This window comes from Ornithodoros turicata, chromosome 4 (genome assembly GCF_037126465.1).
Source record: "Ornithodoros turicata isolate Travis chromosome 4, ASM3712646v1, whole genome shotgun sequence".
Taxonomy (NCBI): Eukaryota; Metazoa; Arthropoda; class Arachnida; order Ixodida; family Argasidae; genus Ornithodoros; species Ornithodoros turicata.
In genome coordinates this window covers 82,541,082-82,793,739 of record NC_088204.1, presented here as the reverse complement: position 1 = coordinate 82,793,739, position 252,658 = coordinate 82,541,082, and the positions used below count along the sequence as shown (strand labels likewise).

Sequence of the window (252,658 nt, the reverse complement as noted above, 5' to 3'; positions counted from 1 at the left end):
GAGTCAAAAGTTACAAAAAAAGTGGTGCGGACAACACAGTGCATGCAGCTTTGAATTCCCTTCGAACAAACGTCTTTCGAACAAACGGCGTCGATCAACCGGCTTTCGATCAAACGGCTTTCGACCAAGCGGCGTTCGATCAAACGCCTTCGATCAAACGGCGTTCGACCAAACGGCGTTCGACCAAATGGGCGGACACCATTTCTGGCACGAGTCTAAAAAAAGTCTCTCTTGTTACGCATCAACCCAGGGATTTACGCAGGATCCCAAATCCATGTGTTCTGGCTTTCCGAGCTGCTTTGGCGGGATTTTAGGGGTGGCTGGGAACATATCCCTGTAGCAACCACCGTGTTTCGATCGTTGCGTCGAAACTCAGCGATGTGGTTTAAAAAAGAGGATAGCAGGATTGGCGTTAATTACAAATCGATATAGCTCGGCGAGAATCCAAACAAGCTTATGTGTCTCATTTTCACTTGACCAGCTAGACAGGTAACAACAACAGTGTTTCCCGTCCCAGATCATTTCCTACACGGCTCAGCTGTTTCTGGTAAACTTTGCGCTAATCATAAGCAGACAGATATTTTGAACAGATGCGTTGAAGCAACAGTGCATGCGGTTGACGTCACGATGTGTTGGAAAGGGTGTTCCATTCATTGGTGCGTCCTTTTCAATGTCTCTTACATGAGGTAGTCAAAAATGAAACTGCAATTGTGTGCTCGCATGACAGTTATGCACGTCAAGAGACCGTACGTGCAGGACATTTTACATGAGGTCCCTTTACGCAAATGCTGTAGACTGTTAGGAGCAAGCTTGAGCGAGCTACATCAATTAAGTGTGTAATAAGTTACAAAATTCATTAGTCTTGTTTTAGAGACATGGCAGAACCCGTAAGGCAATAAGTACATTATATTTACATTGCATTTTTCGAGTGTTATCTATGGGAAGCACATCGAGGAACACATTGCGCCAATAACACTACAGGCACTTTATCTCTTTTGAAGAAGTGTAGAAAAATAAGCATTTTCCATTTGGCGAGTCCTTGTTGCAACATTGCCAATGTTATCATCAATCCCAATTTCCTGTCTTCGGCCTGCTTTACAGGAAATTGGGGTTATTGGAAGTGGTGGAGATCCAAACAAGGCTGAATGGCATACTTCGAAAGCAGTCCGTACTTACTTGATGGGCTTGCAGACGACCACCATCCATAACTTCGTCTGTTAGCTCCTCGTGTGTGCTATTCCGGTTGTTTCTCCCGTAATTTGGGCCAGTATGCGAGCACACGTACTGAACTGCGCAGTGAAGTATTCCATACTCAGTTGGATTGTGAACAGTGTTTCTTGTAGTACTCTGGATGCGACGAATACTGTGATGTCTTACGAGAACGCCGTGAAGGTTGCACGATGTCAAGCGAGATGCTTCGCACTGGTAAGTCCGTGTTTTATCATATTTATCATATTAAAAAAAAACTGTGATTCAACATAATTTTCTCGAAGAAGGGTTAAGCTATGTAGCTTTCAGTATAGCTCTTGCGACCAAACGGGGTTAATATCGGAATTTTTCCAATACCGAAGCGAATAATAGTATGATTGATTGGAATTAATCGAATAGAATATGGACATTTTTTTCTCTCTAAATATCAGGCCAGTGTGATGTCTCTCCCAATGCGAACATATTGGAATAGTTGCCCTCGTAATCCCCAAAACGTCAGAAGAGAGGATATAAAACAGAGTGAGTTGTGCTTCATTCGAAGATCCCATATGCTGAATACCCGCACATGTGTGTGCTCGACTTGAATATGTAACTACACGCATCACTCTTAAAATTACTACCCATATAAAAAACTTGAAAATGACGACAAATGTTTCGTCCAGATTCTTTTCCCTCGCGATACTGGCAACTGTGTGAATTCCTTTGTCGTTCCGTGGGGAGTACACTCTTAGAAATGAACTTCACCACATAGCACGCTCCTAGCCAACCACCATCCCGAATGACAACGTTCTCGCCCCTGATTTGTTGAAAACGTGAGGAGGAGCCTATTTTGTGCCGTGCATAATGGCCACAAAATACAAAATAGGCTCCTCCTCCCGTTTTCAACAAATCTAGAGCGAGAACGTTGTCATTCGGGGTGATGGTTGGCTAGGAGCGTGCTATGTGGTGAAGTTCATTTTTAAGAGTGTACGGGAGCTGCCTCTTTCCCCAGAGGAAGATTCGGTTGACCTCGCCCTGTTTGTAAACAAATGACGTCATAGTAAACAACGAGATTTGGCCGAGGCAGACCAACAATTAGGGACGACACAGACAAGTAAGCCTCAAACGCCCAGAAATTAACGAACGTCATAGTGTTCGACAGCGTCACCGGTTTGGTAGAGTAGTTGAACTATGCTCCAAGTTACGGTGCGAACAATTTCTTAGGCAAATTGAGGCTTTGTATGTATTTGTCCCTTCTAGTTGTTCCACCCTCAGAATATCAGTTCTTTCTTGTTCACCAAAAACCACGGTCTTGAGGGGATTACGATGATCCCTGAAAGGGACGCGACCTTCAGTAGGAGGTAGCCAACAAGTGCCCATTCGTGGAACCCAGCTCTCCCCTTCCGATTTATCTCTGTTTCGAAACCCACGACCATACACCGGTGGAGCTGTCGAACACTATGACGTCATTTGTTTACAAACAGGGAGAGGTCTATTTCCGCTATAGAGTTTGAAATGGAATTTTTCACCGTTTCATTTTTAGAATTTTTCTTTCAAGGGCAGAACATCTATGAATAAGTAACCAGTTATGTAACGCGGAAAAGTCAAAGATGTCCTTTTCTTTTTTTGCTATTGTGTTACGTACAGTTGTCCTGCGGGCTTCATTGCCCAGGACGGCTCTGCTGGTCACATCGCTCTTTTTTTTACCTTCCTTTCTATAACGACTGCTGAACATCATCATCATCATCATTAACTGATCTGTTGTTGTTGTTGTTGCTGCTGAACACAAAAAATAAATCGCTGATATTGCGCTATTTTGTTCGTTTGCCGAGGTAGCATGACGCCTACTACTTTTATTTTGGTACCCGAGCTAATTGATATTTTCTTATTCTTTACAAACTAACGCGGAAGAAAAGGATGATGTAACGGTCTTGTTTGTTGAGTTCTACGACAGAATTCTTTTTTTTAAAACCTCGTTTCATTTCTCCTTTACAAGTTCAAAAGCGACAACGCAGAAGTGGAGCACAGTTACTTCCTCATTCCACCAACATGCTCATCACCCGATTGTGTGCAGGTGATGTCATTTGATTACAATCCAACCCAGTATAGAGTTCATTCACTGACGTCACAGCTCTAGACGGTTTCGAAAAGGGGAGGTCATGTATGAGTCCAGCATTTTCCCGCGCGCGACCGTGCATTTTAGGCGGCTTATTTTCAATTGGAGGACCCCGAAACATTAATTTCCCGCAGTTTATTTTGCAACGGGGATTTCGACCCTTTATTTCGAGGTACACTCGGACGGCTGCTAAAATGGCGTTCATTCGCTAAAACACTACTTCGAGGGATATCGAAAATCCGTGAAGCTGAGAGGGTAATTAGCGATATTGGATATCATCTTACGAAGTAATCGAGCGCTTTCTTTGTTTCGAGATCGAGAATTTCGCAACCGGGTGCATCGATCCCTTTATTTCGAGGTACACCCGGCCGGGAAATATGGTTCTGGTTTTCATTCGCTCCCTTTCGCTATTCACGCGGTACAACATCTTCGAAACAGCGAGTGAACAGCACACCAACAATAACGCCTCAATTATGACAAATGTAATTCCCGAGATAAAATGTTGTTTGATGACGTTTGTGGGTACACTCTGTATAGATTCTGTTTGGCCTACCGTGGGCATTCATAAATAAAATAAAATGGGTCAAGGGTGAAGTCATCATGGCGGCAAATGTCCTGCCAGTGACGTCATGTGAATGCAATGTTCCAATTTGAGGAATTCTTTTCTGTTCTTTAGTGTCTCGATGGTTGTTCCATAGATTCCGATGGCAATTGCGGCACGAATTGTGTGAGTATGGTATATGTTGAGTGTTTGCAAATGGAGGCGTACTTGGTAGCATTTGTCCCAGTATTCTGATAATAATGATTGGTCATTTTTATATTAGAGTTCGGTCACATGTGTGGACAGCTGTGACTTCGCTCGTTCAATTCAAGATGGTAAGGGTCTTTCTTTCGTGTTTATTTATTTACAGAAGTAAAAAACAAGTTGTTTCCTATGTCTGGAAAAGTATTTGGATTGTCTCGAATATTACCCGGTGCGCGTGGGCTCTGCCCCGCTATGACGTCTCTCCCTCGCGTCAGCGTGACGTTGCGTCTCCATGGGAAACCCCGCCCACCGTGTGTGTGAGGTTGACGCGGGAGTGAAGTGTCGCACCTAGATTAAATATAGCGTAATGCCGGAGACAGACGGAAGGAACACTGCTGCTTAAAGCTGGAGGTCTGGATGCCGTGACCCCCCTCAATTTATGTTTTTACATAGACTTTCGATTGACTCTGGTAGTGTAATAACATGCTGTCCAAGGCCACCCCCCTCCCCATTCCTCAGAAAAATCCTGAAACCGCCTCTGACGAAAAGGGTACCGTTATCGAATTCATCACCGAGGAAACGAAAGCAAAATAAATACTGCTTCAGAATACGGAAAGTAGCTCGGAAGCGAAAACGGAACCAAATGTCAAGCTGTTATATGGACCATTATGGGAAACGGAAAAATTATGATTTTCGGTAACAAATCCCGGTTTTGATCCATCAGGTACCCGGCACCTGATTTCGCTGTGATTCACCTTGCGTATTGTACCCTTTGATACATCAACATAAGCTATCATAAACATCAACATTAAGCATACCAACGTATAGAATCAAAGTGTTATACCTACGAATTTATTATTGGAAAATCACCGAGACATGGGAACAGCAACCTTGTGCGCGAAATATCGGATTTTCCGTCGTCAATCGAATAATTTTTATAAACGCATATTGTTTCCTCTCGTTAATCTCGCGCAAAAAAAAAAAAATGAAAAGTGCCCGAAATGAGAGGACTCAGTGCTACCTCTGCCGGAAAATTGCATCAAAACTAGAATGTCAAGCGAAATGTTAGTCTCATTCAACTTAGCAGCGATGATTGAACCGCTTCGCTTTGCTCCTGTTGTCAGCTAGCGCAGACAGAGTGCATCTGAGCACGCTGCGTGCGGAAGGCGATTAGCTTGTCTGAAATGGTGGTTCATCCCACCTCAAATCTTCACCTGTTGCAAGATCATTTGTTTAGCGTAATAAACACTCGCAGCGTATGGTCTTACATTGGAACAACACTTCCGATGGCAAATATGAGCTACAGAACTACTGACAGGCGATTCCAGACAATTACCGTGTCGCTGCTATTGGACGAAAAACGAGACGCAGTATCAGCAGCCGTGCCTCTTCGGACAGTGGGCGGGGCGCTTCCTGTGGGTGTTTCCAATGTCTAGCTGACGCAGGAAGATACGACATAGCGAGCCATGTAGCTCCCAAATCAGTAAACTGTTATTGGTCCGGGTTTTTTACCGCTTCAATTAAAGTAGAAAACGGCAGCTGAAAGGGAACCAGTTAGTTCATCTTCGATGTAAGCCGCCGCACAAAGACGAAAGAAAGGGACGCAACAGCTTTCGTCTTTCATAAAATAGCCCGTCTTCATATCTGGGAGCTGCAAGTGTGGCTTCCTCGATCCCCCTGACGATACCGTTTCTAACTATCATTACCCACGAGACGTGTCATGATGTTTCTAAACACGGTGAACCGCTTTCAGCAACCCAGCGCAGCGCATTATTCCAAGAATGGAGGCTGTCAGCACCAGAGATCTTCTGCTATAATTTCTTCGGTCCCGAAGTTGACTACGGAGTCGTCCTTCGCTGGAATATTCTAGATGGCAGTTATCGAAAGGCGCAGGATATGTCCTTCGTGCTGGAAATGCGGATGGGATCGTCGGATATTTGGGCGACTCTAGGCACGGTATGTATATCTAACCTTGTTGCGATGACGTATAGGCCCACACGGATCACCGCGTCATACGGTCACGCACGGCGCAAACGCCGCCATATCATATTGGTGTCAGTAGCAGACACTAGTCAGTAAGGATCTTTATGTCAGCCAGCCCGAGGCTGCTGCCCCATGACGATCACAGAGAACCATCACACGACACTTGGACTTCTGCTCTTGGTCAAAGGAATTACTCTTACATGCATACATCTACCAGATTAAAAGGACACCTCAATGAGGCGAGATGTTACCGTTCTTTCGCATCACTCAAATTGAATCGGGCCCCAAGTGCATACGCTGCCGGAGAAGTGTAAAGCAACCTTGCGGTGACACGTCTGTGGTCTGAAGGCAGGGATATGTCCCTCTACCTGCAGCCGCTTGACGAGCTCTTCCAACCAGCAATTTCAGCAATGAGAATGACCAACTGATGATTGACCCAGCTGCGATGGGGGAGGGGCAAGAACCGTACACTCGACATTTCAAACTCTTACACGTTGAGGCCCTCAGCCGCGCGTCCTAGGAGGGCTGCCGGCAGCACGAGAAAAAAAATGCCGTAGGGTGTCCAGTTCCTCACAAATAGGACAGCGATTAAAGGGGGTGTTCTTACAAACGATCTTCTGCTAGGATATTGTGGGAGACCATGGACCAGACACCACGTAAAAGATGGACGACGTGGCTCCAAATAGTGCGCCGTAAGACGATTCCATAACGACGTGACAGGGCAGTGGTCATTCTCTCTCGCCAAAGGAAGAGGTTCAGGTCGTAGCACATTTTCACCATCTGGTGCAGGTTAAGATGTAATGCTTCTAGACCTGGACGGCGACTCCCTATACACATACAAAGGAATAGGGATAGGGGGGAATAGGGGGGAAATGGATAGGGGTGACATAATCGGCCTGTGAAGTGCGGAAAGCATCCACCTTAGATGGAGGGCGCCTTTAAATCAGGAATATGCTCCATCTTCCGGCATCGCAGGAAAGACGAACAACTGCAGCTCATGAACCGCGTGGTGCTCTTTGTTGGCCTCACAGCTGTGGGCGTCGTCACGACTGCGCACATGAGGTGGTCATGATAAAAGAAGATGAGGCGGGTGTCATTAATCGTCAGCAGGCTCTGAGCGATATCCAATGACAACGAAGAACGCATCGTGTTTCCTGGCAGCCTCAAGTCCAGAATGGCCGAGGATGTACGCCGCTTTTGCAACGCTTTGCGTATATATATAAAGTGTTACAGAAAGGTCTTATCGTTTTCCACAATAGGAACGATACCATTCTGAGTGGCAATGGCTCATTGGAGTGACTCATGGTCAATAGTGGTTAGCGTGCCGGCCATGTCACGCCGAGACTGGGAGGTATCCGGGTTCCAATCCCGGTGCCGGCTGTGCAGCCCGGGCTTTTTCCGTTGTTTTCCTCACACGCGTCAGACATATGTCAGCATAGTTCCCTTAGAAGTCGACCCAGGACGCACATTCCCCCAGAGCGTTAGCCGTAACGTTGCCCACCTCCGTGGGGCCGACAAAGGCGAGCTCTTTCAGCACTACCATCATCACCATCTCATCTCATCTTGTCGTTGATTTTAGCAGAGTGTCGAACCGAATATTTTATCGGTTCGGTTGTGATTCAGCTCCAGGGTGACACATGTAACGGTTCAAACTGGTTCACGAAAAGATCAACCGATTAAAAACATGTTCCATAAAATATGTGCGATGAAATTGTATATAGGTATATTACAAAAACGTATTCTGCCGTAGCAAAACGTGCAATAACGACAATGATATTCATTTTTTTTTTGCACTGTCCATTTATAGTTTCGGAGGTGAACATAATCGAAAAGACCAAGCACCCACCCTGTAATTATATATTTAAAAAGTACGCACGGATATACACTTTGCCTGCTGGCTGTTTGAAGTCTTCTTTGAAAGTGACGACATCCGTTCGAATCTTGGGAACATTCTCCCTTTCAACCACTTTGTTGATTGTTGGAAAGAGGAAAAAGTCCTCTTGTGGCTCAGAAATTGAAATGCAGTTGACAGGAAGAACGTTCTAACCATCGCTATTTCCAAAGATAACTTGCAACATATGGTTTCAGTTACGTGTGCGGCTTCGGGAAGCGGGCACTGCTTCGATGACAACTAAATCTCGAATCTCAAAGCATTTTACCATTTGAAATATAAATGGCTACATTTTTCAACAGTTCTCGTCATACGGCATCCCCTCGGTGTCCATGAGTAAGTCAGGAGGTTCGCGAGCTTTCTGGAGAGCCTCTCATGGTTTGGGACCTATCTTTCAGCGGTACCAAGGGCTTATACCAGTAACGAACCTAAAGTCATCCGAAGAGTTCCAATTCCGGCTGACAGCCCTTACTGAGGACGGAATCTTGGACGGTCCTGTCACGAGCCCGTGGACAAGAAATCTTCCAGGTACCTTTTCTAAGAAGCTCTTTCTATAATGTCACCAATTGGGAAGCGCTTTTTTTCTACAGGAACCACGTTGCAGCCACCCGTAAATATTCGAGTCACCAACTTTACAGCACAGAATATGTCCATAAGAGCGCAAGTCACGTGGTCAGTTGAAGGAGACAGTAAGTGAGAAGAAGTGAATTCTCGCGCTGCATGACTTCCTCAGTACGTTACCCTGGGTACAGTCTGGGTAGGTCGTCCTGAGGAGAACATTTCAGTTACATCTATTCTAGCCAAGTACGTGTAAAGATAGGGTTTATTCACACTTTCATTCATCCATTTATATTACAAATTTAACATGCTCGTACCATAGGTGAGCCCTCGTGTCATTACGACCTTCACTTACTCCCTGATCACCCAACTGCACCATCTGCACATTTTCATTCATCGAAGGTATTTATTCCGATACACAAGCGTGCCAGTCAAATTGAAATGTCTTCGTACCTCCTTCTACAGCCTTATCACCTTCAGGATGTTACAGTGAGTAACCTCCCTTTCAACATCAACTACACCATTCACATCGAGAGCACCGACGCACTGGGGAGACAGTCAAGTCCACCGGGGAGCTCGTGGTTCTGCACTCCTACGTGTCTGCAAAGCTACCACTTCAACTTCACGCTTTGCGGTAACTTCGCTACTTCTATATCATCATTGGTATTGTCACGAGCTTTTCGTGGAGTGCAGGTTCTACATAGTTCGCCGTGAGTTTGACAGGGAATGTTAGGAATATGCACGACGCACAGGACAGCGTAAGGGCAACTTTTTGCCACTCCCGCAGAGCTTGTTGGGTGACGCACATAGCAAGTGTGTATAGCGGGGAGGTGAGGGGGTTGAATTTGGTTGAGGAAACATTACCACCCCGATGTTGCCACAACACATCCGCCATCTGTTTTCACGGAAGGTGTTGCGTCCCGTTGGCTTCGTTGTTTGCTCCACTCGCTTGTGTGCTGTCGTTTGTACGTCCCTTATTATTACCCAAACTCGACAGGTCGGAGCAAGTTTATGTGTTTGGGAAACTTTAGCCCCGTTATATCGCATATATAGCCTGATTGAGCTCTTTTGTGAACAGCTCCAGGGCCACCAAATCGCGTCAGAGTCCAACAAGCCCGGCAAGACCAATCAGAATCCAGCATGCAGATTATGTGGGCCCCGCCGGCTCATACGTCGCACACAAATAAAATTTCTGAGTACCAGGTTGTGGTCCAGGAAAAGATCAACCCGCTGGATCTGGCACGGAAAAAAACCTTTCACAGAGTTACCAGGAGTGTTGATGGGGTGAGTGATATCACTTGATAACCTGCAATATACTGCACGACGCTTTTACTCGGTAGTTGAGAACGAGAGGAAACGGCCACCGCGAAAAATGAAATTCTGGGCCAGCCACGGGGCGTCAACGCTAGTTTTCTGGTTTCGGCTGGACAGTTGTGTGTAGATCCGTTTAAAATTTCTCGATAAATGTGCGCGACGAAATGGCCCACAAAAGTGGCGTGTGCGAAGCCCTCCCATTGGCCTCATTAGGTAACGTGACCCTAAAAAGAGTTCAAAGAAGATAAAACCCTCGCTTGCTAAAAAGCTTGCAGAGCTCAAAATCGCGAATTCGACCCCGGCGGGGGACGTCAGCAATGTAGGTGAGATGGACATTGCTGCCAGCATCGTATGTCAGAGATTTCCGGCGCACGTCAAAAGAACCCCAGTCCTACCCTGAGGCACGTGCAGCATGTTGCCACACAAGTAGGACGTGTAAATCTACTCCAATTATGTTTCTTACAACCTCCATCACTTGCCCCACGTAGTCCCTATTAGGGCTCCTCCTTCGAAGGCGACGGAGAGTCCCGAAAACATAAAGATTAAACGCTCGGGACATTGCTGTCAGAAAACACAGTGAGCACTTAGCAGTAGGAATTGAACGCACGCTCTCATAAATATTTCCATCTGCTTCGTCTTATACATGCAGTCGTCTCAAAGTCTCCAGGTGGCAAATCTTCCCGAAGGGACCACGTACGAGGTCTCCGTTCGCGCAAAGACTGCCGCCGGATTGGGCCTTCCTGCAGTTGCTGAATACGCGCTAAAAGGTAGGAATATATACTAAACCTCTATTACCTGCGCTTTATGTCTCCGCACGCTCTAAAGGACAGTCATGGGAATCTTTATAAATCTCCACTGCCGTGAAACTGACTTGCTTCCGCTGCTTCCTTGGGTTGTTGACATCATGATTCAACCACCTGATATGTGACCGTAAGCAGCAACGATGTACGAACACAGATTTGAAGCATGGTTCTTCTATGGTCAGGCTTCAAGTATGTCACCCGTAAAATAAGTGGCGTAATGTGTGGCGTAGTGGCGTAGGCAAAGAGACTCCCTGTGTACATTGATAAGCATCTTGAAGGCGAATCGGTAAAGGGTCACGACCTTATGGCGAATTCGACTGGTCGAGCGAAATGTCACGGAGGGACCGAATTCACCAGCGACGCACGCCCCGACCGAGAGCCTGGGAAAAGTCGTCCCGCACATCCCTCAAACTCTGAAAGTCGGCTGTATGTTCGCTGTGTGTCTGTTGCACGGCCTCGCTAGATCCAGAAATGACGAGAGGGATTCGTTGGAGTTTTCTTTGCATAACAGTAAGAAAGAACGCTTCGTCGCCGCTCGAGTTCTTCTCGGACGTCGAGCAGAAAAATCCCGACTGACGAGCTGAATTCGCCATTAGTCAACCGATAAAGTATTTCCGATTCGATATGCTGTTTGTAATGCGTATACTCCTAAAAAGGACACAACAGCAGGAGAGGACAGGGATGGCTGTGGGTCACTGTTTCTGGTTTGTCCTTGTTCTGTGCTATGGCTCTCTTAGTGTCCTGGTACGGGAAAAAGCGACGTCTTCACACAAAGCCAGATTCCGAGGTCAGTCACCTAGCAGTGTAACGAGACTACGCAAATAACTTGACAACAACGTTGACAGCACAGTGACACGCAGGAGATATTCGGCTGTGCAATGACGCCAGAGGACATGTCACCACCGCCGGAATTCGATGCTCTCATGAAAGCTGCACTGAGCAAGAGGTCGTCAACAGACCCGTATGAGGTGCCCTACGAGGATGTCGTCGTATCTGACGTCATCGGCAGAGGCGCGTTCGGCATCGTTCGTAAAGCCGAAGTATGGATCGGGAAGGTCCTGGAAACTGTGGCGCTGAAGACGCTTAAAGGTAGGATATTCCGCATGAGTGCGGTGATCTAAGAGCTTTCTATGTCCGTGATTGGAGAATGGGACGCGCCAGGACAGGACAGCAGAATACGATCGCTTTTGATCCCTGTTCTGTGCCACTTTCTTGATTCAATGCTAGCACAGCGAAGCAACTGTGGCTCTATATACAGACGCGGACAGGTGGAGATACCGCTGCAGGATGGAGGCCAGGGGGTTAGTATCGTCGTCTTCAGAGAGAACTGCGCTGACATGGCAGGTGGCGCGATTCGAGCGACCCAGCGAGGGCTGTATGCCACTGGTTTTCTTTGCCCTGGCCTCGATGTCCACCTACTGATCCTAATGTTACAGCTTCGAAAACGGACACCCGCGTGGCACGGTACAGGTTGCTCAGAGACGTCCTTCTCAAGGGTCGGGTACGGTAGTAACGGTATGGCGTGTGCTGAGACGTTAAAAAATCCTCATGGCGGTGAAACTAATTTACAGACCAACCCGTCTGTCGTCGCTCATGATCGTAGTTGTCTCATGACGCGAAGTAACATCAGTATTTTTCATTTTTGTTTCGTAAGGCACACACACTACCTGACTATACGATGATCCTGATTGCAGAGACAGCCACGCCGGAAGAAAAGTCGGACCTTCTCCAGGAGATGGATGTCCTGAAATTAGTAGGGGCGCACCCGAACGTGGTCAGCTTGAGGGCATATTGCACAAAGGGGCCCATTATAGCTCTCATGGTAGAGTACTGTCCTCTAGGGGATCTTCATTCGTATCTGAAGAGGACTAAGCGTCACTTGAGCAACTCGCAAGAGGAGAGGGTAAGTCAACGGTGGGATCGTCCGGCAAATATGCCACGGTACGCCGACAACTGATTGCTTTGTGTTTGTTTACTTCAGTGTCATTTTCCTCTTCAAAGCATGTGTTCAATGTCGATGCCACGATTTTTTTACGAACGAGAGGATCGCAGTCGAACCTGCAAGTTCGTATGGCCCGGTGAACTTGAGAATTTTTAGTCATATTCGGAAAGGTTCGCAGAGTTGACCCTTCTAACGAAAAGCGTAAAATGCTGCTATTTATCGCTGGTGTAATTTAAAATCGAACGTTACGAATATGCACGAGGAAGGAGAAAATGTAGATTGTTAACGTCGTCTTTCCGCTGCATCAGCAGAGCGCCCATAACACGTGACTTCCATGTAGTTATAGCACACAAAGGTATAGCATATAGCAAGACATGCTCCCGCGGCAAGCGGGCTAACATCTCAATTTTTTTCTCCTGCCACCATTATCATCATCATCATCATCATCATGCAGCTTCATAATCCAAACATAAAACCAAGAAGCGGCGGCTTCTAAAGGACCCCCACAAAAACATGTACATCCGCGGGAGGAAGTCGAACGTCAGCGAACGAAGTCTGCAAAAGCACCGCCTACGCACCATCACTAGATAAGCCCCACTCGTGGACACTCGCAGCCCTAAATGTACGCTCCGTACAGCTCCACGCAGAAGCCGTTGCACACGACTATGTCCTCCGTAAGATACCACTTCTGTGAGACCGATACAAGTCGACGGCTTCAAATGCTGCTGCGGGGCGCGTCGCAGTGGCAAGGGCAACCGAGCGGCCGGAGTACTGGCTACACCACTTGAAGTCACCCTTCCGGGAGACGACGTCGGTCGGAGAAATTTGTGCCGTGCAGCTTCCCCTCGTGGTGGCTGTGTGCTACTTCTCGCGACTTTATCCTGTATGTGCACGTGCCCTACCGCACGCACAAGCTTCTCGTCGCCGGAAACTTGAACGTGGACGTTTCACTGGCCAAGAACACCACTTTCCTAAGTGATATGTCCGAATATGGTCCCCACCTTCCGCCATACGCCATCCCACAACTAGACATGGCTCATGCATAGACTTGGTGTCCCAGAACAGCGTCCAGGACACCACTGACCTCGCCAGCCATTTCATCGACCACAAATCAATACTCATCACGCTTAAATAAATTTGTCTACACACTTTCATCCGGCCTCATTTCACCATACGCACAGCTGACGCTGAATTTCGCGTTACACGAGTCCAACTGTCCCGTATTTTTTTTGAAGCTGAGCCAAAAGTTAACCAGTGGCATATGGAACCGAATAGGACGTTGAAAAAGTTGCTATTGTATCTTTTCTCAAAGACATGTAGATGAATCACATTGGCTAAGGTATTTATTAATTTCCTTCGTGCAGGGCTCAGGATCCAACCGTAGTTTATCGAGCGAAGGACCATCCTCAGATGCAGGTAGCCTCGCATTTTGAGATCTGCGTAGAGATTTGTTTTTCCTTTACTTTTTCAAACTGCTACATTTTGTCCGCAGATTCCGGATATGCTTTCAGTACAAGCCCGTCTCCAACGCATCTTCTTTCTTTACTACGCCAAGTTGCGCAAGGAATGGTAAGTGCGGTTAGCTGCCTTTGTACCATAGGCATCATTCGGGAAACTTTTAATATGACAGCTTACCATCCCGATCCAACCTTTCTTGTTCGCAGGATTTCCTGGCGTCGAAGCGTGTCGTCCACCGTGACTTGGCAGCACGAAATATCCTCCTGTACGACGAACACCGCGTCAAAATTACCGACTTCGGTCTGTCTAGGGACATCTACGTCGAAGGACATTACCGAAAGGAAAGCAGAGGTCCACTTCCCGTCCGCTGGATGGCGCTCGAATCGCTCGCTCATTTCGTCTACACCAGCATGAGTGACGTGTAAGATCTAACGTAGATAAAGACCACGGGGCATCATGCTGTCCAAAGTTAAAGATATCTTTCTTTACGTCCTGCAATGTCGGCTTTGGACGGTCGAACTTGGCACAGGGGTACGTTTTCCGCTTTCATTTGAGTGGTAAAAATGCCGGAGGGGTTTCGTTAAAATAATACCCAGGCTGTCACACGGGTGGCCAGTCTGCAATGATCATTGAAGCCAATGAGAATTGAAGATGACCAACCGTGTAAACCTGACAGGTTGACACGCTTGGTGGCGCTACGCTCATCTTCGATGATCATTGGAGGCTGTCCACCCGTGTGACAGCCCTCGGTATAATTAGCACGACATCACGCGTGTTCTGCACGAACAAATTCTCATTGCCGCTGTTTAGGTCCGCAGCTGAAGTGCAATCGGTTACAACTGTAGTCGAAGTTGTCGTCTCTCTTAACGGCAATTTTTGGGTGCAATTACTCATCGGAACACATTGACCTCCGAAATTACGCAAAAGTTACGAAAGTTTTGTCACATAACGAGATCCCGCCATGTTTGGCCCGCCACCTCTGCCAAGTTTTGCCGTTGAAAAGTAAGCACTGCTTGCGACACACTTGTCTGAAATCTTCATTGAAAGGTACAGCAGCTCGCATTGGAAGCCCCCGAAGGAGCTGTGCCATTAGTGTGGCTCAGGGTATGCAGTATGCCGTAGGAGTCGATACTAGTCGGAAGAAACAGTCTTACAATACCTGGAGATTTCAGACAGAGTAAACCGCGAGCTGTCCATTTCAGACAATTATGTCGCAGGCAGTACATATTGCAGGATATTGTATATTGGCCGAACGTGTTCTTCTTATACAGGTGGTCGTTCGGTGTACTCATGTGGGAAACAGTGAGCTTCGGTGACGTCCCTTATCCTGGAATTGACAACCATGAGCTTCTACAATTTTTGAGGAAACCCTCCGACAACCGGTTATTGAAGCCAGAGAACTGCAGTCAACAAGTGTAAGTTCATCTTTCGTCTCGTTCTCGTTGCTTCAATATTAGAGGACGCAAAGCAATAAACCGTCCACACCGTGCGAGTCCAAAACCCAAACAGTGTTTTTAGTGAATTGGTGTTCAGTGTATTTCTTCGGGGTGTCTTATTCTAAAACTCTCGATTACCTTACTCCGTGTACGTTATATAACGGCAATTTAGCGCGTAATGTTCGAGTAATGATATTTATCGCGCGAGGGTAATCGCGCAATAATGAAAAAGAAAAAAAAAAGGCTGGAAAGCAAGCGAGCTGCATGGTGAAGACGATGCATAATGTAAAAACCCCGAGACTACAGGGAACACAAAGGGGAAAGACACAAACACGAAGTCTCAAACACATCTCTATTTTTCTCAAACAGAGCTGTGTTTGAGACTTCGTGTTCGTGTCTGTCCCTTTGTGTTCCCTATAGTCTCGGGGTTTCTACATTATGCATTACGCGCAATAATGCCAATATACGTGAGCAATGATGAAGATGATGCAAACATGATGGAAAGTAACTGCGAGGAGAAATGTGACGGCATTCCACGACGAGACTGGGAGGCAGTGATTTCCCCAGAAATTCACTGCTGAGGGGGTGCCGAGCTTTCAAGGGGGGGGGGGGGTATGCGTGGTGAAGGTTCCACTTACGAAATTTTTCTTAGACACGGAAAGAATCGTGGCACAATGGTGACATATCTCTGCACAGCTTTCCCGTTTTATTTGTACATGTTAATACGTTACAACACAGTACAGTAGAATACAGATTCATTATGAGCGGCATTTCAACATTAAGATGCATAATTGCACGACCGACAAAGAAAAAAGACTTTCACCTTGGCTCATGAAACTCAATGAATACCTAGCAACCAACGGTGAAGACCTCAGACAAAAAAAGCAGAATACCTCGGTTGATTGAGTTGGGCGCAAATGATTCCTTGTGATCCACATTGAATTTGCATGCCCGAACGCATTTTTTCTCGTATGCGCGTACTATATGAATGGAACAGTGATTTTCAGATGAATTTGGACAAATGCATGGTAGGATCATCTGCATCACTGTGGTCCTACAGCCCAAGTTTGATAGTACAGGACGTAATTCGCTGCGCCGGACTCACTACTAGAATGTGTTGGTGGCCGAGTTGGGTGGTGTCACCTGAGAAATTTCAGGGGGGGGGGGGGTGTTCCAAAAATGCTGGGAGGGTGTACACCCCCCCTGAGGGGTGGGTGTAGGGAAATCCCTGCTGGGAGGTGACCCTGTAGTGGGAATCTGGACGTTCCCGTGGGTTCTCATAAGATGCTTTAAGACAAATGCTGGCACAGTTCCCCGTGAAGTCGGCCCAGGACGCACCCCCCCCCCCCCCGAGCAACAAGACGCCAAGCAGACCACTCCGAAGTCGAATGCCACCGCTTGGAACGCAAACAGACGAACACAACAAATGCTTGTGTTGTGTTCGTCGTTTGTTCTGTCTATTAGCCTCAGAACAGTTACTGTCTATCATGTTCACCGGATGCCGTTGCATCGCCCTGTGCCCTCGATAGGTCGTCGTTGCCAGCGCAGCGTAGTGGTTAGCGCACTCACCCGGCTATCGAGATGTGCGTGACTCGATTCCCGTTGCTCTCTGGCTTTTTCGACGACCGCCATATTTCAATCTTTGTTTGTTTCATTTCTGCGTTCGTTCTTTGTCAATTAGCTTCACTACAGGCTAGTTTGCACAATTGTTCTTTATTGTGTTAGTCATCTAGCCAGTATACTACTCGGTAATTGCGTATTTAATTATTTACGTATTTATAGTGAAATCCCCTAAGGGCCACTGAACAGTTGTTTCTAGGCGACACGTTATTAAGGAATACCAAGAAGGTTAGCCACAACGTGTTTACGAGGGAGGTGTTAATAAGCGAGGCACATTCATCAGTGGAGGTCATTTTACATTTTAGACATGTACGGTACATAAGGGATTCACGGTAGTGTAGATTATAGTCGTGTTCAACTTAAGAACGAAAAGAAATCTAGTCCGTCAGCTCCCAAAATATTACTGCGCTGCAGATAGGGTGGCTGGACACCAAGAGGTCACGCTCCCTCCTGCGCAAGATAACGTAATCGATCGTACTCACTCTGTTTCCATATCGGCAGAAAGTGCGCTCCCTTACTGAGGGCGCATGGTGGCGCTACAGTATTTCTCCTGGCGCGCTATTGCGCCTCCTTATCCTAAACGGCGTATGTGGTTGACGGACTAGATTTCTTTTCCTTCTTAAGTTGAACACGACTATAACAGCATTCGCTGCTCTTCACCAGCAATAAATTACAGCGAGAGAAAACCAGTCCAGTCCGGTGTCCTCTCAATGCAATCGCACGAACCTAACGATGCCATTGGTTACAGGTACGACGTCATGCGTTCGTGTTGGCAAGAAAAACCAACACAGAGACCGACTTTCACACAGCTGGTTCGCAATTTAGACGCCATCTTGGAAAACAGTCGCCAATATTTCTGCTTCGACGACCACCTATGATGACGGCAATGATTGATCGCCGAAAAGATGGACGTCACATTTTATTTATTACGAGACGCGGGACAATACAAGTGTTTTCCTCTGTCCCTTCTTTGCCGTGAAAGCGTCGATTTAATAAATATTGTCACAGGTGCGTGAGAAAGACAACTTGTCCAACACTCGTAAATTCTCCGCCCACTATACGTGCTATGCTTCCAAAGGTACACCGCGCATCCGGAAACCCATCTATGAAGCTGATACCACTATGGTCGGGAATCTACCAAGCTCATTTTTTCCTCGGAAAAGTGCTTAGATGTTATATAAAGGAATTGTAAAGATCAGCGCTGCTTCAGCGGCCGCAGAAGCTCCGGCGGCGTGACGTCACTCCGTACGCGAAGGAGTGAGAGGGCGGCAAGCAGAGGAGGAAAAGGCGCCGTCCAGACGCCCTCACGGTCGCGGCGTTCTTTTTCCCAAGGTCACGCCCTCATTGGCTCTTAGGGAGTGACGTATCCTCGTTTTTCCTGAGAGGGAATTTCGGCATACTCTCAACATCCGTCGTCTGCTCTTGTCATGTACTCCGTCGAATAAAGGTCAAACTACTGTAGAAGTGGTTACTTCCGCGTGGGAAATATTTTGGCGTTTTCGAACAAAGCTGGTTTGAGGAGTGATTCGCGTGAACTTAAATTCGCGACACAGGTTTCCGGGAGTGCTTTTTGCTAATGCCTAATGTGCTGCGGTCAATACTCGGGCATATTTCGGCACGTACTAAGACATCTCTTGTTCACGGGGATGGCGGTGTTCTAGGTCAGTCCCTTTCTTTTCCTCACGGTCATGGGAGTTAAGGCCCTGTACAGTGTCCTTTAGGGACCCTGCAGGAGGCCATAGTACTGGCCGTGTGCAGGTCAGCCAAGTCATTTTAGCAGTTCTCATAAATTATCACTCAGGGCACTGAACAGTTCGGTTGCGATGTCGCACTATCCTACAAGCTGGTTTTGAGAAGGCGGGGAAAGGCATGTTGCGGCTTCGTAGTATATATGTACAGTGCAATGCGTTTGTAGGAGTAACAAAAGCGTCATCAATTTTCGTTTCTTTACATCTTCCCTGATGGAATAAAACAATCTTCTGCGGCTTGCTTAAACTACCTACGCTGCATAGAAAGGGTCAAGGTAGGCACGGTATATAGCGTCGAGCGCCGCATGATTTTCGCCCTCATGTGGCCAGAGTTATTCGCGTGAACTTAAATTCGCGACACAGGTTTCCGGGAGTGCTTTTTGCTAATGCCTAATGTGCTGCGGTCAATACTCGGGCATATTTCGGCACGTACTAAGACATCTCTTGTTCACGGGGATGGCGGTGTTCTAGGTCAGTCCCTTTCTTTTCCTCACGGTCATGGGAGTTAAGGCCCTGTACAGTGTCCTTTAGGGACCCTGCAGGAGGCCATATTACTGGCCGTGTGCAGGTCAGCCAATTCATTTTAGCAGTTCTCATAAATTATCACTCAGGGCACTGAACAGTTCGGTTGCGATGTCGCACTATCCTACAAGCTGGTTTTGAGAAGGCGGGGAAAGGCATGTTGCGGCTTCGTAGTATATATGTACAGTGCAATGCGTTTGTAGGAGTAACAGAAGCGTCACCAATCGCCCTGGGTGGGGTGTTACATAAGGTGGGGGTTACGTAATAACGGTACAAGCGTGTGAATATACACATTCTACGTATTTAGCTAGGGGCGAGAGAAGAAGCTTACGCACTGGCTAATAAATTCCGCAATATTTTGATTACAGGTAATGATTGGCACACGGTAAATTGTTCCATAGGGTGATCATAAATTGATGGGGCGATCACGTGGGACGCCAATCACATTTATCTGGGATAACACCGTGAGTTTCGAACATCATTATGGATGAAATAAGGGTGAGAAGGCAAGCGGGCTGGCTCAACGACGGTAGCATACCTTGAGCTTGAGGGAACTAGAGGACGCACAAAGAAGTCGACAGGACGAGGCTCAAAGCCTCGTCCTGTCTACTTCTTTGTGCGTTCTCTAGTTCCCTCGAGCTCAAGGTACAGTGCTACCTCGTTAATATGGACCCTGCTATTAAGGACAACTCGAATTGTGGACAATTTTTATGAGGACCAAACTTCTTCAGTGCATTTTCGCCTCGTTAATATAGAAACTCGCTTTTCGGACAATGAACGATCCAGCAACGTACAAACCATATGTAGTCCATGTATTTTACTCTCGTTTTTATGTACGGTGTCCTTATTGAGGGCAAGTCTGTCCCCACATTCTACAGGATAAATTTTGAAAGTTGGACGTTCAGTTGCGTAGGGAGGTACGCCCTCTCCTTCGCCCACAAGAACTATAAGAGGAAAGGAGCTTATTTGTGGACACGTCGAGCCTCCTGGTAAGTCATGTATGGCGTCATGAGTGTTCCGAACACGTCCACAGGCGATTGACGGGCGATTGCTTGCAAGGCGTTGTGCCCATAGTGCAGTCGCCAGCTTAAGAGAACAGAAGCGGTACAGTTGTCAAGGCAAGTAGTCAGGCTCTGCCGTTGACGACTTGAGCAACGCCAACAGTCACGCCTACTATGACTCAAGCGGGACTACAGAGGTACGGCTATTCAATTCTTTTAGGACAACGAGCAACAACCTGTTGCCGACGTTTTGCTAATGTGCAAAGAAGTATACCTTCATGAGGGGGGGGGGGGGCAGACGCTACTAATTCGGAATCTTTTCCCAATAAACCTTCAGCATAGTTTTTGATATTTCCTCGGTATTCGATAATATGGACGATACGCTTTATGGACGATTTTGTTCGGGGACGGAAGTGTCCATACTAACGAGGCACGACTTATGCTAACTTCACCGATCATTATGGACTTGCCTCCGATACACCACAAGAATGGTTCCTGACGGAAATTAGCCTGGGAAAAATAAGTTGGAAGAGGAAATTCGATCGCAATAATTAACGTTCGTTGCGTAACGTGCGCCAACCGCACTAAAACTAACACCTTCATCAGTAATTAGATCATTAGAAAGTAGCAATGAGAATTGCAAAGACAGAGCCCTAGGATGAGGAGCAGGGGGGTCAATTGCCCCCTGAGCCCGTCTGAAGGGGCGCCAAAAGGACACCGTTCGGGCAGGAAGAAGCCGCTTTAGGACGACAGAAGAGAGAAAGAAAATAGAGAATTCCACTTGGTCCCTCCGAAGGCGAAAGGTAGACGGGTGGAACTCTTGCTCTTTTGATATCACATCCTCTATCGTTGTAGGATATACTCTGTGTCTTGCATCTTCGACGACTGCCGTATTTCAATCGGAGGCGTTTTTGCTCCTGGTTCGAATTCGTGTTAGCACCGTGAAGCAACTCTGCCGGAAATCTGGACGCATTTGAAATAAATGAAGACTACCGGCAAACCAGGAAAGAACCAGACATAGCGCAACCGGCCTGAGATAGTGGGATCCCAGCATGACAACCACTAACGACTGCCACATACCTGTCTTCCAATCGTTACTTCGTTACTCTTGCGATGGTCATTCTGATGACTCACCTATTCCTTCCTAAACAGATCGGATAAGAGCAAACCAACAACCTTACCCCCACATCAACCAATAAGAGGTGAGCCGGAACTGTATATTATACTGGAGCCAATATTCTAGCGCAGTGTGATTCGAGTCGATACGTGTTCCGAAACGAAAATTATTAGAACGGAACTTGAGGTCTTCTCTTCGAAAGCGGCCTTTCTAATAACCACCAGCTATATTATATATTGACAGAAATGAGCCGCACGACCAGGTTCTAAAAATAGACGGGACGCATTTACCGAATTGAGAGCAGACTTGTACGCGTTACCGAATGCAATTAAGGAACGGGCTACCTCGAAAAAGGAAAAGGAAATAAACACGTTGGTCGTTACTACTATCCCCCCTCAGTTACGACGCTCCCGCGTGTGTGATATCTCATTTGTGTCATGTGTTTGTGTGTGTGTGTATGCCTCACCTTTTTCAGCGTCATCCCACATGCGATGAGGTATGGTACGTACCGCAATTGTAGCGGTGAAACACATCATCTCATCGTCATTCATGTAGTTGTTGTTCGTTACTCGTTTACCGAAAAGCGAGAAGGAATGCGCTCTCGTTAGTAACGAGTTACGTTTTCGTAACTGGTGCAAAAAGCTATTTGCTGAAGCTTTGGTGAAGGCTCTTTTGACCTTTCGGACACAATAGGACTTGGATCTTTATTGTGAAGAAACTAATTATTTCATCCCCCACATCACCACCAGCATTTGGGTAGAGTGTCTCCTTAAAATGCTGCTTGAAAATCGCCTTAATTCATCGTCTTAAAATAAAGTTGTTGTTGTTGTAGTTTAAAATTTTGAGCCGTAAATCAATGCGGTCGAGATATATGTGCTGAAGGTAATCAGGCATCTTGTTTTCGGAAGGCAAATACAGCATAAAAGTACTAAATTAACATATCGCATAACGCAGGTCAAGGTGACGCTATATGATGAACAATCGTATATACTGACCAAGAGGGTGGACCTCCTCACTCTAGAGCTCGCACGCTGGCTTTCTGTTCGGTGTTAAAGCACCGCGAAGCAACTGTGGCTATCACCGGTGCACAGACGTAGAGAGATGACAACACGAAAAAGTGGGTGATAGAGGGATTAGTAGGCGTCCTGGGCAGACTTCGGGGGAACTGAAAAGTCTGCCGGAAAACTCTGGGAAATCCTAAGACTGCACAGCCGGTGGTAGGATTCGAACCAGCCACCTCGTGGTGGTGGGTTCATGTCAGACATGACGGCTGTCAGACATAACGGCATGAAGGCTCTATGTGGTCAGTGACATGAATATCGGGAGCCCGCTGACTCAGCATCCAGGTCGGAAGAGCATGTGCGAAGCCATTTGAGAAGGTTTTTGCAAGGTCGTACAATGTCTTCATCAATTTCGCCTTAGCAAAGTCACGAAGACCACGACGTGGTTGTTCCAGAATGCTCTATGTAGTCAGTGGCATGAATACCGGGAGCCCGCTGACTCAACATCCAGGTCGGAAGAGCATGTGCGAAGCCATTTGAGAAGGTTTTTGCAAGGTCGTACAATGTCTTCATCAATTTCGCCTTAGCAAAGTCACGAAGACCACGACGTGGTTGTTCCAGAATGCTCTATGTAGTCAGTGACATGAATATCGGGAACCCGCTGACTCAACATCCAGGTCGGAAGAGCATGTGCGAAGCCATTTGAATGTCTTCATCAGTGCCGCTTTAGCAAAGTCACGAAGACCACGACGTGGTTGTTCCAGAAGGCTCTATGTGGTCAGTGACATGAATATCTGGAGCCCGCTGACTCAACATCCAGGTCGGAAGAGCATTTGCGAAGCCATTTGAAAAGGTTTTTACAAAGTCGTACAATGTCTTCATCAATTTCTCCTTAGCAAAGTCACGAAGACCACGACGTGGTTGTTCCAGAATGCTCTATGTAGTCAGTGGCATGAATACCGGGAGCCCGCTGACTCAACATCCAGGTCGGAAGAGCATGTGCGAAGCCATTTGAGAAGGTTTTTGCAAAGTCGTACAATGTCTTCATCAATTTCGCCTTAGCAAAGTCACGAAGACCACGACGTGGTTGTTCCAGAATGCTCTATGTAGTCAGTGTCATGAATACCGGGAGCCCGCTGACTCAACATCCAGGTCGGAAGAGCATGTGCGAAGCCATTTGAGAAGGTTTTTGCAAAGTCGTACAATGTCTTCATCAATTTCGTCTTAGTAAAGTCACGAAGACCACGACGTGGTTGTTCCAGAATGCTCTATGTAGTCAGTGGCATGAATACCGGGAGCCCGCTGACTCAACATCCATGTCGGAAGAGCATGTGCGAAGCCATTTGAGAAGGTTTTTGCAAAGTCGTACAATGTCTTCATCAATTTCGCGTTAGCAAAGTCACGAAGACCACGACGTGGTTGTTCCAGAATGCTCTATGTAGTCAGTGACATGAATATCGGGAGCCCGTTGACTCAACATCCAGGTCGGAAGAGCATGTGCGAAGCCATTTGAGAAAGTTTTTGCAAAGTCGTACAATGTCTTCATCAATTTCGCCTTAGCAAAGTCACGAAGACCACGACGTGGTTGTTCCAGAATGCTCTATGTAGTCAGTGACATGAATATCGGGAACCCGCTGACTCAATATCCAGGCCGGAAGAGCATGTGCGAAGCCATTTGAGAAGGTTTTTGCAAAGTCGTACAATGTCTTCATCAATTTCGCCTTAGCAAAGTCACGAAGACCACGACGTGGTTGTTCCAGAATGCTCTATGTAGTCAGTGTCATGAATACCGGGAGCCCGCTGACTCAACATCCAGGTCGGAAGAGCATGTGCGAAGCCATTTGAGAAGGTTTTTGCAAAGTCGTACAATGTCTTCATCAATTTCGTCTTAGTAAAGTCACGAAGACCACGACGTGGTTGTTCCAGAATGCTCTATGTAGTCAGTGGCATGAATACCGGGAGCCCGCTGACTCAACATCCAGGTCGGAAGAGCATGTGCGAAGCCATTTGAGAAGGTTTTTGCAAAGTCGTACAATGTCTTCATCAATTTCGCGTTAGCAAAGTCACGAAGACCACGACGTGGTTGTTCCAGAATGCTCTATGTAGTCAGTGACATGAATATCGGGAGCCCGTTGACTCAACATCCAGGTCGGAAGAGCATGTGCGAAGCCATTTGAGAAAGTTTTTGCAAAGTCGTACAATGTCTTCATCAATTTCGCCTTAGCAAAGTCACGAAGACCACGACGTGGTTGTTCCAGAATGCTCTATGTAGTCAGTGACATGAATATCGGGAACCCGCTGACTCAATATCCAGGCCGGAAGAGCATGTGCGAAGCCATTTGAGAAGGTTTTTGCAAAGTCGTACAATGTCTTCATCAATTTCGTCTTAGCAAAGTCACGAAGACCACGACGTGGTTGTTCCAGAATGCTCTATGTAGTCAGTGGCATGAATACCGGGAGCCCGCTGACTCAACATCCAGGTCGGAAGAGCATGTGCGAAGCCATTTGAGAAGGTTTTTGCAAAGTCGTACAATGTCTTCATCAATTTCGCGTTAGCAAAGTCACGAAGACCACGACGTGGTTGTTCCAGAATGCTCTATGTAGTCAGTGACATGAATATCGGGAGCCCGCTGACTCAACATCCAGGTCGGAAGAGCATGTGCGAAGCCATTTGAGAAGGTTTTTGCAAAGTCGTACAATGTCTTCATCAATTTCGCCTTAGCAAAGTCACGAAGACCACGACGTGGTTGTTCCAGAATGCTCTATGTAGTCAGTGGTATGAATACCGGGAGCCCGCTGACTCAACATCCAGGTCGGAAGAGCATGTGCGAAGCCATTTGAGAAGGTTTTTGCAAAGTCGTACAATGTCTTCATCAATTTCGCCTTAGCAAAGTCACGAAGACCACGACGTAGTTGTTCCAGAATGCTCTATGTAGTCAGTGACATGAATATCGGGAACCCGCTGACTCAATATCCAGGCCGGAAGAGCATGTGCGAAGCAATTTGAGAAGGTTTTTGCAAAGTCGTACAATGTCTTCATCAATTTCGCGTTAGCAAAGTCACGAAGACCACGACGTGGTTGTTCCAGAATGCTCTATGTAGTCAGTGACATGAATATCGGGAGCCCGCTGACTCAACATCCAGGTCGAAAGAGCATGTGCGAAGCCATTTGAGAAGGTTTTTGCAAAGTCGTACAATGTCTTCATCAATTTCGTCTTAGCAAAGTCACGAAGACCACGACGTGGTTGTTCCAGAATGCTCTATGTAGTCAGTGACATGAATACCGGGAGCCCGCTGACTCAACATCCAGGTCGGAAGAGCATGTGCGAAGCCATTTGAGAAGGTTTTTGCAAAGTCGTACAATGTCTTCATCAATTTCGCGTTAGCAAAGTCACGAAGACCACGACGTGGTTGTTGCAGAATGCTCTATGTAGTCAGTGACATGAATATCGGGAGCCCGCTGACTCAACATCCAGGTCGAAAGAGCATGTGCGAAGCCATTTGAGAAGGTTTTTGCAAAGTCGTACAATGTCTTCATCAATTTCGTCTTAGCAAAGTCACGAAGACCACGACGTGGTTGTTCCAGAATGCTCTATGTAGTCAGTGGCATGAATACCAGGAGCCCGCTGACTCAACATCCAGGTCGGAAGAGCATGTGCGAAGCCATTTGAGAAGGTTTTTGCAAAGTCGTACAATGTCTTCATCAATTTCGCGTTAGCAAAGTCACGAAGACCACGACGTGGTTGTTCCAGAATGCTCTATGTAGTCAGTGACATGAATATCGGGAGCCCGTTGACTCAACATCCAGGTCGGAAGAGCATGTGCGAAGCCATTTGAGAAGGTTTTTGCAAAGTCGTACAATGTCTTCATCAATTTCGCCTTAGCAAAGTCACGAAGACCACGACGTGGTTGTTCCAGAATGCTCTATGTAGTCAGTGACATGAATATCGGGAACCCACTGACTCAACATCCAGGTCGGAAGAGCATGTGCGAAGCCATTTGAAAGGTTTTTGCAAGGTCGTACAATGTCTTCATCAATTTCGCGTTAGCAAAGTCACGAAGACCACGACGTGGTTGTTCCAGAATGCTCTATGTAGTCAGTGACATGAATATCGGGAACCCGCTGACTCAACATCCAGGTCGGAAGAGCATGTGCGAAGCCATTTGAGAAGGTTTTTGCAAGGTCGTACAATGTCTTCATCAATTTCGCCTTAGCAAAGTCACGAAGACCACGACGTGGTTGTTCCAGAATGCTCTATGTAGTCAGTGACATGAATATCGGGAGCCAGCTGGCTCAACATCCAGGTCGGAAGAGCATGTGCGAAGCCATTTGAGAAGGTTTTTGCAAGGTCGTACAATGTCTTCATCAATTTCGCCTTAGCAAAGTCACGAAGACCACGACGTGGTTGTTTCAGAATGCTCTATGTAGTCAGTGACATGAATATCGGGAGCCAGCTGGCTCAACATCCAGGTCGGAAGAGCATGTGCGAAGCCATTTGAGAAGGTTTTTGAAAGGTCGTACAATGTCTTCATCAATTTCGCCTTAGCAAAGTCACGAAGACCACGACGTGGTTGTTCCAGAATGCTCTATGTAGTCAGTGACATCAATATCGGGAACCCGCTTACTCAACATCCAGGCCGGAAGAGCATGTGCGAAGCCATTTGAGAAGGTTTTTGCAAAGTCGTACAATGTCTTGATCAATTTCGCCTTAGCAAAGTCACGAAGACCACGACGTGGTTGTTCCAGAATGCTCTATGTAGTCAGTGACATGAATATCGGGAACCCGCTGACTCAACATCCAGGTCGAAACATGTTCAAAGCCATTTGGGAAGTTTTTTGCAGGGACGTTCAATGTCCTCATCAATGCCGCCTTAGCAAAGTCAGGAAGACCACGACGTGGTTGTTCCAGAAGGCTCTATGTGGTCAGTGACATGAATATCGGGAACCCGCTGACTCAACATCCAGGTCGAAACATGTTCAAAGCCATTTGGGAAGTTTTTTTGCAGGGACATTCAATGTCCTCATCAATGCCGCCTTAGCAAAGTTACGAAGACCTCAACGTGGTTGTTCCAGAAGGCTCAATGTGGTCAGGTCCAGCACCCCACCTACGACCGGAAGGCATGTGGACTGATAAGAGACAGTGAGTCAGAGTGCAGCATCCTGTGCTCCTAGTCAAGAAGAACTAGAAGGGTAGAAAATCCAGTGAACTGGTAAGGAAATGTTAAGGAGGAAGTGCATAAGGACGAGATATTTCGAACGTTCCGTACCGTTCGAACGTATACCGTTCTTCTTCTGGACACAGTCCTCATCATTGGCGTGATAGTTAAAGAGTTTGGGGATGACTTGTTAAAGGTTCATGGGAATTGCGGGTAACAGCCCGGGAGGAGAAAAGGTCAACAACAACAACAATAAATGATGACGACGAAATGGGGTGTTTCACCGTGGTGGTGCGGTACCCTAGCCCACTGCACGTAGAAAAGGTCAATTCAGTCTTTTACAACCGAGGACACAGACCTACACCTCAAGATGAGCACTGCAGAAGCCACGAGACTAACGAAAAATTGATTGAACAACTAGAGACGCCCTGCTCTTAAATATGTGGTTGGGGAGTTGTGAAGCGGTCCCTAGTTCATGCAGGTGAACCTACCAAAACTACAAGTGTACTTTATAAGGTATCGCGCGGCTCTCTTGTGGTGTCAGTGGTTCTCCCTGCAGACATGTGCAGGGTAACTGACGTGAGCTTTACGTTTAACGTTTAACAGAGCAACGTTTAAGTGCACATCTAAGAATTCCGAAAGTACCCTTTGTACGGCCGTGTCGTACGACTGGTGACGTCATACGAATTTTTTTTTTCGTGGCGTTTCCTCTCATCCCTTCCTCCATAACTTGTGGACATCGTGCGCGCTCGCAGTTTAGACAACACCTACTGTCATACATAGATTCATGAAGGCCAGACAAACGCGATGCATGTTGGACAGATCCACGGAGCTCTGTTCCACATGGATGTCGTCCACCAGCTGACCTGCGTCTATGCCATTCTCTACGTCCTGTTGGACAGGTCCTGGATTCATGTCATCGTGGATGTGAATTTGCACGTGGTGTGATGTATATGATGGGCAACGCGCGATTGCAGTTTCTGTGCATTAATTAGATTGATGCGGTTACCAGGTGGTATCCTCGTTCTTAAGCCCATATTTCATTAGATATTCGAACGGTCCCCCATCCCCAGTTGGAACAATCAGTAGTAACCGCCCCCTCCCCCCACCACGCACACACAAAGCAAAAGTTCTCTTCTCAGTTAACGCCATCTATAGTGCTTTCTGTCAACCGCGGCATGCAGAAATGCGCCCCTAGGATGTCCGTTCGATCCGTTCGATCCTCTCTGCCCTTTTCTGCCTTGCTCTCTCCGCGTCCGCCTACCTCAACATCGTAACCGCCCCCCACCAGCGGGTTTCGTCACCTCTTCTTGTGTAGCATCTCTTCCATCCGCTCCCATGTACGCCATGAGGAACGCTCCTCCACCAGTTCAAGACCGCCAGGCCTAAACTCCGTGTCGTCTGCTTCAATGGATCGTCCCTTTGGTTGTGGATTACTTCACATTAGACGAAGGTGAGCCATTTTGACCCATTCTTTTACTTCATCTACTTCGTCTGAGATAGCAGGAACTGCGCTGTACTTTGTGGGCAGGTGATCCACTTTCGCAGACGATAACGTTTGTGTGCTGTCTGCTTCGTATTTGTCGTCTGCGCTTACGCGTCTTCTTTCGGTTCCATATTTGCAAACGGCAAAGGTACTTCTTTTATGATTTAAAAGTCATTTTAAGTACAGTGCCCCCGTCAGCTATTGATTAAACTTCCAGGATTCGCAGGGCAGGTGTTTTGACAGGTCAGCACTCCCCACGCGATTTTGCTTGACGAAACTGCGTATAACTTGCGCGTGTGTCCGCTTGTATATAGTCGGCAAACTAGTATTGAAGTCTCTGTTGTTGTAACTTGCACACAACTTTGATGTTGCAGCATATGTTACTTCCGTGTCGTTTACGAAGGCAGCTAATGTATGCGGCATCTGTCGCGTTCTAAAACCCTCAAAAATTAGTTGCCTGCGTTCGAATGCGACGCATGTGAGGTTGGTACTAATGGTATCATTGAAGATACGCTATTATGCATAAAAAACTGATGAACATCGTTGCATATGTTATGTAACACCACTGCAAATACAGTATGATAGTTACCGACTTCATCGCAAGCTCTTCATTGCGTCCTCATGCACATTCCTGCTTTTGCGTTCATTTCAAATAGTACGCATAGACCTCTAAGGAACGTTTCAATACTAAAAATCTCATCATCCCAATTACGACACTGGAGTTCCAGAAGGTGAAGAGCACGAGAGTCGTCCAAATAACGGGGGAACGGTCAGCCAAACGAGACGTCGGCTTGCTATTCCAGAAATAAGAAATAATAAATAAATAAAAAGAAACGACAAGAATTAAAGAAAGAAAGAATTAACGGGGATATACGTGTATCTATGGAAGTATAACTAAGTTTTACTTTATCTGCGTGAGCTCATAACCACAAAATCAATTCTTTCAATGCGTGCATATGAAAATTGTTGAATTGAAATCGTGCAATGGAAAAGGACGCGAAAATTGTCACAATGCTTCGGGCAAGGTCTAATGACGTTGAAAGTAGTAAAACATATGTACACGCTAATGTCACTGTCAAACGTGCTCCAACCGATCCTTGAGGGGTGAGCGTCGTCCTAATTAGATACGAGCTGTCGACACTAATTAGTGAATACTAAGAGCAGAAAATTTACTTTCGACGCTTCTAAGTAATTCCAACGCAAGAACAAAAAAAAAAAAAAGAAAAACACGTAGCCGCTATAACGTGAGAATTGATTTATGCGGGTTTGCATTTCTTGCTGAAAAATAACAGAGCTTATATAGCGTGAAACACAAGAAGGACATCCAGGACAAGGGCAGCTATGAAGTGAAGCCTCTGAGGTATGCTTGATCGACTGTCTTAAAAAAAAATGTCTTTACATGCCACTACCATGCACATCGTCTACAAACCAGGAAAGGAAAAACGGAAAGATATACATAGATAATAATTACTGAATTAACGGCTTTACGTCTCGAGACGTCTATCATCATGAACTGGGGATTAACTTTGCCCACCCGAGAGTTCATTAACGTCTATACGTGTCTAAGCAACTAATAACCTGCCAAGAAGTTGCTGGTGTCCTTGGCAGAGTTCGAACTCATTACCGTGGTAATATAATAAACAGCTTTTAAGTCGAATTTGTTGCTCAGCTGTATCAACGACAAACATTCCGCTTCAACGACGCCGACTCACGTACGAACATCCTCGACAAACTTCGTTTTGCCAACTGATAGAGAGAGAAAATATCTGTTTATGAAACTCGTCCTAATGCCGAAATACTTGTGTTTCTATAAACTTGCGCAGAGCTCGCATGCACCATCAGGTGCAGAGATGTCATCATCCAGTTTTTCATATTGACTCCGTATATGCGAGTTAAGCCCGATAAATCGTATGTTAGTACAATCTGTGTGAGAAGCGATTGCATCCACCTTTGATCAATTTTCGCTCATGTTAGTTCTGTTCTGATTATCTAGTACTCTACACGCTTGAATCCTTCACACAGCCCCAGTTTGGGCAGCAAACAAATAAGGACGACACAGACCACGCTCAGGCTGTGTTCTTCACGCATCTCTTCCACCAGCTGTCTATGCCATCGTCTTCCCGGACCTTGATGGTTATTTATGGGCACTTGAACGGAAGCTATTATGATTAAGTGACTGAGAAGAAGAAAGAAAGTATAAATGGGTTCGTTTGCACTAAGCCGAGTGTATTTACCGCTTCAATACAACTTCCCAAAACACTTTTGCATCCTAGCAAATATAATAAATATGTAAATGGATGAGAGCACCCGTATCGTTGAGAAAAAGAAGCGGAAAAACATCGCTCATTAACGATTCTCCCAACGCAGACCGTGACTGCTGAGGGCAAACACGTTATTGCGTAACATTTCGCGAAATTAAAAGCGTGCTTTCACGTTTCACCTTATATAGAAAAAAGAAAAACATTTGTTTTCTCAGCCAAATGCATATCGATTAAGGGTCTCCACGTTGTGACCACGACGCTGTCTTTTTTTCAAGTGCAGCTGTCGTCAAATTTGATTGCGTACCAAAGGAAAATATGTTAGTCCCGACGATGTAACTAACTTAACGGGCATCTTCTTTTCCGTTGGCCTGCGTGTCTGGAATCCTTACAGTGTTGCGCTTAACCGGCGTATGCGGTAACATTGGACAGACGAGCTGGAAATCCTGGCAGTTCGAAAATCGTTCAGAAAGTTGCTTACAAGTGGGCTCTGCCGCATTAAGACTCTTCGTGCAGCGAAACCCACTTAACGGAGCTGAATGGATGAATCCGCTTTGTCGCTATCGCAAGTGGTGCCAGAATGTACGATTCAAATCGTGCGTAGCAGATTAGATAATCGATAACACGACAATAGTGATGATCTTAATGTCTAAAAATTGTTAATTTAGCGGTAGGAGGCTTTCCTCGGGGAAGACTCGATCACACGTAGAACACACTTTTAAATTTCCTCCGCGTGTCTAGAGAGGGTCACGTGAGGCTGAGCTCGAGTCTCGTTAGTTAAGGCAGGCTGGTTTACCGTGAAAATATATTTTACATTTAGAAAAAAAAATTACGATCTCCCTGCCGATGCGATGAGGAGTAATGTGATAGCAATCGTCGAATACAGAAAATAAAATGCGGGGATAATTTTAAATAGACGATTTCAGAAATTGCATGGATGGCCCACCAGAGAGCGCCGTGTTGCGAAAGCCCCGCTGCACCTTGGGATTTAGTTTTCATGAGTCAAAGAGAAGAACAAGAGCGCAAACGGTTTCGGTTTTCTCTCTCCTTCACCTCCCGCACCTTAAAGCAACAGGCAGACGAGCACGAATGCAAACCATTTCCCACAACGCATTGCGCGATGCGCGTGACTTGGGCGACGGAGGGCCCCCGTGCGGAGCACAAGGGCAATATCTGAAATCGCCTATTGCGCGTCATGGTTTGCAGACATAGGTTAAATGTAGAAGCACAACTGCAATGAATAACGGTGTAATGCTAGAGAGGATCGTGCGCTGTGGGGTTTTGGCTCGAAGAAAAACTTTTTTGGCCGCAACGTAGTCATCCGATGTGAAAGTGAAGGAACCGCGCAGCTTGTCCCTCAATGAGTTTGAATGTCGCACAACACGGCAACTGTCTGCCTGCATATCCTTTTAGTGGGCCATAAACGAGATTCCTCTGCGGGACCCATGGACGTCATGCGAGTACTGAAGCTTCCCCCAGCCCCTTTACAGTGCCCTGTGCCCGTACGAGGGTAATGCTACTGCATACTATTGCTGATATGCTTTACAGAATCGGTACGTCTTAGCGTGTCAAGTACGCAATCAATCTCAAAGTCGCCGTTGCCGGTGGCAAACACCTCGAGTGAATGATGCACACTATCTTTCCCCCCGTGTATTTCGAAAGCTATTGATTTTAATTATCTGAAGCATGCACATGAAACCTTTGGGGATGACGGCCTAAATAAATTTACTGCGGCGCGTAGTCAGAGGCCACCAACATACGTGGGAAGCCCGGGAACGAATTTTTATTCATGTCGGCAAACCCATGCCACGACGAAGGGGGTGGATCTCGATATTCTCGGGTCTTAGAAGTCTCGCTCGCAACATGTAATATAACGTAGCACTCCAATGCCCGCAACTGCCTCGTGATAACCTCACCTAGCAGACACGCCCGGTGCTACGCCTTACGCATGCGCGGTGTTGGCAAAACCAATGCCACCTAGATAACAGAAGGCCTGCGCACTCTTTCATGTCACGTCACGCACCTGGCAACACTGTCGCTGTCGGCGATAGATAGATGTGAAGTCACCGAAAGAGCGAAGAAGGGAAAAGTGTGAAAATGTAAGGCAGCCGGCCCAAGTGCGTGACATTTACGAAAGAGTGCGCAGGCCTTCTATTATCTATGTAGCGTAGAGTATTCTGAAAGCACCTTCCCCCTACATCACCCCTCCCCCTTCTAAGTGGCATTGGCAAAACACGCTGAATGCTTTCCGTAAGTGCGACATCGGCCGCGTTGGACTGTTCCCCTGCGCTTTCGTCTTCCTCCCTCCACAATGTCTGGCTACGCTAGAGCGCCGAAGGATCCATAAAAAGTGTCGCTACAAGACGAAGTTGTTTTTGGACGGCATACAACATGACGATCCCTTTGCGCTGCACATGCCATGAAGACTGGACAGGCCAACCACAAAACGTGTCGCCACGACAATCGCTAGCATTGTAGTTTATCTAAAATTTTCGCCGAGCCAGCTCACTGCTGATACGGAACAAGCAAACAACTCAGTGAAAGCGTACAATTACTTCTCCTCAGGCGAGCTATTTGATCGGACAGTTTCTGAAAGCAGAGCTACATTGCTACTTCGCTCCCATTTATGTTATGGTCGTTTACGCAGGTTTCGTGAGGGAATGGCAAATGCTCTGCCCCTCTGGATCCAGAGTTTTCTTCGTCGAAGCAAAAGTTCACGGCGAGTATCAGACGAGCCACATGGAGCGTGGGTTTGTCTCGACAGTGACACGGATAATTACACGTGCAAGGCAGGGCTAGCATGTGCGTAACTTTCTGCTCTTGGGGCACTGTTGTTTTGCTTGAAACAGAGCCTTGACGGCACGTAATCGACGCCAAGTGGATCACCCGACAGACAGCCTAAAATTACGTACAGAGGTTGCGTTACGACGTGAACACAAAACATTTTCGACTATTAGAACATCTCAGTTTCAAATCAACGCTGAAAACTGGATTTTCGTTATATAGGAGCCTACCGTAATGGAAATGTTTCCTGCATATTAGATCGTCTTTCCCTGGAGTGTTATCTTTCCGTTTCACACGCAGCAATTAAACGATTTCTTCGCTCTACGTTGTGTGGAAACTGACGAAAAGCACCACACTTTTCCCATCCGGATGTGCATCCGAGAGATACACAGCTTTGCGGCATGCCCACTTTGCATGAAAATAGCGATGAATCCAATAGACATCTCCCTGTTTATAAACAAATGACGTCATAGTGTTCGACAGCGCCACCAATTTGGTAGAGTTGAACTACGCTGGAAGGTAGGAGCGAACAAGGTCGCGCCCGAAAGCCACGGTCTTGAGGGGATTACGATGGTCCCGGAAAGGGACGCGACCTTCGGTCCTACTTTTCTTTCAGTGGGATGCAGCGAACAAGAGTCCATTCGTGGAACCCAGTCCTCCCCTCCAGATTTGTTTCAGTTTCACTCTGTCTACCAACGTCGTGATGACGTTTCACGCGTAGAGGTCCATTGAAAACAGCGGCTGTTTTGCCTACACCACACTGCGCCCTATCGACGCCAGGCGCGCAAGCTGGTCTTGTCCGCGACAGAGCCGTTTATAGGGAGAGTTTGGCCATTAGGAGGAGCCTAACTTGAAGCGCGTCATGTGACGTCACGGCTAAGCCACCTTCCTCGCCGTGCTCTATTGTTGTCCCGTTGTCAGCCGGCCGCCGACGCCATATTGATGCTGATCGTTGTTTACGATGCAAGGAGGGAAGACACATGCCTAGCGTACATCGTCCTCCTTTGAAAGCCCTTCGTTCTTGAACTCTTTCAGTTTGGTAACACAACCCCCCTTATCAGAGGCGGCTGTGGGTCATAAGCCGGTTATTCCTGTAGATTGCATTCATTGCGACAACAAAGCTGACGGACAGCATCAATATGGCGCGCATCAGATGGCTGATAAGCGGACTCTGCTTGGATTCAGTCTTTTTGGGCGGCGCAACGATGACTCTGACGTCAAAATAGGCTCCACCCACGAGGCGGCAAAAGATCAAAGAATGGCCAAACTCTCCCTATAGATGGCTCTGGTCCGCGGCTTCCATGGCGCCATCTATCGCCCGTGCTGAGTTTCGGCGCAGAGACCAGGAATCTCTGAGGGGTAAACCCACTAGTGTCACATTAAAAACATGAAAAAGACGCGTTACCGAAGTACTGATAGGAAAGTTAGCTCCACCACATTCTACGAAGTTAACACTACTTCCAAGGAAAAAGGGACGCAACCCATAAATGCTTATGGTTCGCAATCTGGGAAGCTGGTTCACAGCATACAGATAGGAGTCTTTTATGGCTTTGAAGCTTTTGATTGCCTCGTGCGGTTTACAAATGTAAAAAAAAAAAAATAAACATTTTATTCCACATTCGTACCCCATGCTCTCATGAACGAGCCTTCGAGGAATTCGTTACTTTAAAACAACACAGTCTAAAAAAACAAGTGGGTAGAAAATTCTCGATAGTTTTCATTTTAAAAATAAAAGGAAGGGCTTTCTTGTCGCGTCGATAAAAGCGCCTATAAAACGATAAAAGAGCGCAGGAAGGTTTCACGGCCAATAAAACCCTCTTGACCAGCCATTCGAGATGTCTTTCCTGCATAGATGAATTTCGCGTCTTCCTCTCAGGGCACATTATATTGTCAACGCGGAAAACCGCTAAGAAAAAGAGTTGCATTTGTAACGTAACGGGCTCTGACCAGTGCTTCGGATAATCGACCGATAATTTATTAGAATCTGCTGGCTTCTTAGTGTACCTTAGCTGTCGCTTTTGTGTGCAGTATGCAGATGTTTCGTGTCAAGTCGCTGCTAGGGGAGACCTTTTTGAAGAACGAATCGAATCCGACTGGAATTTTTTAAGCACGGTCTCGTACCCCCTGCCCCTTTCATAAAGTGTACCATTCGATTGCCCTTTGTTGAAAATGGAATACTGCTAATTTACCCGACAAAACACGCCACAGTTATTAAATAACCGAATTAAATTGATAAAGATTGCACAGCATGCCGCGATCTGTGTTGGCAACAATAAGAACGGCCACGTCGCCCTGCGGGTAAGTCCGTGATAGGATACAGAAATCGTCTGCTTTTGCGCGCGCTAGTGCATCGGCGTGAGCAGACGACTTTCAGAAGTTACTGGGCTCCGCGGCAACTCTCGTACATTTTCTTTCAGTTCTGAGGTGAAAAACGCGCATTCTAAGTAGTGGCAAGCATGGTGGTTCAGAACAACTACGTTAATCCTCAGAGACAAGTTAAAAGTCGCAGAACAACCCCATCCACAATCACAAATCTGAAGTCGCTGGCCATCGGCGCGCGCGGTCGCATTGCAGCTCCGACACAAAAATATATTACGCGCGCTTCCATTACATTCCCTGATTTCCATTTCTGTACACTGATCATGCTTCGAAATGAAGTGTCGCTGACGACGTACATGGAGAAGGAGTACGTGTTTATTTAAAAACCGCATTAAATACTCGCGGAAAGAAAACACGTGACTTGGCTTCCACGTATCCGATTGTGCGCCACATTATGGGAGACCCCACAGTCAATGCTCGGACTACATTCTCCGCTCGCGGAGGTATATGCCTGAGTGTCCCCATTTCGAGAGCAAAAGGGATTATTCAACCCAAGGTGCTTCTGCAAGTTACAATTACCGTGGCAACGACGACGCACCCGCAGGCCGACGTCATACGTGACGTATGCACGAGAGAAGCGCAGCTTTCGTCGTCTGCTCTTACGGCACGTTTCGACAAATTCCTCGAAAAGGACTTGGTTATTCCGAATGAAACTTTGACGGTTGTATGCGTACAGTACTCGTGAAACTAGTTTTGGCTAAGTTTCGGAATCGCCCCGGCTGTACGAGACCGTCCAATTAAGCCTAGATGCGGCGCACACTTTCCCAGTCAGAATTATTGCGGAATAAATATGAGCTAAGACTGCCGATATAATGCCGGCCATTCGACCCACGTGGGGTCCCATCCTCGTCGCCAGTTTAACCACATGGGCCAACCGCTTAATAGACCTTTACCCGAGAAACGTCATCATGACGTCGGTAGACAGACTGAAACCGAAACAAATCGGAAGGGGAGAGTTGGGTTCCAGGAATGGGCACTTGTTCGCTGCCTCCTACTGAAAAAAAAAGTAGGACCGAAGGTCGCGTCCCTTTCAGAGACCATCGTATAGTCCTTTCAAGACCGTGGCTTTCGCGCTTGACCTTGTTCTTCCCATAGCTTTCAGCGTAGTTCAACTTTACCAAATTGGTGGCGCTGTCGAACACTATGACGTCATTTGTTTACAAACAGGGAGAGGTCTATTTCGAGTCGAGAAAGTGACTACGATACTGCATAGCTGTATATTACGTGCCCGTTGAGCGCCACCACAATATAAAACGTAATAAACAAATGCAGAGAATGACCGTTGTTGGTCAAGTTCAAGTAATCAATCAATCGAGTAATCTCAGTCGCACCGTAAAGATAACGTCTACTCGACACTAGCGACGCCTGAAACAAGCGTTGCTGCCATCATTCTCTACCGACAGCCAAGGATATGTATTTCGCTCGATTTCGCGATACTGCTGGGACATCCATAAATGATCAACCGCGGTAATGATGCGACGAACGAAATGCGTCCCACGTGACCTCAGAAAGCCCATCGTTGATTAGATCAGTCATTAACGAAGCTTTGTATTTTTGGGGGTCGTGGCCTTGTGAGGCGTCTTGGCAAGATACCTGCAGCCCCGCCTTGTCACTTTGTAAGATAACGTAAGGCGTTTAGCTACAAGTTCCGATTCAGAAAAAGCTTTCAAACAACAGAGAGCTTTAGGAAATCGTAAGCATCAGCTCCTGTGGCATAGTGGCTAGGATGATCGCTTTCCACGCCGAGACTGGGAGGTGATATCCTGGGGGGGAATATGTTTAATGCAAAGTAAGAAGGAAAGGGAAAGGTTAGCCACGGTGTGGGCATGCTATTCCCTAATGCTTTCAAGCAAACAGAAGAAAACAGCTGGGGTACAGAAAATTATCAAAAAATACAGAAGTAACAGCTCCTTCACTAATCGTTGCGCATCAGAGAATGCCCAGGAGTTTAGATTCCCGAAGGAATCGTGTCAGCGCAGACGTGACTTCAGCGTGCTGGGTAGGGCCAAGTAGCACCGCGAGGGAAAGCTCTCGGTAGCCTAGATGAGCAAGGCGGCGCCGGAGACTCGATCGGTGGACTTCGTACCGCTGGCAGGCAATGAGAATGTGTGGCACATCGGCTTCTACGTTGCACGTTGGGCAAAGAGGTGATGGGTGCTGATTCATCTTAAATAGGAGGAGAGGAGTTCGGGCCACATTCAGCCGCAGCCGATGAATCAGCGATTCCTCGATGCGCGGGATGCGGCCAGGCACAGCATATGTCATCAAAGGGTCAATGGATTTGAGGAAGGCATTGGTGCGTATAGCTTCTTGCTGAAAGAGCTGTGTGCGGTTGGCAGTGAAGCGGCGGATTTTCAGCTGGCACATAGAGTGCGCAAGGGGAAAGACAGTTGGTTGCTCAGCGTCGTGGGCTTGCCGAGCAAGAGCGTCAGCACGATCATTGCCTGAAATTCCGACATGGCTCGGGATCCATTGGAACACCACTTCGTGTCCCAGTGATACAAGTTCAGAGTGCAGGGCGATGATCGTGGTATAGGTGTCACTGATGACTGCGGCAGAGTAAGAGTCCAGCGCCTCCAGAGCCACTTTACTGTCGGTGAGGACCGACCAGGCCCTGGGCGCACACGAGGAGACATGTCTCAAAGCGGCCAGTAGTGCGAATGCCTCGGCCTCAGCAGATGACATCAGAGGGAGCTTGAAGCCGTGCTCAGCTCCATCCTCTGGGATGCAGAAGGCAGCAGACGACCCAACTAGAGAGACTGAAGCATCGGTGTATATCTGGGTGCGATGCCGGTGGTGACTGTAGATGTGGAACAAGGTCAGTTGGCAGGCCACAACTGTTGGCACAACCTTCTTTTTCCTAAGGCCCGGAATTGACGTTTGTACAGTGGGGTAGTGAAGTGTCCACATGGGTGGCGCAAAGGAAGCCCGGGCGGGAGTTGAGGGGATGTTGCTTCGTAAACGGCAAATAGCTTGACCGAATGCAGATGCGGGATAACGTTGCGCAATGTCACAGAGGTAATGGGCTGGATGGCGGACAAGATAACGTGTGTACGCGTGTAAGGCGACACTATCGCGAATAATAAGCACCGATGGCTCGCGTGCCTCCGCCAAAACAGAGAAGGTTTCGGTTGTCTTTGGCACTCCCAAACAGAGACGGAGACTTCTGGCTTGAATATTGAGCAGCTCCCGCTCGTGAGTGTTGGAGAGCCCATAAAGGACAGGCAGGCTATAGCGCATAACGCCAAGCAACAGGGAGCAGTGCACACGATGGAGGTCAGCACAGGACGGGCCCCATGTGGATCCACAGAGGTGCCGGAGCACATTACAGTAGATGCGGGCGCTAGCAGAAAGGGAGTTGATCTGCCGCGACCATGTCAGTCCCCTATCAATGATGATGCCTAGATACCGATAATGCGAGACGTAGTTCAGTCTAGAGCCAGCTAGCAGTAGGGGGTACTTGGTGAAGGAGCGCCGCGTGAATGCCATAGCTACTGTCTTAGCCGGCGAGACCGACAACCCACGGTCAGCAAGATGCGCCACAAGAAGGTCTAAGGCACGTTGCAGACGACGCTGAATGGCATCACGGCGCGCTGCAGAGGTCCATATGCAAATGTCATCGGCATAGATCGTGATATTGGTATGCTTGGGCAGAAGAGAAGGGAGATGTGCCAGGATGACATTGAACAGGAGCGGGCTGAGGACGCTCCCTTGTGGAACTCCACGATGCACAAAGTAGTTGGCACTGTCACCATCTGCTGTGCGTACGAACAGAGACCTGTCAGAGAGGAAGGCTTGCAACCAGGTAAGGGTACAGCCACCCACACCAGCTTCTTGAAGCGACGCGGCTACAACATTATGGAGAACACTGTCGTATGCTTTCGCTACATCCAGGAAGACAGCGGCCGTTAGGAGCCCATCAGACTTTGCTTGCTGGATGGAGGAGACGAGATCGATGACATTGTCGATCGCGGACCGCGCTTGCCGGAAACCAGCCATAGCTTCAGGAAAGAATCGGGTGCTCTCAAAATACCAGTTCAGTCGTGCGGATACCATCCGTTCCATAACCTTCCCGACACAGCTGGTGAGGGCAATTGGGCGGAAGGCATCAATGGCGTGTGGAGACTTGCCTGGCTTCAGGAGCGGCACTATCATTGCATTCTTCCATTCTGCTGGGAAAACACCATCCCGCCAACAATTATTGTAGAGCTTAAGGAGTGCGTGTCGGCCATGGAGGGGTAGATTTTGGAGGGCCTTGTATGTAATACAGTCAGGCCCAGGAGAGGTGTGAGGTGGTGATTTCCTTAGGGCAGCCTCCAACTCCATGAAGGAGAACGGGACATCCAGACATTGCTCCTGCGAGGATTCCAGGACGACCGGGATGGCACGAGCTGACGATCCCTGAGACATCGAAGCTGACGTTAGACGGGCACAGTATTCATTTGCAACGTCGATTTCCGAGCGTGAGGTTGCTAGCGCGAGTGCTTGAAAGGGGCGCCGTTGAGCAACAGGTGTAGAGAGTGCCCTGAGTATGCTCCATATTCTGGAAAGTGGCGTCCGCGGAGATAAAGAGCTCGCAAAGCGCCGCCAGCGGTTTCTTGCAAGGGTGGCCAGGTGTCTCTGTATGGCCTTCTGAATGCGTCGTGCTTCAGCGATGTGACACGGGAGGCCGGAACGACGAGCCTTCCGTTCAGCCCGACGACGAATAGCACGCAACCGTTCATACTCTGCATCAATAGCTGAGAAGGCGATGGGGACACGGCGCGCCGTTGTAGTGCGAGTCACCGCGTCGGTTACGACTTCAGCAAAGGAGGAAGAAGTCAGATGCTCTAGCTGCTGGTCTCTGAAGGCCCACTCAAGGGTGGACCGAAAGGCGTTCCAGACGGAGCTCTTGATGCAGCGTGTAAGTGGGGAGCGCTGCGCACCACGAATGTTAATCAGCACAGGGAGGTGATCGCTGCCAAGGAGTTCTGCACCAACTTGCCACGAGAAGCGCCGCGCTATAGATGAAGACACTGCCGTAAGGTCCAAGCACGAAGACAGGCGCATTGCCTGAATGAATGTTGGTGACCCATCATTGAGGAGGCACAGATCCAAACGCGTAAACAGAGACGCTAACTGCCGGCCCCTCGCATCAGAGCGCGTACTTCCCCAGATAACGTTGTGGGCATTAAAGTCCCCGCAGAGCACGTAGGGAGGAGGAAGAGAGTGAAGTAGTTCTTCGAGACTGTCTGTGTTGAAGGCTGACGCCGGCGGCAAGTAAAGAGACAGAACAGTGACGTCCATAGAGCCCAAACGGACTGTGCAGCTGACGCACTCTCCTCTGCCATTCGTTTGCAAGGGTCTATGTATGACGGGTATGTCAGAGCGAACGAAAAGGGCTGCAGAGCTTTGACCTTCACCAGGCTTGGAGACGTACGTAGTATAGCCAGATAAGCGAAAAGACTCGGATATCCTGCATTCGGAGATGCATATCAAGGGGAACTTGTGCCGCCACACGAACTGGCGGAAATCGGGGAGCTTAGACGGCAAACTCCTCGAATTCCACTGAAAGATGGTAGTTGACTTGTACTCCACTGCAGCTAAGCTAGCTCATGCACTGTTCGCTGAACATTCTCCGACAGTCCGTGCCCACACAATCAGTAAGGAAGGAACAGTAGCAGGTAGCAGGTAGCAGGTAGGGAGAAGAGACAGAAGACAGAAGAGAGAAGAGAAAAAGACAGAAGAGAAGGGGGGACAAAGTATGGCCGGTGTGGAGGTAGTGTTATGACGAGCTATGCCGTTGCCTGCGGCCTCTTCGAGGCGACACCAGCATCCACCGAGCAGCATTTCCGTCCGCAATGTCGGACGAATCTGTGTCGCCCGCAGACGTCATCTCTTCATTAATAAGTGTGTCGCTCGAGTGCTCCAGGGGGTCGCTTGGAAGATCAGGTCTTAAAGCTTTGACGACGACCCCAGCCGGTGACGTCGATGGCTTCCGCTTTGAAGAGCCGTCACGGTGGTCCATAGTGTCCGCCCACGAGGATGAACTCATGCACTCAACCTCGCCGGCGCAGGAAGCAGGAACCAAAGATGCCACTTGGGTCACTGGTTCCCGTGGAATGTTCCGATCACCAGCATCAGCATTCACAGCTCTCCCGGTTTCTGGTGCGAGAAGATTCGGAGGGCTGCACTCAGGGTGAGCCGCCGGCGCACATAGTCCACTGGCACTGGGGTGTTCATTCACCACCTCCACATCCTCATCCGCACTGTGGTCCATTAGCTCCGTCCCTTGATCGTGAGCAGCTACAGCAGCCGCATAAGACCGAGGACAAAAGGTGGCTTCATGTCCAAACCGTCGACAACTGCTGCACTGGGGAACGCTGCAGTCCCGACGAATATGTCCCAGGCGTTTGCATCGCAGACAAAGTTGAGGCCGATCTTTGCACAGGACTAACACTTGACTACCACGGATATTGATTAGATGGGGGACGTCCTCAGGCGTGATATCTTTCTTCAGGCGGAGCTTTACAGCTCGGGAAAGAGAACCAACGTTCCCCAACTCAGGATCGGACCAGGTGATCTTAGCTGTCTCCTCGACGTTGCCGTAGTTTACAAACGCTGCTCGTATATCGTGTTCCTTTACAGCAGTAGGAACCCAGTTCAACCGCAAATGAAGAACTGGATTCGTGGCCTCTAATACGACACACTTCTTGCCTTTAACTGTGAGCGCACGGTGAGACAAGAAGCTTGTTTTCGCTGCAGGGGTTCTAAACTGCAAGAGCCAGACATGGTTGTAGTGGTACTGACCCAGATCTTCTACGTCAGAGAATTGGAGAAGGGGCCGAAGAGCGAGCTTGAAGTCCGTCACAGTGTAAGGCCTACCGGTGACATCGGCATGGAGAACGGAGCAGAGACTGAAGTCCAAGGAGGCGGAGAACCGAGGGAGAATAATTTTGTAGTCGTCAGAGGATTGCACGGAGTCAGTGGGAATAATAGGACGGGAATTAGGAACAGGGGGCTGGAAAACCTGGCCATGGGCCATTGGAATTGCGGAGCTCGGGGAGAGCGTGACCGCCATACTCGAGCTGCTGCTGGATATCCTGGGTTCGAATCCTGTCACTGGCTGTGCTGTCTGAGGTTTTCCCTGGGTTTTCCGAAGACTTTCCAAACGAATGTCGGACGCGTTACGTTGTAGTTTGTCCGCAAATGCCGGGCCAACTCCAAATTTGTTCTTTGCGAACGTTGAGGACCGCTACCTTCCAGTTTCTGAAAGTGTTCAAAATAAATTAGCACGAAAAGAATGATGAGTTGTGTGTGTGACCACACAGCCAAGTTCTACATGATGGTGTCTTGAAACATTGTGGTTATATTTCACTTTGCAGTTCCTTTAACATCATACCCAATGAGATAGCCTCGTTGAAAATGACGGCCTTTTTGTGAGACCGTATCCCGGCACGCTTTCCTCAGACGCTGTGAAGTCGGCCCTGGACGCACGATCCCCCAAATCGAGCTAACTAGTATTGTCATAAAATGGCGTACGTCCCATGCTCCGAACAATTCTGTGCAGTGGTCGGTCCTTGCAGACGGAATGGGAAACCACTTCACTCAGTGATACGAAAGCCGAGCTAGTTTGCCATACCCCGCACAAATACGTCACTCTACTGAGGCGTGAAATACATACGTTGGTGCAGACCACGCTCAACTGATGCGAAACATTTCACATCGAACGTCCACACAATCGTCCTCCTTTAGCGTTTGATTGACATTCATTCTGCGTCTATATGTCAACGTCGTGCTTCAGTCCGGTCCATGTGAACGTGTAAATCTTGTATGGTGGTAAGACACAGCAAACTAAACAGCATGCGATCATTCAAATATGGCCGTACAAACTATACGGAATGTTTTCTTTTTTATCAGTTATATAGTATTTGTTTTTAAAAAAGATACGATTAAAGATTAAAAAAGAAACACCACTGATGCCATTTCTGCGTGGGAGGCACGTGGCAAGACGGACGTCCTGCGGGAAAGAGCATGTAACTACTGGACGACTAATTGCCTAAAATTGATTAATTAACTTTTCAATTAGATATTTTCGCGAAAATACGAGACTGAAGAATTGGCGGCGACCGTTATTGAAATCCGCCCTATTTTCTCAAAACTCCCGAAACGGTGTACAGCATCCATACAACAATGACAAAGGTACACTTGGACCTGAAGCGATGCGCTGGAGTGATGGCCAAGTCAGGATATTTTGACATCGTGCACAATAATGGTGGCAGGGACCAAGGTGTACCTTTCCCCAATACACTATACAAGTGCTGCGATGTCATGCGCAGTAATTGTCTCAAGGACTAACTTGCACCACGACACTATAGGGCTGTTGCACTGAAGTTTGCACAGCGCCATTTCGGGCCCAAACGGCCGCGGATCCCAACAGTAAGGAGTTCCATTAGCGGGTTTTGCATGGTGTGTCAAACGGTATGGTGCCAAGGAAGCTACAAAACCTGTAGGAAATCAACAGAAAAAGCGGTTCTTCTTGAAAAGCGCGAACAACTCGAAACCGTGTACTTGAAAGTGCCGCGTCGTCTGCTAAACTGGGGAGTGTTGCATGATTTGGGGCGCTGATGTTGCTGCTCACTCGCGCCACCTGGCCCAGAGCATCAGGCCCATACACGCGGGAGTGATGGCAAAGCCTGGGGTTTCGATAACGATGGAGAATAACGAGGTGTTCCATGTCCCAAAACGCGAGACCGGTGGCGTATTCAGATGTAGCTTGCACCCCGCAATAGCGATGGGTGACGTCTAAGGCATTTTTGGACAAAACGTGCAAGAATTGTGGAAAAAATTGGGTGCATTTGTAGATAGCGTCCCGATAATTACGGCAAAGATTATCGGCGTAAAACGCGAGGTGGGTGGCGAGCCATAAGCTGTACCTCAACGCAAACGCGAAGCAAATGCGAAAATGTATCCCAACGGTAGTAAAGTGTACCCCAATGCTGGGGTAGCTCGGGGATGACAATGACTAAGATATACCTCACAGCAATCGGTAAAAACGACGAGGAAGCATATGGTGTACCCTAACACTGCGTTGGTTCTGTTTCTAAGCCGTCTTCCCTTTTCTCATTGCAGAATGTAATCGACGGCTCTGATCAATGCTTCGGTGTGTGTTAGATTCCATAGTGTTTCCCCAAGCAGCACAATGTACTGAAAGTCGAGTGCAATGGGGGTGGGCGGTATGTGTCCTATCAATGTTCTTTAGTTTCACGAGTCTGTTCAAGGCCTTTCACCTACCCGTCCACCCCTATTGCACTCGACTTTCGGTACATTTTGCTGCTTGGGTCCCTATATGTTGAAGCACCTATTATCTTGGCGATCATCTTCAATCAACAAGTGACAGGGACACGAACACGCTTAACAAGACAATCTGCTTTACTAGCAACTGCGTAGCAGATTACAACAACGGCAATTCTTTTAGTAGAACATTTTTAGAACGCACGCGCGCATTATCAGCGCACTCTTCTGGGAAAAACTGTCAGGGTCAACTTAGATATATTCAAATTATGCTGATGATAAGTACACTAATGGGCGAACTCACGCAGATATCTTCACCCGTGCTCTTGATAAGGATACGCTTTCTGGATCTCTCTCGATACTGGTCCTCTATATCTTGCTTTTATATCGGTGCGGGTGAACTCAGGGGAGCAAGTATACATCGTTCGCAATGCAGCGCTATAGTTGCCCAGCGGTAAACGGTGTTGCAATAAGTGGACAACGGGCGCTGCATTGCAAACCATGTACTTGCTCCCCTGAGTTCACCCGAATAATTTTACCAAGTTTACGAATAATTCGGTCCTTCTAGCCCAGCTTTCTGCTGCCCACTTGTGCGTCGTCTGGGAGAGATGCTAACTTAAGCGCTTCTGCACCAGCTCGGTCGAACTCGTGACTCTTTAAAACAGCGCTGCAGTATGTACGGCAGTTTATTTACTCAGACTCCTTCAATGCCATGCATTTTTAACAGCAACGTTTGAGTGAGTCGTGTTAACATGCATCGTTAAACAAAGCGCACAGGAGTGCAACGGTATCGCCAACGTAATTGGGTTCCGTTGTGACGGTCTCAGAGCTTCGTTTAATGTAATCAAATTGTTCAGTATAACGAGAAGCCCTACTTTGTAGAATGAAAAGAGCAGCGCGTCGCATATATAACTGTGCTGAGAAAGATGCATATTGTATATACGCGTGAAATAAATCCCGGTATGAAGGTTTACATAATACTTCTTAAACAACATTCTGGTAATTCCAACACGCAAAATCACGACGAAAGATTTGGTATTAACTATTTCAGAAGATTCGTTCTGAGGATGTTTCTTTCTTTCTTTCTTCTTCTCTATTACTATTATTTTGTGTGTGTGTGTGTACATATAAGGATATGTATTTTTTTTTCTTCTCGTTATTACGATGTCTAACCAACTTTTCCAATTTGCCTCCTTGCGGATACTTTTGCATCCCTCATTTCACTTTTAAAAATATTTCAATTGCATAACAGTAACAAGCTATGACAACACAAGATGACATAGATAGATGGCTCTACAATCCTAGATAATTCCCTAAAACCACCGCACAGTTTTGCCTTCGAAGACAAAACGGTGCGCCGTCCCGAGCTCGCTACACCTTCATGGTGGGGAAATTTTGGTGGTGGTGATGGCGAGAGGGCTTGCCGTTGTCGGCTTCACAGAGGTGGGCAGCGTCACGACTGACGCCCTGGGGAATGTGCGTCCTGGGCCGACTTCTAAGGGAACTGTGCCGACATACGTCTGCAAGCGTCTGAGGAAATTTTGGTGTCATGGCGGAACCCACAGAAAACAGCAACCAATGAAAAGAGCTCAAGTTTGATTGACAGGTCGAGCACTTTTCTTTTCTTTTTCTTCGGCTTTTCCCAATTCCAAATGGTCCCTCTGAATACACGACTCTGGGAACACGGGTCGCCACACTGATGTCTTCCCACTCAAACACTGGCCCGTACAAAATGGCGCTCCTCGCTTGCGCGCCGACGAATGGGTTTCATAGTTTTTGTATCATTGTCGCAACTACAATATGTCCTATTTATTCCGCCGTTATATCAACTACTATCTGTAAGCGCACTCGGCCTTTTATTGTCATTTTACCGAACGTTTCTAATAAAAAGTTGCGAAGGTAATATACTTGTGCTCGTTCAATTTCCGACATGACGACCTTGTTACTGGTAGGCATCGATGCCATTTTTCACGCATCTCGCGAAATAATCCAAATAATCTTCCGCACACAAAAGGAACAACTCGATTGTCATCCAACTAGTTTTTCTTGGTACGTTGCGCAGTTCGTGAAGTCGTTCGTAAGTGCATTTTATTTATCTTTCGCTCAGATACACAGCTAAAGCAATCAGCGACGAATCCGTTGGAAATTTACCGGACTATAATAATAATTTTTAAAAAAATCGAAATAATGTTATTGGAGGGATAGAGTTGCAGGATAATCTAGTTTATCCGGCCCTTATGGTGAACATAGTCTCTTACGTAATAGCATACTAATACATGAAATGGTATTTCATGCACTTTAGTGGTTCCTAGATTGTATCCCATAAACGACCGTATATTCTAATGAACCTACGGATACACGAAGCGAGGAACCTGCGTTATCAATCTTGCGAGTGACGCTTCCAACTTTCTCACAAGTGCGCACTGTGTTCCCTCAGCAAATGCACACGCATGCGCATTTGCACACACTTCACTTCACGCAACGTTTCACGTACGTGCGTATGTATTTCAAGCGCGCAAATTCACGTTTTACGTGAATATGGACATTCCTGGCCGTTTACAGTCTTCTGTTTCCCACATTTGGTCAGAGGGGGGAGATATGTTTATTGAGGAAGAAAAAAAGCAAGGAAAGGTTAGTCAGGCAAAGACCGACTTGCTATTCCTTTCATAAAAATTGGCGGTGCTAACACGGAATGCAAAAAGGCATTCACATTTCACGTACTACATGGAGTCATACACTTCACATTGCACGACTGTAGTCCGGACACATATACTAAGTATATTCCTCCCATGGTTCAACTTTGGACGACGGTGGTACGCAGCATTTCTTAGCATTCTGTTCCAGCCGAGCTTCAAACGTTTTACCCGTCGTCGTAAACGAGAAGAAAATAACGAGTAGAATAAAAAGAAAGAATGAAAAAGTAGTATATCGTCGGCTGACAGCCAATCCCTCTTTTTGCGGCCATTTCCTCGCGCACAGAAAGACATTACTCTCGTATCTGTAGCAGAAGATCTGCAATCGCAGCAAGGCAACATCACAACGACTAGATTGGATGAACCAGGCCAAAGGTGTTCCTTCCGCGCTGGGATCGGGTGAAATTGCGGGAAGATCTCATTAGAGCCTTCCGTCGGTTTGACGTATTATTTATTCCGTCTGTTTCGTGTTCGAATATGGGTTTCTGATCGCACACATATCGTGTTCGCCATCTGTTATCCCATTTAGATGGAGACATGGAGGTGTTCACTTGCCGTGGGCGAAAGCGATACCGAATGGTTGAACATTATGTATTCAGTAGGAAAGCGCAGGGGAGGTCCTTCTGCAAGGATGCATGGATCCAATGAGAGAAAACGTACGTATGACGTCACCCTGCAAAATTCACGGACTGGTATTTGAGAGAAACGTTTTGTCCTATCTCAAAAGAGTCACCGCATTATCTCTGTTATCAGTGCTATCTTATTATCACCGCATCTGAAAATCACACTGGACTGTCCTCGTAATCCTGGTGAGATATCGATTTCGTTCTGGTAAGCCTTAACTTGATCATCACTAGCCTTCGTGCGTTAGAGAAGCGCAAGGAAGTCCCTCTCTCATTTCCATGCATATGAACGGAAACGAAATGAATGAATGAATCAGTCGTGGTTGTCTGACGGCGCAAAGCTACCAATTATCCTCATTACCTAGAACACTACAGAATCCTCCCGTGAGCAGTGGGGCCTGTATGACGTTTCCCTCAGTTCTTCGGGTTCTTAGAGAGAATATGTCTGTATAGCTACCGCTTTCACCGCTTCTGATTTGAGGAGAGCACGTCTTTTTGTGTAACGATATGCAAAACAACGGCAAGCACCTTGTGGTATCCAAAATATTTTCTTCCATATGGGATACGTCAGAAAAGAGAAGGATATTGCGGTCGTCAAATGGTGCTGAAATGCCGTCCCAACCTCAATCGTCGATTTTGGCACCGCCAGCCAAACACTGCGCCCACGCCATAACAACGCCCACACACGTTACGAGACGAGTTGAGAAAATCCCAGAGTGCTTAGCGCCGCTTTGAACTATGGGAGTTTACTACTACGAAGACCTCCAAACAGTTCAGATTTCTCCCCTAGCGGTCCGTTGTCCCCGACGTGCCAAGGTCAGCGAAAGCGAAATGTGAAGGATTATTCTTCGTTCCTCCGTGTTGCCGGACGACGTGGACGACATCGCGCGAGATGCACTGTTGGAGTTTTTGCTATCGTTAAGACCTTCCAATCTCTCGAATCTTCCAAAACTGAGCTAGACCGTCCGTGGAGGCTATCACTGATGCAGTGCTGTACTCCGCAGCTTCGGTAATACTTTATCCTCACATTACTGTCCTCAACGGTTCCCTTTCTTTAAGAACTGATATATAATATATTGATATATAAATATGTGCGGTGTACGGTGTGATGGTTGCGATAGGACTCGGAGAGCAGCTCCTATCGGCTATGAAATTATGCATTGAATGGCGCGATGGAGTCCTTTTAAGGTGATGTATATTTTATTTCGCGCATTTTTTTACCGAAATATTTTAATTTGTGCATCGTTTGTGACGCTCTCCCTTTCGTTTTCTGAGAACACGTAATTATCGGTCGGTAATTGATGATGACGGCGTTGCGTCCTTGTTATGGCCGTAAATTTATCGTCCTGATGGATGATGACTGCGATGGAAGTTGGCAGACGAACACTTTGCGTATAGGCACGCCGAATGTTCGAGGCAGCCTCTAAAATATGCAGAAATGTGCATTTCGCTGGGCAGGAAACTACATATACAGAGCGCATATCTAAGAATGAAGAAATAGAGTAGGAGAGAACCCGCTCTCGCTTATCTATATATAGTTGATTTCAACGTAGCATCTGCATGCTGTCGGAGCTCACTAGAAGGCAATACGGAGAAAAGGGCGGAGGAAGTAAAGATATGTGAGTGTTGCTTTTGCGGTTTGGGTGCGCCATTTTGTAGTGTCCCTCTGGTTACGAAGTGGAAGAGAAAATCGTCTCTGTCTTGGATGACGACCGAAATAGATTGATGGGGTGCAATCTGCGTGGGGCGACCTTCTAGAAACGAAACTTTACCGCATATAGGCTAATATGACCACCCCTGATTTTAGCACAGGGTGCGCGCTTAACATAATGTTAACACACGCGTTTCGCGTAATGGCATAAGAGGGACAAAGCGGGGTAGTTGGTACAAGTTCATATCGGCTCACTGCAGCAATAGACGACTTAATAGACGACGCCTTAATATCAGATTAATGGAACGCGTCTTCCTTAGGTCGTGCCCCATCTAGTAACCTTGCACTCCATTGTAGGCAATGTTCACGCACACCTATGTTTAATTAGATTTCAATGCTTTCTACACATAGAGATCAAACTGTACGTGAGATAACGGAGCCCTTTGCCATCCACATGTTGGGTGAAAAATGTGTCAGCTCCCCTTCGGTATCACTTACTTACCAAGAAAGGGAATATCTTAACGGGGAACATAATTTATTGAATCTAGGTGAACCCTCAAGGTCAAGAGTGTGATTGCAAAACCTCCAGGCTACCACATGGTAAACCTGTGACCTTATGACGTGCGCTGTACTGATATGCCCTTGATGACGCACAATGTTTGTTCTTCAAATACTTCCTCTTTCATTAAGCTTCTCTTAGTTGAGAGTCTGCAGGTGGTCTGTCTCTTCCATGTTCTAACTCCAGTCCGCGTCTATTGCTGCAGTGACCAGTGAGCCGATATGAACGTAATGGCCTCCCATTTTCAGCATCATTCAGAATGAATGGCCGGCTAGGTGCGTTAGAATGTAATCTTCCTGCACTTGTGGCATTTTGGACGTCGAATATCGCGCAGTTGCCAGTGAAGTAGGCCCAGGACGCAAGGCCCCCCTGAGCCTTGGAAACTGATGATGTTCCGAGGCAAGGGAAAACACGAGCCTCAAGATTAATGAGCATGTCCGACTACGGCAGGCAGTTCCACCACCATCATTAAAGAAACTCTACGTAACGTCACTGGCGTTAAGAAGCGTCTCTGAGAGCATAGGGGCAGAAAATCAGCGGAGCAACCTTCGACCCAACGGTCTCGAAGCCCTGGATCACAGCAACGGCCGTCAACGTCGACTGCGAGAGGTTCTTGCGCAGTTTCAGAACTGTCAACTTGCCAGTCAAAATCTTCAGCTCATTAAGGCAATTAACGTCATGAATGTCGCCGAAGCAAATTCTACACCGAAAACCTCGCGAGCGAACCTCAAAAGAGAGAGAGAGAGAGAGAGAGCATGATGTCATACATCGTGAGATTTGTTCGTCATACATCTCAAGAGAGGACGTCATACATGGTGGTATTTCTTTCACACACACGTTTCCGGTTCCGAGTGTCACTTTAAAGGTGGTGTCCGAACAAGAAACGCAGTACAACTGAAAGTGCGATCGGAATAGTGGGCGCCTGAAATACATGTAACCGGGGTATTTCGTTTTGAAACAGTCGGAAACGTTCGAAAATGAATCTAATTGGATCTTGCGGCCGGCTGCGCGCTCCCGGCTGGCAACAGTGTGCGGACCGACGTCACTGGAATCGGTTTCGGCTTTCAGTCAGAAAATACGGTCTTCCCACTCGCAATCTGCTGCCGAACAGTCGCTAGAAACATCTGACACCCTATCTTTCTACTATTACACCAAGTATCGCAGTTACTGTTGTTACTTATTAAGGCTACGGTCCCACTCATCACCCGAAAAGTGTCATTTTCAGTCAAAGGTTACACGGTTGTTTGACCATTTTGCGTTTGAGATATATATTTTTTTATATCCCAAATATATTATATTTTGCACAGTCTTCGTCACACGCTACGCGCGCGGCAGCTACCCCCGTGCTACTCAAACCACGAAAGCACCAAAAATCAACTCGCCGTCTTGCACGACAGTTTCAGAAGGCTTTTACGAGACAATGCTCCCTTCTACACACGTATAAACACCGGGTACAATGGCATACAGAAGAGACTCAAGGTCAAAGGGTCCAGTCGGGAGAATCGCGCGTGGGACAGCTGTCCCCCGCGCGATTCCCCCTTTCGGGGTCATCCACGGAAACCGCGACGGTGGCGCCCCGCCGTAGCAAGTCCGTAAGTACTGAAAGTAAGGACTGAAATCTGGATGGATAAATAAAATCAACCAATATGACAGAAAATTTAGTAGAAATACGAGGCGACAGACAGCACGCAACGAGGCACAGTGGACAAGAATCACCACTGAAGAGATAAATGCGATCGAAATGGACGACTGGCGGAAGAAAGTAACTAAAAAACAGAGCCTCAAGTGTTACAGCAAACACAAGCAGAAGCCAGAGACCTGCAGGGAATACAAAGGAGACAGGGCAAGCGCACTTCTCTTTCAAGCACGCACCGGATGCCTTCTAACGAACCAGAGAATGAGTGAATTATTTGAAAACGTTGATCCTACGTGCCAGTTATGCGGAAAAGCGGCGGAAACCATACGACACATTTTAACCGAGTGCGAGAAAATCCAAGAGTATGCTCACAAGATAAAAAAAATGGATGAGAACCTGCAGTGCTTGTTCAAACAAGCTGAAACAGAAACTGAAAGCGAAGTGGAAGACCCACCATCAAACGAGCCCTTCAAGCAGATACAGAGCCGCCTAGTGCACTGGGAGAAAATCAAACACAGACTCACGAAACCCACGAGACAACCACAGAAGTGACCTAAGTAACAAACCAACGAATTGAACTCATCGAGAACTATTTTCTTTTCTTTTTTATTTTTACACCTGTGACTCCATCCTGGAAGTCTGCCCTGTATCAAAAGGGATTAGGTGCCACTATCACTATCACTAGTAAATTCAAGATTACTATGCTCTCAACGCTCCCTCCATATTACGTATAAGAGGGTTCATCGGGTAATATATATATATATAATGAGGGGAAAAAAGCCATTAACGAAACAAGTAAACGACACTAGATGTGTTTGAAATTCAAAATTACAGATTAAGATGGCTTCTATGGCTGCACGCAGAGAAACAGATACTCATGGAACGATGCGACAGCACCAGAGGACACGTGTATCGCCGTGTTTGCGGCTATATATATATATGATTGCTATATAATATATATATATATTATATATAATATTTGTTATTATGACCATGGTCGTTCCCGAAAAATTTGGTCAGGGGAGATTTGCAGAGGGGGGGGGGGGGATATGTTCACTGCATTGTTCCCCAGGAGTATGGTCGTAAAGCGCGTATGTCAGATTATCGGGGGTCATATCAACTAGGGCTCACTGTATATACATACAGGGTGGTTTTTTTTGGGCGATACAGATTTTTCATAAAAAAACTATAAGGGCTATAGACAGGCTGTTTTCACTTATCATCTCTGGGCCGGCGGACGTTCTTGGCCATATGTTGCTCGACCGTCAAATGACTAATTACCTAAAAATGGTTAATTAACTAACTTTTTAATTATAAAAGCTACGAAGTTGTTCCAATGAGAACATCTGTTCCTTTCGATGACCTGATATCGTAGCCGTTTTCGGAACAAAAGTCCGTTCGGTAGATCGCCAGCAAAAAATTCGTGAAGGGACACCATTTTTTTCTTTATTTTGTTCTTTGCGCATCCTCGGAGGTGCGTCTTTCCTTCACCCCCAATGTGAGAGGGTGAAGGTGCTTCATGCGTCGAAGATGAGCTTTAATTTGCGGAAACAAAACAAAAACACGTGTATCGGGTGACGCTATCGGAACTGCCCTTATCTTGTGCTGCATTTTCTGTTAATCTTTTTCCAGGACGCAAGAGGCGCCAGTGTGCTCTTTCACCCTCTCCACATTGGGGGCAAAGGAAAGACGGGTCTCCGAAGGTGCGCAATGAACAAAATAAAGAGAAAAATGGTGTTCCTTCACGAATTTTTTGCGGACGATCTACCGAACGAATTTTTGTTCCGAAAACGGCTACGATATCAGGTCATAGAAAGGAAGAGATGTTCTCATTGGGACAACTTCGTAGCTTTTACAATTAAAAAGTTAATTAACGATTTTTAGGTAATTAGTCATTTGACGGTCGAGCAACATATGGCCAAGAACGTCCGCCGGCCCAGAGATGATAGAAGTGAAAACGGCATGTCTATAGCCCTTGTAGCTTTTTTAATGAAAAATCTGTATCGCCTTAAAAAAGACACCCTGTATATATACAAGGGATAAGCGAGACGGAAGCATGGAGAACTCTATCAAACTATACTCTCCTCGGATACGACGGAACCCGCAAATGTTTCAGGTAAACACTTTTGTTTCTTCGAGAGACTCGCTTTGTGTGTTTTTTTTATTACACTCTACTAATCAATCAATTAAACGGACAGTAAAAAAGAGGAGGTCATTTGAATTAGAAATGAACTGCGTGGGCGAGACGAGTTTCGACGAGAGGACGTCGAAGAATTCTCCGAGTGCTTTAAAGTTTCAGAGGATTTGAGAAAGGCCAGACGCTTCCATATTTGAAGACGGCCGAGGGTATGCAAATAAGGACCCGGAGTAACCTCGGGGAAAAAGGTGCTGTTTTCGAATAGGCCAGACGAGCAAAGTGACTGGCTTTCGTGTCTGTTTCCGGGGTGTGACCGACTCGAATCTCTCCTCGCGGACGTCGTATGGCTCTGTTTAAGTTTACTGACAAAAGGTGATATTGACACCACGTATCGCTACTGGCTTCGCTTGTCCTGCCCTTCACAGAAATTGTAATCATACACCCTGCTAGCTGACTGTATACACTCCGAAGAAGAAAAGAAAAAAGTAGATGGGAGTGCAGTTACAGCTTCTAATACCCTAAATTGCAAACACTCCCCTGATCCTGAAATGTGCTCTCTTGCACTACAAATAGTTTCCTAAACCTGGCAAAACCGGCCGTGCTTAGAGCCCGGAAAGGGGCAAAGCACATAGTCCACTAAAGGACAAAAACTACTCTCTTTATTATTGTCATTGTGTTCATTACCATCGCGACTCTTTTTCATCCATCGATGTTCTCTTTTGAGGATGTTCATCTCGCCTTGCACTGCTTGAGGTGCGAGTTCCATATGGCCAGTAGGGGAGGCCTTGGGAGGCGTTCAACGCAGTTGGTCCCAGAGAGCGTGGCCAGGATAGTGGCAGATTCCTTCCCGTATACGTTTCCTATGGAACGCTAGCCCTCCTTCAAACAGGCAACGAGATGTCTGGAAGCACTTCTAGGAGTAGACAACTGGGCGGTGTTACACCAATGAAGGTCACATTGAAAGAAACGTTTTTTTTAATTCGTGTTATAGAGCCGCGAAGCAAATTTGGCTACGAGCGGCGTTCAAACGTTGGCAGATGGAGAGATGACAGCAGGAAGGACAGGGAGGTTAGTATGCGTCCTGGGCCGACTTCAGGGGGAGTTGTACCGACATTCGTCTCCCAGGTAGCAGAGCCGGTGGGTAGGATTGGAACCCACCACAACCCTTCAGCACGACCGTGCCTACCACCAATGCTCGGCAATCCCGCTGGTTGACAGAAAAGCGCAATCTGATTAGACTTTAACCACGACCTACTCTATAGTAGAGACCTGGACAGCTGGCAATCCCCTATGGGAGAGACGGGTCATGGGTGTTAGTGACCGCTGCGAGCGCCACATAGCATTATTATCCTTGCCACCGTCTTTACTCTGCTACACAGGGATACACAGGCTGTTGCTAAGCACGCGCTACTCAGTATCTCTCTCTTATACTGCTTCGTCGTTGTCAACACGGCCCACCATACATCGCCGCGGTTTCGACAAGTCACGTGGTGACGAATAGTGCGAGCTAGCGCCAAATCCATAGGTCAGCGCAATCATGATCGCAATGCCTTATCAAAGCCTGATGATCGCGATCATGAGTGCGATCACGAAGCACTGGCAAGGCTGCCGCGATCATGATCGCGCCGACCTATGGCCAAATCCCATAGCCAAGCGGCGTTTGCCAGAACTACTACCCCGGTGCTGGGAGCATTGCGGATGTCCAGGTCTCTAGTATAGTTTAGTAGGACGTGACTTTCACCAAGGGACGTTCTTCAGAGCCAATCATGTTAGAGCCAACCCGGCCACATGCAGTCACACATTCTTGATACTGAAAGACGCTCGCCTTCTTTCACTCCTTGACCACGTGATCGCAAAGTGTCGGCTGTGACAGATATAGAAAGCCCACGAAAATCGCTAAATGTCTCCATTGGAGGGACTAATGAGTACGAGTGACGTCATTAGTGTTGATGTCGTAACACATTGTCCGACTGACCACAAGGTCCGTCCTCCTTCGTCCCCCGAAATAGTAGATTAGCGCAATTTCCTCGTAAACAGAGAGGTTCTTCTCAAGAAGCTGTCCGAATAATTCGGACACCCGAGTCATTAAAATGCGGCTCAGGGCCAGATCGAGGGAAAGCGCCGCGCCGTTTAATTTTGGCTTAGTAAACGCGGATGAAATAAAAGCTCAGTTCCCTTTGAGTTGCTCTCATTAAAACTTTGTTAAAAAGTCAATTACTGAAGCTATAGAGGAATTAAGCTTCTCGCGTCTGCCAACAGACGATGGTCCGCCCCTTGAGAAATTTTCCTACAAGATATACTCAACGTTTGTTTCGGGTTACCGTCACAAATTGATTGTTCTCCAGATATTTCAACGATTGTCAGACAGATCGGCATCTCTTGGAACATTTCCCAATCGCCGCCAAAGGTGGGAATTGAGAGCCCCTCTATCACTAGTCATCGGTTCACCTCAAAAACGTACAAAACCAAAGGAGAAAACATTTCTCTCTCGGCCTCCTCAATGCCTCCTCAATACTTCTCTCACACTCGGCCTCCCAAATATCCCTCCATCTTCAGAACCGGGAGGCATACGACTGCGGAGGCAACAGTCACCATAGCAACCGTTACCACGGGCAACCGTTTCTCCCTTGGCGACGCTCTCCACTGAAGTGGCCACGTGACATCACAAACAACAGTAGCGTCATCGAACGGGATGTTCTTCTTCTTTTTTTCTTTTTTTTTTTCATTTGTGTTTCGCGTGCTGGAGAATATTATTTCCGTTTCCTACGGTGGTTATTGGACCTCACGTGAAGTCCCATTTCGCTTTCTTCTACTTACATTTCTGCTTTGTCGAGACGGATGCGTTGATTTAACCTTGCGCGGGTTTATATGACGATTCCCTTTCCAGACTTTCTTTTCTTTGGCCTATGTACCTGGGAGGGGGGGTGATATGTTTAATGCAAAGTAAAAAAAAAAGAGAGAAAGAGAGAGAGAAGGTGCAAGCACACGTGCAACAAGCATCCTTCTGAGCAGACTCATCCACACGAAACCGATGGAACCGAGAAGAATACCAGGATGAGTATCCGGTTGTCCAGGGACGTGAAGGGGGGGGGGGGATAAAAGCAGTAGAGACACGGAAACTTACGAAAAATACAAAAAAAAAAACAGCTCCTTCACTAATCGTTGTGCGGATACGGACGGTCATCGTGATTAGCAAAATGAGGAGTGGTGAATTTGCCGCGCTGTCGAAGATATATATGTAATAAAAAGAGAGTGCAGCGTGTTGTTTGTGATAATTACGTACAGATAAATGTCGAAGAAGGTGGTGCTAATGAAAGTGTCCGCCTCACAGAGGTGGTCACGACTATCGCTCTGGGGCAATGTGCGTCCTGTGCCGACTTCTAAGGGAACTGCGCCGACATATGCCTGAAAGCCCTCGTCTGAGGAACGCAAGAAAAACCACAGCCGGCACTAGCATTCGAACCCGGGTACCTCCCAGTGTGGACGTGACATGGCCAGCACCCCTGAGCCACACGAACTGATAAGCTGCAAGAAGGTGGCCCTAATTAACTGCGTCTTTTGATATCCGTCACTGTCTCCAGTCTAAATGAAATCCTCACTCACCTCTTCTAGAGTTACTAAATAAGCTTCGTTTCAGAGTGCCGACACTGAGGGCCAAGGAAGAGCAGGAGCGCCATTTTGTTTCCGCACCACACCGGTATCTTCCCCATTTCAGGAACAAAGACGGGTAACATAATGCTCCCTGTATGGAATAGAGAAGCGTGTATGATTGTTGCGCGATAATCCATGTATTGTCAAGCAGAGCGTTCCTAAAAGATGTCACGGTGAGCTCAAGGCCCTCAACTGCTGCTTGCAAACGAAAGGAACATTTCTTCCGCGCACGATTGATGGCATCGTGCGCTAAAGTGCGCAGTGCGCGTGCGCGTCGGCAGCGCGTCGCAGAAACAAGATGGCGCATGCTCGCTCTTGGAACTCAGTGTCGATACTCTGAAGCGTAGCTTATTTAGTGACTCTAACAAATCCCCCAAGGTCGCCATTTTCCCATGTATTTGATCCTATCCCGATGCGTGCAATGCCGGAGGCCGCCCTTAGATACCCCATTGTTACCAGACGTTGGCTTGCGTGGATTGTAGCGCGCTAAAGATCCAGTTGAAGCACAATCCAAGCCAGGCCAAGTCACCGGAGGAGAAATGGGCGACTGCAGCGCCTGCGGCGCCTGGTACGACAGGTACGCTATGTGATGCACGCAGCCGTGCACTAGATCCTTCCGATCGCTCAACACGTTTAAAAACGGACCAAAAAGTGAAACACGACAGAGAAAGTTGTCATACGCGTTTTATTTGGACATATAAAGACTAGATTCATTCGCAGAAACAACAAAAACATTTTGCCGCTAAACTTAGCGCGCCGAAGTGATCCGGAACGGCAACAATGGGGTATCTAGTGGCGGCCTTCTTCGTTGCACGCTTTTCCGAGGTGAGTTTGGGGGACCTGGACTCTAACCTCTTCTTCCCTCCCGAAGACTAGATCCGTCCTCGGGACACTATGGTCTTTAATGTTGTAATGGATGGGGGCAATTAAACAAAGAAGTACCAACAACACAAGACTTACAACGCCCATCCGAATGTATAGCTGACGAAAGTGGTGCAGTTCCGGATTCCATGATGAATACCTTCGATAATTTTTATTTGTGTTCTTACGCCAAAGACATCCTTAAGAAAGAAGATCCCGCAAAGCGCAGCTTCGATACAGAAACAGCCACCTAACGCTTACAAAAACAACGCTAGGACAAAGGGTTGAAACCCTTTGTCCTAGCGTTGTCCTAGCGCTTAATTAAGCGAAACTGCAAAAAGGCCTTCTAAATTGACAGTCAATTATTGTATCTCTTTTTTTTCTATGTCTCTCGTCGCTCTGGCTCAATTAAGTTCTCCAAAGCCGTTAAAGTTTCCGCAAATTAACTCGGAACAGGACGGGAGTTTGCGTTAAACCCTATTTAACTTACGGAACAAAACAGAAAGACAGCGTCGAAACAACATGCCGTAGGAATAATCGCTTTTTTTTTTCCTTCTATATATGAGTGGATTGAAAATTAAGGCGAGGCGCCGCTATCACTTTAACGTCAGCTAGCTCCGCTAAAATGGCGAATAAACTGATTAATAAATTGGTTTCCTTTGGTTGGGGTTACGATATGACAGTTTATTGGTGCCCAAGAACAGCCACAAGGGCCCCAATATTGGCGCTCAGCGTTAAATTACAGGGTGTAGCCTACTCTGCATAGAAAACACAATATTTAATCAAACACACACACTATATAGCAAAAATGGGTAGGTAGACTTCAAATTTGATGTCAATATAGTACTTACCTCCACACATGTCAAAGAGGAAGAAGGCTAAATAAAGACCCGAGTACCGTATTTTCACGCGTATTAGCCGCGGCTTATGCGCGATTTTTCTTTTTTTCGCGGACGCCCTGCGGCTTATCCACGGGTGCGACTTATCTGATAGCTATTTTTTCCCTGGTATTTTCGCCATACCCCGGATTAAACGAAAGGGCCGACAGTGCCTCATGTTTTTCGGAACAGGACCGCCCTGCTAGTGCACGAACAATACCGAACAGGGGAGGGTCCACATTCGAGTAGGCTGACCTTCCGAATACATTCCCCCACACAGCTTTAACAAAAGGGGCGACAGTGATTAATGTCTCCTGCAACACCACTACCTGGTCAATCCACAAAAAACACGCAACACGGGCACAATCCGATCTTAGTAGAACACTAGAACTGACCTCCTTTGTTATACATCATGCCGACACCGGAATGTGGACCACTGGGTTTATGGCCTTCCCTACGGTCTCCTTTATCGGCTGACCCACAGGAAGGGTTCAATACACCTGACATCGGGATAAAACGTGGTCAGCTAAGCGTCAGTTCTCATTTGATCAGAGCAGCAGCATTCGTGGACACGGGCACGGCAGTTAGAGGTAAGGCATGTCCACAACGCGGAGGCACAGCTACGACAGCGGCTTCAAACTAAAAGTCGTCGACGTCGCGGACCAGTACGGGAACAGGGCAGCTGGCAGGGAGTACGGCGTCGACGAGCGATGAGAGTCTCTATTAATTTTGTTTGTGCATCACTGGTTTAGCGCACAAAGCAGTCGCGTCGTATTACCCGCGGCTTATCTGCAAAAACATTTTCAAAATACATCTAAAAACGAGTCCGGCGGCTTGTCTGCGGTGCGGCTAATACGCGTGAAAATACGTAATCAAACGAGTCAATTCCAGGAATGTCCAGGAATGATGAGAGTTGCGAATAATGTGGAGCTTCATGACGATTGCTTTCGATGATACACAGAGCATTCCAGACAGCAGACGCGTATACTCTAATTGATGTAGGAGTAGGACGTATCGTTTGTAGTACATACAAAGGTAGAAAATATAACCGTTTGGTAAAAAAAGTCGGAGTTTCAAAAACTTTACAGGTATAAGTTAGGTAACCCAGAGTCTGAAGAGTGAAAGAAATAATATTGGTAGAGCCCTGGACCGGTAATCCAGAAGATGTGGGTTCGAGTCCTACAGCTGGCTAACCTTTTCAGTGACTTCCATCTTTGATCAGAAATAATATGTTCGTGAAACCCGAGTTACGCACTTTGAGGGCGGTGTCATAAAGCAGGTGCGAGTCCTCCGCGTAGGTTTGGTTAAAGTTTGGTTTATTGAGAGCCCAAACTTTCGTTAGTGTCACTGCTGTCTCTTTTGGAGCATCCCAATCTGTGCTCTGTAATGTGCTCGTGTCTGTGCTCTCGAACCGCTTCTAGGCACTTTGTCGCTTCTCTACATACATACATACATACATATCCATGCATAGTCGTCATACGTCGTATATATGTCAGTTATCACTCGCGCCTAACGTGGCCGATCACTGGCACACGGACCTAATTACGTCCAATTGTCCTGGCCAACCTTCCTTAGTGGCTCACGGCCATCTTTCGATTGGTCGAAGAAGAAGGAGAACTCACTCGTGTTCTGGTTGCAGAAAGGCTGGACCTTTCGTTCGATCGTTCCACACAAAATAACGGACAGTGTTCATCTCAGCGTCAGGTAATGCTCGCTTTGTGAGTAAACGGAACGACCTTGGTTTTAGCAGTATTGATCTTGAGATGATTGGTAGAGCAAGTAATTATACTGTAGTTGAGGTCGCACTATATATTGATGTCATCGACGAATATACGTCGATGACATCAACACAATACGACCGCACCGCGTCCAGCGAGCCCGCTCTTACGCGGCTTGAGCCAGGGGAAACTGTCCACAGTCATCAGGAAACTGAAACCGTACACTCTTAAAAATCAACTTCACAGCACAGTACGTTCCTAGCCAACCGTCATCCCGAATGACAACGTTCTCGCCCTAGATTTGTTGAAACGGGAGGCGGAGCCTATTTTGTGCCATTATGCACGGCACAGAATAGGCTCCGCCTCCCGTTTTCAACGAATCAGGGGCCAGAACGTTGTCATTCGGGATGATGGTTGGCTAGGAGCGTGCTATGTGGTCAAGTTCATTTTTAAGAGTGTACGGTCCGCCGCCTTCCACCTAAAATACTAGTACTAACGAATACATTTTATCCATTTGGCCGCTTTAAGATCGGCAGAAGTACAGGGTGTGTGCAGATAAACTCAAGTGGCTCTCACGCACCTCTGGACTTTATCTGCACACATCCTGTACTGTACTGCGCCGGCCATTGTGTTCGAGGTCTTCGGAGATCTTGCGTCTACAACCAAAAACGTTCTAGTAGATGCGGCAAGTAAACATAGAAGGTCGAACATAACGGCCAGCTGCATACTTCATTCGAATGATGCCAGTTGAAGAAAAGGCGCCAGCAGCAGCATTCGAACCCGCACCCTCTGATCGGTAGCATCTCTGACCGGCAATCAGAGGGTGTGGGTTCGAATCCCACTGCTGGTATCTTATCTTCAACTGCCATCATTCAAATGGAGTATGCAACCCACCATTGCCGTATTTCTTTTATTCGAAACACGGAAGCCTCCCGAGCTTTGCTACGGCATAAGAGCGGCTAAAACGAGGGACAAACGGTGCGAGTCTGGCTAATTAGAGCTGCCTTCATATACGGCGTGAAACGATTCCTCCAGGGTATATCGTCCTCGTCATGTTCCATCCCTAACTTTTTGTCAGCTGTGTACAGACAGCGTAGAAATACGCAGTGGTCATGATTGTATAGGAGAAACCATAAGTCGGTAACTAGTAGATAGACGGTAAATAGGAGGTAACTGGAACGGCGTTCTCTAAAACGAGGCTCGGATACGTGTTTGAGCAGCCACAAAAAGCAGCATTTAATGCGCGTCGCCTAAGGCGGCACAATGTCTTGCCAAAATAACGAAATCCCTCGCAAAAGGCATGACGTCAAAGAAGAAGACGAAGACCCTATGCGCTGAGGGCGGCGCAACGGTCGAGATGCACGACGTGGACATAAAGTCTCGCTATGTTTCACGCCGATTGGCTGCCTCGTTTCGATTACTAGAACCTCTAAAACTATGTTTGTGCTTGGAGCTCGTGACATGGTCACGTGACAGATAAAAGAACGGTCTTTCTTTACAATGTAGAGGGCGTTGCAGACACACTCGTCACAGTTTCAGAAGCTGTCTGCTGTGTGCGGAACCATTCTGGGACGAAAACTGAAATGCTTGGGCTAACTAGCGACGCGGCCGAGTGCATTCGTTGGTGGTAGCTTTGAGGTCATTCTGGGAAGTTTAAATAATTTTGGCTGCGTAGGGTTGTCCAGCAGGTGGTTATAGACACCCTGAAGTCGGCCCCGGATGCATACCAAACCTCCCTTCTGTCCATGAGTCTGTGGACCACTCAAAGCAGTAGTTGCTTCGGGGTGCGTAATAAAATCCTGGATGTTTTCGGAAAGTTGTGAACCGGGGTGGAATTTGACGGAGCGGGAACATTCGCCTTCCAGTCTCTTCATCACGAATGATTTCTGGACGGGAGGCAAAAAAGGCCCCGCGCTTTCCACAAATCTGGAGCGGTTCTGTGGTGGAGCTTTCAACAAAACAATACTTCCAAGAAACTCGAAAGGGACAATTAAAATGCTTTCAATATTTATGCGTCCATTATCTTGGAGTTAATATAAAGGGTCTCTTTCACAAAATGGAGTGCATGTGTTGAAAACGGGAGATACGGTTGCCTAAGGAGCGTGTTATGTGGGAAAGTTGTCTTTTAACGGTGTAGTAACAAAAATCCTTCGACATGCGTGACCTTTATGTTTCGCTGATTTCTGGTCGTTTATTTCTTCTTTACTCTCTTCTTCTTAACCACTGTGAAATGGGGTAGTGTCCTGTGGCTACCACGGTGAAACATCCCATGTCATCATCACTTCTTCATTTATTGTTGTTGTTGTTGTACTCGCGCCATTCCCGCCGGTTCTCAATTTGGCACAAAAATCGCATCAACTTTCAGAACTAACGATCGACAAAAGGAATCAACGGAAGAATTGAAAAGAGAAACGATTCGGGGACGATCGAAGCGATTCTTTCATTCGTCAGAGTTGCTTTTTGTTGCATTTGTGTCTCGTGGTTGAGGCAGACCACGTGAGAAGGAATGTCAAACACTCGCCGTGTCTGAACAAGTATGTTTATGGCCTTTTCGGTAACAGCGGAAGCGCATTTTTTTCCCCCCCGCGGGTAATACTTTTACGTGTGAATTGTTTAAATATATTTTTGTGGCCGAAAAGGGATTGGCCGAACCTGAGATTCGCGAAATAGGTTGGGGACGGTGTTCGGTTTTGGGAGGGGAGGGGGGGGGGAGGATTTCCGGCTTCTAACGTGTTACCTTCCATATGAATGGACGTCTTCGCGAGGACTTCATTCCGCGATTCGTGCGATAGATATACATTTGAATCGGGGCTGTCCCTTTCTGTAGTGAAATTACCTTCCTTGTCCTTGAAGGTTGTGACGTGTAACTTTTGGATGCCCTTCCCCGTGTGTTCTTCGTCACTAATGTGATTCGTGTCGTTGCCAAAGAGATGAAAGTTTTGCAAAACATATTGGGAACAAGAAGGACTAGGTTTCAGCACTACCAGTGTTCGAGTCATTTACTCCGAGTCTGCATTCCTAACATCCGCTATAATCCTGTTTTGAGGTCATGTACTAAAACTCTAGCATAACCCCCCCCCTCCCCCCAAATCTAAGCGCGTAGGGGCGTGCCGACGTCCATCCTAATGCGTCTCTCTCTCTCTTTCCCTCTCTCTCTCGCACGCAAACGTATCAGTTTCACTGAATGTAGCATTGCATGTTACTTGTTATTTCTCTCTTTGACCGAAGGAAACAAAAATAATCTCCATCGCAGCACTATAGATGTCGCCGCTTTCCCAAATCACCCTTTTCGAGTCACTTCGCCCTGGGAGGCGAAATAATAACAAAAATGTTTCTTCGCTTTTATTTCTCTATTGCGATGTTATTTTTTTGTTTTTGTTTTTATTTACTGTCGCGAACAAAAAAAAAACAAAAAAAAAGGGCCACAACTGGCGGTTTTGTCGCTTTGTTGCGCAGTTCCATGTATTTCTCTCTCCCACCCCCATTTTCTTTTCTTTTTTCATTTTTGGATGACAAAAACTACTCTTTGTTTTTGCGCACCCCGGAGAGATTTTGTACGCGTGTGGGATGGGACTGAGTATCTACGTGGCGTTATTTAATGAGGCGAACATAATCCTCGCACTTTGACCCGAGACCAGGGAAGTACGGAACAGACACACACCGACCAGCTCACTTGCTTGTTAGCCATTCACGCACTTTCGTCAACAAGAGAGGGTGAGGTAGCGTTGTGTTACCAGTGTAGAGCGAAACAGTATAATCTGCAAATGTCGAGTGCCGTCTCCACGTGCAAACGAGCCAACACAATTCGCGTTCTATTTCGTCTTAAATGATCGAAACAATGTTGCTAGAAAAAGAAAGCAAAACGTTTCGTCGTCGCACAAAAAAAAAAAAAAAAAAAAAAAGGCCGGACAACACCTTAGGGGCATCGTGCGAATATTCGCATTTCAGCATTTCTTCTCGAGTAGAGTTGAGTTGATAAGAAAAGAAAAAAATGGAGAAATAGGCACTCACTGCGAGAGCCGGCTACTTCCTGTAACCTTCTTACTGTATCATAAGTAAAGGCATTCCTGCATTTTACCAGAGCCTCAAGCTCCCCAAAAATGATGAACACAGCTATGAAAGACAAGTTCGTCGTCACGGGGAAGACGCATAAAACAGAACCTCTCTGAAAAGTTGAAACCTCTCGCTAATCCAACAGCCAATAACAAGACGTCTGGCCATACCTAGGTAAATTACTTCTAAAATGTAATTATATGCGCTCTTGTGCATGACGGGAAAACCCTGCTGCACCTCAATGTGCCAAGTACATGCTTCTCCTGGCAATAAGTGCTGCAGTGAAGCACACTCAACGATCGTGTCGCGGGTCGTAGCAGTATGGTCCTACCAATACACTTTGCTGCAATATTCCTAAGCTTGAAGGGAAAACAAATGTTACAGGCGGATGTACAATACAAGTCATACAAGTGATGGGTGACGTATATAAAATGTAAGTGTCGTTGTTCCACTCATTTTTTCTTCTCGTAACGTTACTGCCAGCCGTATAGTGGCGAGGAGGACAGCCCTGAAACCCTTTTGCACTTAATCCATTGCCCGGTATTGCTTTACGTTATCTGTACAGGTTCCCACTTCGAATGAAAAGTCTTCCCAACAGGAGGCACAAAGGAATATAGTACAGCCCCTCCAGCAATTAAGTCACATCTCGTCTTTACGAATACCTCTTTACTCTTCAGTAACCCTTCTTAGTTTAATGTGTTCCTCCGGCTGGTAAATTATTCGAAGAAATCAAGTGAAAGCTTTGTTAAGAAATTAACGAAGTCCATCGGTCATTCAAACTGTCATTACAAGGAAATCAAAGACGGCTTATGAGTGAGGATTGGAAATGTCGCAAAAAAGAATGTTTAGAATGAAAAAGAAAAAGAGGCTAAATTTTGTTAGGACGCCAGATAGCCACATCGCAGCTCACGACGCAAGCTCACCGATGCGACGCTCTTGAACGTCTTTGCATGATTGTTACCGGCCTCGTTACCGTCGTGTTTCAGTATTGGGTTGAGGATACGAGTTCCTCTCGTGGGCCAGAACGGTGCATTGAAGCGACACACAGACTTGGTCTTGTCCCGTCGCCGTTTCCGCACTCTAAGAAAAAAGGAGTAACATGGGCAGTAATTGCAACTTTTAGTCCCCTAGACAGCAATTACTCGCCATTTTAGTCCCATAACCCCTACATTTACTCCACAGAACTGCAAATTGTCACGGAACTTCGCGAACGGTCTTCCGAATGCAACAGTCTACGTAAATATGTGCTCCTGGTCAGTTTGATGTCATAAGGCTGTATAACTCTGCCAACTTCGTTCCACACACAGAGGAAGAAACAGTTACCACTTCTTTCTTCGCAAATTGTGCCTCGATATATCACGACTGATGGTTTGATTAAAAGTATTTTCATGCATGCACATGAATTGTGTACATGGGGCTCTTACAACAGAACGTGAAATGCAGTCTCCACTCTGTGACATTCATCTACTCCCGTGCATTTACTCCCTAAAGGGACTATTTTTTTGTGGCAATGCATTTCGTCCCCAAAAGAAGTAAAATCACTCTTTTTTTTTTTCTTAGAGTGCGGTCGAGGAGCTCCTCTTCTGTGGGTGGTTGCCGCTTGCGAGGCCCCATCTCATCGGACACAACGAGTGCCTCAAGATCGGGTTTTATGAACGGTTTACGACGCAATCATTGACGTCAGCGCCACTGCAGCGCGCGAATGTGAACGAGTGCGTACTACCGCTCCGTTTTGTTACGAGGCCAGAACACGTACCACTTTTTCGGTCTTAGTAGCTAAAGAATGCTTCGCATTAATAACGGGTGGTTCTACTTCTCTTTATAAAACACGAATCTTGTCTCGCTCCACACTCTAAGAAAAAAAGGAGTAATTTTACTCCTTTTGGGGAGTAATTGCATTGCCACAAAAAATAGTCCCTTTCGGGAGTAAATGCACGGGAGTAAATGAATGTCACAGAGTGAAGACCGCATTTCACGCGCTGTTGTAAGAGTCCCAGGTACATAATTGGTGCGCATGCATGAAGATACTTTGAAGCAAACCGTCAACCGTGATATATCGAGTGATATAAAATCTTGCGCCATACTAGGGCACAATTTGCGAAGAAAGATGCGCTAACTGTTTCTTACTCTGTGTGGCTGGAAAATTGCTACGTTGTGTGAGTTATATAGCCTTACGTCGTTCAAATTGACCAAGGGCACATATTTACGTAGACTTTTGCATTCAGGAGACCATTCGCGAAGTTTAGTGACAATTTGCAGTCCTGGGGAGTAAACGTCGGGACTAAATGTCGGGTTCGGGACTAAAATGGGGAGTAATTGCAGACTAGGGGAGTAGAAGCTGCAATTACTCCCCGTTTTACTCCTTTTTTTTCTTAGAGTGCACCCCGGTTGTTTATATTTTATTGGCGAGCAGGTATTAAAAAATGTGGCTCAACCGCGCGGTGACTGAACCTAAATATCCCTTCCCATAGTGGGCTGAAAGATTCCCTACGTTGTTTCTGACGGATAAAGACAACTCCCGTGTGCTCCCGAAGGTGCGCTTCGTATAACCAACGCCTTGACAATTACAAACAGAGTATCGAAAGGCCGAACGTCGAACGAGGTTCACGTCGTCATTTAGCAATAGATTTCATCTCGAAACAAAACTACTACACGCAACAAAAAAAGTAGGTTGTGCAAATCATTCGCGAGCCTTAGGTGAAACGAACTGGACAAAAAAAATTCACTGTACTCTTGGCACACTGCCAAACGCGGCTCTGTTCCGTTATAGTACATGATTTGCGTATCGGCAAACTCGACCGGTTGCCATTAGCCATGGACCTCGTTCACAAACGCGGGTTTCGCCTGCAAACACGTTCACTTCTCTTTCTTTCTTTTTTTTTTTTTTTTTTTTTTTTGTACGACGGCAGTTGGTTGGTTGGTTGGTTGCGTACTGCGGCGATCCGGGCTTCGAAGACACGCTTTAACAAACATTTCCTTGATTTCTGTATAGTCATATAGGACCATTGCCTTCAAACTGTCGCCCTGCCCCATTTGCGAAGCGGGATATCGCTCCCTCAAAAAGTGCGCCCTTGTAGAAGCTGGTGGAAACTGCGCCGGCAATAATAACCAACACGTCTCATAAAAGAGATGTACAGGGTGCCTCTGGAAGACTAGAAAACTCCGCGAAAACTAGTAGTTCATTAATACGAATGTGTCACATGATTGGTCGAATTGAGTTACACAACTGATTTTCTATTAGTTTACTATACCCAACGGAAACGGTCGTGGCAAGAATAATAAATCCCGGGACTAATTATTCGCAAAGTCTGGTCCCTATTTCTCGATATTCGTAGCATTTTTAGTTCACTCAAGTAAAAATGAGCACAAGTAAAAGTGTGTGTATGTGTGTGTTTGGGGGGGGGGATACGTTTATTACGAAAAAAGGATGGAAAGGTTTAGCCTGCGTTACGGCGGCTTAAAAGTGTTTTGATGGTCCCGTAAAATAAGTAATATCCCGGTGCTGGCTGCGCTGTCTGAAGTTTTTCTTGGGTTTTCCTCAGACGCTTTGAGACATATGTCGGCACAATTTCCTTAGAAGTCGGCCCAGCATACACATTTCCGAGGGTGTCAGCCGTGACGTTTGTCCACCTCTGTGAGGCCGACAACGGCGAGTCCTTTCACCGTCACCACCACCACCACCAACATTGGCGGTTGTTGCAAAAACATTTGTTCCGCACATGTTTTAACCCTCGTGTACAATCCTGACGGGCATGCGCCCCGCATCCTCCGGGTGGCTTTTACCGAAGTGGTCCTGTACCGGGATGTCCATGCACTGATATGCCCGTGTACCAGAGGTCCTTGTGGCAAGATGTCCGCGTCCCGGAACGTCGATCGTGTACAGAGATGTCTCTACCGAAACGTCCGTATCCTCAGCAGCGATACAACGCCAAGTTGACAACATTGAGAATAAAGAAGCAGGTCACCTACAAAAAAAAAAAAAAAAAAGTCAAGGAAGAGGCGGGTCACCCTTTCCTTCTGCGCCGGCGAACTCGGCCGACAACTTGCCCGCCTCGAAACGACGTTTTTCCTTTCTTCTTTTTCTTTTTTTGCAGCTATTACTATTACCATTGTAGTAGGGAATGTACCGTGTAATAGAATAAGATAAATCCGGCATTCGCTTTCTGTTTCTGGCAAAAAAACAAACAAAAAAAACGTAAGGTTGACTCGAGAAATTTCACAGTTCAATTTCCCTCGCATCAAAATTGATAAAAGTGCTCGGAAGTCGTGGGAAAAGCTGTACATGGCATGCTATCAAGCCGCCCTTAGCGCGGCTTTTTTTCTGTACCTCCTTTTTCTACGGAAATAAATAAAAAGTGAAAGTGAAAAGCTTCTCCGAGATAAATAGCGTTGACCCCATAATGCTCAGATAAGCAGATTTTTAATACGATTTTTTAACGCGTTAAATGAAACACCCTGTACACTCAAGGAACTGGGGAGGGGAAAGAAATGTCCCCAAATGTTTACTGTACTGTGTAAGCAGTAGGTGTAAATCCAAGGGGTAGTCAGCGTCCAAGACGCACAAGCACAATGAAGTACACGCAGTGAAGCTTTCAACTGTTTATTGACACAAGCTTCCATGCAGTGGACATCAGGTGTAAGCAAGAAAGGCATGGCTAATGCGCCATTTCCGAGTAAGCTTATCCGCATGCGCAGCCACGTGCAGGCTACCGCCATGTTCGTTGGGGGGAAATCATCGGTGGTTGTGGACGTTTGAGGCCGAGACTTGATGATGCCTTGTACTCCATGCGCCTTCGCTCTTTCTGCACGTCTTCTCTTGTTAGTCTGCCACACGACGTGCCAGTCCGTTTGAGCATCTCCATGGTTTAAGGGGGGACACACGACGCTCGACATTCCGCCACGCGAGAGGGCGACGCGAATATGGAAATGGTCCATTACACTCCCAGACGTGGAAATTTCCTTCGTCTCCCTTAAGAGCCTTTTGAGGTCGTTACAAAGTCTGCCATAAAAACAAGCAAGTCCGTTTCACCTAGATTTTGCGAGCGTTGGGTGAAACAGACGTTACAAAACCAACATACATATATTTAGTAGTTTGTACATACTTGTAACGATAGTTTGTCCTACTTGTCTGCGTTGGTGTCACCCTTGGCCCGCCAGCAATGGCTGCATGACATCACTCAATGGTCGCTCCTCCATGCAGTGGACCCGTCATTATCATTCAAGATGCCAGGTGGCTTCCCTCGCAGCTTTACGACACTCCTGCGGCGTCTACGACTCAACGTCGCCTTCACCCCTGTGTTCCGTGCTAAGCTGGGTTACAGTAACACGGCGCTGTGCCTAGCTTGCCGCACCCCAGCTACGATCCCCCATATCATTGAGGACTGTGAGCGGTACACGTGTGAACGCCGGGTACTTCGACGCCAACTTGAACTCCTCGACCATAGACCATTCAGCTTGTCCAAAGTACTTGGCCCATGGAGCTCCCCTGCGCATCAGTGCCGGGCTCTTCGCTCCCTTTTTTCTTTCATGCAGGCCACTGGACTCCTCGAAGAGCTCTAAACAGAACTCCGACCTGTCGTCGCTTCATTCTCACCATAATTCATCCTCTCATATTAACCACTGTGAAATGGGGTAGTGTCCTGTGGCTACCACGGGGAAACATCCCATGTCATCATCACTTCTTCATTTATTGTTGTTGTTGTTGTTGTAGAACATTTACGTTGTTAGTGAAACGCAAAGTGTAATTAGGTCAATTAGTTACTTAGGTAGCTACGCGAAAATGTTGCGTAGCGTCCAAATAGGCTTCACTTTGTGCTTGCTAGCGTTAGGTGCAAGCAGTACGTGGGCTTCACCTAGAGCTTACAAGTGCTAGACGAAGCCAACTTGCAGAATGGAGACGCCAATCGAAAGAATGGAACGAGGAAACAACGGGCTACGAACATGGACGACACAAACACGTAGGTAGGTGTAGCGATATCTGACCTGAAATGATAGAAACCTGCATGGCGTCAGCACCTTTTTCCTATGTCGTTCGATTTGATGGAACAAGCTGTTTCAGTCTGGAAAAATTGTCCAGTGGTACAGGTCTGTTGCATGATGAGAAAAGCCTCAGGTAGAGTCAAACAAAAAAAAAAGTTGACCCTTGCGAGAAATGCATCCTGACCTAGTATGTGTTTCACCATGCCGTTCCGTGCACTTCGCTGTTTTGCATCGCTGATGCATATACTCCGTCGATTGCGTTTACCCCCTATTTCAAGCATCTGCTCGGTCAATCCGACTGCTCTCGCTGCTCGGTTTTGGCCGATATCAAGCATGTGCTACTCGACTGCCATGTTTACAACTCCCAAAGAGCAGCACTTGAGTGTCGCCTGCAATCGATCATTACCGCGCAATTTACATTTGGTAACTATCCTCGTCCCTTGGGTCTAACATGATCGAACATCGTCGTGCTCTGTAATATTTCCTGGTCCTCCGTGACACCGGTCTCCTATATGATGTGCCTGCGTACCCCTGTGTGCTGTCTGTTTTTTTTTTTTTTTTACGTTGTATTTTGATTATGTTTTCGCCGCCCCTCGGTCACCGTCTCTCCATCCGGTCACATCTCATTCAGTCCCTTGTGCCTTGGGGTATAGTGGGCCGCACCTAATGTGGCGAATTTCCTGATTCATCATCATCAACTTATCCGTTGTTGTTCTCTCTAATGCTGACATTGTGTTAGACGCGTTGCAAAGTTGGAGTCCGGACTGTTTCTAAGTTGACCTACAAATATTTCTCGACGGTGCATATGACAAATGCAAAATTTCACCCCGTCGTAGTTTCTGAAATAAATAAGAAACACGACAACAACAACAATAAATGATGACGATGAGATGGGGTGTTTCACCGCGGTGGTGCAGTACCCTACCCTATTGCACGTGGAACATTATATGAAGATGATGACGGACGGATGAAAATACGAGAAAGAATTGGGGCGTCTGGAGCAATCCACTGGACGACAGGAAGTCCATGAACAGGTGAAGAACCCGATGATGTAGCACAGGATCTTCATAGGGGCCAATGAGTGCAGCTAATGTGAGCGGCCTCTTGCTGATACGGGCAAGCTCATCACACAATATCCGCCTTTGCGGGCAGTAGAGTGAACATTCCATAAGAATGTGCTGGGCGGTCGCCACAACACCGCAGGTGGAACAGAGGCCCGTGTCACAGCATCTGATCATGCACTTGAATTGCGGAGTGAAAGCCACACTGAGCCGGAGTCAACGCAGGAGGGAGGAAAAATGGCGTAATAGACGGGCAGGGAAAGAAAACGACGAATTTGGGTCTACCGAATGCATGAGAGATTGAGCCGTGATGTCCCGGCGCCATTGCTGCAGAGCCAAGGGTTGAAACCATGCACTTAGTAGGGCCCTTCTGTCACCTCTCGACAGCACAATGGGCACGGCTGTCGGGGACTCGTGGGCAGCCGCTGCTACTCTGTCAGCCTCCTCATTGCCTCTTAGACCGCAGTGACCTGGAACCCACTGCAGGGATGTATGATGACTTTCATCATGTAGACCCTGAACTTGGTGGAGAATGTCTACTACTATGGAGGCTAGAGACCCACGGAGCCCCATAGTTGCCACACATTGCAGAGCAGCCCGCGAATCGGTGTAGACCACCCAGGCACGGAGGAAGGAAGTTGGGAGATCTGCTGCAGAAACAGTAGAATGGCATACAGCTCCGTCGATGTTGATGACGTACGATATGACAGACGAAACACGAATGGTGTATGCGACTGTACGATTCTTGCGTTAAAAAGGCAAGCTTAGTGTCCATCGAAACAGAAAATTAAAGTACGAAAAATAATTGGCCGCGAAATTAATGTCACAGTGGCTGTGAGTGTCACAAGAGTTTTCAGCGTCCATGAAGTGTCGCTTTAAGCACCGTCAGGTTTTCAATGAACAGTATGTAAAGACCTCCAGGGCTGTTCTTTTCCATTGCATATAATTTAGAGAATAAAGCGTATCCAAACAACTATACACGAAAGCACTTGACTGATTAAAGTTTCAATATACCTCACCTACTGCTGGATTCAACTCTATTTCCTCTTCCACTCTAGGAAGTATCAAGGTCCATTTTGAAGACGTGCCACTAATCTTGAAGACTCCGCCGCGTTCTCGACAGCGCGTATATGATTGATGAGATTGATTGATTGAAAAATGGAGATGTTAGTCCCGAGCCACACGGGACTGGCTGATTGATGAGAAATCCGCGTCATCCCAAAGAGGGTCCCAAAAAGAGGTGTAGCAAAAGTGTTATATATCATATAGGATGAATTCATTTCTTTTCCTATCAGCCGAGGTTCCAGCGCAGATGATTTTCCTGCTAATGATGTCCAGAAGGCCCTTTCACAGGTAGCGTTTCTATTTTAGGACAGGATTGGAAATGGCTGCGTCTGGTTGGCGATATTCTTAGTCCGCAACACGTGGCTTGGTGTTTTCAGCGTGTGTGTTGTGTAACTGTTGCACACAATTCATTTTCCCGGCACGATGCAGTTTGATGAGGGTATAGCATTGGTTGACTTTTTCTATCTGGTACTCTTTAGTGTCTCGATAAAGGTACTAACGCAGGTATACAGTTAGTTTGTACAACACCTCTTTGCCGGTGGTGCTGAGGAAAGTTCCGGGTCATCCCACCGATCTGTTTCATCGAATCGGCCGTGTAAGGATAAGCGTACAGCGCAGCTCCGGAACCACTGTGGATTGAGGCGTTCCAGAATGAAGGACCGCTCCAATTACGATGAAATGACACCTTCCAGATCATTAAACATTCGAGTGATGAGCGTAGGCGGTCAAGAAGTCTTCTGTAAGTGGCCATCGCACGTCGATTGAGACGAGCATGCCCGGGCGCTGGAATTGTTGCGGACATGTCCTCTGCAGCAAAAACTTTCGCAGTTTTCTTAAGAAATGTACTTGAGCTTTCGCAATTTTCTCTAGCCAACTGTTTTTATTCACTAAATGTTACCTAATGTGTCATCGTTAATTCCGTACAGTAGGCCATGACCGCGAATCCTAAACAATGACTGGATGTAATGACGAAATGAGTGGACACCAGGTAAGATCGCCTGTGTTGATTTTTTGTACAGGCGCTCTCGTAAAAGTTTAGCTCGGTTTCACTCGTATGGCGCTTTTTGTACAGGCGCTTCTCGTAAAGAATGGCTCAATCTTTCGCTCGCTAGTGCTGGCTGCCGGTCAACGTAATGTAGCCACAAAATGAAAGCTTCTATGGCTCTTTTTTATTTCAAGTGGGAAGAACTGAGACGTCGTGTTTAACCGAGTCGGTTTTCGTTCATCTCGGTAAAGGCATGACGCTCCAAGTAAGCTATAGGAGGTTGGTTACGATCGCGGTCCCGGGGTACATTTTACCCATCCCAGTGTTCTTGAACGTGCGTTGAAATCTCAGCACGTCGACACACATAGAACGTCTCTCGCGGAAGACACGTTCATATTGTGTAACAGCAAAAGAAGACCAAAGGAGGAAACCGGACAACTCTAACTGCGCCACAGCAACTTGTACAATGTCACCAAGTTGCTGATGACCTTGGCAGGGTTCGAGCCTGCAACCTCGGGTGCATGCAGTTATCATCGCCATCGCCGCTCCGATCATTCCCGTCATCTCTCATCGTCATCACTCATCATACTCATACTAAGTCATCACGTCATACTAAGGCCTATGAGGCTGTTCTTGGGCACCAATAAAACAACAACAAAAAATCATTGTCACCACTCATATTAGACCTCCTCGCTATGGGGTAGCGAGAGGGTCTTCTCGAGGGGGTAAACTTCATCGTCACAATATAACTGTTGTTGTTGTTGTTATGGAGGGAATTCAGACTCCCGAGTTTATGTATTTCCTATAGTCAATGAACTTACACTTTGGAAGAAGTATATGATGGGCATGTCTTCTCCCGAAATTTGTTTTTTTATTAAACAAATATATCCAATTCTGCTCGAAAACACTTTTTCCCCCCTGGCTTTTTAAGCTCTTTTCGAAGAAAGGATTCGAAAGATTCGTCCCATCTCTAGTTCTAATAATATGACCACCCGCTCCGCCCAGTCCGTAGCGTCCGTCTCCGTGCAGAAAAAGAAGTGCATGTCTTGCCCTCCTCCTGGAAAAAGAATATTTGCCCGACACTTCGCAATTGTTATTGAGAAGTACGAGCATGATTATCACGAAACACGTCATTTGAAACGGGTGAAATGGATACTAACGTCACCCGAAGCGATAAAATAAGGACGTCCCTCGTCGTTTTTTTTGGCTCCTCTCGAAGTGGCATGGCAGAAAATTCTTTTTCTCGTTCACGAAGAATGTCCCTCTGGAGGATAACGGGAAGAGGAATACGTTCACACTTGGAAGCCTTTGTTTGTGCTTTGTTGTTCGAGCTAATGGAAGCGGGCAACGCGGAAAAATAACGAAAACACAAGGAGCACATTGAAACCGTTCCGTTCCGCCACACTGGTGACGTCAACAAGGTTGTGACGTGCACGAAATAGAGTGCACGCTTGTTCGTGGCAGCGCAGGTAAAGGCGCCCTATCAATGTCAGCTGGACGTCACTACTGAAACGTAAGCGGTCGCTCCAGTCACGTTTCCAGCTGGTTTCCAGCTGAGTTACTCTGCGCTGGAAGATGGCGGACGTAACGGACGTTGAAGTTTCGAGCGCAGCATTGCACCAAATGGTGATGTGCATTCAGGACAAAGGAATGGGGGCAACAGCCGGGTTCAGTTAAAAATCTCAGAATGTAAGCTACGTTTTACACATAGCGATTAGCTTTGTGGCTAGCATGGTCTGCACGCGTAGTTCTCCAGGACGTGTTATAATACTACAATGTACTTATATGATGCCACCTGTTCGAGAAACATACGTTATCAACACGACATGGTTTTAGCGGAAACCGTTTACGAGTAACCTTCGTGCGTTGATTGCAATTTAATTCCACGGACCATTTTTGACACCATCAGACAAAGGCAGACGGTTCACCTCGCAGTAATTCCGTGTCGTCATCAGATTTAACTTTTCGAAAAATTACGCGGACATCGGCGTATAATCTTATGGATGATAAGACGGAACTAGAAATGTCATTATGTAAATTAGGAATAGTAAATAAAGCACCAAAACAGTTTGTAGACCACGGCACAAACATGCCACGTCCATGAAGCCACCCTCTATACAGGAAGTGCTGCCGAATGCAACCGGAAGGAAAAATATTTGTCCGCTGGACTCAGGGGGGAAAACGCGGAACAAGTGCCTCCTTTCACTCCTCGCACGTAGACATTAAAATTCCGCCAATCGCAGCAGCCAGCCAAGATGTCAGCCAATCGCAGCCCATAGACGATGTTGCAACCCGAGCTTTCTGTGGCGGCTGACTGTCTCCATAGCTACGGCCGATGAAAGCAACGTCGTCATTGGCGGACTCTTAATTGTTACGTCACGTCGCTCAGGCTTTGTGGTGTTGATTCGACCCCCGCCGAAACCGTACTTTCGGTAGTGTATCTGTGAGAGGGAAACGAGAGGGTACTCCATGTAAAGTCCCCATAGGACCGAAATACTTTTCTGGCTACGCCAGTGGCTGGACTAATTAACATTCTGCTTACACTACAAAGGCAACCGCGAACGTCTGTTCGGCACATTGGCACGCAGGAAAAAGAACGTGTATTAAATTACTGGCTCACTCCAACAAATCTTCCCCCGAATACCGCGCACGTAGAAAGTCATAAGTTGGAACGACCTCGTTATTGAAAGCGCTAATGCAGAAGGTGATATTGCTGAATGCAACAAGAATCGACGACAAATGTTTCTGCAGCAGACATTATATACAGAGTGTTACGAGACAGCTGATAACTAAGATAACGTAAGTTACCATCTACCTACCGGACCCAATGATACGGGACTGACTAATGTGAATTCGGGTGGTTACTTCGTGGCAACACAGCCTAGCGGTCGGAAATTGCGCGCTGGATCACGTGACCGTTGCCACCCGAACATAAGTGCCAGGAATGTAGCCGTTTTGGTCGCTTGAATCACGCTAGGGACATCGCGGTCGCTCGTCTTCGGGTTTCGTCGTCTGCTTATACCCACGTGAACTCAATGCGTGCCCACCCTCGCGGTACGATGTGACGTCACCGGATATAGTCAGACGACCAGGTTGTCCGGCTGTATCGAGGCCGCGCGAAAAAGGTGCTAGCTCGCAAATTGCAGCTTGCAAAGTGTAGCTGGCTAGCTGGCTGTGTAAATTCCTCGCGCTCGGAAAGCGCCACGCGAACATACGAGATCTGGCAAAACAAATTACCATGAAATGACCGCCCGAATTCGACGCATTACTCTCTACGTAAGAACAGCAACCACCATCATTTTCACCCCTCGAGTCCTTGGAGCCCATTTTGATATTCTGGTAGACGACAAGTTTTCTACGTCTGCCGCAACATATACAGATGGCGCATCCAGAAATGGCGAGTCCACCTCGGCATTCGTCATACCATTCGAAGGCGAGGACGACGCCTTTCGCATTCAACCTCATCAACAGCTTTCATTCATGCCTTTTCGTTTTCATGCAGGCCACCGGACTCCTTGAAGAGCTCTAAACAGAACTCCGACCTGTCGTTGCTTCATTCTCACCATAATTCATCCTCTCATATTAACCACTGTGAAATGGGGTAGTGTCCTGTGGCTACCACGGGGAAACATCCCATGTCATCATCACTTCTTCATTTATTGTTGTTGTTGTCATCAACAGCTGCAGAACTCAATGCTATCCTTTTCTTTCTGCAGCACATCGTTGATTTTGCCCCGCGGGAATGAGCAGTGTTCACGGACTCAAAATCTGCACCGCAAGCTATCGAAAATTCTGACATACGAGGCTGATCCGCACCCCTAGTGACGGATATGTTAGTGGCTTACCATCTTATGTACGAAGCGGGGCACAGGCTGGTTCTCCAGTGGGTGCCAGCCCGTTGTGGTGTCGCGGGGAATGAGCAGGACGAGTATTACGCTGCTGAGAGGAGACCGTCGTTCCATTCTTCGACGCCCCGTGACACCCCTGACTTCTCTCCAATGGACAACTGACATTCTCCCCTGATCTATGCTGAGAAGAGTTGATCCAACGTTCGCTTTCCCCAACTCAGTGTCGTTTCCGCTCGAGACAAGTTGACTTTCCCAGATGCTGTCACTGTGGTGCTCTAGAAGATTTAGGGCACATTATTCTTCATTTGCCCATACCGCCATCTTTCCCGATATCGAACCGCACTCTCTGGGTCTCTCTGTCAGCTGGACTCTCGCCCCTTCTCTCTCAAAATTGCTTTGTCCCTGGCCAAATACAGCCCACCAACGCTCTGCCCTCAAAGCTCTCTTCACCTTTCTGGATACCATAGGACTTGGATTCTTATTGTGTAAGGGCTTATTATTTCATTCCCCTCATTACTACCAGCAACGGGGTAGAGTATCGCCCCTGGCGATGAAACTCCCCATTGATCATCTCAAAACAGGGTTGTTGTCTGTGTGTACAAAGCCTTGAAGAGACTTCCGAGTCCAGCTGTGTCATTACTTCCGACTCTCATAAGCAGGCGAGTTTCCTTAACCATTTTATCTGAGTTTCCTCTTTTTCTTTCTTTTTGGAGTGGGGGGGGGGGGGGAAGGGGACTTGCCTTTATGGTGCAAACATCCTAACACAAACAATTACAGCACCGAATGGCATCAAATATTTACGGCATCGCTACCGAGTCCAGCAAAACTTGTGGTCTTTGTCGTAGCTTCCACACATTCGTTCAGCATGGTCACGCACCAGCAGCAAACAGTCATAGGTAAGTTACTAAAAAAAGTAACTAAGATACAGCCAGAGTTGTGCCTAACTCGTTACAAGTAACTCGTTACTTGGTAACGGTTACTTTTTTTGGTAACGAAGTAATGATTCAGTTACTTTTTAAAAAATTGTAATAGTAACGGAATCAGTTACAAAAATTGGTAACTCGTTACTGACGTTACTCGTTCCTTTTCTTGAGCACGGGGAGCACATTTCGGCATTCCGTGTGGCCCAATGCCTGCAGATTTGACCTGCGTGACGTGTGACTCAAAGTATTATTGCAGTCCCTCACTGGATGTGTTGTTGTCCTTTCTCTTGTTTCCGTAATCTCCAGCCATCACTCCTTCCCAAGAATGGCCACCACTTGTGCTATGGCTACAAAAAACGCGTTTCGACTTTTCTTATCTTTGCTAAGCTTCTGAGCGCTCTAAATTATGACGCAGCCCCTCGTCTGTTTTGGGGAACCGTTGGTGATCTGTGGCACGAAAACCAGTGTTTTTTTTCTTGTGTTTTCGTAATCTCCGATCACCCCCACTTCGGAAACAAGGGAGAAGGTCCAGGCAAACTGATATAGATTCATGGTAACGGGCCGAGAGACACGGAACACGAAGAACGGACGACAAATTTCGAGTATCAGCTCCTCCTGAATCAGTCCTCCTTCACAGTGCAATTCCTCATTAATAAAGAGTTGAAGGCAAGTGACGGCGTGTTTGTTGGCTCCTTTAACTATGCTGCGGTAACGTAAAAGTAACTCGTTACTTGTGAGTAACGAGAACTCGTTACTTTTGTATGTTGGTAACGAGTAACGTATTTAGTTACTTTTTTCTGAAGTAACGGGTAACGGTATTTAGTTCCTTTTTTTCGGTAACAGGCACAAGTCTGGATACAGCTACCCCGCAAAAATAGTAACTGAGTTACAGTTACTCTTTTTCGAACCGTAACACAGCCACCACGAGCTGTAGCCAGCAACCAGGCACGTAAATGGCAACTCTGGCCGCTCGGTTGCTCTTGCCACTGGGACGCGCACCGCAGCAGCACTTGAAGCCGTCGACTTGTATCGGTCTCTCCGTCTTCATCCACGTCTCGGAAAGACACAGAAGTGATGTCCTACGGAGGACATAGTCATGTGCAACGTCTTCTGTGTGGAGCTGTATACGGAGCGTACATTTAGGGCTGTCAGTGTCAGCGAGTGGGTCTTGTCCAGCTGTTTAGTTGTTCTAGTTGTTGGTTTTGCAGTCGATCAAATTCCTCCCCCAAAGTCCTGTCGATATTCGCCTTTCCGTGATAGAAGTTGAAGTAATTGCCAGCTCACTCAGCTATCTTACTTTCCATTGACAGCGGTTGTAAACTGACGGGATTCTCCTCCTTATTCCCAGCGCTGAACGCACATACGATAAGATCTTTTGTCCACTTTTTGTCACTTTTCTCCACTGTACAGCTGGCGCTGTAAAAAAATTGTCTCCGCGTTTGTATGCTCGAAGTATAATTATACCGCGTTATAAACTGCGGACTTCCTATGGTCCACTGTAAAGGCCATGGGAGTTATATAGTCTAAAGGCCAACCTGGTTGCGTATGAGACGACGTACAAAATTCGTGCAATTCTTGCTTGGGAAAAACGGCAGGACATTTGAAGCCTCGACAAAATTTCGCCAGAGAACAGACGCGTGCAAAGTATTGCCATGCCTGAATAACTAGTTACGGTTACATTTTACAATTACTTTAACCAAAAGCGGTAACTAGTTACAGTTATGAGTTACTTTTTCGCAAAAGTAACTAGTTACCGTACCTTGTTACCAAAAGTAGTTAGCTACAGTTAGTACCCAAGACTGGCAACAAGTATCGCTTCATTTAACGCGTCTTCTCGGACACGCTGAGGCTTTCAAAAGAAAACATTCTGCTGGCATGGTTAGGTCGTCTGCATCGATTAGCTCGTGTTCTTCGAAGCCTCACGTCTATCAATTTCAGCCTCACTGACATTCACAGCGCCCGCACGAAGGATGAGACGCCTTTCATTATACGGATCATGAGACCATTATATGAGACGTATAGTTGCGTTTTACGTGGACAAGGTGCCACAGCACCCGACGAAGGAATCTCTTTCCCTTGTGTTCTTCATTGCTGTTTTGGACTCGCGAGGGATTAATTTGGTGTCACTTTCGCCGCTACCCGGGGCAGATCTATTTATTTTGGCAGGAAAAGTCGGCCACCTGCTAGCTATACCCGGGGACGTCAGTCGTCCTTCCAAGGGGGAGTTACTCAGCTTCGCGACAACCTGTAGCAGGGTGGAAAATGTTTGATGTTGCGTACACTATTAAGAACATCAGCTATAAAACTACTCACGCCGTTCGTTATAAAACAAAACTAATCGGAATAATCGAAAAAAGAGAACCACTGAGCCAGCAACTTGAGCAAATGTGAGGATAAATGGACGAAACTCGAGTCAGCCCCAGTCTGCAGTATTATGGCGCGTATGGCACGCTTTTATTTGTTGTTTGTCACAAGGGCCTTGTGAGGGCAAGGTCGAGAGCCCTGTGTTTGGTCGGAAAGGAAATGAAGAAGACTGATTGATTGATTGATTATTTAAAAGAAAACCAGGGAGAAATTGAACTTGTCTCCTGACTAGTTCTGCTACTCCCAAAACAAACAACAAACAAACAAACAACCCAAACCAAACAAAAGTACATTCCCCAATCCCAACAATTAGTGTGTTAGTACACTATGTGCAAGTGAATAAATATCACTAGAACATGCAGAGAAACAGATACACACTAATGCAAAGATACACACTAGACGCACATACTAGACACTAGATACACACAATGAAGAAGACGATACTCAGCCGATAAGTGTGTCTGCTTTGTTTCAATCCTGTATGCGTAGTTATTGATTCTAGGGCAGATCGCGTGTTTCTGCGTTTAGACAAGGCGAGCTATTTCTTACCAACCTACGATTTATTGCAAGAATACAGCACCTGTCCGTGTAATTGTCACTGGGTACGATTTCTTATTTCTTTCTGACACGCACGAACGAATCGTAATCTTTTCCACAAACAGTATGAAAGCCGCCCATTTTTTGCGTCTATATGCCGCTCTCTCTCTTATACATACCGGCCGTTCTGTCCTTCAGGGTGCCACCTACTGCTTTAACCGGCGACCATCTGTCCAGCAGACGAAACCGAGCTATTATGTCTCGGCAACAACCGTCATTTGTTTCCCCGACACGAACGGGCATTAATGACATAACGACGAGATTGTAATGAAGGTTCAGAATGAGCTCAATTCCTTTCTTTCGACAGTAACCATGGTAAGCGGACAACACGTAATCACTCATCTATGTCGTCATGTTTGATTTGTGTCTTCCGGGTCACGGTGCGAGTAAAGCACAGTTTTCTGCGACAGACATATAAAGAAACAACTGCAAAGGCAACTGAATACCACGCGGTGACAAATTGCGATTTGGAGGTTTGTATATAGAGAGACGAAGCTTGATGACACTTCGCGCTTCCTTACACCATGGACGCCAGAGCATTAAAGGGGTTGCAACAGGTCACCCCAGATTATCCCAGATAAACGTAAAAAAACGGTGCCTTGCATCGATGTGAACCTGCATTGAAAGTTTCACAGCGAAAAGAGTAATGGAAACGGAGAAAATGAGCACCGTGGATACCGAAACTCATGCGGCTCTGACATCACAGGCCTCACCGCCGCCAGTGAGGCAGCGCACGAGAAGTCACGTGCTTATGGCTGCCAATGGAAATGGATGCAACTCGGAGGTCTGTGACGTCTGCGCTTTGCTCGGGCGTGCGTGCGTTCGAGGGCTCGTATCTCGCTAAGTACGACACGTAGAAGAATTCTTTTTTCCTCCGTGTTCTGGCGTGCGATACAATGCGTCCATGTTGTAGTGAACCACATCTATGAATGTGTTTTAACCACGGATCGGAACCCGTATTTTTTTCGGTGCGGTTCGGGTTCCGGTTCAGGCATATACGTTTGGTTCGGGTTTAGCTCCGCTGAACCGAAATTATCACCTTGAACCGGTTGAGGTATATCGGTTCAGTTCAGGTTCGGCTCAGGGAGAACCCCCCTCCCGCACACACGCAAACAAAAAAAAAGTCGGTCAGCGGTCGGGACATTTACAGGGATTGGAGCCGTTACTTTTTCGGTTCCGGTTTAACCGGTTCACGGGCAGTAATTTCGCTCCATGAAAGCGAGCTTACGCTCACCGTATACACGGTTGTAAGAGAAAGGTGTGAGATAACCGTTTCAGGTGAGTCAAAAAAAGGTCGGTCAGTAGTACAATTATTTCCCCTCTCAACCGATTCCCGAACCAGTAACCGTATGATTTTTTTTTTTTTTGTTCAGTTCCGGTTCGGTTCAGGACAAGCACAAAAATTGTTCGGGTTCGTCAGAAAATAACGTTTTTTTTCCGGTTTTCGGTTCAGGTTCAGTTCAGGTTCCGATCTCTGGTTTTAACCCCTCTAAGGAAAAGAATTCTTTGACGTAAAACTAAACGTCTTTGTTAGCTTGAATTGAATGATGGCAGTTGAAGAAAAAGGCACCAGCTATACAAGTATACAACTGGGAGTAGCGTTTGTTGTTCTATACGTTTAATTGCCTCGTCCACTACAACGTCCTTCTTTTCACCATGACCGGCGAGGCCGCGTCACAATATTTGTAGTCATTTCAAAGTTGTTCAATGTGTGGGGTGGCGTTATATAGGGTAACAGGTACAAGTTGCACGCGCTAATGCACGTGTCACTGGCAACGATGTGACGAAAAATGCGATCAAAAACTTATAAAAAAGAAACGTGTCCTACAGGAAGGAGCGTGGGCTCTGATAAATGTAAAAGTGTGTAAAAATGTAAAGGAATGTAACGTTCTAGACTTTATAGCCAGCGAAAGAAACGAACCATTACAGTTCTAGTGGATGTATTAACGTAGATGTACATGGAACCCCAAGGGTCGTGTCGTAGTTAGCGAGGTAAGAGTCTTTCGAGAAACTTCCTTCCTATTGGTTCTTATCAGCGTGTGATCTCTCCCGTTACTGCCAGAGATAGTGACGCTCTTGTCTATGATCTTCTATATCATTCACCCGCTCACTGTAAAACTTGAAATGCACAATCACATGGATGCGCACGTCAACGTATTTCCATTTATCGAAATACGGTTCAATAACGGGTAATTTACCTTCAATTTACCTTCAATTACGGGTAATTTACTCAGCTGTGACCTCATGCAACTTCGGTAGTGGTGGAAATGACAAAAAAAAATAAAAATAAAAACTCATTATGAAAAAGGATGACCATGCTTTTAATTGTGTGAGCCGGCACCCCTTCTATCACTATTCCGTTTCAAAGGTACCTCCCTCCAAAGCTATGCTATTTTTCTAACGACCATGTGACAGCCTCAGTAGAGCCCCGTGGGGACACCTTTGTGGGAACCGCCATTCACGAAGGAGTCTCCAGTCTGGCAACCGTGAAACGTCAGGGTTGCGATACACCAAAACCGGAGACACGTCGGGCGGCTTTCTTTCCACCGCAGACGACCAAAAGAAGACAGAAACAAAAACAACCACTAGGTTCACTGCGCCTGTGGACCATTTGTGCGTGCGACCACCAAGTAATTGCGATACCTGGCGGTGACAACCGGAAGCAACGTCAACACCGGATGTACTAATGCTAAGGGACACGCGCGGAGAAGCAAAGCCCGTTCTGGTGTTGCGTGCCTGGAACAGAATAAGGAAAGCGGACGAATAATAGTCAGAGCGATCGTTGTTTGGCCTTCACATACGTTTCCTGAGCTGGTTACATGCGTACCGTACCATTGTTTCGTTTTGTATCGTGTATTCCAACCTTGAAACTATATGTTCGACAGCCACAGAGGTTGAGGTGGTATGCAGAGGTGGGCATCCTCACGAGGACAGATTCGCCCTCACCTCACGCGTACTGAGCGGAGGAGTGATTTTCCAAAAGTATACTAAGGAGAGGTGAGGCGAGGTGAGGTGAGGTGAGGTGAGGAATGATTTTGCGAAAGAAGATTGATCTGAGATGAGGTGAAGAAGAATTTCCAAAAGAAGGTTGGGGATAGGGATGATTTTCCGAAAGATGCTTGAGCTGAGGTGAGGGGAAATATCCGAAAAGGCGTTTGAGGTGAGGTGAGGTGATGCAGGAAAGAAGACAACGGCGATCGAGGGCATCCCGTAGTAGGTCAACACTCTCAAGCCGCAATAAAGTTATTCGTATGGTGTCGCGGCATAGTATGCTAAATCACAACAGCAAGCTGTGTCATCTGGTGGACCTCAGACACACAGGTGGGACAGGCAATGCACAATATTGCCTTCTGTTCCAGCTGATTCCAAATCGTCCTGATACAAACCATGGTTGGCGTTAGCTACCTTTGTCAACTTTATAGTGGAATAGGGAACACAGCTTTTCTCTCAGCTTCTTTGTTTTCCACGTGACGTCTTGTGCCCGACCAGAAGGCCTATTCCATGGTGTGGAAACAGCAAAAAGACGCGCACAAAAGAACAATGACACGGACGACTGCTATTTCGTCGTCCGTCGTCGTAGGTCGTCGTTCTTCTATCCGCGTCTTTTTGCTGTCTACGCGCCATGGATTCGTACCAACTACCCCGTCTTCATACGCTTGTTCAGAAGGTCTGTTGTCGTACGAGGTTGGAAGTCATGATATATATAGCTCGTATTTTTTGATAGAGTCGATTGCTACGCCACATGGACGAATCTTCGAGATGCATAAAAAATCCCTTTGTCAAGCAGCAAGACATCCGATCTTCTGATGCAGCACGTTATGATGCAGCACTGAGCATAACGTTATGCTTGAACGATAAATTTGTTTCAACTCAGATCTTCAACAACTTTTGCTTGAAAAGTAAAGGATAAGAACACCGTTTGGGGGAGTTTTCCTAATCTCACAAGGTGAGGTACCATGAACGCAGATGGGCGATCTTCGCGAGCGGGGTTTCTAACGACGTCGTCTAGGAGGATCATTGCTGCGATGCGCACTGCAATGGGTGTCCCTAGCAGTTCCCTATAGCTATATATAGATAGCTATATAGAGAAATGAAATTTCTGCTTCGTTTTTTCGTGAGGCTCTTACCTGTTCAAGGGAGTGGGACGTAGAGAACGCAAGAGGGAAAAACCCAGAGAATGGTCTACGATGGAATAGCCCTGGATAGATAGAATATAGTTTGGGTAATGTGGAGAATTCCGAATATTTGTATGCAAATCATCATTCGAAAATGTAAATTGAAAGGCTGATCATTCTGTATTAAATCAACGCCTGGTACGTTCCTTTTTTTCCGCACGGCAGTAAATGTTCACACAAATGGGAATCGAGCGAATAAAACTCTAATCCTTCGGATGCCTCCTATAGAACATGACCGACGTACGTGTGTCCACATGAAATGGCTTCAAAACAGGGAATGGTATTTGAATTTCACTATACATCTGGATACCCCTGTTTGATCAACGGTTCAACATTATTACTAAGCCACATGCATTTGTACAAATGAACCGAATCACCGCTCAAGAACATATAAAAAGTAATATCTTGTGGTTGTTTCTTCATGCTCAGTTTTTGGAGTGAAACAACACCTTTATTTTGAGATGATGAATGGGGAGTTTCATCGCCATGGAGTGAAAGGTTTTCGTTCATTGTACTAATAGAGGTTATTTATGCCTTCTGCCACGACTCGGACGGAAATCGAAAATATCGAGACAGACAAGACCATACCTCTTCCTCCAAAAAAAGGGCAAACATGTGTTCTTAGCTGGGGTCGCTTTCAGAGAAACCGTACATGTCAGGTGAAGTGATGAAACGTTTATAGAAGGTAGACGTGAAGAACAGGCGGGTGAGGCGAGACCGAGAGATATCCTCGTAGGTAGAGAGTGAGGTGAGGAAAATGTTTTCAAGATAGGATGAGGTGAGGTAACATTACCTCAAGAGCTGTCTCTTTTGTCAATGACTGCCAATCAATAAGGTCGAGAGAGGGGTACAGCTGTCCATTTCAGTCCCAAATTTCTTTTCAAGTTCAATCCAAAATGAGTCACAAAGACTGAGGATTGAAGCTTTCGTCATTCATGAAGTTCTAAACACGGAGTGAAATTTCTTTTCGCGGTAGATCATGTTTAAGAGATGTTTATCTCCTTTTATTGCAGAGTGAAACATTATTCTTGCCGCCATTCCATGCTAGTAACTTCTGCGAAAGTGGTGGACCTCATTTAAAAGAAGGTGAGTGTCTCTGAACGCGTGAATGTAAATGCAATGTCGTCAGTACGTACGTGTTTATACGATGTGCATGTGATATGCCGCATGGTTACCTGTATGTAGTGCGCCACACACAGTTGAATACGGATGTATTGCTGCTGATGACAGCCCAACGTAACGCGTGATGGGCGACCTAGATCCATAGGTCCATGAGTAAATACGAGTTTATATGAGTGCGGATTGTTGAAGTGTCATGTCATCCCGGCACGTACACAGCCTAACCCGTGTGTGTATACTATGAGCATACATACGGAGGCCTGTCGCGGATTCATTCGGAGATTGCGGCGACATTTTCGGAAACACCACGCGTAGCTGCTAGGTGACCACAGCAAACTTCCTTCTGCATTGTCCTAGCGCAAATCCTTTCTAGACCACTTCCTTTGCACTGTCTTTCTGACCTCGCAGGTCGAGGAAAGAGCCAAGTTATAAAACAGTATTTTGAAGAAAACAGAACGCTCTTGAGAGCGACGGCCCCCACAATAAGGGACCTCCTCTGCTAGAATGCGATAAAGACGCGCTTATATTTGGCGGACTTATCAGAAAAGCTTTCCCGAAAGACCATCAGCGTCTTTCCATGTGGCTCCGGTCGCCCGACCAACCGATCAAGTTATAGGGAATGGTAGCTTCATTCTTGTTGCAAGGCATTCTACGATCGAGAGAACGTACGTGGACTCGGATATATTAGAATCTGACAGCCGGCAGTTCCTTCCCATTCTTCAAGTTTTCAGCTGCAGACGTGAAGAGTATATCTCGATTTGCCGAGTAGTTATAGAAGGAGATTGAGATATGAAGTGGAGAAAGTCCCATCAACACACGTTCACCTGAAAGACAGTAATGTTGCGCAAGTTAGAAAAAAAAAAAAATGATTGTCCTCTTCGGCTGCACGGAGAAACCCTTGTAGACCAGAATTTTAGCCTCGACTGCAGGCCGAAACGCATGGAGCGTTTTTCCAACGATTTCACGACGGGCGCGCACTTGGTGTGCGTGTGACCTCGGAAAAAACAGTTTTCCTACGCGCGCGGAGATTTTACGCGGGAGCCTGTTGACTATGCAGATATTCGCGTTTTCCTAGGAGTGTACAGAGAGATGGACGCCGTGTGGCAGACAAAGTTGCCTATGGGTAACTCGCACAAATTTTTGAGACAATCGCCACCACGCTAAATTTACCTCTACATTTCAACGGTATCTGGAACGAGAATTGCACGCAGGAACCGTAGAAAATAACAGCATCGGCACATTCCAACAAACACTTGTGGTCGATGAATATGGCAACATTAGTGCGCTCCATTCGCTCTGAACGCGTCCCATGCGTTTCGGGTCGTCGCCTCGCGGACGTTTCTTCGCCGCGCGTACAAGCGCACGGCGTGCGGCGCGACGTTTTGACGCTTGGAAAACGTCCCATGCGTTTCTAGGGGGCCTCCATGTGCGTCCCCCAAAGCGGAGAAGCCGCAGCAACCCATGGAGGCTCCCTATGCGTTTCGGACAGCGCGCGCCACCTGCAGGCTCTTGGTGACTGCGGCTGGTTTAGGTTTCAGGAACCAACTAATTAACTGCGCATGGAGTGAAGAATGGCCGAGTGTAAATGGCGGTGTTGCCACGGGATGAATTGGTCTTATCTTTGTGCTGCAGTAGTTCATGAAGGACTAACTCTGCCCACCACAGATTGTTTTGATGTTTTGATTCAATTCGCGGGATTATTTCGTGCCTTGACTAATCAAGTTTTCCGTCATCCTTTCTCAATTAGCAAATTTTAATAGCACTCAAGATTCACAACTAAATGCGCGGTGTTCTAAGCAAATTGAGAAATCCCTAGTGTGCACAGCATAAACAAGTTAGGGTAAGCAACGACGAAAATAAAATTATGAAAATTTTGTTTTTACGCAACGTAGCATGGCCTTTGTGCGAAAGAATATCAATGGTTCAGTGCAACCTACATGAAGAAATGGCGGTTTATTCTCTCCATGGGGATATGTTTAATGTAGCAGACGTCCTACGTTACACGTAACATAGGTAGGAGTCTTTTTTTTAGTCTGCATGAATCAGCATTTTAACCTTCATGACACAGATCTGTGATGGCTAGACACCGGTTTCTAGACAAATACTTTTTTTTTCTGTAGTCCCAATAGTGCCTTTTCAGTACAAGGGCGCGAACTGAGTGTTGGGGAACATAGCAGCATTGATTTTATTGAGCCTATAAATGCCTATTTCTGTGTTAATGCCTATTTTTGCGCAAATGTCTAAAACGCCGTTTTTTCTTCGAATCTTGCCTAACATTTCATTTTAGCAGGCTCAGAGAGCGCCACTTTACACGTGCAAGCGACCTGAGTATGTCGTTTGTCCCCGTGCTTGATTACAATTTTCGCTGGAAAAAGGTGCGTTTCAGAACTGTACATGAAAATAAGTTGGGAATTGGACATCGCCAACTCTTCTTCCTTTCCGCCTTCTTTTGAGGTCAAGCAGTAGTGTTTCGTACGTCATATAACTGATAATAATTGTCCCACAAAAATCCATCCGTTCGCCAAATTTCTAGCAGTATGTATCCTCGCGCTTACACATGAAAAAGTACTTGCATCTAAGACACACTTGCATCTAACTGCGTCTGACGTATTGTTCAAGAAACTGGCAACGGCGCCGCTGCAATAACGAAGAAGTTGAGTTTGAGTTTGGTTAACTACAGAAAAAAACGGAAGATATTGAATTGGTCACCTGACGAATTTTGCTACTCTCACAAAGGAAAGGAAAGGAAAGGAAAAAGAAAAATGAAAAGATAAAAATAGAAAAACATCACCCCTCCCAGTCATCGAACTGTACTTGCACATGCGTAGCTACATCCCCTAGAAGAAGACGTTTACACGGCACAGTATTTGCTAACTGCGGTTTTCGCTATGTTATATTCCTTGTCCTTATAAAACGTAGCCATATCGAAAACCATACGTATACATGTTTAAAGCCAATGGAGGGCCCGAACAACTAGCCATAATTGCGGCCGCAGTTCCAGAGCAAATACCCGCATCATGCGCCGCTACAGAATTCACAATGCGTACGACGAATTTAGGGTCTAGAACACGGAACGAGGCGCGCAAATCTAGAAATGGAATTTTTTAAGGAGCAGGGAAGTCCAAACCTTACTTAATTCACGAAGCAGTCTATGAAGGATGCCCAAAAATTTTTCGTGAACGGTCTCTGCGCAATTCAATTTACATCCCGCAAAATCAGCCACCTGTTGCGCGTGACGGCAAACGCATGAGAACCTTCTGCGTCATCAAGTGACGTCACTCGATCTCTTACGAAATCCAAGAGCTGCTATGATAATTGTTCTCGTGCAAGAACGCATGGTATTTGTCTGGCTGCTGCAGTGGATGAGTCTCGAGTACACTGTAACATACTTTATCCATTTTGCAGACCTCCATCAACCGACCATGATTTCTGCAATGCCAGCGGTCGCTGTTCGGCGAGAACGGCGTCGAAGCAAGACCGGCTGCAAACTCTCCGGTTCACGGCAGGGCAGTATGATGTCCTTACCAGGAGGGCGACCCAAGACAGGCGCCAGCATGAGCACACTCAGTTCCGTTGGGCGTCGCGAATTCCCGAGCGTCGTCCTCCGAGAAGAACGCATGAGGCTTCTCATGTACCTCGGCACATTACTTCTTGTCGCCGGCCTGGTACTCTTGTTCATCGGCGTCGGATCGGGCATCAGCTACACGCAAACAGTAGGATTACTTTTCATCGCGGGTGGAGCGCTATGTTGCCTCATTAAAGTGTTCCTTACCCCGGAACACAGTGCGACCATCGTGCGACGGGCACGACTCATCGGTTCCAGGGACTCCTTGTATAGCGTCGCTCCGGTAGACATCAAGACGAGAGAGACGCTTAAGGAAGAGCCTGAGGATGAGGTTAAGCCGGAGGAGTGCAAGACAGAATCGGAAAGTCCGCCGACCAAAGTGAGTAACAGCGTCACGCCAACCAGCGTCAACGGGACGAATGAAACGCAGGTTTTGATACCTGAGAATGATTCCAAGGACAGGTTCTGAAGTCTTCTTCTGAGCGCTGCTGTTACTATTCGGAGAATACTACAGGTGCTGGGAGGAATGTTCCAGTGACAGATGGTATACTGCTCACTGAAGACTTGCAGCATTGTCATCCACCAGGTGATAACAGGGACTACATCTTTCATCAGTTTGTTTCGCTGCAATGCAAACAACCCGTGCTGAATGGAGTACGTTGTGCTGCACACATTCATGAAACACTGAAACCGGGTCTTGGAATACTGTGCCTCACCTTGTTTCGTTTTCTTGCCGAACCTTGTTCCTCCGAAGCCCTATACACGACCATCGGAATGGAAATTGACAATACGCAGTCAATGAAAGAGTGGAGCTTCGTGTGTCGGAACAGCTTGACGAGATCGGTTTCCTGATGGAGTGAGAAGAGCATTGAGACACGTTGAGCAAACCACGTACACCGGACAACTGAGCGATGGCGAGCAAGGCTCGTTTACCATCAAAGACACATCACTTTATGATGCAGAAACGTCCCAGTAACGACTACCCGAACTTCAAGTTACGCTTGAAAACACCGACGCTACAACAACAACTTGTTCTGCAACATCCTCGAAGCAACCTTGTATACCAGGGACCTTTCGTGACACCCCGTTATGAAACAGCCTTTTGGAAAGCTCAATATGTACCTTCTGCCAGGTCGGTAAAAATCCGTAACATATCTATCGAGGCTCACAGTTGCTTCGTCAACCCTCAACTAGTGTCAGATTGACCTCATCTAAAATTGGAAAGATCCCATCTGTGTTCTGAGTGGAAGCCTCATAAACTGTGACGTCACTTTAGGTTCAGTAGCTTCCTGACCTAGATGGCAGCACCTGACTCGCGTGAGTATCCGATGGTGTGCTTCGTAGATTGGCTACTAGCGTCGCTTTTAGAGTCACTTGGATCATCTAGTTGCGGGACATTTGCAGGACGATTTCTGCCAAAGTGTACAGACAAGAAAATGTTTACCTGGTGCATTTAGCTCTCATATGTCGTGCGTTGCCAAATATATATTTTCGGTGTATATAAGAAAAGGTGCGAGATGTAACACATGTCTGCAGTCGGTTCCTTTCAAAACTGCCAATCGTCGCAACTACGCACTAGTATCACACACCTGTATAGTAACCCACACAGACGTGACACGTCCTTTCAAAATAAATGGACGACAGCTATAGCAGACCTTTATGTAACGGATGGACATACGTCAAAATGGTCACGAGTCGACAGACTCCCAGTCGATGATCACAAAGATTCAAACTGTCGCTACGGATTAAAAAAAAAACTATTTATTTTATTTCCTATTGTAAATCAACCTCGGAAGTCAGCTAACAGCTGTGGTGACGTCATGGGTGACATGGAGGAAAGACGAGTGACGTCATGCCGTGAGAAGTGGGAAGACCATCGCCCGCATATCGTTGGTGTTGTGGCGTTGCGCAACGTGCTCGTTTTAGCCGGATTAAATGGCGTCGCACAGTGTTTTCGAATTTCCATTGGTTTAGCGCTCAGCATGACGTCTCTTCTCCCACAAATCCTGTCTCCTTGGGATTCTTTACTCCGCGTGTAGTAAGATTGTGTGGGGAGGAACACGTAGATTCTACCATTCTTACCAGTTCCCCTGCCCCTCCTTACTATCCACCTATGGTTAAAACTCCGCCATAGTGTCCCTTGTGTGGCTAAGCCTAACGCGTGGACGACGTTCACAAAGAATATACCAGATTACACAGTTTTGTGACGCCCGATAAACATAAGCAGGGACACAGCGTTCATCTCCAAGCTATCCCTATAAAGAATTTTCTTTTGTTTTAGGCCATAAAACAAGAAAACTATAGTCACTAGCATGCCCTTACAAGTTCCCTCTTCGCACACACCGTAAAGGAAGGTTGGTTCCATCTGCCGGTTGCCATGGTAACCTGACCCTCACGGTTGTCGTACTTGTCGGGTCATGTAAAATTATCGCTTTAACCTGGGCTGGAACACGACAAATTCCGACAATTTTATGGGACCTTGCGTTGCAGTATAGTGGTAGCGGCTCCCGACACAGGGAAAGGGCATTTTGCTTTCGTCCGTTTCTTTCTCGCCCTCCTTGTTTCGATTTCGATGGTTTTCAACAATACCCAGGCGTGTGATACTAGTGAAATTAAATTTGTAAGCAGCGGCAGCAACACTTCTCTGTCCTTCTTATGTCGAGCGAGTTTTCTGCTTTAAGGAGAAAAAATGGTATTTTTTTACGCTTCATCGTCAGCTTCATTGGCGCGATTTTTTTCGCTCGCAAAGCATACCCTGCACACACATTTCACAGGGTGTCCTTGACGTATTGAGTAGAGTTTTAAATGTTGGATGGATGTCCTTGTCGAGGTCACGGTGCTTCCGATACATTATGGGAAGTGTTTTTTTTTTTTTTTCTAGTTGTGTTCGCCTTACCTCGCACTTACGTGGGTGTATCCTCTCCCGTTTTTCGAACACAAACGGGTATCGTTTCCGGATCTTAAAATCATTAATCGAGCAAACGATGTCTTATCATTGAAACAGTTGTGTTGCGACAAACCTTGGAGGTTGGGCCCGATCTCCTGCTGTGACGTAGTAGCACGCGGTCACTTTCGAATCGCTACACGCTCATTATCTCTCTGGGTTTCTGCGGAGCGGATGAAACATCTATAATTCCCCCGTCATATACGTTGAATTGAATTGAATCATTCAATCAATTGACTTGAATCACACTGAAAGCACGCATGTAACGTGTCAGGGATCTATTTGACAAGTTCATTTATGTCGCAGTTCATACGCTACTTTCAATGAAGAATGCCCGGGTACTGAGAAGATTCTTCCTGAACCAAAAACCGACAAAATTATAGGGGAAGCTTCGACTGCTCCTTTAAAAAAAAATTATTCCCCCCGAACAACCTGAATGATAAGCAGCAGTTCCGTGTTAGCACCGCGATTACGGCTGTATAAGCCATGTTCCGCAAGGCAGGAATCAACAGTATACCCTTTGCACAAGTGAACCCGTTCTCTCGTATTCCATATCATGAGGCAAGGTTCGTAAAATAATGAAGAGCGGCCTAATGGATGTGCCCGCATTTACGCCCGTATGCTCGGAAATGTTTCGCGGAACAATTGTTCCGTGGACAGAGAAGATTACGCAATATCACTCTTGAAGCTTAGGAAATGGCTTATTGAAGCTTTGAACTATCGAAGATTGGGAAATTAGGAAATGCCCGTAACGTGAGAGCCTGATCATCTAAATGTGCCGGTTGAGCGGCACTTTTTCTACTACAATAAACTGCGCACAGTAGGCCACTACGTTGCCAGCGATAACAATGACGCGAGATAGCCTCATCTTATATTGGGACTTGTTACGCTTATTAAGTGCCTGCGTTTTAAAGCACCAGGATGGCTGCAGTTCTGGAACAGGATAATCAGCGACGAAATAAAGATTCACTTGCCTCGAAGTGATACGTAAATACCGGTACATACGATGTACAAGATTAAGACCTCGAAGCTGTTCATGTGCGCCGTCACAAAGACATAGAGTGTGGATTGGATGGGCCACGCTAGAATTATTAAAGTGAGGGAAGTTCTTGTAGAACACAACACGTCCCAATATGGCCGCGGCCAGTGAATGCCATTTGGACCCGGTGACGCGACCCGGAGCCGTGACCTCGACGAAACGAGCAAGCTTTGTACATTTTTTACAAGCAGCTATTGTGAACCTATTTTACATACTCCCGGCATACCTGTGTGTCGTGTATTTCTACCGCAGTCGCTATGCATATTGCTATTCCATGTTACGACTACGACACCTACTTCCTATTAATCGCAGCCACCATGTGTGTCTATGTGTTGTTGTTTGGAAAGACGTCGTTGGATGATATTTGTTATCGGCAGTCTGGCAACTTGTGTGATAAGAACGTATTTCGTCATCTATACTCCTCGTGATCGTGGGAAATCCTCCGTTTTGTCGCAGTTTTTATCGCGATTGTGTCAAAGTGTATTGTGCGACGAGACAAGGATGACAAAAGAAATGTTTGACGCATTGATGACGGTGCATTCAATGAGATGGGGTCACACTAAAAGTATTTCCTTGTGATTCGTCAATAATGCTTCCGATTTATTATTATTATTTCGACGAAATTGCGTTAAACAGATTTGGGCTTCCAACTTACAATGGCGTAGAATGAGAGGAAGATTCAGGAAACACTGACATGACGGGAGTTTCACCCAGAACATTGGCACTCTTCGTGTATAACGGAAAAGTACTATATAGTCGTGTTCAACTTAAGAAGAGAAATAAATCTGTCAACTACATCCCAAGCAGCAAAATGTACTGAAAGTCGAGTGCAATAGGGGTGGACGGGTAGGTGGAAGGCCTTGAAGAGACTCGTGAAACTAAAGAACACTGATAAGACGCATACTGTCCACCCCTATTGCACTCGACTTTCAGTACATTGTGCTGCTTGGGATACGCCGTTTGAGATAAGGAGAAGCAATAGCGCGGAGGTGATCAGGACCATGCTTCGTAATTTTTAGGGACTGAACCTGTTCGGGCGGTTTCAAAAGGTGCAATTTGTTACTCTGGATGAAATTGGATGTTACATATGCACTTGCCCGTTAATATCAACATGACATCCCCATTTTTTTCTTTCTTTCAATCAATCAATCATCAACATGACATCTAAGATCAGGTGTCGGGAAAGCTGTGTTTGGCGCGCTGTACAGTGAAAGCCATACTTGACTAATGTACCGTGGTGATGCTGACTGTTCCTCTTCAATGTAGCTCCAAAGACAAAAACGGGTCAAGATAAATAAAGACACGTCTTTCGGAGGGTTTTACTAACCGGATCAAAATCGATTGGAGGGAGTGGATATCGTGTGGGTTGAAAGTGAATGACAAAGTTGAGTTGTGTGTAATAAAAACTTGACTGATGACCTAAGGACTTGCGTTTACTACTCCGGTGCGGTCACACTACGTAGAGTCTTCAAAACTTATCGAGGTAAGGTTATCCCGAATAAATGCAAAATACTACGGATACATGGGAACCTGCAAAAGGCTCTGACGTGACGCAAGTGCGGCCATGCGATTACGAAATCCAATAGGAATTGCTTTTCTGACGTTAGAGCTCGACGGCCAAGTGTATGGCACGTAGAAAAAAATATCTTTTCCTCGGTGCTCTAGGTGATCTAGCGTGGGCCACACTGCAGCCTGAAGCCTGCGAACAGGTCTATAGCAAAGGGACCCCACAGACGTATCTGCACGGCGAACATTGGGGACAGCAATCACCAGCCGCTGCGGTATAGAATACTGCGAGACGCTCATTCTACTAGGACAGTGGTTCCCAAACTGTGGGTCGCGAAACGGCCCACAAAAAAAAAAAAAAAAAAAATGATACGCCGTGCCTGCTATTCTGCGTTACCAGGGAGCCAGTGGCAACAGACCCGGAGGTTTCTCATAAATGCGCTTGCATACGGGGTACGCGACGCTTTCGATGTGTCAGACAGCCTCGCTTTCACTTGTGCAGAAGGGCCAAAATTTATGTCGTGAGGTCCACTCATTCCCACTAAAGGCCACAGCGTCTGCGTCTATCGCGCTCCGCCTTCACGGTGCACCGCACAGTAGCGCCTTCGCGAATTGGAGCGGACGCCAAAAATCTGAGGAAATCGTTTCGCGTGCACTGTCGGAGAGCGAAGCATGCAGTTGTGCAGCATGCCGTTGTTCGAGGCTTTTTGGCCCAGAGAAGTCGCTCTGAATGTAGCTCCAATGACGTTCATGCACTGAGATTGGAAGACGTCCGGCATCGCGACAAGGGAAACGGGGGGTCGCGACGATGCCGTCTATATTTTTATGGGCCGCGGGGCGGCGGAGTTTGGGAACCACTGTGCTAGGGCATTGAGCTTCCCTGGCAGGTGCTCTGCTCCGAAATTCCTTGTTGGACGCACCACGACCGGAGATAGGAGACCCCATGGGAGACCCGTGAATCCAATGTAACGTAATCATGGAATCGGCCTACAAAATGGCTTTCACATGCAACACTGGGTCGGGACTAACCTCTCCATATTTTTCTTTCTTTTCCAATCCAATCCACATGCAACAAGGGCAACTTCGTCCTAACAAACTTGAGTAGTCGGGAAGCCAGAACGGCAGCCATCAGCTCGGGACGTGCCAAGGACAAGGTTCCCAAGGGGAGCGACTCTGGTTTTGGCCAATAGGAGACGTGCTTCGATGTTGCTTCGATGACGTGCTTCGACCGTCACGCTGAGTAGGTACACACTGACTGGACACTACACGCTGACTAGATATACAGCAGCTTCATAAGCCACGATGCTTGCATCGCTAAAGACATGCAAACTCTGTGCACTCAGGGAGTGGAGCTGAAGCTCCAGATAGTCTTCGAGGTACGCGGAAGTGGAAAAGCGTAGGCACTCCTTGACACCAGGTAAGCCATGTGTCCCTCAGACTGTCAGGAAGTTGGTCGTTCCATTGCAACTCAGCCAGACAGATACGTTGCAGCAATATCTTAGCCGTTATAACGTACCGTGCTACGTATCCCAACGGATGGTATTATAAATGCGCGAAACATCTTGAAGTACGTAGAGTTTCGTGTCGACTCGGCGTTCTAGAAACTCAGACAGGGCTTCACCGATAGCTAAATCTCTTCGGAGTCGATATCCCAATCGAGTCCGAGAACATTCCTCAGTGAAGTAGTAGACGTCGAAGCATTGCCGTAGTGTCACATCGTTACTGGTCCACTTGACTAACTTCATTCCTGCTTAAAGAGGTTGTCTCGCGCTTGACGGTAAAGGAGCTTCCTGAGCCGAGCCCACCAACCAGATCACCGACATAAAAATGAATTGAGAGAAGAGAAGCAGTTCCAAGATACTGTGCCGCAGCGACTGCAAATGATGCCCAATAGACGCTGAAGTCTGTTTATAGGTCCAGCAGAAAAAAATGTGTACCTCAGCAAGAACCGAACACCACACTTGTCTGGTTCAAACTAGAACTGGTTTATTAAAGTGCCCGGACTAAATTTCGTGTCTTCAGGATCCTACCAAAGTTATGCCACTGAAATTTTCTTGTCTCACATTATATCCCTGCAAAATATTTTGGCTCTGCGTAATGCGAAAGCTAGAGAAAATTAATTTTTATTTTTTAGAATTGTGACGTCATGTTATGCTCCGACGGAGCGCCCAGGTCTCACCTGGCAACGTTGTTGCCCTTCGCGTCTTCCGGGAGGGCTCACGTTTTGCACTCCGTTAGCGGAGCCCCACGTCACATTATACCCAACGGACCGCTTCGACCTTGGAGAAAACACAAGAAGGGGAAGCCATCTCTCCCTTTTCCCCTCTTTCGATCACCGTCACGTCACTTCTCCATCACGTGACCCTCCCGGACGCCGGCGTCGTTGCTAGGAGACGAGTGCCCTCTCCAGAACATGACATGATTGTAATTTGTGGGCTTATGATATTACGTCACCCGCTCCTCGCGACATCGAAACTTGTGGAGGCTCAGCAGATCTTCAAAAATTGACAGACATGCACAGCGCTCGCAAACAGGATTGAAATTTCGCGTATAGAATCCTTTAGGCACCTTCTTTTTATAGACTAAATAAAATAAACGCTGTTTTTCGAGTCCGGAGTGGCACTTTAACAACCGCTGAACATCAGCCCGAGAAAACAATTTGCATGAACACGTGCTTCGTGATGGCTTGGCTTGCTTTACCGTTATTTACGGCAAGGGCGCCATAAAGGTAATAGGTGTGACAGTACAGAATTGACCAAACGGTTTGAGCACGTCTGTGTTCCTCAACCTTGGGATTTTGAGTATGGAAAAGCTTCTTCGTTAATCCTGCCCTCTGTGTTACGAATAAATCGAATAACCTTGGATCCCGCGCAACCCCCAGGCAACGCAACCCGGAGGGGACTTCAGAACTCGGTCCCTGGCGGACCGGTCTCCTCCCGACAGTAGGACTAAGACAGAACGACAGTAAGAGCTAGGATTCATACAAAACGAGGCTACAAGGTCATCCGTGGCGTAGGGCCGACGCACGCACGTCGTGCAAATCCGATGAGAAACAGATATGTATGGGGGCGGGGGGGGGGGGGTCCAGTGTAACGATCGTGAATGTTCTCGCAGTTCCTGGCGTCTGTAAGCAGTATTTTTGAATACTTTCGAACTCATGAGCTTTTCATACTTGCGTGACATGACCTCACCAGTCATGCATGACAGTCCATATGTAATCGGATTTTGAACGTTCTGGATTTTGTGTGTGTTGGCACACCCAGGATCAGCGGGGAGCGGCTCTGTGTATCGAGCGACCAATTTGGAGGTCTGACGACGTCACTGAAGGTCATGGGTAGGCTCTCAACAATGAGTGGTCTTCCGACGGTAGAGTAATACTTCAGAAAACATGTGGAGAACCGAAAGGCACGGAACAAAGGAGTGCGGTAGGAGGAAGCCCACAAAACCGTACAAGATGTACGCATGCAGGCTCTGGGACATGGGGTGGAGATACTACTTTACCGCAGTAAAGCAAACAACAAAATTGTAAAAGGGGTGAATGAGGTACCTGCCGTTCTTCCACCGACAGACCCTCACCCCTTTCCCTGACGACACTCCACTCCACGCTCGAGCAGGGTAAGGGAAAAAAGGGGGCTCAGGGTAGTTTCCCGAATCTTTGAAGTCAGTTATTCTCGGCTGAATTTGAGAGGGGTAGAGTGAATCATGATAGTAAGTGCCGGAGAAGACTGAACTGCAACTTACACTGTCTTTCCAACGAACTTGCGAACTATCTTCAGCAACTTGCGTTATGAGATGGAACGACAATATGAAGATTGCTGTGACGGGCACGACGTGACACAGGTCCCCCATTTGCAAAATAACTCAAATCCTTCCTCATGTACCTTCAGCAACACGTCCTTCTCACCGGCCTCACTGTTACGGGTTATGGACCGACCAGACAGATGACACGGCTTGACCAGGGGCGGATCCAGATCCCATGTATAAATTGACGTTCTTACTTTTTTTTTGGGGGGGGGGGGCGATCGCCCAATCGCCCCTTCCCCCGGATCCGCCACTGGGCTTGACTCTGGGTCACACGCAACAACGCAGTCAACTACACTTTGATACAGGTCATGCAAACCTTACCTGACCAGAGTGACGTTACGAATCACCGCTTATTTGAGCAGTGCATTCATCTAGACCAACAGGTGAATCGCACAGCTGAACACTACCTTCGCTAGACGACATCGAGAACCTGCTGACATACAAGAGGACTACCAATGTTGACCACTTAGCCCACTTCAACTGCACTTGTCTACTTGCAATGCAATGAAGGATGTCGCCCAGAGATCAAAATTCTGGGTAAATAGACGATTTCAGAAATTGCATGGATGGCCCACCAGAGAGCGCCGTGTTGCGAAAGCCCCGCTGCACCTTGGGATTTAGTTTTCATGAGTCAGAGAGAAGAAGAGCGCAAACGGTTTTCTTTCTCCTTCACCACCCGCAACTTCGAGCAACAGGCAGCGAGCACTCTGGCTAAGGAGTCTGGCTAACTGCGAGACGTGAAGTTTGGACCAGCATGGGCCCGTTCAGTGCTCAGAGCTAAATTGAGTAACAAATACTCTGGCCAAATGATCGAAACAGCATCCCGCTGCACCGCTAGTCTTGCTGTTGACGCGCGCCGTTGGTGGGGCAACAGCGCCGATTGCTTGCCAATGTATCCCCAATGGCCATTAACAACGTATACAACATAGCGATTTACGAAACGAGAGTACACCATACAACGCTAGAACTGCGTTGTACAAGGGAGTACCGATGGAGAAGACAGTAAACACAAAGCGTTGCATTTTTTTTTTATTTCCTGCGTAAAGAGATACTTCTGTAACGCTATATACACATTATGTACACCTTTGGAACGAATAACTGTTCTCGTAACTGTTCTGGCACGAAAGATGAAACATGTCGACCAGCGACAAAGATGCTGAACACCTTCGGAGTCCCTTCATTCACAACCTCAAGCACGAACACTGCCCACTCAAGGGTGGCCATTATCTTCAGCAAGCTGACGAAACCTTTCAACTTCAGCGCCCACCTGCAGCACTCTTGAAAAACGAAAGCCAATGACTGAAGCCGCCTCAAAGGTGGTGTCAACGGCCGTCTAAAAGGGGCTTCAGAGGCGTTTCGTCACCTTGGATCGGATTGTGCGCTCGGGGCTTGTGCAGTTTGCCCCACTCTATGGGTGAAGCCATTTACCAGCAATGGCCAAACCACATCTGCCTCAACTGGTTGCTGTTCAGGCCAAACTTAAAACTTTAGCAAATGCGAGCCAAGGAGTTTGACAGTGAGAAACCAAGCCCTGCTGTGAACTTGCCCTTAACTTGAGCATGACTTCTGGAGCCTTGTGGAGAGAGCTGTTAAGCAAGACCAGTGGACCTGACTGGGCCAGCAAGGACTGGTGCCCTGGACTATGTTTTCTTCATCGAAGCTGAATGCCATTTAACAGCGAGGCCAAAATCGAAGATGCAGACACCTGACACTCTTTCTTGGAGCACACACTGAACCCTTAACTTCCCTTCGCCAGCCCTACCAAGTCCGAGGCCGCCTGCACACCCTTTCACAGTCCATCTTCGTGTATCAAAACCTGGCATGCCCCGTACCACTTTTTCCGGGGGGGAATTTCTTTCGCCCTATTCCCCACACCCCAGCCGATGAAACTCCTCTTCCAGATGATGGTGACGACGATGACGACCTGGGAAATCTCACGGCCAGCCCTGCTGGGAAGCGGTAATTTTAAGAGGATGCCTTTCGTGGGATGTCTACCCTCGTGATAACTTTAGGTGGAGACCAGGATGAGAGTGGGGGCTAAATTAAGAGAAGAACGCTAGCAGGCAAGGACGGCCGCCAGCGACTCCCGGCAGTCGACGCTCGCCTGGTCCGCATCGTCGTCCACGAAGGTCACGTTAAGCTCGGCCAGGAAGGCCAGAGCGTCCTCGCGGGAGGCGAAGCCCAACACACGCTCAATATATTCTACAGGCAAAACTGGACGGTATCTACAACAAGACAACACATGGTTAGGTGGGTGGGTCAATCTGCGCTGCTCAGGGGGGGGTAATTAACGCAGCCAGTAAAAGGGGGTTCTGCTTCACAACACTACAACCGAGGGACCAGATAATACGGGAGACAGTGCTGCGAAGGAGATCCCATTTACTGACTCGCACAAAAAAGAGACAGTCTTTCAAATAAAAGCATTTTCGTGAAGCAAGGCTACTCACCAAGAGCCAGGCTAAGGTATCACCTAAGTGAAAGGGCTTGACACGTTATCACAAAGACACTCTAGATGCGCAAGAACACTGCACAATGCTGCTGCAGTCATTGCACGAAGCTCAAATCACTCCTTATCACAACATTCTGAGCCTCATCTGATGAAACTTGAGCGCAAGACATCTAATTCACTTCACTCACGTGAGAAGGGCATGCTCAATGCACTCATATTTCTCAGCAACTTTTGATTAGATTTACCTCATAAATGAGGCTATTCCCTGATTCCCTTACGGTAGAATGCAGTGATTTTAACTCCACTTTCAGTAAAAACCTGGTTATTATAAACACAAGCTCCAGTCCAGACTTAATGATTACACCTTCTACGACTTAATGTACTGATACACTAAACCACAACTCTGAACTATTGGACGCGGCCGAAACAGTGTTGTTCGAGTGGTTTTAGCAACATGTGCAGCCAAAGTGCCAGTGAGTGGGCCTGTTACAGTTCTTGTTCTCAGCCCAACGAACCTTTTCATTCATTTTCACTGCCTGTTTGTATCCTTTGTTGGGGGTATTAAAGTGTTTTTAAGATGCCTCCGATATTCCTGTATGGTAAACGTATGGCATGGTCCTGACCTGTTTACTCTAACGGGGCTCTACGGTGTATACAAAGGAGTACGGATGTTTCCCTAAAGCGATTTCCGCCACGCGTAATTGAATGTCATTAAAATAACGACGAAATAACCAATGACACACCTCAACAATCACTATCTCTCAATCTTGCTCCATATGCTTTTGAGATTCTTCACCAATAATGTCGCACAGACGGGAAAAGAAAAAGCAAGTCTGTCGAAGACCCTCACGTGCACACCCCAGCTGACTAGTACGCACATAACACAGCGCATGAATATGACCCAAAATACATACGCTTTGAGCATGGCCTTGAGGGCTGCCTTGCGCTCCCTGGACACGCACCAGTCCAATATGTATCCCGACATGCTCGGCGCTGTGTTGTACAACTTGAAAAACCTAGCATAGTTACCGAGGCTCCACGCAAAGCAAATGGCTAGTGCGTGGGATACAACCTGGTCAGCTTTCTCTTCAGGGACCAAACTGGCAAGAATGTTCTTCATGTCTACGTGGGAAAACACTCAACCTGAGCATCCTGCAAACTCCACCTTCTTCCGCAGTACCTAACGTGTTCCTGGTGAAGACGCTGTACAGGATGCGGTACCCCGTGAACTCCAGGGGGTTACCCGCGGGAACTTCCTGGTACAGCATTTTGAGCTGCGTCTGGCACTGGTTAAACTCCTCGTGGTCTCCTTTCTCCAGGGCTATCCGCGCGTGCGTCTCATACACCAGCACCGTGAAGGAATCTCGGATGCATTGAACCTGCAGACGGGGGGAAAAAGGGGTTTGGCGCACTTGCGCAGGTAAACCCCCTTTCAACGAGAGACTGACTGTTAAATCCTGTCGAATTGACTTGAGCTGGTCGCAGACATAGTGGTAGTCCTGCTTCTCCAACCAACTCTGCTTGACCATCTCCAAGGAGCGGCGGAGCACTTCTACGGGACGAATTGTCGATGGGTCTGGAGCCTGCACAAAGGACATGTCTCCTGCGTAAGCAAGGGCTCTGGAACCTATAGGTTCACTTTTAACTAGTTCGCTACTGGAAGTGCTGACAAAATCTGGACACTCACGGAGGTCAATCTCAAATACTGCTTTTCCAAATCCCTGCAGGTTCCCACAACAGGGAAGGACTCCCAATCATACTCAGCATCTGCATTCGAAGTCTGCAAACATAAAATGCTCATTCAAATTCGGAGGCCATCGAGCACTGAGGCGAGGTTTCCGTACCAAATTATTGTTAATAGTGAGGACAATAGAGGGTGTGCGCTTCTTTTTCCCGGTGATCCCACTTGTGGGGCTCCCCAACTCGAAGCGCGCCGCTCGCTTCTGGAGTTTCTCACAGGCATTAGGGTCATCCACAGCCTGGAACTGAGCCCTGAAACGCAACAACGCCAATATCAACAACGGTGGGCTTCTCGTCGTTGGAGCCTTACAGTGCTTTCTTTGCCTTCTTAGCGGCCTTCTTTCCGAGTCCAGACAGTCCATTGTTGCCTGCTGCAGATTTGTTCTTCTTGCCTCTGCTACCACTGCTAGAGGATCCGCCACAAGACACACTAGAGCTCAGCGACTTCTTACCTCCGCCGCGGCCAACAGGTTCTGGACTTGGGCTAGACTCCAGCGAGCTGTTTACAGAAAAAAAAAAAAAATATTAGGTCTGAGCCATCTACTTGCTGAACAAATCTCACCTGGACCTTCGTTTCTTCCTCCTGTCCTTAGGGGGCGTCCTAGACCGTGACCTCGAACGAGAAGACCTTCTGCCCACACGTGACCAAATTCCTTCGGACCTCCTACTCTTGAGAGAGATGAACTCTGGTTCACTCTCGGCGCTTGCCGCGGCGGAAGCGTGCATCGAGGAAGATGCAAAGCCGAGGCCCAACCGCTTGTTAGGAGAAGAACCTGGTAGCTTCCCTATGAGCGGTTTGGAATTGTTACCGCCGAGGACGGGAGTTCCCTGTTGCTCCTTCTCAAGGCGTTCACTGTGAATGCTGAATAAGGACACAATGAGCCCTCGTGGAATACAATGTGCCACAGAGTAGGACGTAGGACGTACCTAGGTAACGGCTCGTTTGCCCAGTCTTTGGTCCACATGCTGCCATCGTTGTATACCTTTGTGAGCTTCCCCTTCAAGACTATCTCTACCTGATCCTTGTCAATGTCTGTCTTGCACTTGGCGAATGCCCTGTTCACGTAGTCCCTGATGACACAAAAAACGATGTGCCATTGTCCCGTAGTAGAACTCTCGGAAAAGATAAATAATAAACATTCCCCTTACTTGAGACTCTCGGGCCAATTGTTGCTTCCCTGTGACACACTGGAACTGAAATTGGAGGAACAGAGAAAAACACTCAAAAAAAATTCAGAAAATGGAATAGGGTTAGGCCTACACACATGTGCAATGAAACACTCAGACACTTTAGGAAATGACGAAAAGGGATTAAAAATCAAACTGGTGGAGTGACAAAACTCGAGATTTAGGGACCAGACCCATCAACAGGAGAAAGTTCACAGTTGATCGTTCAACTCAAGTCTGCTAGATATGCTCATCATATTGAAGGACACAGATTCATTTTTCTGTGTGGCCACACTCAGGCTTTATAGTGTTTCTCCACCCACTATCTTGCATCTATGCCATTTTAACAAACACGTGCCTCGAATCATGAGACAAATAGCGCAGCTTTTTATTTTGTGCAGCAAACAATAATTGAATTCACCGAAAAAAAAAAAAAAATAGCTGGACACAGAAAGAACACACATCTCCTCAGAGGAGCTTATACTAGGGCCTTGTGTTCTTTCTATGTTCCGTAGCCTTAGCTTTTTTTGTCACGAATCTTGTTTTCTCATCATTCTTTCAATAATTATTGCACCGGTCGTTGAAAAGCAAGCTCACTTCGTGCATTTGTAACTACCTACGTCAACGGCCAATTTTAAACTCCAGCTTCAATCAGTCAGATGAGAAAAAGAATTGGGACAGTGCATATCAGATCCTATCCGTGTTTCATCACACATGTTCCGAGGCTTTCACGTTCACTCACATCTTGCGATCATCATTCCGCGGTGCACTGTTCAACCCCAACTGCGTCGAAGCACTCTGGTCTCCACCTGCCATGCGTGGCTGGAATGAATTAATACGTTTCCCAAATTTGTTTCCCCCTCGACCTCCACGTTTCGGAAGGCTGAAGCGGATTCCTCCCGACCCCGGTGCCTCTGAAAAAAGAAAAAAAATCCAAGGTTGCCAGACTTCCCATTCCCAGGGCTCCGAGGCCCCACAGAACGAATACTTACGAACGCCGTGCATTCCCCCGTAGCCAGACGTATCCACGGATCCATATTGATTCATCCCCCCTGCCGAACCGCCATAGTACATCCCATCCGAATCGTTACCTGCCCCAGAACGATTGCTTCCCTCCGTGCCTCCCCCAGAGTCCCCAGGAGGGGGCGGAGGGGCAACTGTCGCCCCGTTACCCGTCCCCATTTGGGGGTACTGCATCTGTGCATAGTACCCGTTGTTGTACAGGTTCTGCAAGGAAACGAGAGAATGCTATGAAGCAGACCTGTGGCATGTAGATTTCAATCTCAAGAGGGGGGAGGACTCACATATGGTGGGTAGAACCCATACCCGCCTTGTCCTGCAGCTCCGTAACCACCGTACCTGCCGTGCGACACAATCTTTCACACGAGACCTTACCTCGTCACACTATACTGCTGCGCTGTTACCTACCCCATGTACCCAGGATAGACGGCACCCTGCTGTTGCTGCGCCCCCCAGAATCCATAGCCAGCAGCGTAGCCATTCTGTGCGTTGTAGCCTTCGCCGCTGCCCTGCTCTGTGACGGTTGTAGTCTTGTTAGTTTGGACTTTTTCTAAAGCCTTACGAGCATTCTCCCACGCCTGATTTGGGTCGACCGGAGTAGCATCCATGTCTCCCGATGCACCTGTCTTGTTACTACAAAAGAAATCACCGAGCTGTAAGCTAACGATATGAGAGAAGCCACAATCACCAAGAAAGGCATTCTCGAAGCTGAGAAAAATGCACTAATGATACACATCGATGTTCGTCGTAACTTTTGCAATTTTGAAAGCGCCATACGAAATATCCCATCTCGGAACAGATAAGATTGCAGACACTATAAGTGTTCCACAATGGCACAAGACTCACTTAATGCGCAATGTGTCACAATCAGTCCTAAAGGCAATGTAGCCCTCACACGTTCGATGCTGAAGCTGATAACGATATCCTCAAAAATGCCCAGATTCTCCAAATGTTTAGGCTTAGGTCATTTCGGAACACATTCCCAAAACAGCGATACAGTATGCACACACGGCGCTCGCTTATTCATAACAGATGCTCGTTGATGCTTTCTATTATGACTGGAAATAAATTCCTTGCCTGTTACTATGTGCAAAACCAAAGGTTTGGATATTGTAACCTCACCTCCACGGCGTAGAACAAGGGCTATCATACGCCTGCAGTGCCGCCATCACACAATAGGATGTTACTGTCCAACAAAGTCAGGGATGTATACGTGACTTTACGATTAAACAGTACCGATTAGACCATTGGACGACTAAACTGTTCTGCGGTATTTGGTATTAATATGAGCAGTATGAACACGAAACAAAACCAGCGAACCAGGTCTACTGAAAAATGTGACCTTTAGCGCATGCGCATAGTCACTGCCCGCTACCACCGCAGCACGTACGCCTAAGGAAATTAGTCCTTAACGTGTCCGTCTCTCAAAGCGCATAATTTCGCATAAATTGCAATATAAAGTAAACATAATTGCGCATAAAAGTTTCTTAATTATCACTACATAACACTTTTATTTATCTGATCGCGCATTCCACGCTAAATAGACACAGACAACGCGCAAGGATACGTCGGAGCGCTGAACGAGGAAGTAGAGAAAATGGCGTCTACGCAGGAAGAGGAACAGAGTCTCAGAGAATGCGAACTTTACGTTCAAAAGCACAATATTCAGAAGCTATTGAAGGATTGCATAGTGCAGCTATGCGTCAGCCGACCGGACAACCCAGTCTCGTTTCTTCGGGACTACTTCGCCCGCCTCGAAAAGGTAATCGACTAGAATAATACGTGTTTGCTCACGAAGTCATCGAGTGTACTAGCGCGCGATGTGGTTTTCAGTGGTGCTTACACGATGATCAGGCACTCCTGCATGTTTAACAGCGGTTTCGTTTATAACATCAGCTGCGTTGTCGTTATTAGCAACGCAGAAATAAGCCGCCTGATCTTTCGATTGGGGAATTGTTAAGCCTACCAAAACAAAAAATATCAGCACTGCCACAAACTGCGACGACTGGTCAGCTGGTTCAAACGGATTGTGTTGTTGAACCATGGGTTGAACGTGAACTGTGAAAGACGTTGCGTTCGTACGAAGGGTGCAACTAGCAACACCTTTATTATTTGAACCATTCATTGCGTGACCCCATGAACTTTACTGCAAAGGATTATAAATAGAAAAAAGAAAGTGTGGATCCATTTTTGTGAAATATGTTTCTGGGGAGCACGGTGTCGGTGGATATTAATAGCGCACGTAATCCCCAAAAATGTGCCGGAATACTTGTGCGCTTTGCGTTGTCCTCTTGGCTTGTTTTATTTTCTGACACACTGGATCTTAGAAGCAGACGACATTTTCGCTGCTGTTTCACGAAAGTGTCGTGGCGCAAATGGCATAAATTAAAAACCCTCGACTGGAATATTTAATGGATCCCCAAAATGTGGCGAAATGCTTCTGCGCTTTGCGTTTCTTTTCTTTTTCTTTCTTTTAATCTTTTGCTTTTCTGGCACTTCGGGGGGGGTCTTTGAAGCAGGCGACATTTTCGCCTATGTTTCTGCCCCGAAAATTTCGTGAACTTGAACTTTGGTATTTTAATGATTCCTCAAAGTCTGTCTTAGCGTTACCTCTTTCAAAACTCAAGCTGTCTCTCACACACATTGGGTCTTAAAAGAAGACACTTTTTATGCAGTTTCTGCTGTGAAAATATCATTGCCTGAACAACATGAAATAAGAACCCTCATTGACTTGAGTATACGAACAAAGTTTAGCACCCTTTCGTAAAGTACCTTTCTTGTAATGATGTGGCAAACAATGTAAAATGGGGTTGTCAAAGGACTCTCCCTCATTTCAAGAAATTATGTTAGAGGATGAGAAGATTTGGTTCTCGAGCATGCCAATCAAAGTCCGATATGATTTCGAGTTCCGAAGTTATTACGAACGGAAAATCTGGCTCTGTGAAAGAGGTGCTGTCGCTCTCTCCCTCAAACCACAGAAAATTTGTTATGTTATCGGAGAAAACTACTCGCATGACTATTTATGTGAAGCTGAAATGTGACGCCACGGTACCTGTCCACTCCTCTGCAGGAATATTGAGCATTGGAAGGCACACTTTTTTTTTTTTTTTTTCAAACTATATATAACAAAAACAATGCTCACAGGAGGCAAGTAAGGTTTTGTGTGCTCAATATTTATTGAACACATGTGGTTATAGGTGGTTTCTCAACCATTTCCAACACCTATAAATTTCATTTCTTGGAACTCCATCATTGTTCCTACGCTTGCATCAAACCATCAAAAAAATCAACCATCAAAGCTTGCAGAGAAATAAAAATGATGCGTATTCTAACAACACACACAGACTGATTGCTTTTGACTTTCTAGGGATTGGTTTGCCATCAAATATCTCCTATAGCACCACAGAACAAGGATCTCAAAGGGACGTCCTTTTGTATTGTTCAAATTCTGAGAAATTCTTAAAGAATAAAGGCAGTCACAATGCCGTTAAACTTTAATTCAGATTTCCATTTCAGAATCTTTCAAAGTGTTTTAGAAAATGCGACCACGTGTTGTTGCAAAGTGGCTTGCATCATTGATTTCTTTTTGATGACACGATTTTATTAATAATGCTGCAGTGCGCACCCCTATCAGGCCTTCGCCATTTAGGCAGGGTCGGCCTGTAATGTTGCTTTCATTCAACGTGACACAAGTATTGTGCAACAAGAACAAATACCTGTAAGTGCCGAGTAGTTTTTGTCCCAGGAAGCTGAGACACATCACTGTCATGAGACGTACAATATGCTTTTGCTTCACGACACGTTTGCCTGCCTTCTCAGGGTTCTTCTTACAGAGGTAACTTGCCAATGTTGTATCGTGGAACTGCAAAAATTTTCGAGGGCAGCAGAGGTCTTCCAGAGGAAAATGTGCCATTCTTCATTTCGTATCGGGTGTTTAATCAAATGCACTAAAGTTCTTTTTACAAACGTCGCAAGTAATGCGCTGGGTTTCAAGTTTTGGGTGGCTGTGCTTTCTGAAATTTGGTGGGGAAGAAATGCCCACTTTATTCGACGTGTGGAAAGTGAAGCTTCTTTTCCAAAAATTTCCAATGGCGTCAGACTCTGTTATGAAAATATGCTGAAAGGAGCCGTATGGTAATGGCGGACTGAATGTGTTCATAATACGAAGGGTTAGATAAGCACATCTGGAACCTAAGTTTGTTGCAGTACATTACCATATACTGGGTATTCCACCTAACGTGATAAAACATCGTATCGAAAAATTACCCCTCCGAACATTTCGGGGTCAACGCTGTTTATCTCGGGGGAGATTTTGGCGTGACTTCTGAGCACTTTTATCAAATTGAATTAGCGAGACATTGAATTTTCCAAATTGAACTCCAAAATTTGCCAAGTCAACCTCACGTTTCTTTCACAGGAACAGGAAGCGCATGTCAGATTTACCCCATTCTACCGCAAAATACGTTCGCTATTACGATGGTTATAGCTAGAGCCTGAAGTTTTTGGGAAATATTTTTTTCTAAATTCGGGGGGTAAAAATCGGGTAAATAAACATGTGCACTAAATTCGTGCGAATTCGGGTGAAAAAAATTTCCATTACGCTAAAATCGGGGAGAAATTGGGCTCAGTTATTCAAACTAACTGTAGCGGTTTGGTACAAATGGTGATGTAACTGCATTTTTCTGCCAAACAAGTAAGTTGGTGCATTCCTACAGACATCCCAGAGAGGGCAATTTTCCTGGTAAAAATCGGGTTTCACCCTAAAGAGGCAACCTTCAATTCGGGGAAGAATCGGGTAAAACCCTAAAACTTCAGGCTCTAGTTATAGCCAGAAAAAAAAACTGCAAAAACACATTCGAGGCACGCAAATTGCTGGCTGCACTCAGATCTCTGAAAGAAGCGATGTGAGGAGGCCACGTACAGCTTGGGACAAAAGGTTACAGAACACCTGGGTGTCGAATTTCTCCATTGGAGTGACACCTTAGGAGAAAACAGAAGCACGTACACATACTATGGGACGGACAGAGTACCCGTTCCTTATTCGGCGACTTCCTGATACCTGCCAGGGGGCCGCTCCGAGATGAAGGAATACCGCAGTGCCTGCCCCTTTCACTTTTCCTTTTTTAAGCTTCTGCTGATAACAGCAGCATGGTTGCAACACAAAGTTGTCTGAAATAAGAGTGAGAGGGAAACAGGGAGGGGCGGGAGACCATTTTTGTTCCGCCCCATCTTGCATTGACTCGACCGCAAACTGAGCTCTGCCAACAATTTCCGTGCCTCGAAAACGACGGTCTTCGCAATTTCTTTAATTTTTTTTTGTGCCATTACCAAAGTGATAGGGAATGTATTTTGCGATGCAATGGAGTAAATCAGACATGCTCTTTCTGTTTCTCTCATCTTGAAGCGGCAACGAGGACACGGACAGATAGATGAACGGGAGCACTGCTTTTAATGCAAGTACTCCTGTTCGTTTGTCTGTCTGTCTGTGTGTTGTCCTCGTTGCTGCTTCAAGATGAGTCTACCTTGCCAACTACCACACTTCACGATTTTACTTTTTGTTTCAGCAAATAAAAAAATGTGAGGTTGACTCGGCAAATTTCAATATCAATTTCTCGCGAAGTAAATTTGATGAAAGTGCTCGGAAGTAACGGTAAAATCTCTCCCCGAGATAAATAGCATTGACCCCATAATGTCCGGACAAGTAGATTTTTTAATAAGACTTTTTATGACGTTAGGTGAGACACCCTGTATACATACTGAAGGACTCGCGCGAGAGGACTTTTTTTTTTTTTTTTCGCATCACTTCCCAACTCTGGATTCTTGACAGGACACGACATCGTTAGTACCATGTCCTGAAAGCAGCCACTGGAATTTTTTTTGTTACAGGAAGGCCTGTGTCCTTTCCAGAGCCCCACTAATCACGAACAACGTCATGGAACCTTACTAATTCTGTCACACACGGTCTGATGCCCTTGTGCACTCCAAAAGAGCCGCTTTGCTTCCGTCAAAATTGGTTTTGCCGTTCATCCCAACCATTCTTGACCCTTGGCTTCTAAACGAAGATGAAGTTCATGAAGGGCTCCTCTCATGGGGATTTGCCACTGATTCCATTACCTGCAGCAGTCCTGGGTAGTAACTAGCTTATAACCAAATAACTAGTTACTTTTTGCAGTAACTAGTTACTAATTTAAAACGAAGTTAAGCAACTTAAAAACAAAGTAACTGTAAAATGTGACCAACTAAATTACTCGGGTATGGCAATATTTTCTTGGTGTCAATTTCCTAGCGTCGTTTTGTCGAGGCTTCGAGTATACTGCCATTTTTCCCGACCAAGAATTCCACGAATTTTCCCATCTCATACGCAGCCCTGGCGAAGGATGAACTCTCGCCGTGCCGTTAGAGCCCGCGGGAAATTCCCCGTCTATAACACGGTATAACTGTGCTCGGATGGTGCAAGCTCAAAAACAACGCTTGTGGGGGTTCCATTTTTCGGCTTTTTTCTTCTCTCTCTTAAAAGGTAACTGTAAAGTAACTAGCTACTTTAATGTGGTAACTGTAGCTGTAAGAAGCTATGTTTCAAAATGATTAACTGTAACTCAGTCGCTATATTTGCAGGTTAACTGAAACGTAGTTACTTTTTTTGAGTAATCTACCTGCAGTGTGTCTAGAACAACAGTTCCCGCAACAAAGTTGGGTTCATCTCTTATTCGTCCACATTTGGTGTCCTCTACTTCGTGTTCGCCCGTCCCTTCTCGCGGCAGTTATCGGTGGTTTTCGGTAAATGCCGAGAAGACTGGTCATAACTGAGTCCACTCTTTCACTAAAGTAATACTGAAATAAACTTGTCCAGGAAGCTGCCATGAAAGCGAAACAGCAGCAGCTGGCACCAATGGCAGCCACACCTCCGGGAGAGGAGAAAGAGGACGAACTGTCACCCTTGCCCGTTCCGCCGCAGAGGAACCGGCGTGGAGCAGTCAGTGCAGAGACCTACTCGGAGGAAGATGCCACTTCCTATGTCAAGAAGGTACGTTCTTGCACATAAAGGGTGCCCCAACATAAGAATTCTCTGAGGAGACTTCCACACCCCAGCTTTGACGCAACGATGAAACAAAATTTAATGCGGCGTTCGATTTTTGACGATGCTCGAAGAGGCATCGAAACGTCGCATTAAATTTTGTTTCATCGTTGCGTCGTCCCCTGGCTTCTGGTCCATCTTCATAAGAGTACTATGTTTCCGTTGAAATTAGGGTAAATGACGCTGCGCTTGCTAGGGTTTTAGGATTGAAACGAATGCTTTCTCTCTCATTGCGCAAAATATTTGGATGAAATTTGCAGCCGAGCATTTTATAGTTACCGCTTTCACTGCCGTGATATCTGTTAATAACTTCCATTTTCTGTTCTGTCATGCAATCGATTGGAAAGCTGATTACTGTTTTACCTTATCTCAAAATGTTCCTCAATCATCTCAATTTCGGTTGCTCACCCTCGTGATGTCGGTCAAGATGCGCTAGCTCAATTTTATTACTATTTCTTTTGCTGCTGTATTGGCTACTGTCTTCAACCTTGAGTTAGCATTCCTGATAGCTCAAAAACATCGTGGCTAATGATGGTGATGGAAGTGTTTTTAACTTTCCATATTTTTAAGGGAACAAATGTGGCAGCTAAAATTTTGCAGCGCACTACGGGGCACCTAGGACAGTTTTGGCATCTGCCTTATCATGGATGAATCTTAGTCTTGTCCCAAGCTATTTCTTTTGGTATTCCGCATATTTGTTGGTTTTGTTTAAGGTACTCTATCTTGTTTCACACGATTGTGACATAGATGGTCCCGAAAGATTACAAGACAATGGCAGCACTATCCAAGGCCATCGAAAAAAATGTGCTCTTCTCACACTTAGACGACAATGAAAGAAGGTGAGTAGTTTGCTCAGCTCTAAAATTCTCTCCTAGTAGTAGTAGTAGTAGTTTGTGGGTTCATCGACCACACTTAGCGACGGGGTGTCAAACCACACGCAAAAAGCTACGTCATGTTTACCAAACTGTTTCAAAAATTTCGACCCAACTGTATTAGAATGGAACCCTGTAGCATCCAACAGTGCTAGTGTTCAACTTAATGACAACGTTTAAATGTATTTAAATGCATAGTTATCCCATCATTACCAGATACATGTTCTATTGACAAGCGATTTTTGTGGTGTCAGATGTCTTTGTCATATCTTATCTTTACCATATATATGAGGTGCAGACACCAGAAGTAATTAGAAAGGAGTGTTTTGTTAAGAGTTGCCTTCTTGAGGACCTAGGTCCTGAAGGAAATGGAGCTTCTGGCATAATGAAGACATCGTTGCTCAGTTCCCGTGGTGACTAAACGCGTATATGCAGCGGAATCGCAATTATACAATTGCGAAATTTTCTGAGCCGGGGCTCGTTTCAGGATAGTATGAATACCTTTCTGGGTCCCTACGAATAATACAAATAGGTGTGAATCATGGGCGTCACGCGTACTTGCGCCAAAAACAGCACTCCACGAATCAGCCGTCTTGTCTCAGGGTGCACCGTCGCTGCCTAAGCACCAACAGGCAGTGCGGGCAATGCAAGCCCGATCAGTTGCCATGCCAACAAAGGATGGCTGAGGAGAGAGACAGAATAGAAGCACAGCAAAAACGGGCACAGGTTAGGGATGGCGTAAATGGTGTTTTGGGAACTTTGCTTTCGTTGTATCGAGATGCCAGCTGAAAACTCTTTCTTTCTAGCGAGGTTTAACACGCATCATTCCCCGTGCCAGTCCGACGGGGAATGTCAATTATTTCATTGTAACGAGGTTCTGCTGTATCAATTAATACCCTTTCTTATTACTATCCCCCGTTGTTCTTTTTTTACCCATCTCTTCTCGTACATTTCTACGCTTTTCGTTACATTTTTTCACCATCAGCGACATCTTTGACGCCATGTTTCCTGTGCTTCACCGAGCGGCTGAAGTTATCATCCAACAGGGTGACGAAGGCGACAACTTCTATGTGATCGATCAGGGTGAAGTAGATGTGGGTTTCCCAATCTCCTTCCTCTCTACTACTGTCGCGCTGAACCCCAACTTGACCCGCTTGTATCTTCGAAGGTTTACGTCAATGGACAGCTCGTGACGACGATTGGAGATAATGGCAGCTTTGGAGAGCTGGCGCTCATCTATGGGACTCCCCGCGCCGCAACAGTTAAGGTACGACATTTCTACTTTTAAATGGCTTAGGATAGATTGGCTGGGACGTATTTTATCGAAGTTATCGCGAGTTGATTTTCTTTGTCTTCTGCAGGCCAAGACAGATGTCAAGCTGTGGGCAATTGATCGGGATACTTACAGACGGATTCTTATGGTACATCCCCCACTTCCTGCGCTACTGTGATACACGTGTCTTTGCATTGCTGTTGTTGATCAGGAGTGAGCAGTTGAATCTGCTGCGGAACAGCAAAAATTTGGCACGCGGGGATGGAATCCAAATGCAGCGGCAAAAAAGCAATCCCACTCGGGTCAAGGGTGTGTCGGGATGAAAGTTATGTGGCCAAGTAGCAGGAAGCACCAAAGCCAGTGGATTCCTAAGATGACAAACTGTTGACGGTGCTTGTTTTGAATTCTGGCCAAATCCGAGTTCTCTCGGTGGAGTGAGCTTATGCAAGATGACTGGCAAAACATCCTAAACTAATCCAGATTGACCAGCATGCAAACGTGCATTTTCTGCTTCAGAACAAAGACAGCTCCTCAATGTCGGCCAGTGTACTCTGCCATTAATTAAGGAGCAACCACCAAAGGCATTTTTCCTCAACAGTGTCTCGGCACTGCGCAAGAAATCTTACGCGCGGGATCGTGGTGTGGTTCCTAGCCGTTTGCTGCGCCGTCATTAAAAAATTAGCTCATCTCATCCGCTATTGAAAACTTGTCAGCTACGATACACGCTCCATCTGAGCGAGATGGCGTCGGAGGCCACCCCCATTGATGGCGTTGCGGATTGATGTAAACCTCTTCCATTTTTGGACGGGCTTCTCGAAAGAAGCCATTCTAGTGCATCTGCAAATCAAACATCTCCAGTGCACACTACAAATCAGCTGCTCACATTGTTCATGCATAAAAACAGAGAATACTACGTATGACTCCTTCTGCCTCACCAAAAATGTGCACTTCCATTACAGGGCAGCACCATCCGCAAGAGGAAAATGTATGAAGAATTTCTCAGCAAGGTCTCAATCCTTGGTAAGCTGAAGAGCAGGACACTGCACGGGCAAGCAGGAAAGCAGGCCTGGTTTGAGGCTTCACCGTTGATTGTCCTCTGGGTCACCAAAATGCAGTTGAAATCTGAAAATCGCAGTCAAGTGCCACGACGATACGCTGCAAATCGCGAGTGCCGATCAGTTGAGTGTGGAGTTTGGTTGAGCGGCGACACTGCAGCAACGTTGCTGCAACGTTGCTGCGAGGAAGAGTTCGCTAATACGACAAGCTCAGAGGCTGGAAAGTAGGGCAAGGGTCATGAATGAGGCACAGTTTTCCTACCGTAGGAAAATAACTGGTTCTCTTAAACAGTAAGAAGAAACATGTATACAGTAGCGGACTGATTTTTAGGACGCTGATTATTAGGATTCCCACGGGGAACCGTGGACCTTCGCCGTAGGATTAATACGTTTTAGTACCATTTTTCCAGTGAGGTTGGAGCCCAAAGGTTTGATTTTCTGGACTAAAATGCTTGCGGACAAGCACCAATAGGCCTATTTTGCTACAAAACTACAACGAAGACTTCGAAACCGCCTTTTTGGAGTGTGCGCTCGGATTGGATTGGTCATTGGAATCCTAGGCGAAACTGCAGTAAAACTTCCTAACCGTGCCCCTAGGTGACGCCTAGGTCACAGTCAGGTTCAGAAAATCGATTGGCTACTGTATTTGTGTCCTGTTTGTTTGAATTCAATAAATTATCAGCTTTATAAGTGATGTGTATCACAACGTAGGAGCAGGCACAGAGTTCCCTTTTGTTTTCATCAGTGAATTCGCTGGAACTAGTCTGTGAAAACCTGGAAAAAGTCCCAGAAATTTGAAGGCTACAATTTGGTACACAGCCTGAAACTGTCCGGCTCGGCAATGGTGGCTCAGTAAGACTTTGTGACGGGTCCGATAAATCTAGGCTCGTGAAGTGCTCTGGTGAAGAAAGAGATCTACGATGGCGATCTTGAACCATTCCGCAGAGAGCCTGGATAAGTGGGAGCGGTTGACCGTGGCGGATGCGCTTGAACCGGTCACCTTCAACGACGGTGATGTCATAGTGGAACAGGGGATGCCCGGAGACGACTTCTTCATCATCGAGGAGGTATGGCCACTTTGTGGTTAACAACTAGCATTTGATGCGACGGTTCATCGTAGGGTGCAGCGTCCGTGTTGCAGCGACGCTCGGAAGGAGAACCACAAGAGGAGGTCGGAAGGCTGGGACCCTCGGATTACTTTGGTGAGATGTTGCTATGAGCGCTGGGAGAAACTTGTCTGCCAGAAAATCCGCTGGCAATATAATAAATAGGGTCGGAGTTTTTCGCGTTACCTAAATGCCTTTACCAGATTCGGAAGGGAAAAATCAGGTGCTACTCTACATTCGGGTGTTATGGGGTTATTGTTGCTTTGCGTCCAGCAAGCCGCTCACAGCTGCAAGTGTGTGTGTTGGTCAAACATATACGGGATGTTGGTACGGGATACGGGATGTTGGTCAAACATATACGGGATGTTTGCTCCAACGTGTCCAGAAATTATATTTAAAGCGAGCGATAAAAGAGGAACGAGCTCTACATTTCAGCTCCTTGACTAAGAAACAGGTGCTACTATAGTGAAGCAGTACCTGTTTCTTACTCAAGTAGCAGAAAAGTACCACTTGCTTTTCTTTTATCGCTCGCTTTAAATATACTTTCGGGACACGTTAGAGCAAACACCCCGTATATGTACTTCGCGCACATGCAACACACGTTGAACATCAAATGTGCTTCACATACTTTATTGCTGTACTGAAACAATATTTACGTCGGATAGATACGCGTAAAAATTGCTACTAAGTAGTGGACACGATACTGGGTACAACCCGATATGTGATTAGAATTTGGGAAGGAATCGTTTTTTGCCCGAAATGGTCCTAAATTGATCCGGGATGGAATAATCGGGGGGCAAACGGGTTTAACCCGAAAAAGTCAGACCCTAATAATAAAGTAGCAGATGTAGTTGATCCATATCTTCTGTTGCTGATGTTTCAGGTGAGATAGCACTGCTGCTGGACCGTCCGCGAGCGGCAACAGTGGTGTCGCGAGGTCCCCTCAAGTGTGTCAAGCTGGACCGGTCACGCTTTGAGCGTGTCCTGGGACCGTGTGCGGAGATTCTCAAGCGCAACATGACCCACTACAACAGCCTCATCTCTCTCTCCGTCTAGATGTTCTCCTCTTCCTGCGTTTCCCCGTCTGCTCTGGCCGGCCGGTCAGTCGCTTTCCACTAATCAAGTAACCCAAACTTATTACGTTGTTGTTTAGCGTAACGAGATAGTCTTTGAGCAGTGGTTCCCAAACTTGGTTGCAGCGGCCCATAAATATATAGATGACCCCGTTGCAGCCCTCTGGTTTCCCCTCGCTGGAAGTCTTCTGACCTCGGCGCATGAATGTTAGCCAAAACGATACACTGACATCTTACTGACATTCAGAGCGAGTTCTCTGGGCACGCTAAACGGTTTTCTTGGGCTTTTGGCGTACGCTGTAATCCGAGAAGACGCCACTGTGTGGTGCACCGTGAAGGCGGGGCGTTCGTGTATGCCGCGATAGATGCAGATGCTGCGGCCTCTAGTGGGAGTGGGTGGACATCATGACATAGATTTTGGCCCTCGTGCACACACGAAAGCGAGGCTGTGTGATGCATCAAAAGCGTCGTGTACCTTCACATGCAAGCGCATTTATGAGAAACCTCCAGGTCTGCTGCTGCGGGTGGGCTTCCTGGTAACGCAGAATAGCGGGCACGGTGTGACATTTTTCAAATTATAATTTGCGCGCCGCTTCGCGACCCACAGTTTCGGAATGACTGTCTTAGGGAGTGTCTCACTGGTGTCTGGTTCAGTGTTCTATGGTAGAAACCTTGCGATACAGTCGCCAGTCGATTTTTTTTTTACTTCTAGGAGTCACAAAATCAGACCGAATTTGTAGTGAATGGCATAAGTTCACTTTATTTCAAAAGCCTTCGCTCAGAACAATCAAAGTGGCTTAGAATAAGTATCTATACATGTCCACTTTGCAGTGCGTATGTGCAGCAATGTATCGCTGCGAATACCATTTCTGCGAATCAGCTAGTGTGGCACTATCCTTGTACACGTTCATCAGTGTAGTCACCACAGCAAGGATTGCCACTGTGGACAGCGGTGCATGAACAACATCCTTATGACTGCCGTCGTTTCTACCCCCTTTTTTTATGTTGTCGGTGCCGAAGACTACGACGACGTCGCGTTAGTCACAATCTTCGATGAATTGGCATCTTCGCCTCTACTAAACACCTTATCGCATCAACATCATCAACATCCTTACGTGAAGTTGAGGGCGAAGTTTCAGTTTTTCCGACACTCGAAAGATATTTGTAGTCAAAGACACGCGTACTGAAAGATTAGCTCTTCCAGCATGTCTCGAGCGAAGCGTTGTTTTGGCCACGCGCAAACGATGACGGGGATGGCCTCCATTTCGAAACGCACTGCGAAATATTGAGCGTGGGAGCACATTGCACTTCTGGCACTCGTGCGACCGTCCAAGAAACCATGCAGGTTGGAAGCAAGATGAGTACGAATAATCGGGCACGTCTTCCGAGGAACGGTCCGAATTATGGGTAGGGCCTGACTTTTTCGGGTTTTATTTTTGGCCAAATTCGGGGGGTAAATATCGGGCGATATTTTTCATTGGAAAATTCGGGTGTATTCGGGTTAAATCCCGTTATGGCATATTCTGTCGTCAGGAATTCGGGTGTATTCAGGTGATTTTTTATTGTTTAATAAAAATTTGTCTTAACGTGCAACTAATGTTTAGCGATGTTATCAAACTTTATTTTAATGCACGCTTATGAGTGTGCCACGCGACCCGGATGTTTTCGGGTCGATTCGGGTTAAACCCGAATTTTACAGGTTTCGTTCAGGGGGTAAATATCGGGCGGATACGGGTTTAACCCTAAAAAGTCAGGCCCTAAATGGGGCATGGAAATACCTTAGTTCTATGGGGCGCTTGATGATGCCAGCAGTTTTGTCCGGAAAATTGGAAAGTACGGATATTTGGAGTCTCTGCTATTGTGGTAACTGGGGCCCGGGACTCCATGCACAAAAATATTTCTAAAATATGCGTAAGTTACGTAAGAATATTATAATGCCGGGAATGTTTCTCCGGAAGCTTTTCCATACCTTGGAACTGTGTAGATACCTAAATTGTCTAAAAAAACGCTCTACGAATGAAAATACACATTCTTTATTGGCAGTTGGGGTATTCCTCATTGTTCATTGCAGTATGCCATCATAACCATCCTCAGGTTCTAAGAAATGCACACACACATACACGTGTGCATTTTTACCAACAGACTATTATGAACCTCCTGTTTTGCCAGTTAAGAAAGCCACGTAGCGCGAAAATGTGCACTATGTCGCTGGATATGTTATTCCGACAAATTAGCTAACTACCGAGCTCATCTACGCCATGTGCAGGGCGTTCACAGACTGCGATACTTTTATTTCCTTATTTCTATTAAGCACTACTTGCTGACTACTTGTCCCGCGTTCTGTTTCCAGAAGTTGCTTCTTGGTCAGTGGCGGATCGAGGGGGGAGGGGACTATTGCCACCCTGGTAATTAGATAATATATTACCGCACATTTCTCGGCATGCCGAATTTTGCGAGGTGGACCGGATGTTTTCAACCGTACCCCTCGCAGGTTTTTCCGGCATGCCGAGGAGTGCACCGTAATACTGTAGTCATTTACCAGTTTAAGCTACGCATCTCTGTTATGTGCCGTTGATGCATAGTCTCCGGAACTGTAAGACAGAGGGCGTCACGTAATGTGTGCTCCCGTTATCTCTCCTACAGAGTCGTCATACGGCACGGTGGCGCCCTCGTGCCTTTCATCACCAGATTCTTCGAGAGAAGTTCTCCCACAGTTGGGAGACGAAGAGACGCTAAGGGTCGTGTGGATCTCTCGACCGGCCAGAGCAGGACGACCAGTGTATATGGGTTATGTCTCGTCTGTCAGTTTGTACATACCTTTCAGGAGCCGCCCTCTGTTCCCAGAAAAAATGAGTTCCTTTCTTTTCTTTTTTCTTTTTTTTTTTTGGCAAAGGTGTTTCTCGCTATTTCTTTTCATTTCCCCAGCATGTTTTCTTGAAACCCCCCGAGCGATGTAGTCGTCCCGTCACTGTGTAGCATTTGTCTCGGCAAGTGGAGATGTCCTGCCGACAGGAAAAGAAACTGAGCTCAAAACCAAACGCCTTTTGTCAAAAAAATCTTGCCCTCTAGCTCTTTGTAGGTTCCTCTAGTCATAAAAGGAAGAGAATTGCAGCGTAAAATGGGCCGGGCACAAGGACCAGGTGGTGTCTACTTTCGTTTCCCGCTCGTCGTCATAATTACTTCGATACGTGCCTGCCCGTCTTTCCACAACTTACTGGTCAGCTTAAAGGCCAACTTGTCACGCTTTTGCTAGGCACTGCTCTGGAAGATATTTGCGTATTAAGCGTTTTCCTTCGCCTTCGGTTTTATGTAATCATATTGCAAACTGCAATCGCGGCCTGCGTTCCGTCGATTGAAGCAAGGGCCGCACGGGGGTGCAGGATACGAAATTGTCGTTCGCTGACGGACACGAAGAGCACACTTCGTTCCCGCTCGTAGTAGCCAAGTTTGTGTACGCGCAGTTTTAGCTTCCAGCATTAGTAAATGCATCATTGTTAATTGGCGAGCAGATTGCTCTCTGCACAGGGTCGCAATTAATCTCTGCCAGTAGGAGAGAGAGAGAGGTTGTAGCACGGCGTTAACGAAGCACCATTTCGGGTTTTATGTTTGTGTGTGCCGTACGAAGCTGTAGCCGCCATTGTTGGTGCCCCATAGTTGCGAGTTTGTAACGTCTTTTGTACGTCGTGGTGCGAAGAAGGCGGAGAAGAAAACTTTGCGTATTGTAGCACTTCGAGGTGAGAAAAGGAAAAGAAAGAATCCCCCTCCTCGACTTGGTACCGTCATCCCCCCATTGGGCAGGTTTTATGGGTTTACGGTGTCATTCCCCTCCCCCTTAGCCAAAGTGGAGAAATGCTAGGGGTATTTGTATGCCTTTATGTTCTGTTGTTGTCAATAGACTGCAAAAATCGCATTAATAAAAGGGTTTAAATGTAGCAAGTTTCATTACTTGTGTTGGCTACCTGGTGGTGGTGGTGGTGCTCATTGAGTCTCGGGCCCAGCTTGGCTCGGGATGTCAGTCTTCTATTTTTTGCACCAGGGGTGGGATGTGCTGAAGTGCAACAAGGGGACAGATAACGCTGCGTTAGATTTCGACGAAAGGACAATGTAAATAGCTACCCCCCCTTCAACCTTGAATGCCGCATCATCACACCCAAGCAGATGTCCTCAATCACCGCACATAGAAACTGCGAAATATGACTCTCGCAACGACGTCGTCTGCTTCTTTTCCGAAACGTTAAGGAACAACATATCAAGTCTGGAGTCAAACGGAGGGGGAAAGACGGCGAAGAAAAGAAAAAAAAAATGAAGGCATGTGCTGCCGCCTACTGACCACGGCGAGAACAACTCCCATTTGCGCGCAAGAAGCAGACGACATTATCGCGAGGCATTCGTTGGCGGTGTGCGAAGATCCTCCAGCTTAAAACTTCAGCTGTGCCTGCTACGCATTCATGCGTGTCAGAAAATGGACATTTACGTAAGTTACGTGTTTTTCAGCATATCTAAATCGGCTAACAGCATCGTACGGTAATATTAAAAAAAACATTGGTTTTGTGATTGCTGCGTCAGTGTCACGCACGCTCCGAAGGCAACTCCGCAAAATCGTCTTCATCACGTTTCCAACTTTATAGCGAACAAACCTTTCAGGTGAACCTCCGTTGCTGGGTTTAAAAGACGTGACTTTTTGGGTGCATTTAAATATTTACAAAATAGAACAGGTTGAACGAGTTTTGGAAGTGACAACTCTTTGCGTGATGGAACCAAACGTAAGACATGGTTTCAGAAGTCGGGGTTACCGGACCTTTTGAATCCTGGCCTTGAAAGACAACCACTTGCGACACACGCTTACATAATTACATCGCGGAATGGAAAGGTCGTTGCTTTCTCGTCTCGTAGCAGACGACAGGTTCAGCATCCGGCAAAATGGAATACAGAAGACTAAATGCGCTCTACGTGATTACCCTTGCATGTACGTATTTACGATGCTCAGCCTAGTAGGTTTCCTGTTTGGCGTACTCCCGACATCGATCTATACGATACTATATTTATGAGTGCCTTATCAGCGAATCCTCTTCGGCATACCATATGTCACTCGTCGACTCGTCTGTGCAAGAAAGATGACCTGGTTTGGCTATTTTGTTTAAGTCGGTCATTATTATTATTACTTGTTCCGTGTTAGCACCGCGAAGCAACTATGGCTATGAGTGGCGTACAGATATGGACAGATGGAGAGAGTACAACAGGAAGGAGTAGGGGACAAGGGGGTCGGTCATTATCGGAGACGATAGGCAAACATCATGGCACCATTATTTATTATTATCGGAAGATTGCTAGAGTGCGCAAGAGGACACGGAACAGCTCGTGCTATACTTGGAGGGACAAATATGCCTGCACAACTACAGCGATGTCAAAAGCTGAGCTATGAAGAAATATCCAGCTCATCGTTAGCAACAAACTCTTTCGAAAAGAAAAATTCCACAAATTACGAACAGCACATAACTTGAAAAAAAGTATCCGTCGTCGGCCCCCTTGCAATCGGAAGACTTGCCGTTGCGGAATCAACCCATTGCTAAATCGAAAGGACCGTCGCAAAAAAAAAAAAAAAAAAATATAAGAGACTGAACATGAGAAATTGATGTTCTGAGGCTGGAACAACATAGAAGAGACAAATACATACAAAGCCTCGAGTGCCGAAGAAATTAATGATGAAAGATGAAAGTGACTGAAAAGGTTAGCCAGCTGTATAGGACTCGAACCCACATCTTCTGGATTACCGGTAATCTAGAAGATGTGGGTTCGAGTCCTACAGCTGGCTAACCTTTTCAGTTGCTTCGAAATCTGACACTGTTGATTGCTTTCAAAATTGAATTCGGCCAAGAAACGCAAAATTTGAATAGTAGTTTTTAAACGCAAATTTGAATAAATAGAAACGCAAAAAAAAAGTTCTCTCGCGACGTCATCCAGCCAGGGGTGAGAGCGAAGTGAAAAACATGATTTTCCCTGTACGCGTCTTCTAAAAATAATATAAATAACGGAACAGCATTATAGAAGTCAGTATGTCCAGACAAAAACTTTTCATACGGACACAAAGAGAAAGCGAACGTCTCCTTTTTTCTGCACAAAAAGGATTTCAAAAGGAGGCGCGTGACACCCGAAAAAGAAGGCGTTGTCCACTTTGGTTAGACTATTAAAATCCGCCCAATGAAACTGATAAAGGAAAGAAGGGACTCCCCCAACTGTGCATCTTCCAAAAGACAGAAAGAAACCCCTCCATATGCATATGGGCAACATTCCAGGTCCCGAGTGACGTCTCGATCCCCACCTGCTGAGATCATGAAATCCTGCTCGACTACACCTTCGTATAATGGACTTCTTTTTAGCCTGTATCTTTGAACCTGTATGAATACATCTCACCAGCGATTGGGCAACTCTATTTATGCGTACGCTGTATAGTATCCCGCCTAGAATAATAAAGACAAAATAAAGGCAGTTTCCTTCGTCTTCCATTTTGTGTCCTTTTTTCGCCCAGTCGTGTTTGCCAGACGGAGTGAAAACGGGGCCTCCGATGTCGAGACCACTCCTTCTCAACTGCATATTTCTTTAGGGCGACATTTCTTAGGAAAACACGCGCTGTGAGGGTCGCTGTGTATGCCTGCGTGTGAGGGGAGCTCTCCGTGTTGTCACCGCGTAGCAACTGTGGCCTGTACGTGATCGGTGGACATCAGGGAGGAGTGGGAAATGGGGTGGTTCGGGGGGAGGGCCTCGATATTCCCGTTTGCGAAATTCCCGGTCACGAAACAAAGGAAAGCTTGCTTAGTAAATTGCTTAGTAAATTGACATGCCGTTTTGAAAATCCGATATCACTAAGTAACCCTGATCTTCGCGAGGTTTTACGCGATACTTGGGTTGAAAATTCGGGCATTATCTAAAGCTAGCAGTTCCCGGTAAATACAAGGAAAGACACCTAGCTTTTTTTTTTAATCTTTCCACACCTTTCTCGTCACCGGGCAGGGCAGGGGCCAAGTGGAGTCTTTGAACACCAGCACGTTTTTACGCTGCAATTTATCGTATCTATGGTCGCTTATTTAGATTATACTTTCATCTCTGGACGAAACTCATCATTCAAGCGTAGCGATTTTGCGGAAACTCTTACTTTTCACCGGTAATGTGAAACGAGATGAGAATACGCCACATGGACGTGAGAAAATGTAATGCCAAGGTAATGTAGTAATGACGTTACTAATGCATTACTAAGCAAAGAGTAACCATTACTCTAGACAACTGCGAGCACTAATGGTAATATATCAGAAAATGCGAGCAATTTCCCTCTGGCTTCAACTCTGGCTGTAACGACCCCTCGCGATTCTGGATAAACCAGTGAGGTTCGTGTCCATAACAACTTCCTTTGCCGTGAGTCAGTTGTGGGAGCAGCCCGCTCCTGTACGTACACAGCTACACTCGCTTCGCGGTGCTAAAGTAGACTTAAAAAGAAGTAGGGATAACAGATCTACGTCATTATCGATGTTGTATGAACATTTTAAAACAATATATGAACGGCTGCCACGTATCCAGCGGCAGAGTTAAAATTCATCTGGCCAAAGACTAGGAATTATTTTGGCCATCAATTACACCTTTTTTTTTTGGGGGGGGGGGGGGGGGGGGCTTGTTGGTACAGGGTCCAACACATCATTTGGCTTCAAGTGCTTTTAACGTGTTTTGGACACTAAAAGTCACACGTGTCCGAGTCTTGAGCACACCGTACTTGTCGTCCCTCACGTAAAACGAGATGTCAAAGAAACCCGGGTTCTTCGTTCGGGTTCCAACCCACAACCTTGTGATCAGTAGGCAGACGTCACGAGCAGCCTTTGAGCGCCTTGGAGTCCCGTGACATGGGAGAACATGGGGATGCATCACAGGTCGGCAGCAGCGTCTGTTTTTACTATTTCCTGTCGTAATTGCACGCATACCGCAACAACCCACGGCATGCCCTCCTACTGTGACTTCGGTGCGGCAATATGCTTTCCAATGTCACGTGACCAAACGTGACATCACTGCACAAGCCCACCCTCAGAGACGGCTGTGAGCCGGTTCGCGGGCTTTCTGATGAATCGTTCTACGGATTTGTCGTGACCAAAGTCACGATTCCTTTCATACCGACGGAAAGGGACAGACACGTGACATGCGTACAAAATGCGTCCAGGAAAATAATCATATGCAGGAGGGACGGAAAGGGCAGTCGAGATAAATACGGGGTACAACATTTCTGTTTCGCCTCTCGTTCGCAGTCGCGGGGAAGTTACTTTTTAAAAGTAACCCAGTTATTGGCCTTTTTGAAAACAGTAAGTTAGTTGCCGTGGTCAGTTTTGCAAATATGACCACAGTTACGGGAACAGTGATCCCACCTTACGTCGTAAATCTACTCTCAATTGTTATGATTATTAGGAGCGGACGAAATATGGAGAAATTAAATTATAGCCGTAAGAATGTGGATGCGAGCTAGTTGGTTCTGATCGTAGATGTTCGCAGCGTACAAGGGGACGACACGCAAGAGGCGGTTGTGTTGCGTATCGTCCCTTTGTGCGCCATCAACATCTAAACTAGCCGTCTGCGAATATTCCAATTTCTTCTACTCGATTCGTTTTTATAACTAGATTAGCTTATAAGCTTTGCTTCGGCTACGTCACTATTCGCTTAGGTTTTAAAACAATTTTTCGCGCGTGCCTAAACTAAGGGATCATGCCGAAATTCCCGAAAAATCTGAGTTCCCGGTGGAGAATGGCTCCCAAGGAGGACTTTTGTCTTAAATATGTCAGATTTTGTCATATTGCATTCAACGGGAAGCAAAAGAAGCGTCGAGCTGCCGCCCGACGCGCCGCCTACAAGCGGCCTGACGTGACCTGCATCGTTTACTCACTCCAAGGTTGTGCCAAGCCAGTCCGCCAATGGGGAAGGTCACCTGCTTCTGACGTCACATTTAATTTCTCCGTCGCGCCGACAGCGGTCGGGTCGCAGCAATCGTCTTGTTCTTTATTTGTGTGTGTGTGTTTTTAGGAAATATCTTACTCGGTTCATACTTCGCATGGTGAACGCATTACATATGCTTACAGAGGTTTTGAGGGTCTATTCGTGGACTCACGATTAGGTGAAATGTGATCGCCACAGAATTATCAACGTATCGGTGAACAAGTGCATGGATCTCGCTTGTTATCATTGAACGAGGAGGGCAAATGGCACCAGAATTACATTTTCAACTACTTTCATCAAAAGTGCTCTAGCGGAAGAGCAACTGGTTGCTGAAAAGGAAACCAGTTAGTTATATCGCCGAAACCTGTTATGTTCCCTCTCGTTTCAGGATCCAATGGCGTTAATTCCGAACCACGTGACAGACGGTAAGTTCGACCCTTTATTTATTTACCCAAAGCGGAGTGGAGAGTTTCAATATTAAACGAAAGAGAGAACGGTCACCAACAATTCCATGACATTCAATGACAATGTATAGAACGCACATTTTACCAGACATTAGGTCGAGCCGAAATAGAATTTTTCATTATACACACAATGCTGGCATGATAAGAGAACAAGTTCAGTCGTCATTCTCGTCCTGCATGTACTGGTCTGGGTTCACTGCAATTGTTCTCTCGTCACGTCCTATACCGACAAGTCCTTCAGTCATTGGATGGCACCAATCGTGAATGCGCTACTAACACGTATGGAAATCATCTCAGCAACGGGATGAACCTCACATCCCGAGTCTTGTCCTTTTTGTATCTCTATTATTTTATTCTCGCGTCATTGTCCAAGAAATGGAGCAGCAGATCCGTGATGGGTGTCACCTATAGCTCCAATGTTTGTAAATAAACGGATATTCCGAGTGAAAAATGGATGAAATCTCGATCCACACGCTGCGATGTATAATACTCGATCCCAGTCCTATAGTGAAAAATATTGAAAAAAAAGAAAGAAAAAAAAGCTCCGATTCCTCTAACGGTTTTCTAAAGATGTAACGTTTTAGTGTGCAATTCAACTGAAGTCCGTCCGGTACTACGACAAAGCGAGCGACTAAATTTTGTATTTCCTCCAATTTTGTTTTATTGTCAAGCTCAGTCCCAAACCGAGCATGCGTATTCGAGTTTGATCTAACGAAACGCTTGAGTAGAGAGTTTTAGTGCATCGTACGCTATTGCCTTTGCGTACGCAAGGAATAGCGTGCTGCGTTTCTGCGCGAAGCTCTGCTTGTGTCTTGCACGTGCACAGAACCACCAACGCTATCTCTTACGTACGCAAAGGCGATGGCGTACGATGCACTAAAATCCACTTTTGTTTAGACGGAGGAAACGTAATGCTTTGGATACTTTGCCTGCAATATGATCAACCTGCCGTTGCCAGTTTGACCTTCACGTATACATACGTCGCTTCCAAACAGCATCGGAAGAAACGCGTTATTTATATTTCGTTTCCGTACGTGCTGGCTGTATTGAGCACTTGTAGACTTTGTAGCCTGATGTGTACGTTAGGTGTTATCGTGTTTCAATATTTTCACTTTTGGTTGTCGCGTTTCATTGCGCTTGTGTGGGATGCACTTACATGCACTTCGGGGCGTGGTTTCGCCATGAGATGTCGGCCCTGGATCCCCTGCGTGCTGCCATAGAATATTTTCACTGCCACATAAGGTCGTTATGAGGAGTTGAAGAATGATTAAAATTAAAAGGAATTTCTCTGGTCGTCGCCAGCCAAATGTTACGTGACCATTCTCAATCTACTTGCCTCTGACGTCACGGACTCCAATGCAGACTTGTGCCCGTTACCGAAAAAAAGGAACTAAATACCGTTACCCGTTACTTCAGAAAAAAGTAACTAAATACGTTACTCGTTCCCAACATACAAAAGTAACGAGTTCTCGTTACTCACAGGTAACGAGTTACTTTTACGTTACCGCAGCATACTTTCAGTTAAAGGAGCCAACAAACATGCCGTCACTTGCCTTCAACTCTTTATGAATGAGGAATTGCACTTCAGAAGAAGCTGATAATCGAAATTTGTCGTCCGTCCTTCGTGTTCCGTGTCCCTCGGCCCGTTACCATGAATGTATATCAGTTTGCCTGGACCTTCTCCCTTGCTTCCGAAGTGGGGGTGATCGGAGATTACGAAAACACAAGAAAAAACACTGGTTTTCGTGCCACCGATCACCAACGGTTCCCAAAAAGAGGCGAGGGGCTGCGTCGTAATTTAGAGCGCTCAGAAGCTTAGCAAAGACAAGAAAAGGATAGATGTCGAAACGCGTTTTTTGTAGCCATAGCACAATTGGTGGCCATTCTTGGGAAAGAGTGATGGTCCGATATTACGGAAACAAGAGAAAGGACAACAACACATCCAGTGAGGGACTGGTCACGCAGGTCAAATCTGCACGCATTGCGTCACACGGGGTGCCGAAATGTGCTCTCCCGTGCTCAAGAAAAGGAACGAGTAACGTCAGTAACGAGTTACCAATTTTTGTAACTGATTCCGTTACTATTACTATTTTTTTAAAAGTAACTGAGTCGTTACTTCGTTACCAAAAAAAGTAACCGTTACCAAGTAACGAGTTACGTGTAACGAGTTAGGCACAACTCTGCTCCAATGGCAGGATGAAGAGCTAGACCCATTGGGTTCGTACCGGCGGCCGTGCTAACTGAGGGCGCCCCTCACACGCTAGGAGTGCAAAATGTTTCGGTGGCGAGTTTTTTTTTTTGTTGCTTCTTATACGCGAGAAATTGTTACTCGAAAGAGAAGCAGCTGGAATGGACTCTCCCGCTATAGAAGTGGCCGGTATGTGCACCGCGAAGCAAATGTGGTGGGAAAACAGCCAGCAGCGTGAAAGCCACATCTGTAGATCCTGGACTTTGACTACCTCTTGTAAAACACTTTTGGCCCGGAAAGAGAAACACACGTGCCACTCTATACGAGAGACCATAAATCAGGATGCATGCGATGAATATTGACCAACTCTTTCGGTGCGGCCAATGTACCCGAGCCATTTTGCAACCGGTCGGCCTTGAAGACATTGGGAATGGCTAGATGGAGTAGTTTTCTCCTTCTCGGAGAAGGGACGAGATGATGTCATTACGTCGAAAATATCGACGGTTCCGTATTTGGAGAGGAACAGAATGTAGGTTCATTGCAGCGCGTAGGATGTCTCAGAAAGGCCTTTAAACCGAGGTACGCTGCCGGCGGGGAACACGCGTCGTGAGAGAGAGAAAAAAAAAAACCGGTAAAGTACATGGATAGTTCCCATACCACGGAGGAGAAGTAAGGTGTCGTCTTTAATTCCTCGAATATTTCGCGTTCCATCCCAGACAACACGTATCGTCGCAGGGACGTCCGAAAAACGTCCCTACGTCCTTCGTTCCACTGGGGACATTCAGAGCACATCCATCGGACGTGCGTTCATAAGACGTCCCACACGCGGCCCTGCAGATGCGCAAACGGGAGCACCGGAATGGAGGCTGGATTCCGAAACCAGCTGATTTCTTTGTAAATTACCTTACAGCGATTGATTGAAAAATGATTGCGCAACATACGAAGTATAAGTTTCACACGGTAGTAAAGGGGACGAGCTGACGCAAGTTTCTTTGTCGTCCGGCTGCAAACGTTGTTTAGCTTTGCTGCTTAAAATCTCAGCAAAAATCCGCGGTATTGCGCAATGTTAGCGAGACCCGAAAATATCAACTTGGCGTAACTAATGTACTGCATAGCTATTTGGTACAGGACCAAGTTTCTCGAGGCTAATCCACGTCCAACGCTCGACAAGACCCGGGATACGATACCGCATGGTGTCACGAAGCCAGCATATTACAGAATCTAGCTAGATCTAAGGATGAACAGAATAAAACTTACGGCGTTTAATATCCGTAATAATTTATTGACGTAATTCACCCAAACACACATATCACTTGCAGAGTTATTCCAAATGGGTACTGCAGACAGGGACACCTCCCCCAAGCCTCGTTGGACGATTCAAAGCGTTTCTGGGAACTTATTACTAGTTGCTTTCGTATTATTTTCTTGCGTACCAATGACCGCTATCTATAACGGAAAATGGCAGATTCATTGAAGATCCCAAACGGCTTCCGAAATGCGCTTGGCAACGCACCAATCACGCAACTTGAGAAAGTTTGGAGGCCACATTACTCGCAGAGCCATGCAGAGCGCCCAGTGGGGTGCGTTCCTCGACGCTTTCGCTTCGCAAATTCGCGTTTGCTCCGCCCATGTCTGCGCTATATGCCCCTCAAATGGCCATAGTTGGAGTGAAAAAATAAAATAAATAAACCACATTACTTTGTAGTTGCTCAATCGGCGTCGCCAACCACCGTGTTGTACGAGAGCGCTCCAAGAATAAAGCATTAGCTGTTTGTGTTTTATTCGCTATCTCTAAAGCTTCGTGAAAATATTGCGCGGAAGATGTAATACGGGTTCACATTGATATTGAAGTCGCGTCATTTGTTATGATATACACGATACATTCAGTTTCGTATTAACGCATTTATTAATTGCTTTTGTTACCATGCTCTCTTTATTCAATTTTCCCCGCATGGTAGTGTCATCAGCGATGCCTTCCTCACGCAAAGGGACTCTCTGCCTATTTTGGGGAATGATTATCTCAGTGATTACAATGACATTATGTCCTATCTTATGAATTCAAGTAGAGCAACGAGACGCACGTTATGCCCTATACGTCGGGAGCCTCGCGTTATGGTTTTCACACAGCGTGTGAATATAAGGGGCAGTTTCCTGTACAGCCTTGTTTGTTGGAACACACGATGCTTTTGAGAAAGTGGACCAGCTCGGGCAAAAACGGACCAATTATACGATTACAGTCGTACTTTTCTGGAATTCGAGACGAAAATTTCAAGAAACACATCGATTAATAAGCGAAGCAAACCGGTGGTACACGGGTGGTAACTGGTGGTACACGGTGGTACGAAGCAATGTGCATACGTACCACACGCACCAAAAATCTCACAACTTTTCTACAACAGCGCCAGTAGCAAATACAATGGACCAGTCTTGCAAAAGCAACTTAGTTACGAGTAATCACTTACTGATAAGTTAACGAGTACCTTTAATCAACTCTTTCTCAGAAACTTTCATGTTGAATACGAGTCGGTGACGGACAGGTGACAACCCATCTCATACCAAGACAATTCATACCTGGAGAAGTCATACCACACTCAACTTTTTTTTAATTTTTTTGCGGGAAGGGGGTTGTTTTTGGGAGTAAAAGCTACTCGAACTCAAAATTCAAGTCACGCCAAGAAAGGCCATATCAGGAAAAAAATGTCACAGAATTTCACTTATACTGAAGGAAATGTAAGAATTCCACAAATGACGTTTACCGAAGCGCACTGAAAGATATAGACGGTGATGGTGATGCGATACAGAAACCGCACTACAATGGTTATTGGAAATAGGGAATTTCGAAACGTAATTAAATCGAAATTGTCCCACATTTTCGTCGTCGTGTGGAATACTAAAACAGTAATATAATCATTAATCAATCATTTGAGTAAGTCAATGGTTTCAAACCGTATTCCGCCTCATCGCAATACTATTCGGAAAAATCGGAAGGCGTCCATTGGCGTGCTTCTCCAGACGTTGTTCTCGTGACGCCTTTTTCATTTGAGATTTGATTTAGCTGTTCGGTTGCCAAAACTCGTACCGCGCCTCAGCTGTCTGTCACCTGTAAAAAATAAAATAAGAAGAAGAAGGAAAAAAAAAAGAAGAAGAAAAGGAACAGGCAGCAACAAAGGAGTTAAGTGTGGTATGAGTTCGCTTGGTATGAGCTGGAGTAATGCTGTCAACAACTTTCATGGTAAATACCAGTCAGCGAAAGGTAGTCAACGAAGATCCGACTGATTGAGAGATAAACGGGGAATTCTCATAAATAAATAAAATAAATTCTAAATAAACTGTAACTAGACAGTAAATAGTTACAGTTACTCTAAAATTACATGTTGTTCACACAACGGCTCTATACCCGGCTCTAGTCGGATCTTCGTTCACTATCTTTCGGGTCTATTTACCATGAAAGTTGTTGATTATACTGAGTTAGTATGCTCAGTAAGTAACTGTCGCAGATCGTAGGTATTACGCCTATACATTCTAACTGTTTATTATATTTTCGCATGCGTTACACTGAGGGCTCAAAAGTCGACCTTCAACCCCCTCCCCCCCCCCCCCCCCCCCCCAAAAAAAAAAAAAAGGTGGCACAGATTTGCAAGGCAGCTCCTCTTCTTTTCGTGGGCATGTCGTTTCACAGCAGCCTTCATGTTTTCTCCGACTTTCGGATATTAACAGAGTTGTAAAAGATAAATTACCAAAACCCCGAATCCTCGGAAGGCAATAAAATCCGAAGTGCTCTCTCCGAATATTATATTAAAAAAATTAATAGATGAAAAACTTCGAAAACGCGGAACCATTCTTTTGCGAACATTAGGGTGCATCAATATACTAGCTCAGGCACCCTAGCAAATATTCTCGTGACCTGCCTCCCAGGTGCGGGCGCAAAAGATTTGAGGAATTTCGGACCATATTTTATCGCTTGGAGAGCTGCGGCGAGACCGCACCGACCACGGCAGTGTACACTATTGTATTGTAGTATTGTAGTGTACACAGCATATGAACGCATTGTTTCACATTTCCCCCACAAGACGGCGCCACAAACCACCAGCCGCAACCTCTGACGGCACCCCATAGATGGCGTCAACACTTTTCTCCGCAGACGACGACAGATGTTTCGCCGCTGACGGTCAACCGTTCACAAAGCGCGGAACGACGCTGCGGTTTCATTTTGCAGCCAGTTTTTGTTTCCAATTCGTGAGCGCCGTCAACTCGCTGCAGCTTCTCCGTTCCGTACTGCTCCCCGTGGCCGCTGCGAGGCAAAAGATCGCCCGCATCTTCTCGCCACGAAACCGAAGATCGTCTGCATATTTACCCTGCGTGACCGTGTATTGCGTTTCTGCGAAACAACAATGGCATCTGCGTGTCTATCATCACGTTCCTGAGGTAAAGGTGAGAGAAAAAAATCAATCTGTTTGATCATCCCCCACACGCTAGCTGGTGTGACTCAAACGATCCCGACAGAAATAGACACCCGATCCCCGTGTTCCAGCCACCGAAAGTCAACACGGGGAGGAAATATGTCACCCAGATTTCGGCTGCTGCCAATGACATCATCGTTTTCATTGTTGTCTGCTTTGTTCAGTTTCGTTTTGGCTTTTTTTTTTATATCGTGCACACCAGAGTTGTTCCTTTGGAGCCCTTCTCTTCAAATGTTTTTTTTAACGCTGCTTCGTGTGTGTCACTGGCGAAGTGATTTTCTATTGACTGCCACACGAGGGTATAGGTGGGGAGGATTCTTATTTCTTCGGAGGTAATATTCCTGCCGTGCTATTGTCGCTGGCGTGTCGTGCGATGCAGGGAAGCATTCCTCTGATGCAGGCATGGCGCGTTCTGTATTTTCAAGGTCATCCAACAGCTGTGCGACACTTGATATTATAGAAAGCACTATCTCGGCCTTCATTCTCCCGCAGTTACGAACGAATTTAACGCAACACACAGTAAACAAAAGCTAACCCATAGGAGTAGTCAGAATTAAGATACCTGCGTTTTTATCAGCCTTCAATTTGAATAAACAGTAGGAGGTCGCTGTCAGATTATGCCGGAGGTGCTGACCATTGATTCCACATGAACTACGCCTTTTACAAGAATATTACCCTACAAAACGGGGGGGGGGGGGGGATTTATTGGTAGAAACAAAAAAAAAAAAAAAAAGGAAAGGGGAAAGCTACAAAACGGGGGAATTGACAGAGATGAGCATTTGCCCATATAGTTACATCTAAATGTCCTTCGCAGTGTCGAGAAATTTAACGCAAGTTGAACTTCCAAGGAAGGCAAACTCCTTTGTAAAGAAATGATGTCATAATATCCTAGTAGATCCTGTACAATCAAATGTGCGGCATACAGGGATGCGTTTCCTCAGTTTCCTGTCAAAGAGGAAGACGTCCCTCACTAAGTAAATCCTGTCTGGCCCTCAGCCAGTCAGCGCACCATTCTGCTACACAAGCAGGCTCGTTTACTATTTATTAAGTGCGGCAATCGCTGATATAAATTCCTGTTTGGGAATATTAAACGTGGAAAGCGTTCGTGTTGCCAGCAAGAGCAGATAGGTACCAAATCGCGGCTCTCTCTGACTGAGCACGGGTACATTGCCCGGGTGCGTTGACAGCAGCAAGAAGCCCACCGACGTCGCTCATATTTGCCCATCAACATTAAATCTAATATGTGGAATACAGTTCAACCAGAGATGCAGATTCATTACGGTCGGTAGATGTACTGGCACACGTGGTACGGATTAGAAGCCCCACCTTCGTGCACGTATGGCATTGTGGGGCTACTTTATCTACACCCACCCTGTACATATTGAAAATTGGCGAGGAAACTATCGACTTTTTTTTTTTAATATATCGAAAGGTTATACATGTATCGAGTAAATAGCGATAGTGAGTTTTAGTAGATTGGAATTGGTTTTATTTAGGATCCGTCTTTGTTTGAACATTTTTTAGTCTACTGATATTCCCTGTATATCCATGGCCACTCATGCCCATCAACGTCGACACGCAGCTAATTTAATGGCGTCACAAATGGAAATCGCAGAGTTTTTTTATTCTCCGCGCGGTTACCTCCCAGTCTGAGTTCCCCCTCCCGCTAATAACGGTCTCAAAGTAGGAGGGAATGGCGTCCTCCACCTCTCCCCGCGGGAACAAAATTGATTCATGTCTAATCCTCAGACAAAGCCTTCCATTAGATACGAACATACATAAAGCTAACATGGTCACAGTGGTTGGCGAGCCTCGAAGAAAGATTGCCTCTGACGTCAGTGCAGTCGTGGGCAATAACTAGTTGCTTTTCTAGAAAAGTAACTATAAAACTATAAACTATAAATAAATAAATGACTAGTTACCGCTTTTGGTTAAAGTAACTGCAAAATGTGATTCCTGGCGTCGTTTTGTCGAGGTACACTGGCGTTGTTTCCAACCAGGAATTGCGCCAAGTTTCATTGTCACCTCATACGCAGTCAGGATGACCTAACACCGTGCCAGTGGGAAATCTTCCGTTTATAACAGCGCAACTTTTTGAGCGTTATATTTATTCGGCTTTTTTTTTTCTTAACTAGTAAGTGCAGCAACTATGTTACTCTAACGTGGTGAGTGTAGCTGTAACTATAGATATACATTTCAAGTAGAGTAACTGTAATTCAGTTACAATTTTTCCGCGCAAACTGCAACTTCGTTACACTCACACTGGAGCGAGGGCCATTCCTATTGGCTTTCATATGCACGTGACCTCTCCGGTGGTCGCTGCTCCCAACGCTGGATTTACTACCTGTTCTACGAGTTGCGTCGGAGTCAGCAAAACGTATTGGGGGTCAAAAGTACGAGCTGACAACGTAGCATGATCCGATATGCAACGACCCACGATCCGAATACACATCGCATGAGTAATGAAGGAGGGGCAACGACTTAAGAGGAGAAGGAAAACACTTGGAATACTGGTTTTGAGTGATCAAGTTGCCTACGGGACAAGTTCCGTGTCAGTTTCAAAAACCAACCAGGCAGCCACGCTGTAAGCTAAAAGCGCCACGCAAATATTGAGAACGGAAGAGAGGAACTAACATTTTCGAAAATCCGATGAAAGCCATGATGCCGTTTTTTAATGAAAAACTAGCCTAAAAAAGAGAGAAACAGACCCGTTAGAAACATACTTTTTAACGGGAAAAATACAAGTTGAGCCCAGTGACAGCATGGGTTCTCTTTGGTGCCGTTTTCAGAAAAATAAATCTGGGGGAACGACAAAAATGACTTACCGTTTCCTCGCGCTCTATTAGATCAATCCTTTTTCTCCTTTCCAGATGTTGTCATTGGGCTATCTTGCGCAATTAAAAAAGCTGAAAATGAGTGAGGGCAACGCGTTATTTCCCCATCTTTACGTCATATGTTTTCAAATGATCATTTAATGTTTGTTAACGTTGACGTGAGGCAATAATACTTGGCGAATATACCATGGGAAACTCTAATACCAGCTATTATCTGGGATTCTCGAGACACCTAATTACTGTACCTGTGGCAGGTACCTTCGCCATAAAACGGTACAGTGTTGTTTGTTGAGCACGCGACGTTACCAGCTCCAAATCTACACAGCGTCAAAATAACGCGTGTTCGCTTTGAGAAAGTGCACTCGATATTCGAGTCGTCCCTCGTTGTAACAACATACCCTTGAACGGAAGCGGCTTGTCTGGTGACGTCATATCCTAGCGGAGAAAGCGACACACGATAAGAGCATTTCCTGGCTTCAGGGAGTGCCGCCCCCCACCAAGTTTCGGTGACTCACATTCATATACAGAGCACAAGTTTGCTGGCTGATGCACTCATACAACGTGAGTCGGGACAAACGCTTTTGGAAATTTTAAAGCCTGTCAAATTATGAGAGCCAGTGACTTCCGATTTTTGTTCTCTTAAGCCGCCACCGATTGGACATCACATCCCAAAACTGTTCTGCCATCCGCAAAGCTCAGGCAGACGTAATTATGTCACCGTAAAACAAAAACCGGACGTTCTTGTTGTTGTTGTTATCTCCAAAAGTACAACGCATATCTCTGCTGGATGAAAATTTGCATCTCCACCTAGCTCAGAGTCCAGCAACAGGCTTTATTGCGGGGCTCCAAAACTGAAAACGTATTCGCGTTTGTCTCGTGCAAGGGTTCAACAAGCGCCGCTGCACAAAGATTCGTTGCGTATCTGTTGTTTCAGAAGGTGCTGCGGGGATTTTGTGCTCTTCCGGTGGAATCGGGTCTTATGCGACATATGGTCACGCAGCCTTCTGATGGTAAACCAGCGGCGTGGCCAAGTTATCTTAAAACTGGGAGGTAGTAGGTTCGAATCCTACCAGAGGCTGCGAGGATTTCCCTGGGTCCTCCAGACGGCCCCCTGAAATTGTCCGCACTCCTCTTTCCTCCTCTCCACGTCTCTGCACCGGCCATAGCCGCAGGTGCTTCGCGGTGCTAGCACGGCATAAAGTGTGATGGTAAGCCGGTAGTTGGTTCAAGAAAACCGCATTGTTAAATGGCCAGTCCCAGAAGGAACATACGTATACGGGGGGTTGCTGGCACAAAGGAACACTAGTGAGCACGACAGGCGCCATCTGTTGTCCAAATGAGAAACACTTGTCGATCTTTATATTACTCTATACAACGTCATGCGTAACAGTCGTCTGCATTGTGTTGTTTCAGCTCTGCAGGCGGTATTCCAAGGCGCCGACCACGTGGCCAAAGGTCTGGTCGACTGCCAGACTGTGCTGCGTGTCGCTACCAAGTTATTGGGACGACAGCTGCTGCAGACCGAACGCGAAAGGCTCCTGGGCCGGGCAGAAATAGTCGCCAACAACGGTAAGGAAATCGGTAAATAAATTTCACGTTTTACACCAAAAGACATAATAGAGGCACAGAAAGTTTGTTCTCACATGGCGCCGCTGATGTCACGGAGAGGTCACATGCTCCCCTTGGTGCAGGGGGTGGTTTAGAGGGTTCACCCCCCTCCCCCGAAATGTTTTCTGGCTACCACCTTGCCTTGATGTCACAGGTTTCCCTCAACACTCAGTCGCGCGGTATGCTGTAATGAACCGCAACAAGAATTAACAGTAAAACTAAAACATCCAAGAAACCAAAGTTCAGTTTGAGTGTATCAAGACATGCTTACAGAGGCATAGTCAGAAAAATATTATGGGATCGGGTTCTGCAGGGACTTTACATGTGGTGAATGATTTCCCTCTCGCAAATGCCCTACCAAAGATATGAGGGGGGTTCGGGGTCCCCCCTGGCTACGCTACTGCATGCTTATGTGGACCGGTCGACGCCCTTTAGGAACGCACATAAGCGTGACCTCAAGACCATTGATGATGAGCACGCAAGCATGTAACGGGAAGCTGTTTCACACTGCGCCGCGTATCCTCGTCACTCGGCTTTCATGCAGAAAAAGCGCACTGCGAATGGTCTTCTCAAATGCAGCCGTTCCACATCGTCAATTGGTTGTCCATCTGTGAGGGCTCAGGAACAGAACAGCACGATCTTGTACGTTGACTCTACATTTTCAGTCGTACAAGATATTCCTCCCAAAAGGTTAGATTACTGAATGTGTCCGCAGTAACGTCTCTTATCATTTCGATTCTGCCACAGTCCTTACTCTAGTCTACTTAGAACATCGCAAGAATATTGATACCCGCTTCCTGGAAAGCTGAGCTGACGGTTGCGGCTTCGAACCCGGGCGAAGTACACGGTTTAGGTTTCTCGGCGCGTTCAAGATCTTGTGGGTGGCTAAAATGAATCCTCCGACCGACAACTGTGACGTCGCTCATCGTCGGTAAGGCTCCGTGCAGCGCCTATACGGGACGCGTACAGAGCCCCGGAAAAACTTTCCGTGCTTGACGCAGGGAAGCGCCCCGCACGAGGCTTTCGGCATTCACTATATATCAGGATCTCCCATATCTCGGTATCTGTCTTTGTACGCGGAAGGCTTGTTTGCATCGTCGTCTCAGTGCACCCTCGGCAAGCTCATCTTCTGCTGTCAAGGCCACGAGCGCGGTGGGACAAAAACGGGCTGCATGCTTACTCATTCTGGAGGCTACGCTTCTCGTGGCCATCGTCATGTCGCCTCATTAAATAATAATAATAAAGGTCCAGTGCTCTGGTCCATGGTCATTATGGTGAGGGGGGATACCTTTGTGACGCATCGCATAATCGACTAGGATTGTACGTTATACGAAAACGTTGTCGTTCCAAGTAATCAGACAGCTTGAAGCTTGCACTTATGAGTGACGGGGAGGGTACATGACGGGACTGCTTTGTCGATGGAGCCGCGGATTATTGGGAGGAAGGCTATTTTATTCCTCGTTAATGGGACGGTTGCATCCGGAAACCTATCATGAAACCGATACAACTATATTCGCCATCGGCCGACAATCTAGGCGGCTATTTTTTTTTGTCCGAAAAGTGCTTAGATATTAAATAACGGAATTTTAAAGATGAGCTCTCGTCATGTACTCCATGGAATAATAGTCAAACTAGGCCACTATTAAAGATGAAAGTCACTGAAAAGGTTAGCCAGCTGTAGGACTATTTCCCGCGGGATTTTCGATACCGTAGTCAGTGGTACACAAGGAATAAAATAACACAATGGTTTCGAAACGGACGCGATATGCAAGCATCATTGGCGACCCAGGTTTTATTTCTGGGTTAGGGTGAACCGCGCCGTCTAAAAAGTGTGCCGTGGGGCAAAACCCGAGACAGACGCGGTCGAACCCACTACCTCCCAGTCTTCAGGATGACCAACGTGCGGATGCCCAACTGCCAGGAGAGCTTCTTCAGCCTTTGCGTTGCATCGTCTAATGAGCAGAGGTTGCACTCCAAAACGTTCTCTCTAGCAGAGTAAATCCTGTTTAGTCGTTGTTTATCCACTTCTCAAGCACCGATACCCAAGTGCAAGAGGATGTACTTTCTACTCCGAGCACTTCCATTTATGAGGTATCATAGATGGATCATTCCACGCAAAATGAGACAAACAGGTGGCTCGACAAAATTGTGCAGGAACATGGCTTCGAGGGAAGAGTAGGGGAAGAGCTCGATATTCCCGGTTGCGAAATCCCCCCATCTCGAAACTGCGCATTTTATAGTCGGGTAACATTTATTTACGGTAGTTTATTTTGCGAGGGGGGTTTCGATCACTTTATTTCCAGGTACACCCAAGGGAAGTGTAGTTTCGGAGGTCTCTGTTGAAAGTATATTTTCTTCTATATTTGAAAGTGCTCCAAAGGTTGCGCCGATTGAGAAGAGTGTACACCACGTTTTCAGTCTTAATTGGCTCGTGCTTAATTCTATAATGTAACATTCTAAATGTGATGCTGCGTGGTGCTTCAGATGTAAACAGGGGGTTTCTTTTTTCTCCGTGAAGTACCTCTTGACTATTTGAGAACGAAAGTTTCGCAACTTTGGCCATTTTCGAACTGGGTTTTCGGAAAGTGGCGGTTCAGATAAGCATCATTTCGATCATTAAGCATCGATTCGATTGTAGAATGCGTCCACTATGTGCTCCTAAGAAATTAGAAACTGATATTTGACATGCGTGAGAAAAAAAAATTTCAGGATCCGTGTTGACACAAGTGAGTGATGCTTTAATTGGTATCTTAACTGAATCCCTATTCTTGTAACTAGTACTTTCCTTACAATTGTCTTGGCGCATTGTGACATTCGTCGCTCGTGCGCCAGGAAACCATCATCAAAGGACACAGTATACTACAGTGAACCCTCGTTATTATGACCATGGTCGTTCCCGAAAATTTTGGTCATAATGCGGAATTGTCATATTAACGGGGGAGATTTGCAGAGGTTTCACAGCATTGTTCCCCAAGAGTATGGTCGTAAAGCGCGTATGTCAGATTATCGGGGGTCATATTAACAAGGGTTCACTGTATATGTCACCTTCATATAGTCAAGCTCCAGCATCGGGCTTTCTCGCATTTTCTTTATTTCCTCGTCGTTCTTTCGTACGGTTTTTAGTTCGTCAAAGCGCGGCGTCAGTTTAGGTTTCCCAAGGCACACAACGGACACGTTCTCCATATCCGCCTCGCAGCCGCGTCATAGCTGCTGTCTAGGATATCCCAAACACTTCTCGAGAGACGATGTGTGCGCCGTTTCGATAAGGGACATTGGAGGCGGTGTCTCGCTGCTATATGATATGCCCGGTTGGAACCCACGCTTGTTCAATGTGCGCTCCGCCTTATAAGTAGGGCCTGACTTTTTCGGGTTTTATTTTTGGCCAAATTCGGGGGGTAAATATCGGGTGATATTTTTCATTTGAAAATTCGGGTGTATTCGGGTTAAATCCCGTTACGGCATATTCTGTCGTCAGGAATTCGGGTGATTTTTTTTTGTTTAATAAAAATTTGTCTTAACATGGAACTAATGTTTAGCAATGTTATCAAACTTTATTTTAATGCACGCTTATGAGTGTGCCACGCGACCCGGACGTTTTCGGGTAGATTCGGGTTAAACCCGAATTTTACAGATTTCGTTCGGGGGGTAAATATCGGGCTGATACGGGGTTAACCCTAAAAAGTCAGGCCCTACTTATAAGTATATAAGCCAAAATGACAATTCCCTTCGGTGTGGTTTATATCGTTGTCCGTCTTGGACGTGGCTTTCAAACGATTCGCCCGCGGCACCGAAGTGTCACGCACACACGTGCTGGAATGAAAGGCGTCACATGAACCACGGAAATGTCACGCAAAATACATTTTGAGAGAACGCGCGCAGCGGCGGCGATCTCCGCAGCTCATTCTGGCGTGTCATATAATGTCAGATCAATGAAACACTTTTATTGGCTACAGAGAATCGTCCGCTACGGCAAGGGAGAAAGGAGACTACTTTATTTATGTCAGACGGGAAGCGCAAATGCATAAAAAAAAAAAAAGGAACTTCACTATTGGGGGGGAAGACGTATATGTGACGTGGCAGGCGAGTGAAGAACCTTTCAGACTGAAAGCCCACGTTTTGTGCATTTTGTATCCCGGGGCTCGTAATCGTCCTCCTGACGTTCTTTTTTTGTGAGCCCTTAGAAGCACAGAGCACTTCAGTAAGCACTTCAGTACTTCCGTATCACTACCCTTTAAACTAAGGGGCTATCCTGCCTATTAAAATGCACTGATTCATTCAACAAATGCAGAAATATTGCGGAATTCGATTTTAAAAGTCGCGACCGTGCGCAATGGTGGCAACGCCCGCAACTAGCCGCCTCAGTCGCTTTGACGTCACTGCGGTACAGTTCGCTGATTGGCTTAGAGAAACGTCATGTGGTGCGCAGGAAGAAATGGGAAAAAACGAAAGAAGAAGTAAAAAAAAAACCGGGAAGCGCCGATTCCGTTTCAGAGTGCGGAAACTGTTTGTATGGTTTAAAAAAAAAATCTAACAAAGTAGCTTTTTTACAAATTCCGACCAAATCTTTTTTGAGTGAAGGCAAAGCATAATACTTTCGTGCCAAGACCCGTTGAAAGTTGATCGACACTTTTTATGGAGAGTTTACGCCCCACAGAAACTGTAAAATTTCGAGAACTTTTTTGAATTTTTTACGGAACTCTACAATTTTTTAGAGCCTTTTAAACTGTTTAGCATTGTTGTCTAGGAGGCATAGAACGTGTAAAACATATCTTAAGGCGGGCAGACTTGGAAGAGTACGCAGAAAAAAAATCGTCAATTTCGAAAATATTGCTTTTTATCACATATTTAGCCCTCAATTGCACACTGATGCGGTCCCGATAAAAATTAGAGAGAAATTGCATTTGATAGTATACCGCTTCAACATTTATTTTACAGAGTTTCATCGAAACACTTTTTGTTTTGGCAGTGAAAAAAAAAAGAAATTTAATTTGACCACCCCCGCACTCATTCGGCGTTGCCCTGCAAGGCTGCTTCACCCCAAGATGCATTGCTGCGGTGCTCCACAACACACACGATGTTGGGGTGCGTTTTTTGTGAGAAAATGTAGCGTACAGAGATTTTTTTTGTATTAGTCGCCAAATCAAGTCACATCCTTTCATAATGTGTTAGAAAAAAAATTGATGGCTTTTTCTGCTCCTTTATTAAGGCGAACTAGTAGGCGAACTATGGTCCCTGTGGCTGTTCTTGGGCACCAATAAAACATAATAATAATAATAATAAAAAAACTGAAGGCACACCTGTGACACGCAATAACACCCGCTCAAGAGATTTTTCTCAAAGGAAGTGACACTGCTCGAAAACCCATTCTTCAAGCAGTCTCATGAGGGCACTACGTACAATATTTTTGCAGTCTTTCACTGCACAATGGAAATAAATAGAAATGGCAAAAAAAGAAGTAGCCACGAGCAGTACGGAGCGACCTTTTATTACTTACTTATTGTACTGCATGCGAGGGAGCATTGAGGGAAAAAAGAATTATTTCTCCGTGTGTCGTGGTGGGCGACGCACGAGACAGCCACCTTAAGAAAAATCACTCCTGGAACAATAATGTAGATAGTTGATACGAATGTGCAGGTTTACTGGGCATCCATGAATTCCTGTTAATTATGGCGGAGACGTTAGCTGAAACCACCCACTGGGGATCCCTCAAGACAGATGTCCTAGGCTACGTTGGTATTGATACGCTTCAAGAACAGATACGCAAGAAAGTCCTCAGGAAAGGATTCGAGTTCAACATCATTGTCGTTGGTAAGAACTTTTTTCTCGCTACCTGACACATCGTGCCAGCAATATAATTTTCCGTCTGTCGAGTAAGACTGCAGATTCAGTGAACCTCTCCGTCCCCATGTAGGTAGAAGCGGACTCGGAAAATCCACTCTCATCAACACCTTGTTCAAGGCAAACATTAGTCGGCGCTCTTGTGCAAAGAAATCCCAGGACACTCCCTCGCCTTATATCATCCCTAAGACAACGGAAGTCAAGTCCATAAGCCACGGTATTTACCTTTCTCTGTGTACTCGTGACACATTACGTAAATAGTGTTACGAACAGAAACACAACGAATCATCATCTACAGATAACATGTACAGATATATCGTAAAAGTGTTACACATGCAAGACGTTTTTAAAGGGACGGTCACATCGGTTCCGGGCCATTTAAAAAATATTGCGTCAATTTATTCCTCGTTGACCATCGATCTTGAAAATCGAGCTTACGAGACAAAAACTGAGCTCTGACCATGCTTCTCACTTCTGTCTTTTGTGCAAAGACGAACAAAGCACAAGACACACATTCAGTCAAGTTAGTCCATAGTAAAAACATATTCTACATTAATAGTGGTGGATGAAGGCGACAGTGGTGTTAATGATATGATTTCGAAAGTTGGGCTGACTTGGAAACAGTAATTGACAGGGACACAGAGTTATCATGCACTGCACCATTCTGCGTATAATGCCAAAAAAAAAGCAGGATAATCTCTTCCTCGCGCAGTAATCGAAGAGAAAGGGACGAGACTGCGACTAACAGTGACAGACACGCCAGGATTTGGAGATCAGATCAACAATGAAAACTGGTAAGCTAAAGTTACCTTTTAATGGGACACATCCAGTAAAAATGATGGTAGGAGAAGATGAGAAAAAAATGGTACTTGAACAAGAAATGCTTCAATCCAAATGCATACACATTTTCCGTTGCACATTAGAAAGTAACGTTTTCCCATGCAGCTGGCTGCCAATCTTGGAATACATCAACGAACAATACGAGAAGTACCTCAGCGAGGAGCAGAGTGTCACACGCAAGAAACACATTCCGGACACACGCGTCCACTGTTGCCTCTACTTTATTCCTCCAACAGGGCACTCGTACGTAACTCATCTACGCTATCCACCCATCACTTAGGGTTTTTGGGCTTCCCAAATTCTTCCTTCCCTTTGCCTTGTGCTTACTGCAGTGGTGTCCATGAAAACAAAGTACAAGTCACAGCTCAACACCGAGCCGGGACTGAGAGTTGCTGTGTCCAAACTGTGCCCTGACAAACAAGCTCACTTTAGTCACTAGGAACAGTCATTCTTGCTGGCATGTGTGTTATTATTTATTTTTTTTGTGATGGTGTCTAGCCCATCTGATTCACTCTTAAGCGTAAAAAAAAATTTCAGCGCAAATTCTGCGTATTACGGTTTATGCTCTGAAATTGAAAAGGCTCGTGGCACCACGAAAGTTCGTGACACTATATTTTATATTTTTTGGATGGGTCGCATGGTAGAAGAGTTTGGTAAGGCACGGTATTACTTCGTGTCCGTAACATGCTTAACCTGTTACTTAACATTCCCTTCCCGTAGTGCCTGTACCCAATACCCTCACCATTTTGTGGCCCGTAATAACCTCCACATTATTTCCTTCCCCCCTCTAGTATACATTCAATCTGTTAGCATCTTATTCCCTGCCCCTAATACCATCACCTTCTTAGTTAATGCACCTTTTTTTGTTTTTGCCCATGATACACGCAACATCTCCTTCCCATAGCAACTTGTTGCTGCCTTAGCGCAAAGCTCTCAACCTGCAACTCAATATGCTCCTTGCTGGCTGTGGTACCCTTTACTCAATAACGCATTACTCCCTGCCCATAATACCCTCCACAAGTCAGAGAGTACCTGTCCGGCTACCACAAAGTACCCGTGAGCTCACACATTTCCCGTTTATAACAGGCTAACATCCCTAGACATCGAATTTATGAGACGCCTCCACAAATGTGTCAACGTCGTTCCCGTCATTGCAAAAGCAGACACACTGACCGTCGAAGAGAGGGCAAGCTTTAAAGAAAAGGTAATCTTATCGTACAGTAGATACAACTGCGGAATGTAGCCTAATACTATCTACAAAAAATGCAGATCAAGGAAGACCTGGAACTCAACGGCATCAACGTCTACCCGATGCAGGAGTTCGAGGATGATCCGGAGGAAAGTGTGGTTAACGACAAGCTCAGGGTGAGTGCGCTGTTTGAAGTAACAGAGGAAACGTGTAATGCAGAGTCACCGACGCCGATAAACTCGCTCGGCATTAACTATTCCTTCGATTTTAGATTTGCGATTTACGGAACAATTTTGTAAGCCATAGTCTGGGCCAAAACTAAAAATATATACGAAATGAAAGTTATGTAGCAAGCGAGCTGGTGGTGACGATCCACGACTTGAAAACCCGAGACGAGGTAGAGGACGAAAACAGACAAACACGGTCTCAAACTCGGCACATAATAAAAATATACCGTTGCAGCGTCTGTTACGATACTTCAAATTCAAATGCAAAATACTCAAACAAAATTTTGCATTCGATTACTTATATAATTGAATTTTATTACCAGCGATCACTGCCCCCACACGGGATCCCCGTGATTATTAGAGTAGCTGTGATTCGGTAATTCTTGGAGAGATTGCTGCGTGCACTCTTAACAACAAATTTTCTCAGGAAAAATAATTTTCTCTGGTAAAAATGCAGTGTTGGTGCGAGTTGCGGGCGTGGTGGGGGTACGAATTTTCTTACCCGCAGTCAGCTCTACGCATCCTTAGGTACCCAGATTTATTACACCCAACACCAACATGTACAGTGCTGGACGAAAGTTTACGAAACACGTACCAGTGCATTTCTTCCCCAGCAACTGACACGCTAGCAGCAAATGGGATGTACAGACTTGAAAACAAGTGGCTGAGTTACCCAGACACATGTCTGTAAGTTCATACGGTCCCATTCGCTGCCATTGTGTCACTGAGGTAGGAATGCGCTGGTACATGTTTCGTAAACTTTTGTACAGCACTGTACTTACATCCTTTTTTCCCTTTTGTGCAGGATGCCATCCCTTTTGCGGTCGTGGGAAGCGACAAGCAGCACCAAGTGAATGGACGCATGGTTTTTGGCCGACAGACACAGTGGGGGCTGGTCGAGGTAGAAAATCGACTTCACTGCGAGTTTCCAGATCTCAGGGACATGCTCATCAGGTGCTCACATATATATTCTGTCAAATCGGCAAACTTGCAACACTTGTTGCAGGCATCAGTTAACATGTCGGCAAACCTGCAACACTTGTTGCAGGCATCAGTTAACATGTCGACAACGTAAGGCTAGTTCCATCTCAAATCGAACAATCCGGTACACTTGATGTCTCGAATGAACGGGAAAAAAATATATGTTGAAGCCATCGGTGAGTTAGGAGAAATAAACGCTTTCCGAATTCCCTGCGCTGCGCGGTTCGGGAAATAGGAGAGGAGGAAAAAACTGCCTCTCATAAGGCGACGTCGTCGCGAGCGGGTTTGAGCGTTCGCTACAAGGCCATTTCTTCTCGCATTATAGTAATTTCTTGATCTGGCTTTGGACCACTTAGGGCACAATAGGATCCTTCGTTGGCAGTGCTGTGCCGGTTTTTGTTTGTCTGCAAAAAAATATCAAAGTTGACTCAAAGTGCCGAAAACACCATATTCACTGCAGCTTTGCGGACGATGTACAAAACGGATAAGACTGGGCTTTATGCCGTTTAATTTGTCATTCATAGGGCTATCGAATGATGTATAATTTGTTGCTCTACTCTGTAAGGAACGTAAGCGATACCTCTTTTAGTAGCACCATACCACCGAAAAGTGACGAATTTCGGAAGCCTTTATCTAAAAAACCCCACCAAAAACTTGCCTCGAAAATTTTATATGTTGTAGGTAGTTCCTTAGACTATGCACAGAAGCAAAATCAAAATTCGGACTTGATCGGTAGGCGCACTGTGAATTTTTTGCCAGCCCTATACGCGGAGCGCATTTAAGCGGAGGCACCGTGTCCCGCGTGTTGCAAAATCGAATTTTCCAAAGGGACTTTCAACTTCTGTCTTCATATAAAAAGTAATTGCTGTCATTTGAAACCATCCTGAGGTTTCAAGGTTACCTTTTCAAGGTTGATCGTTTGCGTTCATAACAATGGTGTAATCGCTGAATCTAGATTGTGGAACAACCAGATGTGCTCGCATTTTTTGCGGGATATCACACATGCATTGCAAGTGCTGGGAGGCCGGGAAGAACAGAATGATTTTACATGTTTGTAAGAGGCATATCTGTTCATGGTTATTCTAAACAAGCATGTTTACTGTACGCATTATGGCAGGAGGGACGCAGTGACTTCCAGTATTCTTTGAAACATTTCCTTTCCTACGGCCCCATGACCTCGGACGGGGGAAATTGCACTGAGGAAAATGTTGTAGTGTCATACGCACACACTCAAGGCTAATTCATGGTGCCTTTTGTGAACCTTGCCGAAACAGCCCGACTGGCGCCGCTGTCCAATATGTTATTCGGTTCGACATGCTGCGACCATGGGAAGGTCCTGATCGCATTTACTCCCTGAAGACACCTTGCGCAAAGTTTCGCCTACACACAGAAGACGCTTCACTCACTTCTCGACTACAGAAGTGCATGGAGTGCCCTTATACAGAAAGTGCGACGACATCTGCATTACTGTAGTGCGTCGTCCTGGTATCGCCCTACCTCCATGGGCTCTTCGTTGTACAGTGCTGATCGTGTGGATTTCGCTGACTACTGCCTCATACACAAGAAAAAAGTGCTATAGACAAAGGATTTTCGCTTTGCTTCGGAGATCGGCGTAGCTGCCATAAAGACTGTCCAGCAGATCAAGCCGAAGGCGTAACAGAAATGGGCCAGCTATGCAGAAGCTGCTTCAAGTACTTCACAGCAAAGGTGGCTGAATCACAACACGCAGCAATGTTGCCCACATTTGAAAGAAAATCTGACAAGAACATGCCATCAAAAGTAACATTAAGGAAAGTGGCTTCCACAACGGCCTAAAGCAGTTCATGACACGAGCACTCTCATCCACCCGGAATGCTCTGCACACGCGGCTCTGCATAACCTACGTTACCTTCTTACCTTCGTCACTTTGTCTTCTTCGCCGTCAAGTTCCTGCTATTCTGTGTACTCTAAATATGCTTCGATAAGATCACCGTGGACAAATATACCTCTTATAAAGACGTAAAAGTATTCTAAAGCATTCTGTTCATCACGGGCTCCCAGCACTTGCAATGGTCATCCCGCAAAAAATGTGAGCACATATGGTTGCTCCACAATTTACATTCAGCGATTACAACACTATTATGAACGCAAGCGCTCAGAACGGTTTCAAATGATAGCAATTACTTTTTATGTGAAAACAGAAGTTGAATGTCCCTTTGGAAAATTCGATTTTGCAACACGCGGGACACGGTGCCACGGCTTGAATGCGTTCCGCGTATAGGGCTGGCAAAAAATTCACAGTGCGCCTACCGATAAAGTCCGACTTCTGATTTTTCTTCTGTGCATAGTCTAAGGAACTACCTACAACATATAAAATTTTCGAGGCAAGTTTTTGGTGGGGTTTTTTAGATAAAGGCTTCCGAAAATCGTCATTTTTCGGTGGTATGGTGCTACTAAAAGAGGTATCGCTTACGTTTCTTACACAGTAGAGCAACAAATTATACATCATTCGATAGCCCTATGAATGACAAATTAAACGGCATAAAGCCCAGTCTTGTCCGTTTTGTACATCGTCCGCAAAGCTGCAGTGAATATGGTGTTTTTCGGCACTTTGAGTCAACTTTGATATTTTTTTGGAGAAAAACAAAACCCGGTACAGCACTGCCAACGAAGGATCCTATTGTGCCCTAAGTGGTCCAAAGCCAGATCAAGAAATTACTATAATGCGAGAAGAAATGGCCTTGTAGCGAACGCTCAAACCCGCTCGCGACGATGTCGCCTTATGAGAGGCAGTTTTTTCCTCCTCTCCTATTTCCCGAACCGCGCAGCGCAGAGAATTCGGAAAGCGTTTATTTCTCCTAACTCACCGATGGCTTCAACATATATTTTTTTCCCGTTCATTCGAGACATCAAGTGTACCGGATTGTTCGATTTGAGATGGAACTAGCCGTAACCAATTAGAACACTACGAGTGTTAGCGACACTACAGTGGTCAGCTGCACATTACTTTTTTCCCCCCCGAGGTCTCTTTGACGTACTCGCAAATTTACCACTAGTACCCCAGCAGGCAAAATCCCAAGGAGCGCAACATCTTGGCCCAATATTGGCAATGTCGGCCCAATATCGGACCAAGATTGGGCCAGGATTGCCAATATTGGGCCGAGATGATGTGCTGTTTGGGAAGTAGGTGATGGCTGTCAGTGAACATTATTTTTCTAAAGAACCCACAAAGCTCGATAGCTTCTGATTATCCGAGAGTCATCACTCTGAGCTCCGGCATGCGCCCTTGCAGTGGCACACTCTGTTCCACACTGGAAGGCTATGGTGAGGAGACTGAAATCGACGTTGGAGAAGCAATGTTGCCAGTGCCTTTGTGTCTTGGGACACACCATGACATCGTACTTCCTAAAACTACAAATTAAATTTCCAGTTAAGATATAAAAAACAGATTGCAATGCTGTAAATTTGCTACGATTCTGAAGACACGAGGTTCAGCCATTCAGCCCCTAGCGGCCTAGAGGTAGCCCTTTAAATGCGTTTATAACGTGCTGTCAGAGAAATGATAACTAGCAATCACTGGCAGTGATGATGATCATGGTGGCTATTCCCTTTGAATCGGTCAGACTGCGCATGAACACGCGCAGATCCTAGACCAATAACAGTAATAACGAAGTGATGGCTGCCAGTACAGTGTTGCCAGATCTGGTATGTCACATATCGCGAAGGTCACTGTCAAATTTTGTCACGTATCACCGCGTCATTGAGCAAATGACTCCATGGATGCTTCTGAGCTTTGTTGCCTCGATTACTCCTGGGAACCTCCATGTATATTCACATACATTCACTGAACAGTGTCTTGCCCACTATGCTCCCTCAAAACCTCGGCGGTCTGACACAGCACCATCCAGCCTAGCCAGCAGCCCTGAAGTATCATTTCCCGCTGAAAATTCGTCCGCGGCTCAAACACCTCTCTTCACGATCAACCGCTGTTCTCGCGCAACTGCGCACCTTATTTAGTGCACAATATTCTTCTGCCCAAAATGAAGAATGTTCTCCCTTAGAAGACCCACTTCACTGGTTTTAGAACAGGCCTATTGCAGGCCATGGAGGTAAACGAAGAACAAGAAAGGTAAAAATATCTCTCCGCATTCTCTTCCAGGACTCACATGCAGGACCTGGTAGAAGTGACAAAGTCAGTCCACTACGAAAGCTTTCGCCAAGAAAGGCTTCTTGCCCGCAACGGCAACATGCTCAATGGCCATGCCATCAACATAGTCAACATGAACGAAAGCAACTTATGATTGCTCCCACACACACAAAACTGAGAGGAACATCCAGAACCTCACGTACTTAATTTTTGTCATTCACCACGAGCCAGGCATGTGGCTGTAAACCAAAAGGATCTCTGTCGTTGCACACTGTTGGCATACTTGTATTGACGCATCACCACTGTTTTGTTTTTTCTCGTTTAGATGAACATAAAAATAGAGTAGTCTTCCACAAGACACAGGATGCAAGGAAATAGATAATGACACCATCATGCCTACTTCCATTTGTAGTGCATGATGCACTGTCTGTCTAGAGTTGAGCTCCCAGAAGGAATTTATCTAAGACTGTAGGGGCATTCATCTCATCTGGCTGCACCTTATTCATAGAAGATATTCCCATCAGAAAGCTTTGGAGGATGTTGTGTCTGCATGGTAAACTTGCAGATGAGATACAGATGGGTACAGCCTAGGTACCTGGGCTATACGCCTGGGCCTGTTGCTACTGCCTGTGATGCTATTCTATCAGTGGTACGACAGAAGTTTCAGAACACATCACATTGGCACCACACTTCAGTAGTAACACATCCATATAGCAAAGCAAAGTAAAGATGCCTTCAAACATTTCTCAACAATATGTTTGGGCCATTGACCATGAAAAATGTTGAGATTTAACCCCAATGCGGATGGATGCTGCAACTTCTCCATCGAGCATATTACAGCTATGGTGATGGGCTTACCCATCCTACACAGACTCCTAAAAAGCTGAGGACTCGATGCTCTACATGAAACCACACAAGGCAGACAGAGTGTGAATTTGCTTTTAATTCACGAGACTGCATTTTGACATTTTGCAAAATTTCTGAAGACCACACATTCTTTGATGAAAATTCAAGGTCCTACTCTTTTTTTTTTGTTCCCTCGTGGATCTCTGATGTGAATGAAAGACACACAAAGCTGCTTGTAGTAGAATCTTTTGCATTACCCAGATAATAAGATTAATACCTACACTGCTGATCACCTTTCACCCAGCCTCAAATGAGGCCCTCCAATCTGATTATGTCTTCCGTATTTCTAGTCATGTTGATGCATTGTCATTCATTGTATCCCAATCTTTAGATGTATTCTACCAACAAGAAATAAACATCTATTTAAAGCAAAGCTCGAAACATTCGCAGTTTAAGGACACTCATGTTTCTTGGGGGGGAATGGGAAGCACAAAGAAAAAATATCCTCCTGTTAAAGGTCTTAGTGGCCAAGCTGAACAGACACAAAAGCAAACAAAAATAAAAAAAATTGATGGTGCATAACACTAATGTGCATCTCCAACATCATACTTTGTGTGTGAAGACCCTAACTTTCCCCAGATTCTGCGAAATTGGCCATGCCTCGCGGAACCTGCTGTTTCCCTCAATCATTGGTTCATGGAATATTTTGTGTCTTACAGAATTTTGTAAGGATTTCTATCGATCTTCAATATTTTTGAGGGTTAAACCCAACCAGTCACGTCTGCAACGGCTGACACCACCAATAATGCTGGCACATACACGGCTGAATGTGCAGAGATGATAGGAAATGTAACGACAGCGAGAGATTGACAGAGTTGAGTCTAGTTTTCTTTGCGCACTGAAAAGCTACGAGAGGCTGGAGAAGGCGCGGGGTGATGCGATCTGGAGAGAATGTTGCACTGCACTTTTTTCTGCTTGTTCTCCCGCAGACTTGGAAAGCCCACTTCGCGGAAAAGTAAATCTTCCAACGCAGAAGGCTAGGGTCTTTATGGGATCCAAACTTGCGTACACCTTAAGAACGTTCTACAGCGCCCAATTGTATAGACCAGCTCCGCTAGTTACGTGTAATGTAGCAAAGCTCACTACACATTCAAATTATCCGTGTGCCCCGATCACGTGTTAGACAACCAAAAAAATATCCCGGTTTCCATCGAAGCCTTTTAATGTGCTTCCCATTCTCCTGCGGAGGAAAATTCAAGGAGCTCAATGTGGATGCTCTCGACACTTTTTTTTATTAATTCACTGACGATGAATAAATGGCAAAGAAAAGAGTTGCAGGTGCTCCCTCACAAGCGTTTTTTTTTTCTTTCCCCAAGACAGAGCCCATCTTATTTACAAACAATTTTTTAAACATACCTACTACAATACTATCTCCACAAAGCCAACAACAATGAAGATGAAAAAAAAAAAAAAAACATCTCTCCCTCTCTCTTTCTCCCCCTTAAAAATACGACCACATTCAATGAGAACCCGGTCGCACATGTCCTTTCTATGTACACAACGCCCGCAGACGCATCTGCCCTACTCAAACAATGTCGGCCTTGCCGACCTTTTCCAGTCCACAGTACTTGAAAAGTAAAGAAAATCCAATCACGACAAGACGCATGAAGCTGCTTCATCCCTTAGTGAAATGACCACGAGACAATTAGCGCTAAAAAGAAGAAATCCCAGAAGCAAAAAAAACAACTCTCGAATTACAAAGAGGAGATGAAGTGTGGAAGCAACGGCAAAACGGGGCGATGCGGGAAAAAGAAAGTACGTGAAAAGACAAAACAAGGCTTAAGAAAAGCACGTCTCAATATAGGAAGGAAGTGGCAGCCTACCCTTTTGATTACGCAGACTACCGGTGCCTTCTGTTCCACCTGCCCAAAAGTGGCTCGCTCTACCTCATTTACATATGTACACAACACAAGCATCCGCCCAAGCAGCAGCCCAGTAGAGGAGGAGATGCTTCAAAGAGTTACGGCTCCGTAAGAAACGCTCGACGACCACCAACGCCGAGGTGAGGTTTTTGCCACTGTGAGGCACAAGACGAAGGGGAAGGCGAAGGTTTCCTCGAGGGTCCGGTTGAGGGCACGGAAAGTACGCAACAGGCTTATGCGGGTAAAAGATTGACTAGCACTCTCTTTCAATGAACACCTCACATCCGGCCTCGAGAACAATTGCTTCCTCTTGCTGTTTTTTTTTTTATGCTCTAAACTCGCGTAATGAACAATGTTGAATGGGGGGGCGGGTGGGGGGGATGTCCTTAATTGGACACGTAAATAAGGGTATGAGACATGGCACTCAAGAATGTGCCCCTCACGCTGGCTAATTCTAGCGGTACCTCAATGCGGGGATGCATAATTTACACAAAATGAGATGAGCAGCTCCGGCTTGAGAAGTCCGGCCAGAACAGAGTTACCTTATCCTCGCGGGTGTAATGCCTCGTATGGGACAGAGAAATAAAGTGTGTCGTATATCGACCAATCGTTCTACGACTACGACGTCTGTGGTGTGACACGACAACTGCGTGCTAGACACATCCGCGCATTATTCGCTCGAGAGAGAGAAAAAAAAAAAGTCCACCTGCTGCGATCCGCGAAGTCGCGCCTCGAATTGCGGTACCACTCTCGCCCAAGCAGAGGCTCCGCAATGCACAAAGTGAAAAAAAGAAGAAAAAAAAAAGCCTTTCTTTAAAAGAAACACGCGCGCGACCTATGAAATGTAAACGACGTAAATAAAACCTCATTCCCTTTTCCACATTTGCCCTCCTCCCCTACCGAAACAAAAGCCTTTTCAAGCACTCTCTCGCGGAGCAACACTGGTGACAGAGGAACAGAAACGCTCAACAAACGCCTCCCACTGTTAGGAAACGGAGGACGTAGCAACCATTGCCTCACTCGACCCCTCGGAGACCTCCGATGAACTGCGCTGCGTCTTGGGAGACGCTGTTTCTGTCGGGTCACTGCTCGAGGCTGCGTCGTAGTGCCGCTTCCGCGGGTGGGTCGGCGGCAGTGTGCCCGAGGAGGAGGAGGAGTCCGGCACCGTGAATGCCGATGTGGTGGAGGACGGGGGGGCTTGTACGATGACGCTGGAGTGCAGGGGAGGAGGAGACATGGACTCCATGGAGGATTTGTAGAACATGAGAGCCTCCTGGTGCGGACTCTTGGTATAGTTGCTTCTTTCTGCACAGAGTCATGTACCAAGAAACAACAACAACTTTATGATCGAACCAAGTGACAGGGCGCTGACAAGCTGGTGCATGATGACCCAAGACCCCGAGACCCAAGTTTTGTGCAAAGAAAAGAACACTTGGCGTAGGTTGCTCAGGGAGACCTGTGAGATTAGTACACGTGGCAACTGCGTAAGCAAGCCTTCCCTCCTTCCTCCTCTCCGGAGGTTTTTGAATATATAGAGCTTTGGAAAATTAAAATTTTGCTGTGTTCGAGAATTCTTGTTGCGTCGTCCTTCTTCCCTCCTCGTCTCGGGTTCCGCCTCTCTCAAAAGCTTTATTTCAGGATTATGGGTGGGGAGCGTACCAAGAAGATTCTACATATTCACACTGGTTGTGCAACCTCTACTGAACCTGTATGTACAAGTAGAATGGCTAAATAGTGATTGAGCGTGCAGCAATTACATATTAAGCTCCGAGGGCGATTCGCAGCTGGTCAGTTTCTAAGCGATGGAGTATCGCAAAGCTATAATATGTACAAAACGCACGAACCCCATAATAAACCCCAAAGGCTGCATTGCACAGTTGATGCAGCTGGGATTTCAAAGAGCTCACTACAATCCCAGTTCATGAGACACTGCTCCCCAGGCGGCAGTAACTGCCTTTTGCAGCATAGCCATCCGAGGGGAACATGTTTCATGGTTCCATAAAAAAAAAAAAAAAAAAAAAAAGAGTGCTCCCGCACTAGTCACTGTCATCATTTCAACTATGGGGTTTATCCGTTTCGCATTACAAAACTCTGCGCAGCACACCCATTGGTTACAATTGTCGCATGAAATACTTGCGGTGACAAATACAACTTCGTATACACAAATAAAAGTTAATGATGCAGACGTGCTTCACACAGTCTAAGGTGGAAGACTATATTCATCTACAATTCTACATGCTGTCTAACTCCCATAACTAACGCAAATGCCACCTTCGTGGGATATCAGGACAGTGTACTGTGCATTCATAATGGGGGGCCAACCAATGAGGTGAAAACCTTAAATGCAGTTACCAACCGATTTTTGATTCGATTTGCAATAATCGAGCGGTCCAAAAAAAACAACCGTGGGTTTAAAAAGTTACTTTTTTTATTCATTTGCCAAAAAAAAAATGAAAAGGTCAATATTTTCTCGACAGACGCTCTTCCACTTCCGTGAGATCATGTCCGCTGGCACCTTCACCGAGGGACATTTCGAGTAAAGTAGCACCAGTACGTTTATCAGTTTTGAGTGTCAATTTGCCGAACAATCTCGTCATCACTCAGTTCGGCACGACTTAAGTGCATTGTCCATGTCCACAAAGTTCTCAAAAGTCACGGAAGTGGATATCTCCAAACCTCCATTACGTCAATCACCAATATCAGGTCCTAGACAGCTCCTGGACAGGTCCTAGGACACGTCGAGGGTCCCGCAAAAATCTGAATAATCCACCAGACTAGAAAAATTAACCTGACTATTGGCGAATTCGGGCGGTCATTTTGCGGCAATTTTTTTTTTTTGCCAGGTCCCGAGCAGTCGCCGTCGCTTAAAGCGCAGCAATCCTGCATGTTCGCGTGGGACTTTCCGAGCGCCAGGAATATGTGGCAGCTGGTATTTCCGAGCCTCCATCATGCACAATACCAAGGATACAGCGTAAAAGCAATTGGTACCATTTTGCAAAGACCCTCCCCCCCCTTAACAGCCAATACGAAAGCAGAGTGAGTATGACGGATTTACATTCTCTGGTGCAAGCAGGGAGGGTGGCCCCTCTTAAAGGGACTATGAAACGATTTTTTTCTTCGTTTCGTTCGAAAGAAGACATTTTTCTGAGTCTAGAACCGAAATTTCACTTTCGTCGCGCGAGCGGATTTATCGGGAGCGAAAATAAACGGAGCGGCGAAGGGAGGACAGCTGGTGCCGCGCCGTGACGAGCTGCCGAGCGGAGACACAACGGGTAACTTGACGCGACCACGGCCGGCTCAGCAACACGTCATCGTGACGTGTTGCCGAGCCGAGGAATCCCGCCAGGAGCATGCGCCGTAGGATCCCGCGTATGCATTCATCGGGAGTGGAAATCTCCATGACAGCAGCTTTCGCGCTATCGGCAGATTTCGGCAGTGGCGGCAGCCACAGCGCGAGCTCGCGGCATTACTTGCCATTGTGCAACACCGGTGACGTAACGGGGAACCGAAGAGCGGTCCGTACAGTTACACCATCGGCAGGGAAATATGCGCGGGAGAGGAGGAAAGCGGAAGAGACATTTCCAGCGCGCGCTCCTCGCAGAGTGGAGCGATTTCGTCCGGAAAAATTTGTGGCATATTAGTTTCTCTGCGGGAAGAACAGTTTCCATTGAAAAAAAGTATGGGGGTTCGGGAAATTTCATAGTCCATTTAAGCTGAACACGACTACAGTGTACTGTGGCTCACCTTGTTCTTGCCGTTGTAACTCGCTATGACTGCCATTGCTGGTCAGGATGCCATTTGACACCACTGCGGTCGGTTGGTGCGCCACTACAACCTTTGGTTTGCTATTTGTGAATGCAGACACCAACTGGGAGGGACCTACAAGAGGGGCGACGATGCTCCAAAGATCGCCTTCACCGTGGCAATGAACCCACCCCACCCACCTGGTGATCCGGGCGCCGACTGACTCGTTCTAAACTCTCGTGGCCCTAAAGAGGCCCCAACGTACGTAGGGGGTCCCAGGACGGGGGGACCCCCGCCTCCTCCTCCTCCTGTCGAGCTCCCCACCACCATCACCATAGAGCCTGGTGCCGAACCGTGGTGAAGGGAGGGTACCTCGGAGGTCTCGAGCATGCTTTCGGGTACTGGACTCGGTTCTCGAGAGAGGGAATCCGGCGTCACCAGGCCGCTGTGGCCGCCACCGTGGCTTGGAGACGCTGGAGCTGACCTGGAAAACGGAGGGAAAAAATGACATTAAAGCGATAATGTCTTCGTAAGTGACTTGCAACCTGCAGTCGAAGCTACCAAAGCGTCAACATCTGCCACGATATTCTACGCAAAATAATCTCCCTGAAACGCAGATCACAAGCTAGACAGACTGAACGCGGTGAACTAGATTTTTCGGACAAACATTTTACGATGGCTAAATGGGATGTCACCTTATACAGCTGAACCAATATATAGTGAAATCGAGGATGACCGCACTTTAGTTCGTTAAATACAATGATTTGTCAAATCGAACCTGTCGAGAAAAAATGGCCCTCAAGTGGCGAGCTGCGCGGTTCATTCTAGGGTACGTCGTTTTGTCGTAAGACTGGCATCAAAAATAATTGATAATTAATAAATAATTACGAATTAGTGCCTACAGGATTCATTAAATAGAACACACCGAACGCGGACACTTCGTTGAACCAAGCTCAAAAATGCATTGGGCCTCTATGGGGAAATGTACATGAAACAGATATGATAAGTTAAAAGAAGGCTTTTATTCCGTCGTCTTTCACTGTGTCGAGCTTCAACCGTACCGTACCTCATCGGGCTTGGCAGCTTCATGCATTACCAGTTCTTTGTAACTCCACGAGTCACCGTCGAGGACAAATATTTTGCACGACCCCAGAGGTCGTTTCCCTCTAAATAGCAATGGCTCACCGAGAAGATGCAAACGGTGTCCTGAAGCAGGGCAGTCCACGCTGTCTGCGTCTGCGGAAAGCCTGCTCCACCAGCTTTCCTTCCGACTGGGGGTCGATGCGCCAGAAGGAGCCCTTTCCTGGCTCCTCCTGAGACCGGGGCACTTTCACGAAGTAACGGTTTTAAGCTCAGGTTGTGCCGTATAGAATTCTGCGGGACAGAGACCTTCTCGTCAACACGTCATCTGCTCTGGCAAATCAACTTGGAGGGCGCATCATGGTTGACTCCTTTTCCCCTAGCTCTACGCAGGGATCGGAACCGGTATTTTTTTCGGTCCGGTTCGGGTTCGGGTTCAGGCATATTGGTTCGGTTCGGGTTTAGCTCCGCTGAACCGAAATTATCAGCTTGAACCGGTTCAGGTATATCGGTTCGGTTCGGTTCGGGTTCGGCTCAGGGAGAACGCCCCGCACATACACAGACAAAAAAAATCTGTCAGCGGTCGGGGCGTTTACAGCGATTGGAACAGTTACTTTTTTCGGCATCGGTTTAACCGGTCCACAGGCAGTAATTTTGCTACATGCAAGCAAGCTTACACTCACCGTACACGATTGTAAGAGAAAGGTGTGAGATAACCGTTCAGGTGAGCAAAAAAAAGGTCGGTCAGTAGTACAATTAATTCACCTCTGAACCGATTCCCGAACCGGTAACCGTATCAATTTTTTTCGGTTCAGTTCCGGTTCGGCTCAGGACAAGCAAAGAAATCGTTCGGGTTCGTCAGAAAATAACGGTTTTTTTCCGGTTTTCGGTTCGGGTTCAGTTTCGGTTCCGATCCCTGGCTCTACGGTCGCCAGAAAGCCGCTTCTAAGTCGACAATACGTGACGAAGTAATGCCATACGCACTCACCTGCCATCCTTTGTCTGCAGTGCGATAGTAAGGGTAGTTCTTGGTGATGTAGGAGTAGATGCCGCTGAGGGTGAGCTGCTTGTCGATCGCTGAGGAGATGGCCTGGACGATCAACTGTGCGTACGAGTAGGGGGGTTTCTGGTCCCCTTCTACGATACTGCGTCAATCCACGGGTATCCACGTTACTAGGACTCGCCTCACAAATTTGTACAATGCTCTCAATGACCGTTAGATATGTCGAGAAAATATACTGTCAAGGTCCATAGTGTGAGGTAGTCACAGGAAAAAGTTCACAAAGACATTGCATAGCTCAGAAAGTGCAGATACTACTTTACTACTTTTACACACTAAAATTGCGCAAAAGTACCATACAACCCTGAAGACCTAAGGTGTCACGATTGACCTCTATACTATGTGGACTGCACACACAGTGCTCTGCTCTTAGCAGTGGGAGATCCAGGGGGGAAATCACCTCTTCCCCAGCACACAAACACAAAGCACACTGTTATTGCAATCACTGATGTCAGAGGCTGCAATCAGTCACACTGGAACCTGAGGAACATGTGATCTCTACTGGAGCATCACAGACTAAGTGTTGATGTTATAACAGCGACACTTTTGGCATTTCGCTCATCCCGCTACTATTATCACCCTAGAATTGGGTGGTAATTGCCCCACTATGGAATCGGGACAAGTCAGAACCATTTTAAGTGGGTTGTGAAGATTGGACATTTGTGCTACATTACATCATGAATGTATTTATCTGCACACACGCAAGTGTTGAGGAAGAAACAACTATTAAATAAAGTTAAAAATTGGGCTGTTTGGTTCTTCATTCTGAAAATACTCTCCATGTTAGGGAGAAGACAAATGAATGACACAGACACCACACCACTCATTTCCCTAAACTTTGTGGTTAGCAAGATACAAACTATTGCACTCAGATGGGGGAGGAGCCTCAACTACTCTCCGTTTCCGACGTAGTGATAGAGGTTCTAGTGATAATGAAGCCTTTATAGATGTAACACTCGCTGTTCTGTTGAAATTCGATAAGATAAAATGAGCCTTTTGTTTTGAGCTTTGAATGCTCTCAAGTTGAAGGATTAATGTGGAGTTGTGTTCCAGACAGATGATGCATATTCAAGTTTGGGACAAACTAGAGTCTTATATTGTGTTAACTTTAGAGCTACAGGAGCCACGGAAAAATTTCTTCTAATCTATCCGAGGGTGCGGTAGGCGTTGTTAGTGACGTATTCAAAGCGGGATTTCCAAGAAAGGTCAGTCTATTGATTGTTGTAACCACACGATCGCTCCTGCTGTGCTTCACTGGCTGAGATGGCCCGCTGTGATGTCACAGCTGGATGAGTTTAGATGATTTTACCCTCTTCACTGTAATACTTGCAGGCTTCGATCGACGTAAATAACTGGTCTCTACGTTTATCCGGCATAACATGAGAGTCAGGTGTCTCTCCCTTTCGAGAAAGCTTGAACATTCAATAAAAAAAAAAAAAAAAATCGTTCACCTGACACCATTGTTGCCGGCTGTGCCGTGCGGAGGAGGATTGCAGCCAGGGCCAGGCCCATCTTCGTGACGTTCGACCGCGGCTGCCGCCATTTGCAATTCCGAGGCCACGTTCCTCCTGTGCGTGCCCGATCGAGGACTGGCTGGGCAAGAGTTTGCCGCACTGCCCAGAAAAGCCAAGCATTCCCTCTAAAAAATGCTAATACGATAAACAAGAAACAGGGTGCACATACCTCAGCGTCCCTGTGGGCGAAGGAATCGGGCTGGCAAAATTAGAGCCCGTTTCGGGGATGTTTATTTTCAAGGGTGCGAGGGGCCGCTTCGGTGACGGTGCGATGGGTTCTAGCCGAGGTGGTGGCGTCGGGGCTGGCGGGCCGTGTGGGCCCCCGGCTAAGGAGGCATCGTCCACTAACGATTGGAACAGGATCTTGATATTTGTACTTGGAAACCGAAACACACATCTGCAAGGGTAAGGGAGCACAAACTTACTTCATAAATTCTTGCACCACACTCTTCAAATAGAACTTTTGATGTTAGGCAGGATCCTGTCTGTTCCGATGATATTGCCCTGTCACTATACTGTTTTCATAAATGCACGCCACGGATGCACTGCCTGATATGGAAGCGATTATTTTCCATCACCTCTAGCAAAAGTGAGCCCTGTGCCAAGAAGAGACATTTATTTAGGGGTGCCGTCAGTCAGGGAGTAGGGGTGCCGTCAGTCACGAGAGGACAAGGGGGATCACAAATGATGATTCCTTCTTTCTCTCTACGTTCCAGAAACGTAGGGCTTCTGAGCCAAGAGAATGTAGTTTGGGCACAGTCGATGCACAGAATTGGATGCAGATCCTGTACCGTGACAACCACCGCCGCAAACATTCTGCCGCTCCCTGGAAAAAAATCCTGGCGGCGCCCATGCTGAAGAGGCTACTTGTTTCGTTACAACGACTGCCCTACCAAGTTTGTTGGATCACAGAGTCCACTTACCAGAAGGACAAAACTAGAACATTCGAATGACTCGGTGCTTCTGAAGGACACGTTCTCAGTAAGCAGCAGCCTTGAAACAAACAACTTTGGCACAGTGGTGCCGGAAGCAAACTGCAATCTTCAACTGGGCTAGCCCAGAAAGTGAAATTTCAATTAATCTAATCATACACTCTCAAATGTAGTAGCCTTCGAGAGTGGAGGATTGGAAAACAGAAGAGAGACGATAAGCTGAGATTAGCCCGCCACAGTGATCCACACAGTGTGTGAGGAATATCTCTTTCAAAATTGCGATAAGAGAAAAATTTCTGCACCGTAGTAGAGTATTACAACAACAATGTGGACAGCACGACTGCACTGTATTTCGAGATTAATGAATAGTCTTTCCAGTTTGGATTTATGCTCCACAAATGTTTTGCTGATACATAGAGGAGAATGTCAGGCTCAATCAGACTTGCACCAAAGGCGATTAAATACAAAACGGAATCTGCTTCCTGCTGAAAACAAAATGGGCTTTGACTACTTCAGTGGTGAAACTTATAACCGGTCCTTGGCCAGAATTATAGATGCTGTCCCAACTACGCCTGCCACTGAAGCCACAACTATGTGAACCACACAACGAGCCCATAGACCATAAACAAGACCCCCCCATCATATCTTTTGATGACAGATGAGTGATACGCAAACTGACTGTGTCTATTTCAACGAGTGGCACTTGCACTTAGAGTCGTTCTTGCGCTGACACGCAGCATCTTTTAGTGACACTCCTCATAATGTGCACTAATGATTTAGTGAGCTACCCAAACTAACTTCATTTCGCTTCTGCAGTAAAAAAATTCAGGAAAAGCTCAAGAGGCTCTGGCAATCACAATGTTCTTAAACAAGTACTTTCAACAGCGTGCTTAAGTGCGTGTGACTAAAATGAAGTCTGTTCACCCATAACACGATTTGGTGAGAGTTTCACCTTAGGGGCTATTGCCATGCTGTAGGGGTCATAGAAGGGGAAATCGTACCTACATCAGTTGGCTGTATACTCATACAAAATATACCACGAGCTCCTCTAAATGGTATCTGTGGGCTGCATTGACCCGCGCAATATTCTTGCAGAAAGTCCCGCATCACTCATAAGAAGGGTTACATGCTGCAATTTGCCCACGTGATTGGGGCATGGATATGGTGGCCGTGCGCAACAGCAGGCGAGATAACATCCCTGCCAAATGCAACCGCCCTACATTTTTTTCTACTGGAGGTACCACAGAGTTATTATGCAACTGATGTTGTTCATAAGAGTGAAGGTTTGGATGTGTTGGTGATTCATAATTAAAGCGTTTAAAGTGCATAAATACTGCGCTGTGTGTGTCAGTTTTTAAGTCCCACACTGTGAAGGTTTTTACAGCTTTTAATTGATATTCAACCCTTTTGTGTGCAACGGAGGCGTAAAACGTGACTATCTGAGAAAACAGCTGCTTCCACTCCACAGGACATCAGGTGTCAGTAAAAATGAAGACTACTGACAAGAACAGAACAATAAACTACACATCAAATCCTTATCCTTACTGAACTGCATCAGAAAAAAAAAAAGATGTGGCCCCAAGCACTTCACGCAGCAACATTGCACATAATCTGTTGCTAGCACTCGATGTTCATCAGATGGATAATCCTAAAGCTTTTGAGCAAACGTTGCCAGACCAGTTTCCCGAAACCTTGACTTAAAGGATGTCTGCCTTTGATTACGATTAGAGGCAACCAGTAGAGACTCCGTCTAACGAAAGGTCGAGGTATTAAGTATCTTTGAATGCCTTCATGGACAAAAAGAATGTGCCAACAGACAACATACATTCTCAATCAACACGATGGCATGGAATTTTGTCAAATTCAGCTCAGAGTTTCAATACCTTCGTTATTCTCAGTGCAAATGTTATTTCTCCCAGGCAGCCACTCGAAGAAACTCACTTCTAGAGCATACTCCCGCAAGCATAATATGTTAGATGCCCAATGTTTTTTTTCTCACAAGCTCACAACACATAAAAGATAAACCATTATATTTGCAGCAAAACCTAGCTGCTCAAAACTTGCTCAAAAACAAAAACCCTGCTACTCAAAGACAGCCTATACAAACGCAGCCGAAGGAATACTGTAGACGCTAAAAAAACTCCTGTCTGCCACACCTGCCTGGTTAAGCTACAGTCACTATATAAGCTTGTAGGTTAGACAATTTGAGACTACCCTGATGCATTTCCTTATCTGTGTAACACTAGTTACCATCGGTAGTCATAATGGCCTTGAGGTAATTCTGAGCATGTAGAGGATGCAAAAGTGTCTGTAATCTGATAAGATAAGCATGTATAAGGAACAGGGTCCTCACTCACGTGCATGGGTGAAACGCTGTACAGCGATGATGTTAGAAATTGTACGGGGTATGACGCGATTAAATTAAAAGGAGGGTCGGTTCAATGCTACAAATTAATCGATATAAAAATTCGAGAAGATGCAATAAATCAGTGGTGTCCAAATATGAATTCTCATTCAAGAAACTCAAGGAAAATGTGCTAACGCAAGGAATCGAACCTGAACGTTGTGATTTCCGGTCATGTTCATTCACGTTCAATTTGGAAATGTTGCGCGTATCTTTTGTCGAAGAATGACGCGTGTGGTGGTGTTGAAATATCAATTCCAGTTGCATGCCACAACAAGACGAAGAAAGAAAAAAAAATGTTACTGAATCACTCAGCCCCTTCACGCGTGGATTTGCCACATTAAGTTTGCAATCAGCAGGTGGAGGAAGAAAAAAAAAAGAAAAAAAAAAAGAAAGTAAAAGTAGAATCGCCTGCTACGTTTAACCAGCAGACGACAACGCGTTGTATTCTTCGCGTCGTTCGTTCCCGTATAATAAAACCACCTCTGAGCATCCTCGGAGATAACCCCGGAAATTTTCATCCAATGTGCGTGTTGCTCCTTTCATGGGAGGTATAAACATGCTGTACTTTTCCGAGCATTTGTCTTGGACGGTTTCCAAAGCGCAACAAGGGGAGAAAAGCTGGAGCTGAAAATGGGCCCTCCGCGATTAAACCCGTCGGGACCGTCTCAATGCCGAACCAGTAAACCCCTTCTCCTATACCGACGCGTGAAAAATATACACAACGATCAAAATACAAGAATATAATGCCAAACGTGTTTCGCGAAAGACCGCCTGCGCAATACAAGCGAGAAGGAAGCTCAATACACACACACACACACACAGCAACTGCGTAGTGGTGGTAGCACCTCGAATTAGGCCTAGTGGTAGCACCAATGTTCGCCCAGAACGAAGAATATCAAAGCAGGCTACAGTATTGCTCAGTAGTGTTTGCGTGGAATCACTCGAACATGCTTTCCGACAGTCTGCTCAAACAGACACTAATTGTAGCCTGTCTTCCCAGGCAGAACATCTGACCTTCAAACGAGAAAGAAAAATAAATAAAAAAATGAACACAGCAGATGCGACCCGGCAGTATCCGCCCTACTGCCACAATGTAAACAAACTCATCAGACACCGGCATCTAGTCCTTCCTGCGCATAACACTTTTATGAAAGATAACAGGTGCAACCGGAGTCCCAAAATTACGTTTTCGAGAGATAGCAACGTCAACAAATGTGTCGTAAGGATTGAAATGCTAGAGAGGAACAAGCACTGCTACCACGCGCTGAGGTGCGAGTCGGGAGCCAGATTTCGAACCTTCTCGTCAAAATAATGAATGGACACCCCATATAGCTGAAAACAGTACTTCCTCTTCAATACAATGGCTCCGATACAGTGTATCATTTGCCAGACAGGGTACACGTATACATAATCGAAAAACTTGTTTTCAATGTCAGCCATCCCCAATATAAACAAGGCCTCGCAGAGTAAACAAATTCGCTTAGATGACTAAAACAAGCCGTGCAACGTCTTGGAGCAGGTGCATTTGTTCATAAATAACCGTTAAACTGACACATTCACTATCAGAAGCGTTCAGACGGTGCCTATCGACTACCCATAGCAACAAGCTCATTCAAAGACCATGTGTTCGTCAGGCCTAATCATACACATGGTATGAGAAACGGTACTTACGTTTTTGGTAGTGGCAGCGGTGCAGCGCCTTTCCGTTGGAAAACACCGTCAACGAAAACTCCATTCTTGCCATTGCACACCATGAAGAAATGAGAGTATTCGTAGAAGATCTCAAGATGCTTTCTTGAAATGAAACTGGAGTGGCCCATATTTACATCGACTTCCCCTCGGCTGCTGTTGCGTCCTATAGAGATGCGGTTCTGTCGGATCATATACTCGAATTCGCGGCCTTCCAGCCGCGCTATTGCGATTCCTTTGGGTTCCGGATTCCATTGTAGCTTTGACGGGCTCGAAGGTGCAGATTTGAGGGCTAAAAGAGCCCAAGCATCATTATCTGAGGCCTTCTGATGCGTCGACATAACCGTACACACCACGGCAGAAAATGGCTACCGCACAGCACCTTCCCAGGATGCACCACAATGTCACGTGTTTCCTTCCCTGTGCCGGCGGCGCAGACGACGCACAAATCGTCGTAAAATTACTTGAAAGCTTTACTGATTTTGTTCGATTCGATACTCAATTGCACACTCAACACGATGATCGAAGCTATTCATATGCAGCCTTATGTGCAAGAGGGAGACGTATTAGTGACGTAGAGTAGCGTGATTCTGCTTGTTGATTTTGGAAGCGTCGTTTTGTGTTTGTTTACATGGTTCCGCATGCGCGCGCCCATCTAGGTCTATCGCGTGATGTGTACAAACAAACGGAGCGCAGACTGATGTTGACAGCAGTCGACCTGGGTCACAATTGCAAATTAACAACTCTAATTGACCTGTATCTAACATTTTACGTTCTAAGTTCTGTGCAGCGTTGTTACGATGCACCGGACCTATAGAATGGTGTGCATAATTTCCTTTTCGAGATATTACACGTAGTTCACACCACAATAGTTTGTGTTCCTCTTAACAAGACAACCAGAGCATGCAGTACACAGTAGCTTTACCGGAACTCGATACGACCGTAATGCTATGGTGGTAATGCTCGGCGACAGAATGTAAACATTACAAAACCGATATTCACAATGGTTACGTGATACTCCACGAGCTGGCGAAACCATCGCGCTAATCAGGAGTATCGCTTTCGTAACGACAGATGGGGCAACGTTGGCAACGTCGTTCAAATGTCGCAATGTTCCTGAGTGTGAGGAACATTCCTGTGACAAGAAAACATGTTGGAAACCTATTTCTGCACAACAACACGGTGCCGTAAACCCCCTGAAATTGTTAAAATGGCAAGTCTCCATCCTTGCCATGTTGTTCATGTTTATTTCCTCCTCCTTTCCCTCCCACTGGACTTTTTGGTTTTTCGCACAATTTAGCCTTTCTCGGGTGCAATCACCTGATGTTCAGAATACAAGTGGTTCGTAAGCGCAAAACAAGAACATGTATTGTAGGAATGACAGGAGTAAGGATAGGATAGGTCGTGTGTAATATGTGCCGACATTTCCCTGAGCTGTTTGAATTCCGAGGAAAATCCAGGGAAAATACACAGTTTTACCCAAAACAGCATCCAAGTAAATGTTGTGAACAGGAGGAAATATGAATGGGGGACAGGATTGTTTTTGTAAAATAGTATTGCGGAAAATACATTGCGCTGAACGAAAATCCTACACAGGGGAAGGGTAACGGTAATTGTTACGGAAACAGAAACGGTATATTACCGAAAATGGAGATGGTAACGATAACGGAAACGCATACCACTGTCCTCCATTACCGGAAACAGAAACGGAAATGAAAATTATATACTACCGGCTATACTACCTGTTGTGCGATGACATTTCAGTGACTTTTCATTTTATTTTTGTATTTTGATGACTCCATTTCGCTGTAATGCTCTAAATACTACACGAAAGTATGGAAACAAAGCGCAACATTGGATATTGAGGGTGCATCACTCGCTTACCTACTCGTGACATGAAATGGTAACGAAAATACGTCCGTTATCCTTCCCTAAAAAAATAAAACAAAAATGTTCGCAGCCGACAGGATTCGAACCTGTGCGGGGAAACCCCAATGGATTTCGAGTCCATCGCCTTAACCACTCGGCCACGACTGCACGAGATCCAGTTGGATAAAATGTGTTATGAAGAACTCAATTCCACAATAAGATTACAAAACTATCAAACACCAAACAGCATCACGGATGACGCGGATAATAGGGCCCCAAGGGCACAGTGCCTAGAAGAGTACCACGGCAACTCCGAATATTTCATATTTTTTAATTGTGTGATTTCTTTCAGGATGTTCTGCGTTCTTTCGCTTCGATGGTGCTGAAGTGGTAAATGTCAAATTTCAACAACAGACAGTGCGTGTTGGTGCAGCTTGTCCGTGCATGTTATCTGCTATGTTTTTGCTCTCCCCTTTTGGAAAGGCTCAAGAGACAAAGTGCTGCAGTGAAACTTTTAGGCGGTGCATCTTTTCATCGTTGCAGCTCAATGCCGCAACCTCGTGGTTTCGGTTTCGTATTTTTACGTACAGGGGTGAACGACGAAATGTTATTTTCTGTTGACGCCAAAACGGCTGGATGGCAGTTTAAATGATGCGGTTGCCAATTAGCGTACACATCCCGTTTTCAGCAAACCAGGAAAAAAGAACGATCGTCACTCGGGGTTATGGTGATGTGATGTTACGCGTGATGTGATGTCACGCGTGTGTGATGTCATTGCTGCATTTGGTGGCCTCCACCGGAAGCCCACATAGACGCAATGGACGCAGGAAAAACGGCGGGCTCCCAAGCCACGTGGACTCCAGGAGCAACTCACAGCCGTCAAGATCATCAGCGCGGAAAAAATCTTGCGTCAAGTGTGCATGCGCGGACCAACCATTCCCTAACCTCCTTCCCCTTCCCTCCCTCGGGTTTTTCGTCTCCTCTCATCCCCTCCTCCCAGCTTCGTCGGTTTTTTTTCCGCGCATGCTGTAAAGTAACGCACTACGTGTTGCCTCAAAGTAGAGAAACAAATACGACGCTTCGGCTGTCTAATTACGTCCTGTATACATCGCAGAGGACGGCGGGGTTCAGTTGGGCTCTGTTGGCTGTGCGGAAGGACATCGTCTCGAACGTTTGGCATGTTTCTACCGATGATGACTTCCAGTTTGTTACTTGCCGTGTCCAACTCACGACCTACGATGTCATCTGGACTCCTTCCCAGCGCCGCATTTGTAGGCTAGCGGTGGTGCTACTCATCGGCCCGGGTATTGCTTCCTCAATTTCTGCAATACTTTGTACTTTAGCTTACTTTAGTATTTTTGTACAATCGGTGGATGTCCCACAGGAGATGCTTCTTTCTAAAGTTGATTATCATCATCATTGTACGCGTTTTCAAAGGAACTGTTGCCATCGTCTGCCACGGTAATCGTGCGTCCGCTTCTGCGCGTTCAAAATTCAAATTTCCATTGTCCAATCATGATGTAGATCTCGCGGGCCGATGAGCAGCGCCCTTAGCGGATCGTGCGGACGGGCTCGTCATAGGGCTTGCCGATTATGACATGGTCGTTATAATCTAGTAGGTCGTGGTCCAACTAGGGAATCAGCGTCTGACGGTTGTTAGTGTGTATGCTGCACCAAGCGTTCATATCCCGGAGCGTCAAATGCAAGCCTTTTTCATGTCCCTGCCTTAACCTTTCATCGTTTGCGGAGACTTTAATTCCCATAATGTGTTGTGAGGAAGTACCCATTCTGCTTCAAGAGATCGGTGTATTGAGCGTTGTCTCGAGGAAGCCGGGGCAATAAGTCTAAACGACGGGTCCCCTACTTTTTTCTGTGGGCCATCATATCAAAGCTGTCTTGATGTCGCCTTCTGATGTTCGGAAGTCAAGCGGGTTACGTGCACTGGATGACGAACGCTGATGCCATGGGCAGCGATCACTTGCCAGTTTGGATATCTCATTCGCTCACAGTTAGACGACCCAGTAGGGTGCGAGTAGTGGACTGGAATATGTTCAGTGCGCAAGCGGAGATTACTGTTGGATGTATACCACCGACGTGGAAAGCTTTCAGGCGCAGATGTCAGCAACTCTTCACCACTCATCGAAACTCATCTCTGCTCCGAAGCTTGACTCGTCGGTTGATGCGGAATATGAGCGCCTTCGTGCGCTCCGTCGACGTGCAGAGAGGCGGTTCCGCAGATCTGGAAACCTCCAAGACTACCGTGAGACCTGCAGGATGAAAACTGTCATTCGTCGACACTTAGCCATGTTATCACGCAGAACTTGGAAGTCTTTTTGCGAATCCCTTGATCCGCACGCAACCACGGGGCGTGTCTGGCATCTGGTAAAGTCCTTAGGATCACCTGTGCCTCGGTCTTTCCCGCTTCGTGCGTTATCCTTACATCAGGGCATCTGGGAAATAGCTGCCGGCGAAGAATTCTGTCAAATGCTGCTCAAGCTGTCAGCAGCTGCTTCCCCCCGCCAGTACCAGCTCGCAACCGAGGCAGCTCTCCAGGCCGTAGACCTTACGAGAAGTGCAGCTGGCTGATCCCATCCTGGACACTGATTTCAACGCTCAGGAGTTAGAAACAGCGATCCGGTCGGCTCGCAGGGTGTCAGCGCCAGGGCCGGACGGAATAACGTATCATGCGGTGGCACATCTCGGCCCAGCCAGCTTTTGTGTCCTTTTGCAGATAATTAACAACCTCTAGAAGCTTGACTTTGCGCCCGAGTTTTGGAAGATGTCTCAGGCTGTGCCTGTTCAGAAGCCCGGGAAGCCTCCGCATACGGTGGACTCTTTTCGTCCCATAAGTCTCACCAGCTGCCTGTGCAAGATTATGGAGCGCCTTGTTCTTAATCGAATTGAGTGGTTCTGGGAGTCTCGCAACTGCCTTCCCCGGGCTATGGAGAGCACGATGCACGACCTCGTCTCATCAGTTGAGGAAGAGCGTGAGCAAGGAAAGATTACCGACGCCATTTTTGTTGATATCAAGAGGGCATATGACACTGCTAGTCACGCTCATGTCTTGCACGGGTTGTTCTCGCTGGGAATAATGGGCAGAGCGTTACGATGGATTGCCAGTTACCTCAGTGGACTAGCGGTCTTCATGCGTACCAGCGTAAGGGACACACAGACGTTCAGACTGGTTTCTGGCGTTCCTCAAGGGGGTGTGCTTAGCCCCACATTTTTCAACGCCCTGTTGGCTGCTCTCCCATCTCTTTTACCGCGAGGAGTGCACATTAGCATCTATACGGATGATATACGTCTATGGTCATCCGGTAAGCAGTGGCCAGCGCTGTGCGGGCGTCTGCAGAATGCTCTGGACACAGTTGCTGACTTCCTCACTCAGAGGGGAATGGACATCTCGCACGAAAAGACGGTGTGGTTACCTTTCACAAGAAAACGTCTTCGGTACTTTCATCTTCAAGTCAACGGGCAACGCCTGCGAAGAGTCACTCATCATCGCTCTTTAGGTATCGTCGTTGACAGATCTCTGTCCTGGTCTGCAGAAGTACGGCACATCAAGGAGAAGACTGACTCTACTGTTAATGTAATGCGATACATCAGCGGCACACGGTGGGGGGCGTCGTCCAAAGCTATGCTGACTCTATACATCGCTCCCTGATTCGCCGACTATTGGCGTATCATGTCCCGGTTTTACATGGCTGGTGTAGCACTACAGAGTCTGTCCTCGAGAGTGTACTGGCCAAAAGCGTCAAAGTATGCATAGGTGTCTACGCATCCACATCAAACAAGGGCCGAAGAGCCCTTCGGATATAAGAGTCGCTTCGGCATTTCGCCCGTTGGTCTACGCGGCATAATCTCCGCTACCTAGTTCAGGCCATACATCAGAGGTCGTGCTTCTTATACTCACAAGCTGTCCAACCATACCGTGGTACTATACTCCGACATAAGCGGCTCAAGTCACCGCTTCCTGTCTGGAGTGTGGGGATCCCGAGGGTGAGGCTGACGGTTCCGAATCTCTATGTGAAGAAATATGTGCCTATCTGTGTCCAGCGACAGCTAACTGCCGACTTAATACATAACATTCAAGAACGAGTGGTAGTATACACAGATGGCTCCACTACAACTACTGGATCGACGAGTGCCTTCGTCATACCCGCCTGTGGTGTTGAAAGTGGAGTGTGTTTGTCCCATGCGACCTCGTCAACAGCAACTGAACCGTACGCTCTGCTCATGGCTACGGAATATATAGCGTCGGCTCATTCACGGACCAAGTGGGTTATTATCTGGGATTCCCAGGCTGCTGTGCAGTTCCTTGGGTCTGCAGGAACTACCAGTGCTGTCAACCCCTGTAGTTGCTGATGTTATACTGCGTCATTGCGTATATGTAAAACTGCACGCAGAGGCGGTGGCTGCTGGACACGACATGTTCTTTCAATGGATTCCAGGACACTGCGGCATACCTGGGCATGATGCGGCTTATGCTGCGGCACGTAGAGCACATCAGAAGCGTGCGACACGACCATGACCTACTAGATTATAACGACCATGTCACAATCAGCAAACCCTATGAGGTGAATGTCCGCAGGATCCGCCAGGGGCGCTACTGACGCGCCCTGGCAGACTGGCGCACGATTGGACGATGGAAATTTGAATTCTGAACTCGCAGAAGCGTATGTACGACAACCGTAGCAGACGACAGCGACAGCTCCTATGAAAACGCGTAGAATGATGATAATAATCAACCTCAGAATTAAACATCTGTGGAAGTCCACAGCTTGTACAAAAATACTAAGGTAAGCTGAAGTACAAAGTATTGTAGAAGTTGAGGAAGAAATAACAAGGACGATCAGAAGCGCCACCGCTGCCTTTCAAAAATGCGGCGCATGGGAGGGGTACGCCTGACATGGTCGTTATAATCTAGTAGGTCGTGGACACGACTCATCTATTTCATCAAGTCCGACGCTAGGGCCATGTTGACTGCTTTGTGTCGCCAACTGGCTGAGGCACAATGGCTCTCTGGCGTCGCTGCTACACCGCGTATTGATCCGGAGCTTGCCTCTACTTTCCCGACATCGTTCCCTAGGCTGTTTGTCTCACTTTACTTATACTTTACTCGCTTTACTTTGAACCAGTAACACACAGCCCTAATGAGCCCCAACACCCACCTGTGTGAGGCCGACAAAGGCGGGCTCCTTCAGCAGTACAACCACCACAATCATTGGTGGCAGGCCCAGTGTTGCCGGAATTATCTCACGATATATCTGTGGGGAGCTACGAGGGGGTTGGGGGCGCATGTGTGGGGGACTGGTGCAGAGCATGTAGGGCATGGTTGTAGCTCACCCAGCGTTCCCAGATAACCCGGACGTTATCTCACTCGTTAAGATCGGCAGCGATAAAATCAATAGAGCACAGTAAATGAGCAAAACGCCTTTATTACAGAAATGACGCCATATATGTATAGCCTAACGGTATCATAAAATGAGCAAACCGGGCTAGTCATAATGAAGGTATCATAAAACTGATTACGAAATGTAAGAAAAAACATTGTGTGAGTCTCACAAATGATAAGCTCCTCAGGATTAGTTCCACGACGCCTCGCGCATGCTTACCACCATTCATTCTGCTTATGAAGACCGCGTTTGTTTTCACGGGATTCAGTTCAGAAGGGATTCTTGTTCGCAAGTAGCAGTATACGGCAAGCCTATATGTCCCGTTTTGATCGCTTCGAGACAGCATGCAGAAGAAGTTCTTCTTCGACGGCCTTCACAAACTCTGGGATGGGTAAAATAAAAGGTAGCTAGAGTAGATTTAAACCTAAGGTGTGTCAGTTTATTTGGATGGCGACACGGACTGCGGATAATTTCGACCACCTGCTGGGATTCTTTTGACGTGTGCCGGAAACCTCCGGCATACGGTGCTGGAAGCCTCGTGCGCTGGTTTATACCTCCTCCACATGGCTACCGTCCTCAGCCTGAGCAAGCCAGCACGTTGCTAACTGAGCTACCGCGAGTCCGGCTCTGCATGGGATGGGTGGCTCAATATACTTGCACTAGGAGGTCCAATAGAGATCCTCACCTGCGCTGCGGCTTTCGCTATTCGGCATGAGACGCTGTAAGACGCATATGTAAGACGCTGAACGCGGAAGAACCGCAATCTGCGCACTTGGGCTTGGGTTTCGCGGAGGACACCTTATAATTGTGTGGTCCCGCATATATCTTGCGCTTTCCTCGTTTCTAAAATTTCGGGCGATGAATCAAACGCTGGCAGCGGAGACGTTGAGTATGGGGGCGCCACGTATTCGTTGCGGGGAAGCTGGTAGAGCTCGAGCGTACCTCAGTAGAAGGCTGTCCTTTTATAGAAGACTGAAAGCCCCGTCGTCATCGGTGTTCACCCTTCACTCCAATAATGTCCTGAGAACTCAGGTAATCTTTAACCGAATGGGGATTTTGTGTATTCTCCCCAAAGCTTGAAGGCGCGATGATGGCGTAAAAGTCGCCACATCAAGCACTTGTGCAATTTGCTTGTCGCGTTCAAATACTGAGTTGATAACCAAGCTTGCAGCTCTGTTTATTCCATGAGAAACTATTTTCTCGTGGGTTTCATTCATAATATCATTGGCAATCAAATTAAGGCCCACATCCGAGAAAGAGCAGTTGGCATCATTGGGTATAAACGCCACTGCGATGCCTGCAGGTTGGTTTTCCTTGTACGAGACCACTTGGAAATGAGTTGGAGTTGGCTGATCGTGTATTTGTGATTCCACTACTGCGGCATCAGAGTCCGGGTTCAGCTCCACGAGTTGGGATGGATCTCGTCATTGTATACTAACCAGGCGATTTTTTTTTTTTTTTTGAAAGCACCGTCCCTCAAAAGGGCGCATCAACATTTCGAAGCGTGTTGACAAAATAAAAGTTTGGATCCGAACGGATACGTCAGGTACGCTTCGTCCTGTATGGGTGCAGACCTACTTCATTCATCCGTGAAATCACGAACACGGAGGATTAACTCCTTGCCACTTCCTCCTGCTACCCACGCACCGGAACGGATCCTAAATAGCGTTCCCGTCCACGGCAACAGCGAAAAAGAGCGGACTTTCCCGCGACGACGTTTCAAACGCATCCGTCGAGCCGTGCGTGCGATGAAAGTCGTTCCGCAAGTCTCTCTCTCCCTCTCTCTCAATTCTCCTTCCACTCTATCTGCGCTCAGTTCGCCTTCGCGTCGTATTACAGGTGGGAAATTTTTGCCGACATTTTTTCTCGCGCTTCGAGCTGGTGAGATCCCGACGGTACCAGGACCCGCAAAAAGGTGCACGAGACTCGCTGGCGTGAACCGCTAGTGGTGGACAGTGGATTATCAATGACGTCACGAAGAAGGACAGTCTGTGATTGGATGTGTGCAAGGACGGTAAAATGTGGACTGTGCGCAGTGTTTTTATTTGTGATCGTTTGGACTGAGTTACTGGCGTCTGGAGCGTAAGTGGAATGTTGTTTCCTCTATTAGTGTTCATTCGAGTACCGCTCTTCCGTGTATTCCAAAGTTGTGGTAACTGTTATATCTACGGTTGGACCGATTGTCTCTACTCGAAGTACTTGGCGACATTCGGAAGAGCAACTCAAGTTTGCTACAAGAGTTACAACGGGAAGCATTACTAGATTAAAGAATGGTGCATCGAATTGTACTGACAGGTTGGACAACTAACTGGTCGGGAGAAGAAAAAAAAAACACACACACACACAGACACACAAAACGAAAAATACAGTGTCAAGAATGAAATGTCGTGCCTTCGTTTCCGGGGCCAATTGATCTTTCGGAGGACTTCACGCCTCTTTCTTGTATTATTTGTACGTAGTTATAGACACAGGCGCTGTTAGCGAGTCGTTTGCCAGCCCCATATGAGCTTCCTGGTCCGACTTCATGGGTACAAATATAGTCATTAGCTGAGCAGTTGTAAGTTTGAATGACTCGATGCGCAAGTGTGAGAGCAAACCCAGGCTAAGCAGGGTCAATGTCCATGTGAGATCGTCGTGTCACGCTAACTATTGAATCGATTATCTGAGAATTATATGTATCTCCACACAAGTAGCCTCGGTTTCGTGAAGCGAGAACATTCCTAAGATCACGTGGTGTCCCGAGTAGAGAGAGAGAAAATCAACTTAACTTGAATTCGTATAAAAGTAAATGTTCAGATTTTCGCGAGCGTGAATATAAATTGACCGATCTCATACGTCGTAATTTATCTGCGGATCGTTTCTAATGATGCGTAATTGTGAGACGCGAAACATGGCGCACACTTTTCATACACGCATATAGAAAAGCTCTTACAATTGCAGTGACGTCACAGTGTAAGAAAGCAGCGTGAATTTTCCCCGCTTACAATGCACCTGCATGGTTTACAGGATAACCCCATGTGTTCCCATGAGTCTGTGTGGACGTTTGCCCACATGCCGACAGTCGTGCGCAAACAGGCTTCTAAGGACGCTGATAATTAGTCAGGTTCAAGGACTGACGTCATTACGACGTCACATGTAATGGCTAGGGGAAAAAAGCTTGATTGGAACGCGAGTCACGTGCCATTCCAGAAGCCTCTCTATCGAGCGATGCATCTGCTGGATTCGTTTCTTCCTGATCTCTGTAAATAAATATATTTGGGATCGGCGATGAGCTGATGGGTTATTGACTACCTATATGCGTTACAATGCTCCTTTCTTTTCTTTCTGCGTCAGCGGCGTTTCATTACCGAGCGACTTGCCTGCTCACGTGGCGGCTCGCTGCATTGTGCGTCCTGGGTCGACTTCGTAGGGGAGACCCAAACAGCGCAGCCGGTGCCGGTGCCGGGTCCCCCGCCCCCGGCGCGTATGTAGGTTCAGCCACAGGAGCTGGTAAAAAAAGAGAATAATTTGAACGTGATAGAGGAAGGTAGGCAGAACAGCGAAAGCGCCTATTGAAGACGAATTGAAGACGACTACGCCTGCCCGACCCACGATCAAAATTCTCTCTCAAAGTCCTGTATGTTCGCAAACCTTACGATCTTTGACAAGGACTTACGCCGCTTCGGTTACCTTTGAGGTTTGTTTTTACGTGCGGCTAATCATATGTTTATGACTGGTTTCACGAAAGCACATAATAATAATTCAATTCAGTTTTATTGCGAATTACAGCAGAACGAGGCTTGTGGGTTGGGACTGACAGAGGAATGACGAACAACACCACTCAAACCACCGAGAGAAACAAGTACACATAAAAAAACTGACATGAATTACATACAGCGATGATGTTACCAAGAGAAGAAAAGCGAGCCACAGACTCTGCATAGAAAGGACAGATCGCTAATGAATTATAACCGTCGAATGTAAGCTGCTATAACCTGCTCGATATACGCTGGTATAACATTAAGACGTCGTGTGTCGTCCCACTGATCTCTATTGAAAAAGATCAGTGGTGTCGTATATTTTTCGTCTTTCTCCAGTTTTACCTGGAATTAATGATATAGCCTGTTGATATATTACCCGCTGATATAACCGTCTGGTTTAAGGAATCAGGCGGAAGTTGTTAAAATGCTTTTGGAATGTAATATTCTCGCTGCGCTTTGCCATAGTTTGTAAGGATCCGTGGTACTTAATATAAATCAGAGTGTCGCAGCTGTGGTGGTGATGGAACGGGTTGCCTGGGCCGACTTCACAGGGCGCGGGAACGACATTTGTCTTTAAGAGTCTGGGGGGGGGGAGGAGAGGATATGTTTATTGAAAAAAAAAACGAGGAAAGGTTAGCCAGGCATAGGCAGACTTGCTATTCCTTCCATAAAAAGAAAACGAAATAAAAGAAAGAAAAGAAACACACACACACACGCTCAGGAAAACTCAGAAAAAAAAAAAGGTATTTGTGCTATACTGTTTCTAAGCAATAAAACATCTAAAACATCTGAAAAACATCTAAAAACTCAGGAAACACCCGAGAGCCAGTATTTAGTTTCGTAAAGGCATTTGACCAATAGTACTTTAATGTGACAATCAGCACCAAAGGTTCATCAAACACTGGAATAATAATAATAATACAGACAGATTGAACGCAAACTGCTGAACACGAATCTTCAATGAAACACGGACAGAAGTAACGATGCCAGACTTCAAAAGCGATACCGACGTGATTGAAACTGGACACGAAGAGACTGCTCTAGTACGATGCTAAAAATATGCGCTGCAAGTTACACCCTCACTCTCCTCAATTACGCGAGACGATTCCGAAATGGGCGAACCCAGTCTGAGCTAGCACAGATGTAGAGCGGACTGGGTTCAAACGCCTGTCGATTGGGAGAGAGTTCAAGAGGACACACATACACATCCGTGTCTGTGTGTTTGTCCTCTTTCGATCGTTGCCATGTTTAGTACCTGACGGCTTGCGTCGAGGGACATCCTTCATGGGGTGACTAACATGATAACAGTGTCCGCATCTTTTACTGTCTGAAGTCGCAAAAGTGGCCAATATGTAAATGCTGACTGGGACAAGAACCCATCTTTAGTTGACGCAATTCGTCCACATTTACTGCTGTTGCAGGAGGTGACTCTCGTATTTCCAAGGAAACACAAGTCACGTTTATACGTAGCCTGTGCAACGTTTCTCTGACGTTATGGAACAACTACTAATGATTTTGCAACAGACGATCCCTGGTGTCTTCGCTATGAATCAATAAAGGCGAACAGACGTCAAAGGGTATCATATGGGAGCGATTATGGACTTTGTGCACCTACCTACACTATGTGGCACCCTGCAGACTGAGCTAACGCTGTGTCAATAGTTTAGCTAAGTTGTATCCTGGTTACTACCAGTTTATTCCGGTAGTTTTTAACAGCCAGTCAATGTGTCTCATTTGTAAGCTGTTGTGGCGTCTGGTACTTGGCCCCTCGAATTGCTGCTATATGCCAAACATGTTCAAGGAGTACACGACGGAAAAGGGACTCGAGTCCCTTTTCCGTGTTCCTTGTCAAATGAAGGCGCCCTTACTTTTTTGTCCGAGTCCCTCCATTCACTTGAAAAAAATGGAAATGAACTATCAAATGTGAAAAGAACGAATGCTGTAATGGAGCGACCAAAACCAGTCAGATACCAGCAGCACAAGGAAGTGATTGTCCTTGTATGGGTCTCAAACGTCTCCTCTTCCAAAGTCGCATGAAGACTATCGAAACTTTGCAGGCGAAAAGCGATTGTGGTTAGCATGCAACGTGTTCGTGTCTGGCGGGGTCTTACTTATCTTGACCTGCGAACATGGTCTGGTCTTGTACCTGCGTCATACGGTCACCAAGAGAACAAGGAAGGAATGGAAGATGGGGCTGTCAGTATGAGGCCGATTTCACAAGGGCGACAGCATCGAGAACTGTCTGTAATATCTGCGGGAAGACTCAGGGAAGACATGACAATGGCAGTTCTCTAGATGGCGCTGGAATGACCCTCAACGGATGGATGCTGTAACCACTCGGTCGCTGATAGAGCGTTATTCAAAACTGAGGATCGTATTGAAGTCGGGCATTGTAGTATGTTGACCGTATGACGTTTCGTCGCTGCTTATTTGTATAGCGACGAGGTACGTACGGACTTGAGAACGTTTGACTGCAAGGTCAAAAGGATCCGGAATCCGCGTGTAAAAACCAACGAAGCGCTGACAACGACATCTGAATCATCGGATAATTAAAAACAAATGGCACCTTGCGTATTCAAGTTCCTGTTTCTGTACAAGATTGGTTATCGACCTTCGTCGTTGCGTCCTGGCGTGCGTGAAAATTCGGAACATATTCTTGTCGAGTGTGCCCGGTTTCATACTGCACGTTTGAACTTGAGAGATCTCAGGGCCGTCTTGATAGCCGGCCCTTTGACGTCGTGAAAGTGCTGGGCACTCATCGTCAAGGTACACCGCTCACTCATCACCTTCGTTAAGAGCATAGCAGAGAACTTCTCTTTTGAGAAGTTTTTGTCCTACTATAGGTCTGGGAGCAGCTTGTCCCGCAGTAAGTGGGCTCACATCTCCACATTTTTTCTCCTATCATCATCATCATCAAGTTCCTGCCTGCTAATGGCTGATCGTGCCACGTGCCACAGTAGAAGAGCGCAAATAACGACGTCTACGGTGCTCGTTGGGAGCACTTCCATGGCATGCTGAAGACTAGTACATGGTGGGTTGGAATCCACAGGCTGCGCTGTTTGAGGTTTTCCCGAGGCTTTCCGGCATATATTGCAGATGAATTTCGGCACACTACTCCATGTCCCAAATTGTTCCCGGTGTCCTCTCTCCATCAGTCCATGTCCGTACAGGAATTATAGCCACTGTTGCTTCGCGGTGCTAAGAGGGAATAAAAAAAAAAAACTGCTGGATGATGACGTCCGTACAAGAGACTTCGTGACTCTACTAGAGTTACTAAATAAGCTTCGCTTCAGAGTATGGACACTGAGTTCCAAGAGGGGGCATGCGCCATCTTGTTTCCGCGCCACGGTATCCACGCGCACGCGCACTTTAGCGCACGATGCCATCTATCGTGCGCGGGTGAAATGTTCCTTTCTCTTGCAAGCAGCTCATCAAGGTTGACGTCCTTGAGCTCACTTTGACATCCTCGGGAACGCTATGGTGGACAATACATGGACATACACACTTCTCTACCCACAGCGAACATTATGTTAGCTGTCTTTCAGATCGTCAACTGGGAATGGTATCGGTGTGCGTGTGGAAACAAAATGGCGCTCCTGCTCTCTCTTGAACCTCTGTGGCGATACTCTGAAGTGAAGCTTATTGAGTGACTCAACAAGAGACCTGCGAGGAACAGGAATTTGCCTCGCCACCTGCTGTGTCTCCTTGCGGCATCTGATTGTCGCTGGGATTCGCGGGAAAGTCATTTTTACTTTCCTCCTCACTCACGTCGACATCATGCAATTCGTGTCCGCTTTCATTGACCGAACGATCGAGTGGCTCGGAAGAGACGAGCCTTCTGTGGAATGTAACGTCATCGAAGGCACGTAAAAAGAGATAAATATGTAAAAGAAGCGGCATTACACGGAAAACAATTGGTTACCAGCAAAAGAATGTGATAATTTGTAATTTAAATAATTTGCGATAATTTAAATAATACGCCAATAATACTAATAACTGGTAGAAGTGCAAGGGTGCAGGCGAGCGGGTACATTGTAAAACGACGATAAAACCGGAGACAAAGACAACACAACACGTTCTCAAACACAGCAACCCATTTAATGGGTTGCTTAAATGGGTTGCTGGGATTAAATGGGTTGCTGTGTTTGAGAACGTGTCGTGTTGTCTATTTTCTGTTCCGTGTCTCCGGTTTTATCGTCGTTGTACTAATAGCTCGTGGCTTCAAGTCACGAAACGAATGATCATGAACCAGAACGGTCGGGGTAATATTGCCTATCTGATAACGTGCGCAGAAATCTCAGTACACGCCACACCGTATTGTATTGTATTTAACGTTTGTAAGTGGCGGTGGGCCGCATGTGTCAGTACTGTTTCATATACAGCCTGCTTGGAGGTTACATTTTAACAGTACGTAATGTTTTACACATTCTCTTTCTTTCGTACACCTTTAAATACAAACTACAAACTATATAATTCACCGAGGCCGTGTAACAACATACTTGGTCGCACCTGCCAAAGATTAAAGTTTGGTTTGGTGTGAGGAAAGATTAAAAAGTCTCGAGACCATTAAACATTTTACAGTTGGCATTTTAGCTTCAAGCCAGCGGATATGCTGACAGACTGCCCTGATTGGTTCAAGAACACGCGCACAAATATTTTAGATGACGCGATTAACAAACACCGTGCGCATTTTCTTGACATGACACGATTCCTCGAACGTGACTCCTAAACAATACAATGTTTTCTCCGTGAGTTCCTTGTATTTCTTCTACCATGCCGCCGTCATCGTAATTTCTATCTTGCGGAGTTTACACACCTACTGTTGTCTGATTGGTCACCTCCTATAACGGAGGATGTTTTCTCAATCACGTGGCGAGTTATATGTCATACATCTGACAAGAAGCTGTCTGACAATTAAATTGCAATACGTTCGACAAAGTTATAGAAAAGATGCAGAAGAAGAACAAACTAGCATAAATTGTTCTAACTGTCCAATCATCCTCCTCAAAACAAAGTCTGCGAAATATAGAATGTATTAGAACGACAGATGCACCTGAGAGAGAGAGAGAGAGAGAGAGAGAGAGAGACGTGTCCGCACTGCTGAACAGTCAGGACACCTTTATTATAATTTCCCACACATTTCCTTGCCACCTGCAACCGGAAACATTATAGTATGGCACCCCGGAGCTGACATTCCCCTGTGACCTTCCTCTCAAATTCCTTGATATCATTAATGACCGTACCGTAACGTAGTAGGATATGTCATACTGTCGATATACTCATTAATCAATGACTCATCACTTGGAATTCCGATTTCGCGTGGGATTGTTAATAGCCTGCCGATGTCAGAAATCGTCTGCTCGAAAACATCATGCAGACGACACATGCGTGACGTGTTTGAAGTGAAGGAAAGACGCGTTGCGACAGATTTAGGAATGGCGTAGGTAAGTGCCACATGACGACATTAAAAATGTCTCTTTGCTTCGGTGTTGCCCATGCGTATATTCAAGGGGGGAATTTCCATCAGAAAAATTTGTGAGGTTGTGAATGTTAGATGGGATTATGTTGCGTTTTAATGCGCTGTACTCCTTGACGGAAGTGTATTCTTTAGGCATGACTAGTTCGATTTGCATTGCAGAAAATGAAGGCGAGGATGTCGCTCTCTCCATGTCCCAGGTGGCAGTGCATTAGTGTGTTCCAATGTACACTTTACGAGCAATTTTTGCACTTGATGAGAAGAGGAAGTTATATGCAGACGACAATGAAGAAACAGACGGCGATTCTAGAACCGTCGTCTGTTTTTTATGACACTATGAAAACTGAGTTTCGCGCCCTCTGGTTTTCTGTTTTTTATTTGCATGCGGCTTGCAGTCTCTGAGTGATGTTATCTGCAGAAACAGCTGTAGTATAAATTTCTCACCAATTCCTGTCACTTTGTTAGAAAGTGATGATTCTTAGTTGGTACAAAACAGAAGGCACATCTTTCTAAGTAGTTTGTCTCATATTAAGCTGCGTAAACAACGCAGCTTAAAACGGCTTTGAAGCTTACCTCTGGACAATTAGCAACTTGGTCTCTCGGTAGTTGTGAAATGTGTTAGATAATTCCATTGTATTCGCCCCACTAATTTCCTCCCCTTTTTTGTCGCTGTATTCTTCAACAGATATTCTTTTCGCGTATCTTACGCAATTCATCGTTGTGGCGCTCAGAATAAGTGTCGTGGAACGATTAACCGTGGAAAACACCCGGGGATTCCCAACGAACATCTGTTTTTCTCTATGGAAACTTACTCGGCTTCCAAACAGCAGAAACAAGATACAACGACACGATTGCTTTCTAAAAAAATACGAGGTGTAATATGTTTGTGGCTACGAGTGCACCATGAAGGTGGATACAGCGTCGTAAACTGCATCGCGAGTCACTAAAATGCCTCTTTTGAGTATCGCAGGTACAGCAGCTAGTTCTGAGTCCAATCAAAAACACTGATAATAATGCATATACATTCTTAAAAATGAACTTCACCGCATAGCACGCTCCTAGCCAACCATCATCCCGAATGATATGTCGTTATCTGCCCTGATTTGTTGAAAACTGGAGGAGTACGCCTTTTTGTGACACTTATGCTGTTCATAATTGTCACAAAAAAGCGTACGCTTCTCGTTTTCAACAAATTAGGGCAGAGAACGATATCATTCGAGATGATGGCTGGCTAGGAGCGTGCTATGCGGTGAAGTTCATTTTTAAAAGTGTAGAACTGTAAACGAAGTCCAACATATGGGTACGAAATCGCAGGCGAGACATTAAAAAAAATATTATTACTTTAGTATATCGCCATTACCGCATAATATCCCTGAAAAAGTGACATATTCTAGTGGATGGCTACTCCAAATATGCCAAATTGAAAAACTTTTATCGTTAAACAAATGGTAAATCGAACGACTGTAGCCTTGACCTCCCTTGGTTCATTTTTTCAGGTGCTCAACACTTGCCATTAGTCCTTCCAGCGCAGCTCGGATCTCCAGGCAGAAGCGGGCCTCATCACAAGGTAAGGCTTCCAAGAACAGGCAAATAAAGAGCAGTTGCAATAGAAAAGAATATAACGCGATAGAGAACGTGACATGAACCGTGGAGGCAGTGAGGCGAATACATTCGTGGAAGGATTTTGCCTCGGGGGATATCCAAATGACACGGGAGAAGATCATGAACAAATAATAGCGTTGTAAAGCATGGACTCGGTTGCACTGGCTGCATAGCAGGAAACGTGTCCACAATCCACAGCTATGGGAGCCCAAAACATATGCTTGAAAAAAAAAAAAAAAAACAGATCGAAGCACACGACAGCCGTGGAGAAAGCCATCTCGGGCACTTCTTCATTGTCGGTCAAGTGGGTGAACCATATCACATCACTTCCTTTCGGATGGACGGGGCACGCACTCTTCACACTCTCTCCTACATCTTCATCTGAAACCAACATAGAATATGTTGAGGGAAGTGCCTCAGGACGCCTAGTGCCACGGGAAGTGCGTCCTGAGGCACTTCCCTTACTTAACATTTTTTCTTACTGGATTTTCTATAAAAAAAGAAAGCTCTTCGATGGCGTCATCCGTTTCTGAATCATTCAGTTAGGGGATTTTCATGAGGCACCCGGAAGACCAAAATAACGTGCTCTTGTTGACACAGAGAAGAGGAAAAGATGGAAATTAGGCGAGGCAGAACACTAGGAACACCTTTTTGTCTTTCGTTGCTCCGAGGTGTTGGACGCTTTCTGTTTGACTGTCTTGTGTGCCAATCTCAGCTCGGTTAATTTCCATCATGTTGACGAGGATAGATCATATATGAATTCCGTAGCGCAGGATCCGACTATTTTTCACGAGGATCACAAGTTTTCTATAGTGTCCTTTTAAGCGGGAATATAGTGGCTCCATGCGGCAACTTCTTTTTCGATAAACCTATCACCGGAGCAACAACCTGCTCGTCTTTCAATATCTCCCTATTATTTGTTTCGCCAACATCAACATCAACATCTGTTCGTCTTTCTTCCTCGTCACATGTCATACTGGCAATAATAATGGTACTGTGATGTCACACGTAAGGCTTGTCTGTAGCGACATGTTGCACGTGGGTGGGACTGCGGATAATTTGGACCACCTCGGGTTCTTTGGACGTGCGCCGGAAATCTCCAACACACGGTGCTGGAAGCAATGTTTACCTCGGCCGGGATCGAACCCGCGATCTTGAGCTCAGCAATCCAACACGTTACCTTCTTCTTCATCTAACTGGATGCTGTCTGGAGCTATGTGGTCTCCCTGGTGGGCACCTGCAGCTCCATTTCTTTTAAGCTTCACCGTATAGTGTGAAGACCGACTGAGCCACCTATGAGCAGGAGATGAATTTGCGCAATTTAGTGGCAGTTCGCGATACTTGATCGCGCAACCTCGAGTGACTGCTGGTCGGCCTAAACAGATTGGGCTGTGCCGCCATTCTTCCTTTGCAAGACATTATTCCTTGCCATAAATGGCACGTTGCTTCCTTCCTCGTGAAATCCCATACACGTACGTAGTACCCAGAAGGAAAGAGATGTTGGGGTATCCATCCGGCAGCCCTCGATGGACCGCTCTTCTCCCTTTTCTTGCGCAAATTGTAGCGCATCCTGTGGCTTCCGCTCCCACGGAGGTGTTCCGTTTGGTTCTGTTTCCGAACTGTATGTGTGAATTCGTGCTTGGATTCTGGCGTGAAAGGGTCGGTCCAAGTGACGTGTGTTGCTGAAGAGGATACGTCACCTGTAATGTGCACAGGAAGCGCCGTTGTTAAAATTAACCCGCGGAAGACGCGTTTTGAAACTAAAAGCAGGCTGGAAGGAAGCGACAGAAAAGAAACATCTGAAGGTTTTAGACGCAGTTTTCCGCAAGGATGGTAATTCGTTCCTCGCATCCTTCCTTTTGCTTCTTCATTCCGGCCCAGCGTGACATTTCACGTCGACGCCCTTTCGAGGCCACGGAGGCAACTCTGACGTCGACGAAAGGCGAAGTTACGGCGCCGGAGAAACCATTCGAACTGACGCCCTCCACGAACATAGGGCAAGCTTTGATGTACCGCCCCCGAAACAACGCTTACTAGTAATGGACGACGGTGCTTGATGGGGTATCTTGGCGTACATCGTTCGGATGCACGTTAATGGTTCTTTTCTTGAACAGGAATAAAAAAACGCTCGACACAGCTATAGCCTCATTACGAATGTACCATTTGGAATATAAGGGATGTACGGAGTTGTTTGTGGCTTCCTAGAAAGCTCAACATGGTCCGGGTAAATAATGACTTCAGTTCACGGTTGACTCGTTGTCACGGCAGTAACTGCGGATTCAAGGTCTCCTGTTTGATGTGGAAGTATCTGAAGAAAATAGAAATGCACTCTGGCTTTGTTTGGTTTATACGTATACCGTTTCCAGATATTCGGCTGGCCAAAATAGGATGCGATTTCTTCGAGCGTGTAATTCGCGGTAAAATCGAAATGCAGCTACTTATGCAATCCACTATTGCGTTGAGGTGGATTAACGAGATTCCCCGCTGTCCCCAAGAAAAAGGCAGAGGGCGAATTCGCATGCAACAGTTTCTTTAGCCGTTGCGAGAGTGACCGACTCCGAATGGAGTTTTGTCGTTCTCGAACCAACACGACGGCTATTCTTCACAGATTGAATGGACGTCGGGTTTGATGGGGTATTCCCTCCCGGCTGGTCCTGCCGAGGTCCCTCCGTCGGCTGTGACTTGGTTGGAGAATAGTGCAGTCTTCTGAGAAGCTCCTGTAATTCATTTTCATATGACCCCCCCCCCCCCCCCACCTGCGCGATTCCGGTTCCAGCCATGACCTGAACGGTAGTGAAGACTCTTGGCCCAGGACTCAGTGCCACGATCAAGGTCCAGAAGGAATTGAGACCAGAAGAGAGAGACGGAGCCAGGCTTCAGCAGATCCAACTGTTCCACTGTTGCCCGTGCGAAGAACTGCGCATTTTCTTCAAGAAAGTGGTGCATAGTTCATTGGCAACTGGCGACTGCCTCTCCGAAGCCTCTGATCACGAGCACAGTCGCGCAGCGCTGCTCGCCAAATGTCCGCTCGGTTCACTGTGAAGTCGGCCCAGAACGCACGTTCCCCCCCCCCCCCCCCCGCAATAGTCGTGACGTTGCCAGCCTGAGCGTGGCCGACTATGGCAAGCAGCTCCATCATTACCACCGCTGCTCGCCAATTTCTCTTCTTCCTTCGTTCTGACGTCAGAGCCATCAGAAACCACCGCAGTTTACTAAGAAAACTATCGATCCTCTATCGGAAGCTACCCGAAATCACTTACGTGTGAAAGTAATTAAGTATGTATGTGCGTGTAAGAATAGAAAAAATGGTCCATGATGAGGAGATCTAGCAAGCAAAACAACACGACTTGCTCTCCTCATCATGGACCTGTACCAACTAGCCCGTCTTGATACAAATCAATCAATTAATTGATACGCGTAGGAAAAAAATAGCGTTAATATGTGGAAGGAGTCGCGATGTCCATAAGAACTTTAACAACGTCTGCGAGCGCTCGTCGTCTTAGTGGAACCAGTCCAGTCCCCCAGAAGCTTCCTCAAGTCCGACTCTAGTCGGTCCATCCAGGGCAATACGAAGGTCAAACGAATCCAGTGTTCTTACGTAAGAAATAATACAAAGTTTCTGACTATCATTGCACTCTGCGGAGATTCAACTCTAGAGCACGTTGTACAGCGACTGTAGAATGACAGCTTCTTTACTTAATGCTCATACCGTGGAACAAGGAAGCATATATAGAGGCACGTTTTACTTTGTTGTGACGATGTTCTTGTGTTTCAGAATGTGGAGGAAACGTAACAGCGACGGGCAAACGAAACCAGTTAACGAGTCCGAATTATCCTGACGGGTACAAGTCGAAGCAGTTCTGCAAGTGGACGATCAACGGCGACGGAAACATCACGCTAGTCTTCAAAGTATTCGAGATAGAAGAGTCACCGTCGTGCGAGTGAGTATAGACATAACTCGTCCACAATTTGTAATGTGTTACGCCTATCGAAGAAATATTGGAGGAGGGAACTACACGCTTTCTTCACGGACACGAAAGTGGCCATGCGACGGTCCATAGACGATAGCGTTCCAAACGAACGCAATACATTGTGGACATACATTGATTTTTTTTTGTATTTGGTTTGACAAGCCCTGCGCATAAGCCATTCGAAACAGCAACAACAACATCCATGTGGTGATAAAATGGCGGCGCTCAGGCCGCTTCCAGACAGCGCGAATATATGCTGTTCCTGTCGTCCTTTTGTAATGGTTGGTTTGGTTTGGTTTTAAGGAAAAAATAAAATGGAGATTTTGGCTTCACTAATGTGAGGCCCGCAACTCCACATCAATGTATCAACTCCACGTAATGTATTTAGGTCTCAGAAATTACTTGTATGCAACATTGTTGCAACGAGAGAAGTAGGTTTGTAAATGGGGTCTTGTATATCTCTGGCCGCACCTCATGTTGCGAATTTCCCCATTCATCATCGTTAATTTATCTGCTGTTGTTGTTGCTGGCCATTCCCAGTGATGTCTTAAGAACATCGGTGCTAGGACTCACTCAGCTGATGCGATGCACTCATACCTTCGAGGGGTTCACATCGGGTAAGAAGCCCCGTGTAACTTACACCAGCGAAATACGCTGATTTAACCGATTTGTGCTGGCAAGAATATAAACATAGAAGGACACTATCTCAAAATGATGTTGCCACATACGACGTGCGACCAATAAATGACATTGCCTCAAACGAAAGCTTTATAGGGGCCACAAAAGTGACGGGTTTAGGGGCATCCCTATGACTGCAGAAGCAGTTGTCGGGGAAGGACTGCCAAGTGGAGGTCCAGGAGGAAGTACGGTTACGCATTTCAGCGATCCTTTCTACTTGACGAAATGGTTACGGAAAAAGCACTTAGCGTTTCCAGGGCAAGACGTTAAAAGCATCAACGAATACGAGTAGTCGGCATTAATACGTCATACGAGTTAGACGCCTTATTTAGAAGCCGGTAGCCGAGCTTCAACATCGTGCAGTGCACGTGCACTTGAACCGCATAAACATTCCGGTCACGTCGCGACGACCTCCATCCCTCAATGCCTGAGGCCTCGCTCGCCAATTAACGTCCTTGTAGAGTAACTTTTTTTTGCATCTTATGATCTTCCAATGCGGACGGGAAGTGTCGGCGCCGATGCCACGAGTGCAGACACCTTGGAACTGTCTGGCCTTATTAACCAGCTTTCTTAACCCTATAGAGAGGAATTCATTCCATGCGAGTTTCACAAAGTTGCCTTGCTCTTGCACTACATGGGAGAAACGAATGGGAGTACCTGGAAGGAAGGAAGATGAAATGTAGCAAAATTCTCTCTGAAATTCTCTGCAATAACACACACTTTTGAAACTACATAATAATAACAATAAGAAAGGAGGCGGAACTAATTGAGGCTGGCAAGAGAGGAACGCCAATGAGCGGTGCGTTTCCACGAACGTGTTTCTCAGCCGTTTTTTTTAACGGTGCCAGAAGAGACCCACTGGAACCTACGGAGCGCGATTAACTTTAGGTTCTATTTTTGAAGTATATACGGGCGAGAACCGGCCTAAAAGTAATGTCTCATATGTTACGACATCGACGAGGACATATTTTCAGCGAATCAAGAAGTTGTGCGCAGGCTAAAATTTGAGAAGATTTACACACACTCTACTCCACACGAGGCACGTATATACACTCTAAGAAAAGAAGGAGTAATTTTACTCTGGACTAAACGTATTGCCACAAAAATGAGTACATTTAGAGAGTAAACGCGCGGGAGTAAATGAATGTCACAGAGTGATGGAGACTGCATTTCACGCTCTGTTCTAACAATCCCAAGTACATAATTCGTGTGCATCAATGGAAATGCTTCGAATTAAACCGTCAACCGTGATATGTTGTGTGATATAAAATCTTGCGACATGCATAGGACACAACATCGCGAGAAAGAACCTGGAATTATTTTTTCCCTCTGCGCGGAGAGAAAATTTAGCTAAGTCATATAGCCTTATTCCCCCAAGTTCACGAAGAGCAGATATTTACGTAGACTGTTGCATCCAGGAGACCACTTGCGAAGTTCAGTGACTATTTGCAATCCTGGGGAGTAAATTTCGGGGTTAGGGGAATAAAATGGGGAGTAATTGCGGTGGAAGCTTCAATTACTCCCGTTTTACTCCTTTTTTTCATAGAGCGTAGCTCTCTTCCAATTGAGAAATTGTGCAAAGCGAACGAGGGAGTCCTCTTGTGCGCAGTTCAGCATAGGTACAGTTCATTGAACAACGTCTAACAATACCAAGCACTTAAGCAGACCGTTATGCATCAAAAGGATGGTCTGTACAGTTGTAGACTTTTATCATTAATGTACGGCTAGACAGGTAGAGAGCCATGTGCAATATGTACACTGGGGTGGTACTTTTCCCACACTAGTCCACCATGGACAAGAATAGACATGGATGGGTGCACGATACTCTGCGTCTTGTGCTGTAGTTAATGAGCGCAGGAACTTTCTCACCATGCGTATTGATTGTATTGTAATTATGAGACATATTCAACCGTAGCATCTTTCGTTGTCCAGGTACGACAACGTGGACGTCCTCGCTGGTCTTCCTCCTCGATCCCTGGGGAAGCTATGTGGATCTTCTCGGAATAAAACCATCGTCACAAACTCTTCCACCGTCACCGTCATCTTTAAGTCGGACGATTCTTACGAAGAAAAGGGATTTCTCATGGAATATTTCACAGACAATCCGCAAGGAAGTAAGTAGTCGTCCTTTTTGGGGTTGGCGAGCACGCTTGTCATGAACCCCATACTCCAAGAGGGGCTGTTTTAAGTTTATCAACGTCCAAAGAACAGGGGGTGACAAACAGTCGTTTCTTCGCCTTCCATCAATATCTATTTCCGTTGCGACGGTCAAACTTGGGACAATGTCTTGACTTCTTCTTCAATTTGAATGGTAAACAGGTGGATGAAACTCGTTATGTCTTAAAGAATCTAGAACGAGTGTAATCTCTGTATACTGGGTCTGCTCGCAATAAAAATCGTTCTAGGAGCCTGCCCGCAGCTTTGCAAACGTCACTTGGTTATCTTTCAGTTCGTGCAAAGCGTACTGCAAAAGCGTTCACAAAAACTTTTGCGTTCTGTGCAAACGATCTTAGGAGCTCACACTACATGTGTTTGTTTAACGTTAACGTAGGAGTAGCCGACCAGAGCTGCCACGACACATTGACTGCCAACGCTGGGAACGTGACCAGTCCCAACTACCCTCTGCAGTACCCGGACAACAGTACGTGTTGGATACTGATCAATGTACGACCAGGTAACGTCATCGTCATGAGATTTAAAGAGATTGCCCTCGAGTTCGACGAGACCTGTTCCTTCGACTTCGTCGAGATATTCGACGGTCCTTCAGAGGGTGAGTAATAGGCGCTTCCAACAATCACGGGATAATGCGTGATGGTATTATGTCTAACGAGATACAGACAGATCCTTGCACAAATTCGGCCGTCGAAGTACTGATTTAAAGGAGCATGGAAGAACTCGAAAAAAAAAAAAGAAAGAAAGAAAGAAAGAAAAGTGTATACATATGTCAAGAGGAGTACAAGCCATGGAGCACAAACCGTATGACAGCAACGCGCAATAGTGGTGCGCAAGGGAGCTTTCAATCTCGCACGCGGGTCAGAAACGCTAATTTTGCATAATGTAAAACCCCGAGACTAGGGAACACGAGAGGACAGACACAAACACGAAGTCTGGCTAATTTTTTTTCTCTGCCAGTCTGAGACCCTGCTCAAAAGCGGGGAGCGAGCCTTCTCTTTTCTCTTGGCAGTTGGATTTTGCGCCGCCCGTCCCGTGTTGCGTTCGGTCGCTTTCACTAGCAGACGAATTCTCGACAGACAATAAAAAGTAATCCGCTGATGTGACGTCACCACACGGCGGGAGTAGCATGGGAGAGACCGCCGCTCACATTTTGTAAACTAATTTTTGAGTTTGAGTTTGATTTCTCGAGGCACTTCCCAAAGGAAATATTTTGCGTTCCTGAAGCTAGTATGAGGCGGTAAAAAAAAAAATCCGTGTCCTGGCGGCCTTCCATGCTCCTTTAGAGGAGAGTTCAGGCTATTTTGCCGCTTCACCGGCGAAGATGCGGTCGGCATCGTGGTCTTCTCCGCGTCCGTTACCCATTTGCTGTAAAACTTGCGCTAACATGGATAGAAATAACTGCCTATATACATTTACCCAGTGTAACTTGTGGCGTCGCAACTTCTTGAAACTTTTGCTGCTTTGAGTCTCGTGTTAGTGTCGTCGTTCGGTTGTTTGTGCACAGGCACAGGCACTATCGAGTTTGTCCACCAGTTGGCCTGCATCTACGCCATACCGTCAGTTCTTTGAGGTACCTCATTCACGCTCTGAATGTAGTACAACCCGTTTGCAGAATCTCCACTGCTGGGCAAGTTCTGCGGCAATTCTCAGAAGCGAGTATTGAGATCCATTGGCAACAACGTCCTCATCCACTTCAGGTCTGACGACCTGCTTAACAATCGTGGATTCCTTTTGGAGTACGAAGCCGACGATGGCGGCATTCATGCCAGTTCCGAAGGCGGTGAGTCCTGGGTTCTCGTATGACCAATATTTACACCGTGAGAGGAAGAGAGAGCAAAGAGCATGTTGTGTGGTCACTTAAACTAAACTGAGGCTGATGCCCTCATAACGAATAGGTCAACATATTTCTCACAGTTTCCCTCGATTGTTTAACGTAATTCCACCATAGTTACTAACGTAATGTAACGCTGACAATGGGATGAGTTGTTTATGGCGCAAAGAAATTGAGTACGACGTGGTTCAGTGACACGCGAGTGCTTGCAGCTATATCATAATGGCGTACCCTGTGTAGTGCGCGATCTGCACATGCTCTGCAATGCTCTGCAATACTCTGTAGTGCTCTGAGTACACACACACTAACGTGTGTCTGTAAACACATGTGTGGCGAATGTGTTCCTTGGAGCTTTTGCACCCAGTGTGCTTAGTAAATTAGATTAACAACAACAACAACAAAAATGCAAAGACAGGGCTATATTAGTCCCGACAGGTGCTTATCAATTTTTCGACATATGAATGCTCACGTTATGTACGGCTTCTTCGCATCGAAGAACCGGGTTCTCTTAACGCCGCTCCTGTTTCAAATTTCCCTTTCTTGAAACAGTTCTTTTCTCACGGACAAGAGCATGAATTCCACGAAACTGGATACTTTAACAACAAGTCTGTCTTTCCTGCAGCGTGCATCTTAAAGCGGGACGCCAAAAACGGCACCATCACTTCACCAAACTATCCGAACCGTTACTCTCCCAGTTCCAACTGTGTTGTGGACCTGGAAGCGCCCGTCGATGCCCGAGTTGCATTGCACTTCGAAGACTTTTCCCTGGAGCCCGACAAGAACTGTAGCTTTGATTACGTGCAGTTGTGGGATGGACATGCCAACGGAAGTAAGTCACGTTTGAATTGCCATCGTCCAATGACACATAGTAGCAGTCCTGGGTAGCAAGTATGTTATATGAGCAACTGGCAACTATAACTAGTTACTTTTACCGAGTTACTCAGTAACCTGAGACTGTAACTACTTACTTACAGCTCTTGACGAAAGTAACTATGAATTGCACGTCAGATGCCGTTCTCTAGAAACTTAACGTGATCAAGCTCGATGGTCTTGAGTTTTGACGCCGAGTGTGGAAGGACCATGGACTCCAGGATATTCTGCTCTCAAAGAGTCTTCAGGTAGCCGAAGTAGTAGCGAGTCTTCAACATTTAACGATAGTAAACGGTGTTTACAATGATAACGTAGCAGTTTTTTGTAATGTTGATTGATTAGATGAGGTATGAAGCGCTGAGCTCATGTTCCTTATAGTATTTTGGATATTCAATGATCATCATCGCAGATGGAAGGACGTTCCGCAGCAACAGAGTCTTTCAACGTAGCACACTGCTATTACACTCTACGATCACTCACACAATGGCGATGGGCATATCAGCTCACGATGAGCATGACGTTAACACATTCCTGTTATGCAGCTCTGTAGAGTACGCCATATGGTGTGCATAGATAAACCTATTCTGTTCTACATGAGGAGCTTCTTTTGCTCCCATACAGGCTGGTCCTCCATGGGTCGACTATGCGGCGACAAAGGAGAGATGAAGGAGATCATCTCCACTCGGAACAAGATGCGGCTTAAGTTCTACACTGACAATTTCTCAGAGTTTCGGGGCTTTCTTGCAAACTACAAGCTTGTGGCAATCAGTAAGTGTCGCTTTGTCGTTATTAGCTTTGCACTTTGAGGAGCTGAAAAGCGTAAAAAATTATCATAGACATCACATGTCATCTGCAGCATCTTTAAGGGGACTCTGACACTTTGATCCACGTGGTCCATTATTACGCCTGGAGAATCGCCGTATTGAGAAGAAAAATCATTATTTTTCTCAAGAAACGTTGTAGTAGATGAGGCAACTGAAATAGAAGGACAAACACAATACAAGCCACTTCAATTGAACCATAGCAGTTGAGGAAAAGGCACCAGCAGTGGGATTCTAGCTCACACCCTCTGATCGCCGGTCAGAGATGCTATCGATTACACAATGCTAACTACCCACTCCACACCCATACCAAGCCACGCTAGGAACCACCCTAGAACGCTAGGAATCTCACTGCAGATAGCAAGCCTACATCATGGCTAATCTTTCCCTTCTTTTTCTCTTCATTTTTTGTTAGCATTAAACACATCCCCCCTCCCACCACTGCTGGTGCCTTTTCTTCAACTGGCATCATTCAATTGAATTATTTTTCTGCACGTTGTAGCTGGCGAGATGCAGTCAGAAAGCAATACCAATTGGTTCTTCTAATCACGTGACCGTCTCTCTTGATGTCAGAGTGAGTTTCGGTGTCAATTTTTTTGCGGCCTGAGTCTATTACTTCACATCGATGCAAATATCCGGCATAACTCGCGAGTCAAATCTAACAGCACCTTTTTTAGCGTACCTTGCAATATCACTTCTGTATAGTCGCAGTAAATTTCCACTTAATTTTAACAGCGAATGTAGCCAACCCACAGACTGTGGAGGACCGTCCACCTGACGTAGTTTCGACCACGGAGCTGATCGATGAGATGCCACATGACGCGACAGTGGCATACGAAGACAGCCACATCATGAAGTGCACCCCCAAGATACCCGGTGCCAAAATCATCTGGTCAGTAACACTCTAAAAACTTCCAGTGCTGTGTTAGCGGATGCTATCCCTCGTGGGAGTCGATATGTTCAAAAACGCTCATTCATGAACGTTCGAAACCCTTCAAGACCATATTCCAAATGAAGGCAACATTAGTGCACAAGTTTTAACACGGTCACACTGAGGTACTGGGTTGTATCGTGTTTGAAGTTCAATCTCTCACAAGAGAAAAATGTTTTCACTTGAGAGGGGTGTTGGACTTCAGTAGGGGGGGGGGAGGAGGCTGACATCCATCTTTCGCCTCACCTGGGCAACGGCCGCGCAATTTATGAGTGATCAAAAAGTGCTATTGTTGTTTAAAAAACGAACTTTATTATGGTGAAAATGAGGATAGAGGTACGGGGCAAGAACAGCATCCCTGGTGTCAGGGGAGGCATCCCATAGGGATAACCGGTGCCAGCACCGGTGGCTAAGATGCCGGTGGCTAAGATGACGGTGCTAAGAGCATGTAAGCCGGTGGCTTAGATGCTCCAGCTTTCTTGAGGAAGGGAACACCGCCACCAAGATATTGAGGTCCCAAAAACGAGCTTTACTGTAATGAAAATGAGGATAGATGTCCGGGCCAAGAAGAGTATTCACGGTGCCAATGGAGGCATCCCATGGGGATCACCGGTGCCAGCACCAGTAGGTCTAGTATTAGTGATCATCGAGGAAAGCCGATGGCTTGGAAGTTCCAGATTTCTTGAGGAGGGGAACACCTCCACCAAGATATTGAGGTTCCAAAAACGAGCTTTATTGTAATGACAATGAGGATAGGGGTCCTAGGCAAGAACGGTATTTACGGTGCCAGGGGAGGCATCCCGTGGGGATCACCGGTGCCAGCACCAGTAGGAGTAGTATCAGTGACCATCGAGAAAAGCCGGTGGCTTAGATGCTCCAGCTTTCTTGAGGAAGGGAACACCGCCACCAAGATATTGAGGTCCCAAAAACGAGCTTTACTGTAATGAAAATGAGGATAGATGTCCGGGCCAAGAAGAGTATTCACGGTGCCAATGGAGGCATCCCATGGGGATCACCGGTGCCAGCACCAGTAGGTCTAGTATTAGTGATCATCGAGGAAAGCCGATGGCTTGGAAGTTCCAGATTTCTTGATGAAGGGAACACCTCCACCAAGATATTGAGGTTCCAAAAACGAGCTTTATTGTAACGACAATGAGGATAGGGGTCCTAGGCAAGAACGGTATTTACGGTGCCAGGGGAGGCATCCCGTGGGGATCACCGGTGCCAGCACCGGTAGGACTAGTATTAGTGATCATCGAGGAAAGCCGATGGCTTGGAAGTTCCAGATTTCTTGAGGAAGGGAACACCTCCACCAAGATATTGAGGTTCCAAAAACGAGCTTTACTGTAATGAAAATGAGGATAGATGTCCGGGCCAAGAAGAGTATTCACGGTGCCAATGGAGGCATCCCATGGGGATCACCGGTGCCAGCACCAGTAGGTCTAGTATTAGTGATCATCGAGGAAAGCCGATGGCTTGGAAGTTCCAGATTTCTTGATGAAGGGAACACCTCCACCAAGATATTGAGGTTCCAAAAACGAGCTTTATTGTAACGACAATGAGGATAGGGGTCCTAGGCAAGAACGGTATTTACGGTGCCAGGGGAGGCATCCCGTGGGGATCACCGGTGCCAGCACCGGTAGGACTAGTATTAGTGATCATCGAGGAAAGCCGATGGCTTGGAAGTTCCAGATTTCTTGAGGAAGGGAACACCTCCACCAAGATATTGAGGTTCCAAAAACGAGCTTTATTGTAATGACAATGAGGATACGGGTCCTAGGCAAGAAGGGTATTTACGGTGCCAGGGGAGGCATCCCATGGGGATCACCGGTGCCAGCACCAGTAGGAGTAGTGTTAGTGACCATCGAGAAAAGCCGGTGGCTTAGATGCTCCAGCTTTCTTGAGGAAGGGAACACCGCCACCAAGATATTGAGGTTCCAAAAACGAGCTTTATTGTAATGACAATGAGGATAGGGGTCCTAGGCAAGAAGGGTATTTACGGTGCCAGGGGAGGCATCCCATGGGGATCACCGGTGCCAGCACCAGTAGGAGTAGTATTAGTGACCATCGAGAAAAGCCGGTGGCTTAGATGCTCCACCTTTCTTGAGGAAGGGAACACCGCCACCAAGATATTGAGGTTGCAAAAACGAGCTTTATTGTAATGACAATGAGGATAGGGGTCCTAGGCAAGAAGGGTATTTACGGTGTCAGGGGAGGCATCCCATGGGGATCACCGGTGCCAGCACCAGTAGGAGTAGTATTAGTGACCATCGAGAAAAGCCGGTGGCTTAGATGCTCCACCTTTCTTGAGGAAGGGAACACCGCCACCAAGATATTGAGGTTCCAAAAACGAGCTTTATTGTAATGACAATGAGGATAGGGGTCCTAGGCAAGAAGGGTATTTACGGTGTCAGGGGAGGCATCCCATGGGGATCACCGGTGCCAGCACCAGTAGGAGTAGTATTAGTGACCATCGAGAAAAGCCGGTGGCTTAGATGCTCCACCTTTCTTGAGGAAGGGAACACCTCCACCAAGATATTGAGGTTCCAAAAACGAGCTTTATTGTAATGACAATGAGGATACGGGTCCTAGGCAAGAAGGGTATTTACGGTGCCAGGGGAGGCATCCCATGGGGATCACCGGTGCCAGCACCAGTAGGAGTAGTGTTAGTGACCATCGAGAAAAGCCGGTGGCTTAGATGCTCCAGCTTTCTTGAGGAAGGGAACACCGCCACCAAGATATTGAGGTTCCAAAAACGAGCTTTATTGTAATGACAATGAGGATAGGGGTCCTAGGCAAGAAGGGTATTTACGGTGCCAGGGGAGGCATCCCATGGGGATCACCGGTGCCAGCACCAGTAGGAGTAGTATTAGTGACCATCGAGAAAAGCCGGTGGCTTAGATGCTCCACCTTTCTTGAGGAAGGGAACACCGCCACCAAGATATTGAGGTTGCAAAAACGAGCTTTATTGTAATGACAATGAGGATAGGGGTCCTAGGCAAGAAGGGTATTTACGGTGTCAGGGGAGGCATCCCATGGGGATCACCGGTGCCAGCACCAGTAGGAGTAGTATTAGTGACCATCGAGAAAAGCCGGTGGCTTAGATGCTCCACCTTTCTTGAGGAAGGGAACACCGCCACCAAGATATTGAGGTTCCAAAAACGAGCTTTATTGTAATGACAATGAGGATAGGGGTCCTAGGCAAGAAGGGTATTTACGGTGTCAGGGGAGGCATCCCATGGGGATCACCGGTGCCAGCACCAGTAGGAGTAGTATTAGTGACCATCGAGAAAAGCCGGTGGCTTAGATGCTCCACCTTTCTTGAGGAGGGGAACACCGCCACCAAGATATTGAGGTTCCAAAAACGAGCTTTATTGTAATGACAATGAGGATAGGGGTCCTAGGCAAGAAGGGTATTTACGGTGTCAGGGGAGGCATCCCATGGGGATCACCGGTGCCAGCACCAGTAGGAGTAGTATTAGTGACCATCGAGAAAAGCCGGTGGCTTAGATGCTCCAGCTTTCTTGAGGAGGGGAACACCGCCACCAAGATATTGAGGTTCCAAAAACGAGCTTTATTGTAATGACAATGAGGATAGGGGTCCTAGGCAAGAAGGGTATTTACGGTGTCAGGGGAGGCATCCCATGGGGATCACCGGTGCCAGCACCAGTAGGAGTAGTATTAGTGACCATCGAGAAAAGCCGGTGGCTTAGATGCTCCAGCTTTCTTGAGGAGGGGAACACCGCCACCAAGATATTGAGGTTCCAAAAACGAGCTTTATTGTAATGACAATGAGGATAGGGGTCCTAGGCAAGAAGGGTATTTACGGTGCCAGGAGAGGCATCCCATGGGGATCACCGGTGCCAGCACCAGTAGGAGTAGTATTAGTGACCATCGAGAAAAGCCGGTGGCTTAGATGCTCCACCTTTCTTGAGGAAGGGAACACCGCCACCAAGATATTGAGGTTCCAAAAACGAGCTTTATTGTAATGACAATGAGGATAGGGGTCCTAGGCAAGAAGGGTATTTACGGTGTCAGGGGAGGCATCCCATGGGGATCACCGGTGCCAGCACCAGTAGGAGTAGTATTAGTGACCATCGAGAAAAGCCGGTGGCTTAGATGCTCCAGCTTTCTTGAGGAGGGGAACACCGCCACCAAGATATTGAGGTTCCAAAAACGAGCTTTATTGTAATGACAATGAGGATAGGGGTCCTAGGCAAGAAGGGTATTTACGGTGCCAGGAGAGGCATCCCATGGGGATCACCGGTGCCAGCACCAGTAGGAGTAGTGTTAGTGACCATCGAGAAAAGCCAGTGGCTTAGATGCTCCAGCTTTCTTGAGGAAGGGAACACCGCCACCAAGATATTGAGGTCCCAAAAACGAGCTTTATTGTAATGAAAATGAGGATAGATGTCCGGGCCAAGAAGAGTATTCACGGTGCCAATGGAGGCATCCCATGGGGATCACCGGTGCCAGCACCAGTAGGTGTAGTATTAGTGATCACCGAGCAAAGCCGATGGCTTGGAAGTTCCAGATTTCTTGAGGAAAGGAACACCTCGACAGAGATATTGACGTTCCAAAAACGAAGTTTAATGTAATGACAATGAGGATAGAGGTGCGGCGCAGGGAAAGTATCACCTGTGCCAGGGGAGGCATCGCATGGGGATCACCGGTGCGAGTACCAGTAGGGATAGTATTGGTGACCATCGAGGAAAGTCAGTGGCTTGGAAATTTCAGGTTTCTTTAGGAAGGAAACACCTCCACCAATATGGTTAACCAAGGATGAAATTCGACAGTCTGAATCCCAAATTATCCAGACTGAATTTATATTTCAAAAGGTAAAATAGTTACACACTTTATACTTTCGGAAGCCCCAGCCCCGTTTTTAGTGACGGAAACATCCCGTGAAAACCTTTTGGGGTTTAGTCACATGCCTTTTCAATATCCGGAACGTTATGAAACCCTTCTAAGTGCATTTCATTTTCGGAAAAAGATAAAAGTCACAGAAGGGCACAAAAGAAGTACAAGATAAAAAAAATCCAAATGCGATTGAAAGGAAAGTATTCAGGATGTGTCGAAGATTCAAACGATTGCGACGGGAAAGCGGACTTTGCAATGAATGTTCCGGGGAGTGGAAACAGCACTGTGCTAAATGTGTAGTCTTCGAAGGTAACTATATGTTTCAAATCTGTAAGTATCTTCATTTTTAAATATAAAACCTGTCTGGAACAACCCTCGTATTAGTACGATATCCATATTAGGAATTTTTTGGAAGGGGAGATGGCTGTAAAATATTTGGTAGCAAGTTGGGAAAATTCTTGGTGGAAGTGGTTGCGTAGGGTCGAAATGCTTCCATGGGCACACCATGTGCTACCTGAGATAGAAGACCACTAAAAGGACCTAGTTAACAAATTATACTTCTTACAGGAAAAAAGGTGACGTTGTCTTGAACGGAACATCACCCTTGCCGAACCTCCACGTGGTGTCATCAACTACAATTTGGATTCGTAAGATGGACGCTTTGTTGGAAGGCCGTTACTCGTGCACAGTCGTCGACGATGACCGAGTGGCTACAGGATCTGTTCTCCTCACGATGGTAACCAGAAGAGAGAAACCAAAATGCAACATCTGTAAGTACAATCATGGCCATATTTATGACATATGGTATAGCCTCCATCTTCCATCCACACCAAAGACAAAACGGCAACAAAGTACCAGCAGCGGGACTAACTCTGATTCCCGGATGAGGAATGTCACTCTCATTGCCGGTTAGACGTGCTACTATTACACTGCCCTGGAATGACCTTCGTCAGCAGATCGAGCCTCCTTTGAGCGACGTGTCAAATACCGACATTCTGTGCGTCGAACGAGGCATTCCGGCGATGTAGTGGCATGATGTGATGGTAACATCTCTGACCAGGAACCAGAGCGGTTTGAATCCTGCTGCCGACGCTGGCCTTTACACATCGGCTTCCGCTTTTTACTTGTGGGTTTGTCAATACATAGTGCGCCAATACACTTCGTCAATATGGACGACCCCTTAGTGGCAACTGGAGTTGTTTGGATTCGAGACCCCAAACTGACGTCGACCGGCTCCCTTGCGATGACGATTGTCTTTCACGGAAAACGTTTAAAAGCGGGACAAACTCCTTATTACGTATCCACTGCACACACCATTACAAAACGGACCACGTACACATAACTGTTAGCGATATGTCAGAAGTACCTTAGTAGCATTAACCATGATTTATGTCTGTCTTATGTAACATCTGTGATATCTGTCTCATGTAACAGTCTTCCGCAAATTGCCAAAGGACCAACAGATCGCCCACGGAGAAACAGCAATCATGCACTGCACCGCTCAAGTTCCCAACCGACCGTCCTCTGAGGTGCAGATAACGTGGCTTCGTAATGGTCTGCCTTTTCCCAAGAGCCCACGGTACAACGACCTTGGCAATGGGCTGGTGTATATTAGCGACTCTATGCCTAAGGACTCTGCGGTATACACGTGTCGAGCTACAGACAAGCGCTCCAACTGCAGCATCGAAGAATCGGCCATCCTTAGGGTTACTCCGAGGATCAACGTAGAAGAAAGTACGTTGGATGTCGAGGATTCGCGATTCCCACAACGGGGGGTAACTGTGCAATTTCTCTGCAGTATGTGGTGTCCCGTACGCTGGTAAGCCAAGAATGGATAAGCCACATATGGACCATGGCAAGATTGTGGGTGGAATGGACTCTACCAAAGGAGCATACCCCTGGCAGGTAAAGCATCTGTTCTACCATTCGTGGAGGGCCAATAAAATGACATAATACAGAGCTACACCCTTAAGCGTACATCCTACCATTGTACTGGATAACTAAGAAGTGTATAAGCACGCATCTTCAGATCACAGCGACGATATCTTGCATGACCAGGTGTTTCACGTTTCAGGTCATGTTCTGGACAGATCTCCGTAAGGCATTCTGTGGTGGAAGCCTTCTCAACGACCAATGGGTTTTGACGGCGTCCCACTGCTTCAAGCGAGACGACATAAAGATCGACGAAGTGGAAGTCCGACTCGGCAAATACGATCAGACTGAAGACGAGCCACAGCAGTTCGTCACGAGAATCGCTGACGTCCACTTTCACCCGTAAGCAGTGAATTCTAAACATAGCAATGCTGCCATTCAAAGCCAATCAAACTGTGAGAGGTCTATGCATTTGTAGATAATAATGGCGTCCTTCTACTTGCGTCATGTTCAGCCTGGCCTCATCCAGGACTTCGTTGATAGTAGAGTCACTAATTAAGCTCTTATAGGGACTCTGGTTGATAGAAGTGCGCGCTACCACGTGGAGGCAGTAGAACATCGTTGTCGTTGACCATGGGTAGTTAGGTCGAACCTCCTCCCACCCCATCAGACGCGGAGCTTGCACCGACCGCCTTCAAGACAAGAAGTCTGCTCAGCCGTCTCTCATCCACGTGTCTTCTCTTCGTAGTATCGACGTGGGGATTGACCGCAAGCAGCGCTCTGCGTCTGAAGGGGGTGTGATGTAGCGACTCGTGGACGACAACGACGCGCCAGCACGAATATGATTCAGTTCTATCGAAGAAATACTGGAGCGAGACCACGGGATGAGAGTTGAATTGAGTTGAATATATGTAAAAAAGGGGGAGACATTGAATTCATCACCGCGGACGATGTTGTTGTCACCGCGGGATGAGAAGCTCTCCCGCAGATGCGACGTTCGGGGCATTACATCACCGCCGATCAGGACACATGTAAATGACCACCACCGCCGTGCGGTGTAATGTCCAGTACATCGCGTCGTAGACAATAAGAAACAGTGGATGTTGTCCCATACCAAGTTCAGACTATAATATTTTGCCTGCACTAAACTAAAAAAATGGTACGACTCTTGCAGGAATTTCAACGTGAACACATTCGACAATGACATAGCCCTCGTACAGCTTGCCGACCGCGTGACGTTCACAGACTTCATCCTGCCAGTATGCCTGGGTGAAGACAGGACCATAGAGAGAGACTACTTCAGCGGCGACTCTAAGCTCGGCACGGTGACAGGCTGGGGACAGTTGACAGAGACGAGCAGCGCTATTCCGCGTTACCTGCAGGAGATACGTCTGCCAATCGTGGACCAGAAGACATGCCAGACCAACACGCAGTACCCGGTAAGACGGACGAAGCCCGCCACGCACTTGCGTGCTATAATGAGCACGGTGGCCCATAGGCGCAGACGCCCGTTTAGTAGAACAATGAGCAAAGGTCTTGAAACGCTTGCCCTTAGCTATTCCTCTGCGAGTCGCGTACTTTACGCAAAAGCTTCACAATCTTATTCACGCTACCAAATGCACAAGGAAAGCATCGGTGATGCTGCAGCCGCAATCATACCTGTGTGCAATGTGCATGGCGTCTGTGCCCTCGTGAACCGTCTGATGCGGGTGCCTTTTGACGAGATACGGGGTGGGCCATCTACTACCTCTTTGTATACACATGTCCAGGAACTGGGATCAGTGACAGAGGCACCGAAAGAAGAACCTCCCCTACGAAAATATAGTCTTTGATACCAGGTGACCGAATGGCGCCACAGGTCAGTTAGTGCACACAAGTGTGACTGTAGCTGCATGGCATGTAACGACGTGAATAATGTAACGACGTGAATACTAAATAGTGCTTTACACTAAGAACAGGCGTCCATGGTTCCTAAGTCCACAGTGAACCCCGCCTGCTAACATCATTCGCGAGTGTTATGGTTCTTGACCTTGATGCAGACCTCCAGGAAAACTTCTCACAGGTTATTTATAGATTCACTCAGGCGTCAAAATTTGTATCGTACAAAACAGTTTAGCAGATATTAGATTAGAGTAAATGGAAAAGGATAAAGAAACGAGAAAAAACATGTAGATGTTGGTCCCGACTTGCTACTCTCGTTATCGCAGTCGGGGAAAATACACACAGATGAACATCATCAAAAGAAACAACCTGAATTGCGAGCCTCGTTAAGGCCAAGACAGATGAGTGCATAATACACGATAAATAAATGAAAAAAAAAAATCAAGAGTGAAAAAAAGCAAAGAAAGCAAATCTGACGACATGATGTAAGAGGTAGGATGTATGTCACGCCCAGACATCTTGCGCCCGGACTGTTGCTGTGTCTTTTGACATCTGACTATCTGATCTGAGATCCTACGCGGTGCACAGTGAGTGTGCACAGGACATGTAGGAGAGTGAAACGACGTCATTTTCCTTCCGCAGGTTACCCGCAATATGTTCTGCGCTGGCTACAGACAAGAAATAATTGGAGATGCCTGCAAAGGCGACAGTGGAGGCCCCTTTGTGGTCCAACAAAAAGACCGTTGGTACGTCATCGGCATCGTCAGCTGGGGCGTCGGATGCGGCCGAAAAGATCACTACGGATACTACGTCAAAGTAGCCAATTACCATGTCTGGATCAAAGACAAGATTTTCTATTGAGAATCCTCACAAAGGCCAACCAGCATGTCATTCAACTCGGACATTGTAACGTGCAGTTGTTGGATGACAAAGTCGAGCAAGGCATTGGCCATATGGATGCCCGGTGCACCTCTGTTGTTGCAGTGACGAGGTGTTAACGCTAAAGTGTCACCGTCCAATTCAATCCTGGACCTTGCGGAGAGACGCAAAGCTTGCGCTACTGCCCGCTGTGCGGCGCGGTTGTTTATCAGCGCGTGCTGTATGCGTTTCACAGTTACAAACGTATTCTTACTGTCTATTCCAGTGCTTCCAGAACTTAAGAGACAATGCTGTATTAGAACACGCAATTCGATGTCAGAGTATCATTCAATTTCTGACACATGCGGTTCCAATCACAGAACGGCAGCCGCTGGACGAGTACAGTACAAGGGTGATGGCAGTATTTTTGTAATATGTGCAAACCTGCAGTATTTTGTGCCAGTACTAAAGTAATACTTTGTGATGTGCTGAGTAGCTTCGAAACGACTACTACATTATTTATGAATCCAATGGAAGACTTTGAGGCCAAGTTCCAAGTACCAAAGACTGCGAGGAGGCCCATGTGATGTGAGGACTTGATGTGAACGGTGTTTGAATGTTGCGTTCAGTTGGTTTCGTAGAAATCAGTAAAAATGATACGTGGAAATGTGAAAAAAAAAAAAAATGTGCGAGAAAATAAAAGGGTAACAGAAACCTGTCACGTGTAAGCATGAGGCTAAGCTCACCAATTCCTTAACTCTGAAATCACCTTCTCTGACACCCTGTATACCGAAGCTGGACAGCTCAGGTTTGCAATTTTTTTCTTGCACATAATAGAGTTTGTAGTAGAATATAAGATGCATAATGGATTATAGAGTTCGTCAAAAAGGACTGGCTATCTATGTATAATAAGAGAGAGTGGTGGTGGAACTGATCACCGGGTGGTCACGGTCAAGCGGGCAACGTCACGACTTCCTGGGCCGACTTCACAGGGAACTTGCTGACAGTTGTCTTACAGCTTCGGAGGAAAACGCAGACGGCACAGCCGCTGGTTCACTTCGCAGTTCCTAGCGTATCTCTATCGTAGCCTCTAGGCCACGTGAGCTGGGAGTGCTATAATAAAACAAAGACGAGGTAATGCGGAAGTAACGAATGAACAACAAATGAACGAACAAATAAATAAATAAATAAAGTGAATTTTATTCTCAGGAACAAACAAACACATAGAAACGGTTTTGGAGAAGGAACAACAAAAAAGAAACACGCACACAGGACACGGTTCGCGGCTGTATACTTTGTCATTGAGAAATTCCTGCTGCTATATGCGCAGTTTCAAAACAGTATATGGAAACATGGAAACGTCACCACGTGAACATCAACGATGTGGTTGACGAGTCCATTCATAGATGGCGCTGTATTCCCACGAGCAAATGAACGGCGCGGTCTTACTAAGTGCCACTCTATACAGACTCCCTCTCGAGTCTGCAGAATCAATCCACGTGTCTCGTACTGCATTCTCCCAATTTATTGTTTCCATAGGCTACGTAATCTTGAATGCATCTGGTAACATTGCTCCTCAGCACAGCTTCCAATGTTGAGTGAAGAGAGGAGACGCTGTTGCTAGGAGACAGCTCCCGATGTCGTCATCAACACGTGGAGAATCGGAATCTATGGAGTTTCCCGGCTTGTGTGGAAAATTCATGGAAGCGCTTAATCTTCATAAGATGGCATTCGTATTTTGTGTGCTTTTGAGAGAGCTGGGCTTAAAAAAGGAATGTGATGTTTTTAGTCCGCACTTTCACTCACTCACTCGCACGAAGGAGGTCGAGGGGCTCCATTCTCGTCAAAGGTAATCAACATGATTACTTTTTCATCAGGTGCTTTGTAAAAAGAATGTAACATCACGCATGGTCAACCAATGCTCGAGCACTTAACCATGCGATTGTTTTTTGTGTCAGGGCCATCGCCTCGCGAGTATACGGCCCGTTGTGACCCATCCCGAATCGGAAACAGGCATGTTTAAATAGAAATCATACAGAACCTTCAAATTCGTGTTATTCAATCCCACGCGTGATGTACTTTCGTAAATGTCCTGTGACAGCTGTGCAAGGAGTTGAGATCGTACAAATAATGGAACGCAGATAGGGTTCCACCTTCGGCCATGAAAAAAAAGGCCGAGTGATTGACACCTAGAGGGAGAGGAGGAAGAGTAAATGAATGAGCGAAGGAAATTGAGAGTGATACATAGGAGAGAGAGAGAGAGAATATGACAGGGTGAAAGAGAAGCGTACGAAGAAAGAAAGCATCCACTCAGCAGCATGGACAAAAATCAAACTGTTTGTTCCGTTTGTACTCTTGATATTACAATATACTAGATCGGAAACAAGACTTGGAAACAAATGGGAAGCACCGGCGCTGGGTCGTTCCAAATTTCTTCGACGGGCTCACGGAATTTGTCGAAAGTTGTCGGTGGAACGCTTCTGGTACAACGCTGCCGGTATTGCCTTTCAACCCGCAGCCGGCACGAGCAATAAATATTGGCCGAGTGGCAACCCTGTACACGAATGATAATACTGCAGACGTTTAGTAGATGGCGCAGATGGCCCTTGCGTTCTCAAGTTCGAAATAACGGAGAGAGTGTCGTCGATTTAACGTGCAGACACGTCAGTAAAACCTCAGGATAAATCGTGGAAATTCGTAGTTTTACATCGCGAGACAACTATGATCATGAGCAACAACCTCCTGTTGTTGTTGTACCCAAGCTCAGGCTTCGTCGCCATGTTTCTTCTTCAGCACTTTAATTCTGTGAGGGTTATTTAAGATGCATTGACATCTCAGCATATACGGCACCCCGTATCTAACAGGCTTCGTGGAAGACCTACCTCAGAGACATCTTCTATCATGGTACACAGATGGAAGCTGACAACTGAAAAAAAAAAAGAAAGAAAGAAAAAACATTCAAATCTAGTTCGAAGTGAGGAATTGGGATGAATCGGGTTACTTGAAAGCGAAATGGAGTGGAGGCAAGCCAGAGGGACGAGAAGAAAAAAAGTGTTATCGATAGTATGGACACAACGCAAGAGGCAGATTTGAGAGGTGATACTTTCGCTAGAGTAGACCCCTAAAAAATGTCCACAAATGATTTCGAGAGTTGCCCTCGTGACGTACATGTCACGAATCAAGTGACACCAACTGGCCAAACTAACAGAATCGTTTGTGTTCAACTGTAGGTCGCTGAGGATCACACAGGAATGACCACGTGGCCTAGTGATGGGTGGTGTACTACCACATTTTCATTTCACTTATCAACGGTCAACGTTTATCTAGGTGTGTGTCCTTGAGAAGTGCGATGTCATTCTGCTCTGTTTGCGCTGTGATACTTTATTCCACGATAATATCCTAACCAAACTACAATTCCATAGTATATTTTTAGAAGAACACGGAATTCGGAGGGTTTGTGGAAGGAGGTCGCTGCAAAAAAAGAAAAAAAAAAGAAAAAAGTACCAACCCTACGATTCAGGTCCCCCTTGTACACTTCTTTATCCTGTTTTTATTTATTTTTAAATTCTCGTCCTTGACTCTTCACGTTCCAACAGGTTACAGCACACCCTTCCGTTCTCCATTGAGACGGAGTGTTCTCAAAAGCATACCCGTTCACTCCACAGCACTATTCATGGAGCTAAAGTCGTAAGCATGGGCGCGAAACGGCCTTTACAATGAGTCTGACGCTTTCCCCCGTAGCGTGACCGATCACTTCCTGGAAAGTCGGATGGTCTTGTTCCGGAACTCGTCTGCCTCTCTCAAGGAGGCCATCTCGCCGATCATCGAACGTTCCCTGTCGTAAGAGAAAGTGTCTCGAACAGGCGACGCCCTCGACTTCTCTTGCGGGTCGGCAGAAACTCTTCCACAAGTCTCGCCTTGGGTTAGTGGGGCGCGCCGCTCTCTTCGATATGCTGGAAGGTTAGGGCGGTACTGTCATACCGGATTCACGCGTGCTGCCTTTACGCGTAAGATTCGTGTGACAGTGTCGTATTAGTGATGAGGCCGTATTGTTGAGGCTTTGATGCGAAGGATCGTGTTCATCCACCGTTCCGTTCCTCCTTCTGTGTCTTTCCTGCACCGCAAGGGAAATCTGAAAAACGACCGAAACGATGTCTTGTTATATACATATTCGCACGCAAAGATCGTACAACGACGATGCGTTGCCACTTGAGACTTGCTTCAGCCTGCGACGCAAAGTGTACCTTCGCGACCACAGGAGTCAGCAGAGGGACGACGTGGCCAAGAACCAACCCCCGGGGGTACACTCGCGGCCGGCTTCAGTTGCCCGCTTCATATGTTACCGAGCAGTTCTACCATTACCTCCACTACAACCTCCCTACGTTTGAAGGGGTTATTGGACACCGCCCCACAATATACAGGATCTATTCACTACCGCCGGCACCGCTCTGCAGGGCACTAGCTTCGAAAAGGCAAGATTTAACTGATAAAATAGCATAAATGCAGGTGAGCTGGTGGAGGAACCCCATACTGTGTCATCCGTTCTTTTTTTTGCTCAGGCTTTTTTACAGTACGGGGCAAGATTTTTACGAAAAGATCTTCCCGGGAACAGCACCGTGCACCGACGCAGTTTTATAAGCCGCACAATCCAAGGACAAGGACATGAAGAACAAGATTTAAGTTTATTAAGGTAAAAATATGACAATTGCAGAAATATCGTTACCCAAAACTGAGAAAGACGAAATGAGCGCTGAATGTGATGAGGGTGAGGGTCGAGACTACCAGAACCAACATGGCGGTAAATAAATGTTAGTGACTGTGGCGCACCCCTGCGAGCGATGTCGACTCTATTGGGTACATGTGAAAGACAGACATTCACATCAACGTGGACGCATGAATAGGTAACCGCTTAGAAAAATGGATTCGCGAAATTCGAAACTGACGTTACCGTTCTATGATGGCAGGATCCTCCGCCAATGAAGCTGCCGACTACACGTGGGTTTCGGGCATAAGGGAAATGGCCGCGGATTCGCCTCGCTGACGTCAAAGGATGAGCAAAGGAAAACAATACATGCGCGACGTAACGAAATATCTATCGGACGGAGAGAGAACTTGTCTGGACGCCTGAGGACTTGATCCTGGTCCTCTCGCGCCTTGGAATGACGCTTTATTTCACACAGACGATGCCTCTGGTATTTCCTCCATTCATGGGGGAAGGAACGGGTGGAGAAGACAAACAAAAAGTGTGGGACCCAGTCCCGTGACGTCATCGCTAGTTTTCTGGTTTCATATTTAGAGTTGGTCGTCTGAAGCTCAGTTTCGGAAGTTCTCGATAGTTGGGCCCAGCTTGTGCAAATGGCACCCAAAAGAGGCGCGCGCAGAGCGTTCTCAGGCAACGTTGATCCTTACAAGACTCGTCCCCTATCCATTCGTCACTTGCCCGACGCCTTCCTCTTCTTTCGAATACCCTTACGGTGCCTGCTTCTGTTCCTTCCTCCATGCATGGCGCCAACCCGTGTCGTGCGTAGCGGTAGCAGCGATTATAGTTCCAATTCACGTGGTGGGACACCAGCCTAGAAAGAGAACCCAGGACGAACGGTCCCAGCAGCCCCAACAGCATGTCGCCGTGCCTGCAGGCAAGCAGCTCGCCACGGGCCTCGGGGTCCAACTTCAGCGATGGAATGAAAGAAGAGGTGAAAACAGCGCACATTCGGGGTAGCTTGTATTAGCTCATAATATTCATAACAGCTTCATTCTCGTTGAGAGTGCAGTCTATGTGCTGTCTTATTCGTGTGTCGCCTCATTGCGAAGCTATTATTAATAAAGTGGGTATCACGTCTAGTCAGTGGTATGTCTTAAAGCGTCTGAGGAAAATCCCAGACAGCACAGTCGGCACCGGGATTCGAACCCGGGTACCTCCCAGTCTCGACGTGACATGGCCAGCTAACCACTGAGCCACGCGAGCTGGTGAAGCAACGTGGTCCTCACGTATAGTTGAGAGATGGAAGTCACTGAAAAGGTTTACCAGGATGTAGGACTCTAACCCACATCTTATGGATTGTATCTGTTGTTGGATATTTGTATGTATTTGTCCCTTCCATGTTGTCCCTGCCTCAGATCATCAGTTCTCTCACGTATAGTTGTACCTCGTGCACGTAGAACGGTCTCATTGGATCGCTCTCAATTAAGGTACCACTACAACTACACGCGAAGCAACGTGGTCCTCACGCGTAGTTGTTGTGATACCGTATTTGAGAGCTATCCAATGAGACCGTTCTACGTGCACGAGGGGAAAGCAAAAAGCTGAGGGGCTGCCCGAAAGGCTGACCTACTTGCACAGCGTACTGTGCGATTGCAAAGAAACGCAAATCATTTCAGTCGTTGTCATGTCAGTGCAAACCATTTCCCTCCACTATCATAGACACCAAATCATGTACTTTGGTCCGAAGCACTCGTTGCTACCATAGAATTGAGATGCCCTTCTGAGAGACACCATTGTGGTATTCTTTATCGACCAGAGCTTTGCGCGTGGTCTTCATCTGTGTCTTGCGCTGAATTCCTTCAAGGCCCTCTCTTCAGGGGCAACTTTCAAGGGCTTGCGCGTCAACCGCAGTCCATGTCTCCATGGGTGGATGCATGAATGCACAGAGACAATTATGAGACATGGTAGCTGCACATTTGTAGATCTGCCTATCCATGTCTGCACGACAAGTCACACTTCATAACAGCGACGCTTTTTACTCTCGATTAAAGAATGGTACATGATGAAGACGAGGGGGGAAACTACTTTTCATCGACAATCGTTCTTTAATCTGAATAAACCAGCGGACACAGCATCCGCCTGTTGGTACTAGATTCAGGTACACGCTGAGGAGTCGGGGTTCAAACCCTGCCGCCACCTGTGCTGGGTAAAGTTCTTCGTGTATTCTCCAGCAGTTTCCCCCGGGGTTGACCCAGGACTCCTGGCAGTACCTACATCTCCCGTTCCTTCCCGTGCGAGCGACGAGCGACATTCCCTCGAAGCGACATTCCCCTGAGCAACATTCCGGACAAGCGACATTCCCCCAGAAGCGGAAGATGCGAAAAGCGTCATAGCTTTCTGCTGTCACGTGAACGCGAGCGCTCACTGTCGTGTCTTCACGTATACACTGCTAACCGTGTGGAATATCCTGTTACACAGCCACAAGATATTCCGTAGCAGACGGCAGGAAAACACGCTGAAGATGTCATCTGCTAGACGTGCAGTACGCCACTCCCAATATTCCGCACCGTGTGACTGCTCAACATACCTTCGGCTCTGTGAGCAGTGTTTTCGCTTTCTCCTCCACTTGATTATTCCGTGAGCATGTCGCTCATGTGAATACACGGTTCCTGCTGTCTTCTCTCCGACAGTGGGCGTCTGTACGTAAATCGCTTATAGTCACAGTTGCTTCGTGGTGCTAACGATCGAGGAATAAAAAAATCCAACTATCCAATAAGTCGTTGTGTTGGCGCTTCTTTGTTACGTTTGCTTCAGCTACAAGTACGTGGCTCTTCACGCTCACTAGCAGAATAACCTCCTAATATCTTTCCTGCAGCGTTTGCGTCCTTGATCTGGATGGAAGAACCTCCCACATTTCTGCTGAGAGACTCGCATCTTATTTTGATGCAACAGGTACCAGAAAGATAAATGTCTTCCTACGGTCGGAAACGATATAAACGAGGTCGACCGAAGGAGTTATCAAATCGATAGGGACGAAGATTTTTTTCGTCTTTACCGGCGATCGCCCGCAGGTTGTTGCTAGCGGACTGGCTGATAGTAAGTGGGCTGCTCTGGGTGTTGCATATTAAAAGACCTTGCACTGGAGCAATAAACAACACTGTGCTCCGACGTGTGGTGTATTTTCCACTAGTTGTATCATGCACGACGGATGTGGGCGTTTGGATTCTTATAGGACTATCTGATTTAATACCACCCTGTTGTTTCTTTCTCGATATAGTAGACAATGTGGTAGTTCAGTACCCTGCCAATATAAAAGTTACATGCTACAGTCACAGTCGGGGGCGACGTGTTGTTTGGGGGGGGGGGGACAGCGCGTCCTGGGCCGACTTCACAGGGAACAGAAAAAGGACCGAATGAAAAAGAAGCAGAATAGTTGCTGAGTGCTTTCTTGTGGCGTTTATGGTCACCCTGACAACAAAAGTGCAAGATAATAATAATACTATTATTAATAATAATATTACATTTCCGTACATTCAAGACATTAGAAAGCAATAAAGGCCCGCCTATGCCAAAAAGGCTTGTGGGCAAGGCCTGGCAGGCAGAGAAGCGAGGATAGAGAACAAAAACAATAAACACGTAAAGGGGATAAAGCTACTTATAAAGATAAAGATAAGGACTTTCTAAGTTTCATTTTTATAGACTTGATTGATGACAGTTGCAAGAAGTCTAGCGGTAAAGAGTTGAACAGAGTTGGCGCATAGAATTTTCTCTGACCTTTACAGTACAATGTGCAAATTCTCGAAATATTGTACATAGCCTGCTGCCTTAAAGGCACAGTACTAGATTTAAGAATTTAATATTCATCATTCCACAAACGTTTAATGACTACGGTCTCGATAAATACATCCTCAAAAGTGAGGAAGTTATTAAACGCAAACAAGCAACTGTCCCGTGTACCAACACTTCTTAATGGCAACCTGAACACTCCATCAATCCTGTTTTTCCACCAGGAACAACAATTAAAAAATATGTCAATCCGCATCTCAAGACTCAATAACCTGGTGACTGTAATATCTGTCTCCTGACGAAATACGGAACGTAACTTTTGATATAATATAGCAAGTAGGTATTGATATGCAACTTGTTTAGAACATAGGTCAAGTGAGTTCAAGATACACATGCAAGTATTTTATAAAAAAAAATGCGTATAAGCTTACAGCAACAACTACAGCACTAAGGCCTGTGAAGAAATAAAGGTGGCTCAAAAACTGTGTGTTTTAAAGGACTATGGAAACGAATGTGTTTGTACTTGAATGGGCTAACTGCAATTGAATTTTCATAAATAACAATAATAATAATTAATATTATTATTCGTGACTTTACGCCGCGAGACAACTATGATCATGAGCGACAACACAGTGGTTGATCCGTGGGATTAATTTTGGCCACCTGAGGGTTCTTTAACGAGAGCCTAAATCAGTGTGGTCTGGGTCGACTTCATGTGAAAGTGTGCCGACATCAATGGTGGATAGACTGCCTAAAACAACAGGGAAAACAGCAGACAGCAGAGCCGGTGGCATAATTCGAACATACCACCTTCACCTGCTTGTCGGCCACGTAATTGACACACTTTTTTATTTTTATTTTTTACAGCGACAGCTTAGTGCCTCGTCTGCAGGAGGAAACGCGAACACACAGTATTAGTGACGACTACGACGACGAGGAGGATAATGTTAGCATGGCGGTTGAGTAAATAAAGCACCCTTAGTATACCCTTAGTGATTCTGCTTCAGACGCCATTGAGATACCGGGTGCTGCTGACCAGGGTTGCGGAATGGTATCACCCATTCCATTCCAATTCCATCTCGAGAAATGGAGATTTGTGATAATTCCATTCCTTTCAATTCCTCGGAATGAAAAGGTATGGCCAATTCCCACTCCTAGAATGGCTCGGCAACCCCGATTCATTCAATTCCATCAATAAAAGAAAAGGGACCGGTAACTGTGCTGGGTATCCCAGCAGTGCTATAGAGGAGATTGACATTACCCATCACGGAAAAAGCAAAAAGACAAGGTTATTTCGCCCTTGACCGTGTGGCACCCAGACCAGTCTATTCCAATTCCATTCCGCCTGCGAAGGAAAAAAAAAGCCTAATTCCATTCCATTCCTAGGACAGTTTCTGCCATTCCTTTCTAATTCCATTCCGGGCTCTGGTAAATCTGGAATGATTCCGGAATCATTCCGCAACCCTGCTGCTGACGTATAAGCTTGCGGCGGGCACGAGAACGCGAATGGAAGCGCGGAGTTCGCGAAGACCCAGATCGTCGTGCAGCCGTGGCCGCAAACACGAAAGTGCGACGTCAGGATCCCAATGTACGTCCTGCCGAAGCTGAGGCAGAACAACATAGACGTGAACACCCTGCAGCTGCGTGCCCGCGAAGCGGAGGCAAGGCGGATTCAGCGTCAAGATCCTGCACTGCAGGACGTGCCTCCGACGTGGAGGCGAAGATGCGTCAGAGGCAAGCGAAAGACGAAGGAGCCCCGAAGGGCTTCACTAGGCAATTCAACGAGAACCCATTTGGGTACTGTTGTTCGATGTGCGATCGCTCGTGCTTCAAGAATGATCTCACAGCGCTGCCGTTGACTTGCCACGCACTGCTTCGACTAGACTGAGACGGTTAAAATGACGTCTCCATACCGACGGTGCTGTCGCTGAAATTCGTATTTCGCAACCGTCGTGTGATTTTTTTTTTCATTTCAAAATAAAAGACAATGAATTCTATTTCCCCGAATATCTGTCTCCACCTATTTGCCTACCACGTCTTCTTCAGCTCGATGACAGAAGAACAGCCTCCATGTGGGTTTCCCCATTTCAATGTCAAGGCTCCAGCCTCAGGGGGAGCCACGTGGGGCATCACCAACGTCGTTGTGGCCTCCAAATTGATGTAGCGGGAAATGGGAAAGTATGACTATATTAATACGGCAATATAGAGTTTCTGGTGATGATTGGTCACAGGACATTGTGCTACTGGAGTGGAATATGCAATGAAGTTGAGCGTCATCAGCGACGGAAACACTTAAAACAGTTAAGGGGCGTCAGATTAAAAAAACGAGGGCACCAAGAAATGTGTACCTTGGCATCAAATTATAAGCGCCCTCGGGATAAGTGTGCTACGTTGACTTAAGCTGGGCTCAGTGAGGGGACATTGGGTGCTAAAGTCACACTATGACTTTGGCGATTAAAAGAAAAACAGCTATGAAAGGACTGCTTGCGAAGAAATACATCTGTCACCATTTTCAGTACTGGCTCGCGAGGGGTAGCCACATCTGCAGGAATCTGTAGCGTGAAAATGAGACCTGTATAAAACCAGCGCAGTCCTTCTGGTTTGCCCGGTTTGGTGTCCTCCCGTGCGGCATATAAACTTCAAAGGTCTCATTCACTTTAGAAGTACCAGACCTGTGGCACTGTTGAGGACACCGAACATATCTTATTATCCTGTCCACAGTATCAGCAGCACATACTACCTCTACAAGCTTCTTTAGCTCGCCTGGATGGCTGGATGTTGTTAAGGTTCTGGGCCGTTGGACACCCGACCATCAGTTCCACGCCATGCAGGCGTTTGTGCGATTTTGTGCAAACTCCCAAGTTGGTGAACACAGTCTGACTGACAGTGTGTGAGTGACTGACTGACTGTCTTTGTCACTCATTTGTTTTATTGTAGTTTTTTTTGTTTTTTGTTTTCCTCTACTATGTTTTGTTTTCCATTTTTGTTTTCCTAAGTAATCTGGAGTATCCGGCTCTCGTAATGAGGGCCTATTTCTCCATTTTTTTTTCTTTTCTTATGAACTCAACTCAACTCAACCATACTTTGCAAGTTCTGCTCCGAGCATCTCCTTGTGTAGGATTACCAGGACGAACACCACTTTTTATTACTTTAAATCCGTGCTAGCACCGCGAAGCAACTGTGGCTATGAGCGGCGTACAGGCATGAACAGATGGAGAGAAGACAGCACGGAGGAGTGGGGGACATGGGGAGGGGGGTTAGTATGCGTCCTGCGTCGACCTCAGGGGCAACTGTGCCGGTATTCATCTGGAAAGCTTGACGGAAAACCCAGGAAAAGCCTCAGCCAGCACAGCCGGTGGTAGGATTCGAACCCACCTCCTCCGAGTCTTCAACATGACATTGGCTACTACCGACGAACGGGCTATTTAATAGACCTTTACGAAGAATGATCCTTAATTCTGTCGAGAGAAATCTTCACGAAACGTGAAATATAGCAGTTCGTCGGGGCCCAATATAAGGATTGAAGCCACACCTAAAACGAGCTGCCTGGTAGAGCCTTTTTTTGTTGGAACCTAGCCCAACCACGACTCCCTCCATCAATCTTCATTAACCAAAGATCCACATAACAGGGAGCCGTCCACAGTCCTTCAACTCGTCACGCTCCTGTTATGCGCGTGGTGTGGGCATACCAGGACGAAGTGGCGGTCTATATCATTTCTTGTGCATCCGTCGTCAGTTGAATTCTAATAAGCACTTAGGCGTGAAACTAATTGCAAAGCACCTTCACAATCTGGCACCCGACTGCGACAGAGGTCCGGGAAGAACGGTTAATTGGTTCACCAGGAATGCAACCCCGAGGGGATCCAGACAGAAGAGCGTAGCCACAATAAAAATACCGTTACTTATCTTCGGCTGACTTCCCGGAGGTCAACATAAAGATTGCTCTCGGAAAAGGAAAACAGAGATCCTTTACGACGTGTGATTCACTTTGCCTCGTGGCCGTCTTTCTCAAGGTGCTTGTCTTGGCAAACGATAAAATATGAAATTCTCCTGAGGGGGACAATGTGGTCTTGAACACAAACTTCTGGATCATTGTCGTACGATACGGCGTACCTTACTGTGTTGACGAACGGGTCGCTAAGAATGTGTAATGGTACGAGTTGCATCTCTGACCAGCAACCTCGAGTCTCACTCTGTGCGCTTTGCTCTGAATGGGCAGTTGCTAACTACGTGTAATTAAATTACCGCTAGTTACAAAGTAGTTAAAAATGGCTTCTGGAAATGTAGATGCACATGTACGTGAAAGTTAATTTTTCGTTAGTTAAGTAGAGTAGTTAGGTTACTGCCGGACAACAACTTCCTATTTTTTTTTCATCTTTGCCTCGGTTCATTTTCTACGACTATCACTGTAGTTCTCAATTTCTGGAAGTTAGTAGTTATATAGTTTGTATTGCCAACTGTAGGATGGGACAAGTGCAACTGCCCATCTGGGGTCTTTACGTTAACCACCCCGTCGGGAGCAGGTTCAAGTCGAGCGATAAAAACAGCATAACACTCGAGCCTCAAAACACCCGGTGTAATCGAGCAACAGGGTATGTCCACGGTGCTTGGACGTCACCCGCGCCTGACTCTGGTAGCACCCCTAATAGCCAACCAAGGATGCCCGGGTTCGAGTCCCGTCGCATTTGATGCGCTTCGTCATGTGACCATCTTTCATCGGTTTCGTCGCAGGTGAATTCTGTGAAGGTTTCTGGTATAAGCTCTTAGGAACATCCAATATGGTGTGAATGTCATGGTGAGCGACAGCGAGTGAAGTCATGTGAATAGATCCTTGAAACTTCGAGAAAAGAAAATAATATAAACGCCAGTGACGTTGATGCCGTTAGTTCTTGTCGTAACGGCCCACTTCCCGCATACCTCTTGTTGTAGCTTCTACCTTAGAAGAAAGTCGGGGAATACCCGGATGTGGAACGAAAACCGTACGAGGAATAGGTACGACGGGATAATTATTGGTTCGTCTCTTTTCTGGTGGACTTTTTGCTTTCCGCCCAAGGTCGGTGAGCAACCTTAGAGGCGTGGCCGGCACAACTGACTGCGCGCAGATTAATAGCTGACGAAGGGAAATGGTAAAAGTGGAACGGAAGTGGAACGGTACCACGCTGTGAGGGTACCACCGTTCGAACACAGACAATGCATCACAATGTGCGATTCTTGAAGATCAGCGCGGGCCACCTTTTATATACACACCCAACATTTAGGAACGCCACTTAGATGACACATTGTATAGAGCGCAGTGAATTTGCCGAGCAGTTCCATCGAGTTCCATGACGTGGGCTCTCCTGGGACCGGGGGCGTCGGAAGTCCCTCACGACAGGGGGGGGGGGGGCGGCGAGCCATAATCTACTCTCTTTTGAGGGGAGACACCCCAGCAACACAACAACTTGGCACAATATTGGACCAATATTCAATACTGGCCCAATATTGGTCCAATATTGGGCCAAGATGTTGTGTTGCTGGGGTGTCTCCCTGTTGTGTTGCTGGGGTGGAAAGTACAGCCCCAAGCAGCACAACATCTTGGTCCAATATTGGCAATACTGGCCCAGTATTGGTCCAATATTGGGCCGACATTGCCGACATTGGTCCAATATTGGGCCAAGATGTTGTGCTGCTTGGGTACTTGACACGAGCTCTCCGAAGGCTGTTGCTACCACGTATCAGTGAAAGTAAGATCCCGGGTTAACGCCGCGAAGCAACTGTGGCTATGAGCGGCATACGGACAGATGGAGAGAGGAGAGGATGAAGGTGTGGGGGACTGGGGGCCAGTATGCGGCCTGGGCCGACTTCAGGGGGAACTGTGCCGACAGTAGTCAGGAAACCATCGCAGGCGCCGGGATTGGAACCCACGTCACCTCCCAGTGTGAGCGTGGAAAGAGATCATCTTAACCACCACTACGGGAGTTGAGAATCTCTTGCCACTTTCTCGATCCCGGGATTCCGGGAGCGATAAAACCGAGCGAGCGCGTACAGACAACATTTGGGCTGTAACTCCGACCTTCCCTGTATGCGTTTTATGTTTGTCGCTCCTCGGCGTTCTCCTACGTTACGTTCTCGTCAAACGTGAGGCTCAGTGGTCTCATGCGCAGTCGTTACGTGTAAGCGCCATTCGATTTATTGCATACTGGACGAAACCAAGCTCAACTTACAAAACCGTCGCACCAAAGCACCAGAACCTGACGAGCAACGGGAAATAAATGCCCACGGCTGCTTAACGTCGAAAAAGATAAAAAACAAAAAACAAAAAATAAAGGAATAAAATAAAAGCTGGCTGTCCAAAGTACAAATGGTATATTTGCCAAGTGAGTGCTGCATGCTACGTTGAGGAGACCCAATACATTTTCACAATAGAATAGAATAGAATAGAAATAGAAAGAAAAATTCAGTATATTTTCAGTATTTTGCTCCTGCACATAGCGTCCAGTCTATCTTCGGCACGCAACATGCAAAACCAAAGCACGCCGGTTGAATCACCTGGAGTTGCTTGTCCCGCTTGTCCCGTCTCCATTTTTTTTCTCCTACCGTCATTATCTTCACATGATTTCATCTTCTATTCTTCGTATGCGTGCTCATCGTAGAAGTTAAACCAATCTCTGTGATCACCAGGCTTTCCATTATGTTCACCAGCCTTTATTATTATCATTATTTTTTTTTTCAACCGTTGATGAGCATGACTTCATAGACGCCGTTCGACGCCGGCGATGCCCCTCTTAATGTGCAACGCAATGCATTTAGCGCGTGTGCCACGGCCCCAGGTTACGCGCCAGCACGGGAAGCCCATCGCCACACCGGAATAAGGAAGGAAATAGGGTTCAAACTTGATCTAGAAATTAAACAAGTCGTAATTATTCCGCGATTGTGCCAAACAGTGGCTTTGTAGTATTCCACTCGAGTCCCGAGATACCGGAATTTTTTTTCGAAAACAACGGTATTACTTCAGTGCTGCAAATGAAATGCCGAATGCACAGAAAAGGAAATCTCGAAATCCTGGGGTTTTTTGGAGCGAATCCCGGGCTTTCGGGATGTCAAAAACAGCCCGAATAAGCGGGATTTCGAGATGGATTCGGCACATTCCAACACAAAGAGTCGGTGACTGAAAATAACGTTAGCAAGGCAGGACGTTACGTCATGTCGTGGATTAACTTTGCCCGGCTATAATAGGTACAGGGTGCACCGTACAACGTGCCGAAGGAACATTGCCATAAAGTTGCATGTGTCTTGGGATGGGTTTGAACCCACAACCATGGTACCAGAAGGCGGCCAAGCAATCCGACTTCCATATGTTTCTTCTATCACAATGAAGACGGAGATAATGCCGTATATCCTTAATGCTGTCTGTTCGGCGTCTTAACCGTACCACGTAAGCCACACACAAACCAATAATGTATTTGCACTTTTCTCAATCGTGCATGAACTTCCTTAAAATCGTCGTTTACTAAACTACGCTTAACGGGCAGTGATGAAAGTGTTTAAACAAGCTCAGATTGAAAAAAAAAAAAAAAAAAACGCGAACCCGGATACAGCGGTCTTACGTCAGCGATAATCCACTCCACCTGCAAGTGTGGTTCGCTTCCAAGTTTAGCGGATCGAAAACGGAATTTAAAGGACAGTTATCGGGGCTGTTTTTCAACGGCGTATTCCAGAGAAACGGACCTTGACATCACAGGAGCACAATGATCGTGTCCAGTGATAACGAAAATGGATCAAGTGAAGGCTCGTCTCTTGGTCGGTCTCATTAATGGTACACGAGCAGGCGTTACTTTGTCTGTTCGCGTTCTTCTTGTACATCTCACAAAAGGCCCGGCCAAGGAAGAGATTCTTTTCTTTTTCTTTTTGTACGTGCCTCGCATTCTTTTCGCTATGACAACGAGTTTCTCAACAGGAGCGGCACCTAAGGGAAACGAGACGCGTTTTACGCAAGGCACTCGCGGTAATTATCTCGAGCTAAAATTTAAATCTATGCAAATCCCATAACGCAATACTTCTTTGCAGGCTTCTATTGCATTGGACGTCATCGAAGAGTTTAATCGTTGAAACGGGACACGGACGGTGGAAATTTCTCAGAAGCTAGAAGGCATTACGTGCAGTTTGATTGGCTGTAAGGATTGCAGACGGATATGTCGTCACCAAGGCCCACATACGTGAGGCCGACAACGGCAAGCCCTTTCACCATCACCACCACCACCGTCACCAAGGCGGCTGTGCTGTCTGGGGTTTTTCCTGGGTCATCCTCAGACATATGTCGGCACAGTTCCCTTGGAAGTCGGCCCAGGACGCACATTCCCCAGGGCGTCAGTCGTGACGTTGCCCACATCTGTGAGGCCGACAACGGCGAGCCCTTTCACCATCACCACCACCACCGTCACCAAGGCGCACACTAGATTACAAAGAAGGAAGAAGTACAAGTGAAGAGCGAAGAGAAAAACGAACAAGTTGTTGGGGGGGAGAGAGATCGTCCATAGAAACAACTCTCCAACGTGGTGGCCACGATGTGCGTCCTTTTTCTTATTTCTGCTTGCACCGCGAAGTAACTGTGGCTATGAGCAGACGTGGTAGAGAGAGATGGAGAAAGATAGAACTTCATTGCTGGTTTGAGCCTCGTTTTCCCTCGTGGAGGAAAGAAAACAGGATGGTTTGCTAAAAAAAATAAAATAAAATATGATGGTTGGCAAAACTCACCATTGCGAAAAGAGGTGCTCTATATCGCTTCTCCAGGCATTCTTCCAAATCAAGTAAAAATAGGAAACAAGAATTTTGACAGACATGAAAGACAACACATTGTAACAGCGACAGGTACCTCATGCATGCGATGGATCCAAATTTGTCCTTCTTAATTCCAGACCGTTTGCTACGCTATTTTACCTCCCTCCTGCACAGGCTTCGTATCAACGTAGCCTTCACTCCCCAATTCAAGCACTGGATCGGATACCGTGACAGCAGCCTATATGCTCCAAATGTGGCCAACATTGAGCACGTCCAATAGAATGTGAGCTCTACGAAACGGAGAGGCGGCAACTCTGTGCTCAGTTGAATACTACCAGCAGACAGACATTCAACATGGGTGGCCCATGTCAGAACCACGTGTGATACCGTCGACGTCTTCTAATGTTCTTGCAGTTCATCATGTGTACCGGTTTGCTCCAGAGGCTGTAGTGTCATACTCTGTGTCGCAATGACCATCGGTGCTGATTTGGTTTTCTTCATCTTCCTTTTGATCGGCGCAGCACAGCCAGTGGAGGACAGCTAAATTTTTCTAAAACATCTTGTACATAGCTCATTTAACTTGATTCTCATATCTAATGTTTCGCGTGCAATGGGGTAGTGTAACGCTCTCCAGCGGTGTATCAACTCACGTCAAGGCGTCATAGTCACGATTTATTTGCTGTTGTTGTTGCATTGTAAAGTCTCGGTCAATCGCATGGCCGGGTACTATAAATTGCGCAACGTTGCCACCGAAATACGCCATGCGTCCACCAATCCATCACGGCCAACATAGCTTTCTCCGATTGAGTGTTCAAATATCTAAAGTTCAGCGCCGCTGTTGTTGGAAAGTGAATCCCATATTTACGTTTCAAACTTTTCGGTCAAATACGAGGGGTGTTCAAGACAAACCGGGACTTTTTGTCTCCTGAGTGTACAAATGGCTCGCGCTACTTCTTTTTCGTCATTTTCACACGCGACAGGCCTCCGCGTTCGCCACGTGGTGGTCCAAAGTTTGTGCAAAATAGAACGTGCTGGACAAGATGGCCGACAACGAGGTGAGCGCGCACATCGAACAGCGAATTGTCATGAAGTTTCTCGTGAATGAAGGCGTAAAGTCATCTGAAATTCACAGGAGACTTCAGGCTCAGTATGCCACTTAGCCACAGCAAAGCGTTTGAGTGGTGCAAACGGTTCCCAGACGGCCGTACATTAGTACAGGACGATCCCGGCCGGGGCGGCTCAGAGCCCAGTGTCAGAGTTCTTGAGAACATCCAACTTGTGGAGCGCCTGATCCTCAAGGACCGACGGATAACATGTCTCGAACTGGCTTGAAAGACGGACGTTCCTGTGGGAACGTTGAACACTATCATTCATGAACACCTCCAGTTTCGGAAAGTTAGTGCCCGTTGGGTCCCGAGGCAGCTCTCCGTGTTTGACCGGCAGAGAAGACTGGAAATCTCCCGAGACACCGTTTCGACACTGAAGGACAGCCGTTCCTTGATCGGATCATGACGTGCGATGAAACGTGGGCGCACCATTTCACTCCTGAGTCTAAACGCGCATCAAAACAGTGGAAGCATCTGGGCTCGCCAGCTCCCAAGAAGTTCCGGAGCAACCCGTCTGCGGGCAAGGTCATGGCAACGGTTTTCTGGGACAAGGCTGGCGTTGTTCATGTTGATTTTCTGCCCAGTGGTACCACCATCAATAGTGCATATTACTGCCAGGTTCTCAGGGATGTGCATAAGGCGCTGAAGCAAAAGCAGCCGGGCCTCACCACCAAAGGAGTCCTTCTCCTACAGGACAATGCACGCCAGCATACCACGCATCTCACGACACGCACCTTACAGGAACTTGGTTGGGAGTTGCTGCCACATCCCCCTTACAGTCCAGACCTCGCCCATAGCGATTTCCATCTCTTCGGGCCACTGAAGGCGTTTCTTGGGGACCGCCACTTCAACTGCGACGACGAGGTCAAGGATGTCGTCCGATCATGGCTGCTACGCGCCGGTAAGGATTTCTACGCTGCTGGCATCCAAGCCCTCATGAAACGCTGGGACAAGTTCATTAGTGAAGCTGGAGATTACGTCGAAAAATAAAACTAATTTCTCGCCTGTAAGTTCAGTTTACTTTTGCGAAAAATGAAAAGTCCCGGTTTGACTTGAACACCCCTCGTCGTCTTTTTCTCCGTCATGACCTCTCTCACCATATCCAAGGAAAATGTTACCTACATATCCATTACAGCAGCCCACTTGCTTCCTAGCCCTCTCTTCAATATATATCCCTCGAAAAATGACAGTGTTAGCGTCTTGTACGTTGCCACCAAGATGCTGGTCCCATCGTCCGCATTCAAACGTTCTACGTTAGGGCCAAAGAGCGATCCTGAGGCACACTACGGAGCGTTTTTTTTTCTTCTCCTTCTTGAAGTACTACGGCACAAAGCATTACTCGGAGAGCGTTTAAACCTGGTTCAAACCTGGGTTGATGAGGCATTTGAAAAGCGTTAAAAACCCCAAGCACACCAAAGAGACGAGGCAGCGTCAGTCAGTGCCGGTGTCTCGCCTCTTTCGTATGCCCTAGAGCGGAGGTTTCAGCGCTTGTAATGTTACTCCGTGGAAAACCTGAACACAGATATTGACGTAAAGGAGAAGGTGCAGTCTAAGGCTAGAGAGTTGAACATCAAGAATATCTGTCAAAAGGTCAAGGTCGCCTCTGCCCAACAGTATGGCACAAAGTGCCAATGACGAGTTTAAAAAAAAACTGACAAGAGTTGAGATATATGATGCAAGATACACGGTTGGCTGGTGACAGGGGCGGATCCAAGCACACACTTGGGGGGTTCTCGAAATGCTTACGAGGGGTACCTGATTGATGTGTTGCCTAATGCTTTGGGGGGGGGGGGGGCGCTCCCCTCCTCCTGGATCCCCCACTGGTTGGTGGCGTGGTGGTAACGCACGTGGAAGGCAAAATATACGTGTCTCGAATAATGAGTCAACGAAGTACATATTAAAAATATCAAAGAGGTCCGACGGAGAGATAACGGAATACGGTTGGGCACAAGTCAGGAGACGACCTTGCTCTTGAAAGGCAGTCTAATCTCATCGCTCATCTAATGGTTGGCTTACACGAACGATATAACGTAGTTTGCATAGCCAAGTGGTATATCACTGCGAGTTGAGTGGCTCAGAGCTATCAAGGTCACTAGTGGAAGAGACGCGCTCAGGGCAGTCAAGGACGAATGCATGATGCAACGTAAAACGTGTCCAGGGCTTAAAGGTACTGTAAAGCAGCACCGATCAAATGTCATTTAGTGTGACTATTCGATAGTCCAAGCCACCAGGACAAATACTGCGCAAGTTTCATTCCAATCGACGGTGCAATTAATTAGAAAATTACAATTAAGGATTACGGGCAACACTGTACTAGGTATTCGAGATGAATCCGTACTCCTGACACATACGGCGGCAACCACATTGCATGCGTATAACACTGGGCCCGACTTAATAATCCACCACAATCCACCATAAAATCCGCCCCTGCAATCCACACAACGATCCACATCTGAGGATAAACGGATAAGCGAACTGAAATGCTGAGCCGTTGAAAAAAATGTGTCAGACGTTCAAGAAGCCAGACAGCGTCGGGACTTGTTTGTTCAGAGAGAGTTTGTTCGTTCGAAAGAGGCCGCGAACAGAAGGAGCGCGCAGGCGCAGCAGAGAAGTAGGGAGAGCCTCCATCGAACAGCGGCCAGCGCTGGGTTACTTCGCAAAAAACACTGTTAACAGGGGTTTCAGAACGCATAGATAAACAGGAAAAGTAATAATATGGTTACTAAAATAACGAAGTTCCGATGTAATAGTGTGTAATACCAATTTTCAGTGTAGCGCGCTGTACAGGGGGTTGTTTGACACCAGGCGTCGCACCGCTCCACTACGACGCATCTTTCATGGCAAATTAAAAATATTTATAGCACGTTGTCGGTCGTATGGTTCCGCATATGGTATTTAAAAGCAACAAAGTCTCTAGTCACATCACCGGCATATCATGCTTGTCTACTACTTTACAGTACCTTTAATATGTAGCATTCAACTACTTTTCTAAACTTGTGGGACACCGTAGGATTTCGGTCCTCACGGTAAGGCAACTCATTATTCCATTTCACTTCCATTAAACCGCAAGCAATGGGGTAGGGTATCGCACCGGACGATGAAGCTCCCCAATCGTCATCATTAAAATAAAGTTGTTGTTGTTGTTAAATCGCGGCGTTAACAACACGGTAAAACAACTGTGGTTATAAGCGTTGGCTACAGAACTAGACAGATGGAAAGCAGGACAGAGGGTATATGTGTTTATAAGTCCCACAAACGTTGCCGCACCGCACGAGCACTGGACAGCTGTTTCGGCCTTATTGGGCCATCGTCAGCAGTGCGCAGGTGGGCGACGTTTGAGCGAGTGGCGTCGGAAGGTCACGTGATGTCCTCCCGTGAGGGTGAGAGACTCACCTCTGAAAGCCCAGTGCAAAGCCAGTGAAGTATTAAGGGAAGGAAGGTAGCCGAAGCTCTTTGGCTGCACGTACAACATGTGTCTATATGTCCCAAACGTCGCAACACCAGCACTGGACAAGTGTTTCGGCCTTATTGGGCCATCGTCATCAGTGCGCACTGGGCTTTCAGAGGTGAGTGTCTCACCCTGCCGGGAGGATATCACGTTCCACGTGACCTACCAACGCCACTCGCTCAAACGTCGCCCACCTGCGCACTGCTGACGATGGCCCAATAAGGCCGAAACAGCTGCCCAGTGCTGGTGTGGAGACGTTTTGGAATTATAAACACATGGTCTACCTGCAGCCAAAGAGCTTCGGCCACTTTTCTTGCCTTAGGACACAGGGTATGCGTCTTGGACCGACTTCATGAGAATCCTTGCTGAAAAAACTTTAGACAGCACAGCCAGTGTTAGAATTGGACCGTCATGACCTCCCAGCATGGCTTTGGAACGACCAGCTACGCCATTCATTGCTACAAAGGATGGGTTTCCTGCTCTTAATTACATCATGCTTCAGATGGGATGATAATGTCAATGTAATAGGAATTGATCGAGGAATAAACAGCGAGCGTCAGTCAAAGAAATCGATCATCGGCCCGTTTCCAAGAACGCTTCAGTCAGGCTTGGTTAGGTTAGATCAGATAGGAAAGAAAACATCTGTCTCAATGTCAACGAAGCTAAATATTCTTCGCCGTTTTATACTTTTATGTACTGTCGCAAGCTGGTCCGAAACCACAATCTAATTGGGGGTGGATTTACACGTACGGTGAATCAGCGTGTACTTTCGTGGCGACACGCTGCACTTGGGTAGGACTGCGGATAATTTCGACCACCTGCCGGAAATCTTGGACACACGGTTCTGGAAGCAATAGGCACGTTAAGTAGTGGCTCTACTTAACGCGCTCGGTGTACACTGTCCCTCGTACTCCGTTGAGTGTACTAAACGCAGGGGCGGCGTCACAGGCCCGTTCCTGGCTTCAGCAGGTAAACATTGCCGTTGCAACACAATCACAAATTTCATAATTTGTCATTGTGCTGCAACGGCAGTGTTTAACTGCTGTTTGCTGCCGTACCTTTTTCCTCTCTACGTTCCAAAAGCATAGGGTCCCTGAGCGAAGACAATTTAGTTGCGGGCGCAGTTGATGCACAGAATTAAGTGCAGATCCCGTACCGTGCCCTCCCCCCCCCTAAACATTCTTCACGCCCCTCCCCTGGAAACATCCTGGTGCCTATGACTAAACGGACTTTCAGAGTCAAGAGCCAGGAGCGCGCCCAGACGGTGTTTCCAAGGCTCCCCTTCCTTCATACGCACGGAGCAACGCGCTCCAACCTGCAAGCTCGACCGTGAGAGCACCACGCCCCGGAAAATGGAACGCACCCTGCACTCTGGAGCTCCTCCACATCGCCACTGTCATCGGTGGCGATAAAAACACGAGCTATTGGATCACATATTCCGGCTTAGCACACGTGGTCAAAGGTTTTATCCATCAGTGCGTGTTATTTATATCCAGGAAGAGCTGTTCGTCAGTGCAGCATGTTCAGCAGGATTGAGCATTCTACGAGGTTTCCATCATCATCTTTCATTCTCTATACAATTGGCCCTGGGCATCAGCCCCATCTCATAATCCTCTCTTTATGTGTCTTCTTGCTAACACAATGAAGTGCTTTAAGGAATACAGCCTCCCATACAGGCGAAGGTTGTGCACGGTAGCACCCCTGATGAGAAATCCGTTGGGTCCATGTTCCAGTCCTGGCGTCAACACCTATTCTCAATTATTTGAATTCATTGAGTTGACATAGAAGACTCCCAGGTATCCGTGCGAGTTATCCACTGGAAATTTTGTAAATCTCGCTAATTTCCAGCAATGCGAATCATACATCGGTGCGCCTTATACACCCAAAATTAAGGTGCCAGGGCTGATGACTTAGAAACAGCAAAATGCCCGGTTATGGTCGGCCAAAAAAGAGCCTTAACGAAAACACAGCTTGACCAAACCTATAGCCTAATCTGACTTACCCTGGCTATACTATGCATGCTAGGCCCGTTTGCACGAAAGTCACTCCTAAACCTAACTCCCTTGAACGCAGTTGTCCCAAGGTTGTGCCACTGCTTCAGTCACGTGCTGCAGCCCTGGGTGTCGTTACCCCCCATATCGTGCGAGACGCAGTGGCTAAGGGCTTTCCTTCTGTTAGGACACTAGCAAACGTTTTGTGTAAAATGCGCGGGTGGTCATATCTTAATGAAACTTTGGCTAGCCAAGCCCTAAACCTGGTTACGTATGATGGAATACTCAGAACGTCTGCTCTATCACACAAGTGGCTTTCGGCAACGCAAGCATTCGTTAGATAAAGAAATCTCCAAATGTGCGCCGTCAATTATGCGCGTTAAAAATGCATATTAAAAATACGGGCATCGAGTTAGTTGTCACAATAGACGTTCTGTAACATTTTCACCTAATTCGGTCGTAAGACTCCTCACCAGATATTCGGTAATGTCTACGCGAATCGACGTCATTTCTTTTTGCCAAGACGTCCTTCACATTTCGTAAAAGCCACGAAACACGCCCAGTGGCTTAAGAAGATTGCATCAGATGCGTCACCCCAGAGGCTCGTGCCTTAGAGCCCTAACGAAACAGCGTTAGAGCCTTAACTTAAGGAACAAGATTGCATCAAATGCGTCATCCCAGATTACCAGAGAACGGAACCAAGAAGGATTGCGCCGCCTGGTACGCGAGCAAGGTTTTGCCAAGAGCCATAGCTGCACGTCCGCCGACGACTTCCAACTTTACACTTTCTTCTGTGCACGGCACGGCAGCCGGCCAATCGCCCCGGCTTCGACAACCTTGAATGCGTATGGGGTTAATCTACTTCGCGGACGCCGTCAATGCGAACGAGATGTAGTGAGGATGCCAGGTCACGCCGATGACCCGATGTAGACTCGGCCTTGGTGAGCGATGGTGTCGCTTTCTGTTCGGTGGTCAAGGACACAGTCTTGAAATTGGCCTCTGGCTGATGGAAACTAAAAAGAAAAGCGTTAAAGCCGGTTAATTAATTGTAATTAAATACATATTTCTAAATGACGTTGAATTCGTACAGCTTGGGACAAAAGTTTACAGAACAGCGGGATGTGACATTTCTCCACTTGAGCAGCACCCAAGCAGCAAACGGCAACAGACACACATACTAAAATATTGAGAGAACAGCTGGTCACCTGTTTCTTATTTAAGCTATTCCTGGCAGCTATGACGGGGCCGCTCCGACGAAGAAATACGCCAACGCCGTGTTCCGTAAACTTTTGTCCCAAGCTGTACGTCCCTTAATATAAGACGTCGTTTACAACTATGGCCATAGGTGGCGCGCTGCGGTTCATTTCGCTCACAAGAGGGTTCGTGCACTGAAATCCCACATTTAATGTCCCCCTCGTGGAAGATGATGTGTTGAAACAATACCACGACACATTGTTGGTGGCATCCTTGAGCTGGTTCGAACCTACCAACTGATACACCAGTGTTCCTTTCGCAGCGAAGCAACACACACATCAATGGGGTGCTGACGTGGAGGGTCATGCTCCGCCGCTATGGCGCTTGTGGAAGGGATGAGAAAGTGATGATGATGGAAAGGTGATGGATGCTGTACAGATGTTAGAAGATGTGGGCGAATGTTGAAACGATTGAAAGGCAGGAAGTTACAATGCGTGCTGCACCGACTTTAAGGGAATTGTGTATTGAATATATGACGCAAAATGAACTGAAGTTAATGGCTAATGTGTCCCTTCAGATGATGCGCCCTTGGAAGTCGCTATGGAGGTGTGTTAGCTTAGCTCAATTGGTAGAGCCCTGGACCGCCAATCCAGAAGATGTAGGTTCGAGTCCTACAGCTGGCTAACCTTTTCAGTGACTTCCATCTTTCATCGTTAATTTCTTAGGCAATTTGAGACTTTGTATGTATTTGTCCTTCTATGTTGTTCCAGCCTCAGAGCATCAGTTCTGTCATGAACTGAAGTGTTGAGGCAGCCGGTGGTGGGGCTCGGTTCTGTATTGCAGGGCCTCTAGACCAACGAGCGAACGTCGCGTCCACTCAATCCGCTGGCCAATGCCGCGTCGCGGCTTTGAATAGTGACGTTCTGTGGCATCAATAAAGTTCCCCAACGAAATGTCTCGTCAGAATTTTGCGAGACCTGCTCCCTGCACTGCGCCGATGAATCCCGACAGGGAAGAAAAGGCTTGGGTGCTTTTTACGGCGATTGCAAAAAGCGCTATTTGGAGAAGGTGTACGGGAGCTCTATGTGAACATGATTGAGACGGAAGGCGCCTCCTTTCTTGAAAAGGCATAGAACTTAACTGCAAGCCGCGTGGACCCGGTATTGGAACGTCCTATAGACTCCTCTCTGCGGTTGCTTAAAGGGGTTGCGTGTAAGTTACCGGCATACCTGTGGTAATGTTTTAAGACCAGTGATGGCCGCTAACTACTTCTACAGTAGTTTAGACCAGTGATGGCCGCTAACTACTTCTACAGTAGTTTAACTATAACTACTAACTACTTCGTGATGGAGTAGTTTAACTAGTAGTTCAACTACTTTTCAGGGGAGTAGTTAAAACTACTTTTTTAACTACTTCAATGTAGTTTAACTACACCTATAACTACTTAACGTTGTCCATCAACACCAATCCCTTGTAGTGTTCTTGGACTCCTAAATATAAATCACAAGCAATGATAAACTTTGGCTCAAGCCACTGCTACGACCGTGAAATACAAAGCTTGCGGCGGGATTCTTTCTGTGCTTCCGCGATAAACTGAGTTGCATAATTATTTCACAGCAAATGAGGCTTCACTGGACAACGGTGTTGCGGATTTAAATCCGGGGATTTGATTTAAATCCATCAAAGGGCTCGTGGATTTGATTTGAGATTTGGTTTACGGGGAAAATATGACGACGATTTGGATTTGGATTGAATCACGTTTTTTTTTTTTTTTTTCGACGGAATTGGATGTGTATTTGGTCAAGCTTCTGAAGGGAAATGGTTGGATTTTGACTGCTACAAAATTTGACGTTGACGGGCGGGCAGATTCTTTGTCAGTCGTATCTGAGGCCGTCTCTGTAATTACGTTTTTACAAGAGATTTGACTGAATTGCATTTCACATATGTTTACACATGATGCAATGCAACTCTTAATGAGGAGAAGGTCTAGAAAGTGTTTGGATTTGAGATGGCTTGCCTTGCATCCCGCCATCTCGGTTCCCAATGTCCCGCTAAAAGTTGTGTTTCGTTTAAAAAGAAATGCCACGATTTTTTGATTGCGTGAAGCAGTCTACGGATACTGTTTGTAGACTGCTTCAAGTTTAAGAGGTGGTTTGTCTGTCAGACAGACCACCTCTAAGGCATATAGCCATCTTCCCTTCCGAGCACTAAAGGTACGTCATGCAATACTCTCACATATAATCACATGGGCAGTTCGATGTCTAATTCACAACGGTATCACAGCTTTCTATAATTTCTCAGAAATGGAACGCATTGGAGAAAGTGCCCCACTGGTCCACTGAGCTCAAACAATGTACGTTCGAGAAAAGGACTACCATACACGTATTTTGCCTGTTTTATTGGCTCTGAACTGCGACTGATGTCGCGTTCTGGTGTCCCAGAGATTGCTAAAATAAGTCCCGAAATGTCCACATGAGAACCAGTCGTATGAGGTCATTGTGTCCAGGAACAGGAATGTGAATGTTGGTTGCCCTTTTTCATAGAGGCTTGCTTATGGTCAACTCGGTGCCACCGCAGAACTCTTACCGCAAAAACGAACGACGAAATCCTCTATTCAAGCGAGTGTACAGTAAAGGATGATGTTGTTTCCCCTCTCTGCTATTGGATGTCCGCAGTGGCCCGCTACCCGCTGCTTTCGCAAGTAGAGAAAAATGTATTTGCAGTACCTGCAAGTTCTGGAGCAGTCGTACGAGTGCTCTTTGCAGCCAGCCTGATCAAGACCGCGAAAAGAAACAGGCTGCACCAAGCTACATTGGAGCAGCTGGTCTTTCTAAACAAGAACTTGAGAGAATAAGACTGCTTACGCGTGTTGGGCGGATGCACTACTGAGTTTGTTATAACACAACTGCGGTGTGCAGCACGCAGCCGTCACATTTAACACAACATAATTCCCAGCAGTTCGCTTTATCTTATGTGCCGAGTAAGCGTATTTGACAAATATGTTACTCCGATATCCACGTGAAAATAAATAAAATGTCAGTGTCAACCTTCACATCGCTATGTTGGCTGTTCATACTCTTCGCTGCAGGTGAGATTTATATGTGTTTATACCATGTCACGGGTATTATCCAGCGAATGCATTCAGTAACTGTACCTTGTAGACATGGTCAGCTGCATGCTACAGTTATTTCGGGAACTTTAGCCCCCGGATTCGTTGACGGATTTGATGAATCCTGATTTAAAACCGGATTTGATTTAGCACACCAAAAACAAATCCGAATTTAAAATGATATTTGTCGCCTCAAGTTTAAATCCAGACTTGATTTGGATTTGATTTGCGGTGTTCCGAAAAACATGGATTTGATTTAAATCCGATTTGACTCGTTAAATCCGCAACACTGCTGGACAAGCATTAAAAGTGAAGATTTAGTACACATGCACGACACCGTTCTCATCAAACAAGTAGCTCAAGGTAAAAGTCGGAAGCACAATCGTGCCGTATAAAGCTTGCGGCCAAATCGGAAGTAGTTCGCGCCTTCAGTAACCTAACTACTCTAGTTAACTACTTAAAATAGTAGTTTAACTAGTAGTTGCCACTACATTTCTGCAAGTAGTTGATAACTACTTTTTAACTACAGTCTGGTAGTTTAACTAGTAGTTTAACTACATGTAGTTAACTACTGGCCATCACTGTTTAAGACATATTTTGGATAAAGTGGATTAACGTTTGAAGAAGTACACGCTAAGAAAGCAAGTGACAAGAGATATTTTGGTGCTGGTGGTGGTAATGGAGCTGCTTAACAACAGCAGAGATGGTAAATGGTAAATCAGGTTTGCATTAACAGGTGTAGGGTGGTGCATGAGGGCGACTGCTGGGGTAAAGAGCGGGATAACTGCTGGTACTGGGAGGGAAAGGTTAAGGTTATATGGTGCAAAAAATTGTACAACACATTGGCAGTGTGGAGGTTTTAGGGTAGTGGAGGCGGTGTTATTCAATTTAAACTGCCGGACCAGTTAAATGGAATCAGAATATGGGGGAATTTATTGGAACTCTGGGGTGTGCTAAACATAAAGCTCAAGAGCGTTCTTTTGAAGCACATATGATAAGCAATGAGACAGTGTTTTAGGACTGACCTCAGTTGTTGACTCTGGGGAAATATGGGGGATGGGTAAACTAAGGATACATGTTGAAAAGCGGTTGAAAAGGATACACATGAAAAGGAAACAGTGGTCTAAAACGGTAAGAAAGGTGGACCTCACGTTTCTCGTGACTCATCTAATCAGTCAAACGTAAAAAAGGAAAAGACGAGTAGTTGAGCAGAAATGACAGAATGGCGTAAATGCAGGCTAGCTGGTGGATAAATTCCATGATAAGGCAAGCCTGAGCGATGGGCAAGACACGTAAACAAACACAAACAGCGCTGTTTGTGTTTGTTTACGTGTCTTGCCCATCGCTCAGGCTTGCCTTATCATTGAGCAGAAATGTTCTGGACTCTGCCGCGAGTAACAGTGCGGAAAAAATGGGGAATTGGAATTGTGAGATCACCAGTGATGGCTGTCTGAAACGCGATACCAGATTGTTCCGTGCAAACACCAAAGGGTATCATGGTCCGAATCCTAAAATATAAAACGTTATCGTTGAAAAAAGAAGATTGGTAGGGGGCGTCTTAATGTTGAGCCGTTGCTCGGGGGGGTGATCATGCCAGCTGTGCCGACTTCATAGGGTCGATATGTGCTTTATAGCGTTTGGGGAAAACCCTTCACTCGGATGGGTGAATTGAGTCAACGGGTTCACGACGTCACATTATAACTAAATTGTAAATACATATTTCATACATACTTTGTAAAGATCGCATCCACCATCAGTGAAGGTATACGATGCCTTTTAAAACAAATACACGCTCTATGGTAACCAATGCACAGAACGATACCTTTATAACTCCTGTGTTGTGGGGAGAGTAGGGCGTGCGCCCCTCTGTGACAAAGCGCAAAAATAAGGAAGAGAGACGGGGGCACCAATTTTGAGCAAACGAGGAGAAAGGACAGATATTTGGAAATTAGCTAGAAGCGTGCTATGTGGCCCCGGTACACACTATTGCGTTCCAATGCATACGTGCAGCGCGTAGGCGCTGAACCCCGCGTTATGGGTTACCAGTCCTCTGCAGGGCTCTTCCTCTCACAGCAGTGTAGCTTGCGGTGAAGACGCTCGCTGAGTGCATCGCCGTGTGGCCCCAGCAGATGTACTTCTAGAGAAGTGGCAGTGTACAGGCATGAAAATAAAATTGTGTTTGTGACAAAATAAACGCATGCACACTTCTACATGAAATCCGAGTATGGAACACGTAGATTTATTATGACTAAATGACAAATTACAAAATTATTTCGCAACTATACTGAGGGTCGGGGAACATTAGTTTGCTTCGTTAAGCCAGCTGTCTGTTAATGCGGATCTGAATAGTGACAACATGACGGATCTCAATTACTGACAATCAATCTGCTCCTGGGAAGCATTTACGAAATGCTGACAAATACATGCAAGATATTGCACGAGACTTCATTCTGCGGCTTCCGTTATCGTGGTGGTGTACCGTACCTTGCACTCTCAATCCTACTGTAGGACAGTCGAACAGCTGTACACAGAGGCTGACTGCGCAGTGAAATTCGATCCCGGTGTAGTCTGGTCATCACTGTTGAACTTGTCTGCATCTTGAAAAGACACACGCATGAACAAGCCTTAGCTTGCATCAGACAGCTACACTCGCTCTCAAAAGCGGGTCACACATTCAAACAAAAAAAGGGACAAATGTAAAAAGAGAAAACATACACACCGTTACACACTTTGATTGCGGTGCTAACGTGTTGCAAACTCACTGTTTCGTCGTGAATGGTGGCCACTGCAATCTCCTCAACTGAAGGCCTGAAGGCCTTCGTGGTATATGGCTGGAATTCGTCGAGACTCACGAGCGAAGCGACGCATGGATCGCTTGTTGAGGAATATGGACAAATTCGAGTTTCGCATTCCAAAACTATCAATACATCACAACGTCAAATCTTTAATATGGATCACAAAAAGATAAAAGACGAAGAAAAAAAAAACAGAAAGGAACCTTTAACAACGAGGGCAGATCGCCGTCGATTATCACTCATTTTCCCCGTCACAAAAGATCGAAGATGTGTTGATACGTTTCTCTCTAGGGTGGGGCACTGCAGTAGCCCATCTATTAAGTGCCTCGTATAACGGCGATAACAGCATTCTTCACGACACAAAACAATGTCCGGCACCGATATTAAACCGAAGCAATTACGCTTATAGAAGACTCCGGTAGAACATGATTGTTACAGCAGTGCGTCTAGACATAAAAACGACGACGCTCGAAGAAATTACAAAAAGTGGACAACTCCGTCACAGGTTGTACGGAAAGTGAGAGCATTGAAGGGGTTCGCAATTACATTGGTAGTAGCGCGAGCAGAGTGCCGAGCAATGTTCTTCGCGGAAAATATTCAAATATTCAATATATGAAAATATTTCATTTCCACGGATGAAGAAACTTCCATTTCAGCCGCGATACGACGACTTCGACTTCGTCGGAACCCACATCCCCATTTTTTTTCACATCACCATCATCATCATCACGACGAGATGCTTTACACATCGTGAGACTAAGGTAGTCAGGGGCTGACCCAGACAGCACAAGATGTTGCAAATGCGTTGCATCAATGTTACCGGAACGTTCAAGTGTTGCAGCGATGTTTCATGCCTACACTCATCGTTGCAGCAATATATTTGTTTCAATGTTCATGCTGTGTTTTAAAAGATTACGTAAAGCTAAGATTGCGATGATGTTACTGAAGCAATGTTTAATATGGTACATTGGGGGGCGGGGGGGGGGGGAGGTAACGTGGCGTTTACATTGTTGATGCAATGTTTTGCAAGCAATGTCAACGCTATGTTGCAATTGCATTTCTTCCAAAATGCTTAATCAGCAACGTAAATTCAACGTTGGTGCAATATCTTTATTTCAGTGTTTTTGCTGTATTTCAAAAGATGCGTAGAGCTAACAGTGTGATTGAGTTGCCGAAGCAATGTTGCGTGTGCTACACTGACGAAATGTCGAAGTTGCATTGCTGATGTGGTGTTTGGGGTAGGGTACCGCACCACCGCGGTGAAACACTCCGTCTCATCCTCATCATTTACTATCACTGTTTATTTATATTATACTGCACATCACTATTTATCACTGTTGTTGTTGTTGTGGTGCTTGGCAAGCAATTTTAATGCAGTGCAGCAGTAGCATTGCTCGCAAAACACTGCATCAGCAACCTCACGTTAACGTTGCAATACTCTCATTGTATCAATGTGTCTCCTGTATTTCAAAGGATGCGTAGTGCTAACGTTGTAACTCTGTTGCGAGAGCATTGTTGCACATAGTACATTGAGGAAACGTCGCAGTTACAATGTGTAATAGAGATGTTACCTCCAGACAACATCTGAAACATTGCAGCAACATTGAAACAAACATATTGCTGCATTATTGCACTTTTTGCATGCAACATTGTCGAGGCATTTCAGTGTTAGTAAGATAGTGGTTGCACCATGTTGTTCTATCTGTGATTCCCACCAATAAACAATGAAATGAAATTCTCGGGACTTCCCGTGATGTTCACCCGTCACTGTCAGTTTGATTTTGACGATGTGTTCAAACGTTGCGGCAACGTTTCATTCACAAATGGAATGTTACCGCAATGCTTCTATTTCAATGTTGGTGCAGCATTTCAGATGTTGGAATTTAGGAACATTACGTTTATGTTGCTGAGGCAATGTTTCACGTGCTGCAGTGAGGGAACACTGCAGTTAGCTGATTGCTGATACAGTGCTATTGAAACCAAATCGTAGCAATGCTAGTGCAACAACAGACCTTCAGAGAGAACTGAAAACTAAATAAAAAAAGTAAATGCGGGCAATATACCGAAGAAAAAAAGAAAATATAAGGTGTCTGAGAATTTTAGTGCGACCATTATGGGCAGAATTAATGCGTGCTACGATAAACATTATATTCTGGGACAACACTGCGGACGCACGATGGAAGACGACTATGGACGAAAGGATCGAGAGGAGGACAACATACGCTCAAAGAAAATCAATCTAACCCAGAACTTGAAATTATTTACAATCCATTCTTACGCACGTGCGAACGCGTGCTTGGACCCTCGGTATGGCGTTCTTCCATATAGCTTCAGTGCGACCAGAGCCCTTGAGCCCTCGAGTGGCCATAGTTGTTAGAATGGTCGCCTTCCGTGCCAAGACTAGGAGGTATAGTACGGGTTCAGAACCTGGCTGTGTTGTCCGCGGTTTTCCCAGGGTTTTCCGGTACACTTTCCAGACGAATGTCGACGCTGTTCCCCTGAAGTCTGTCCGGGGCGATTACTGGATATGTAAGTATACTGCGCTACATAGCACATATATATCACCAAGACAACGATGCTCCTCCAGTGTTGCTTCTGTAACGTTGCTACAATGTAAAATAACCGGTCATTAGCAATCTTGCATCTACATCGCAATTTCACATTTTTGCAATGTTGTTTCTGTAACATTGTCGCAAAATAACGAAGGCGGTGCTTAGCAATGCCACGTCAGCATCGCAATATCACATTTTTACAATGTTGTTTCCTTAACATCGTTGTAGCATAACGAAGGCGTTCATTAGCAACATAACATCAATATTGCGTGGCAATATTGGCGCAATTTCGCTGCAACAATTTGTGCTGACTGGGTATTGTGTAGGGCTTCGTTGAAACGTTCACCTGAGTAGAGAAGTATAGAGAAGGTAGACAAAGGCAAAGCCCCTCCTCTGACATGAGTACTAAAGGTACGGTTTACTGTCCCCAAGCGTGTTGGTTGGTCGGTCGGTAAAAAAAAGAAAAATATGGAGATGTTGGCCCAACTCTACATTGGGTCGGCTACTCCAGTACGCTTATGGTAGCTTGTCTTGTCCTTAATTAGATATTTTGTATATAAAAAGCAATCTACCTAGTGGGAGTGTGAATCCACATAAATGTTCCTACACGGTTCCGAACTGAAGCACAACTTCCAGACAATTTAAGTCGCTATACACGTGATTTTGAGTGGAAGAAACAAACTCGCACCATCAGCGGTATATCTGGCCTAGACATAGAGCACACTTAGTTACACTCAACGAAGTAAAATACGTAGAAAGGGCACAATATGTATTGGACGTCGAGTGGCTCTGGACTAACATCTCAACTTTTTTCTTTTACAAATCAATCAATCATATATAGCGAGGCAATGGAGTTTCTGCTACATTGTCTCTTCGTAACCATCTCGCGCTGAAGTCACAGTGAGGAATCCGAGCAATACTGATTACTAAGAATGCAGCTGCATATTGATGCACAGTACTTTATCGGATGCGACGTCGGAACCCATCTATCTGTACTCAAACCCCTTCGTCCTTGATCGTCGCCCGTACCGACCTCGTCTATTCCACGAGCGCCTAATAATAAAAAAATAAAAAATAAAATAAAAAAGAAGATAAAAAAAAACCCGCCCATGACGCCTGTCTGGACTGAAACGAATTCACCCTTCTAACCTGCCCGCGAGTTATGCAACTTTTAATTTGAAATTCCACCGTAGTATCGTCGCATTCCCAAGTGCATCATCCGGGATAGGCTTAGAGAACGCGTCGCTGTTATCAGTCTAACGAAAGGCATCTCGATTCATGACGCGATTCCGTCCAAAGACTTTCTCCAACCGTTCCCCGCCGGAGGGTAGAACTAAGGACGTTGCATACACATAACGGCGACGATAGATTTTGAATTTGAATTTGTCCGATCGACGCTGAGATAACCCAGTTGCGGGGAGCCACTGGAGGGGATTCTGATAATAGGCTGGCGCACTTCCACAATGTCACACGCCCAGATCTTGTTTTTTTGCCGTTATGATGTTTCAAGGTAGCCGAACGCAAGGTGTTCGTGTGTGGGAACACCACCCTCCTCTACGCGAGGGGAAAGTGGTCAATCGCTGGTATAAATGGGGCCGAGTCATTCAAGGTAGGTACTGTCTGTGCGAGCAACGCAGAACAAGACTTCAACATGCTTGTGAGTATGACACGCTTGTGGATACTTGAACGCGTGCTGCGGCGGATTGTTACAGACGCTTTTCTCTTCGAGTCGACTTTCTCTCTAGCCGGTGATATGAAATTTCTGAGGTAGTTTTACATAAAAAGAGCTGGGTCGCACTAGAAGCAGATCCAGGAGTCTTGGATGAGGATCCGTTCCCGGACAGCAGAATACCGCACAATACCAATTGAAACGAAGACCATCCGGATTAACCCCTCCTCTCTAGATACACGCCTGGGCCACTTTAAGTGTGGATGACAGCTTCACTTTTTAGACATTCGTTGGGTGGTTTCAACAGCTGAGATTCAATAGAGGTTTCAGTGGTGTTGCTCAGGACAAGCTCTCCTAGGAAACGTTGAGATGGGTCCCTTCAGGTTATTGTGAGGCTGTCGCTCTGTTGTACTTGACAGTAATTTGAGGAATAGTTCATTTGCAAGAAAATGAGTACGTAGTGAACCTGCATGACTTAGTATACCTATTTACCGGCAAGTTCGAAGTCGAACACAGACCTTAGTGCGTGTCTGCTTGGGATAGAACATGTTACAAGACTGTTCCTGAATGTTCCTGATTTTGGTGTGTCAGAATTATCCGTTTAGATCGGGCCACGTTAAACATTTGTCAACAACACAGGCAAAGTTTGTAAGATATTTTATTGTGAGCTGAAGCAACATTTTTAAATCTCCAACAGAAGGCCGTAGTTCTCCTTGGACTCATCGCCAGCTCCCTTGCCGGCCACGTTGGTGTTGGCTACGGCTATTCTACCCTCGGCCACGTCTTCGGTGGTGCCGTTGCTGCCCCAGCCGTTGCTAGCTACGGCTACGGAGTCTCTGCCCCAGTCGTCGGCCATGCCGTCGCTGCTCCAGCCGTCTCCTATGCCGCCCCAGCAGTTAGCTACACCCGCTACAGCGTTGCCCGTCCAGCTGTGACCTACGCCGCTGCTCCAGCTGTCCACGCTGTTGCTGCTCCAGTTGCTGTCGCCCGTCCAGCTGTGACCTACGCCGCTGCTCCAGTTGCTGTTGCTCGCCCGGCTGTCGCTTCTTACAGTTATGCCCCAGCTGTCCACACCGTCGCTGCCGCTCCAGTTGCTGTTGCCCGCCCAGCTGTCGCTTCTTACAGTTATGCCCCAGCAGTCCACACCGTCGCTGCCGCCCCAGTTGCTGTTGCTCGCCCAGCTGTCGCTTCTTACAGCTATGCTCCAGCTGTCCAGACCGTCGCTGCCGCCCCAGTTGCTGTTGCCCGCCCAGCTGTCGCTTCTTACAGCTATGCTCCAGCTGTCCAGACTGTCGCTGCCGCCCCAGTTGCTGTTGCCCGCCCAGCCGTGACCGTTGCTGCTGCTCCAGCTGTTGCTTCCTATTCCGTTGCTGCCCCAGCTGCCGTCGCCACCACCACCACCGTCCACCACGCTCCAGCCGTCCACACCGTCGCTGCCGCCCCAGTCGTCAGCCACGCCGTTGCTGCCGCCCCAGTCGTCAGCCACGCCGTTGCTGCCCCAGTTGTCAGCCACGCTGTTGCCGCTCCAGCTGTTGCCACATACGGTCTTGGCTACGGTCTTGGCTACGGCCACGGTCTTGGCTACGGCCACGGTCTCACCTACGGTCTTGGTTACACCGGCTACGGCCTCAACGCTGGATACACCCTTGGCGGATACAACTACGGTCTCGGTGGCCACTACTACGCTCTCCGCAAGAAATAGACAGTGACTACAATCACAAGGTGAGATATTACCCATACTACGCTTGGGGCACTCTCTTTGCAGACGGGACTTAAAATGCAGAAATTGTTCCATATATGCGCCAGATGGAACGTTGAATATAACAGTTATGGTTTTCATGTCCAAGATTGCATATAAGACCCTACGACCTGACCGTAATTGTCTGAGCTGACAGAACTTACATGGATATACCACGCGCCTGTGACGTGCTGCAGGAAAAGAGAATAACTGGTATTTTCTTTCCTTTCAGAACTCCCCACCAACACTAAGTCCATGCGAAGTCAACAATGTCCATGTCACGACATATCCACGCACAACTAGAAGGTGCTGTGTTAATAAAGTGAAATCACTTGTTACAGTATTTAGGCGTGTCTTCCTTTGCAACGTGGCACCTTGGATTTCTCAATCCTTGAAATAATGCAGCACCGTACTTATCTCGGTGTAAGAGTTTTAACACAGGAACCATAGTGGCAGTTTTACTGAATAAGTCCATCAGCAGGTGATAGCTAATGAACAAAGTAAAGTAGCTTTCTGATTAGTTAGAAATTGAGTTACAAAAAGAGGATACCTCCTCAGTCCTCACTAAGAGGAACGAAGACAGTTTCAGGGCTGTATAGAACTTAACATTTGTCCTCATAGAAGCGATGGGATTTCAGAAATATTACGTTTGAAGTGACAGAGCGCATTGTCATTCGTATGGCCGCCGTACTCACAAGCTAGAAAGAAGAAAAAGAAGAAGAAGAGAAGCTTCTTCCGCATTGGACGATTTCCATGTACGCGACGCTCCTGGCGGCGAGACGGCGACATGATGAGAAGACGACGAAGCAATGATGACAATTTAACACAACGTGGGCGTCGCTGACATTTTTTGATGATTTATAGAAGGATAACATTTGTTTAGAATGGTATGGCCTCATCCTGTGGAAGCACACAACACGCGATGTGAAAAAAAAAAAAAAAAAAAAAGACGAAAACTTGTTAAGGCATATTTATAACAAGCCATGTTTTCATGCCAACTATCATGGCGACGCTCGTACAGTTCGACGCAGCACATTACAGGCATTGCGAGGCGCTTCAAAGCGCATGCGCCAAAACCGGCAAAGAGAAATATGTAGGGGACGGAGAGCGCGACAACGTGAGTTCTTCTTCGTCATCCACACGAAACCATGCGCCCAACGGCGCGAATGCAAAGCTCTCGCTTCATTCGAAGATGCTTTTACGGTGGGAAACGGAAGAACCACACATCGACATTTGTGCCTTTTATGTTTCGGCAGTTGACACATTATAATCATAGCGACAAAAAGCTTCGCCAACTCGCGTCACAGCCTACAGCATGTTTTCATGTCAACAAACATGGCAGCCGCCGCCAGAAGTGGCTGCGGGCATGCGCATACGCGTACCCAGAAATGGCCCATTAACAAACTTGATGATAGTCTCTTATTTTTCCTCTCGGACTCAAATGCAGTCTAATTGACAGACGATAATCGTTGTAATTCTAGAAAATTGATAAAAATAGGGCCATCATTGCCTGGATTTCTTTTTAGGAACGGAGCGTGTGTCTGTAACACTCGGGTTATTGCGGAATTACAATTTATGATTAGCTATTTACCTTTAGATTAGATATACCACGTTAATAGTTAAGAATGTGAGATTCGGTGTATCGTGGTTAACCGCAGAAAAGCGTAAAAAATGTGGTCTACCGGCAGATTCGTTGTCCATCGAGTCCGTTCATTACGTAAGCGTGCACAAAGCCATTCTTGCCAATTGTTCCCTGACAACAATAACGCGTTATTTTAATGATTATGATAGGGACGTTTCATCGTGGCAGGCGATGCTCTGCCCCAATTACTACCTCAGGGATGAGAAGCCAGGTCCAGCATTGTCCGAAAAAGGTAAGCAGTGCTTCTTGGCGCGGTTATTGAGATGGATGCAACGGCTGGACAAGAAATTTCGCCATATTGAACTGTCGAGAGTCCAGAGGGAGGAATAAGTGTAAGTTAAGTGTAGACCTGAAAGGTATAGGTAATGAGGACAACGAAGAAGAACGTGCTCCTCATTTTCGACTCATCAGGACGACTGCATTTTGATCAGTCCAGCTGTCGGCTATCGTAGCTGAACAATAAAAGCGACATGAAATAGCATTTGATGAATCATCCTGGCGTATTACGAGATCCATGTGATGGATGAGGAATTGCTGTTTGCCTTAAAGAATGCTGTGCGTCGAACCTAGAGGTCTGTCATCTCTATACATGAAGGCCGTGCATCGCCCACATCACCATGAAAGCGATTGAACAGAGCCGTTGCAGGGTGCACAAGAAACCAAACGTGTCTTATCCGCCTATGCCCTGGAGAAAACACGCTTGGTTTCTTGTGCGCCCTGCATCTACCCTGTTCAATCGCTTTCACGGTGATGTGGGCGATGCACGGCCTTCATGTATACAGACCTCTAGGTTCGACGCACAGCATTCTTTAAGGTAGACAGCTATTCATCATCCATCACATAGATCTCGTGAACCGCTTCAGACAAGCGAGGCAAGAACTGCTATTCCGGTTACGACATTTTTACAAACTAAACAAAAATGAAAAGGGAAAACAGATTCTTTACGATCGACGATTAATTCCTTTTAAATTCGGAGCATGTACATTTCGGTAATCCTCGTTACAATTAAGTAATTCGACATCCGGGAAAGGCAGAAGAGGACAAACAGGCGTTACCATATATGTGATGTTGGCTAAGGACATAAACATGGCTTCTAGCCGAGCCTCTGAACGACATGCAAAATCGTTGGCGCGCTACAGGACATGTGTCGTGTACGACGAGGTCACTGGACTATTGCAAAGAGATAGCATCGAAGCACAAGGTCAGCTACGGAGGGCCGTTATTCCTGGCACAGGAGTCGAACGGATTGTTCTTGGAGAGGATCCAAGGAGTGGAGGGTGTGACAAATAGTGACGCTAAATGAACACCGTTGTGACTATGTGGCACCTTCAGCCGTAGCTTTCAATTTGGACCACGAGGGAAAGGAGCCCAAACTTTATTCTAGAGAAGAATGTAAGACAAGAGAGGAGGGGGAAAGGCAAGTGACGAACCAATAGGGGATGGTGAATTTTAGGGGTTTCGAAGCTTTGTAGTGGTCACGTAACTCGATAAGGTCAATAGAAAGCTTTGCCATTTTGAGGGGCATTTCAACAGGCTAAAGCACATCTAAGCAGGAATTCCGAATACAAGTGCCGATGCAGACGACCCAACAACGGAAAACGGAAAATTAGCGGTCCCCAATTTTGGCCATACCTTCCTTCACTGTTTGAGAGTGGGGGACTTCCCTTTTCAGTGAAAAATGAAACTGAAATTGTGACGTCACCACTGGTTACCCGGTTGCAGGTATGCAGTTTTCTGGATTGTCCTTCGAGTAATATAGTTCTCCAGTTTAACCATAGCCCTACCCTGCGGCACATGCAGCATGTCGCCACAGAAATAGGCTGGCACGCCTCACGCGTCAATCTACCTTTTCATTTTTGTTCTCCAGTTCATAGTTCATTCGTGCTCAGCGAATGTGATACGCGCGAGAAGCAACATAATTTGCATAAAGAATACACTCGTGCTTCTCTCTGACAGAGATGAATCGCATATATAATTTGCCAAATTAAAAGTTTGACCGCGCATTATTAATATAACTGTAATATGAGCATCAAGAGCAACAGTTGAACAGCTTCGACAGCTGGCCTAGAAATCACAGCAATTACAATAACACGATACCCCGTCCACATTGCGAAGCGAGTCACGAAGCGTCCAGGAACAGGCTGTAATTACGGGGTGAGGCCTTTAAACGGCACTCGGCCAAATTGACAAATGTTAATTTCTTGGTAGCTACACCGAACATTAGGAGACCTCGAGGACCAACAAGTGAAAACGGAACAAGATTGTGTAGTTTGAGCCACCAAGAGCTCGAACGTAAACATTATACGAGGAGGACTCGTCTGTATCGTGTAGATCTTTAGCAGGTGTCGCCATCTACCTGCAGTTTTGTATAAATGACGTGACCGTGGCTCTAGGCTATAATGAAGGCATAAATGTGCAATCCCATGTTAGCGCTGCGAAGGAACTATGGTGAGCAGGAAGGATGTGTGTCCTTGGCAGGACGGCGGAGAGATCCACGAGAAAATCAGTGAAGGTCACAGACAGCACAGCCTATGGTAACCTTGATTCTGTGACCAAGGAGCGGGCTGCACCATGCCGCTGGTTACAACTTTGCTGGCTTGGCTGAATCAAAAAGAACGAGAATATATAGTAGAGAAAGTGCCAATACAGAGTGGTAATACCTTTCGTTCCACACTCGTTTTAGCTCCCAAGAACGTCACGAGGGTGAAAGGTTTGCGAAAGGACATAGTCAGTTTTTGTTGTATGTTGCTCAACATCCCATCCCAACAAACAGACGAAAGAGAAAAGGAAATCTCAGTCGACGACATTGTTCTTGACCCACTTTTGGGACGAAAATTTGCCAAGTAGATAATCGGCCGATGCCGTGTTTCATAGATGAGTTCCTGGATGTGACTGACCATTTAGTAGTACCAGCTACTCCAAGGAATGACGCTCACCCGGCCAGCTCCATCTTCTCGTATCAACTTTGCATTGGGAACATCAATTCCAGCGAGAACGCGTATCTTACAGGTACCTCGACTTCACCGTAACACCAGATATTTCCATAACTTAAAAACCCGAGACTAGGGGACAAAAAACGACAACACATACAAGGAGACCTTAGAGAACTCATGTTCTGAGGCTGGAACAACATAGAAGGGACAAATACATACGAAGCCTCAAATTCCAGAAAAGCCTCTTTCATCTTTCAAGGAGATCTTATCTGTGTTGTCGTTTTTTTTTTTTGTCCCTATAGTCTCGGCTCGGGTTTTTAAGTTATGGATCTATACTACCAGCTCGCTTGCTACCTCTCTATCCACTCGTTATCAGATATTTGTCATGCCGCACTATCTCATCCGATGCTAACAAAGTTATTGGTTACATTGAACGGAATATTCTTATGGCATGGCATCCCTGTTCGCTAAACAGCTCGCATATAATTATTAGGGTAGTTGGACCAAAGCTGGAGTGTACATCCATTCTTTGGGACTCATGGAAGGTAAAGCAAAGGGGAGAAGATTAATGCTGTCTTGCGCTGGTCGTCTCCAAACTGCGAGCCGGAGCAGCCTTCTTGGACCGCATTTCACTCTGGCTTCGAGGCGGAGGAATCGTGCAGAAGACGAACGCGGCAGGCTCGAGCAGAGGAGTGGACAGGGAATGTTACATGATGTAAAACGCCGAGACTAGGGAACACGAAGGGACAAACACGAAGTCTCAATGCATCATCTTCACCAGCTCGCTTGCTTCCTAAATCCTTCTCCGCCATGTACAGCTCCCGTAGAACCCATCTCGAAATATTTTTTTCCGGCTAGGCTTCTGTCTACTGTCATCTTATAACACTCGAGCATTCCCAAGTAACCCTTTTCCAACCTATGTCGAACCGCAGGTATTCCTGTCACACTGCAGTTGCAATAGCACGCGCTCTTGAAGAATCAGCTGATTTGAATGAAAAGCACGAAATGGAATGAAATGCATTGTAAAAGAGATAAGTTCCACTTTAGGTGTTGCCCCTCCATCAGCCCGATAGCGATTTTGCGTTTGAAGGAACGTGAACAAAGTAGGTCTTGGTATTCCGCTGCAAGTTTTGATTAGATGTCGCAGCGTTCCTCACCCATGTCTACGTTGCGTGTCGAGATCTCTATCTGTGAGAAACAGCTTGGATACCGCCTTCTCCTGAAGGATGCTCAGTATAAAAGCCAGGACAGGGCGAGTGAGGGACATATCTCATCCAGGTAACACAAGTCGTCAACATGCACTCCGTGGTGAGTGGCGGGCAGAGTTAAGATGTCGCCTGTATTTATTCCACGGTACACCGAGAAATAGCTAAGGCCTTAGTAGGGGAAGGATGCGAGAGCGACAGAGGATAGCGACGCGACGACATAAGACGGCTCCGAATAAGCATGGCCTAAGGTGCTGCTATGAGGCCTAGGGTCCGTATAGACCTGGCTCGGAACTTGAAGGGTTTACTCATAATCTTTATTCGAGACGAGTGTTGGAATTCAGTTTGGGGACGGGGGCAACAGACCGTGTATGTCCATATATAGGATATACCCATAACAGGATTTTCTTGGAGGTGGTGTAAAATTTTGAAGGTGTATGCGTGTGTGTGTGGAGTTGCTGGGAAAATCCCTAGTGACGACCCGTCCACACAACTCAAACGCGAATTATTCTAGAAATCACTGCAGAACAAGGTTTTTCAGAAGCCTACTCCGTAAAGCCACAATAGCACGAAATATTCTTGGCAATTTCTGCAGTTTGCCTGAAGCCCATCGCCGTCCTAATGTTCGTCCGAGATGATGGCACTGCGCGAAAAATACGGTATCTGTCCGGTAGGGGGACGAATGGATCGAGACAGAAGGGGTGACGTAGAAATGCCAAGAGGAACATTCGTGCACTAGGGGTACCTAGCTTGACCCTGCTTCAAGGATAATGCATTGTTATGACGCTGGGTGTCGTCCCCGTTACGACGCGAATACTGAAATCACTGTAAGAAATATCAAATGGGTAATAATAATAATAGTGCCGTGACGTTACACGTAAGGTTTGTCTGCCTAGTGTGGCGACATGCTGCACGTGCCGCAGGGTAGGATTGCGGATAATTTCGACCACCTGGGGTCCTTTTGACGTGCGCCGGAAATCTCCGACACACGGTGCTAGGAGCAATGTTTAGCTCCCCCACATTGCTGCCGTCCTCGGCCGGGAATCCAATAGGTATCAATTAGGTCAAGTAGGTACCGATCATATATGCGTCATAATGACATACCAATAATAGTTATCACATTGTTCAAAGAAAAGGATACTCTTGCATTGCGCCAAATAAATATGGATAACTCTCATTCGCAGCAGAGCTCAGTGATGACAGGGAGTCATACTCGTATTTTGCGTTGGAACTGCTGTCCTTTAAGAATAAATGGTAGCCTAGATGCCCATTAACGGTGAACGGTTTAAATTAATGGGTCATGAGAGACGTTGATCTTTCTGTGTGCTTGAGGTGAGATTTTCAGGTCCTCTGGGTGAGCGGTGGCTGGTTTGTCATACAAAATGATCAAACAAAAAGCATTTGAATTCTGTTGTGTTTCTGTTCACAGAGCGCTATTGTCTTGCTCGGCCTTGTCGCCAGCTCCTTGGCTGGTAACGTTGGCTTCGGTGCTGCCGTCACCGCTCCACTTGTCAGCCATGCTGTGGCTGCTCCTGCTGTTGTGAGCCACGCTGTCGCTGCCCCAGCTGTTTCCTACGCTGCCCCAGCCGTCCACGCTGTCGCTGCCCCAGCTGTCTCCTACGCTGCCCCAGCCGTTCACGCTGTCGCTGCCCCAGCTGTCTCCTACGCTGCCCCAGCCGTTCACGCTGTCGCTGCTCCAGTTGCTGTTGCTCGTCCAGCTGTGACTTACGCCTCTGCTCCTGTTGTCCATCACACAGTCGCTTCTCCAGCTGTATCCTACGCTGCTCCATCTCTCGCCTATGGTGGCTACACATACGCTCGCCCAGCTGTGACCTACGCTGCTCCAGCTGTACATGCTGTTGCTGCTCCAGTCGCTGTCGCTCGCCCAGCTCTTGCTTCATACGCTGTCGCCGCACCAGCTGTCCACGCCGTCGCTGCCCCAGCTGTGGCTTCCTACGCTGTTGCTGCTCCAGCTGTCCACGCCGTTGCTGCCCCAGCTGCCGTTACCACCGTCCACCAGGCCCCAGCTGTTGCTACCTACGGTCTTGGCTATGGCCACGGCCTCAGCTATGGTCTCGGCTATGGCGGTCTTGGCTACGGTCTTGGCTATGGCTACGGCCTTGGCGGATACAGCTATGGTCTTGGAGCCCAGTACTACGGTCTCCACAAGAAATAGAGGAAGAGCGTTTTGGACGCACCAAGAGTATTGACTGTCTAAGGGGACGTGGAGAGTTATTTATGTATTC

General features: G+C 46.5%; 9 protein-coding genes and 2 non-coding genes across 19 annotated transcripts in view; 7 read left to right on the top strand and 4 right to left on the bottom strand.

Moving 5' to 3' along the window:
• The first annotated feature begins 11,970 nt into the window (after window positions 1–11,970).
• On the top strand, window positions 11,971–18,035 carry LOC135393567 (tyrosine-protein kinase receptor torso-like). The gene is made up of 7 exons (XM_064623978.1): window positions 11,971–12,113; window positions 12,293–12,501; window positions 13,905–13,956; window positions 14,033–14,109; window positions 14,205–14,419; window positions 15,270–15,413; window positions 17,803–18,035. The coding sequence occupies exons 1-7, from the start codon at window positions 12,026–12,028 to the stop codon at window positions 17,930–17,932; spliced, it is 915 nt and encodes a 304-aa protein (XP_064480048.1). The 5' UTR covers window positions 11,971–12,025; the 3' UTR covers window positions 17,933–18,035.
• Window positions 18,036–89,017: 70,982 nt separating this feature from the next.
• LOC135392160 (uncharacterized) lies at window positions 89,018–101,904 on the bottom strand. 5 transcript variants are annotated; one of them, XM_064622856.1, is made up of 5 exons: window positions 101,536–101,904; window positions 92,638–92,769; window positions 92,129–92,545; window positions 91,882–92,056; window positions 89,018–89,180 (listed from the first exon to the last, which is right to left on the bottom strand). In XM_064622856.1, the coding sequence occupies exons 2-5, from the start codon at window positions 92,689–92,691 to the stop codon at window positions 89,041–89,043; spliced, it is 786 nt and encodes a 261-aa protein (XP_064478926.1). In that variant the 5' UTR covers window positions 92,692–92,769; window positions 101,536–101,904; the 3' UTR covers window positions 89,018–89,040. The 5 variants fall into 5 exon arrangements, 4 of the variants coding, with proteins under 4 accessions (XP_064478926.1, XP_064478927.1, XP_064478928.1 ...); XM_064622857.1 differs by lacking the exon at window positions 101,536–101,904 and adding an exon at window positions 96,131–96,224; XM_064622858.1 differs by lacking the exon at window positions 101,536–101,904 and having other exon boundaries at window positions 92,129–92,241; window positions 92,362–92,545; window positions 92,638–92,870.
• A 323-nt stretch (window positions 101,905–102,227) lies between these two features.
• LOC135392156 (leukocyte receptor cluster member 8 homolog) lies at window positions 102,228–108,955 on the bottom strand. Of its 2 annotated transcripts, none has more exons than XM_064622847.1 (15): window positions 108,713–108,955; window positions 107,999–108,223; window positions 107,875–107,929; window positions 107,563–107,797; window positions 107,313–107,484; window positions 106,553–106,597; window positions 106,331–106,474; window positions 105,966–106,265; window positions 105,714–105,902; window positions 105,508–105,655; window positions 105,351–105,443; window positions 105,112–105,246; window positions 104,844–105,042; window positions 104,578–104,785; window positions 102,228–103,439 (listed from the first exon to the last, which is right to left on the bottom strand). In XM_064622847.1, the coding sequence occupies exons 1-15, from the start codon at window positions 108,757–108,759 to the stop codon at window positions 103,271–103,273; spliced, it is 2,364 nt and encodes a 787-aa protein (XP_064478917.1). In that variant the 5' UTR covers window positions 108,760–108,955; the 3' UTR covers window positions 102,228–103,270. The 2 variants fall into 2 exon arrangements, with proteins under 2 accessions (XP_064478917.1, XP_064478918.1); XM_064622848.1 differs by having other exon boundaries at window positions 105,972–106,265.
• Window positions 108,956–109,167: 212 nt separating this feature from the next.
• On the top strand, window positions 109,168–123,976 carry LOC135392159 (cAMP-dependent protein kinase regulatory subunit-like). The gene is made up of 11 exons (XM_064622854.1): window positions 109,168–109,352; window positions 114,441–114,614; window positions 115,413–115,504; window positions 116,523–116,631; window positions 116,706–116,804; window positions 116,899–116,958; window positions 117,770–117,830; window positions 118,811–118,932; window positions 118,986–119,067; window positions 119,855–120,071; window positions 122,688–123,976. Exons 1-10 carry the CDS (start codon window positions 109,188–109,190, stop codon window positions 120,025–120,027), a joined length of 1,137 nt encoding a protein of 378 aa, XP_064478924.1. The 5' UTR covers window positions 109,168–109,187; the 3' UTR covers window positions 120,028–120,071; window positions 122,688–123,976.
• A 436-nt stretch (window positions 123,977–124,412) lies between these two features.
• Window positions 124,413–155,039, top strand: LOC135392158 (neuronal-specific septin-3-like). 4 transcript variants are annotated; one of them, XM_064622850.1, is made up of 11 exons: window positions 124,413–124,518; window positions 129,394–129,430; window positions 140,365–140,532; window positions 146,194–146,367; window positions 146,471–146,614; window positions 147,110–147,191; window positions 147,343–147,480; window positions 148,324–148,441; window positions 148,507–148,602; window positions 149,459–149,607; window positions 153,773–155,039. In XM_064622850.1, the coding sequence occupies exons 1-11, from the start codon at window positions 124,507–124,509 to the stop codon at window positions 153,912–153,914; spliced, it is 1,260 nt and encodes a 419-aa protein (XP_064478920.1). In that variant the 5' UTR covers window positions 124,413–124,506; the 3' UTR covers window positions 153,915–155,039. The 4 variants fall into 4 exon arrangements, with proteins under 4 accessions (XP_064478920.1, XP_064478921.1, XP_064478923.1 ...); XM_064622851.1 differs by having other exon boundaries at window positions 124,414–124,518; window positions 140,365–140,520; XM_064622853.1 differs by lacking the exons at window positions 124,413–124,518; window positions 129,394–129,430 and adding an exon at window positions 135,795–136,082 and having other exon boundaries at window positions 140,365–140,520.
• On the bottom strand, window positions 154,686–169,868 carry LOC135392157 (forkhead box protein K1-like). Its single transcript, XM_064622849.1, is given in 9 exon segments — window positions 154,686–157,833; window positions 160,273–160,407; window positions 160,473–160,756; window positions 161,458–161,618; window positions 161,620–161,646; window positions 162,341–162,497; window positions 163,864–164,025; window positions 164,096–164,323; window positions 168,937–169,868. Coding segments are annotated over 9 exon segments (1,833 nt in total). The 5' UTR covers window positions 169,296–169,868; the 3' UTR covers window positions 154,686–157,513.
• Window positions 169,869–170,909: 1,041 nt separating this feature from the next.
• On the bottom strand, window positions 170,910–170,991 carry Trnas-cga (transfer RNA serine (anticodon CGA)). The gene has a single exon. It is a non-coding gene; the product is annotated as a tRNA-Ser (tRNA).
• Window positions 170,992–178,023: 7,032 nt separating this feature from the next.
• On the top strand, window positions 178,024–208,503 carry LOC135392155 (mannan-binding lectin serine protease 1-like). Its single transcript, XM_064622846.1, has 15 exons — window positions 178,024–178,301; window positions 186,932–187,002; window positions 190,813–190,978; window positions 193,619–193,800; window positions 194,238–194,456; window positions 195,474–195,641; window positions 196,315–196,521; window positions 197,184–197,330; window positions 198,119–198,275; window positions 203,742–203,944; window positions 204,609–204,908; window positions 204,973–205,079; window positions 205,249–205,448; window positions 206,221–206,485; window positions 207,570–208,503. The coding sequence occupies exons 1-15, from the start codon at window positions 178,186–178,188 to the stop codon at window positions 207,786–207,788; spliced, it is 2,727 nt and encodes a 908-aa protein (XP_064478916.1). The 5' UTR covers window positions 178,024–178,185; the 3' UTR covers window positions 207,789–208,503.
• Window positions 208,504–233,379: 24,876 nt separating this feature from the next.
• Trnag-gcc (transfer RNA glycine (anticodon GCC)) lies at window positions 233,380–233,452 on the top strand. The gene has a single exon. It is a non-coding gene; the product is annotated as a tRNA-Gly (tRNA).
• A 9,326-nt stretch (window positions 233,453–242,778) lies between these two features.
• Window positions 242,779–244,975, top strand: LOC135392152 (pupal cuticle protein G1A-like). The gene is made up of 3 exons (XM_064622842.1): window positions 242,779–242,882; window positions 243,592–244,616; window positions 244,865–244,975. The coding sequence occupies exons 1-2, from the start codon at window positions 242,877–242,879 to the stop codon at window positions 244,594–244,596; spliced, it is 1,011 nt and encodes a 336-aa protein (XP_064478912.1). The 5' UTR covers window positions 242,779–242,876; the 3' UTR covers window positions 244,597–244,616; window positions 244,865–244,975.
• A 5,518-nt stretch (window positions 244,976–250,493) lies between these two features.
• Window positions 250,494–252,658, top strand: part of LOC135392153 (cuticle protein 16.5-like) — a 2,207-nt gene continuing 42 nt past the window's right edge. Inside the window, exons 1-2 of the mRNA XM_064622844.1 lie at window positions 250,494–250,515; window positions 251,842–252,658. The exon at window positions 251,842–252,658 is cut by the window's right edge and continues 42 nt beyond it. Of these exons, the coding sequence (XP_064478914.1) occupies window positions 250,504–250,515; window positions 251,842–252,588 (759 nt within the window). The 5' untranslated portion in view covers window positions 250,494–250,503 and the 3' untranslated portion in view covers window positions 252,589–252,658. The remainder of the gene's footprint in view (window positions 250,516–251,841) is intronic.

Coding starts and splice junctions, on each gene's coding strand:
- LOC135392156 (XM_064622847.1), bottom strand. CDS start 108,759: ATGGCGGCACTGCAGGCGTATGATAGCCCTTGTTCTACGCCGTGGAG. Junction 106,475..106,552: donor AATTGGCCCGAGAGTCTCAA/GTAAGGGGAATG, acceptor TTGTGTCATCAG/GGACTACGTGAACAGGGCAT. Junction 105,043..105,111: donor CAATTCGACAGGATTTAACA/GTCAGTCTCTCG, acceptor CCCCGTCTGCAG/GTTCAATGCATCCGAGATTC.
- LOC135392159 (XM_064622854.1), top strand. CDS start 109,188: ATGGCGTCTACGCAGGAAGAGGAACAGAGTCTCAGAGAATGCGAACTT. Junction 115,505..116,522: donor TTAGACGACAATGAAAGAAG/GTGAGTAGTTTG, acceptor TTTCACCATCAG/CGACATCTTTGACGCCATGT. Junction 116,805..116,898: donor CCCGCGCCGCAACAGTTAAG/GTACGACATTTC, acceptor TGTCTTCTGCAG/GCCAAGACAGATGTCAAGCT.
- LOC135392158 (XM_064622850.1), top strand. Junction 146,368..146,470: donor GTTCAACATCATTGTCGTTG/GTAAGAACTTTT, acceptor GTCCCCATGTAG/GTAGAAGCGGACTCGGAAAA. Junction 149,608..153,772: donor CTCAGGGACATGCTCATCAG/GTGCTCACATAT, acceptor ATTCTCTTCCAG/GACTCACATGCAGGACCTGG.
- LOC135392155 (XM_064622846.1), top strand. CDS start 178,186: ATGACGTCACGAAGAAGGACAGTCTGTGATTGGATGTGTGCAAGGACG. Junction 195,642..196,314: donor TCATGCCAGTTCCGAAGGCG/GTGAGTCCTGGG, acceptor TCTTTCCTGCAG/CGTGCATCTTAAAGCGGGAC. Junction 203,945..204,608: donor GAAACCAAAATGCAACATCT/GTAAGTACAATC, acceptor CTCATGTAACAG/TCTTCCGCAAATTGCCAAAG.
- LOC135393567 (XM_064623978.1), top strand. CDS start 12,026: ATGTTACAGCTTCGAAAACGGACACCCGCGTGGCACGGTACAGGTTGC. Junction 12,114..12,292: donor GGTCGGGTACGGTAGTAACG/GTATGGCGTGTG, acceptor TCCTGATTGCAG/AGACAGCCACGCCGGAAGAA. Junction 14,110..14,204: donor GCCAAGTTGCGCAAGGAATG/GTAAGTGCGGTT, acceptor TCTTGTTCGCAG/GATTTCCTGGCGTCGAAGCG.
- LOC135392160 (XM_064622855.1), bottom strand. CDS start 92,790: ATGCTCTTCTCACTCCATCAGGAAACCGATCTCGTCAAGCTGTTCCGA. Junction 92,546..92,637: donor CGGCAAGAAAACGAAACAAG/GTGAGGCACAGT, acceptor TTTGCATTGCAG/CGAAACAAACTGATGAAAGA. Junction 89,181..91,881: donor TGTCTTGGGTCGCCCTCCTG/GTAAGGACATCA, acceptor ACTGTCTTTCAG/GTGAACGTGTGTTGATGGGA.